Here is a 284,742-nt window from a genome sequence, read left to right as displayed (position 1 = left end):
GAACGAGTCCATTCCTATACACAAGGGGAGTACACAAGCTGCTTGCAATACTTTCTTATAATTCGTGGTGGTTTCGCAATATATTTAAACATAATGTTGTTCAGTTGTGCTTTGACATGGACGCAAAATTGACGCCTGCACAATACATGCGTAACTGTAGGAAGATGAATACTAAGTACTCACATACAGACGGATAAAAAGTAGCAACAATATATACGGGATAGTCATGTGCTTACATGCAGTACACTAGTTAATTGTTTTCTGTTGTTCTAAAACACTTATTTACTTCTTAAGGCTGGTTCACAATAAACCGTAAACGAGAACCAGAACGAGAACGAGAACGGGAAAATTTAAATTCAACCAAAACAGAAAACAGAATCTCGATACTCTAGGGACAGTACGAAAATTATAAGCACACAAAATCACATCCACAACACATCCTAAACAATCAATTGCATTTTAGAAGACATAACCTTTTCGATATAATCATGAACACACCCCAACACAACGGGAAACCAGAAAACAGCGAGGGAACGCACTAGGATTCAGCAGATGATGAAAAAAACATCGAAACCAGTCAAGCAGGTACAATAACATCAAAATGTTAATATGGTAAAGTCGTTATTTCACTTATTCATTTAAATAACTTAACAGTTAACCAGTGATTATATAAGTGTTACAAAAGTGTATACAAGAGTGAACAAAAGAAATGTTCGCTAGTAAAATACTGACTACTCACAACACACAAGTTTACCATTTTTACAATTTTGTTTCTCAGTCTGTATTTTTACGTACTTAACTTGTTGATATTTTATGGTGAAGAATCGGTAGAGCGGAGAAAAATTCTCTCCGGCACCGGGACTCGAACGCGGATTTCCAGCTTTACGTGCTGGCGCTTTATCCACTAAGCCACATCGGATTCAAGTTCCGATGCCGGCAGCACGTAAAGCTGGACACCCGGCTTCGAGTCTCCGTGCCGGAGGGAAATTTTCCCCGTTCTACCGATTCTTCACCGTAAAGATCGCAGTATTACTGCACTGAAACCCCATAACGTACTTCGGTACATCATAGTAACCATAGTAATCTGTTGAAATTTTGCCTTGCAGACTTGTAAGTGATCATCATATCATTAATAAAGAAAACAGCAACAAACAGAATTGCATTCAAGGAATGTGGCCTTTAACATTCGTCGTCCCTATGAGTTAACTGGGAGTATATTTTCATAACAAATAGTTGGCGGATCATACTAGAATGCGTCCTTCTAGAAGTAATTTTAGATTTAAATATAATAATAAAATAAAGCTTCGTCTTCTGAAAAGAAATGGATTATAAAACACTCAAAACACAGGCGTTTTAATGAGCTAGCAAAGTCGTGGAGTTGTCAGCGTCCATACGTTGACGCCATCTGTTTGTTGAGTGCAAGAGCAATAAAATGGGGCTGGAACGAATCCACAGAGGAGGCAAGCGAAGCAAATCTCCAAGCCACCGTGTCATTATTACAAGGTAACTCAGAGGTCTTATCCTGTACTTCCTGATACAGTGTTTTAGGAAATCACGAGTCATTATTTTCCATTTATACCATATACTAAAGAAAAATTGGTAACATGAAATGGCACCCAGCTTTATACTATATGTCATAGGTCTTTCGTAACATTTATTTTCCTTTCATCTTGTTACCTATAACCTTATAATTTGCAACTTACTTTTAACCATAATTTAAGAGATACCATTTACTGCGCCCCGTTTTCTGCTTTTGCAAATATATATTAATTCCAAAATGCAAAATATCTCATTTAATTTATAAATGTTAAGATTTAAGTAGGCCTACTGTCAGGTTCGAGGCACAGGAACAACAGCCCGTTGAAGTTCACGCAGAAAAATACAGAATTTATAGGTCCAGAGTTCTATTCTATTTGGAGAAATATCACCTCGCCGCCATTGAAGTAGTTGGGCTAATGGTTGGCGCTAGGGGCACAATACTGTCAGTTTCTGCAAGAAGTTCCAGCTGAACAACGACATAATTTATGTTGTTTCCCTTACTGCTATCAGAGAATACTTGCCTTTTTAAAATACCATCTGTGCTTTGTTTCTTAAAAAGGAAGAACGTTTGTTTGAACGTCTAATCTGTAAAACATGTAAAACAGGTATAACATTTACGAATCATATAGAAGAAAGGTGCGCGGCAGCGATCAAGGCCATGTTTGAGATACAGAAACTCGAGAAGCTTTCCCTAGGCACAGCCCTATGTCTTTTCCACATCAAGATCGTCCCGATACTAAGCTACGTGATTAACAAAATATGGATCCATCTTACCACAGCGAACCTGAGGAGACTAAAGCAGTGAAAGCATCCTGTCTAAAGAGAGCCCTCCAAACTTCAAGAACAACACAAACGAAGATAGTGTATCTATTGGCAGGCACGGGCTTCTTTGTAAGAGAGCTAATGCGGAACAACGGCCTGCAAAACACATCAGCATGCGAAACCCATATCAGAGACAGAGAACAAAAAGCAACAGAAGTAGACCAAGAATTCTATCTGACGCCAGCTATAAACACAGAAGAATGGAAGAAGTCAAATTTCGAATTGCGATACGTCTTCACGAGGACTGCGGGTTCCATCACAGGATCTGTGGACAAAGAGGATACCACACGGCATCGGAGCAGTGTACATGTAGGCTACCCTTTCTGGACACGGATGTCGACAGTATCACATAATCGCCTGTCAAGCAAGGACTAATTCTTTAAATTTCTATGCAAAAGATGAAAACTTCTGACTAACAATGAATCTTTCTATGTACACAGTGTGTTTATTAAATCTTATTATTATTAATCTGTTTATTTACTATGTTTAGGCCTATTATATGCATGCTATTATCTTTCCTGTTCTTAATTTCCCTTTTTTGTTTTCTTTGGTGATCTTTCCTGTCTTATTTCAGTTTTGTTTTCACTCTGTGTATTAGTTATGCTGTGTCCAATGAGACAGCCCCGTTATTGGGAAAGTTGAAAGAGTGTCTTTCTAAATAAATATCAAATAGGCCATGTACATACCAAATTGTTTCCAAATCCATTTGTATTGTGTCAACTAGACCGCGGAACTTCACGTAATTGCATGTATTTATTAATTTGGCATAATGAAAAACTAAAAGTGGAACTTTTCGTATCATGGTTTTTACATTCGAATGAAACAAACCTTAATTTACATAAATGAATATTTAGAATTTTTAAATGTATACAGTATATCGTCGGCTTGGAGTGCAAACCTGCAAACTGCCAAAAAGAAACTTTTACAAGGTAAAGAAAAAAAAACTTAGTTTAAATTAACTCAGAAACTTGAGGACCAAATGCATTTGTACCTGTACTTTGGATTTGGTCCTAAAGTTTCAGTGTTATTTTAATTTCAACTAAGTTTTTTTTTGCTTCCTTTGTAATTTTTTTTTTTTTTTTTTTTTTTTTTTTTTTTTTTTTTTTTTTGGCGGTTAGCAGGGCCGCTAACGAAGTCGCTCCAAATCAGGGATGGTAAGAAAGGAACGATAACTGAAGTCACTCCCGCGCGGAAGTTATTTACCTTCTTGAGGCGTCTTATGAACTCGCTCCAACCCTCTTCTCCTCGAAGGTCGTGGACTATGTATTACAAAATTACATAGATGAAAACAATACTTTACCTCCAGAAATATGGCACAGTTCTCAGAAAGCTCCGACCGTACTACAAAGAACTGCGAAGCGTTCCATGCTAAGTTGAATGGACTATTCTACAAGCCGCACCCACATATTGTTTCCATTAATTGAAGTTTTAAAGAACATTCAGTGCGACATGCACCCTCTACTCAGATAAAAAAAACGAAAAAGCAGAGTAATAAAGCCCACGAAAAAGAGACATTCATCTTGCATAAAATGATGGAATATAAAACACATTCAGTAACAAGATACGACTTTGTTAGAAGCGTTGCTTTTAAATTTGTACCTTTTTAGATTTTACCATACTTTTTATTTGACGAAGTAAATCTGCACCAAGTAAGCTTCTGTATCAAACATTTTTAAGTCTGCATAAAATGAGAAGGAAAATGTTTACACGAAGCGAGCCCATGTGACAGTCCTCAATCTGCATAAAATGTGAAGGAAAAATGCTTATACCTGGACGGGAGCGAGCTTACGCATAAAAGGGGTACTTAGGACCATAGACAAATAAATTAGGACCGACTTCATGAAACCCCGTTAGCAGGTTTACACTCTAAACCGACGATATGTTTTTATTTTGTATATTTAAATGCATAACAACTTTTCTTATTTTTCCCGATCTATTAACTAAGTTCGAAATTCCTCTCTAATAAAAATAAAAATAATTTCCAAGAAACAAAAAAATTATATCAGAAATGAAATTATTTAATTACTGTTGAGGCTATGAAATTGCTGCGACGACAATATAAACTTGTCCCTAGTGCATAAGTTGGGTCGTTTTCACTTTAACTTGAGGCTAGCTGCTGATCTGTGTACATACTAGCCGTGTAAGTGTAATTTTTCAAGAGCCAGGGCGGAAATACGCGGCGCCAAGATGTCATTCAGGCTTATACCACCTTTTACTTTCAAGATTATATTTAGACATCTACGACAATAAAGTCTCGTGTAGTGTAATTTTCATTTCAACAAGTTTTACTACACAATCAAGCAAAGAACCAGTACAGGATCACTTTGCTCACAAGTTTAACCGCCAACATGTCGAAAGAAAAAAGTAGCAGAAAAGATTTATTGAAGATCTGGGTTTCTGAAGGTAAGTGTTTTTCTACTGATGAGAAAATCGTCTACTGTGCAATATGACTTCTTAATACTTATGGTATACAGGGTGTTTAAAAAATACGGGGCATAATTTCAGGTATGTATTTCCCACATGTAGACAATCAAAATAGTTCATTACAACATGTGTCCGGAAATGCTTTATTTCCGAGTTATGGCCTTCACAACATTGAAATTCACCGGAACGTTTTTCTTTCCGCAGGTCGTTGCCGTCAAAGGAGACATTAAGAGGGCACTCTGACAGTTCATTCCGAGGCGAAGGTTACATTCAGTGTTGTGTAGGAGTTAGACTGTGCGACATGCATTCAAATCAAGAGCTGGCAGAGATAAACTTCATGTACGGTAAGGCGGACGGCAATGCTGCGCTGGCTCGTCGTTTGTACCAGGAGAGGTACCCACAGCGACAATGTCCAGATCGGAAGACATTTGTACGTCTCCATTACCGTCTGTGCGAGTATGGAAAATTTAACTCTCCCGATTTGGGAAGGGGACGACCAAGATCTACAACTCCCGAAGTACAGGAGGAGATTCTGGAGGCTGTCAACATGACTTCTTCTATCAGCACACGAAGGGTAGCGTTGCAAGTCAACGTTCCTCATACGACTGTCTGGAGACTGTTGAAATAGTATCAATTGTATCCTTATCATTTGCAACGTGTACAGGCCCTGTCACCAGTAGATTACCCTGCACGAGTTAGGTTCTGTCAGTGGTTCTTGCAGCAGTGTGGTGTAAATCCGAACTTTCCTGCCTTAGTATTATTTACAGATGAAGCACAGTTCACACGAGATGGCATAACAAATTCCCACAATCAGCATGTATGGACGTATGAAAACCTTCGTGCAACTGTTCCATCTCATCACCAGGTGTGGTTCTCCCTCAACATGTGGGCCGGTATCATTGGTGATCGATTAGTTGGACCCCATGTACTTGTAAACAGACTTACGGTGCAGGCGTACACAAACTTCCTGGAAAACACCATACCTCATGTTTTAGAAGACACTCCACTGATCAATCGTCAACACATTCACTTCTTGCATGATAGCGATCCTGCACACTTCAGTCGTACGGCTCGCCGGTACTTGGGTCGAAGGTTTCCTGATCGATGGATAGGTAGAGGTGGCCCAATTGCTTGGCCTCCACGCTCACCTGATCTGAACCCTCTCGATTTCTACTTGTGGGGCCATTTGAAATCATTGGTTTATTCGTCTCCGGTGCCTGATTTGAAATCCCTTCGGAATCGAATTGTGGCATGTTCTGAGGACAGACGCAATACTCCTGGAGTTTGGGATCGTGTTCGCAGGTCAATGAGACATCGATGTGAGGTCTGTATTGAAGCAGGAGGTGGACATTTTGAACATCTTCTGTAATGACAACGACCTGCGGAAAGAAAAACGTTCCGGTGAATTTCAATGTTGTGAAGGCCATAACTCGGAAATGAAGCATTTCCGGACACATGTTGTAATGAACTATTTTGATTGTCTACATGTGGGAAATACATACCTGAAATTATGCCCCGTATTTTTTAAATACCCTGTATAAATGAAAATAATTTAAATTGATATTATTAAACCTTTATATTTAATTTTTATAATATATATTTAAATTTTTAGCGCATAATTCAACAGTTTTACTGCATAGTTGCATGAATATCTTTAGGTTTTTAGTGCATAAAGTTCCGTGGTCTAGTGATAACTTTTAATAGGAGACCAAATTTTTGCCTTTGGTACTTAAATATGAAAGAGACACAGTGATTCCTAATTAGATTCCAAATATATTACTTACTTATCAGCAGGGAAAGAATTTCTATGTAAATACATATTTACTAAGAAAGCTAATATCAATTATATTTTGCATTATCTTTATGTTTCACTAGGCTATGTATAGAGTTGAAAAATGCGCATCTATGCAGAATAAAGCTTTGGAGAAGAGCTTTACTCCAGTAGAGCCAATTGCGTGTGTTGAAAAAACAACTGGAGTCCTGCACTTCGGGTGTTTTTAAACTCAATGATGCCATGTGCGTCACAGTTTTTAATTATCATTTCGATTATTATTATTTTTTTTTTTTTTTTTTTTTGCTCAAACTGATGCATCTATGTGCGAAATAGCCATTACAATGTTCAGCTCCTTTCCAACCAAAACGTGACTTATGGTGTTTTTTTTCAATCAGCTATTCACTTGTAGTGTGAATACTTACTTACTTACTTACTTACTTACTTACTTACTTACTTTCTTACTGGCTTTTAAGGAACCCGGAGGTTCATTGCCGCTCTCACATAAGCCCGCCTTCGGTCCCTATCCTGAGCAAGATTAATCCAGCCTCTATCATCATATCCCACCTCCCGCAAATCCATTTTAATATTAACTTCCCATCTACGTCTAGGCCTCCCCAAAGGTCTTTTTCCCTCCGGCCTCCCAACTAACACTCTATATACATTTCTGGATTCGCCCATACGTGCTACATGCCCTGCCCATTTCAAACGTCTGGATTTAATGTTCCTAATTATGTCAAGTGAAGAATACAATGCGTGCAGTTCTGTGTTGTGTAACTTTTTCCATTCTCCTGTAACTGCGTCCCTTTTAGCCCCAAATATTTTCCTAAGCACCTTATTCTCAAACACCCTTAACCTATGTTCCTCTCTCAAAGTGAGAGTCCAAGTTTCACAACCATAAAGAACAATCGGTAATATAACTGTTTTATAAATTCTAACTTCCAGATTTTTTGACAGCAGACTGGATGATAAAAGCTTCTCAACCGAATAATAACAGCCATTTCCCATATTTATTCTGTGTTTAATTTCCTCCCGAGTATCATTTACATTTGTTATTGTTGCTCCCAAGTATTTGAATTTTCCCACCTCTTCAAAGGACAAATTTCCAATTTTTTATATTTCCATTTCGTACAATATTCTCGTCACGAGATATAATCATATACTTTGTCTTTTCGGAATTTACTCCCAAACCTATATCTTTACTTGCTTCAAGTAAAATTCCCGTATTTTCCCTAATCGTAAGTGGATTTTCTCCTAACATATTCAAGTCATCCGCATAGACAAGCAGCTGATGTAACCCGTTCAATTCCAAACTCTCTCTGTTATCCTGGACTTTCCTAATGGCATACTCTAGAGCAAAGTTAAAAAGTAAATGTGATAGTGCAGCTAAGTTCAGAATCCACAAAAGACATATTTTCAATGAAAAAGCTTAAATTCCTTAGTTAGTATTCGAACTAACCTCTGTAGCTCCAATGCAACCTCAAGTACGTACTTTAATTATCATATAAAAGACTTGTGGTGTATATGGATTACATTTAGTTACTACCTAACTTTATTTCAACATGTGTATTTCGAGTCATGTTAGATTGTATAGCACTGTAGCGACTCGCGATTGTTGGTTACCTGTACAAGTAGCCATTGTCTGGCTAGAATTGGTGCGTCAGGGCTCAGGACAGTGAAAACGAATAATGTGAGCTTAGGTCCGTCACAGAAATAGATCCTCGCTATTGCCCGGTCCACGAACCGGGCGCCGGACACTCACCGGACTGGTCAGGAGACCTCCGTGATCCACATGGTTTTCCTCAGACGTACAACATATGCAAGCGTCTGTAATAATGTTAAACTTTACAGGCTGTTCAAAGACAATATCATGATTTAGCGCTGACGGATAGAATTGAGTTGAGATTTGAAGTGTGAACAACAGTAGATACTCTGAAAAAAGTGCTTCACTGCCGCTTTTTCCACGAAAAAATTAACTACACCTTTTCCAGTTGTATTTCAGAAAATATCAGTTGTATTTCATAAATTATCAAATGTACTTCAGATTTGTCAATTAAAATTCGGATTGTGTCAATTGTATTTCAGATGGTATCAATGTATTTCAGATTTGTCAATTGTATTTCATATGGTATCAAATGTATTTCAGATTTGTCAATTTATTTCAGAAAATGAGCAATGCATTTCAGATTACTTAATCATTTTCATTTCACAAAATAACAAATGTAGATGTACGTAGTTGAGATTTTAACATATATTTAAAAAAAATGGAAAATGGATTTTATATTTTCCCCGCCATTCATAAAATATTTTGATATGATACCTCTTGCACAAAAGGGGAGATCTATAACTCAAACTTGATTAATATATTTCAGTATTATTTGTATTCATCCTGGTAATAATGAACAGTTTGACTCGTAGACATTTTGTTTTTACAGCATTAACTACCCATGATTGTACGAGAAGATGCGAAGAGAACGGCAGTTACGTAGACTTTCAGCTCCCCCCTACTACCATTAATGCACAACACAATGTCAATACGGCGGTTGCTGTCGTCTGCGATACAACGAACTTTTCTGTTGATTTTCGAGTTCGTCATTTTTTTCCGGTTATTATATGCTTATTTAAGTTGTGTTAACTCTCGCTAGTGGTTTTATATTTTATTTTATCCGTCTTAGTATTTATTTTATTATTGTAAATATTTCTGTTTTATCACTATTATTATTATTATCAATATTATTATTATTATTATTAATATTATTATTATTAATATTATTATTATTATTATTATTATTATTGTTGTTGTTACTATTATTTCTATCTTCAGCATTATTATTTGATCCCTGTAAAATTTATGTAGACTACTGAACTGTACCCGAGCACGAGCATATGCTCATTTCGGGTATCTATTCACATGTATTCATTTCAAATGTAAATTGTAAATAAATTTGAAATTGTAAATAAATTTGAAATTTGAATTTGAAAAATCCTCAACTCAATTGCATTTTAGCGTCCGACAGGCATATCCTCCATAGCTAAATCTGCAACGAGCACAATCACCACTAACAATATTATGTGTGTTGCTTCTTCAATTTTACTCTCTACAGTAGGTAAATTAGGCTACAACACCAGGAGCCATGACGTCAGGAATTCCAAGATGGGTTTTTACATACGTCTTCACTTTTTACACCAAATGATCTCGTTTCGATTTAACATTGGAGAATAAGGTGCCAACCGTAACTTCTGAAATAGGCCTGTAAATGATAGTTTCTGAAATACAATTGACAAATCTGAAATACACGCGATGTTTTCTGAATTGATGCTATCTGAAATTGAATTGACTAATCTGAAATACAAATGGCAAATCTGAAATACAATTGATATTTTCTGAAATACAACTGGAAAAGGTGTAGAGTTTGAAAATTTGAAGGATATGGAATCACGAACATAGACATTTTTTTTTTTTTTTTTTTTTTTTCGTTTGGAGTCAAACTGGAATTTATCTGCCTTAACTTTTGTAGTAAAATCACCGTTTGGTATCTAACTGCGCTAGTTTTTAGTCTTTTCTGATAAATCAAAATTGTTGATAAAGTGCAGTTTGATTCTAGGCGACTCATATGGAGTCGTTATTGTAGTTAAATAGGTACAGTCTTACCAACTCCATTCACCCTTATTAGCTCACGACTTTCACTATCACGATAATCTCTTGGATTTGTAAATGATCGCATAACTTTCGTGTTTAATGTTATGTTTTCGTCACAGTACTATTATTATTATTATTATTATTATTATTATTATTATTATTATTATTATTATTATTATGAAAATGGATATTCTCTACTAAATTCTCAAGACCAGCGTTTTAACTCTTTGTCAGGTCTGATGTTTCATGCGCTCTCCGATTGTCAAGAATGACGTCAAACGTTTAGTTCAATATTTCGTCGATACGGCTGAACGCTTGGTCGCACTAGACCTATACATGAAGTCTATTGTTAACCAATCACGAGTTACCGATATTGATAGCCTGGAGACCCTTATCTGTGATAAAATCATAACTAATGGTGCTACTCAGAATATGACAAGAACTTGAGTATCGACTAGTCATTCTCCATGCTACCGTCTACCACATTGAGGTGCACTACAATTAAGTTAAAAACTATATTACAGTTTTATTGAAAATCATTATACAACTTACTGCTGTGTGTACATGTAGCCTTGTGTGAAATGTTTGGTATTGAGTTCTTCTGTGGTTTTCATACCGATATTCGCAGATAGCGATTGTGTAGCGATTACCTAAAATAAAAGCCAGTATTATTGTAGCCTTGTGTGAAATATTTGGCATTGAGTTCTCTGTGGCTTTCATGTCGATATTCAGAGATAGCGATTACCTAACAAACGCCAGTATTATTGTAGCCTTCTGTGAAATATTTGGCATTTAGTTATTCTGTGGTTTTAATATCGCTATTCGTAGATAGCGATTGTGTAGCGATTACCTAAAATAAAAGCCAGTATTATTGTAGCCTTGTGTGAAATATCTGGCATTGAGGTCTTCTGTGAATTTCATGTCGATATTCAGAGATAGCGATTACCTAACAAACGCCAGTATTATTGCAGCCTTCTGTGAAATATTTGGCATTGCATTCTTCTGTGGTTTTCAAGTCGATATTCAGAGATAGCAATTTCCTAACAAACGCCAGTATTATTGTAGCCTTGTGTGAAATATTTGGCATTTAGTTCTTCTGTGGTTTTCATATCGCTATTCGTAGATAGCGATTGTGTAGCGATTACCTAAAATAAAAGCCAGTATTATTGTAGCCTTGTGTGAAATATTTGGCATTGAGTTCTCTGTGGCTTTCATGTCGATATTCAGAGATAGCGATTACCTAACAAACGCCAGTATTATTGTAGCCTTCTGTGAAATATTTGGCATTTAGTTATTCTGTGGTTTTAATATCGCTATTCGTAGATAGCGATTGTGTAGCGATTACCTAAAATAAAAGCCAGTATTATTGTAGCCTTGTGTGAAATATCTGGCATTGAGGTCTTCTGTGAATTTCATGTCGATATTCAGAGATAGCGATTACCTAACAAACGCCAGTATTATTGCAGCCTTCTGTGAAATATTTGGCATTGCATTCTTCTGTGGTTTTCAAGTCGATATTCAGAGATAGCAATTTCCTAACAAACGCCAGTATTATTGTAGCCTTGTGTGAAATATTTGGCATTGAATTCTTCTGTGGTTTTCATACGGCTATTCGTAGATAGCGATTACTTAACAAATGTCAATATTATTGTAGCCTTGTGTGAAATATTTGGCATTGATTTCTTCTGTGGTTTTCATACCCCTATTCGTAGATAGCGATTACTTAACAAAAGCCAATATTATTGTAGCCTTCTGTGAAATATTTGGCATTGGGTTCTACTGTGGTTTTCATACCCCTATTCGTAGATAGCGATTACTTAATAAAAAACCAATATTATTATAGCTTTATGTGAAATATTTGGCATTGAGTTCTACTGTGGTTTTCATACCCCTATTCGTAGATAGCGATTACTTAAGAAAAGCCAATATTATTATAGCCTTGTGTGAAATATTTGGCATTGAGTTCCACTGTGGTTTTCATACCGCTATTCGTAGATAGCGATTACTTAAGAAAAGCCAATATTATTATAGCCTTGTGTGAAATATTTGGCATTGAGTTCTTCTGTGTTTTTCACACCGCTATTCGTAGATAGCGATTACTTAACAAACTTCAATATTATTGTAGCCTTGTGTGAAATATTTCGCATTTAATTCTCCTGTGGTTTTCATATCGCTATTCGTAGATAGCGATTACCTAAAAGAAAAGCCATTCTTATTGTAGTCTTGTGTGAAATATTTGGCATTTAGTTCTTCTGTAGTTTTCACACCGCTATTCGTAGATAGCGATTACTTAACAAACGTCAATATTATTGTAGCCTTGTGTGAAATATTTCGCATTTAGTTCTTCTGTGGTTTTCATATCGCTATCCGTAGATAGCGATTACCTAAAAGATAAGCCAATCTTATTCTAGCCTTATGTGAAATATTTGGCATTGAGTTCTTCTGTGTTTTTCACACCGCTATTCGTAGATAGCGATTACTTAACAAACTTCAATATTATTGTAGCCTTGTGTGAAATATTTCGCATTTAATTCTCCTGTGGTTTTCATATCGCTATTCGTAGATAGCGATTACCTAAAAGAAAAGCCATTCTTATTGTAGTCTTGTGTGAAATATTTGGCAATTAGTTCTTCTGTAGTTTTCACACCGCTATTCGTAGATAGCGATTACTTAACAAACATCAATATTATTGTAGCCTTGTGTGAAATATTTCGCATTTAGTTCTTCTGTGGTTTTCATATCGCTATCCGTAGATAGCGATTACCTAAAAGATAAGCCAATCTTATTCTAGCCTTATGTGAAATATTTGGCATTTAGTTCTTCTGTGGTTTTCATATCGTTATTCGTAGATAGCGATTACCTACAAAAAAAAAGCCAATATTATTATAGCCTTGTGTGAAATATTTGGCATTGGGTTCTTTTTATTGCTATTTGTGAATATTTATTACTTGTCAAAAGCCAGTACTATTACTATCATAAATACTGTATATTCTACGAGAAGCGTAAAAAGTTAATTAATTTTAAAATACACACATTGAATAATACATTATCTAGTGCGCATTTTCAGTAAGAAAGTGGCGTTACTTCACTCTTATTTCATTAAAAAAAACTGAAACATCAGTCTCTGTTATAGCCAGTATTGAGTTTCATGTTACTGTCATTATCTGTGTCTACGAGTTGGAGTTTGACGAATCTATGTTGGTGAATATTTGATCTTCAGAAGTTCTCTACAACATCCTACTTTTTCAGATAGTGTTTTCTTTTTTAATTTGTAATCTTCTATAGATTCCTACCAATTTCTTTTAGCATACTGACAACATTCGCCAATTTTTTCGGTTCTCATTATCATGAACACACATCACCTATTAGAATGTTAAATTATTAGATGGTTTGTAGAATGCAGTTACACCTCTGATATAATTTGTAACTTAAAATTCACAAATTGGCACACTTGTTCATGATTTAAATCCAGACTTTTAGTCGGTAAGTAGGGAATAGCTTATACGCACGATTTGGTGAAATTCTTGTATCATTGTTCTGTCAAGAGAGAGTACCAGCAAATAGCACTTTTCTTACCACGATATTCGTTCATTCATATGTGAGACTGTAGGCCTATACGTGTATAACTAAATCTGTTTAAAAAACTCATCATTCTGAAACATTGAAACTTTGTGGATTGTGTAAATTTCAATTTCAATTTCAAGATCTGAATTTGTTGTATGAGTTGAATTTTAATTGAATATTATCGAAGATCGAGAGATCTTTGATTCGCGCATGCGCTGTGCCTTGAAGTGAATCTTTGGGAATTCATGTGTCAGTTTGTGAGCTAATGTCATTATTTTATCATTGTAAAATATTGGATAAGGAACACAATATAGAAAGAATCCTTCCATCTGTGAAGTCTGTGCTGGTATTCATAAACAAAAGAGTGGTTAATAACTTCTAGTGTCGTCCGCTTACAAGACAACAGATGCCCTCACACTGTACAGCGCACTCTTGCGCTGTTTCGACGTTCAGGTAAGATTTATTCTACTGCAGAGCTCCGAACCAGCTAATCAACGATTTTGTACGTTAACAGTTTCAATTAGCTCACAACTTTTCGTGCATATGATCCTGAGAGCAGTAGTGAAAATTTTCTTTGATGAAGACATTCAAGAGGTCTTACCACGTCACGATATATTTCTCTATTACCATGGTTAATGCATACAGAAATATTAATGGTTGTAAGTAAGGCTTCGATATAATAAATCATTTTTTCTCCTTTTTATTTCTGTTCAATTGAAGGTGGTCCCTTATTTTCCTATCAACTATAGTGTACATTCCATGTATTTTCACTTATCTAACTGTCTAGAAATGATCAGTATTTTGTAAAATTTAGTCAAATATGTTCATCATAATGCGCTAAACCAAAACTTTCTAAGTCTGAAAGTGTATATTTGAAAGGAGGATTCCAGATACCAGGCTAAATGCCACGATCAGCAATGAGAAGTTAAAGATAAGAAACGAGATGGAAGACGAAGCAACCAGAGCGTACCATCTCAAATGGCTTTGGGGATGACACGTAGCCAGAATGTACCAGGTCAGATAGGCCTACACTACAACTGTATGGGACTCCAGAATGGGGAAGAGAAATAAGAAACGTCCGAGACACATGTTCGGACTATTTTAGAACTGTCTCAGGTGCTAAATGATCTAAAAAAAAGAGAGACAGAGAGCTACAAAAATAAATCTTAAATGACAGAGTTTTGGATTAACAAACAGTGTATAAACATTAATTGAAAACCAAGTTACTGTAAATATACGTACAAGTGTGTGTATTTCAGAACGGCCTCGCAGAAATTCGTTCGCCTTGCAAAACTATTTGAGTCAACCTTACTATTGTAGTAAGGATCTTACTGCCTTAAAATTGTGTTTCAACTTGTATTACAATTTAGACGGTTTTTTTTACCTCTTTCAAAATCTGGTACAATAAAGTTGAAATTTAAAATCCCGTGGCACACTCATATAATCTAAACCAGTGGAAAAAATATATATATATGGTTTATTTAACGACGCTCGCAACTGCAAAGGTTATATCAGCGTCGCTAAACCAGTGGATCCTAACCTAACCAGGAGGGGAATTTTTTCGCAAAAACAAGTGAAATAAAATATTTTTAAAGGTTGGCATGATATTTTACCCTTACTAATCTAGTAACCCTGGCTGAGCGTGTCATTCACTTCTCTGCCACTCTCACACGTACATTGTACTTATTTACTTAATATTGACTTGTGCTGCGTTCGCTGAAAGTTGACACTTATTTACTCAATTTTTTGTTACTAGGTAGGCCTACTCTTTTGACTTTTATCTTCCCAACTTTTGCTACGACAACTTCTCTATTTTCATTTTTTCGCGACACACCAGCGCATCATTTGCGGTACACCGGTTGAAAATGGCTGATTTAGACATAAATATTTTAGGCCAACATATTGCACACAGATTACATATTTTCATGTCTTATTATATAAAATATATATTTAGGCTTTCCTCGAAGTTCAAAGACAAAGTACAGTTAGTTTTGGGAACGAGCAATGCTACAATAAACAAACAATCCAGCGGAACGCTTGCTCTAGGCTAGTAGCCAAGCTAAAGTCATTGGTGACCTGAGGCAATCTTGTTATTATTGGCAAAGTTATAACATGTCATTATGTGACAAAGGATTGGATGTTCCTTGAAATACTATTTGGAACAATAAATAGTAAAATAACTTGAAAAAGAATTCTTACAATAGAATTTAAAATTTATATTTCATTTACATATGAAGTAGCACCTTGCACTTCCATCGATGGTATGAAGTATATAGCAATTTTGATAGATTTATATAAGTATATTATACTTATTTACTTATTTCTTTACTTATCTACTTATTTATTTATTAACTTATTTACTTTTTTATTTAATTACTTATTTGTTTCTTTAGCGTCTGACCGCGAAACCAGGTGGCCCAGGTTCGAATCCCGGTCGGGGCAAGTTATTAGGTTAAGATTTTTTTCCAGAGTTTTCCCTCAACCCAATACGAGCAAATGCTGGGTAACTTTCGGTGATGGCCCTCAGACTCATTTCACCGGCATTATCACCTTCATTTCATTCAGACGCTAAATATCCTGAGATGTTGATACAGCGTCGTAAAATAACCCAATAAAAATTGTTTGTTTATTTGTTTATTTATGTATTTATCTATTTATTTATCTATTTATTTATTTATTATTTACTTTATTTATTTATTTATTTATTTATTTATTTATTTATTTATTTAGTTATTTATTTATTTATTATTTATTTATTTAGTTTTTTATTTATTTATTTAGTTATTTATTTAGTTATTTATTTATTTAGTTATTTATTTATTTATTCATTTATTTATTTATTTATTTATTTAGTTACTTAGTTACTTATTTATTTATTTAGTTAGTTAGTTAGTTAGTTAGTTAGTTAGTTAGTTAGTTAGTTAGTTAGTTAGTTAGTTAGTTAGTTAGTTAGTTAGTTAGTTAGTTAGTTAGTTAGTTAGTTAGTTAGTTAGTTAGTTAGTTAGTTAGTTAGTTAGTTAGTTAGTTAGTTAGTTAGTTAGTTAGTTAGTTAGTTAGTTAGTTAGTTAGTTATTTATTTATTTATGGACGATGCTATTATGAACGTAACATCAAGGATTATCAAAGAATTAGACTCGGGTAAAAAATTTTTAGCAGTTTTTCTAGATATTCAAAAAGCCTTCGATACTGTAGACCACAATATACTCACTTCTAAACTTCATACCTACGGTATTAAAGGAATCGCTTTAAATTTATTTAAGTCATACTTAAGCAACAGATCCCAATTAACGAAATTTAACGACCAACACAGTGAAATTCGTAATATAAATATAGGTGTGCCACAAGGTACAGTTTTAGGCCCACTACTATTTTTAATATACATCAATTACTTGCTAAATATTGATATGGGAAACACATCTGGAGATATATTTGCATATGCCGATGATACAGCCGTAATTTTTAGTGGCTCGAATTGGAATGATGCCTACCTAAATGCTAATAGAAGTATAAATATAATTAAGAAATGGTTAGATAAAAATTTTCTCTCATTGAACATTTCAAAAACAACTGCAGTCCCTTTTACATTAACGGCTTCTAGTCTGAGAAATATCAAACTCCATAAGGATACAAATTTAAAAATACACAATTGCAGTAACATAAACTTGATTGATTGTAATTTCTCTACCTTCACAGAATCCACGCAAGTAAAACACTTAGGTGTTGTCATTGATCAACATTTAAGATGGAATAAACATATAACATATTTATGTAATAGATTACGGAAAACAATTCACAACTTTGTAACCCTTCGCGCATATATGCCTATCTATGTTCTCCGTGTTGTTTATCTAGCCTTGTTTCAATCAGTCATTCAATACGGAATAATAGGATGGGATGGAATGACAAAGACTATCTTAACTCCATTAATATTACTACAAAAACGTATCATCAAAATTTGTCTGCATAAACCACTTGATTATCCGACACAATTTATTTATTCTGAATTCCAAGTACTAAAAATTGAGCAACTATATAAACATACGTGGTATGTCTAAAAAGTTCGGTGAATGGTGTCATATCTGAACGGCAACTTGGCGCATGTGCTTGCGCATGCGCATGGTTCTTCAGAGACTTGGGGAGAATTGATACACAGCATGCAATGCATGTGACTGGCAGTGTAAACAGACTGCGACCAATTGAACGTAGTCAGTGTGAGAGGAAGTGTCACAGCGCAATGCAGCAACTTGTAAACATCAAGTTCTGCTACAAATTGGGGAAGACTGCAACGGAGACACATGGAATGTTGGTGCAGATGTACTAGAGGGAAGCCGTGAGCAGAAAATGTGCTTACGAAAGGTTTAAACGCTTCCGTGAAGGAAAGGAAACAATTGAGAATGGGCCACGTTCAGGTCAGCCATCGACAAGCAGAACCCCAGAAATGATCGAGAAACTGCGACAAATGCTGGCACAAGATCGGCGACTGACTCTAAGATTGATTGCGGAGGAATTGGACATTAGCAAGGACACGGTGCACACCATCGTCCGCGATGATTTGGGTAAGCGGAAGATCTGCTCCCGATTTGTGCCGCACAAGCTCACAGACGAGCAGAAATCAAAACGGATGGAAACTTCTGGTGATTTCATTTCCATGTGTGACCAGGATCCATTGCTAAAAAGTTTGGTGAATGCTATCAGAAAACAAACAAAACAAAGATACAAACAAATTTTCTTTATTGCCCTTCAAAATAGTCGCCACTCGCTACAACACACTTTTGAAAACGTTCGTATAGCTTCTGGAAACTATCAGCAAAGGCCTCCTGTGGAATCGATCGCAGAACGGCTGTCACACGATCTTTGATGGCATTCACGTCCGCAAAACGTTCACCTTTCATGGCTGCCTTCAAGCGGCGAAACAGGAAGAAGTCCGCAGGAGCCAGATCAGGGGACTACGGAAGGTGTTCAAGAACAGTAACGATCTTCTGAGCGGAATTGGCGCACACGGATCACACAGTGTGCAGGGGCATTGTCATGGAGCAGCATTCATTTTCCAGTCCTGTGCAACTCTGGCCGAACCCGCCGGATACGCTGTAGCAATCGGTTCAAAACGGACTGGTAAAATGCAGCATTAATGGTTTGACTGCAGGAACAAATTCCTTGTGGATGATGCCGTTGTTCTCGAAGAAGGCGATCAACAGTGTTTTCACCTTGGATTTTTGCAGACGGCTTTTTTTTTTTGGTCACGGGGAAGTCGGTGAACACCATGACATCGATTGCCTTTTGATTCCGGATCGAACTGGTAGCACCAGGTCTCATCTCCCGTGACGATGGTTTTCAGAAGCAATGGATCCTGGTCACACATGGAAATGAAATCACCATAAGTTTCCATCCATTTTGCTTTCTGCTCGTCTGTGAGCTTGTGCGGCACAAATCGGGAGCAGATCTTCCGCTTACCCAAATCATCGCGGACGATGGTGTGCACCGTGTCCTTACTAATGTCCAATTCCTCCGCAATCAATCTTAGAGTCAGTCGCCGATCTTGTGCCAGCATTTGTCGCAGTTTCTCGATCATTTCTGGGGTTCTGCTTGTCGATGGCCGACTTGAACGAGGCTCATTCCCAATTGTTTTCTTCCCTTCACGGAAGCGTTTAAATCTTTCTTAAACACATTTTCTGCTCACGGCTTCCCTCCCGTACACCTGCACCAACATTTCATGTGTCTCCGTTGCAGTCTTCCCCAATTTGTAGCAGAACTTGATGTTTACACGTTGCTCCATTGCGCTGTGACACTTCCTCTCACACTGACTACGTTCAATTGGTCGCAGTCTGTTTACACTGCCAGTCACATGCATTGCAAGCTGTGTATCGATTCTCCCCAAGTCTCTGAAGAACCATGCGCATGCGCAAGCACATGCGCCAAGTTGCCGTTCAGATATGACACCATTCACCGAACTTTTTAAACACACCACGTACATTACTAACTTACTTTCACAAAAATCGAATGAATTTTATAACTGAAAAACATATAAGCCTACATAACACCAGAAGAAATGTCCCAACTCTTTTGGCAGAACCTAAATGCCACACTATAGCTGGATTAAGACACAGTAGGAATTATGGACCAAGACTATACAATTCACTATTGAAAAATAATCCAGAACTAAGCAATTTATAAATTCTTAAGTTTAAAAGTAAAGTGAAAATATTTGTATGATATTTGATAAATTTTATTATTATTATTTTTTTAAGTGTTACTAGCATTATATGGTACTAATTTTTATTGTATTTATCTGATGCATGTAACTTATAAGATAAAACATTGTAATAAATATAAATTAGGTCATTTTTTTAATTAATAACAGTGTATATCTTCAATAAATGATTCCTTAGCATCGCCACAGATACACTTGATTGTACTTGTCTCTGTATCTTGTCACTAGAAAGTTCTTGAAATTTATATTTTCCCCCCATTCATAAAATATTTTGATATGATACCTCTTGCACAAAAGGAGAGATCTATAACTGAAACTTGATTAATATATTTCAGTATTATTTGTATTTATCCTGGTAATAATGAACAGTTTGACTCGTAGACATTTTGTTTTTGCAGCATTAACTTCCCATGATTGTACGAGAAGATTCGAAGAGAACGGCAGTTACGTAGACTTTCAGCTCCCCACTACTACCATTAATGCACAACACAATGTCAATACGGCGGTTGCTGTCGTCTGCGATACAAAGAACTTTTCTGTTGATTTTCGAGTTTGGCATTTTTCCGGTTATTATATGCTTATTTAAGTTGTGTTAACTCTCGTTAGTGGTTTTGTATTTTATTTTATCCGTCTTAGTATTTATTTTATTATTGTAAATATTTCTGTTTTATCACTATTATTATTATTATTATTATTATTATTATTATTATTAATGAATTATTTTGTATTACAATCTTTGTATCATTTCTGTCACGATTATTCTATTGTTATTATTATTATTATTATTATTATTATTATTATTACTATTATTTATATTATCATCATTATTATTTGAAACTTGTAAAATTTATGTAGACTACTGGACTGTACCCGAGCACGAGCATATGCTCATTTCGGGTATCTATTCATATAAATTCAATTCAAATATAAATTGTATATAAATTTGAATTTATTTATTTATTTTTTATTTTTTTATTTCTTTATTTATTTATTTTTTATAATACGTTGGTGTTCTGTTCTTTAACTTCTTTTTTTAATTTTCACTGCCCTATGGCCTTAACTCTGCCATTATTATTAAATAAATTATTTTATTACTACTAATACTGCTACTGCTACCACCACCACTACTACTACCACCACTATTACCACCACCACTACTAACACCACCACTACTACCACCACCACCACCACCACCACCACTACTACAACTACTACTACTACTACTACTACTACTACTACTACTACTACTACTACTATTATTACTACTACTACTGCTACCGCCACTACAACTGCCACTGCCACTGCCACTGCTACCGCTACTGCTACTACTGTGTAGCCTGCAACTTCCCTTAAAAGTCTCATGTCAGAAGAAGTTATTTTCGCTTTCGTTACTCTGTAATAACACAAGAGCTTCCTTAGTCGTAACATATCAATGGATAAAGGTAATCAGTAGGGCCAAAAGTTCATGCCTTAAAAACCTAATAATATGCATGCAAGTATGCCTTTAAAAACCTTAAGATATGCCAACAAATATACACTAATAAAACTGTATGGTTATTTCTTGATATATCACTAATAAATAATAATAATAATAATAATAATAATAATAATAATAATACTAACAGTAATATTAATAATATCAACGCATCACAAATGAGATTTCTACGATCACTGACAGGAGTTACCTTGCGGGACCGCATTAGAAGCGAAGACATAAGAAATCAGTGGAAAGTTGAGGAGATGACCGCAGACGTCCAACATTATCAACGTAAATGGAGAAACTACCTTCTTAGGAGCCTGAAAATCGTTTACCAAAGAGACTTTTGTATTACCATCCACGAGGACGAAGAGATTTAGGCAGACCTCACTGACGTTGTACGACCAATTCCATTTGTGGCTCACAGACGGGAAACAACCCAAAACTGTGTATTGGCAGAAGAAGAAGAAGAAGAAGAAGAAGAAGAAGAAAATAATAATAATAATAATAATAATAATAATAATAAATGAAAAGTACAGGGGGAAACCTAATAAGTCACATTTTACTGTTTTTACAAGAGAGCAAGTTAAAAGTTTCAGTATCTATTATATTCTATTATCTTTGTGTTATCATTCTTCAAATTTTGTTGTTATTCTGTACAATTAAACTACACTATCTGCGTTATTACATGGCATCTACAACAGAAAATCGATCATTTTGGACTTATCAAATCTTCAACCATGCACGATTCGCTGTGTGTGCCGAGAAACTTTCAATACTTTTCTTATAAAAATAATTATAATAATTTCACTCAACACCAGTTTTAAAAATAGAATATGCTATTTTTATTTCTAAAATCTAAAAATATGCCTTTTTATGCAACATAAGACCAGCTTTAATGAGTTTAAACGCGAAAATATGCCACAATAACACTTTTTAAATATCATTAAATGTTATGAATTTATATAAAAAATATGCAAATATATTCAACATAAAATTTGGTTTCATAAGATCAAATGTTGATTCAGTCATTTAGTGTTCTGCCCAAGGATAGGTCTTTTACTGCAAACCCAGCTTTCTCCAATCTTTCTTATTTTCTGCCTCCCCCTTCGTTTCCTCATATGATCCATATATCTTAATGTCGTCTATCATCTGATACAGTATCTTCTTCTGCCCGAACTCTTTTCCCGTTCATTCCTTCCAGTGCATCCTAAGGTAGGCAGTTTCTTCTCAGCTAGTGACCCAGCCAATTCCTTTTTCGCTTCCTGATCAGTTTCAGCGTCATTCTTTCTTCACTCACTCTTTCCAACGCAGCTTCATTTCTTATTCTGTCTGTCCAGTTCACACGTTCCATTCTTCTCCAATTCCACATTTCAAATCCTTCTATTCGCTTCTCTTCACTTTGTCGTAATGTCCTTTTTTCTGCCTCATGACCCGTGAAAATAATTAATCATCTATTAATTATAGGCAATGGAAAAAATATGCAAATGCATGAACTCCTTGGGCTTAGTTATCAGTCATACAAATCAACAGTTGAAAAACATGCCTCGGAACAGTATCGGAAAACATGTCTTTGAAATTCCTTTATCTAGTTAAGTTTAATTCCTGTTCCATTCCTCGTCTCTTGCGTTTAGAGACTTCGAATTACGTCTATTTCGACAGTGTTACATTATTTAATAATACGTGACGAGCATTTTCAATATATTACCTAAGTTTTGTTGCAAAGATTTCTAAAAATAGTTAGTTTTTTTTTTAATTCAGCAATGTTTTAAATATTTACACTGCCACCGGCGTAGTTCAACCGACAGAGGCGTTTGCTACACACGGGTGTGAGTTCGCTTCCCGCTTTGGTAGTATTTTTCTCAGAGGTTTTTCCCAAGCATAAGGAAAGTGTTATGTATATATGGTGAATTCTAGGCTTCATCTCGACAAATACCACATCTTTAACACGAATTCCATGGACATTAATAAGCCAAGTACAGGTAATTGATACAGCGTCGTTAAATAACCAACAAAAATGTTTATACATCTTTACGTATGCTTTCCATGCATAAATTTCCTCACAAACACACGAGTAAATCTAATTTTAAAATATTATGCTAAAAATATGCGTTACAGATACATAATAAGAACTGTTGTCTGACCGTTTGGAGGCATTACCTTTTATAAAAATGTAATTCAATGGAAAATGGCATGATAACCAGCAGATGAAGGCGAACGACATGCGAACCTAAATACAAAGAGATTAAGAAAATAAAAAAAAAGTTATTCAATCATATGACTTATTTTAATGTAAACTATATTGTTATAAATTTAGGCTACATGTTACTTATTAAAACTGTTAACGTTTTCGCCATGCAGTATGCACTTTCTTCTGACATTGGTTAGAGATTCTTATGAAAACAAAATATTGACATAAAATTGTGAAGACAATACATGTCAGAATGCAGTAGTTAACGGATATCAAAGCTAAAAATATTGAAATAGTGAAACACTTAAGCGTACCAATTACAATCAAAAATTTTAACTATGCATATTTAATCAAATAACAATGTCAAGTTACGATAAAACATATGCACATGAATATTACTTGTCAAATGGGTGTAACTATGATATGGAAAGGTTTTTGAACAAATATACAGTGATTTTTTGTTAGAAAATATATAAGTGTAGTTATAAACTAGTATTTAAATACGAGTATAATAGTTATTAAATATGCATATTTTTTTTTTAAATATGATAAAACTGAATGACAATTGATATTTGAAACTCATGTCCTACGTTTGGTTTATTTGGTTATAGTTGAATTTGTTATCCAATATGGTATATCTGAATGGGGATGCATTACAAAAACTGCTCTTCTGCAAAAACGTACAAGCAAAATTTGTTTGAAAAGGCGACTGGATTATCCAACAAACTTGATCCATTCCGAATTGAATGTTTTTAGAATTGACCAAATTTATAAATACTCTATAATAAAATTCTATCATAAATATAGAATGAAATTTGTGGCTCAGCCACATGATCGTAATACAAGACGAAATGAAATTCTTAATTTAGTTGAACCTAAATGTTTCACATCTGCTGCTTTACTGCAAAGTACAAATTATGGTCCACGTCTATAGGGGAAAGTTGCCTTATTTGTACCATTTTACACATTTTATTTTTTCTAATTTTAAGTGACAAATGTTGAATCATTTCAATAGCGACATCTTAATTCTTGGTATGTTGGGAGGATTTTCCTAAAAAGAAAAGTTCACTACAAGTTAACATAAAGTCATTACGTTCAGTTTTCTAAATGTCTGCAATGAGTACAAATTAGGCAACTGGTTTCCTAAATTGTACCATTGGGTTCTTGAATTGTACCACATACATCAGGGCATCAAAGTTCTTGGTGTGGATGGTGTGTCCATCAAGCAACAGCAATACTGTCCTTTCTTTGGTAGGATGGACGGAGGAAATGAAATGTTGCATCAATTTCACAAACAATTCGGAGTTGATGTAGCCAGTTTCTGAAACTGCAATTATAATGACCGGTGGAGCACCAACAGACAGATCATAATCATGGGAGGAACATATTGACCAGATGCACTGGCACATCGCTGTATTCACTCCTTTTTATCCGCTCGATATCATACCCACTTATTTCTCGCCTTTCCTCGCTACGATTTTCTGCGTCTTCTTCTGTACTGTGGAGAAGCCACTTTCGTCCACATTGAAAATTCTCGTGGATTCCAATTTGTATCTTTGACTAATGTTTTCCAGCAGATCGAAGAATTCATAGACACGTTCCTTGTTGAACCCTTTCGCTCGAGCCATGGATGTTGCCTCTGTCTGACTACACAATTTGGGATGTCTCTTCAGATAGGCTGTGCATAATACCGTTTCTTCAATGCTTGGTCCTTTTCACGATTGAAATTAAGTGGCAGTCCATTTCTCTGAGCTACATCAAAAGCAAGTTTCCTAAAATCTGTTGGAGTTGATCCAAACATCATTTATTCAAACTTTAGAGTGTGATTTTCAAGTTCATTTTCAATTTCTGCCGAAAATACTGTGGTTCTTTCTAACGATTTCACATCTCCATTAGCAATTACGTTTTTTTTTTTCGCATGTCTTAGTATTGTAGATTTAGGTATATTGTACATTCGGGCACATTCATTTACTCCATGATCGCCATTCACATATGCAGCAGCAGCAGCAGCAAGAATTTTGCCATTATGGAATTAATGTAAAATGCAATTATAATTTGTTACAAAGGAAGAAACTTAAAAACGCCAGAACATGAAATGTGAAAATTATTCCATTAAATTCTAAATGCACAATTTATTGTGTTTATGCTATTTTTGTCACAGTAAGTTTTATTATTTGTAATGAACGTCTGAAATGACTATTTAAATTCAGAATTGAATGTGTTTTATTTCCTAAAAATAAAACTTACAGTATTATATTCATATTAAAATGATTAGAAGTTATTAAATTATAATTGCTGATTTAAATTAGGTATGTTTTTCTTCATACGTCACTATAATTTCAAACATATATAATCAAAGTTCCCTATATTGTACCGGTACATTATAGGAAACTGAAGCCGGTACGAAATACGCAACCTCGCCATGTTTTCTTTGTTAAATTCTTGCTGCTTAACGGTTTCTAACAGAAGTCTGTAACTTAATGAAAATTACAATATATAAATGTAGTTTTAAATAATACTGTATATAGCATTGTGGACTTACGCTTACCTTTCGGAAGTAATTGTTGTAGCCAGGTAGCGCAAAAACTAGATCAAAACTACCTAAAACAAGTTTTTTTACATCACGTCTGCACAACAACACAACCCACAGGCTTCGTCTCACATAAAATGGCATATTTGTAGATGTAGTTCACAATTTTTGACGTAGATGAAAACACTTATCAAGGAACTAATTTTCAAGACGGTGGTACAATTTAGGCAACGGTACAAATTACGCAACTCTCCCCTATAATTCGATAACAAAATTTCATCCAGAATTGACTACTTTAAGCTGTGAAATTAAAAAGTTTATATGACAGACTTCCCTGTTTTATATGTACCATGTTGTAAAACAAGTTTATTTCTATCCTAAGTATATTTTTTCTATCTTATCTTTGTTACTATATCAACATGACCTGTACTAATTACACTATTATTAATAAGTAATATTAATCTATCAATAATCTGAACATCATCTCTTTTTTCACTCAGTTATTACTAGTATTATTATTACTAACTTTATTATTATCATCTTTATGTGACCTTTTTTCTTAAGTACTTTGTCTACAAAGTATGTATATTTATGTATGTGTCTATCTACTCTCCTTAAGAATGTAATCTTAGTGCAAGAATTTTAAATTTTATTTTAGAAAAAGTAGAGATTTCTATTTTTGTGAATTACCGGTATGTATAATCTGTGTAATCAGAATCTTAAATTTTAATTCAGAAAAAATAGGTATGTTTGGTGAACATTGTAAAATTGTATGTCATTTTCAAGTATTTCTATCAAAACGGAACTGTCGCCGAACACGAGCTTTGCTCTTTCGGGGTACTTTCATGCAGCGTTTTTTATGTAGACTATATGTTATTATTAAATAAATCTAAATCTAAATTTAAATCTAAAATGTTATGATGCTAGTACTATGAGAATGAAGAAGGATTAGTTCAATTACGTGGAATATGTTATAGGCCTAAGTTATGAAATGATTAAATGAATCATAAGTTTGAACGTGTATTTTGTGATTCAATATGGTTGTTATTTTGTGCAGAGTTGTATTATACTGAAGAAAAAATAAAATTATACATGCACAAAATATTTATATGTAATGTACCTATTTTACTTGTTGTTACGTGTGTACTTAAAAATGTACATGTATGTATGTTGACGTGTTTTTGAATATCCTATCATACTTTGTATGAGCTATTGTACACACTAATAAATATACACAGCCTTATTTTGTTATATTATGAAATTTTAAGGAAAGCCTGATGCAGCTTTTACATGCACGGAAACTTTGAATGTGCCAGTTTTTTCTATTATGCTTAACTTTTTAAGATAGGGTAAATTAGAGTCTGTTGGGCAGTCGGGCATGTTGGACACTTTGAACTTTAACGTGTTACCTCGCCACTTGTGGGCACCACATTCTGCTAGAAGTCAATGATTGAAGTAGCCCCACTCGTGGCTACTTCAGTCATTGAGTTCTAGCAGAATGTGGTGCCCACAAGTGGCGAGGTAACACGTTAAAGCACAAAGTATCCAACATGCCCGACTGTCCAATATTTAGCCTATATTACATTTATGAAGTAGACGTTTTAAATAAGAACTGACAACAAGAATATTAATTATGTTAAATTATTTTATATTAATATGAACTGATGTGTATAAACTAGACGTCACAAAGATTGTAATTGTATTATGTCTCATGAGTTTTGTGTGTTGCACGAAGTGTTATAAAAATTGCCAATTGCATTATTCTACACAGCGTGTTCACAGCTGGATCAATGAAGTTATGTATTGATTCAGCTATGAACACGCAATTGAACTAATCCCTCTTCATTCTCATAGTACTAGCATCATAACAATTTACATGTTTTTCAAATATCGATCGTCATTCAGTTTTATCATATTTTGTAAAAAAATATGCATATTTAATAACTATATATTTAAATACTAGTTTATAACTACACTTATATTTTTTGTAACAAAAAATCACTGCATATTTGTTCAAAAAACTTTCCTTATCATAGTTACTGTGATACACCCATCTGACAAGTAATATTCATGTACACATATTTTATCGTAACTTGACATTGTTATTTAATTAAATATGCATACTTAAACATTTTGATTGTAACTGGTACGCTTAAGTGTTTCACTATTTCAATATTTTTAGCTTTGATATCCATTAACTACATTTTGAGATGTATTGTCTTCACAATTTTGTTGCAATGTTTTGCTTTCATAAGATATTTCTAACCAATGTCTGAAGATGCCATATTGCATGGCGAAACCGTTAACAGTTTTAATAAATAAAATGTAAATTTATAACGTAATTTACATTAAAATAAATCATATGATTGAATAACAGTTTTCTTTTTGATTTAGTACTCGACTTATTAGAACTTTGCCAAAATGAACTCAAAAAAAAAAAAAAAAGATTAAGAAAAGTCTTTGTGATATTTGCCCTTTATGTCACTCTTTCCAATAATTTCTCTTGCGAATTTCGGGAAAAAATTGAAGATCTGGCATTCTTCTAAACCACGATGAGCAAATTCGTGCACTGCGTGCATGTACTGTACAAAAGTGAAAAGGCGTACATATTTAATGCACAAAAGTTATTTAATTTATATTATATCTCTGGAATATAGGCCTAGTTGAAAAAATAAGCTATAAAAAGGCATGTTATTGCTACATAGACCTAACAACAGAATCAAGTCTTTATGAAAAGTATGAAACGTATGGCGAGTCCTTGGCATCAACCCCTTTGATTTGATTACCTGGTTGGGTTTTTCCTAGGTTTTCCCCAACCAAAAGGCAAATGCCGGGTAATATTTTGGCGAATCATCGGACCTCACCTCATCTCACTACATCTCGCCAAAATATTGTAAAAAATTGCACAAAATTGTAAAAATTGTAGAAAATTACTAAATTGTAAAACTATAAAAATTTGTAAAAATTGCAATTGTAATATTGTAAAATTTTTACTTGTTCCACACCTTAAAGCTTCATTGCTCATGTAAGATCTATCAATAGAATGAATGAATTAATTAATTAATTAATGTACCGTATTATAAGAAATTATGTCATCGCCCATGTCCTTCTGAGCTAAAGTATTATATGGTGCTAATCTATGAGATTGTAGCTAAACTCTTGCGTAATAACACACAATAATAAGAAAAATTAAAATGTGGAGTAGAAAATGTTTAAGGAAATCTCTTAAATTTTCCTAAAATTGTTTATTTGCAGCGTATTTATTTTTCGTTGCTATAATCTTCAAAATGAAGACAATGTAATTGAAGCTTTTTAATTGGTCATTTTACGACGCTTCATCAACTACTCTTGTTATCTAGCGTCTGAGTGAGATGAAGGCGATAATGCTAACAAAATTCCTTGCGGCCATTTTTTCCGAATCTATTTTTCCGAATCGAATATTCCGAATAGCGTTTATTCCGAATGTTCGTACTTTCCGAAAACAAATTTTCCGATTCTGTTTTTCCGAAGCTTTATTTCCGAATGTACATATATTCCGAAACCCGATTTGCCGAATCGTGTCGCCTTGATACATATCCCATAATACCTAAATACAATGAAGAGTTGTTGCCATGTTACATTCGGCATACAAAATTCTAATGCAGCACAAACATTTTTCTCACAATGTTTTTAGACTATTATCATGGTCAAGAAGCAGAGGAATGAAACTCTTACTGAACGGGTACATTTGTTATAAAAGCAAATCGAGTGACGGTGATAAAATCATCTGGGAGTGTACAAGGGTGAAGAGGAAAACGTGCTCTGCGAGGGTCATTACTGTTGGAATGGATTTCCATGTTAGGTTCTGAAGGGCTGCGAAGAAGCTATGGAGTGCATGGTTTACAAGGAAGAAGGACATCGGTTGGATTACCTTCGTCGTCTAGGCCATAACTTTAATTTATGAACTTTTACTGGTACTGCTACTGCTACTGTTTTTAATTTTTCTTTCAATAAATCATAGTTTACAACATATGTTGTTTGGTATTTTATTAAATTATTTTGAAATTTCGGAATTAATGAATTCGGATAAAATAAACTTCGGAAAATGTGTCTTAGGAAAACTTGGCATAGGATTTTTCCCCCTTCGGAAAGAAGTACCTTTCGGAGAAATGGTTCCAGAAAAATGACCCGTAACCAGCGAAATTAATCCAGGGTCCAGCAGCCGAAAGTTACCCAACATTTGCTCTTAATGGGTTGGGGGAAAACCCCAGCAAAAACTCCGACCAGGTAACTTGTCCCAATCAGTATTTGAACCCGGGCCTGCTAGTTACACGGTCAGGCAGGCTAACCGTTACTCCATAATTGAAGCTTCCTATTTCTTTTATAAGATTTTACTTCGATTAAGGTTTGGATTTTTGCGTGAATTTTTTTCTCTTTTCCATAGAAATGAGGTGTTAATATTAGAACATAATTTCTTGGCCAAAGTTGCATTTGTGAACTTCAAGTTGAAATAGATTGTTGGAAAAAATTACGAAACAAAGCTGATCGTAAGGTTACGACATGCGCTTACGAGCCAGGCGATAAACGCCTGTGAATCATGCAGAAGGCTTACTGTTCCCTCTCTGGAAATAGTAAAGACTTGGAAGAGGTGTGGGAGGCCTAAACCACGCTATAATTTAAATGTTACATGATATGGGTAGAGGCAGAGCACATGTTCTCGTTCAGCAATAGACCGCATTATTTATGAATAATACATGCGTTGGAAGTCGCCTGCTAAAGGTTCTCCTCTGTTTTTTTTTTTTCGATAAATTCTTCCGTCGCTCTTCTTTTTGAATCGACGCCAAGTGGCAGGAGAGTTTCAAAGAAGACATCAGCGTGTTTAGATCGCTGACACAGTGAGCAGTGATACCCATTCCGTGCCGCGTGCCACCATGGGTCGGCGCCACCTTGTCCCAAAGGTAGTGCGAAGTGGGTTGCTCCCTCCGCTACGCACAAATCTCTGCGTAATACTCTTCTGTTTAGCCACGCATTTCCGTAAATTTATTTCTAGACAATGATCACAATTTATTTTATATTTTTGTGTCAGGTCATTTGATCATTTATTTTTACTTTCTCCTCGTAGGAAATATAAAGAGAAAGTAATGTCATATCACAGTCTAGTACAATGGTGGGCATTCCTGCGGCATTGTCGCAGTGACGTCAGACCTCAGCGAAGCATCAAACTTACCCCCTACCTTCTCCTTCCCCCACTCCATGAAAATATTGCGCGTGTACGTGGCGGATTATAGTGGATTGTTGTACTTCGGAGCTTCATTAGTGATACAATGTATTTCGCAGAATCATATGAATCGAGAGGATATCACACTTACAAGAAAGGCGGTTCTTTCATTTCTCATGTTTAGGATCAGTTACAAATATTCAGGACGCGAACTTAAATATGTATAGTACATTCTTAAAATAGATACCTGTTATACGAGTTCAAAGAACACAGATTCAGTGATTTCCAAAGGACGGAGAAAGATTTCAATATTTTTGCCTCTCCTTTTCATGTTTAAATTGAAAATGTTATTCCAGAATTGCAGTTAGAGGTACTGGATTTGCAGAATGATGGCTTCTTGAAAGCAGAATGTGAAGATCTACTGGGGGCTAAAAGTTTTTAAAAGATGTCCAGTACTACATATCCACTGCTTAGACAGTTTGCTTCAAAAATAATGAGTACCGTCATTTCCCATAACCATGGTCCTGAAACATAACTATTGTCCACGATACAACTATTCAAATTTTGTACTTTATAACGTAGTACCTCGTTTATCTATATTCTTGCTATACTGTAGTTTGAATTCAAGTCACTGCAGCTATCTACGAACGGTCTATGTTACTTCTACAATGATCTTTGAATGGTTGTATCGTGGACGGTATGTATTCATCAACCTACCAGTGCGAACAGCTGTTTTCTAAAATGAAATTTATAAAGTCCAGCCACAGATCCCGCTTAAACGATCCTCATCTCCTTGCGCAACTGAAAATAGCATGCACAGATATAAATCCCAATTTCGAAGAAATTGCTTTGAAAAATGATTAATTAAATATCACGTGAATGGACTATTCTAATTACATATGGTAGGAAGGAGTGTAGTGGCGCAACTGTCTGTAAATCCGTCACTGCACTGTAGAGTGCAAACCCTCCCACAGTATGTAGTTGCCATTTAAATCCTGACTTGTGGGTTGCGTTCATTTTGCCCACCACTGGTCTAGTATATACAGTCATGAAGCTCAATACGTAGTAAATATGTATCCATAGATAGTTGCTAACCACTAGGATCGCTACTCTCGCCTCATTACAGACAATGCGAAATAGTACCTGCACAGTTTATTGTTCCTAGTACTCTCAAAAACTCAAGCTTCATGACTGTATATACTAGACTCTATATTGTAAAAGAATGCATTCGAGATTTGCATGGATATAAACGCTTTCAACAATCTAAATGTCGAAAGAAAAGCTGCAAGCTTTTAAACTAGAAATACTCGTACGTCTGGAACTGCATACTAATTTAAAACTATGAGTATTGTAGAGCAGTGATTCTCAGCCGGGTCACTAGAGCAGTTATTTGTGAACGCGAACAAAATAAAAATAATAATAATAATAATAATAATTATCATCATCATCATCATAAAACTACTTAGACTTCTCCAGATGGATTGACACACAACCAAATAGATCACATCTTGATAGATAAACGGATACATACTAGTATAGTAGACATTCGAACCTTCAGGGGGGCAGACTGTAATTCTGACTATTATTTGGTAATTGGAGAACTAAGAGAAAGGCTACCAGTAGCCAAGCGAGTAGAGCAACAATTTAATATTAGTAAATTCAATATCCTGAAATTAAAGGACGAGGAAACTAAGCAACATTATCAGGTCGAAATTTCAAATAGGTTTAGGAAGCTCCGACGTAGTTGAGAATGCGTTAGATGTTAATAGCTTGTGGGAAAATATCAGAGATAGTATCAAAATTGCAACTTAACATTTTTAGGAGAAAAATTCGCCCCGGCGCCGGGGATCGAACCCGGTTCCTTGGTTCTACGTACCAAGCTCTCTGACCACTGAGCTACGCCGAATTCAATCCACAGCACCGGACCGAACCTTCCTCCTTTGATGTTTCCCTTTGTGGCCTGACTCGAAATTAGGCATATATGTGTTGACGTGTATCCAATGTCAACTGCCATTATACTAGGAGCGCACTCAGCTGAGTGACTTGTTGGCCGGGAATCCGCAGTTATTATGCACTGCTAGCTAAGAGAATATTATAGCGTAGCTCAGTGGTCAGAGCGCTTAGTACGTAGAACCAAGGACCCGGGTTCGATCCCCAGCGCCGGAGCGAATTTTTCTCCTAAAAATGTTAAGTGTCAACATTACAGATAAATTCTGTGGGACAAATTAATAAATCTATAATATTCTCTTAGCTAGCAGTGCATAATAACTGCGGATTCCCGGCCAACAAGTCACTCAGCTGAGTGCGCTCCTAGTATAATGGCAGTTGACATTGGATACACGTCGACACATATATGCCTAACTTGGAGTCAGGCCACAAAGGGAAACATCAAAGGAGGGAGGTTCGGTCCGGTGCTGTGGATTGAATTCGGCGTAGCTCAGTGGTCAGAGCGCTTGGACGTAGAACTAAAGACCCGGGTTCGATCCCCGGCGCCGGAGCGAAATTTTCTCATAAAAATGTTAAGTGTCGACATTACAGATAAATTCTGTGGGACAAATTAATACATCTATAATATCAAAATTGAAGCTGAGCAGAGCATAGGTTATTATGAAACTAAGAAAAAGAAACCGTGGTTTGATGAAGATTGTTCCATGGTAGTAGAAAGAAGGAAAGAGACGAAATTGAAATTCTTACAGGATGCAGTTGAGGCGAATAGAGATAATTATTTCAATGAAGGACGGGAAGCACATAGTAAAATTAGGAATAAAAAGAGAGATTACTTGAAGGAAAAACTGAATGAGGTAGAAACAAATAATGAGAATAAAAAAATTCGAGATTTATATAAGGGTATAAAAGAATTTGAGCGGATATCAAGCAAGGGTAAAATCAAGGATGAGAATGGTGACTTACTTGCAGACTCTCATTCAATCATGAATAGATGGAAAAACTATTTTGGGCAACTACTAAATGTATATAGGCCAAATAGAAATGGTCGGGACGAAATTAAAATACAAACTGCTGAGCCATTTATACCCGAGCCCACACTTTCAGAAGTCGAAATTGCGATAGAAAATCTGAAAAAGCACAAGTCTCCAGGTATCGATCAAATTCCAGCAGAATTAATACAAGAGGGTGGAAGCGCATTATCTAACGAAATTTATAAACTTGTACTTGCTACTAGGGAAAAGGAAATTGTAGCAGAACAATGGGAGGAGTCCATAATCGTACCTATCTTTAAGAAGGGCACAAGACTAACTGTAGTAACTTTCGAGGAATATCACTTTTGTTGAAGTCGTACAAAATTTTGTCCAGTATTCTTTTGAGAAGATTAACTCCATATGTAGATGAAATTATTGGGGTTCATCAGTGTGGTTTTAGGCGACTATTGATCAGATTTTTTTATTCGACAGATATTGGAGAAAAAATGGGAGTATAAGGTTACAGTGCATCAGTTATTCATAAATTTCAAAAAGGCGTATGACTCGGTTAAGAGAGAAGTTTTATATAATATTCTTATTGAATTTGGTATTCCCAAGAAACTAGTTCGATTAATTAAAATGTGTCTCAGTGAAACGTCAAGCACAGTTCGTATAGGCCAGCTTCTGTCAGATGCGTTTCCAATTCACTGCAGGCTAAAGCAAGGAGATGCACTATCACCTTTACTTTTTAACTTCGCGCTAGAATATGCCATTAGGAAAGTTCAGAATAACAGAGTGGATTTGGAATTGAACGGGTTACATCAGCTGCTAGTCTATGTGGATGACGTGAATATGTTAGGAGAAAATCCACGAACGATTAGAGAAAACATGGAAATTTTACTTGAAGCAAGTAAAGCGATAGGTTTGGAAGTATATCCCGAAAAGACAAAGTATATGATTATGTCTTGTGACCTGAATATTGTACGAAATGTAAATATAAAAAAGATATCCATGCTACAATACGAAAAAAGAAAATAATGAGAAGGAACTGAGTGAAAGGTTACTGAAATGCGCTTATCATTCCTCCGCTTTTCTTAATTCGCAAATAATAATTCAAGTATTTAACAAGAATCACAGAAACTAACCCTGCATCTTACAATAGTAACCAAACACTACAGAAAGACTGAATGGAGCAGCAAATTTAAAGAAAATTGAATTCTCAAAGTCAGTAACATTATATTCACAAATGTTACAGCGAGTGGGTGGTGTAAGCGGTAAGCTCTTAACTCATATGGGAATTTGTCGGTGTGGTAATAACAGATAATTCCAATGACACTTGTGGTTATAGAACCATAATATTGTTACCATAACGAAAGATTTAACTGTTGAATAGAGACTCTGGAACTAGGACATACTAAAAGTTTTCTTTAGAATTATCTTTTATTTAATTTGAAATTTAGTCTTGCCTCTGTGCACATATAATAAAGGAAAATAAAGAGAGAAAGAGAGAGAGTTAAGATGGCGTGTTCAAATCACATTATTTTACGTACAGGTCTCTTCTGGCTAGTCCTGAATATGACACTGATATAGAGTGACCAGATTCACATCAATAAAAAAGAGGACATAAAATTTAAAAAAGGAGGACATTGTTCGAAAAGAGAGGACAGAAGATGTTATGTACTTAGATTTATTTCTTTATTTATTTATTTATTTATTTATTTATTTATTTATTTATTTATACTTGGTTATTTAATGACGCTGTATCAATTACTGTGTTATTTAGCGTCGATGTGATTGGTGATAGCGAGATGATATTTGGCGAGATGAGGCCCAGGATTCGTCACAGATTACCTGACATTTCCCTTACGGTTCGAAAAAACCTCGGGGAAAACCCAACCAGGTAATCAACCTAAGCAGGGATCGAAGCCGCGCCTTAGTCGACTGAGTTACTCCGGTGGCTATTTAGATTTAGACTTAGGCCTATATTATACTTTAAATTACGTGAATATATTTTTATTACAATATATTTACAGTACAGATTTAGGCTTATATCATACTTAAAAGCATGTTAATATTTATTTTATTACAAAATAATTATGATTTGATAAAAATAATAATGATTTTACAGTTAGCTACATATGAAAGTCAAATTAAAGAAGACAGAAAGAGTATATTCCTTCGATGCTACTTACAGGCAAATTACTTCAACATGGCGTCAAATCAGATAACTTCAAAATATCAGGCATACAAGTTTCGAAAAGGAGGACATTTCTTGATTTTTTAAAAATCCGCCCGGACCCCGGACAATAGCTTAAAAAGGAGAACATGTCCGGACAAAAGAGGACGTCTGGTTACCCTACCCTGATATTTCACTGATTATAATGAAATAATTTACAGCATTTGCTTTTAAAAATTTCACGTACTCCCTGTTAAATACCGTAAGTAACACTACTATAACCCCAGATCACATATAGATTGCTCATTACTAGCTATGTTAAAATCGGTTGCACTTTGAAGAGAACAACCGCCAGGATCGCCACTCGTCCGCCGTAAACGAACAAGGCAGAGATGAACGAGATGACAGTACAGTCGCTAATGCAATTCAAATGGGAGTTATGACGTGACACCTTATATAACAACTAGATGACAGCATAGTAAACCTGACAAAAGTTGTTACCGTCAAAGCCTATAACACAGAGCAATCTTGGTATATATGATCTAGGCTATAACCTAGATAATAGCGATTCCACAGAGTGTATAATAAATGTCTATGCGAAAACCAGGTTGTGGTGCATAGACCACTTCAACACAGACATAAGCGAAATAGAGGTCCACTTTGTATCTTGAAACTTTTCTCTCAAGTCAAATGGGGCAACATATCCTTCTACGAGTAACTCTGCTATATGCACGCTTTAAACTCGGGTTTTACTTTCACATATCCTCGCCCACTACACTGGACTTCCAAATTACCCTTTCGTCGTTAAAAGCACCGTGCACGGTTTTAGAGCGTACATGCAGATGGAGGTGAGTCATTTTGAACTACAGTCAACTCTGTAACTGACCACACAGCGTATCTGTCCTGTTTGTTATTTTACCCAGGGCACTTACTATATATTCTGCTGGAGACAAAAAGAATTCCTGCTTGTCCCAGGGTTGGAACATATCGCAACATATATCTTGATTGTTTTAATTTCACATCTTTTAATAATATTATGATTTGGATAATTAAATTTTAGAGAAACAGGTAAGGAGGGCGAATCATAAGTAACGTCATGAATTTCAGGGGTTTATTCTTTGAGATATTTCAAAGAACAAAGTGCAATACAGTTTTGCACATTTTTTTTCTTTTTTTCAAGATAAAAATTGTTTATATAAAACATTTCATATCGTATTTTGGGAAGGTCATTGATTGAATTCCCAATATACTCAGTCAATTTAAGATAGTAGTGTATTATGATAAAAAAAATATTGAAATAATTTTAGTTTTTTCCTCTAAATGTGCAGAAATTTTATCCGAAAATATGTAAATTTTCACTCTGAAAAGGAATTTGAAAATGTTATATTACTTCGGATCAAATTTCTGCACATTTGAAGGACAAAACTAAAATTATTTCAATCATTTATTATCATAATACACTACCCTCTTAAATTGACTGAGCATCAATGCTTTCCCAAAACACGTTGTGATATATATCATATAAAACAATTTTTATCTCGAAAAGGAAGCAAAACAAGGAAAATTGTATTCAATTATTTTGTTTGAAATATCTCAAAGAATAACTCCCTGAAATTGTCAATACTTACGGTTCACTCTGTATATATACAACGTGATTCACGAGGATTCACCGTCCCTTACGGAGCTTATTTCCGAAGAAATTCTGAGCAAAAAATGTCATAAAAACATTTGTCCTAATCTCAATATTTTCAGAGTTACACTAATATGAAATTGTTTATAAAATACCATTATTCTTGAGTTTTAAGGGTAAAAGAATATTGCAGATAAAGAATGAACTATTCAGGAGTATCATTTCTTTAATTAGCTAGTATTCTGAAGCTAAAAATATGTTGTGAATTCCATAATTCCTTCATACACACTTTTTTTTTATTTTTATCTACAAAATTATATTTTCTTATGCATTTATCACAACAATTGTTACAAATCACGCCACTCTTGTAAATTCTTCAAGATTGTACATTAGGATGCATAATTAAACTAAAAAGAATCAATTTCCTAAAGTCGTATGATTTGTAATAATTTTTGTGATAAGTGCGTAAGAATGATGTCTTTTTGGTTAAAAATTGAAAAACGAAATCTGTACAAAGCAAATGACAACACATTTTAGCTTCAGAACACTAGCCAATTATAGAAATAATACTTCTTAATAGCTCATTCTCTATTTGTAATATTCTCTTACCCTTAAAACTAAAGAAAAAAGGTATTTTACAAACAGCTTCAAATTAATGTAACTTTGAAAATATTAAGATTAGGACAAAATGTTTATATTACATTTTTTGCTTACATTGTCTTCGGAAATAAACTCCGTAAGTGACGGTAAATCCTCTTGAATCACCTGTATATGGGTGCAACTTCCTAGTTCAGCCTATGCCTATGGCAGAAAATGGATTTAATCTGACCATATGAAAATTATTACACATTGCGACTGAAATTTGGTGAAAGCCAAAAATGGCCATTAATAACGATATTCTGCGTTGTTTGCATTTTGCAGGAAAATAACCTTCATCAGACGCTATTCATTCACAGTGTTCTGCACAAGGACAAGTCTTTCACTGTAAACCCAGCATTATCCAGGTCTTTCTTATTTTCTGCCTTTCTCTTTAACATTAAAAACTCTTGCAAAAATGGCAGTAGATCATTAATAATTAAGCGAAATCAAAACAAAAACTCCAGGAAGGAAAGTATATCCAAATAAATGAAACTCAAACAAACAAAGTTCTGGTCTTATCACTTCAATTGTATAGAAATGAATGTTCCGCTTTACGCAGTGAGGTCTAGGATTAATAACACTCTCGGCTCTATAATTGCTTTGTTGCATGTCCACATTGCGCTCAAGGTGAAACTCTTTACGTTCATGAGATAAGCTTTCAAATCAAAGCCATCTTGTATGCTAAAGGTCACAGAGTTCGAGAAATTGTAATGGAGGACTGATTCGCAAATAGAAAGACCGAGGATCCCCGCACCCACCTAGCTATGCTGACAATTTTTCAGTTCGTTGGTATTATTTTCAAAAGAGTCCTCAGAGCTACCAATAGTAATCTATTATGATGAATAAAGTCGAAAACAACATTTATATTTTCTCAGAAGATCCAGACTATAGTCGGTCTCAGTAGCATAGTTGGTATAGCTCTGGCCTTCTATGCTTGAGGTTGCGGGTTCGAGCCCGGCCCAGGTTAATGGCATTTAAGTGTGTTTAAATACGACAGGCTCATGTCAGTAGACTTATTGGCATGTAAAAGAACTGCCGGCGACGCTGATATAACCTCTACAGTTGCTAGGGCGTTAAATAAACTATAATTTCAACTTTCCAGCCTATAAGAAGTGAAGGGTCACGGAAAGACATGTTATAGGCATCCAACAAGGAAAACTCAGTGCGCAGAAACCAGCGGGCGTGAATGTCTCGCGCAGATGACGTATGCTCCCGTTCCCAGCATGCTCTCAGCCCTACTGCAGGGAGGTAAGAGGGGAATAGCATGAGCACCGCGAGGAGTTCGAGCTGAGTTTTGCTTGTAGGATACCTATAGCACTTGCTATGCCACCAGCGCAGATCAGTAGCGCTTTTGCCTACTGATCCGGAACTGAGCTCCAGCATGGTTGCGATTCACGCTTTAGCTGAGTACGTGGTTGAGTTTTTGCGAGGTTTTCCCCAAACTGTAAGATGAATGTAAGGTAAAACATGACGAGCCCTTGGACTTTTTCGCTATCACCGATTCCATCGACGTTGAATAACCTAGTAGTTAATAAAGTGTCGTTCAATAACCAATTAAAACGCATATGCTTCAATAGTCTGACAAAAGAAGTAGGTATATTTATGAGTTTATTTTATAAGTTTATTTATTATTCTATGAGTTTATTACAATTATTACAATCAGGAAACTACAAAAACACATATTAAATATAATGGAAACAAGAAAACATTAAAAAACTATTAGCCTATAATGTAGGTACATCAAACAAAACTGAACATGTCAAATATTTAAACAAAAACAGAAATATAAATTAAAGAATTTACCCCCGTATGAGCGAACGCTCGTGGTCGGGAGTTCAAAACCGCACTGTAGATAAGCAGAAAGAAGAAGACAAAAAATAATATAAGCAATAAAATAGCACAGATTACAAAAACAAGAGCCTATATGAGAAAAAACAATCACAATGATAAAGTATATAACCAATATTCACAAGTATAAGACTAATATTTATCAGTTAATTATCTAACTCTATGTTAAGTGTCCTTAATAATTTCTTTAGTTTCAAGTTTAAATTCAATCTTACTTATGTTAGCTGAAACAGGGTACTAATAAATTAATTTGTTGTAAAGTTTTAAGCCATAATTGAAGCCATGTTTCATATCAGCAGCCATTGAACGTTTGTTTTCTGTAAAATTAAATAATATGTTCCTATTCGTATTATAATTTTGCCAATAGGCCTATATTGTGTTGAAATGTTTCTTGTTCTTATGAAAGAAAGTTAATAATGTAGGATCTGCTTCAATTTGAAAACGTTAAAATCCGAATAAAGAAGTTTAGTAGGGTAATGAATAGACTTTTTAGACAAATTTTGATTATTCTCTTTTGTAGTAAATCCAGCGGCTTTCTTATGGACTTAGAAACACTGCCCAAATCTTAAATGCAGATTTTACTCATTTTGAATGCAGTCTGTCGTGTTTAGTATTTCATATTGACAGTTTTTTTTTTTTTTTTTTGTAAATATAACCTCATGAAATTTGAACCCTTAACTGATATCATGACGTCTGCTGCCCTCACGATTACATCCCTCAGACAACGATCATCCAACCAGAACGGAGATATCTTGTGGAGATTACGATAATCCCCTCAGCAAAATATTAAAGTATACTTATTGTGACATTGAAGCTAAACAACTTTAGAAGATAACTAGTGTAGAAACCTTAGTCTTCATAAAATACTCGTGTCACAATATCAGTGACAGAATAATTAAAGGTAGAAATTTATACCACAACAACATAAGGATATTAGATTAGTTGTGCTTACACTATCGTTACGTAATGAATGATTGAAGCCTGAGGTATGGCCAAGTTACAACTGAAATGTGTTTTGTACCGCATCAATTGAATGGGGATATGTTTCTCGTGCGTACAACGAACACTCTATGCATATATAACCTTGTAGTCTCTATGGGTAAATTCCTATATTTAGTAATAATGTATAGATAATGAAGTTGAGTTGACTACGTGACACATTATCCAAGGGTTCTTCATCAGAACAACTTACGAGTCATAGAGTAAGAAGCAGACAAAATAAATTCAAATTTCGGAAAAGTAACGATAATGAAATAATAATAATAATAATAATAATAATAATAATAATAATAATAATAATAATAATAATAATAATAATCAGACAGCGGATTTTCGGTCCCGATACTACAGTGAAAATTGCACTGTTACTCGGCCATATAGAAGGAAATTTGAATGAAATTTCTACGTTCAGAGGAAGATGTGATTGATATAGTAAAAAACGAAATGGAGATTTTAGAACAGATGTAAATATATTCAATCTAACACATAGAATAGATAACCTAAGAAACAATGGGTGTGGACATGTCCAAATAATGACCCCAGACAGGATGCCACATATCTTACTGAATTACAGACCAAAAGAACGTAGAAATATGGACCGCCCATTTTCCAGTTCGCAGCACTCACCAAATCTCTCTTGATGTGGAAACTGGTCTACAGGCCTAGCTCCATGAAGCTGGAGAAGAAGTCGGTGCCTTGTAATAGGGAGTTATCAAGAGACGACCTTAGGTAAAACTCTTAAATAGAGAACAGTCCATTGGGAGATTTACACATTTTGAGTAACTGTATGATTTGTTGTGTTTCTTGGTTTACCAAAATGTTATAATGAATAATTAAAGAATAGGGTCACGAAATGTGCCATATAGCCACGCCCTTAAACGTCATTCTATTCCCCTCGCATGACAACCAACAGTATCCCTCTGCAGGTCTATTGTGTACTTTTGTAGTAACCTATCAAATCAATTTAGCACGGCAAAGGTTTGTTATTAATGAGACCTATATCTTTCTTTTTTGTATTGGACTGATTCAAAGATTTAATATTGATACTAAGTAACAACTCATTGTGTTGAAAGAAATATCAGAGAAACTGAATGATGAAAGCAGTTATGTGTGTTAGTCACGATTCTTTTGACCTGGTTCCGTGATCACATGACATTAAGTATTTTACAGAAATAATTAATTTAATTTCCGCTGTCTGTTATCCTTTGGTGTCAATGTAACATACGAACGGTTTTATATTGTCGATATCGCCAACATACTCTAAGAATGTATTGTATTTATGAAATTCGAAATTGTTAACTGGAAGTATAATTATTTTTACAATTGGTTATTGAGAAAAATTCCCTCCAGCGCCAAAGATCGAATTCGATTCCTCGGCTCTACACACCTAGCGCTCTAACCACTGAGCTACGCCGAGGCTCAATCCACAGCACCGGATCGAATCTTTCTCTGATGTTTTCCCTCTGTGGCCTTACTCCATGTTCGACATATATGTTGACACATATTAAGTCAAAAGTAATTTAGGGACCGGATTTTTATGTAATATCAAGGTGTGAAATATGTACATATTTATGTAAGAAAAATAAAATGAATATGTACCAAAATATGTAAAATCATGAAAATATTTAATGTCAATATCTGGCACCTCTAGGATAGGTAAGACTCTCCAGTTGTGATTTCATAGAGCACCCGACTTTTTTACCGCACACTTGTCACATTATTATTTTTCCATCTGTAGCGAAAACTTCGTCCATTGCAATCCATGGTTTTATTTTTGTCGTTAGGTTTCACTAAACAGGAGTCATTTTAGTTAGTTAAAAACAGTAGATAAACTCACTTGTACTTTATAGGTATTGTAAGTACTAAAACTAGAGAACTGAGTGAAATGAATGACCTACCGCAAGCACTGTTTCGTTTTACTGGATTAGGAAAAATAAGAGGAGATATGGGACACATGCATTTTAGCTGCTCCCTGTAAGAAACAAGTACCTATTAAAACCTCAAACTATAGGCATTTACAAACTGTTGTTTGAAAAGTGACATTTCTGTCTCATTCAGAAGGGTAGGATTATTCCAACCGAGAATCATACTTTCTAATTGCTCGGAAAATCCCATTTCCGTATAAGTCTACGAAATTTAAAATAAAGAGGTCAAGCAATAACCTGAAAGTCTCATGTAAGACTTGATACGGGTTTTCCCTGAAAGAATTAGGAAGAGGGTGGATAAGGTTGCAAATTGCATGGGAACGACTTGTTAAGACGTGTGCAGAACAATAATTATAGTTCAAGATAAATCATGTCATTCTCGTCCCATCCACCGCATGAAGGCAACGCTACTTTCTGAGTGATTTTTTATAATACAAGGTAGTTGTATGAGAAAGGTTACCTTTTGTTCACTCATATTTACAGTGGGCGGTATGAGGTGAATTCCTCTATTATTTCCTGGAACTAAGGACGTTATGTTCCGTCCCGAAATATATCCTTTCTTGGGTAGGGGAAAAGGCTTTTTAAATCTGTGCATTTTAGGGGAGAGTCGGGTAGTATCGGACATCGGGTAATATCGGACAGTGCGTTTCTTTCATCTACCACCATATGGTAGTAGCTGAATGACATGGTTACGTTTCTCTATGCAACATCACAGAAACGTAACCATGTCAATCAGGTACTATCATCGTGTGGTAGATGAAAGAAACTCACTGTCCGATATTACCCGATGTCCGATACTACCCGACTCTCCCCTAAATTGTAATCTTCCCCAGCAGAAGTTTTTTTTTTCTTTTAGAGAAGTAAAAATGAATAAAACCCCTAAATATGTAGATTTATGTAATACCAAGTCATAATATGTAATGCGGGGTAAATATGTAAAAATATGTAGTATCAAATTTTAATATATTAATGGTAATTACAAGATTCGCAAAGATTTGTTATTTATATACTGTTAGGTTGAGAGGAATATAATATGTAATTACATAAAAATCCGGTCTCTAATCATTATACTGCAAATGTTTCTCCGTTAATAACCGATTGTAATCATAACAGATAATTCTGTAGGACCAAAATGTATATATATATATATATATATATATATATATATATATATATATATATATATACGTAAACTATTTTTGTATTTCAATCGTGTATTGATATTAAAAATACAAGGGAGAGTCAAAAAGTAACCTTAATAATTGTTTTATTAATTGAATATGTACAATAAGACTACAAACACTTTATCACTTTTCAACATAGTCCCTACTACGCTCAATGCAAGTGTTCCTGTTATACTATGTTAAAAGTGATGAAATGTTTGTAATCTTATTGTACATATTCAATTAATAAAATAATTATTAAGGTTACTTTTTGACTCTTCCTCTTATACACTTTAAACTTCCATATATGGCTGGTATCTGCGACTGTAAAGGAATTGAAAACCGTGGCACCTATGTTTCTTTTAGACCAGTGATGTCAAAGCAAGCGCATTTTTCTGACCTTGACATCGTTCGCGGGCATTAACCGCTAGGTATGCTAGGAGGAATAAGCAGCCTGCTGGATTAAGAAAACAGTGGTGCACAAACTTCAATCGGAACGTAAAATTTTATGTCGTTATTTTTATATGGCTTCTTTCTGTTTGTTTTTTTCTATATTGTCTGTAAAACAAAAGTACTAACATCTATTTCTTAGCCTAATATTGCAGTTGTGTTTTAAACTTTAATAACATAATAAAGAGTAAAGAAGGAATATTCACACAAATTCCATAATAACTACAACTATACTGTACTAAGTGAATTAAACATAAAGAAAAGGTTGCCCCAAAGAAAGACACTGAATATGACATGATAAGTTGAAATTGATATTGATGATATCTTTAGCCTTATAAAAGTAATCAAAACAATGTTATAGTACAAAGCACAATTGTCTAGGTATATGTTTTAACTGTAACTAATATTACATAATAAAACTCTAATCGCATTATGCTTTTAGGTGATATAGGTGCGCAACTTTCTGTTATCAGAATATTAAATTATCTCTAAACCTGCTGAAGCTATAGAGCTGAAGTTTTACCAACACATAGGCACGTATCTTTTGTTTGTGATGTAACAGTATTTGGTTTGTTAATTCATATCCTTACAAACATTTTCCATGCGAATATTTTCAAACATTGTAGTATACTATCTTCAGTAATACGTATTTACGATATATTATACAATATTTACGAAAACATTGTTTTAGTACCTGTAAGGCTACTAAACAAACATATCTGAATATTTTACTTTTCTGTAAAAAAAAAAGTTGAGAAAATATTCCTTTTGAATAAAAGAGCAAACTTGTGAAAAATGAACATTAAAATTAAAAGTTACATTCTTATAATGCGCTTATACTTCTCAGACAAATCTAAAAATTAACATTGATACAGTTTTAATAAGTTCTCTTCCCTTTATCCATTGAATCAGTGCTGGCCATCCCTGTATATAGCTCGACCAAGTGGCATATACTACCTCTTTCGTCTGTCTCTTTCCTTTCCGCTGTAAAGCGCTCAGGCTCTCCTGGGCTCTAAAGCGCGCACTTGCTCCTATGGGCATCAGTTGACATCACTGTTTTAGACAATTTGCTCTTGGGCTGGAGGGAAGTTCGGAGGAGCGGAGTGTATAAAGTTAAAAGGAAAATAATATATACATATTATATTGTTACACAATTGTAACATTTGTATTACAATGATTTTTTTAAGTTATTATAAAAACAACCTTTTTAACTTTCTTTAAACAACACAAATACAACCTAACAGAAGTTTACAAATTAGCATCCAATAGTTGTAAAGAATGAATGAATGAATGAATGAATGAATGAATGAATGAATGAATGAATGAATGAATGAATGAATGAATGAATGAATGAATGAATGAATGAATGAATATATTTGTCATTAACCAATCCATTTTTGGCGAGGCGGCACTTCACATTGTTAGTACACAATGCCGTCTCCCCGTTTTACAATGCCTCTCGTACAAGTCATTAATTATTTTTAATTTATTGTTGCATTTCTTCCACTCTGTCTTTTCTTGTCCGTCATCGTTTCTTCCACTAACCTTACTCCTCATCCATTAGCTACTATTCCAAACTATCATACTTATAATTATGAACTCCCTCCTCTACGGAGTATTGCACATTTCCCCTGACTTCACATCTCTATCTATTTGCATTTTCAAACTTCACTGCTAACTTTTCCACATTTCTACTTTATTTTGGGTCTTAGTTTTCTTTTCTCTCGATTTATTTCTCCTCCACACCATTTCCTTAAATCATACTGCTTTTTCCCTTGTTTTCCCCTCTTCCTTCATCACTGCTACCTGGACTATCTCCTACCTCCATTACTCTACATCTTGTCAGCCTAGATTTCGTTCTTAGTTCCTTCATTCGTTGTAAAGACTTCTACATCGGACAAACTGGGAGAACTTTTCAAACACGATATAAGGAACACATCACAGTCATAACAAAATCACACATTACTTCCACTTATGCAGAACACATTACCAACACCCACCACAACTACAGTAACAAAGAAAAATACACGAATATCCTAAACATTGGACCGAAACGCCAGAAACTAAATACATTAGAAAAACACGAAGTATACTGGCATACAAAAACAAATGCACTACACGTCCTCAGCAAGCAACTAACTTTCAGAACGCATACCCATTCTGACATAACACTACACAAATGAACCACAAATTACCTGTGGAGAATTGTAGTAAAATAAGTACTGAAAAGCGAAACTCATATTATTATGAGAATTGAATATAAATAATATTCTAAATTTAATTTTTCTAAGTTTTCAGTTAAATATTGGTTTTAGAGTAAAACCATAGCTTCCATAGGATTTTCTCATCATTATCCTGATTCTGTGTTACGGTAGGCTATGTGTTTAAAAAATGGACACTTGCATTTTTGTTTGTTTAAAAAGCTGACAAAAGTATATCTTAGTTTAAAAGTGGACAGTGTAATTTTTAAGTACAATATATTTTAAAATGCTTTAAACTAGTATTATTAAGTGAAGATGTGATTATTTTGTTAATAAAGTAACCAATATAACATACTGATACTAAAATTGTTATAGCCTACCTTATATTAGAAGTTGACACAATGAAAGAAAAATATGGCCATGTTGACAAATAATATAAATTACTCTTGTCCATCTTTAATACTAGGCTTCTCATATATCAAAATTATTTGTAATATGCATAAAAATACGTAAAGATTTGTGATATAAAACTTTGCATTAAAGATAGTTTTAATGTAATTCACCTAATTTTTTTTTCCCTTAGCTACATATAGGACCAGAATATGTACAGTAATTACATAAAATATGGGCTCTACTTTTCATTAGACAATGCATTAAGGTTTCTGGTAGCATTCCATTTTTGTTTTACTCAGTATTCTGTTCATCTTACTGAAAGCTCTTTTCAACCTAGGCCGCCGTCATTACGGGAATTACAAGGAGAATTTCACAGAGTTTCTGTAACTTGCAGTACCGCACGTCGGCTACCAAGATTTTAGCAAAAGGTCATCTACTTTCTGCATTAAGGATCGGAATATTGCCACAAGACTTCCTCACTTGATATCTGTTAAGTTCTCAAAGTGACTTGAAAATTTGTTATGAATTGATTTGTCGTTGAACGTATCTTCGATTTCTTTGATTACATTTTCATAGTATTCCGTCATTCCTCTAAATATTTTCTTCACATCTTCATTAGCAATCAGGCACATGTTAGATCCGGACTTCCCTGTTATTTCAAACCGAACATTATTTTGCTTGCCTTTTAGCATTATCGAAATTACGGCTATTAATAATGAAGGTTGTATTATCAGCAAAAAATAAAAACATTCGCTGGACATTACTATACTTCATTCCATAATGTCTGACAGGCGATGTAATCAGTGTCGGCAGGGAGAGGTAAAGTTAAAGGTAAATGCAACCCCATGACAGGCCAGGTCGGCCCAGAGGATGGATGGCGAGGTGTTAAGGCTCCCACCTGTACCGAAAAAAAGTTAATAGCAGTAGGGATGTCAATCCTACGTCGGCACAGAGAGGGAAAAATATAATAGCTACTCAACCAATGGCAGAGGTCTCATTCCACGCTTGTGTTGAAGTTGGGAGGAGATAGAACATTTCAGGCCGCCCAACCTCAAGACAAGCGTGTAATGAAACCTCTTCCATTGGTTCAATAGCAATTATACTTCTCTGTACATGCGGGCACTGTTTACGTCGCTTGTCAGACATTATGGAATGAAGTATAGACATATGTATCATTAATCATAATGACGAAAAAAAGAATGAACCCAAAACAGAACCCTAAGGAACTCCACACATAATGGTGTTTAGCAGATATAATTACACTATACAAATATTCCGATTCACTGGCACGGTTAGCTTAATAGCAGCTGAACTGTTGAACCTAATGATAGTTTCTTGTTTATGTTGTTTGTTAATGGTTAACATGGAGCGTCGTAAGAGTAACTCGTTTGTCTGCCACATTTACACAAATAAATATCGAATTATATTATTTTTCTTTATCAGAATGATCTACGGATTGAAAATATTTCATGGGGACTAACCAAAATATCATTACATGTGAGAATTATATCTTTTGAAGCATTACAATAATATTCATTCATATTTTCTCTACATTAAATGTCTCGCTCTGTTGTTATCTGCATTCCCGGAGTTCCTTTGTGCCTTTCCCTTACTATAATTTCATTATATTTTCCTGCAACCTTTATTTATTTTGTAGCACTGAAGATAGGCGTTAAAATGTTATCGCTATTTTGCTACTAAGTTTTATTCACCAGTATACCGAATTCTGCAATAAATTTACGAATTCTTGCACTGATATCTTGAAGTTCAAGAATCATGTGACTTATATGAGATTGAACCACAGTCTAGTACATACAGTCACGAAACTCAATATGTAGGGAATATGCATCCAATGACAGTTGAACTGTAGTTGCTATCCAATAGGATCGCTATTATGACACAGTCTATTGTTCCTAATACTCTCAGTTGCTAACCGCTTGGAGCATTGTATCGCGAAATAGGCCTATGCAAAAAAAATTACCTCAAGCTTCGTGACTGTATGTACTAGACTGTGATTGAACTTTGTTACATTGAAATCACAAATTATGATTTCTAGTTGGTTACGATTACTATTAGGGGTAACTCTTCTAATAAAGATTTGGTAATAAATTTTCTAAATAAATTGAGACTGCATTTAATTTGATAGAACAAGAAATTTTGAGGACGACTCTATTCTGAGTTAGGCCTACAATTACACGAGCGGGTTTTCACTGTACATCTTTGGCTTTCAAATACTGGGCAATCAAGAAGTAAACGTTTAACTGTCTGTGAAGATTCTTGGCAAGGGTTTACATAACCTTCTGAGAATGCAAAGAGTCGTATAGGCCGAATGAAGAGAGAAGAATTCCAAGAGTAAGTTCACTTGTAGAAAGAATAGCGAATTGTAGGGAAGATTGGTATAATTCCTTTTACAGAATGCATGATGAAAGAATTCCCTTGTAATCATAAAACGTGAATATATGAGACATTTATGAATTTATTAAAATAAAAATGTTTAAGTTACATTTATATTTATTAAACAATAATGTCTTTGCTTTTCATATAAAGCCTTCGACAGGAAACGAGTTTTTCTTAAGTAAATGCCGTATTATAGATCGAACGCTACTGTCGAGGAATTAGTGTAGGGTAGAGTAGCATAAATCGCACCGCTTCCTAAATCGTACCACTGCTAGTTTAAAACAAATTACTATAGTAGTGTGGCATCTAGTGGTATTGTTACAATCTACCATATGAACTTCCACAATGTCACTTGATTTCTGCCACTTCTTTGTGTCAGCAGCGTGGTGATAGTGTATCTAATATAATCGCTCAGGTGGATGTATATTTAGCTAACATTTTATAACGAAATAACGGCTTTGTATGCAAAGGAATCCATAATCTTAAGATGTTATTCGTTTAAAGAGGTATTAAAGAACATTTAAATTAGTAGGATTTTCGAACATGTGGTGATTATAGGCTAGAATGAAGGAAATAATAACTTACGGCGTAGTTTCTCAATTCGCACCACTTTGTAGGTGCCTAATTCGCACTGGTGCGATATGAGCAACTGTAGCAATTCTAAGCGTACAAAAGAAGGCCCCAAAAATTTTAACTGAACTAGGAATGCATCAGGTGGGTGCAATATCAAGTGGTGAAAAGAGCGTTAATACAACAAGTGTTGTACAAGCGCACCAGGTATTTTGTGCCACCTGTGATAATTTTTAAACGTCAAACAGTGCATCCTTCATTATCAGCTGGTGCTCCTCCAGGATCGTTATTTGTTTGCTCTGAGTCAATTTACATCAACAGTGAACTATTTGTCGAATAGCTCAAACATTTTATTTGCCACTGAAACCTGCCACAGAAAAAAGTGCTGCTTCTGTATGTCCACCTATACGACCCATTCCAAAAATTTAGAAGCTAGATTATCTCGGGAAAATGGTATGCTCCTGTTTCATCTTCCTCGTCATAATACTCATAGGCCCAGCCTTTAGATGTTTCTATCTTCAAACCATTTCAGACAGCTATATCATGAAGCAGTTCTTAGGTGGCTTCGAGATAATCGTGGAGAAAAGGTGACGCAGTTTACAGTCTGAACTGCTTGGTGAAGCACATGACAAAAGTATAACAGTAAGAAACGCATTCAGAAAGTTTGAATGTTACTTAATTTACGCTCTTTTTTTCAATTTCATTTGAAGATGCGTTACTCTCTTTCATTAATTTCAATAAACTTGTAATTTGCATTTATTACATTATTCATTCAAATACTCTTCAATATGTTCAATATTAAAAGCTTTTCTTCATCCTGTTCCCTGCAGATAAAGAGGTGCGATTTAAGAAACCGCAGGTGCTATTTAGGAAACTAGTTGCCTAAATGGCACCTCTGACATGTGTTTCGAAAATGTCATTTTAATTCAAAAATATTAAATCAAATTCAAGGATTCTTTTTTACATCAAAGGTAAATGTTCTGGGAATGTTTCTCTGTAAAGGAATGGAGAAAATAAAAACTGTATTGTTCAATAAAAATTATAAATGCTAAAGTGGTGCGATATAGGCAACCTTACCCTATATATTTCCCCCGGATCGAGCGTGGAAAGATTTGCGTTACATAGTACGGACAGATAACACAGACTCAAGGGACGTCAAGGTTGGGTCATTAATAGGGTTCGGATGTTTATGACATGTCATATTTTTTTCCTAGCTTTCATTTCAGTCATAGTGTTGAATTAAACATGAATTAAACGTTTATGATTACTTTTAGAGATGATTTATGTGTCATATATTCGCATAATGAGAAAATGACCTAAATATTATTTGGATCATTTTCTCAATATTGGTCATATTATGCATATTTTTACTTTTTAAAGTCTTATTTAGGTTATTTTTGCGGATGTTATCTTATATTCAGATACGTTGAAATATGTTTGATGTTTTAAAATGTTTGTATTCTGCTGAGAAGTACTAGTTCTCAGAACAAGTGAATAATTACCAAGTGATATTTTAGTTTGACGATCAATGAAATGTGGCCCTGCAGAAAACTCGGAAATCCGCTCAACAAAGCAAGCAACGTCTTTTGTTTGACGCAGTTCAAACTACCCATCAAAATCGTCCGACTTTTCGAAAGATCCCTGCGAGATGATGACATCCACTAACATTCCTCTCAATAAAGTGAACAATGAACACTTCAAAAAAATTATGAAAAAATACACGACGCACCTGATTGCAGACAAATCAGCATTGAGGGAGAATTATTTATCTTCTTGTTATGCCAGTATATTGTGAAAAATTAGAAGTAGTGTAGGGAACAATAAGATTTGGGTGTCCATTGATGAAGCGACTGATATTTGTGGGAGGTACGTTGCAAATATCGTTATTGTAACGCACTTTTCCGATCGACCCGGTGATTTTTACTTTATTCACAAATTTTCGATGCAATAAATCATTCAACAACTGCGATAGTATTCGACAATGCTATGAAACTGTTGTGGAATGGTGAAGTTAAGCGAGAATATGTTCTGTTGTTCCTAACAAATGCAGCGTCATACATGGTAAAAGCCGCAAAAAGACTGAGTCTGTATCCAAAAATGGTGCATTTAACTTGTTTACCTCATGGTTTGCATAGAATTGCGGAGTAGATACGACTTAATTTTCTCGATGTTGACAAATTGATATCGAATGTCAAAAGATATTTGTCAAGACGCCCTTGAGAGTGAAAAAATTTAGAGAACTAGCAGCTCCCACTTCCATCCCAACCAATACTTACGCAGTGGGGTACGTAGATGAATATGTTTGAGTATTACTGCGAGAACTACGATGACATAAAGAAAATTGTATCGACATTTGACAGCACTGATGCATCTTCAATCAAAATTGTTCAGGAATTATTTTCCAGCAGTTTGTTGGGGGATTTGGTTTAAATAAAATAAAATTGTGGAGATATCAATTTTGGATTGTTGTTATTGTTGATTAGAGCTGAAGAGAATAAAGCTACAAAGACTACTGAGTATTTTCTGTAATAGTTATGTTTATGTATTAAATAACTCGTATTTTAAAATGGTGTATATCCTTCAAAAGTGAACAGAAATCATTCTTATTGATTAAATTTAGGAAATTACACAAAATAAACTGTGTTTTCATCCTATAATCAACTGACAATAACAACAATACAGGTTGCTAGGCGACAATAGAAAACAAAAAATGCGAAAAAGAATTAATGAGATGTATAAACAATTGAATACTCTTTCAAACTTAAGTATCACAAGATAGGGGTGCCATTTCAAATTTCAAAGTGGGGGAGGCTGGGGTGAGGGGTGAAACCTAATATGCAGTTAAGACTGGTTTTAAATTCCCCCCTCAGTATATAAATTGACGTGTTCTTAGTTTAATTAAATTCAGTTTAAATTTTATAGTTATTTAGACTGGGAAGTTTTGAAATGAAAGCTCTGTATATTAAAAACAAAATAGGATCGAGAACAGTCCCCTGTTGCACACCAATATTAATATTTCGAGTGCTACTAAAATCATTGCCAATGTTGGTTACTTGTGTTATTTTACTAAGGTAAGAAGCAAACAATTTCAAAACAATTCCTATCTTATTTATTTTTTCTAATAATATAAGGTGATTCACAGTATCAAAGCCTTTTCTAATGTCAATAAAAACACCTAAATATTTATTTTTGTAGTCCAAATTAGTGATAATTAAAGGACGGAAAAATGTGCGTTATGCCTTAAGTTCAGTGTCAATGGACTGTACTGTTATCATTCACTCACGTAAACAACGGCAAGAGAGTACAGTTTGGTAATGAAAACCCCATCACTCCATTCAGTCAATCTATAAATACTGAAATGAAGTTGTAATATAGTTACTATGATTTAAAAACTTACCTTGATGATTAAAGGATGCATTACACTGAATCATAATATACATCCGTAAATTATCGAAATAGAAAGTTCGATGTCTCTCATTCAAACAGTTTTTCAACATCGAAAAGCTTCTTTCCGTGTCACAAGATGTTAGAGGTGCAAATGAAAAAAGCGCCGTAGTATCGTCGTTTTCCCCTCCACTCAAAATGTTACTTACACATAACTGTATAACCGGTATTTTTTGCAGAATTTATGAAATTTTTCTTTCACCTTTTCATCTCTAAAATGTGGATTATCAAGTTTCTCGAACGAAATATTTGCAGAAATCATCATATTACGTAACTCCACATTAAATTTAGATCGTGTATGTTTTTCATTATTTGATGTCGAAGAACTTTGTACGTTTTCGGTATGTTTCTTGCTGTTACAATGCCGCTCTATGTAATATTTCCTACGTATTTTAACATCACAATTGCGCACGGCATAGAAAATATTTTCCCCTTGTGGAATCAAAATCTCTCTTCCGTATTTATTTATTAAACTGGTTAATTTCAAATTCTTCGAATTAGGCATTTTAAATCACTTTCACACAACACTACCATCTGCACAAAGTCCACACCTGTGGAGTAACGGTCTAGCCGCGAAACCAGGTGGCCCGGGTTCGATTCCTGGTCGGGGCAAGTTACCTGGTTGAGGTTTTTTCCGGGGTTTTCCCTCAACCCAATATGAGCAAATGCTGGGTAACTTTCGGTGTTGGACCCCGGATTCATTTCACCGGTATTATCACCTTCATCTCATTCAGACGCTAAATAACCTAATCTGTTGATAAAGCGTCGTAAAATAATCTACTAAAAAAATCTGCACAAAGGCAATAAATAATATTGTTAACACCTGGCTTTCTTTCCCACACGACTAGAAGTTGACACGGAAGGTCATTTGTTGGTTCCTACTTGTACTGCCGTCCTCTCGTATTGCATTTATGTTATTGTCCATGTATCTGTGATGTCATCCATACATCAGACCAAACTAACCTCTATCGCGTGGTAACGCACATTTTTCCGCCCTCTAGTGATAATACTTTTGGTTACATTAAAGATAGCATCATCAGTACTAAGATTATTACGAAAGCCAAATTGATTCGTGTGCATATATTATGTTTTTCTAAGTAACTAATTAAACGTAGTACTTTTTTATTCATTTTTCTACAATTTTAATACTATAGAGTAAATAAATGGGCCTTTAGTTATACTGTACATGGAATAATACGAGGTAGCAGAAATACGACTTCTGACAACCCCACCATAGGAAGGGATGAATAGGGAGCTCAGAACTATACAATCGTAGATGTAGAAACTAAATGTAGCCTTGCGAAACGCTAGAGGATCTAATATGTGAATTCTATGGTTAAGTAAAAATAATTTAAATGACAGCTAGAAATACATATAAGCTTTACTATATAGAGACAGTACTACAATATTAGATGACAAGTGCTGTGTTTTGTAACGCTCTAGCCGACATCAATTGCTATGTAAAACCAATGGCTTGGCCGTTATCCTCCTGTCTTTCACACGTTAGTTTTTTGATCGGTACATCACCTGTCATGGAAATGACAACACTCCTTGTCTCTCCCAAGGTACAAAAAAAACTTCAATTTTTATGTTGATTCCGTCCTGTCAGGTCACAGTCCGTCAAATGGAGTTGACAACGCAGAGCTGTTGACAGCTGGCTATCACTTTCATAATTAATATTTTCTTTCGATTTCTCATACTCTACTTTCTTCTGTGAAGGGCAGAATTTGGTGGATTCGTAGGTATATTGACTATTTTGTAACAGTGCCTCAATTTTATTCTTTCTTCATACTCCATACATTGAAAAACTATTGTAATCCTACAAATATGTATTTTGAGATTTTCGAAAGTAATATTTTCATTATCCAAAATTTCGAAAAGGAGAAGTGACTGGCGGACTGACTGACTGACTGACTGACTGACTGATTGGAGGATTGACTGACTAACTGACTGACTGATTGACTGACTGACTGACTGACTGACTGATTGGAGGATTGACTGACTAACTGACTGACTGATTGACTGACTGACTGACTGACTGATTGGAGGATTGACTGGCTGATTAGAGCATTGACTGACTGACTGACTGACTGATTGACTGACTGACAGACTGGCAGTTTGACTGACTGACTGACTGACTGACTGACTGACTGACTGACTGACTGACTGACTGACTGACTGACTTTCTCTCTGTCTACAGCGCTGTCTTCTACATTATTTGATGAATTTTGTTCATATTCAGTATCTGTGTTGCAATCTAGCAACAGATGAAATGTAATAAATTTTATAAGAAACTTAGTGAGAATTTGCAAAAAAAAATTAAATCGTAATTTACTCGAGATTGCCTTCGTTTCCTTCTCATAATGCTTGCATAAGTTAAAATTGTAAATAGGATAATATAAGCAAGTGGTCATGATGAATATTTTTGTCAAAGCAGTTAGTTATTATTCATGAATTTATAAATCCGTTTGAAAACTACTACATATATAATATTTTAGATTTTAAAGTAGCTCTAAAAATTAATTTAAATCTAGCCGTTAAAAAAACAATTAATTTATTTTTCTGTTAAAATCATAAGCTACACAGAGTGGAAGTGAAATAACGCTACGGATTTTCAAAGAGGATAGCTCATGTTATATATAACAAAAAAGTGTAATACCATATAGATGAAAAGTTCATAGTTTTCTCAGATGTTTTTCAAATATTTAACACCCTCTTATTCGGTAACTATTGTGAATAGAATCATGATTTTTGTCAGATTGCGCCTCTGTACCCATGGTGCCATGGAATTCCGTTAAACAACACTATAGTGTACCTGGATTTATCGTTTATGTAGCAAAGAACATTATTCCAATCGTCTCAGTGCACTCAGCACTTTCTGAACCAAACGTTGTATTTCAAAGCAGTTTTAGCCTATGAACGAGTGAGTTAGGAAACAAATTGATTGCACAGCTCGATTCAGCGCTACCTAAATAGGGGATAATCCTCATCAAACACCATTCACTCCGAGGATGGAGGATGGATTGAGCGTGTTTTGATTCAACACTCATTTCCTTCTTGGATGTCCAACATTTCTCTTTCCTTTCCTGTCAGCATGATCTTGGAGCATGTGATCTAGCAGGCTATAACTGCCACCGGCCTTAGGATTTTCATTTCAGCGCCTTCTAAACATTTTTCTATTGTGATGTTAAGAGTCCATGTTTCTAGTTTGTTGTTCAGTGTTGGTAATGCTATTACTCCATTCCACTCCACGGCAGCCCATGAAGAACAAACGCTTACCAATTGACTGCTGGTCTCACGTCCACATGCCTCAACAGAGGTGAACGATCGTCCAACTAGTTAGTACACGATCATGATGATCTCCCTCCAGCCGTTATAGCTCTTTTGAGAAGCCGGATTTCGCTACTCACTGTAGCTTTCAAATTTATCACCAAGCTGGGTGAACACTGGTCTTATACACTGACCTAAATTTCATGAGAACATTTCTTCTTCCATGAAGATTCGAACGAGCACAAGCCTTGGTTTTTCTGAACCGACGCATGCGAGTTGGGCCTCACACAAATCCGGACTACACGAGGGATAGTGAGTGGTTTCTATAGATTTCAATAGCTGTGAGATGCGCACCTCGCAGCTATAGGAATCACTCAAGCCTTGGTTTTTCTGAATCGACGCATGCGACGTGCGAGGTGCGAGACCCACAAATCCGGACTACACGAGAGATAGTGAGTGGTTTCTATGGCTCCGTGGTACGCAGACCTCGCATCTCGCAGTTATAGAAACCACTCACTATCTCTCGTGTAGTGCGGATTTGTGCGACACGGGCCTCACATCTCGCACGTCGCATGCGTCGGTTCAGAAAAACCAAGGCTTCACTATCTCTCGTGAATTATCTTAATTATTATCTTAATTCTTAGATGTACATAATTATTGCTCTTGAGCATGGGTGTCCAAACGCCTATTGAACCAAGAGATATTGCACGTCAAGCATGCTCTGCTAAGGTCAATAACTTTCCATATAAAATAAAAAAAACGACCGTAAAGGATATGCGCTGCGGGTTGCTTACGCCAGGGGTTACCTCGTACGAGTTACAATATTGAACATCTATGCTCTTGAGTATATCTTTATTGTTTTAATATCCATAACTTCAGAAAGCTTCATAGCTTTTAAATTCTTCGTATTACCCATTTCATTCTTACCTAACGTAAAACCTATAGTGGTGAATGTTGTGACTCTTCAATACTGAATTCCTTTGACTTACTGAATTCCTAGGAAGCTTTTATTTCGTGCCTTACAACTTTCATTTCTTTTTCGGAACATGTTAAGCTATTTACAAATTCCAAACGTCCATCTCGGAAGTCTAAAATTAGAACATAACAAAGAATTACAGTACCGACTATTATTTACTTCGTGTTTTCCAGGTTTAGAGCGCGTAATGGAAAAGCGTAATAAGGCACGTGCTGTCATTAAAGTTGTCATGCCATGCCTATGGAATATTTTCCACTGCTTTGCGGTGAAACATGAAGGTGAGGGGTCAGCTGCTCGATAATGTACGCGCATGCTCCGAGCCGTATTTGCATATTTCATGCACAGAAACATGATATTCCATTATTTAGAACAGCAGCTATCAACATTAGTCGCGTGGTACCCTACTTCCAGCACGGACTACTGCACCTGGTAAGCTGCTAACCCGCAACACGCGTTCGTGACGTTACGGTCTCTATGTGTTTACATTATGTGTATGTGTTGGCTGAACGTACAGTATTTCCGCAAGCAGAAAGAGTTCAATGTTGCTTCAGTTTGGTATCGGAGTTGTGTTTTTTGTGTATCTGGCAACACCGAAGTCTATCAATTTTAAAGTTTTCATAAATATTTTATGTCAACTGAATTGGAAAATATCAGCGTTGGTGTTTTACGAATTTATGGACTGTATATGGCACAGTATGTACAGCATCGTTTCTATATTTATGTAGCAACATATTACTTCATTCATTCATTCATTCATTCATTCATTCGTTCGTTCATTCATTCACATCCATGTGTTCATTTATGCTTACAGTCTTTCATCAAAACATCAGTAAATACTGCATTCATTCATGTAGCCATACATTAAGCATCTATGAACGTAATCATTCATTCAAATACATACAGGGTGTACTAAAAGTAATGTAATTAATTTCAGAGGGTTATTGTTTGAGGTATTTCAAACAGAAAGGTCTTTTTTTTTTTTCTTTTTTTTTACTTCTTTTGGAGAAAAAAATTGTTGACATGAAACATTTCATAAGTACTCTGAAAAGGTATTGAATTAATTCCTAATATACCTGGACAATTTGAGAGAGCAATGTATTATGATAATAAGTTACTGAAATAATTTTAGTTTTATCCTTCAAATGTGCAGAAATTTGATCCGAACAAATATAACTTTTCGTTCTACAAAGAAATTTTAAAACGTTATGCACTCTGACAACGCTGTAAAGGTTACTGCCTGGTGAGAGGCAGATACGTAGGCCTATGAACCCTGAACAGCTCGCGTGTGCGTTTGTGAGAGGGATGGAGGAGACAACGATTCATGTAAACACAACACAACACAATTGCGTTGAAAGACGGCTCGGGAAATTTGATTTATTGTATGTAAGTTCAACGGTTACTACTTTAAAAAAGAAAGTATTCCTACGTCCTCACTTCACATTTTTCTCTACGGTCTTCCTTAATATTAGTAATACTGCATTAAGAATATAGTGCATACATTTTATTTTTCCACGCTTGCGGATGTAGAGCGGGCTCGACAGTGTACAACGTAGCTTGCAAACATGCGAACGTGGAAAGATAAAACGTATGCACTGTAGTTCGCCGAAGATGTCCCACTGTTACTTTTTTTAGTGTTTTATTCAACAATGCTCATTTAATGACAAATCAGTTATTTATCTATAATGTGATAGCCCTAATTATTCATGTATTTTAACGAATTCGTGGGTGAAGAATTATCATTAAGGGAAATGAAAGGTTTCATCTAACTGTTAGTCCAAGCTGGCTCATGCAGTCGAGAAAATACTATCCATCGTGAACATACTGTATGGTCTGAACACGAAATAATCGTGACCTTGAACTGTGATGCCACACATCAGCCAATGAGAGCACATTGATTGGTCTCGTCACTTCTTTTTTTTTATTTTCCTATTTCAAAAACGTAACAATCACGTTATGTTGTACATTGTTATTTTTAAAATTGGTAACAGCTTGTAAACGGAATGCGTGCTGGCAATGACCATCTTTCCGTCTGTGAAATGTATTGCATAACTCTAAGTAGAAAAATAGTGGAATATTGATAAAAATTCAGACACAGCCTACAGAATAGTAATTAATAATATGAAAATATTTCACAAACGTATTAAACAAGGCTGTCAAGAAATTCGAATCATAGGTGTATACAAGACGGACATTAAATGCAGTAAGCGAAGATCGGGCGTGTGATAAATCACGTAAAAACGTGAATTAGTAAATATCCTCATAGCCGGTTTCACCAAGGTTCACTATGTTTTTAATGGTACATTAATTATTTATAGTTCATAAAATTATTTACATAGATCACCAAGCGTCTTTAGTATTAAAAAACCAGTAAAGCTCTCATTAGTTTAGTGACAGACATTTCCATCTTTAACTTTTTAATGGTTCACTAGTTGCAATACAAAATAGCGGAACGTTTCGACACAAAATTGTTACATCTGGAACTGCTCGAAATTCAAGAGCCAGATGGAGATAATGTTAACAATGTAAGAAACAATCATTTCGAAAATTTGAATGACACAACATTTCACGAAAGATGCCGCTTCACGAAGATCGTGGTACTCAAAATTTTAGAAGAAACTGATCCTAAGTTAGAATATTGTCAGAAAGGCTGAGAAAAAGCTGAAACTAGCCAACATGTAGGCCTAATATACCTAAGAAATATTAGTAAATTAATTCACAATATATGAGCCGTTCAGAGCAAAAGTGGTGTAAGTCAAAATTGAATAATGAGGTTTAAAATAAAAATTCTATAAAATACAGCGCAAAGTAGCAATTAATATGTCGTTCTCGCTATCCACTGAGTACTAACAGTTTAAATAAAGTGAATATTAATTGCTATTTTGCGCTGTATTTTACAGAATGTTTACTTTAACCCTCATTACCCATTCTTGACTTACACCACTTCTGCTTTGAACGGCTCATATATTCAAATATAAAACTAAATTGGTATATTAACTTCCATTTATTAGAATTAAATTTGCGCACGCATTGAACGTTTACCTTGAAAACAGTTATTTAACACATCATATTAGGTATCAAGTTTATGCTTTCTTTCAGCTCTGCAACTGTACTCCACAGTACAGTAAATTTATAAGTTTTTAATTTCTTTCATTCTAGATAATAGATTTCAAGAATATTATCTATACCTAAACTGCAGTTATTGTATATATCATCCTCTCTTAAATGAGATGACCACTGGAATCAGAAATGCAGTAATTACAACAGTTTCCGTAGTGAGCCATGACACTGATATGCACATCTAATACGAAGCTCTACAGTTCAGAGAATTATATAGTTCTGTAATTAGATAAGTTTAGCATATGTTATATAAAACTTGTAATACTGTTTCTTGTGAATCATAGATAATGTTGGAGGTATCGTGGCTGCGCGTTTAATGGTGAAATAATATTTTTTTTTGTAATAGACTGAATCTTTATTGTTAAATTCTGCACGACAACAGAAATAATAATCACAAAATGCAGTTTACAGTTAAAAAAAATCTTGCTCATGAATAATATATCAGGATGATAATGAGTCAGTAGTGTGTTTTGAATGTCCAGTTTGTAAAAAAGCACGTAAATCGAATTTGGGAATTAAGATTCATGTTGGAAAAGCGCACTCACAATCCAGGAGAGACACATTAGCTGCTAAATGAGGAGCAACTCTTCAAAATGCACAATGTCCCAGGAAAACAAATTTTCAGGAGAAGTGAAAAACTGACTTCTTAAGAAATATTTATTGGATATTTTTCAAATTCACAAACACGAATAAGGACGGGATCCTGAAAGAGAACATGTTTTTGAAAAGTGAAAAAATATATATATTATGTGTCTTATTAGAAAAGTTTTTATGATGGACTAAATGCACTTCGTTTTGTCCTAATGGACAAAATTTTATTTGCTCAGTCAGTTTTGAACATTATGCACTTTGTCAATTATTTATTAATATTAAAATGATAGTTCAGATGAAACAGATTTTAATCATGAATTTATTATTTAAATACATTTGCATTATAACTTAATTGTAATCAAATCCTTATAAAATAATATGACAAATTTTGCGTCCAAGCAATTTGTTTATAATTTTCCAAGAACTTTCCTTTATTTTAACAGTAAAAAAATATTGGTAGTTATGTAATCAAGAAGAATTATTTATAATAATATTTTCCTAAGAACAGGTTCCTCATCTAAACAGACACAAGCAACGCAAGCGGAGGCAATTTGTGAAGAACTTCAGTTTTTCATTTTGCTCCCAATTTTCTCCAAACCTGTGTGTTAGCAATTTTTCCACATCATCCTTTTTCTTGTTTAATTCTACTTAAAAGTGGTACCGTACTAAAGATCTGTTGGCAATTTTTGCAAAGCTATACCCACCTGACATAATTAGGAACATTAAATCCAGACGTTTGAGATGGGCAGGGCATGTAACACGTAATGGCGAATCCAGAAATGCATATAGAGTGTTAGTTGGAAGGCCGGAGAGAATGAGACCTTTGGGGAGGCCGAGACGTAGATGGGAGGATAATATTAAAATGTATTTGAGGGAGGTGGGATATGATGGTAGAGACTGGATTAATCTTGCTCAGGATAGGGACCGATGGCGGGTTTATGTGAGGGTGACAATGAACCTCCGAGTCCCTTAAAAGCCATAAGTAAATAAGTAAGTATACCCACGTTTATTTATTTATTTATTTATTCATTCATTCATTCATTCATTCATTCATTCATTCATTCATTCATTTATTTATTTATTTATTTATTTATTCATTTAATCTGACAGGATTAAGGCCATAAGGCCTTTTCTTCCATCCTACCAGATAGCACATATAAATACAATAAAGAAATACAAACACTTATGAAAATAATACAAATTAAATTAAAGCCCTATAGAGGGTCAACAGGGTCAAAAGAACACTACAGAGCTCTCATCGAGCTAATACAAAAAAAAAAGAAAGAAAAACAGAGATAGCAATGATGATAGTGATAACTGATAATAATAATAATAATAATAATAATAATAATAATAATAATAATAATAATAATAATAAGAGTAATAAGAATAATAATAAAAATACATTAAATATTAACTGTCAATTTTACAACAGCATAGTTACAATATTGTAAATTTTATTAGTAACAACAATGTAATTTATTCGTCACAACAATAATTCCTTTCTACAATACACCTTAAACGCTCTCGTCAACAATTGGATCTTCACTCAACACCGTATTCGTTATAGCACTCCACCGACGACAATGACAATTGACTTGGACTATTACGCACAACAATGAACTGTTAATCTTAACTAATATTTACAAAGCACTATTTACAAATCAGAACTACCAGTTCTCAGTTCACAGTTCTTCTATCTCAGTCACTCGAGTTCACGGTATCTCGAACCACAGACCTTCAGAGACAGTTCACTGTACTCGAACTCGGGTCCCTCCAACTGCGGTCCACTGCACTCGAACTCAGGTCCCTCCAACTGCGGTCCACTGCACTCGAACTCAGGCCTTCGGATGCTGACGCAGATGCGGACGCACACTCGAGTCGAACTCCGGCTGGCTTGCTTGCTCTGGCTTTCTCAATGACTGAATAACTGAAAACTCTGAAACTGCCGTCGTTCCTTCGCGACCGTAATTTATAACCACAGCGACGTAACATCGAAGGTTCGACCCGTCTCTAGAGATGGCATTCCAGAGAAATCCAGGGCCCTCTCCTCTCTACCAGCACCAGATGCGCGCGCAAACTCGTCGCGTTACGTAATACACCCTCTCTCTTCTCTCCACCGCGCGACGTCACTCAATGTTCCGTGGAGCCTGTGCGATCTGCTTTCATGCGGGACGCTGGTCGTGAGTTCGATTCTCACGTCGCTGTCACAATATTTACTATATGTCATGGGTTAAGCCGAAGTTGCGCAACCTGACAGGTGTTCAACAAGCAATTCCATGAACTAGAACGTGATTTTTTAATTTAAATTTGAATTTTGATATTGCCCGACAGTCTCTGACATGGTCAGGGAGAGAATTCCAAGGACATAAAACTCTTTGATGGATCATCAGTGAAATAATTCAACTTGCTTTGAATTTTAACATCATTGACTACCAACCATTAATTTCTTTAACCGAATTCTTTTTACCTCAGTGATTCCATTAATAGGTTTCAGATTGTTACTTAGTTCTTTGTAATCATGTATGTTCCAATCTTTCCCTAACACACTCGTTTCACCCACCTCCATGTAAGTTTCCTGGTATGTCTTAGGATTCAATATTTCTGGGATTTTTCGAAGCTTTTTTCTCACTCGGCCAAAGACTCGATCAGGTGGTAAAAATGAGTGTCCTCGAACTGGAAAACAAAGCTGTACTTCAGTCACATGTGGTGGAGATTCCTTGAGTAGCCAGGAAGCAATGGCATGTATCATGTGTTTATTTTTATTCTGGCCAGCGCATCCGTCGGCAAAAAATCTGAGACTAGTTATTGAGTTATCAAGCTCATTAAAACCATTTATTTATTTTAGTTATAGGTTCTGAACTTTTGTGTTTATTTTCACTCATGAAAGAATCACAGAAACTATTCCAATATGCGATGTAAATATTATATGAGGTTCTGCAAAAATGTACTGTATTACAAACATCTGTATGAAATACATATTATAAATTAAGTACGATATCGTACCTTACGGAAAATGTCACTTGTTTTCAATACGAATAAAACTATTTTTTTTTATTTGCTGAACATTACTTTTAAATTAGGCTTGTACTGTATATGTCTATTGAATAAGTTGAAGAGAGAAAATTAGAAACAGAAATGTAATTTCTAATTTGATACAGAATGATTTTTGATGTGTTAACATATATCTTGTCATCATTACTTTCGCTCCTAGGACACAGAATTCTAGAAATTTTCTTTTCCTTTTGAGTTATGGAATTATGAAATTTTTATATACGGTAGTTATAAAGAAACTCGAATGATATAATATATAGCACTTGATGTTGATGATATTATTATTTTTTTTAAGTTAAGAGTGTTTAATCTCTAGGCACGGCAGATGTGAAAATTCTTAAATTCTAAATGTGTAGTAATCTATTTTAAATGTTCGTGCTGTAATGAAACTACAAGACAGGAATTATATCAAAATCTCAACGAATTAAGAACATTAAGTAACTGTAAGGGAACAGGAAGAATATGTCAGAATAAATAATAGAAAAGTGAGGATGGGCTTGGCATTGTGGAGAATAGGAATATGGAAATTGAAAAACAGGAAAATTACCATAGAGAAGCATATCTGCCCGCTTTGCGGCATGGGAGAAGACGCGTGCCGTGTATTATTAGAATGTCAAGAAACAGACAATACAAGGAAGAAGTGGATAAATAATAAATTTTTTAATATGAATAGATATGTAGCATATAAGAAAATACGTAACATAACTAATATAAGAGAGTTAAATAAATTGGGCAAATTATTAATGATAGTGAAGATGAAATGAGAAGAAAAAGTTAAAAGTAATGGTGTATTAAATTGATCTTGTAGTGTGTATGTGTATGTTTTTTGTTTTGTTTTCATTTTTTTATATTTTTTTTTAGTTGTGTGACTTGGCATAGGTGATTAAAATTGTAAAATAAGGCAGATCTGGGGTAATATAGAATATTGTAACAGGTCTATCTTACAGATATATGATAGATGAATAAATATGTCGTATCATATCAAAGTTAGTGCAATGAGAGGTGATAAATTAGGGTGAAATAAACTTTCTGTGAGGGATTTCTTCACGCTGACGCTAGAGAATTTTCAAATTATTTCCAAATCACAGTCGACAAAAAATTTAGCACATAAGACCAAATTGATTTTATATATATATTTTTTCATTATTTAATGAACATTTTAATTTGTTATTTACACGGTGAAGTACGACTTAATTCTAAATCACTAATATCAATTTATTGGATTCGGTATTACAGTCATTAAATTTTCTTTAAATGTTTGTTTACTTATTCCCGGTGTAGGAACATTCACTAAAACGTTCACACTTTGTGACTGAACTGCAGAAGAGAGGAAGGAAAGTGCATTTTTCCTTGCTCTGCATTCTCGCACATATTTCAGTCCACTCTTTTTCGGTTTGACTCAGCTTCCTGCCGTCCATTTGCAAACTTTCTTTAACATAACTATATCATTCATTTAGCCTCTGATTTCGGCATATTTTCTAACAAAGCAGCGTCTCAACAATGTAATTTCGTTCTGTGGTTTCGATTGTAAAAGTCACAACAGGAGACATATTACCCGTCGGTTTCCTATTACTCTAACTTATATATTAATTTGTTTAAATTGGTGGAATACCGCAAACAACAACAACTTCTACACGATAAGACAGCAGAGTACACAATCCCATATAAACAGCACGCAAAATCTTCTTAAAACGTCCTGCACAGAATTTTGCTTCACTGACAAGAAAGGCTCACCAAGTGATAATGGATTTTCACAACGATTTTTACCCCATACATTCATTTGAAGTAAGAAACCTCCCTGTAAATTTCTACATCCGGAGAAAGCCTAGTTTTTGAGATATGACTTTTTCAAATTCTTCAATCCAGAGCTATAACAGCTAAAGTAAACAGTACTATGTACTACACACATCAGGCAATAAATCTCGTCTAGCTGCATTCCGTACTGTCAAAATATCCTTAAATAATATAAGTTATGAAAATGACATCAGATACATGCCGGTAAATTCATGAAGATGGCTGTAGAATAGTCTATGAAGAAATGATAAGAAAATGTAAGCATGTCTGAAATTACTTACTGTACTGATCACAGTGGTGGAAATCGTTGTAAAAATGCTCAAAACAGAGTGGAACTTTGCACCATGAACATTTCAGAAAAATAAGTTTCTCATAGTCGGCTTTAGAGCAGTTTTGCACATCAGCGTGAAAACAGAATTCTACAGAGGTGACTAATTTATCAGGTTTGCTGCCAAAGTACGCGGCTTTATGCCAGCCATATTTAAACATTTACATATCTTGGAGATGAAAGCTTATTATGCGTTAAGAACTGCACATTATCTATCTGATACAATATAATATTCGTACCAAGTAACAAAACACTATCAGAGAAATTCCGAATGAAATTTTTCCAAGGCCTAAAGCCATAAACGTCAAGAGGCTGAACAATCGGAGTTGTATGCTTTGAAACAGTCAACACTTCCACCGTTTTACCTTCTGGAGCTATTCTTTATATAGCCTATCCACCTCGGTAAATGGTCCGCGAGCGTACAAAAAGAAAGCTATGATCACTAACAGATGGAAAGTATATCTCTTGAAACACTTGAAGAGGTGAGTTTTCATAAGCTTACCTGATTTTGAGAGCAATGCATAAACTTGGGGCCTTAAATATTTTCTTCTTCACGATGGCAATGGAGATATGAGACTTATATGAGTGTCAAGCGATTATTTTGAAAATTCATATCTCGAAGGCTAGGCTTTCTCCGGATGTAGAAATTTATAGGAAGATTTCTTATTTCAAATGGAACGTGTGGGAGAAAAATCGTTGTGAAAATCCATTATCACTTGGTAAACTTTCCTTGTGAGTTCAACTCATACCCTGCCTAAAGAAGGTCCACTTCAAAATATTTAAACCTCAATAATTTGGTCACATGAGTATAATCAGGAAACATATGTTTGTATTACAATGTAGGACATATTGGATCACTGTAACGCTTTCTGCTATAATAGGAAAGCGATTAGGGTAATGAAGTGTTTGTACAAGCATATAGAATGTAATCTTCTGAATCTACAGGTGTGCAGTGGACACCAGATTTCAATGGGAATGGAGAGATTACACAATTTAATCGATATGCGGTATCGGATTGTTTGGGTTAACACGAAGAACGGAATTCTGTTGTTCAAATGGACTCCATACGTGTAAATACAAAGCTGAATGATATTTCGAAACAGACCTATCGGCACGTATTGTGGTCGGATTTAGTCTCCATAATTATCCATTTGTTATCGTGCAAATATGTATCTTGTACGCTATGCCAGTTATTGTGAAGTCAGAGACGTATTTGGTATATACCATTACAGTGTTTTAGAAGTAAGGAGGTAACGAGACAAAATTTTCAATTGTTTTATTTTGATTATAATTATCATTGCTTCCATATAATTCACTTACGATTCTAGGCCATAAGTAGTCATTTCGATCTTCAATGTGTAATCCAAGAAGCACTAGAGACACTTCCCGTTACCATCGTAGTCACGAGGTAGCGGGTGGTATTTATGACTAAAATCCCACTTGGGTCGAATACCTGTTTGTGTTTTGACGTAAAATTACATCTTTCTCCTCAGTAAGCATCTGGGATAACTTGGAAATTGACCGTCATATAGAAATGCAATCACCATTCACCGCTACTGCTCGCATGAAAAGATACAGGGACAGGGTGTAAGGGGTATAAGGGTCATTATTTAACTGATGATTATTCATGCCATAAGAAAGAAAAAATGTCCTTACAATTTTTTTCTAATTGCAATATTTAACTAATTATTAAAGTTTACAATAATAGACATTTTGCAACGTTGCTGGATGGGGAGAAGGGAGTTTAAAAGTACACAGTACAGCACAAGCGGGAAGGAGGGGTTTAGAAGTATACAGTACAGCTCAAGCGGGGAGGAGGGGGTTTAGAAGGACACAGTACAGCTCAAGCGGGGAGGAGGGCTTAGAAGTACACAGTACAGCTCAAACGGGTGCAGACATACTAGTACAAAACAGATTCTCTGTTCTAATGCAGGAGTGACCATGACAATACTGTTGTTCAAATAAAACGAGCAGCAAACACAAACTTTCAGTCTCATTTACATTCTATATAACAATATTGCTCCATTTTTTAAATGTAGGCTACGTCTAGAAAATAAACACACGAACTTTTTTTCCAATCCAACATTTTAATCTCTCCCGCGTCCGTAAAACAGTATTATTTCTAAACAAATTTCTGGTTGTGTCGTTGTCGAAACGGGGTAAGAGGCTTCTAGTTTCTAATAATCGTTGAGAAACTGCTACAAAAGTTCGCCGAAAGTTCTTTGAAGAAAACGTTGACGGTACGTATGATTTCTTAAAATGAGAATTTAAAGATCAGTCGATCTTGAGTAAATCACTGTATTGCGTGTTCTAGTTTCAAAAAGACAACGGATTAATATTTAATTAAAATAGTTGCATTTCATATCCATCATTCTGAGATGAAATGATTCAGAAATCTTAGACAGAAAGCTACATGTTTAATTCACTGATGATGAAGACGTGTATTTTCATGATAATCTGAAAATTTATGTTTGCGGCATCACGTTGTATTGATGTACTCTCTTCTTATTTCTTAGGAAGAAAAAGTAAACGAGAATGGAAATATTTATATTTAGGGAAAAGTACAACATTATTCTCCCAGTCAGATTAAAGACAACGTTGCTGCACACACTCGTGACGCAGATTGTGTAATTCTCCCCGCGAACAAACACAGAGGTCATCGACTGGGATTAAAGCAAGCTGGAGGAGAGAGTTGTAATGCGCTTGTCAACAGAGCACGTGGAGGTTATCAGCCACCTAGGACTTCATTCACTTACAGACGAACACCTACAGACAAGACCTGAATTCTCACAACATCCATTGAAAATCCATGCGTACACTGATTCTGTATTAATCTTTTCGCTTCCTGCCCACTTTATATTTTCAAAATATGTTTCCACAATTAAAATAAAATTAAAATAAAACTTTATTCATGTGTTTATTCCAATATAACACACCTACACTTGACGAATTAAGATAAAAATTTCATGGGTACAACCAATTATTGTTAAATTATTTACACTACTGTAATGTTTGTCCATTTCTGAGTTTGTTCTTCTGCTCATTTAGATTTAGATTTATTTAATAATAACATATACAATACATAAAAAAACGCTACATGAAAGTACCCCGAATGAGCAAAGCTCGTGAAATCATCAATTAGACAGTTATTTTGCTTCTTCTTTCCTGCTTTTATTTTTACTATTGTTTGTTCTTTCACATATTGTGTTATTTATTTGTACTTCTGTTTCTTCCTTCACATATTATGTTATTTTATTTACTCGTATATCTCAGTTTGTTCGTTCACATATTATTGTGTTTTGTTTGTATGCCTGTTCTTTCACATATTGTGTTTTTACTTCTTTATTTATACGTCTGCTTGTTCATTTATACTATAGTGTTTTTATTTGTATGCCTGTTAGTTCGTTCACATATTGTGTTTTTACTTTTTTTATTTATACGCCTGCTCGTTCATTTATACTATAGTGTTTTTATTTCTATTCCTGTTAGTTCGTTCACATACTGTGTTTTTACTTTTTTTTTATTTATACGCCTGCTTGTTCATTTATACTATAGTGTTGTTATTTGTATGCCTGTTAGTTCGTTCACATACTGTGTTTTTACTTTTTTTTATTTATACGCCTGCTTGTTCATTTATACTATAGTGTTTTTATTTCTATGCCTGTTAGTTCGTTCACATATTGTGTTTTTACTTCTTTATTTATACGTCTGCTTGTTCATTTATACTATAGTGTTTTTATTTGTATGCCTGTTAGTTCGTTCACATATTGTGTTTTTACTTTTGTTATTTATACGCCTGCTTGTTCATTTATACTATAGTGTTTTTATTTGTATGCCTGTTAGTTCGTTCACATACTGTGTTTTTACTTTTTTTTATTTATACGCCTGCTTGTTCATTTATACCATAGTGTTTTTATTTCTATGCCTGTTAGTTCGTTCACATATTGTGTTTTTACTTCTTTATTTATACGCCTGCTTGTTCATTTATACTATAGTGTTTTTATTTCTATGCCTGTTAGTTCGTTCACATACTGTGTTTTTACTTTTTTTATTTATACGTCTGCTTGTTCATTTATACTATAGTGTTTTTATTTCTATGCCTGTTAGTTCGTTCACATACTGTGTTTTTACTTTTTTTTATTTATACGCCTGCTTGTTCATTTATACTATAGTGTTTTTATTTGTATGCCTGTTAGTTCGTTCACATACTGTGTTTTTACTTTTTTTTATTTATACGCCTGCTTGTTCATTTATACTATAGTGTTTTTATTTGTATGCCTGTTAGTTCGTTCACATACTGTGTTTTTACTTTTTTTTATTTATACGCCTGCTTGTTCATTTATACTATAGTGTTTTTATTTGTATGCCTGTTAGTTCGTTCACATACTGTGTTTTTACTTTTTTTTATTTATACGCCTGCTTGTTCATTTATACCATAGTGTTTTTATTTCTATGCCTGTTAGTTCGTTCACATATTGTGTTTTTACTTCTTTATTTATACGCCTGCTTGTTCATTTATACTATAGTGTTTTTATTTCTATGCCTGTTAGTTCGTTCACATACTGTGTTTTTACTTTTTTTATTTATACGTCTGCTTGTTCATTTATACTATAGTGTTTTTATTTCTATGCCTGTTAGTTCGTTCACATACTGTGTTTTTACTTTTTTTTATTTATACGCCTGCTTGTTCATTTATACTATAGTGTTTTTATTTCTATGCCTGTTAGTTCGTTCACATATTGTGTTTTTACTTTTTTTATTTATACGCCTGCTTGTTCATTTATACTATAGTGTTTTTATTTCTATGCCTGTTAGTTCGTTCACATATTGTGTTTTTACTTCTTTATTTATGTGTCTGCTTGTTCATTTATACTATAGTGTTTTCATTTGTATGCCTATTATTTCGTTCACATACTGTGTTTTTACTTTTGTTATTTATACGCCTGCTTGTTCATTTATACTATAGTGTTTTTATTTGTATGCCTGTTAGTTCGTTCACATATTGTGTTTTTACTTTTTTTTATTTATACGCCTGCTTGTTCATTTATACTATAGTGTTTTTATTTCTATGTCTCTTAGTTCGTTCACATATTGTGTTTTTACTTTTTTTATTAAACGCCTGCTTGTTCATTTATACTATAGTGTTTTTATTTCTATGCCTGTTAGTTCGTTCACATATTGTGTTTTTACTTCTTTATTTATGCGTCTGCTTGTTCATTTATACTATAGTGTTTTTATTTCTATGTCTCTTAGTTCGTTCACATATTGTGTTTTTACTTTTTTTATTAAACGCCTGCTTGTTCATTTATACTATAGTGTTTTTATTTCTATGCCTGTTAGTTCGTTCACATACTGTGTTTTTACTTTTTTTTTATTTATACGCCTGCTTGTTCATTTATACTGTAGTGTTTTTATTTGTATGCCTGTTAGTTCGTTCACATATTGTGTTTTTACTTCTTTATTTATGCGTCTGCTTGTTCATTTATACTATAGTGTTTTTATTTCTATGTCTCTTAGTTCGTTCACATATTGTGTTTTTACTTTTTTTATTAAACGCCTGCTTGTTCATTTATACTATAGTGTTTTTATTTCTATGCCTGTTAGTTCGTTCACATACTGTGTTTTTACTTTTTTTTTATTTATACGCCTGCTTGTTCATTTATACTATAGTGTTTTTATTTCTATGCCTGTTAGTTCGTTCACATATTGTGTTTTTACTTCTTTATTTATGCGTCTGCTTGTTCATTTATACTATAGTGTTTTTATTTGTATGCCTATTATTTCGTTCACATACTGTGTTTTTACTTTTTTTTTATTTATACGCCTGCTTGTTCATTTATACTGTAGTGTTTTTATTTGTATGCCTGTTAGTTCGTTCACATACTGTGTTTTTACTTTTTTTTTATTTATACGCCTGCTTGTTCATTTATACTGTAGTGTTTTTATTTGTATGCCTGTTAGTTCGTTCACATACTGTGTTTTTACTTTTTTTTTATTTATACGCCTGCTTGTTCATTTATACTATAGTGTTTTTATTTGTATGCCTGTTAGTTCGTTCACATACTGTGTTTTACTTTTTTTATTTATACGCCTGCTTGTTCATTTATACTATAGTGTTTTTATTTCTATGCCTGTTAGTTCGTTCACATATTGTTTTTACTTCTTATTTATGCGTCTGCTTGTTCATTTATACTATAGTGTTTTTATTTCTATGCCTATTAGTTCATTCACATATTGTGTTTTTACTTTTTTTATTTGTATGCCTGTTATTTTGTTCACGTATTGTGTTTTTATTTGTAAGGCTCGTTTTTGTTCACACATTGTTCCTGTTTGTTTCTTTTTCATTCCCTAATTCATTGGTTCGTTTTTTCTTTTTATTCTTTGTTCTTTATGTCCGTTCGTCTGTTATTTTATTAGTTCGCCTGTTCTTATTTTTCGTTAGCATTTTCTTGTTCATTCGTATGATATTTTTGTTCTTTTGTTCTTTTTGTTCGCTAGTCTGCTTTTTTTTTGGGGGGAGGACTTTTGTATTTTCTTTTTCTTCGTTTGTCTGTTCTTTTATGTCTGTGTTTTTTTTTTTTTTGTTCGCTCGTCATCTGTTCTTTTTGTCTACTCACTGTCTATTCTTTTCTTCCACTAGTTGTCTGTCCTTTTTTGTCCGCTCATCTGTTCTTTTTGTTCGCCCTCCATCGGTTCCTTTTCCGCTCGTCGTTTTTTCTTTTCGTCCGCTTGTCGTTTATTCTTTTTGTCCGTTTGACGTATGTTTTATTCTTCAGCTCGTCTGTTCTTTTTGTCCAATTGTTATATATTCCTTCTTTCCGCTCGTTGTTTGTTCTTTTTAGCTCTCTTCGTCTGTTACTTTTTCCGGTCCTTCCTTCCACTCGTTGTATATTCTCGTTTTCCGCTCGTTGTCTATTCTCGTTTTCCGCTAGTTGTATGTTCTTTTTTTCCGCTCGATGTCTACTACTTCTTTGTGTCCGTTCGTCCTTTGTTAGTTTCTTCAGCTAGTTATCTGTTCTTTTTGTCCGCTCTTTGTACTTTTCCCCCTCGTCGTCTGTTCTTTTCTTCCGCTCGCCTTAAATTCCTTTTCCGTGTTTTTTTATCCACTCGTGGTCCGTTCTTTTTATGCGCTCGTCGTCTGTTCCCTTTTCCGCTCGTTGTCTGTTCTTTTCTTCCGCCCGTTTTCTGTCATTTTTTCTCTCGTCGTCTGTTCTTTTTGTTCTTCCGTTTGTTTGATCATTCGTCTACTGATTTGTTCGTCAGTTCGCGAGATGTTTTCATTACTTGACTCTCCTTACCCCATAGTTTCAAGTTTGAAAGCAAATGGCGGCACTGCCGTTCTGTGCTTCTGTTTAAGAAAAAACTTTTAGCTACAGCCTCGACATAAATTCACAGCTGCAAGCCTTCAGGTACTTGTCTACGATGCAAATTAAATTGCATATAATTTTCAATTGAGCTACAAAGTTGCACATCGTGTTTACATTAATTCAATAATTACACGGAATTCGAGTTGCGCTACTTGAAAATTGTCAACACTTACAAAAGAGATGATTTAACGTTTACACACAACACGTAATTAGAGGGAATTCCTTGTTATGTTTAATGACAACGAAATGGTAACTGCAGCGTGCTTGACATGTATTTTGTTAAGAAGACGAAGAGAAAGACGTGAAAGGAGGAGACAGAAATGTTTGATGAGAGAATGGATTTCAAGTCGTGAATATAATGGAATTGTTAATAGCTTGCTCCACAGGTTGCATGAGGAAGACCAAAGCGTTCCATAATTTTTTTACGAATGTCAGAAACGATTTTGATTATCTGTTAGGAAAAGCAGAGCCATTAATATAAAGGTAAGACACATTAATGAAAAAGTCCAATTCGCAGACAGAATGTTTTGTAATAACATTGAAATTTTTAACAACTAGTTAGTCGGTATGCAGCATGGAATATACAGGGTGTTTCAGAAATATTTTGACAACTTTGGGAGCGTGTTCCTCACACCAAAACAAGAAAAAAAGTTCCTATAAACACATGTCCGAAAACCCTTAGCTTTTCTAGTTATTAATGAAAGAACATAATGAAACATTTGTTAAATATTGTCAGCTTGGTAGCAAGTGTTACAACTTTAATCAATACAGAAACTCATAACAATGAAAATGGAAGCAAGAGGAGAATATTTTGAACATTTTGTTATGAGTTTCTGAATTGATTAAAGTCGCAACACTTGCTGCCAAGCTGCCAATATCTAACAGATGTCTCATTACGTTCTTTCATTAATAACTAAAAAACGAAGGGTTTTCGGATATATGTTTATATGAACTTTTTTTCTATTTTTAGTGTGGGGAACATGCCCCCAAGGTTTGTCAAAGTATTTCTGAAACATCCTGTATACCGGGTACTAAATAAGCAAATATTTGTACGTCTTATTAATGTAGCCAACTTGAATTGTCCTTTAAGTGACAGTCACTGATTGTATCTTTTTTCTACACAACGTTCACACTATTTCATGAAAAATACCCAAGGTGTGTGAAGTTATTTATGAAGTTTTAAAAGAAGACTGCTAAAAGTAATGCACTTTTATTTATGAATTGTACATTTTAGACATCGAAGAACTCTCATTTAGTTTTGTATTATTCTATATACTGTGTAGCTTTCTGATTTTATAGACTTTTGAATCTGAAGTCAAATTTCGTTAATAGCATTTCTCCATTTTTGTTTATTGCTTTAGTCCGCTGACTCAATTTTTCCTCAATTTTTTGGACTCTATAAAAAATCTAGCGTCTTGTGATATATCATGTCCATTGTGCTTTCTCGGCGATATACAACCTTTGAAATAAATTAAACATTTTGAATTTCTGATAACATCGTACTATATTTAACACGTATTGTTTAAAATAAAAATGTAACACTAATCATGATAAAACTTTTCCCTTTCAGCAAACATGTGTATTGAAATTGCGCGACGAAAGATAAACTATCCAAACCAGGCTTGAGAACTGGGCGACAATTGTGGCGTTACGTCACTCATCGCAATACGTCACTCATCCCTTCCTTCCACCTTCGCCTCATTGACTTGGTAGGGGAAGGGATTTGTATTCAGTGCCTGTCTTATGTGATTGCATACGGGCCACAGTTACGTCATTCAACGCCGGTGGACTGTGGACGGGGAACCAACGCTTTCTCCATGCTATACACCCCTCTCTCTCCAGTTCTGTATCCCTCATCTAAACTTTTTAAGCCACTTTCAGATGGCGCAACTCGGTTCTTTTCATTTTGAACACGATGACACTTTTAAAATTGCATGTAACTTAAAAGTTGTGGAAGATTCGAGTGACATATGCAATTTTTTTTTTAAGTTTCACGGCTGTTTACATTGGGCAACTCAACTTTTATTGTGCAACTCGTATGTAATACAGGGACATCATTTTATTTTTACTTCAATTTTTATTGTACCTGAGCTTTTGAATGTACTCACTCCCACCCCTTCTACTAATGAAGTTTAACCGTCCTCCACACAGATCCAGTATACAGTCATAGTAGCCGTACAGTCATAGTAAACAGTACGTTCCAAAAATATGTTCGCGTTTTCCAGTGACGAAAGAGTTTTCAATATTGAATCATTTTCGCACAGATACTGTCATCCATTTGCCATTTGCCATCCCGGTTTCCCCCACCAGCTTTTATCCGCCAGCTAGTGGCTGGGCTGTCTTAGCTCTTTTCTGAGAACGTTAATTTCTATTAGGAATTGGATGTCTACGTAATATTATACAACTGTTTAAAATAACTGAAATAAAAGGGCCTCGTTAAGTAATTAAATGTCACGTGATTTTCTCCCTTTCTACGACCCTACGACATAACCACTTGGGCGGCAGTAGATAGTATGTCTGAGTAATTTTATCTTTTCGGATCGGGCAGAAGTTAAGATTGAATTTACGGTACGTAAGATACTCTTTTATAGAGTAGGTACAGAATTATTTCAACATGAGTTACTAGTACGAAGAAAGAAACTGGTAATTGGAATTAGGTACAATAGTCTATAGTGCGATAATATGCACAAAAGTACTGAAGCCTGTATCGAAATGAACGGTCACCATTTTAAAAAATGTGTTTAAATATCCATATTATGATTATTTTCAATTTAACTTCATTCTCTATAGTGTACGCTAATGTGCTGTAGAGAGTAAAATATACACTGCATAATGAATACTTCCGAATGGACAGCTCAGTTCGTGAGTAAAAACACTCATTGTTAATACTGTACTCTATTTTGATTAAACAAAAACCTAATGAAAATGATCAAACTCAAAAGCGCAGTATTTCCTAGTTTACGTAAATGGGTGAACTACTTTTCTTCCTTCCTATACCTAGTAAAGTGATTTGTTTGTATATTACGCCAGTATCATCGAACTCCAATCGTGGAAGGGGGAAGCGAACGGCGTTGATCCAGAGGTATAGGCAAGTTAATATTAAAAATGTTAGTAAAAATAAAATGATGTCCCTGTATAATTTGCACCGTAAAAGAGTTCATTTAGCCTTTGCATGCACAACAACCGATCCCAGAAACATTACGAACAACGTTTCAAAGTGAGGGTCCTGAATCACATACAGGAAGCACAAATCCAGCTCTTGTTTACACTAGTTCACAGATATTGTTTTACGCCTGTAACGTAACCACAGCTTCCCCTTTAGTCAGCAGTGTTACCACATCCTGTTCGATATTAATATTTGTTTCCTTATTCGTAATTAATCATCTTCCACATCAACATTTTTCTAATTCTTCTTTCACAAAATTACTCATTATTCTATTGCTTTCGGCGATTGTCATTAATTCAGAGTTTCATAACCAACCAAGATGTTTATTAGATAAGAAGCCTTAGCAGGGAATTAAGACGGGAGCTTGCTGGTCATAGATTTAAAGTTTAAGGTTATTTAAAATTCACTCGTAATTTTAAAAGCCTTATACACATTATAATAATCGAGGAAGAAACAACAAAACCACCACTGTATTAGGGAAAAAAGTTCGGTTTGGTTTCTACAAAACATTGTGAATATCTCCGCTGTTCTTGTCTTAAAAAACACCATAACCTACATTCTGCAACATCATCACACCATTTTGTAGAAAAGTCTTGGAATATTACCAAATTCTTACAACACATCATCTTTTACTTGATGTAGGATTGTTAAGTGTGTCACAAAAACTCATTCTTTGAGGTCACTTCACAACCAAAAGTAAACAGGCTTGAGAACTAGAGATCGTGGAGGCCATATTGTTGGAAAAGAATCTACTAATAACACGATAACCAAAGATCCGTGTAATTATTTTACAGTGGCGTAGATGTGGGACTGTGCACCATCTTACATAGAGATTATGTTTTCCACACGTCATGATTTCTCTGTGTAGGGATGACAAATTTGTGAAGCATACTGTAGTAGCGCTTCTCGTTTACTGTGGCACTCTCTATTATTTCAGTTTTATCTTCCTCGAAGAAATATTGACCAATGATGAATTGTGAAATGAAGCCACTCCATACAGTTCAAATGATGAAAATCTTGTTTAAATAAAACCATATTCTGAAATCACGTGTGTTAACTCCGTTATTAAGAAAGGAGTGTATTTCGTTTGTCCAGAAAACTTTTTCCAGCCATTGATTAATTATTTACTTTCTCTGCTAGCACAAATAAATCAATCATTCTTTTCTGTTTCTCACTTTCTTTAATTCCCAACACTGGTTTCAGCTCATGTGGGTACACACTAAGACGTTTTCTTAGTATTCTCCAAACTGTGCTATAATTCATTTGACGATGCCTGGACACCTGGCTAACACTATTAATTCTATAGTAATTTCTTATGCTTACTTCATTACTTGTCTGAACCATCTCTGCAGCAGTAAAATCACTGATTACCTTGGGTCTTACAGATTCCTTCTGATCAACAACAGAACCAGTTTCCTCAAATCTCCTGAATAAGCCACCGTAATTATAAATCGAACAAGAGTCTTCTGTTAAATAGTTATGAATTCTAAATTTCCTCAAACCCTGAGAAAGACTCTTTTTGCTTTCAATTGGACAAACTGTTTTCTAACATTTAATGGTAGAACCATGATTTGAAATCTCAAAATTATCGTAGTAGTATTAATAAAATCACTGATAATTTTAATCAGCCCTGGGCACAACGGGCAAGTGGATCAGAACTCTCAAACGCCCACCCATGTCCTTTTCGCTTACACTGCCATATAAACAAAGGCACAGTAGGCACTGAGCCTCAGTGATGGTTTTCAGGCAACCAGAAAGAACCGAAATTTCGTAAAAGCTGTGAGGTCTGCCTTATACAATCCTTCACTGAGCAGCTAATGCTTACCTTCTTGTGTACTCGTCTCAGCCGGAAAAGATGGAGTGGGGAGATAAGGGAAATCTGCAGTGACTGAATTGAAAATTATTAGTACATGGATCCGATTTTAATCAACGAAATTTTAAATGTGGAAATGCAAAAAGTAGCAACTTAAAAGCCTCGTTATTTGCCGAAGACAGTGATGTTTTGTTTATTTCTACCTAAAATAGTTTAATAATGATAACATTTTTAAACTTTAAGTGGCTTTTAAATGACTGTATATCAATCAATCGTTTATTAATGTCATGAGCAACAGATTGTTGCAATAGACATAAAATATAGGTACTAAATTACAAGAGATATAAAATATATTTGACATAAAATATAAAAACAGATGAATACAACAATACAAATGAAATAACAATACTAGAATTAATAATAACAATAACCAATACTAATAATAATCGTAATATACAGTCGACAAGTCGACAAATTACACAAATTTGTCAAATTGAGCATTTCCCAATATAAGATTTTCATTGCATATAACTCATGATTAATTATTCAACTATTGTTGTGCATATTACTATGTACAACTTAATGGACTTGTGTTTAGATTTCGTCATAACTTTTTGAATATCTGATCGCTACTATCGCCTCATTACAGACAATGCGAAATAGTACCTGCACAGTCTATTGCTCCTGGTACCGTCATAAACTCAACCTTCGTGACTGTATATACTAGACTGTGCTAATACTATAGAATGGATGGTTGATTAACCAGTTATACAAAACAGATTTAAATTGTATATAACTTTCATCATGTGCCTTTTGTAGTAACTTATTAAACATTGTTATAGCAATGCAGACTCTGATAAAATGCGCATAGGTTTTTTTTTTTTTTTTTTTTTTTTTTTTTTTTTTTTTTTTTTTTTTTTTTTTTAAGAATCTTGGATATGCTACTGCTATTTCCCCAGATATAAATACCATAGGATAATATAGTACTGAAAAAGCTGTAATAAGAATTTATGAGGTAGAAGTTTGGTATTGAAGGTTTTAAATGCCTTAATAAGTAAATTACTCTTGATAGCTTAATACTTAACAAATTAATGTGTTCTTCCCATGCTCATTTGGAATCCAATACAAGTCCTAACAATTTTACCTGTGACTGACAATAAAATACCATTTATATCGGGGTCTAGTTTAGGACTTAAGTTAAAAAGACAACTCCATTTCTTCAAAGCAATAATTTCTAAAAGAAAAGTTATGAAAAGCTCTTAGTTTTAAATTAAGTTCTTCGACAATATATTTGCCAATGTCTTTCGTTGAGTCATTTAAAAATATGTAATGCACAACATTACGTATTAATAGAGTGACTATAAATAAAATGTAAACATGAATTGCTATAGATACGGCCTCGCAAGTCTTTATAGAACTCGTCCATACGGATTATGTCGTCACGTCTCCTTGAAGCTTCTTTCATTCGACCCCCTCGAGCGGCTAAACAGACGCGACTTGCGTCAGTGTCGCAGAATGTTTATGTGGTACAGTCACCCCAAATTAGTTACGAAGCATAGACAAACAAATGAAGACCGTACAGGTCTAATGGATCCACGTTGAACAAGTGCATTCCAGCCGAACTCTGTCTTCTGTCTTGTCTCCTCTATTGTAATTCCATTACACTTCCCATTCTCTTCATTCTCTTCTTCTTGCTGTTATTCTTCTCTTTATATTATTATTACTATTATTATTATTATTATTATTATTATTATTCTTTATTTATACTGGCAGAGTTAAGGCCATAGGATCATATATTGCATATAAGACATACACCATTTAACTACATCAGTAATCGTTGCATAACACCATGTGAATCTGTTTTACACAGACATAAAGTACAAATATTTTATATTTTTATATTTTATCAATTATAAAAATTTTATGCATATAATAGTGACATCTAACAAAATGTAACATGAGTTCTATGTAACTAACATTCATATTCTATAAAAAAAAAAAATTATTTCACTTTCCGGCAAGTCGACAAATTACACAAATTTGTCAAATTGAGCATTTCCCAATATAAGATTTTCATTGCATATAACTCATTATTAATTATTCAACTATTGTTGTGCATATTACTATGTACAACTTAATGGACTTGTGTTTATATTTCGTCATAACTTTTTGAATATCTGATGATGCCATACAGGCGAAAACGTTCATAAAATTTCTTTTACAAGATGTATTAGCAAATAATAATTTTGCAAAAATTCATAAATCATATGATTGAAAACTTTAAATAAATTTATAATCTTGAACAGATTTATCTTAAAATCAAAAATGAATTGTAAGATTATCATCGTTGTTACTTTTCTTCTCATTCAGTCATTCAGACAAATTAGAATCATATTAGCTTTAAGAAAATAGAAAAACTGTATCACAAAGATGACACGTGCTTTTTCATAAGTTCTCAACTTTTACAAAATATAAGTGAAATCGTTATTTCCGCATTTAAATAAGAGAACAAACTTTCATCTTTCGGAATTCTTACAGAAGACATTTTTGTACTTTCAAGAAGTGAGATATCTAATTCCAACTATAATATGTTTGGTTTAAGTAGATTTATGGAGTATAATATCCAGGGGAAGCTACTTATGGAGATGAATTTTGTCATTTGTGTGTTTTTTTTTTTTTTGATGTCGGTGAAGATGTTGGAGATTGATTTATACTTTTGACTGAGATTAATGGAAATTTTGGCAAATTATTATTTACAATTATTTTGGAATTGGAGTATTAACTCAGTATGAATAATACTTTCCAAATAATCAACATTTAAGTTTCATTGGATTCTAGAAAAGGTGCGGTATGACCAATAAACAATATTTGTTGAATTGAGACTGTAATTAACACACATTCATTAGTGAAATGTTGAATTCTCCGTCTTTTGAGTTCACTAATGTAATCATAACACCTGGAATACCATGTAATGTAGCCTACTTGGATGTATAACAAATTCAAGTGGGAAAAAAAATCCGAAAAAACTCAGGATATGAAATTCGCTATAAAATGACGCAATAGTAATAATTCGCGAATGTGTTCATATTTCGCTATTAGAGCTCGTGTTTCGCGATTTGTCGCGATTGTTTTATCCGCATATTATTAATCAGTATCACTAATTCGTAAAGATTAGTAAAAATATATTGTATGTCTATTATGTCGTGATTTTTACGATCTCCATAAATACCCGGCCATGATAATATCCATTTTGTATAAATTTGCCATTGTAATAGCTTTTCGTAAATTGTAATCGCTCGTATGGTATTATTAGGCCTACTTCACTATTCACAGAAATACATATCTGAATTTGAAAGAAATATTGAAATATATTAGTGGTTTGTAATGAAATTCTAATTAAATTACTTTCTTCTCAAAGAAATATGACTTTGAGAAAAAATCACCAATAAATTTTATGAATATTCGCCTCCGATTATATAATTTGCCTTCACAACGGATTGTAAAAAGCAAATAATCCTTGATTGCAAAGAACGATTTCAGAAAGTCGTGTGGTATAGCATGGCATTTTACAACCACTGCATACAGAGAGGTTACGTTATTTTCACGAAATAATTGCTGTAGGTATACACTTTTTTTAAACAATTTTCAATTTGGAGCATAATATTATAGATGTTATTTCATCCTTTATTTTAAAAATAACTTATCTTTTATTTTCCTCCGTAATAGCTACAGTAAAACTAATTTTGTAAGGAAATTCATATTAATGGTAACTAAACCTAAAGTTTTAAATGTTCTTCCTCAAGAAATTTTCAGTTGGAAATATGTTATGTAAATGTTCCTAATTATGTCAGGTGAAGAATACAATGCATGCAGTTCTGTGTTGTGTAACTTTCTCCATTCTCCTGTAACTTCATCCCTCTTAGCCCCAAATATTTTCCTAAGCACCTTATTCTCAAACACCTTTAATCTCTGTTCCTCTCTCACAGTGAGATTGTAATTGTACAGATAAGGAAATAAAATTTGAAGCGTCTCTTGATAGGAGTCAACCTGTATGTAGGCAACAATTTCATATGACTGTCCACAAGTAGCATATATACAGGGGCTCTTGTTTACTGCACATGCGCAGTGTGTTGTAAGCGAAACATACAATAAGGTAACTCCAAATTTTAATTCCGTATCTGTACGTGGTTGCTCATTGCTACAGTTCATCTTTAAAAAAGAAGTGAGCATTTTGTTTTGTATGGTGTGTACTTTCTTGAAGAATGTTTTCTTTTGTTAGTTTGTTATTTAACGACGCTGTACCAACTACGAAGTTATTTAGCGTCGTTGAGATTGGTGATAGCGAGATGGTATTTGGCGAGATGAGGCCGAGGATTCGCCATAGATTACCTGGCATTTACCTTACGGTTGGGGAAAACCTCGGAAAAAACCTAACCAGGTAATGAGCCCAAGCGGGAATCAAACCCGCGCCCGAGCAACTTCAGACCGGCACGCAAGCGCCTTAACCGACTGAGCCACGCCGGTGGCTAAGAATTTTTTTTTTTTGCTCTAAATTCAATACACGGTTATCGTTAATCACACAGAAAAAGTGTTTGCAGTTCACATTCGTTATGGTACTTACTTTAAAGCAAATATTTGTCAGTTTAATACAAATAATACAGTATGGCTTGAAGAAATAAAGTTCTAAAAAGGGCTAAACCATCTCTTCATGAAGCCTAAAAGAGAGTTATTATTATTATTATTATTATTATTATTATTATTATTATTTTATCATTTTTATTATTATTAGACTATTATTATTATTTTATCATTTTTATTATTATTATTATTATTAGACTATTATTATTATTATTATTATTATTATTTTATCATTTTTATTATTATTAGACTATTATTATTATTACTATTATTATTATTATTTTAGCATTTTTATTATTATTAGACTATTATTATTATTATTATTTTATCATTTTTATTATTATTAGACTATTATTATTACTTGTCAATTGCATATCTTTACAATATTACTTATAGACTGTTATATTGATTGTATTTCATCTCACTGCCATTTTCTATCATTCATTCTCATCATTTGTTGTTTTGTTTTGTTTTGTATCTTGTGCTAAACAGTAATTGGCCTTGTGCTGTTGTTTTGCACGTTAATATCCTAAATAAATAAATAAAATAAATAAATAAATTATTATTATTATTATTATTTTATCATTTTTATTATTATTAGACTATTATTATTATTATTATTATTATTATTATTATTATTATTTTATCATTTTTATTATTATTAGACTATTATTATTATTATTATTATTATTATTATTATTATTATTATTTTATCATTTTTATTATTATTAGACTATTATTATTATTTTATCATTTTTATTATTATTATTATCATTATTTTTTATTATTATAATTTTTATTATTATTATTATTATTATTATTATTATTATCATCATCATTATTATTTTATTATTATAATTTTTATTATTATTATTATTACTATTGTTATTATTATTAGCCTATTATTATTATTATTATTAGTAGTAGTAGTAGTAGTAGTAGTAGTAGTAGTAGTAGTAGTGTACCAAAATAGTGGAATGCCAGTATTAAAAACCGCGAAAATCTGCTATTACAAATTTCCTTCGGAATTCGAATCCCGGTTTCCAGCATGAAAAGCCGTTCGGCTAACGGTGCATCGATGCTGTTACAACACTTTCTCATTATAATTGGTACAATGAGAAAGTATAAAGTCTCTGTATCTAGGGTTATGATGTCATAAGCTTTAAATTGCTTGTCTACTGAGCAATAACATGGCTTCGAGCAAAAAATCGTTAACCTTCACTGTAATGGTAAGGTTGTCTGAAATATTTATTTGAGAGTTGTTTTCCTTGTACAGCTCGCAGTAACGACTAGAAACTTTGTTCAGAAGTTTGATAGTTACTTCAGAGTACTCTTACCCCTGAGCAAGAAAATGAACGTATTCTTCTTTTTATTGTGTACTACAAAAGGAATGGCTAGTGATGAGCGAATTGCATTCAAGATGACTAACAAGGACGGGGTAAGCTTCTGGGATCACATATTCTGTTTATACTGTTTCAGATTAAAGTTAACGATGTAAAACAACGTGTAGCAAAACCGAACTGTACAGCACCCGCGAAAGATCTGAAAGCCTCACCACCGCACCGTTGAGATTTAAACGGTAGGTATCGGTTTCTGTTTAGACGTAAGTCCATTTGCAAAACATTTCTCTCTTCGTCAATCGTTCGCTCGCTAATAGGTTCTTGTGAATCTCTTTGTGCTACATTACGAAGCTTTTAAATATTCAGTGATAGCATTTTTTAAGTGTGAATATCATCATCATCATCATCATCATCATCATCATCATCATCATCATCATCCTGTAGCTTCCAAGGAGTTTGGCCACAGCTTGATCCGTTTCAGTCTCATATTAGAGGTTGAGAATTCTCTTCAGTGGTCTTCCAATTTGTTTTGTAGTACTCCCATTTATAACCTGCTGTTCTTCTTAAATATTTCATTTCTGCCGCAGTTATTCTCGATTTATCTTTTTCCTTTATTGTCCAGTTTTATAACCGTATAGTAAAGTCGAAAGAGCCAGTATGTTTTATAATCTTATCGGGTTTTAGTTAAAGTTTGTTTTGATTTAAATACATTGTTAATGTCAGTAACCTTTATGAAATTGTTTATTTATGAATAATATCAAATTCAGTTTCATATGAAACAATATTACCTAAATATTTAAACTGAATTACCTGTTTGGTTATTTATGACAATTTTATGTATTTAAATTGTGTATACAAGGTGATTCACGAGGATTTACCGTCCTTTACGGAGCTTATTTCTGAAGACGTTTTGAGCAAAAAATGTCATATAAACATAGTTCCTATTCTCAATATTTTCAGAGTTACACTAACTTAAATTTGTTTGTGAAATGCGTTCTTTCTTTAGTCTCAAGTTAAAAAAATAATACCAATACAGAAGGAACCATTCAGAAGAATCATTTCTTTAATTTCCAAGTATTATGAAGCTAAAAATGTGCTGTCAACTCCTTAGTTGCTTCTGTTTTAATAGAAAATTACATTATCCTTATACACTTATCACAACAATTATTATAAATCACATCACTTCCACCAACTTAATTATTTGAAGTTAAATTTTGCATCTTAATTTACAATCCTAGAGAGTTTACAACACATTTTAAAAAATGTCGCCGTCCGCTTGAGTACACTTGGCCGCACGCTTGTGAACGGCACTCGTCGCTCTACGTAACTGCATACGGCTATCTTTGATTTCCGTAGCGCTCGCGCTGGCTGCTGACTGCACGCTGACCAAGATCACGCGTTCACAGCAGTGCGTTCCAATAACGAAACGTAACTCTGTAGATATTGAGAATAGAACCCATGTTTATATGACTTTTTTGCTCAGAATGTCTTCGGAAATAAACTCCGTAAAGGACGGTAAATCCTCGTGAATCACCCTGTATACACTTAGTTTATGTGTTTTCAGTCCATTAATAGTTTTCTGCCCAAGGGCGGTTTTAACTGCAAATCCATCGTTCTCCAATCTCTCCTACATTCTGCCTTACTTTTAGAGTCCGCATATGATCCATATACACTGCCCGTGTCTCATGTCCTGAACCGAGAGTTCCCTAGTGCTTATAACCACGCCTCTTAGGTCTGCTCGGACAGGCACGGGAGTTGCAGCGTGGCGGCACGGCAGCATATTACATGTGCTGAAAACATTATCCTATGCCATCGCAGGGATCTTTACTGATTATAATACTGGATACTCTAATCGTGGTTACCACTATCGCTATTATCTCTGATGGCGATTGCCTAAAATGTATGTACACACTAGGCCACTCGTTCAGTCTGGACAACTGCTGAATTGCCATACAGCAGGATTCTCAAAGTGTGTTCCGGGGTTCCGTGAGCCCTATATGATTTTAAATGTTATTTTATATTTTTTTTACTTGGTTATTTAACGACATTGTATCAACTACTAGGTTATTTTGCATCGATGGGATTGATGATAGCGAAATGGTATTTGGCGAGATGAAGTTGGGGATTCGCCAAACATTACATGACATTCGCCTTACGGTTGGGGAAAACCTCGGTGAAAAGATCCAACCAGGTAATCAGCCCAAGCGGGAATCGAATCCGCAACTCTGGATCGATAGGCAAGCGCCTGGGCTGCTCTGGTGGCTATTTTATACTTAGTGGATACTACAAAAATATATAGAAATGTTATGAAAATATCAATCATTAATAACATGAAACCAACGATAATAATAATAATAATAATAATAATAATAATAATAATAATAATAATAATAATGATAATAATCCAAGAATATGCGTAATAATAATATTCCAATAATATGCGCAATAATAATATGTTTAATGAACATCTAAAACGGAAAATACCCATAATACTTATCACTTTCGTCACTGGATTCTCTGCGTATGTGTTCACTAAAACAGAATATCGAAAAGACAAAATGCAGAAGTACAGTAGAAATGAGACTACAACTTTCCGCCATGAAGCCAGTTTGCAAGCTTAAAAAGCAAATACATTCGTCCTACTGAACAGAATTATTGAGATACTAGCTTCCACTTGTCTGTTAATTATTAAATACTAATAAAATATTACAAGGATTCCGTAGTTACACTTTAGATTAAAAAGGGGTTTCGCGGTGGAAAAAGTTTGAGAAACACTGCCATAGAGGAAAGAGTTTACGGATGTGTACAAATGACAACCGTAATCGCGATTAGGTCGATAAACTCGAGTAGAGATTGTAGTCTACCACTAGTATTAGTGTATAGTTACAGGAATTGATGAGAAGGACATCATTTGTTTTGTCAGGGGACAGCCTATACATTCGCTTGTCCATGGCTGATCTTGCTCCATAGCCGACGAAAGGAATCCTGAAAAGGCCGATGTGTTGAGCGTAAGGTAGTAGGCACATGCGGTACCCAGCACCTCCTACTCCCCCCCCCCTCTGCTTCTCGCACCGCAAAGAAACAGCTCAGGAAGTGAGGCACGGGCAGTATATATCTGCCGTTTACAATCTGATATCTTCTTTTGTCCCGAATTTTTCTCCCGTTCACTATCGCTTCCAGTGCATCCTTCAGTAGAGAGTTTCTTCTCAGCCTTTATGTAATTATAAATTTTATACTGTAAGTTTTAATTGTAAATGGAATGGCTCTAGTTATTTCAAAATTAAAAGAGAAGAAGCTTCATAATAAAATCTAAGAAGTTAAAAACATTGTATTGGTATAATTATTATATATCTAAGAAGCTCCTCAAGAAACTAAAACTCCTCTATACAAAGTTGAAGATGGTGTGGCAATGGCTACAGACTTGTTCGTGTCAGTGTGCAGAAATTTGTGGCAGAAGCGAGATAGATAGTGGTAATGGCACTAATATTGTACTTTGTGTAAAGAGATTGTAAATATTCAATAACATTTTATTTCTGGCACTTCCATTTTAATGAAATAAAATACTGTAATTATTGTTAGACGTTTCTCTCAGTTCAAAACTGAATTGTTACGTAACATGTTATTAAGTCCAGAAAAAACTGCAATAACAATTTGGTGAAATGTGGGCTATGTGGGTTGTACGTCATATGTCAATGTTCTTATTGTCTATAACAGTTTAGAGAATATTTTAAAGCAAAGTATAAATTTATACTTTTTCTAGAAGGCCTCGAATAACAATAAGAAGAGAGATACCCATCAGGAACAATTAGAATATTTTATAAATTTTATTTTACTTACCTCGCAACTGCCGAGGTTATATCAGCGTCGCCGGTGTACCGGAATTTGGTCCCCCAGGGGCTCTTTCACAAACAAATAAATTTACTGACATGAGTCTGCCGAATTTAAATGTCATCGACCTGAGCCGGGATCGAACCGCAACCTCGAGCACAGAAGGCCAGCACTCTACCGACTGCGCCACCCAGACCGACTAGAATATTTTAGAGCAAGATATAAATTAATACTTTTTCTAGAAGGCCTGGAATAGCAATAAGAAGTGAGATATCCATCAGGAACGGTTCTGTTTTTTCATATTATTTGCTGTAGAAGTAGAAAAATCACCTCGAAATGGTAAGGAAGAGTCTGTGTAGTGAAAGAACAAGAAGAAGAATGTAGTAGGCAGACCTGATCTCTAGAAGACCAGACAAGGATTCTTTGCTGACATACAAACATTGGCAGCGCGTCTTCACCCATCAACATCATGTCTCAACGGAGGAACATCGACTTCCTGTTCTTTTCACACATGGGGACAATCTATATCCAGTCCTTTATAGCATTTTTCTTTCCGTCTCAACTCGTCAGTGAAGAGAAGTCCACCAATACTCTTCTGTCCGACCTGATGTTGACGAGCAAAGCGAAGGTTTGCTGTTATAGATCTTCTAGCGAAATGTTAACTCAGCAGCCTTAAAATGCTCTTCTCATATTGAAAACGTTACCAGGCATCCAACCAGCTTAGCGTATAATTCGTTCACATTTGAGAAAAAAAATTGCTCTCGTAGTTCACAACATTCGGTTTTAAACTCACTGAAAAGTTTAAGCAATTGTAACTTCACCAAACAATGACAATGGATACGTCCAGGATTAAGAACTGCACAGAACAGTCTCGATCTGACAGGGGGTAGGAGGATTATAAATCACTCTTTGACAAGGGAAATCTCTCTAGAAAGAGAACAATATATATAGGTTTCAATGGAAGAATGTGTGGGAATAGAAGGAGAAAGTTTTAGTAAGACTTTTAACTTTATATTTCACGTGGTATTATGTGTGTTTTTTTTTCAGTCAGTGTTGTATGTCATTTGAAATGCCATATCCATACTTACTGACACGTTTTTTTTAATGGCGACTTTAGTGAGATGAGTCCGTCAATTCTTCACTTCTATTCAAGTTCAGAAAAATAACACTTGAGATAACTTTTCTTCCTTAGCCAAAAGTTACATTTTTAGCAAAGTATTATTCAAATTTTGGCGGCCTGGGTAGCGCAGTTTGTATAGCGCTGGCCTTCTGTGCTCGAGGTTAAGGGTTCGATCCCGGCCCAGCTCGATGACATTTAAGTGTGCTTAAGTGCGACAGGCTCATGTCAGTAGATTTACTGGCATATAAAAGAACTCCTACGGGACAAAATTCCGACACACCGGCGACGCTGATATAACTTCGGCAGTTGCGAGCGTCGTTAAATAAACCATTTTTTTTTTTTTCAAATTTTTGTTCATTGAACTTTTCCGTATCAACTGTATAAGTTTGGCACTCTTACCTTTTACACTCTGTATGTACTATATCTCATATATTTTCATTCGTTCTCGATCCTGTTTCCAAAGAACTAAGATAGTCTATGTGACCAATAATTGAACTAGAATCATTAACAGACAAGCTCCGTTTATTAATAACATATTACTTCGGAGATATTTAGCCTTAAAGTATTTCAAAATTTCTACGTTTAAATAAAATGCATATCAACTCACACTTGTAAACCAGAATCAAAGACCAAGAATTTAATAGATACAGTAATCCAATCCAGAACGTACTACGAGTGCATGTGTGTCGTTCATTAAGAGTGCCGTGTTTCATTTAATATCAAGAGAACTACAGTATAACTGAGAAAGACATTTTTAAAGTCTGCGATTGTATTCCTTGGTAGAGCTGCTATGATTGAGCGGGAAATGTTAACGTCTTGTGTAAATACTTTTATATAAATTTGATCTTAAATACATAAGAAGAACAAAGCCCGTAGAAAGAAGAAGGAAGAAATAACAAAAAGAGAAGGGAACAAACCACATCAGGAAGACAAGTTATTTATTAGTTTATACCAGGCCTGGGCGTTAATAACTCGATTTAATCACTGCAGACTGCCCTTTAATTCCCCACTCCACCTTCCCCGACAGAGACAGTTATGTTTCGGACCGATATGTACACAGATAGACAAGCATTGTTGAGTGACGGATTGTAAAAGGCAGGCAGCATAGCTTTCAGCTCTCGCTAGTCGTCTTAAATCCACCACTGATGCACAGTGCCTGACTGTGTGTTTGTTTATAAAGCGGAGTAAGCGAAAAGGGCATAGACGAAGGTATTTCTTTCCTTTTCCTTTCCTCTTTATGCCCTGGGCTTTTCTGCACTGTATTGGTTTCACTTACAAATTCATTTGTATTATTGTTAATTTTAGTTAGCTTGCGATTTGCTGTTTACTTTAAAAATGTATTTGTACTGTTTTCGCAAATTTTACTTAGCCTGTGATTTTATATTTTAACATTCAACTAAACTTCTGTTGTTAATTTTACTCGGTTTGAAATTTGCTATTAATTTTTGCCTATTTTATTTTATTTGTAATAATTACGATTTATGAATTAGTATATTATTGTATAATGTTTTATTGTATTTGTACTTTTTTCGCAAATTTTACTTAGCCTGTGATTTTATATTTTAACATTCAACTAAACTTCTGTTGTTAATTTTACTCGGTTTGAAATTTGCTATTAATTTTTGCCTATTTTATTTTATTTGTAATAATTACGATTTATGAATTAGTATATTATTGTATAATGTTTTATTGTATTTATATTCCATGTCCAAACACTGTAGCTGTGTAATGGAAAATAAACTACACTAGGCTACACTTCATTAGTTGGTAGGAGAAAGAAAGAATACTAACTAAATAAGTAGATAAATAAATATAAATATAATACAAATAAATGCAAAAAAGGAAATAAAACTAAGGAAAAAGAAGGGGAAGCATAGTACAAAGAAAAACTAAATATGAAGAAATATTGGAGAATGAAAATGGAAGAAAAGAAGTGGAGAAAATAAGACAGAAAAAGAATAACTAAACAAGAAAAGACAAGCGAGAGGTAGAAGTTAAAGAATGAATGAAAAGGATAAAAGAAATAAATACAAAAGTTGAAAGGAAACTAGAAATAAAATAATGGAAAAAATGAAATAGAAACAAAAACAAGAAATGGAAGTAATGCAAGAAATATAGAAAGGAATTCCGAAAGGAGAACAAGGAAAAAGCCAAGAGAACAAAATGTATAACGCAAATAGGAAGGAGAAAAAACAAGATAAAAGGAATGGAAAATGGAAGAGAACTAGAAAAAGGAAAGAGGAAAAGAAAAGGACAAGAAATTAAAAATGGTGTAATTTATAATAAAAAAGAAATGAAGTATATATTTTTTTCGTAATAAAATATTTGATAATTTGTATTGCATCCAAATGTTCTGTTATTTTTTCGTAACGCAAAACTCGACAAGCATGAACATTCCATCCAGCTGGGTGGTTTTGTAAGTTAAAGCATGTCAAGTCGGCACATCATCATTGCTCGCGATCGGATAACAAACAAGACAAGCAGCACTTCTGCTTCCTCAACATCTGTAGCGAAGCGATTCAGGGCCAATTCCTAAGAGCGAGTTTTATTTTTAATTTGCCTATCCTGGTGGTCGAGCTGTCACAAGCGCGGGCGGTCTATCTCCAACAGTTTCTGTGATACTGCGGTTCGAATCTCCTCCAAAAAAATGCCCAAAAACATAGAGTTAGTAACTTTGTTCTTTATGCCGTCATAAAGATACTTATAAATCATTTAAAGTAATGTTAACTAATGCATACACAACAGTAAACATACCATACAACATCGACGACCGATGGCAGTGAACCACAACCGTCTAGTTTTGTTTAAATCTTTTGAATACATACATTTTATTATATTTATAGATAATACTAAAAAACTAATCCTTTTTTCTCATCAGATCTTATCTCATTCAATTCTATTTATTTCATTAATTCTTCCCATTCTCATTTTTTAACCAAAAAGAGATATAAACCTACTTGCTTTTGTAACTTTTTGTTATTATTATTATTATTATTATTATTATTATTATTGGGCGGCCGGGTAGCTCAGTTGGTAGAGCAGCTGGCTACGGACTGGAAGGTCCGGGGTTCGATCCCAGGTGGTGACAGGATTTTTTCTCGTTGCCAAACTTTCAGAACGGCCCCAAGGTTCACTCAGCCTTCTATAAAATTGAGTACCGGGTCTTTCCCGGGGGTAAAAGGCGGTCAGAGCGTGGTGCCGACCACACCACCTCATTCTAGTGCCGAGGTCATGGAAAGCATGGGGCTCTACCTCCATGCCCCCCAAGTGCCTTCATGGCATGTTACGGGGATACCTTTACCTTTTTTTTTTTTTTACCTTATTATTATTATTATTATTCATAAGTAGCCTTCGTATTTCAGCTACCTATAAACTGGAATGAAGTTGTCTGATTCGAAATATATGTGACGTCACAGCGCTGGTACAGGTTATGTTCGTATACAAAATAGTTACGCATCCTCTGCCCTCTTTCCTCTAGAAAGTCAAAATCGGGACGCAGTCATAGTGAGTAGTCTTATCGATCACTGCTCTTACTAGTTGTATTATTTAAATAACTACATCTTTGTGGCTGATTGAAGGTTCATTGCAGAGGTAAAATGCCTTAGATAAAACGCTCAAGCTTGTAATATTGCAGGGCATAGTTGAAGATAATTTAACTAATATTTTCACTGTCAATATAGACAACATTATATATAAATTGTGTAAATTAAACGTAAAAGTGATAAAAAACAGTTCACTGAAAGACACTGAAATACCAAAAGGCACAGAAAATGTGTTGAACGTAATCTAAAAAACCAATATCATCAAAATTTGAAAAGTATGAAGACGTTTAGCATACAAAAAATATCAGACAATAGGAATATCTTGTACTACATCATGCACCAATAACGTCATGCGCTATTGAAAGAATTTCATGCAATGTAAAATCATTTCAAGTGACATCCGCATATATTCAAGTTCCGTAACTTACGAATGCACGTTATTATTCACTGCAAAGATCGCGACGAAAATGAACATCACGGCTCAAGCATGTGTTTACTAGTATAGCTTCAGAATGTCGGGAGTTGACTGTACTCCCCGAACAAGCAGCGACGACCTGTTTGTTTACATCCTTGTCCGTTACATTACCTGTGTTCGGCGTTCTATATACCCAATGTGTCCTTAACTTCAGTCTTTAGGTAGCTGGAATACGAAGTCTATTCATAAGTTTTTTTATAGGTATTTCTTTATTTATTAGTAGGAACTTTTCATTTATAAATTTCATCCGAATTTCTTTTGTAGGTTGACATTCCAGAATAATATGAATGTCATCTTCGCTGTGTTCACATAATGGGCAAATACCTTTAGGTAGATTACCTCTATTATTCCTTAATCTCCAAATCCCCAATGTGAACCAGGCCAGTCCAAATCTTGCTTTTATTTTCATATTATCTATATATGTACTCCGTCCCCATATTTTTTTTTTATATTCATTAAAAAATATTAGGGAGCGCATTTCATTGATACTACTGAAATCATTTTGTCTAGTAATATTTTTACATCTTGATTTAATTAAATTTAGGATTTCTGCGCTATTGCTAGTACCCAAGTTATCCCATATCCATCCTAATCCGATATTAAAAATGTTATTTTTAATTTTTACGATTGCTTTATTTGTCGTGTTTGCGATTTGATTTAATAAATGTTATTTCATAAACGTATTTTGGTCACTTTGAATTCTTTTAATTAAATATTTAGTGTTTCTAACCAGAATTGTACTCATTATATTGTCAACTCCCATTTCTATTGTAGCTGCATTATTTGAAGAATTTAAACTAATATTTAATACTTTTTTTCCAGTATGTGGCTCTTATTTTATTTAAATTTATCTATGCTTTTTCATCTAATCCCCATAGCTCACATCCATATAAGAATCTAGCTTTAACCGTCGTGTAATAAACACTATTTAGCATATTAACATTGATATTTGGTCATTTATAAATAGTATCATCTATAATTTTTACTAGGTTATTTTACGACGCTTTTTCAACAGCTTAGGTTATTTAGCGTCTGAATGAGACGAAGGTGATAATGCCGGTGAAATGAGTCCGGGGTCCAGCACCGAAAGTTACCCAGCATTTGCTCATATTGGGTTGAGGGAAAACCCCGGAAAAAACCTCAACCAGGTAACTTGCCCCGACCGGGAATCGAACCCGGGCCACCTGGTTTCGCTGCCAGACGCGCTAGCCGTTACTCCACAGGTGTGGACAATTTTTACTATTTCCCTACCTATATTATATATATTATTTACCTAATTTATCCATTCTCCTTTGTAGTTTATATTAATTCCGACATAATTTAAGTTCATCGTAGTTTTTAAGTTAAATTCGTTGATTAATATATTTTCTGCCATTGATCTTTTACATCCTTTTTTACAAATGAACAGTTTTGTTCTATCTTTATTTAATTTAAGGTCCCAATTTATGCAGTATTTCTCGATATTAAAACCACAACCGTACATTAGCGTCCCACTTAAAGTATACAGATATTTTCCGTTGTTAAAGTAATTATGTGTTTTATGAGATGGAAGATAGGCGTCGTAACAACCCAAATTTATGGGTGTCCAGTTACTTATTTAGTATGTAGTATTGAAATTATTAAGATCTAAAAGAATAAACTTTCTGAAAGAAAGAAAGAAAGAAAGAAAGAAAGAAAGAAAGAAAGAAAGAAAGAAAAAGAAAGAAAGAAAGAAGGAAAGAAAGAAAGAAAGAAAGAAAGAAAGATAAGAGAAAGGATAAAAAAGAAAAAGGAAAACAAGTGTAAAGAGAATGACAGAGAAAGAAATAGAGAGAAGGAAGGTTGAAATGCAAATAGGCATACAGACAGTGAAGAAGATGGAAAAGAAAGTCGTCAAAAAGGAAGTGAAGAAAAATGAATTATGGAGATACTCAAGAGGAAAAAAGGGAAGATGAAGAAAATAGAGAGGTACAGAAGACAAAACAAGGAATGTAGAGGGAATAATGACAGACAGTTAAGGAAAAAGTAATTCCTACAAAAAGAAAAGAAAAACTGAAAGAAATAAACAAAAGATGGAATGAAAGGAGAATATAAAATAATGAAAGAGACCAGCCATTTCTTCCTCGTCCCGTCCTGTGATCACTTTGATCACATTTCCGTCCCCCTCGCGTATGTGGTACCTAAGAGGTTACGTCCATTTTCGGCTTCCCTTCAAAATTTTCTAGAGCTCCTTCAGTGGAGCAACGTAACCCGGAGTGAGACAAGTGGCCAACAGGTTTGGAGCTCACATATTTATTTTTACAGCCTCGAAACCCTTGCAAGGACGCGTTTTGCGTATCTTTTAAACTTTGTCCCTCCAATTCTCCACCTTCAATTCAATTCAATGGGAAGGAAATTTGAGATGAGAAAATTAAGAAATTAAATAGAAAAAAAAAAGAGAAGGAAAGACAGGAAGAAGAAAATAAATAGAAATATAAGGTATGATTAATGAAATAAAAACAAATAGGAGATACAGAATGAAAGAGAGACGATGGAAAAAATCGAAAGTTGAAGAAAGAGAGAAGTTAAGACAGAACCAAAAGATGTAAAACAGAAGGGAAAAGAAAAATAAAATATAATGAGATTTAAATTTAAGAAAAGAGATGGAAAGAGAAAAATGAAGATAATAAAATGGACACGAAACCGAGAACAGGCGAAAAAAATAGGCAGGGAAGGAGAAGGAAGGGAGGAAAGAAATAAAAGGAAAATGAAAAATAATAGGGAAACAGGGAGGGAAGGAAAAGATGAAGGGAAGAAAGGAATGGGGAATGAAGGAAAATGGCAAAGGGGAAAGGAATAGTACAGGGAAGAAAGTGAAAAAGGAATAAGTAAGTGTAAATTAAATGGGATAAATAAAGCACAAGTATAAAAAGAAGAAATGGGAGGAAAATACAGGGTGAGTTTTAAGTCTACCGACAAATTTCAGGGGGTGATTCCTGACTGAAAATGGAGCACAAAGGTTCTTATCACCTTGTGTCCGGAAATGCATAGTTTCTAGGGTAGATGACACTGAGGAACGACATCAAACACAGTACATGGCCTGAATCCCATCCATATCACAACATATGTTCAAAGTGGCCTCCAGGGGATGCAATGCACGAGTTCACACGTCGCATCATGGATTGCCTCACTAGTTCGAATGATCCGGCCTGTGTTCGAATAGCGTCAGAGGCTACGTGGACACGTTGTTAAAGGGTCTCAACATCAGGAACAGGCTCACCGTACACAATGCCTTTTGGATGTCCCCATAAGTAAAAATCGAGGGGGTTTAATTCCGGTGATCGAGCAGGCCATGCACCTCTCGACTGTTTCCAACTGCTTGACCATACACGAACACCATCTCGACTTGTTCCTGGAATGAATACCGGACCATTGTGCTTCTACGTTGCTTAAATCACACTATCTGCAACACACAAAATGCACACTGCAAGTTATGAGAGAATGTCGTCAGTGCCACCTACCGTGGAAACTATGCATTCCCGGACACTAGTGATATGAACTTTTGTGCTCTATTTTCAGCCAGGAATCACCCCCTGAACTTTGTCGGTGGAATTAAAACTCACCCTGTAGAAAGCAGAGAAAAGAGTGAATAGAAAGCATTAAGCAATAGAAAAAGGAGAAAATATGTGTGGCAAGAAAGAGAGGAGGAAAGGAATTCACATGGATAAAATGTGCGAAGGAAAGAGAATAATTGAAAGGGAAGGGAAAATGAAATAAGTAGAACAAAAAGACTTTAAAAAGGAAAAAGAAACAGAAAGGGAAGGAAAAAATGAAAAATAAATGTGATAGTAAAGGAATTAATGAAAGAAAAACAATTATAAGAGGAAAGAAAAGATTAAGAGAAAGATATAAAGGAAGAGAAAAAGAAATGAATAGAGAAAAGAAAAATACACTGTGAAGAGGAGAATGGACATAAAGGCAAATACGAATAAATGTGAAAAGAAACGCAGAAGCTCGATTAACTCAATAAAATTGGCCAGAGAGAAACAACTTCAGCAGAGAGCAATATTCATATACACATGAAGTAGTTGATAGGATTCCTGTTTTCTCAAAGCGTTTCAACACTTCTTAGAGTAATACAACTACTAGGATGTAACAACAGTCAAAATATAAATATAATATATGTATTTATTTACATTGCAAGTGAGCAGTAGTGACTTAATTACAAACAATAATATTACAATTGTACACAACAAAACAATTATTACTTACAAGCTTCCTCATTAATACAATGTTGGCATCTGTAGTTTAAGTACAGAGACATACAAATTTTAAGTGGTCAACATAATATTTCTCCAGTACATCATAAAGTGATCACAGTAACGGCATAATATGTAAACATAAACCATTAATATTTATTGGCTTTTAAGGAACCCGGAGGTTCATTGCCGCCCTCACATAAGCCCCCCATTAATTCCTATCCTGAGCAACATTAATCCGGTCTGTACCATCATATCCCACCTCCCTCAAATCTATTTTAATATTATCTTCCCATCTACATCTCGGCCTCCCCAAAGGTCTTTTTCCCGCCAGCCTCCCAACTAACACTCTATATGCATTTCTGGATTCGCTCATACGCGCTACATGCCCTGCCCATCTCAAGCGTCTGGATTTAATGTTCCTAATTATGTCAGGTGAAGAATACAATGCGTGCAACTCTGCGTTGTGTAACTTTCTCCATTCTCCTGTAACTTCATCCCTCTTAGCCCCAAATATTTTCCTAAGCACCTTATTCTCAAACACCCTTAATCTCTGTTCCTCTCTCAAAGTGAGAGTCCAAGCTTCATAACCATATAGAACAACCGGTAATATAACTCTTTTATAAATTCTAACTTTCAGATTTTTTGACAGCAGACTAGATGACAAAAGCTTCTCAACCGAATAATAGCATGCATTTCCCATATTTATTCTGAGTTTAATTTCCTCCTGAGTGTCATTTATATTTGTTACTGTTGCTCCAAGATATTTGAATTTTTCCACCTCTTCGAAGGATAAACCTCCAATTTTTATATTTCCATTTCGTACAATATTCTGGTCACGAGACATAATCATATACTTAGTCTTTTCGGGATTTACTTCCAACCCTATCGCTTTACTTGCTTCAAGTAGAATTTCCGTGTTTTCCCTAATAAACCATTAATAGCGACAAAATGTTCGAAAATAAGACTTAAAGCAAATTGATCATTTTACTATATTATGACTTTTATTCCACCCAGACACAAGTCCATAATAGCAAATGAAAACTTAAGTTTCTCTTTTTAATAACTTTTCAGAAACTAAAAAATTGTAAAAAAGAAATCTCATTGACCATGCACAGAAGAATTATGAAGATAAAAAATTAACTTTATACGCTAAGCTTTAGGCCTACACCTGCTCGGTTAAAAATGTTTCTAGGAGGTCCAAATTTTTGTTCGAAACGTTGGTACCATAATGCAACTTTTGCGAACCCTTAAATTTTTAATTTCGAAAAAAAAGATGTCGGCCTTTTTCGACACGCCCTAGTACATACCCCGAATAGAAGGCCAAGCCAAGTCAAATACGACTGTCGTAGAAAAATTAACTGAATTGCGAAACTTAGTGATCTTCAATCATAATACACAATTTCCGTCACGTAGTATGGACACTTGACGTCATATGTTCCCTGTGGTACTGTATGTTTAGCTTTACACAAAAAATTAGCGCTCTCTTATATTAGTCGTAAAATCCTCTTCGGTGTTAAGTTGAATTCACAATATGAAATGTATTAAATATAAGACAAATTGTGACACGTGGAACTTTGCTTTTTGTATGTAACTCGTTGGCCCAGTGCCTGTGGCGAGGTAGATTTAATTTAGTGAAGACGAAGTCACTTTAAAGTAATTAATTGCATGATTGTCACTGAAATACACTATTTCAATCTCACAATAGCTATCTGTTTTAATCCTTTTATTTTTTTGCACAATCATTTTCTATTTTTGTCTTCTTTTCACTTTTATCTTTTCTCTCTTCTCTTCTTTTTACAATCTGTTTAATAATGCTTCCATTCCCTTAATTACTATTTTTTATTATCTTACATTAGTTAATAACTTTTGTCAGTTTTTTTATTTTTCTTCCAGATCTTATGCTTAATTGGGGAGGTGTGACAACATAAATTCTTGTAACAAAGACAATAGAGCAGGTTTAGCATGGCTAAGATTGGGGGCATGGAAGGGTAATAAAATTGTCAACGAAGAAGGAGAGCGCCTTTGTCCACTGTGAGGGGAAAAGGAATCCTGGAGACACATTTTATTCCAGTGTGACGAAACGGAACATATCCGGAGAAAATATCTACCACCCTCGATGCTAAGTCAGAATAGGAGTTCGCTTGCATGTCTTGACATCATGGGGAATAGAGAACAAAAGACTAGAAGGAGAGAGAGATTAGAACTTCAGCTGTTGAAGTTTATAATGCATACTGACGAAGGGACAATGGTAACTACTGAATTATACACTTTTATGTCTGTTTGTATGTTAGGTTAGTGCGGCGCTACTGTCTCCACCTCCGGCCATAAATCGTTCGATAATGATGATTACCTCGTGGGGATGTGTTTTGTTTGTGTCATTTTCATATTAATCTGTGTGTTCTTTTGGAGAGTGGTTGGATCTAATCATAGATGAGAGGGGTGAAACCTACCAAGTAGGACTTATTTTACATAGCACGTATGGTCAGAAGTCCCGTGCATTGGATTTAAGAGAAAATTCTGATAATATAGTATATCTGTGTGTATAATATTGCACAATAAATCTATCTATCTATTTTTTCAGCAATATATACTGCTTCCTTTATGCTTGAAAGCTAATAGTTCGTTGCTTGTTCTTTTCATTTAGCTGCAATGTAGACTTCTGATTTTAGATTTTGTGACTTTTTCCTGAAGGAATAAATAAAAACTAATGATGTAGATACACGTTTCATGAAAAGTTATACTACCTAGCAGAGTTTAACTATACCTAAATATGCCTCTTTTATTCATTAGTACCTATTTTGTGTTTTTGAGCCAAAAATTGCCTAAATTAAATATTTCTGCAGATCTTCGGAATGTTTTTATTTCCCGGAAAATACGAAGTTAAGTTGTAATATCAGAATGTTTTTTCTTTAATTTATGATTTTTTTAACAAAAATCAATCTCTGACATACGAAGTGTGTTAAAAAATATCGAACCTTCTTTCGACAAAAATGCATTTATACATACACAATACATTTACTCTAATTTCCTTCAAAGTAGTCCCCTTGGTAATGCACACACTTCTCCTAGCGGTCCCGCCATTGTTGGAAGCACTTCTGGAACGCATCTTTTGGAATGATATTCAGCTGGGCCGTCGCTTTGCGCATAATGTCTTAACTTAATTCAAATCAGGTTCCTTTCTGCGGTATTTTAAACTTGGGGAATAACCAAGAATCACACGGAGCAATGTCGGGGGAGTAGGGAGCATGACGAAATACGGCAATACTGTGTTTGGTCTAAATCAGATGCAGAGAATGGGCGAGTGTATTTTCGTGGAGGAAGTGCCAAGTTGTCGCTGTCCTGGCTGTTCAAATTCTGAATAGTGTATGTGATGTTATTAATGGGGAGGGTAGAGCTCTACCGGAAAAAATAAACATAGAAAATATAGCTAAGTTTAAATACGCACCTATCACGTCAGTGTCAGTTGAACGGTCTTTTTCGGTTTACAAAATGATTCTTTCAGATAAAAAATGCAGTTTAACACCTGCAAATCTAGAAAAAAATTATTGTGATGTATTCCAGTGCCAACTATGAATAGGAGAATGAGAGCATCGAAATAATTTTAAAATATGACAATAATTTTATTTTGTGGTCAATAAATAAATTTACTATATTTAGTTAACTTAATTTATTTTATTAATTTCATATTTCTCACATCCATTTTCCTGTTAATGATAGTGTTATTGTGTATATTATGTGATATTACACATTTTAAAAGCCTAAAATGGTATTTTCAGAGCCTATTTTACAGTTTTTAAGTCTATTTTAGGTGCCTAAATCTACATTTTTAGATCCTAAAAATCCGAGATCTAATCATAAAATACGTACTTCCAAAGTAGCTGCAGTCTTAAAGGTATTTTTTGTTTGGGTACTCAGTCGCGTATTATTTTCACCAATCTGTTGTCTATTCTGATTGTGTTCATTTCAATTCTTACTAATCCAAAGGTTTATTGGTTCTACTTTGCGTTTCTCTCGAATAATATAACTGCGAACTTTGTGTACGATATCTTAATGATTGTGTAATTTTTCTCAGCACTTTCTTCTCCGTTGTTTCGTTAAATGATCTCTGTTTGGTATTCACAGCCATTTGTTGATATTGGTCTTATGACTGACATACAGGGTGAACCGTAAGTAATATCATTAATTTCAAAGGATTGTTCTTTGAGATATTTCAAATAAAAAAGTTTAACACAATTTTGCTCGTTTTTGTTTCTTTTCAAGGGGAAAAAATATTTTATATGAAACATTTCATAGCTTATTTTGTGAAAGCTATTGAATTAATTCCCAATATTATCAGTCAATTTAAGAGAACAGTGTATTACAATAATAAATTACTGAAAGAATTTTAGTTTTTTTCATTTAAATGTGCAGAAATCTGATCCGAATAAATGTAAGTTTTCGTTCTGCAAAGGAATTTTAAAACGTAGTGCACTGTGACAACGATGTGAAGGTTATTATTGCCTGCACATCTGGCGTAATCGAGACGCGAGGTTGAAAAAACGAGAAATGTAAACATAACATACATGATTTCTTGTATGTAAGTTTACCGGTTACTACTACACATAACTCCCGTCGTATTATTTTACTCGGTTTCTCATCTAGCTGCTTCTCTGCTTTACGCTTACAACTATTTCGTAATACATGGCTATCCAATATGTACGCGGCAGAAAAAAGTATATATGGTTTATTTAATGACGCTCGCAACTGCCGAGGTTATATAAGCGTCGCCGATGTGCCGGAATTTTGTCCCGCAGGAGTTCTTTTACATGCCAGTAAATATACTGACATAAGCTTGTCGCATTTAAGCACACGTAAATGCCATCGACCTATGCCATGATCGAATCCGCAACCTCGAGCACAGAAGGCCAGCACTATACCGATTGCGCTACACAGGCCGACTGTACGCGGTAAATGTTTCATGTGAATGGTTTCCACATTCACTTAAAATAGATCGTTGGTTACATTTCTATTTTAACAAGCTTTGAAAGTACACCTCCATGATATTTCTCCACAGATCATCACTCATATTTTTCTAGATTTAAAACTATCACTACAAAGCACACCTTTATTAGAGGTAGTCACAGTGAAGTTCATTTCCGCACAAGACTGATACACTGAGATACAACTGAACACATTTAATAAACCGTTAATCAGTATTACCAAAGTATAAAGGTATACCGATGGTGGTGTTTTGTAGCATTGCCAATGGCGCTTTCGTTATGTGGTCATTTGGCGCTTTTGTAACCAATAGAAGACAGTGCTTGGCGCAAATGTAATCCACCGAATAAGCCAGTTCCGTTCCCCCTTCATTGCATACATTACTGACTACTAGCACATTTCACTAATCAGACCTAAAATGTGTTGAATTTATTTATTCAGATTATCAGAAGTTTTTGTTTATTATCGAGTTTACTCTGTGAATTTATTTGTTCACTAACTTATTTTCATTTTACAGCGTATAAAATTACGACTATTATTATTATTATTATTATTATTATTATTATTATTATTGTTGTTGATGTTACTGACTTTCTGTTTCGTTGTAAAAATACTTGATACTAAAGCATGTTACAGTGTCAGTTCTTACTTTGTTTTCCTGCGGAATTTTCGAAATTGTGTTCATATTTTAACAAATTTAAGTTTGTTAAATTTCTCTATTAAGTTAATTACCATTAAATAAAAAGTTAATAAATGCTAATAATTATTAACATTTTGGTGATACAATTTAGAGGAAGTGAGCCAACGAATGTATGAATAAAGTTTGAAAAAAAAAATCGTCCATAAAAATCTCATCTGACACTAATCACCTATCCACGAAATCAAGTATTCGCATACCCTTCTTTTAGTTTTACATTAAAATCATTCTCTGGTTTCTTTTCATCGTATAATACGAGGTCGGTACAATGTTGGGCATTAACCAATGAAAAGAAAGTATAACATTGACGTATATTGGATTCGAACTTACATTCTCTACTTCCGTGCAGCGTTAGAACTGCGTCTTATAATATGAAACATCCATTGCACCCAACTTCACTCATCAGCATTTAATATTTGGTCCTTACAAACACGTACATTTACCCGTTGGTTTTATTACAATAATAAAGCTCGATATAACATCAGGGAAAAAGGAAACGTGTAAAGAATACAATATCGTAAACATTAAACACATTATGAAGTAATAAAGTAAAAAAATGTTCATTTTTCCCGATATATGAGCTTGTTTTTGAGGTTATGGGAGCACTTTACTCCTTCTCCCGCACACAACCCTCGTGGTCTAGTTACGTGTAAACGCTACTTCAATCGATTCACTTTACACATGTGCTTTAATGCAAGAGTGTGATATATAGCATCTCGTGTTTTCGCAGGTTCTGGTTTGGCACATCGACTTTGAACTTGGCTTCTGGCATGCTGCCCGGCTTCAGCTATAACAATAGCTAAGGAGGGGGAAAAAATAAAGAAACAGCTGCCTAAATGGTTTTGGCCCGGCCGGTAAACAATCTTCAGTCGTCCACTTTCACCACCACGAGTAGTTACTAAAGTCCAAGGGGAAAAATTATTGACAAATGTGATTTCAAGTCATATCAAGAAAATAATAAAAAATAATTAACTGCCAAGAAAGTTGTATAAAAAAATAAGACTATTAGATCTGCTTGTGGCGCCTTAGTGTTGTGATAACCTCTGTGTCTGATAATGTACACGAACAATAAGAGTACTGTTTAGGGGTGTGTTTTGTTTTGAAGACAAGGAGATTATTCAGTGGTTATTTAAGTGGCACGAAATAGTATTTACATCATACGAATAAACAGATTGTTTCACAGAAATAGACGTGAGGTTTTAACGTCGTGTTTTTCAAGCAAGACCACTATGATCTGTTTGTAGCAACGAATCAATCTAATCGCATCAGTCACTTTGAAGGGTAGCTCAAGGCAAGAAGTTTCAGCAGTTCCATCGTGCTAAGCGTAAGATTACGGTGAAGATACTGCAAACTGGGATTATCTTCAGGCATTAGTGGATTTATGTAAAATGTTGTCATATCGGGAATTGTATAATATATTAATTAAAAAATAAGTTCATTACACAGATATCTGTAGAATTTTTTAGAAACTCTGACCATTAAATGCCGGTGTAATATACCGGTAACTGTGTTAAACAATTGTGAAAAAATATTTTCAAATAAGTTTGAAGATAGTCAGAAGTGCTATAAAGCTGTGACTATCAAAATATAAGTGCAAAAAGAAATAATTATAAGTTAACGTAAAATATACACACTCTCATAACTACAGAAATATTTTAGAACTCTAACACTGAAAAATATGTGCCTTGAGAATCATATAGTGCAACACCACTTTATTTAAATATATAATATAAATTATACTTACTTTACTTATTGATTAAGTGAGCTGAAGTATAAATAAAAAAGTAATTCGGCCTTCTTCATGTTGAAAGTCACGTTGGTGTTAGAAGACACAAAGTGGAAATACTAACTGCTACATTACTGAGTGTTAATTAGCTTCACACGTGCCTTTCATCTAAATCACACACACATAAAATTGTCTTTACTCTGCCAAATTAATACTTAAAGGAAAAGGTGTTCACAAATAAGTGACTCACAACTGACTAAAATCTTTTATCATATGTTACACACGTGTTGAAAACTAACTGAGTTCAGTGGTGTAGAAAAGTAGATGTTATTTTTAGTTTAAAATCGTTTATATAACGCGAAGATGGGTAACAAACGCGAGAAAAAATTAAATAAGAAACTGATGTTCGAGAGGAGAGTGCTGTTCCTATGCACGGCCATGGTCGGACTGTCTATCGTGCTCTGGATCGTTGCTGTCTCCACGGACTGGTGGTTCGTTGTGAGTGGTGAACCAAATGGAATCTATGTGAACGAGACCAAGAGGTATTTTCTCAAGAGTAATTCTGGACTCTGGAGAATTTGTCGCACTTCGTTCACAAATTTAACTGCTGCGACAGCCGCCAACGCTACAAATATCACAGCCATGGGCACGGGAGATGCAACCGTTAACACCACCAGCAAGATCATCATTTTTAGTAAGTACAATCTCTTACATTTAGACTGGTTTCCAAGTTTCTCCGCAATTAATTCTACGTGTTTCACTTTATTTTCATGAACCTTCATATGTATGTAATATTCTCAATTATCATCATTCTACACTTAACCGTTTAGTCAATAAAACTTGTTTCTTCTGTAGTTATCAATATATGATTATAAAAAAAGTAGATTAAAATTAAAAGCCTAGTTTTTATTTTAAAATTAAAAGTTTTATATCCAGTGCAAATAAAATTTAAAATATTCTTCGCAGTGATAATTTCATGAAATAAGAAGTGACGTCTGCTTAAACGTCACAATCACTCTATTTCCTTTTTGTATTTAATTAAATGAGCATCGAGAATGATGCTACAGACAGTTATGAACTATAACAACATAGATAAATACAAGGAAACAAAGAACAAATGCATTTTAAATTAAAATAAACACCAAAATAACATTAACAAGTCCACCTGTGGAGTAACGGTTAGCGCGTCTGGCCGCGAAACCAGGTGGCCCGGGTTCGATTCCCGGTCGGGGCAAGTTACAGCTCATGAATTATGTCCAGACACTCCCCACTCTTCCTACAGAATTCCGCATGAGATCGGATGAGTCTACTTACGAATTATAGGGGAATGGGTTAGCTTTTGCCTTGAACTCGGTAGACACACGCCCGACCTTCCTTTCTACTCCTACCCCTTACACAGAAACGTTGTTCCCCTACTGCGCATCGCGAGTGTCTTGACAAAATGCATGCGCTGTACCTGATTGAGGTTTTTCCGAAGCTTTCGCTCAACCTAATATGAGCAAATGCTGGGTAACTTTCGGTGCTGGATCCGGGACTCATTTCACCGGCATTATTGCCTTCATCTCATTCAGACACTAAATAACAAAACCTGTTGATAAAGCGTCGTAAAATAACGTATTTAAAAAAACATTAACAATATACATTACTGAAAAATACAGTATTTAGATCTACAGAAGTGTCGAAAAGTTCCTCAGTATCATAAAAGGGTTTTATATTATCCAACGTTGCAAGATGGTTTTAAATCTGTTAAAATATGCGACAACATGTGTTTGTTGTGGTCATTTATTGAATACAGCAACTGCAACCGAGATAAAATAATTATTTCATTTACTCTATCTAATATTTGATTCAGAAAGATAATAAAATTATATTTCGTACTGTAACTGTAAAGTTCGGGTCTATTAATATAATTCTTGAGGTTTTTCTTAACACATAATAAACAATTCAATATGTACAGATTTACCATAGTTAAAATAGTTTCTCTGAAGAAAAGGGTCAGCAACATGCGTCGAAGGGGAACCTGTCAGTATTCTTATAGCATTTTCTTTCTTTCTCTTTTATTTATTTTTTTAAGAATGGGAACTATGGATATAGCGCAGGTATTCTCTCATATTCTGTCAGTATTCGTATAGCCTTTTATTCTTTTTCTTTTTTCAATGACAATTATTATATTTATTAAACACAATTCTGGACATGTTCAACTTCAGTCGTTATTCTTTATTTGTTCTGAAGACCTGACCGAAAGCTTCATATAGGGTAATTGTGAAATATTAGTGGAATGATTATGATTACAGTAAAGGGAAACAGGAGAACCTCGAGGAAACCTCTCAGCACTCACTTTGTTCACTACAAATTCCATTTTGACTCAAACGAGAATCGAACCCGGATCACAAATTGAATCGGTCATTTGTAAAACCACATGAGTCCACATTTTTACGAAAATGAGTTACCGGTACTATACGAAGCACTATGGGTAGACGCATCATTTCCAGTCAAAACAACATGAGTCCGATCATTACTAAGCATTCTATAAAATTTTAAAACATTTAGTTATTTCAAAATCACATCAGTCCCGGACTCATATGGCTTTAACGCTTAACGTCATGATGAAGTCATGACGCATTTGCCATCATGCACTTCTTTGTCAAGGTGTTGGACAGTGAGTGTAGTTCCAAGAGTTCTGCAGGAGAAAAAATAATCAACAGTGTTCTATGAAAGTATCTGTACCAGATAGAATAGAATTTTTAATAAAACTCCGTCGTTTGAAAGCAAAAATGAACAAGACCAGTGTACCTTCAAGGATTTGTAGAAGTGCATGATATAAAGAGAAAAAGTCCTCGAAGAGAGATCCCAACGCAAGAAACACCGTCTTTTTTGGAGGGATAATATGCTATTTATGTTATTTTCTTATTGTGAACTAAAGATATGCCTGTACTCATACATTGCCTTTAAATATCTGACACACTGACATGAAAATTAATTACTCGCGGATAACTTTTTTTTAAGTCGGGTATGATATTTTGAATTTAATTCGTGAATGATATGAATCGTTTTCAATATGAAATAAAAATAACAATATAAAGTGATTTAAAACTGTATAATAATGTATTTCACACTACAACAAACAATACACTCCATATTTTGACAGGATACTGAAGTTGTTATTATTGGTACTTGTTAAAACAACATAAGTCCAAGAAATTACAAAATATTTTAAAATGATATGAAATGAGATCAGTAGCTTAATATCAAAGACGGACATCTGTCATCTCCATAGTTTTGATCTAGAGGCAATTTTTTAATTCACAGTGTTCTTTGTAATATTTAACACAATTTATTTTATAAATGTAGTGTTAGAGTTTGCATATGGTTTCACTATAACTGGAAAGAGCATGAAAAATTGTATGAAAAACTACAGCTATCTAAATTTCGATTGAAGTCAGATGTCCGTCTTTGATATTAAGCTACTCACTGATAATTAAGATACAGTGCTTTTGTAATCAGACATACTAATGTATGGTCCTCCTGTAAAAATTTCACAGACCTAACAGAAAATCCATTAACTATAATCAGTTTTTTTTCTGTTTTTCTCGAAACTTATTTTCTGTGACTCATGTGGTTTTACAAATGACCGATTCAATTCACTATGTTGGAAGACAAGGAGGTAATCGCTCGGACACGGGCAACGACCATCACTCGGTTTATCAAAAATGGCGTCATAATTATCAATAAATAAAACATAAATGGTTGATATTTGTCGTATTTTGTGACAGTTATAGTAATTGTTTTTTCCTGCATTTAAATATAATAATTGGAATATGCTTCTAAAAGTTTGAATTTCCACAAAGGATTTCTTTGGAGGTTATTGAGGAAATTATTCTCTTAATGATATTTTTCAGCTCTTTAAAAGCACACACGTACAAAATCACGAAGTGTGAGCTCGAGAGAAAAATTTGTAACATTACCCAATTTCTCTGCTGAAGATGGTTACTTCTAAGCTGAAATTGGCCAACTAGTTATTTATAAACTTACTTTACATTTAACACGTGAAAATCATCATCACAAATATATTTCTAAGTGATATTGTGTTAAAAGTTGTGTGATCAAGATTTATAATTTAATCACATTTGAGCAAGTACAATTATAATTTCAAATTTCTGGGCTTATACGTCTTGAAGCCAAACTTGAAGTAAAAATACTTACAGAGCGGATCTTTCAGATAAGAATGCTTAAATATCAGGTTAATCTGTAAGTTTTGAAAGTTGTTTATTTTTCCTACATTCACTCTTGTATATCATATGAAATTCTTTTTTTTTTTAAGGTAAGGGCCATAAGATTAATGGACAATATGGAAATTAAAACTCATTGTAAACCTTTATTTAGAAAATTATGCTAGTCACTATATATATTGTTTCTTGAATGGGGGAAAATTTTACTTGTTTTTTTTTATTAAATAACACTGCTTACGAAAATAACATCAGAAATAACAATAATTTAAAGCCTAATTTCTGTAGAAACACCTCAACTAAAAGCAGCTTTAAGGAAATGTAAATCAAACTATTCAGTTTATTGCCTAATCATTTAGAAATCTAGCTGCCGATTATTGTTTTTATTAAATTAACTAGCCGTACCCGTGCGCTCCGCTGCACCCGTTAGAAATAAATATAAAGTAATTACATAATTAAAATAGGACATTTGATCCAGGGAATATTCATGTTTGATAGAAGGATAAATCGTTTAATATGTTACTTAATTTAAATTATATTTAAATAATTAAAATGGAATCATTTTGGTCCACAGAGCACTCATTTGGTGCAATGACAATTCCTTTAACATGTTTCTTAATTTTTATTACATGCATCCATACTTTAATGAACATTGACATCATTTATATTTAATGTGTATACTTTATTTTACTTGTTATATGTTTCCATTGAATTATAGTAATAACTTAATTTTAACTCTTGTTTTCTACGTATTCAGTAAATGGCGCTTGGCCCACTATGGTTCTGAATCCTTCAAATAACTTAAATAACTTATATTATATTATATTATATTATATTATATTATATTATATTATATTATATTATATTATATTATATTATATTATATTATATTATATTATATTATATTATATTATATTATATTATATTATATAAAAAGTGTGTTGATAACGGATGTACCCCGATAAGTAAGTTTTCAATTTGTTATGGGGGCTCTTGAATCTCAGGAGGAACAAATTTTATTTTACAACAGGGCAACATAATCTGCTTGGCTCATTACCCAAATTTTTTGCATTGCATTTAATGCATATGTAGCCTATTTTATGTATTTTAGCTCGATTCAATTGAGCATAGTCAAAATTTGGATTATAAAATAATGAAATGCTAAGCTAACGTATTATTACTGCATATTAAATCAATACACTCTCGTTGGTCGTTAATTCTCTGAGATAAACATTATTTTAAGAAATACAGGAAATGAATACACAGAATAGCCTATCAAGTTTTCTGTGCATAAGAAACTATTTTAATCTTACCTGTCCTCAATTCACTCAGAAGTTACTGTAATAACATTATAGCATTATGGCCATACAGAGAAACTACACTTTCCAATGGTGAATTAATAATTAATTATACAAATCGGTTAATTTAGCTTCCGATATTGCTTCATACGAACACAGAAACATTTTCTGTAGGCTATGATTCATAGCTTTCGATTGTTGTTGACCAAGGCCTCTTATAGACGAAGTCATTTGTTTATTTCATTACACGGCCTTAGATGGCAGTTATTTTAATTTTAAAACTTATTTATCTCATTAAATATCAGTCGTATCAAAATTTTTGAAAGACTAAAACTTATCGGAAATGATTTTTAAAGAAATTTTTGTTATGAAACATTTTTCACAAAAATCAATAATAAGCGAGATATTTCGATTTATTTAATTCAGGCCCCCTTATAACCCCCTTCTAAATAATGTATTTTGAATGCCATATAGCCTATAATCTAAGTTACAACGAACTTAATTTATATTCCAATTTTCATCGAAATCCGTTCAGCCATTATCGCTTGAAAAGGTAACAAACATACAGACAGACAGACATACAACAAAAATTTCAAAAAAGCGATTTTCGGTTTCAGGGTGGTTAATTATATATGTTAGGACCAATTATTTTTGGAAAATCGAAAATTACCAGAAAAATTTCGGCTACAGATTTATTATTAGTATAGATGAGTACAATGAATTATTTAGAAATTAAGTTCCTTCAGAATTAAGTTTTATTAATCTGAACAAGTTCTATTCTATATGACTCTATCACATATTGTAAAATGTTTCTAAAATTAAGTAATTGAGTAATAACGACACTTCCTTTTAATGAGAAGTACTTTTGAACCGTGGGAGATGGGAGAAATTACTGTAGAAGATTCATCTTAATACATTTTAATAAATCGTTGTAGAAATACGTGCCACGAATAAGGATATAATTTTTCAGTACAAGTCTATCATAAAAGTAATTTTGTCATCTTCCGTGTTTGTGGAGTTGCTTATTCACTGAAACAGATCATAGTACCTAGCACTTCTGAAATAAAAATGAAACAGTCTCTCGCAGAGTAGGAAATGAGTTGTAAATAAATGCCTTTTATTAATTTGTTTTTAAAATGTGTTGGAAATCCGTATATCTTTTATGTCTAGAAGAAGAGAGGGTGGAAGGGTGTGCGAGGGTTTGTCATTAGCTTCCTACCTTAACGATTTTTTTCGATCGATTACTGGATAGCTCTAACGTATTCACAAAGCGAAGAGAAACTTCTATAGTAATAGAAGTACAAGCTTAAATAATTACAAGTAATTTCGCCAGGTCTCTAACGTATTTGAAAGTTTGTATAAAATGTTATATAGAACATAATTCCTTTAAAAATAATATTACAATTTGAATAGAAAATAAATCACGACATAATAAATGCTCTTGGCCAACCTGTTGCTCGCACTGTGGGTGTCATTGGTAGAAAGACATCAACATTCTGCAGTAAAAACATTATATAGGGTGTGTAGTAGTCCTACAAATAAGACACTGTTATGTCACTACATTTCGATGAAAATGAGACTTGTTTTAAATTAGGCTAATATGATAGTTTAATAGTTTAAATTACATGTCTAAAAAGAATATAGACAAGGTCAGTTAAAATGGAACAATTCAAGGAAATTGTACAATCAAAAAATTCGCCAAGATTATAAAACGGATTTAACATTTACCAACTAGAGGTGTAGAATTTGAGAGCAACTCTGCTTAAATTAAAAATATGTGATGGAAATTTATTTGCAATCTTCAATGACATTTGACAAAAGTTTTCTTTTTTTTTCATGGATTTAGCAAATCTACATGTTATGAAATTAAAATTATTTCCTTATCTTGTGTCATAGGAATGAATATCATTTCTTAATGTTAAAGTTGGAAGATTATCTTTAACATACAAAATTAACTCTAGAATATATAAATTTATTACAGTCATGATTTTGTTTTTCACGAATAATGGTTTACCATGTTCATTAAAATCTTCATTTGATATAACTCTTATAGCCCTTTTTTGAAGCAATAGGACCCTATTTATAAAAATACTGTTGCTCCAAAGCAATATTCCATAGGTAAGAGTATTTTGAAAGTAAGCAAAATAATCATCACGAATATAGTTTTTAGGTACAACAGTTTCTAATCTCTTAAGGAGAAACAAAGTTCTTGACACTTTAACAAATTTTAGGAATTATAAGTTAAATAAATGGAATAATGACAAAATTAAAGGAGATCTAAAAGTCCTTATCTTGCACCAGAAACTTTAGAGTTACAAAGCGAATAGACTAGAAAGCAAAGGCGAAAGAAAAGATGTGGAAATATCGGCCAATTTATTGGAGAGAGGGATATACTATAGACAGACAAACGGTTCCGGTTGAAAAAGACTAACTCGAAACTAAAGTATATCACTGATTGAATCAATGAGTGAGTGGGTGAGTGGGTGGGTGGGTGGGTTCGTGAGTGAGTGAGTGAGTGAGTGAGTGAGTGAGTGAGTGAGTGAGTGAGTGAGTGAGTGAGTGAGTGAGTGAGTGAGTGAGTGAGTGAGTGAGTGAGTGAGTGAGTATAATCAAAGAATGAACAAAGAAATAAATTAGACTACAGGGTTGTTTCCGATCTCTGATAACGAATTTGAATGACGTAATTTGCGTCAGGAATCACACCGACGATAGGTGACAGACCAGTAGTGAGTGATTTCATAATCAGAATGCACGGTGTATCACAGTAGCGATGCCCAAGAAAATCGAGCCTTTTTGAGAGGGGTACATGACAACTCTTTCCGACGCCAAGTACAGTTACGTGAAAATCATAAGAGTCTGCAAAAAAATTTGGGTCCGTTATTTCCATGAGAGGCATCTTGTGTGTACCTAATAAGACTGGCAAAGCTCGGAAGGGATTAATTCCAGAGGGGAGAAAGCAAGCAAATCCACCCCCGTCACAAGTCGCCGCACCCCACGAGATGATACAAATTAATTCCACTCGAGCTTTACCAATCATATTAAGTATATAGAAGATGTCTTTCTTGGAAATAACGAAACCTCGTTTATTGCAGGCTTCTTTTATTTTCACTTAACTGTACTTGGCATTGGAAAGCGCCGTAATGTACTCCTTCCAAAAAGGCTCGATTTTCTTGGGAATTTCTGCTGTAAGTCGCCATGCACTTTGACTATGAGATCATTCACTACTGGTCTGTCACCTCGCGCCATAGTTCAGCTGTCATGTGACGCCTGATGCAAATGTTGTCATTCAAATTCGTTATCAGAGATCGGAAACAACCCTGTATTTATTATGACACATACGAGTAGAGTATTTTCTTATCGCTGCAAAGGTTATTCAAAATGAATAGCAAGATAGTTATAAAGTAACAAAAAGAAAGCTATCATTGAGTATTTCGAATCACTATTCATTATTCTTCATAAGAGTAAAACTGCGAAAAAATATAGGCTAAGTATTTTAAGTTCAGAACAGTAAGTTCGCCCTGTACCATCAGCCACACCACACTTGCACATGAAATTCTACGTACATACGAAGAATTAATGTTATCTCCTATTTTCATTTCTATCTACCTGTCTAAGCTATGTACGTAATCTAGTCTAACTTGACTCTAATGAAAACTAATTTAATACTAGTCTGATCTAATTCTAAACTAATCAAAATTAATTGTTTCCTAAACCAGTCCATTTCAATTATAAATTAATTTAAACACTGCAAATCTAATCATAAATTAATCTAATTTTAATATATAATTTAATCTTAAAACTTATTTAATATTATTCTAATGTAATTCTTAGCTAGTCTAATCCTAATCAGATCCTAAAATATTGTTCCTAAATTTAGATAATCCTAAAGATAATTAATCCTAATCTAATCTAATACTAAACTGACTAATTTCAGCCTAGTCTAACTCTAGTTAAATCCTAAAGTAATACAGGGACATCATTTTATTTTTACTTCAATTTTTATTGTACCTAATTTTTTTTAATGTACTTCACTCCCACCCCTTCTACTTGTTAACTTCCACCCATCTTCCGCATAGAACCAAGGCCGCAAATGCAAAGTCGTCTTAAGGTCACAGTGAACAGTACTGACAAGGGAAGGGTTTCGGCTCGAAAAGGAATTTTTGGTTAAAAATTTGTACAGAGGCTTACCTCACAATGGTGATGAAGATCGTAAAAGTATTCATTTGTGTAACTCTCCGTTTGGTTGGTATTGCTCAATACACTTCTTTAAAAATGTACATCAGGATTCTCTATAAAATGCATGAAACAGCATGGAGCAGAGCAATAAGCACAATACGCGAAAGCAACACCTGAACAATCTTCTGAACCACACTCCAGTGCTGAAAAATCAAATGCCACCTGAATTACATTTTTGAAGTCCGAGACTTGTTCAGGATTCACGTAACCAGCTGACTGCCAGGAATACTGAAGTATAGGGCGGTATACTGGGGCAGACAACTGGTTATGAATAACAGAGTGCATTTTCATCATAAACACTCGATTTCCCAAGTTAAGTTCTGGATTCTCTGCAAGAGTCCTTATGCAATCTGTTATCCTCCGAGCATATATTTTGTATTGTCTAAGGAAATAGATATTCAGAGGCTGGATGTATTTAGTTTTTTAGGTGGAATGATCATACATTCCATGTCCTAGCCTTGGAATGATTCATTTATTAAGGTTGTGTTCTTGTGCGCATTCAATGACTCAAGCCACCGGCGTGGCTCAGTCGGTTAAGGCGCTTGCCTGCCGGTCTGAAGTTGCGTTCGGGCGCGGGTTCGAGCCCCGCTTGGGCTGATTACCTGGTTGGGTTTTTTCCGAGGTTTTCCCCAGCCGTAATGTGAATACAAGGTAATCTCTGGCGAATCCTCGGCCTCATCTCGCCATATATCATCTCGCTGTCACCAATCTCATCGACGCTAAATAACCTAGTAGTTGATACAGCGTCGTTAAATAACCAATGAAAATTTAAAAAAATAAATTCAATGACTCACACAACAGTGTACATTTTTGATTAGCTGCAATATTTTCAGACAGAACGTTGGAGAAAAATGTTCTTAAATGGGCTTTAGACATTTTACCACTCGCACTAGCTTCTAGGCTCTGGTAGACTTACGGGTAAGGTGTCCCATCCCTTTAACTTGTGCAGTGCTCTCCCCACCCCTAAACTTGTGCAGTGCTCTAACAGACAAACCACACATTACACAAGCGAATGCTTTTGGGAGCTTTACAGAGATGTAAAGATGGGACTGTATACAAATTTTGGATACGAAATTCCTGTTCGAGCCGAAACCCTTCCCTTGTGAGTGAGTGAGTATAGTACGTTCCAGAAATATGGTCGCGTTTTCCAGTAAAAGAGAGCATTCATTATTTATTTTAATCATATTTTCGTACAGGTGCTGTGCGTCATTTTGGTTATGTCGCATCACGATTTCCCTCACCCTCTTCTGCTGGGCTATCCTAGCCCTGTTTTAAAAATAATTTCTGTTAGGAATTGGACGTCTACGTAATGTTATACAGCTGTTTATAATAACTTAAATAAAAGAGGCTCGTTAAGTAATTAACTCTCACGTCATTTTTCCCTTTCTACGACCCTGCGACATAACCACTTGGACGGACAGTAGATAGCATATCTGAGTAAATTTATCTATGCGGATCGGGCAGAAGTGAAGACTGAATTTACAGTACGTAAGGTACTCTTTTATAGAGTACAAACAGAATTATTACAACATGAGTTACTGGTACGAAGGACGAAACCGGAAAGTGGTATTAGTTACAATAGGCTATAGTGAGATAATATGCACAAAAGAACTGAAGCCTCTATCAAAATGAATAGCCACCATTTTCAACAATTTGTTTAAATATCCAGATTTTGATTATTTTGAAATTTTAATGCACACTATAATGTATGCTAATGTGCTACAAGACAGTATAATAATATTATACACTACATAATGAATGCACCCGTACGGATAGCTCAGTTCGTGAGTAAAAACACGTACTGTTAATACTGTATTGTATTTTTATTAAATAAAAGCCTAACGAAAATTATCAAACTCAAAAACGTAATATTTCCAAGATTAGGTACGTAAATGGATGCACTAATTTTCTTCCCTCCTATACCTAGTAAAGTGATTTTTTTGTGTTTTACACCAGTATTATCAAACTCCGGTCATGGAAGGGGTAATTAACTGTGTTTCCGGTTCTCAGCCGTTAATCCAAAGGTATAGTCAGATCAATATTAGAAATGCTAGTAAAAACAAAATGATCTCCCTGTATAATCTGAAATTAATCAATCCTAAACTAACCTTAACTTAACCTAACCTACGCAAAATATCTACCCATCGTTCTATTCGGCAATCTAGTGTAATATAATCTACCCTATCTCTACTTTATTTACTAACATATCCATGAATGGAAGCGTCTGACTGCCTCTATCCCTGTATGTCTACATATGAAAGACTTTCGTACCACCAGCTAATTTTGTCCTTAGCCCACACTTGTTATTCATGTAAACAGCGCCTAAACTATGTTTTAGTCACCATTCACATTGTACATCACTGCCAATGCCCTTTAAAATATATTGGTTTTAACAAAGCTAAAACTTTCCTTTGGGTCCTTTTCGTTCTTCAAACCTCGATCTTATAGCACTTCGAACTACAAAGCAACCAAACAAAAGTAGAATAAGGAAAATATTTTTTGCTCGCTATGTAAGTCCTGCTAATTCAGGTCACAAAGTACTTGGTGTTGAGCTGTATCCGTCGGCTTGTTTCCTGTTTGAAAATGGAACGTTGCTTCAACATTGAGTTCTATACAAATAAACTTTATAACATATATGTAATCACAGCCACACACAAGATTTTCTCCAAACAAATGACTTCCTTCAAATCACACAAGTTAGCTACTCCATTTCCAATGGCAAAACGTGTATCAATAAATATGAGATGCCGTCATCGCCTATATACTCAGACGTAGCTCATCGAGCGGCAGGCTCCTAATTAAAGGGGAACGTGGTTTGATTCTGGGCAGTTCTGAAGGGTATTTTGGACCAAACTAAGTTAAATCTTCTGTTTCTTTGAATACTTCGGCCTCCTTCGTCTCCTTTCTTCATCATTGTCATGTTATTACAAGGAAAACTTTTAAAATGCATAAGTAAATACTTTATCATATTATTAATGCAGTCCTTCCTCGAGTAATGGAATTAAATCATAAAGCGTATAACATCACAAGTCCAGCTTAATTCTGAGATAATCCATTTTGTGAATCATTCTTTTTCCATTGCTGCTATATATTTATTTCCTTCAAATATAGGCCTATATACACTAAAGATATATGTACAGTCGCGCTCAAACCTTCTGACGTTTGCAGGTGTGTCCGCTTATCGGCGATAGCCAATAGCGGCAGTGCTGCGTTGCAATATATGGACACGCAGACTCGCCGCTTAGAAAGTTTCAAAATCAAATAACAAGTGCGCTCGGAAAATTGATATGTTGTAGGGACCCTTACCACGCTTCAATTTCATGCGCTTACATCCTCCCGACATCGCAGCTGCAGTGATTGAGTCGCGATTTTTTGTTATCGTCCTTAATGACGTCTGCTACTGGAGTAGAAATTTGCAGCACAAAAGGTACGTTTTATTAATCCATCATTTTTCTTAAACGGAACACAGGCATAGGCCTACAACAACCGCTATTTTTGCAAGAATATGCTTTGACAGCGTGGACATAATGGTATTTAGGGCCATGTCAATTCATTTGTACAGAAAATTACTATTTCAAATTGAGGACATCACCCGAATAAGGGCGTATACAGCAAAATGTAGTTCCGATATAAACTGATTTCAATATTTGTAAGCTGCCAGGTTCATCATAGTTGCGTGGAAAAAGTTTTTCATTACTGTTAAATACTTTCGAGGATATTTAAAACAAAATTATTGAAACATAACAGCAAACAGTATGTTCTGGTATTAGTAAATAAATATAATATGGAACTCTGTATACACCCTTTTTCCGGCGACAATATGTTTTAGTACTGTTTTTAATTATTCTGATGTTCTAGGTGTCTAACTTCACATGAAAATTAATTATATATGGGAACATCTCGTACTTTATTAATAATTTTGTCTGAAAAAGGTAAAATAAAATAAATTCAACAAGATGAAATATACATTTACCATAACATATTAAATAAAATTATTTAGTAATTACACAAGTAGGCCTACAAAATAACATTACATTTTTAGTTTATGGTTTTCTTGTTCTTATATCTTTTTCTTCTTTATGCATCATCACTATTGTTTCCAGAGTCATCTTCACCATTGTGTGATGATGTCCTGGTTTTATTCAGCATTGAGTTCAGCCGACTTTGGCCATTTTCATCTAAAAACTGTAAGAGGTATCTTAAGTCCTTTGCCTTGGGTTTCAAAGGCACTGGGTTCATTGTGTTGGACTCAAAAGTTTCAGCTGCGACACTTCCAAATCTTGAAGGAAACAAATGATGAAGATTATGAGGTTTAAGCTGAAAATACCCCTGATGTAGTGTATTGCACTTGTTTATACTTTTGCATCGTGATTATATGAGGATGATTTAAGTGTGTACCCTTTTTATTATTGAGGATGTCACCTGAAACTAGTTTATTCTGAACTGTTGTTAATCGTTTCTCTGAAATTTGCAATAGACTCAATAGAAAGTATTGATAACAGCAAATATTTTACCCCCATTATAGAAAACACTATATGTCCACAAATTATCCCTATTCTTGATTCTCAGCTTTTAGATTCACTCTTTCAAGGCAAGAAGTAATAAAATGATATTATTCTAATTTCGAACCTATGTTCCAAAAGCGTTTAAAAATAGAGAGTTGATCGTCCTTTGAAATTTCATGTGTACACATTTTCATACATCATCTTCTTACCGGTGTATACTGGGTGTTCATTTCAAAGTGTATCATGACGTGACTGTTGTTGGGTCACCGATTTGAAGCGAGTTTCAGCTTATATGTTAGAGAAGTTGCCTATTATTTAAGGCGTTCTTCAATCTGAACTTGAGAACGTATACGGTATAACTTTAACGTCGTAGCAACAGATGGCGGTCTGTACGGTATGTGTGCTACCATAACCTCTTTCGAACTGTGTTTTGCGCCGGCAAGTCGTACGCAGGGTATTTGTTATCATCGGTTGCGTACGGTAACATTCCACAACACAAATCAAATGCTCCGTGTCCATGTTGATCGTCGAAGTTAATGTCAACAAATACGTAAGTAATCGTCTTAACCCTCTCCACATATCCCCACAGTACGTATTTCCAAACAGTTCATATTCCTGCCACTACCGGCGTTACCGTACGTATCGGTAGGTACTCTTCAGAATGAACGCCGTACTTACTAGGCAACTTCTCTACCTCATAGGTTATACACCTCTGCGGAAGTGTAGGAAAATTGAATTCTCTAGGCTCATCGGCTAGCCACATGACGGCATACAGCGAGCCATGACACACTTTGAACTGAACACCCAGTATAACTTCTTTTCCATTTCCTTGCCTGTACAAGTTATGTATGACTTGCCACTGTTTCTATTCATTTTTCTTTATTCAGTTTTCCATTTAGTTTTCTTCACAAGCTTTTTTTTCCTATATTTTCGATCATGATTCACTGCTGCAACTGACAACCTGAAGTAGGCCTAAACATCGAATATTAGCCTACTACAGTACGGCTTGTAACAGCAAGTGAGTGTGACTGCCGCTGTAGTAGGTGCGTTCACCTGTTCAACGTAACCACGTAACATTGTGTCCTGTATTACGTATTGAAGCTAGACTTACGAAAATTTACTACAGTGTACTATACGCATTCAACTATGTAATCCCTTGATCGTCGGAAAACGGGCGTATAAGCGTATACGCCGTTATTCGGGTGAAGTCCTCAATTAAGCCTAACATTCAATTATTTATTTTATCACACTGTGCCTTTGTGTTATTCGACAACTTTATCATCATCATCATCATCGTCCTTGCAGGTATTAGACCTAGTGGCCTGTTACGGTATCCGTCCATCTTTTCAGGGGGCGTCCCAAAGATCGTCTTCCATGTGGTATATAGCGGATAATTTGTCTTGGGACTCTGGAACGGTCCATTCTATTGACATGGTTTAGCCCCGGAACAATTTTCCCTTGAAATTATTCAAATCTCCTTTACAGGGAGCTTCACCTGAAAGACTAGATTTGCATAATATATACGTTACTGTGTACGTTAACAGAAAACCACAATTCCAAGTCACACAGAGATTGTGTGCACTCGTTGTGGGTCTCTGGCGTTTCGTCAGCCCACGCGAGTTGTGTGGATATAAAGGGAAAAGTTGAGACGGTGTCGGGTGGAGTTCCCGGGTAGCTCAGTGATAGAGCGCTGGTACGTTCAAGCAGAGGTCCCGGGATCGATACCCGGCCCCGGAACAATTTTCCCTTGAAATTATTCAATAATAATAATAATAATAATAATATTATTATTATTATTATTATTATTATTATTATTACTGAAAACTTTATATTACTGAACTCCTCGACAACATAGAGTGGGGTCCACACCTGTGGAGTAACGGTCAGCGCGTCTGGCCGCGAAACCAGGTGGACCGGGCTCGAATCCTGGTCGGGGCAAGTTACCTGGTTGAGGTTTTTCCCTCAACCCAATACGAGCAAATGCTGGGTAACTTTCGGTGCTGGACCCCGGACTCATTTCACCGGCATTATCACCTTCATATCATTCAGACGCTAAATAACCTAGATGTTGATACAGCATCGTAAAATAACCCAATAAAATAAAAAAATAAAAACATAGAGTGGGTTCAATAATAATGTCTTCCTCACTGACCTTGTTTTTTAATGCATAGGTAAAGAATTATAAAATTTATATGATATGCGTATAAAACTATCAGTATTGTGGTACTATACTTATAGCCTACTCATTTAAATGTAAGTTATAAATCAGAGTATTGATGTCGAAGCCGTTAAAAATTTTCCAGCTCTACAGCCCTATTTTTCTAAAGATGCTCGTCAACAACACTGTTGTAACCTCAGTAATGTTTACGTATTCTGCCCCTTTCGTTGGCAACATGAAACTTCGTTACATATGATTTCAAAAACCATATTAATTTCTTGATACACAATTCGATCCTACAGATGCTTCGGGCGAGGTAGTGCGCTTGAAGAAGAGCCTTTCACACATTTGCATCGCCTCTGGCAAAATTGTGGAATATCTTAAAATTAGATATGACAACACTTATTCTAAGAATTGATTCATGGATGCCCAGACCTTGTAATGCCCAGCCCAGCAAGAATTAGAATTAAGTACATTATCAAATCGTGGGAGACTTTGTCCCGTGGGGAATCTTGTTACCTCTATCGAGTGCGTCCCTCGGGTGGAGATGAGCCATCCCACATGATATTATGGGAGTGATCCGAATCGCTAGGGTAATAAGGACCCGTGGGCTTTGTAGTAACTGGACTACACCATCTCTAAGGAATACAAATATCAAGTGTCCTTAACTAGGGATAGGGGAACAGGACAGATAAAGCTCGTCAGCCTCAAAAAGGCAATTTTCTGAAGGGATAATAAACACAAAATCACTGTCCATAGTTCTACAGTTTGGGTGTTCTGCGACAGACTGACGACCTCCCAGGTAAAAATCAATTGTTCATAATTGATACAAGAATAGCCGACCTGACTTTAAATTCCTACAAAATATAATCAGAACGGATATTTTGGTCCACCTTGGTGATGATGATTATTAAAATCAACTCCGTTTAAGTTATTAAATTTGTTGCTTGAAAATCTTTAATTAGATTTGTTCTGTAATTTACAAATGTAAGAGGCAGAGCAGTTGATTGTTCACTGACGTAACAATTAAATTACAGTCCATAAAGAAGACTAATGAAGTTCCTACTCTTACTTACTTACTTACTTACTTACTTACTTACTTACTTACTTACTTTCTTACTGGCTTTTAAGGAACCCAGAAGTTCATTGCCGCTCTCACATAAGCCCGCCATTGGTCCCTATCCTGAATAAGATTAATCCATTCTCTATCATCATATCCCACCTCCCTCAAATCCATTTTAATATTATCTTCCCATCTACGTCTCGGCCTCCCTAAAGGTCTTTTTCCCTCCGGCCTCCCAACTAACACTCTATATGCATTTCTGGATTCGCCCATACGTGCTACATGCCCTGCCCATCTCAAACGTCTGGATTTAATGTTCCTAATTATGTCAGGTGAAGAATACAAGGCGTGTAGTTCTGTGTTGTGTAACTTTCTCCATTCTCCTGTAACTTCATCCCTCTTAGCCCCAAATATTTTCCTAAGCACCTTATTCTCAATCACCCTTAACCTATGTTCCTCTCTCAAAGTGAGAGTCCAAGTTTCACAACCATAAAGAACAATCGGTAATATAACTGTTTTATAAATTCTAACTTTCAGATTTTTTGACAGCAGACTAGATGATAAAAGCTTCTCAACCGAATAATAACTGGAATTTCCCATATTTATTCTGTGTTTAATTTCCTCCCGAGTATCATTTATATTTGTTACTGTTGCTCCCAGATATTTGAACTTCTCCACCTCTTCAAAAGATAAATTTCCAATTTTTATATTTCCATTTCGTACAATATCCTGGTCACGAGACATAATCATATATTTTGTCTTTTCGGGATTTACTTCAAACCTATCTCTTTACTTGCTTCCAGTAAAGTTCCCGTGTTTTCCCTAATCGTTTGTGGATTTTCTCCTAACATATTCACGTCATCGGCATAGACAAGCAGTTGATGTAATCCGTTAAATTCCAAACCCTCTCTGTTATCCTGGACTTTCCTAATGGCATAATCTAGAGCAAAGTTAAAAAGTAAAGGTGATAGTGCATCTCCTTGCTTTAACCCACAGTGAATTGGAAAAGCATCAGATAGAAACTGACCTATACGAACTTTGCTGTACGTTTCACTGAGACACATTTTAATTAATCGAAATAGTTTCTTGGGAATACTAAATTCAATAAGAATATAATATAAAACTTCTCTCTTAACCGAGTCATATGCCTTTTTGAAATCTATGAATAACAGATGCACTGTACCCTTATACTCCCATTTTTTCTCCATTATCTGTCGAATACAAAATATCTGGTCAATAGTTAATACTCTTAATACTGTACATAATTATCAGGACAGGTCAAGAGGATGAATAGTGATTCATCTCTATTAGTGACTGATCTTTTGTTAAAATTAGGCTTATGCCTACATTTCTTTACTTTGGATTATGCGTACAAGACTACTCTAGCCTATGCTAAGCTATATTATGTATAGACTAGACAAAATTATACTACCGTACATTAAACGAAATTATTAATTGAATTAGATTTCATTAGAATACTTTTCATGAATTGCATTAAAACCACGGTTTGTTTGGATTGTATTATCTTAAGATGTTTTGACTGGATTGCACTGAGACTTATTTGCATTTTGTTATACTGATATTTGTTTGGATTAAATTGAAGCGGTGAGATCAATAACCATTCAAGTCCACTTCTGGCCATTCATTTTTTGCAAATTTTAAATTAGATTTTCAATATTTTCACAAGTGTTATGACTTTAAAAGTTGGTATACTACTTTGTCTTGATCTCTAAACCAAGTAGAAATATTACGTGCAAAAAATAATAATAAGGTAAGAAATTAAAAAAAAAAAATGCATTTTTCTTGAAACTTGTGTAAATGGACTTAATGGTTGTTGATCTCACCGCTTCAATTATATTAGTACTTCTTTGGGTTGGATTATATTGATACTTTGTTTCGATTTAATTGTAATGTAATTTTGTTTGGATTTAATTAGGTACATTGATAACCGTTTGGGTTCAATTACATTGACATTTCCTTGCATTGGGTTACACTGAGATTTTTTTCGATTGGATTGCACAGATATTTTGTTTGGATTGGTTTACATTGAAATTCTTTTGGATTGAATTATAATGAGATTTTCTTTGAATTGGATTATATTGAAATTTTCTATGGATTGATTTACATTTCGATTTCCTTCGGATTGGATTACATTCGTATTTGTTTGAATTTAATTAGATTGGGATTTGTTTGGAATTGATTACATTGAGATTTATTTGAATTGTATTACATTGAGATTTGGATATTATTACATTGAGATTTGTCGGGATATTCATTATATTGGAATTTGTTTGCATTTGATTGCATTGAGATTTTGTTTAGATTGGATTACATTGAGATTTTGTTTGTATTGGATTTAATTGAGATTTTGTTTGGATTGGTTTACACTGAGATTTTGTTTGGATTACATTATATTGAGATTTTATTTAGATTATATTATACTGAGATTTTATTTGGATTGGATTACTTTGAGATTTTATTTGGATTGAATTGCATTAAGGTTTTGTGTTAGATTACATTGAGATTTTATTCGGATTATAGTGCAATGAGAATATATTGGGATTTGCTTAGATTTTGTTACATTGAGATTTTTTAAATTTGATTACATTGAGATTAATTTGGATTGAATTACAGTGAGATTTGTTCGAAATGGATTACATTTGGATTTTTTTGCGTAGAATTTCAATGAGATTAGATTACACTGGAATTATTTCGATTAGTTTACCTTAGATTATATTTGGATTGAATTGCATTGAGATATTTATTTGGATTACTTTAGTATTTTATTTTATGTTATTAAAATTACATTTGTTTAAGTTGAGTAAGATTAGTACCGGTTTTATTGGACAGGATTTTAATTACATTTGATTACTGTACGATTTAACTGAATTGGATAAAATTTGAGAGGAAATAGAACTTTAATTTATTAGTTTATTTAGGTTTAGACTAAAATAATTTTAAAATAATTATAATCAATAACACAGAATTTTCATGTATAATTACGTCCTTCTGCACAATTTTAATATACCTACTCAGATCATCTTCACTGTATGAGTGAAGACGATTGAAAATCAAGCTAAAGATAATGTAATAAAATTATGACATGACGTTACTATTTCACAAGGTACTTACCTTTTTTTTTCGTGCATCCTTTCATAAGTGATAAATTTAAATCAGTTGTGACCAACTCAGCTCCTATTACGAAGCACTGTGTGCAAACAAGTGCACTTACTAGAAAAAACAGCAACGTTGGCATTGGAAGCAATGGGACATCTTCTGTCGCATACTGCTCGTGTGTAGCGAAGAGTGCTGTTGCACGAAAAGCACGAGTGGTCACCACTGATTTAAATAGTAGTAAGAAAGTATTTCTTTTTCTTGTTTCCTAAAGTAAGTCAGTTCCTCTATTAAGAAACCAAATTCAGTATTTTGTTCATAAAATAAATTGTCAATTCTTTAACAGTTTTATGAAAAATGAGATATAATTTTTTTTTCAGTTGAAATTGTACATGAAAATCCCCAATGTTACTGAAGAAATTTTTTGATCTGTGTGAAGATGAGACATTGATCTTAGTGCAATTATGTTAAGTGGACCTCATAGTCTGTGTAAATTTACCCATAAAAAACACCCTGTCTATTAAAATTTATTAACAATTCTGAATCGTTTGCATAAAATTTGTTTGCTTATCTAAGTTCATTAGGTGATACAATGTTGTGAATGGATTAGCACCCGAACTCCAGTATTGTACAGGTAAATTTCTTAATCGTTGTGCATCAATAAATTTTGTAGATTATGTAAGGAAGCAACTAAAATCCATTTCATTCTTCGTATATATAATTTGAAATTTCCTTTATTAAACATTCTGGAAGAAAAAGAGCATTACAATGCTTTTCGGAAAGCCTTCACAAAATGATGTGTGCCCTGTCGACTGTATTTTTATTGTTTCCATTAACAGCAATTTTACGTAGGTTTATTTTCTAAAGTTGTCAAGCTTAATGAGTGAAGTGTCAACTAACTTTAATGACAAGCTGCACAGCTGTGTTGAATTATATCGGAGCGAGAATTGACCTATATTTACATATCTTATTTTCTTAGCAAAATCAACTCCAATTATAAAGAAATGTATTAACGTAATGTAAGCAAGATGATATAAATTGCAATCTATTTCTAGTTGCGGAACAACAAAAGAACAGTTTGAAGGCAGTTTGACTAGAAATAAGACTCCTGAATGCCAGATTGTGATGTTTCATTTCAGTTTAGGTAACAGCTATCAGATATTACTTCAGACTAGAGCATTTAGATAGATGGGAAGTCTGCATAAGTTGCTGCCAGTCAAAAATAATGACAACAGGGCTGATATACTGCTGGCAGTGTTGAGACAGTTAGGATAAAGGTTGGTAATATTGTGATATGAATAATATTGTGACAATTCTTTTTGAGAATGTATTACAATTTTACTGAGCGAGAGGAAGATCGGTTTTTTGCGTCAACGTATTAAAGGAATGTTCTTGGACAAGTTGCTGCACAAAACGGTCCTTCTCACGCTCAGTAAAATTGTAATAATTTCTCAAAAAAAAAACTATCACAATATTACTCGTATTAGCCAACCTTTAGCCTACTTGGATTGGCGGTTCGGCTGTCAATAGCGTACAAAACTTCATTTATAATACGTTCAACGTAACTCTAAAGATAATGAAGAAAGTCATTGACTTGATTTGGAATAAGTCATTGATATAATTAGGGCTGAAGAAAAGTATTAATATCAGGGTAGTAAATAATTTCTGTATACATTGTTTACAAAATGAGTCGCGTTGCCGGGTGTCTCTACTGTCTGTAAGGAGCAGAGAGAGTGAACATTGTATTGTATTGTATTTATTAACATTCCATGGTATTCATACATGCTTACAGCTAGAATATGGAACAAGTCAAAAAACTTAATACTATTATAAAATCTTAATTTATAGTCACAGTCTAGATGAAATATATATATATATATATATATATATATATATATATATATATATATATATATACGAGATTTACAATATAGTCTACTAGTACAACACAAAGTTTTAGTATCAATTTCATAAAGTGTTTTTGAATGTCATGAATTCACCTATAGAATAGAAGGCGTGAGAAATTAGTACTTCTTTAATTTGGCCCTAAATAATTTTATGTTTTGAGTTTCATTTTTTATATCGATAGGGAGGCTATTAAAAATTTTTACTGCCATATAACGCACTCCTTTTTTATAGCACGATAGACTTGCCGATGGAGTATGAAAGTCATTTTTTGACGTGTATTTATGCTATGAACTGTTGAATTAGTTACAAAGTTTTCACAATTACATACGAGGAAGATTATTAATGAAAAGATATACTGAGAAGCCATGGGCATTATTTGTAGTTTTTTTAAAATAGCCCTACACGATTCCCTAGATTTGGCACCTACTATTATTCTAATTACTCTTTTTTGTAATAGAAATATATTGTTACTATCTGTGGAATTTCCCCAAAATATTATTCCAAAACTCATTACCGAGTGGAAGTATGCAAAGCATATTGTTTTTAAGGTATTGATATTTACTATCTTTTGCATAGATCTAATAGCAAAACAAGCTGAATTTAGTTTGGGGGTAATTTCTTTAATATGATATTTCCAATTTAACATATTATCGATTTTTAAGTCAAGAAATTTGGTTGTTGTTTCTAATAGGGATCTATTATTAATTATTGTGCTAGAACTTTGCGACGTTGAATTTGGACAGGATTTAAATTGAATTATGTTAGTTTTGTTACAATTTAATACTAATTTATTGACTGAGAACCAGTCATATATTTTAAAGAAAATTTCCTCTGTTGAGGATTGGAATGTGTTGGAGTTATTGGCTGTAATTACTATACTTGTGTCATCTGCAAATAATATGGGATGACCTACATCTTTTACATCCGACTCCCCTCAATAGTAGATCTACTCGAGTGACGTGAGGTGGTATCAGAATGCCGAAACAAAAAAAGAAAAATCCAACAAAGAACAGATAATAAAGGCACTGAATTCAGAGTATGAGGAAATTATGTTTGACTTGATAATGATATATATATTTTTTTCTTGTAAAATTAATATTTGCTCCGAGTTAATTAATTTGAAACACAAGAAATCCTGTAAATGTAAATTGTATTATGAGTTAATTCATACGGAGCGGACTGTACAAACAGCCGCTACCGTAACTAGTCGTTAAACAACTAAACAACTATACATACATACATACATACATACATACATACATACATACATACATACATACATACATACATACATACATACATACATACATACATACATACATACATACATACATACATACATACATACATACATACATACATACATACATACATACATACAACGAAGAAACCAATACAGAAAAACTAGTACGGGAGTATGAAGAAGTCATCACAACAGTATGCAGAATGTGTTTTAGAACATCAAATTCAGCATGAAAATTAACTCATAGGAAAACAATTCCATGGTAGACAGACGAGCTAATGATTCTGCGGAAGAGAACAAATGCAACGAGAAGGCGATATCAGAAAACAAAATGCAACCAAGAGTTAAGAGAAGAACGAAGGAATCGATATCTGGAAGCCAAAAGGGAGTACGAGAGAACAATGACTAAGGAAAAAATAAACTCCTGGAAATGGTATTGTAGTATAACACCATCAGGTAACCCATGGAACGAGGTTTATCGCATAGCATCCGGGAAAACAAGAAAACCCATACCGTTGACAACTCTGAAAAAACCAGATGGCTCTCTTACATCCAGTCTAAAAGACACATTACGACACATGATAGACTACTTCGTACCAGAAGATGAGGAAGCAGCTGATAACAACTACCATAAACAAGTAAGAGAGGCAAACAGAATACCATTAAAACACAAGATGATGTCGAGTTCTCACAACAAGAAATCAGACGAATTTTTGAAAAAATGGACCCGAATAAATCACCAGGAGATGACGGCATAACTAGCAAGGTTTTACTTCAAGTAGCCAAAATTTTACCGAGATACGTGACAGCCATTTACAATAATTGCCTCGGACAAGCTTACTTTCCTGAACAATGGAAGAAAGCAAGATTACTTCCTATTATAAAGCCAGGTAAAGATGCCAGCATCGAGGTCACAAAATTTAAACCGATAAGCCTCTTAAATACAAGTGGGAAAGTTCTCTAAAAACTACTAAAAGACAGAATAATGCATCATATCAAATCGAAAAACTTGATGAACGACAATCAGTTTGGCTTCACCCCGCAAAGAAGTACTGTGGACGCTGCAATGGCACTAAAAGAATGTGTAGAAGAAAGTCTAAGGTAAAACCAGTACTTGGTACTTGTTAGTCTCGACATCCAGGGTGCCTTCGATTCAGCTTGGTGGTCGAGTATCATGCAAACTTTGAGGAAATTCCATTGTCCATGTAACTTGTACAAACTCACAGATAATTATTTCAGCCAAAGAGCAGCAGTATTAGCGGCAAACAACATCAAACTCGAGAAGAAAGTAAGTAAAGGCTGCCCTCAAGGATCGTGCTGCGGACCGGGATTCTGGAATATACAGTACGACTCATTACTCAGCCAAGAGTACACCGCAAACACAAAGGTAATAGCATTCGCAGATGACCTTATCGTAATAACAAGGGGGAAAACGATTCTGGAAGCTGAAAATTATGCCAATCTGGAAATGAAAAAGATTGCAGCATGGGCTATAAAGAACAAACCCAAATTCAATGAGCAGAAGTCGAAGACGATGCTAATAACACGAAGGAAACGAAGGGAACAAAAAGATATACACATCTTTTTCAATAACAAGGAACTACAACAAACCGACAAGATTAAATATCTTGGAATCATTATTGATAAAAGATTCAGATTCAATGAACATATTAAATATGTAACGGAAAGATGCACAAGCCTGATTAATGTCCTCTCCAAAACCGCCAAAATAAAGTGGGGTCTTAAACACAAAGCGTTAAGGACCATTTATAAAGATGCAATCCTGCCCCTGTTATCATATGGCGCTCCTGTTTGGATAGATGCCTTGGAGAGGAATTACAACATCAAAAAACTTAACCAAGTGCAGAGGCTAATAAACATTCGTATTGCAAAGGCATTTCGCACCACCTCATATGAAGCATTATGTGTGGTTACTGGACTCACTCCCATTTTGTTCAAGATAGAAGAAATAGTAAACTTGTACTTTGCAAAAACAAGACATAAGTACGATGGTCTAAATATTGACTACATAATACAATACAAGAACTGGACACACCCTGCAGAACTCATCGACATAAAAGAAACAGAACAAAACACAGAATATATGTATGAAATATATACAGATGGCAGTAAAAGTGAACGTGGAGTTGGAGCAGGAGTAGCGATTTTTCACAGTAATGAACTAATCCAACAACTAAGATTCAGATTAGATAATAAATGTTCAAACATCCAAGCTGAACAACTTGCTATCATGAAAGCGTTAGGCAATATAAAACGACTAAGAACAATAGATGAAAGACCATTAGACGAAAGACGAATAGCGATCTACACTGACAGTAAAATTACTCTGGACTCTCTAAGAAATGGAAGCAACCACAACAATCCAATTGAAGGCATTCGAACGAATCTACGGCTAGTGGAGAACGACAAATGGCTAGTAGACTTCAGATGGGTCAAGGCTCATGTTGGGAACTACGGTAACGAACTGGCAGATCGTCTAGCGAAGCAGGCAGCGAGTGACGCTGATCTACAGATCTGTTACGATAAGGTTCTGATAAGTGAAGTAAGGAACCAGCTGGCGGTCATATCCAAAGGAAAATGGGAAAGTGAATGGTCAACTACTTCCAAAGCTACTCTAACCAAGGCGTTTTTCCCTAGTGTCCAAGAGAGATTGAAATTGAAGATAGAAATAACTCCAAACTTGACGACACTGTTGACCGGACACGGAAGACTAAACGCATATTTTCATCGATTTAAAATCAAGAATAGTGCGACATGTGTCTGTGGGGATGGGGATCAGACAGTGGATCATATCATTTATGACTGTACGACATTAGGGAAGGAAAGAGGAACACTAATCCAGTCGATACATAAATGTGGTGGGAAGTGGCCTGTGGACAAGACAAAATTAGTAAAAAGTTATATAAAATATTTTATTAAAGTTTGCAAATAGTATAGACTTTGAACAACTACAGTGGCTCGCTAGTATATAAGGATATGTTATTTGGGAAGATAAAGAGGTTAAAAGTCAGAATTAAGTGATAAGAGCCGAAAATAGGTTACTAATTCTATAATAAGCTAGAATATTAGAGGATATAATTTATTTGAAAATAGGCTCATCAAAAGATAGTAAATGTGTAAATACTGTAAATATTTAAATGCTAGAATGTGTAAATAGATTCTAGTATTTCATAGGTTAGGAATAGGAAAATAAGTTAGACTAAGAAGTAACAATATTATCTTGACAGTTACACATCGTAGATTAACTACACTAATCCATACTTAACCTAGAATAGCAACATAACAATATATAATGTAAATCGATAATGTACTTGAAGGTAAACCTAGGCATGTAGTATTACTTCTCATTTGTAATGGAACATGCTGCTCAAAAAGGTACATACATACATACATACATACATACATACATACATACATACATACATACATACATACATACATACATACATACATACATACATACATACATACATACATACATACATACATACATACATACATACATACATACATACATACATACATACATTGTAAGTGCATCATTTTCGAATAAATGGGCACACAAACGCTGATCATGTAAAATGCATATAAGAGAAATCGCTCCACACAGTCAGACAGGCAGACAGCAAGCCCTAAACCTTACTTTCTGTAGCAGAAATGTGTAAAACGTATATTTCTGTGGTAGTCTTTATTCTCAATTTAATGAGGAAGTAAAACTGTTGGTAAACACATTGCTACTAATTTTAGTTTATGACCTTGCAGTATTTTACTATTTTCCAGTTACACTTCTAACCCAAAGAAATTCCGGTCGAAAGAAAGTAACTGAATTCAAGCTGCCTTTGATGCTATTACAAAGGGAAGGAGAAGTCTTGAAGTGAGCCAGGAACTCTCGCGATTAGGAGCAGGGAGCCAGGCAGGCAGACGAACGAGGGCTCCTCTGTTATGCAAGTGTCGTAAATCCTGCGAGCAGCGCTCTTTATTTTGAGTGAGTGTGTATCGGCTGCCCGCCCAGACCTGGAGGGCGGTGGCTGGCCTGGGGTCAGTCTTGGCAAGCCTCCACCGGACTGGTCACAAAGTATGTGACGAACTGTCCAAGAGATGACCCTACTCCCCCAACTTGTGTTCGCTAAATGGATTCTCTCCAATGCCACTTCGTTTATACAACGTAGCCAAATTGTGCTGTTTAATGCAAGTGAACGTTGATCATTATAATAGATTTGTAAGACAGGGGCTTTTTAAATTGCGTTAATACTGTCCTGCTGCTCATTAAAGTAGCACTCACTCAAATTTTAACGCCAAAAAAAATTGTTCTTTATGTACACCAATATAATTTAATACTTACGTAATAGCACATTATGCAACGAGCCTATAATGATAGTAATTAAGACGCAAGTATGGATGTTTATGAAACTAGCGCAAGCGAGTTTCATAATATTCATACGAGCGTCTTAATTACCATTATAGGCAAGTTTCATACGACTTTTTATGCTCGACCACATTTCTAACTTGAAATTATTCAGGTGTATACATTTTATTTGTATCTGACAAGATCGAAAGTGACCTTATTCTAGGTCGTGAATTGTGACATGTGCGCAGACGCGAAAGTATTGATTTTTTCCGAGGAACAATGTCATTGACCTTGTGTAATCCCGTTAAACTTGATATAACCTTGATTATTGAATTCGACATTGAAAAACGAGATGACAAATTGAATTTATTTGAATATTATTTACAATTAACGCTAATTATTATATTAACTGAACATAAACTTCTGCGACAGTATTGGATTTCCAGCCTCCGTGACTTTTCGCTAATTCTCTTTCCATTGCATATCCGAGAATAATCGATACTTGCGGTTTTATAACGGTACAAAGCTGACTTGTCATTGGCTGAACACCTGTAAGCTGAGTTGTCATTGGCTGAACACCTGTACTTTAATGAGTAGGTGTACTTTAATGACATGCATTAAAGGACTGCTACCAGGTGTATAATTACTACATTTCGGCATGGTCGAGCATAAACATATTTAAATACATCCAAACATCTGTTTACGAATATACATATATACGTACGTGCTTATACAGAGTGTTTCTGGGCTGGTGTTACAAACTTTCAGGGATGATGGGGAAGGGCACATGTATCAATTTGAGATAAGGAACCATGATCCGAAAATGACTGATTCGGAAATTATAAGCAAAAATAGTTGTGTGGAAATGCAATTGTAATTTGGCACCACGTGTTCTTTCCTTAACCTTTGGAACAGTTGTGGAAAGATGGTATGGGCCTGATGTCTCCTACGTGGGTTACTTGGCCCGATGCAATCTGTGAGCTCGTCTACTATTCCCATTGGCTCATCCGTATTCAAAAATCAGGTCTCCATATTCCACTCTCGTGTACTGCTCCATTTCACTAGGACTGATCGACTGGACACTGCAACTTGTACACATACACTGCTGTCTACAGACGTGCATATCAGGAACGACCATGTCCGTTACACATTACGCTATCTGCATTGCTTTAAGTTTCCTGTCCCCACCCCTCAGACAGTGCACTGAATGGAATACTGTAAGTAGACAACGTAAACAACGTCAGATAAATACAGTATGTGTAAGATGTACAGATAGTATCACATAAATAAGTGTACAGAGGAATAAAATTATTTCATTTCCACAGAAGTATTTTTGCTTGTAACTATGGACTCAGTCATTTCCTTATTTCAAATTGATACATGTGCCCTTCCCCATCATCCCTGAAAGTTTGTAACACTAGCCCGGAAACATCCTGTATATGTGTACGTGCGCATATTCGGAGGGTACCAAAAATATATACACACTTCAAGCAAAGAAAAAACTATGTTAACATAACAAAGCTGAATTCACACAAACAGAAAATGTTGAGCACCAAACATATTAGACTTTTACAGTTACAACAGTTGCTCAAAATGCCCACCATGGGTGTCGACACACTTCTGAGTACATTGTATTACTGTTCGAGCAACGTTTGCGAAAGTGTCCTCAGTGATTGCACCACATGCCGTTTCAATTTCTTCCCGAAGTGCTGCCAGTGTAGCTGGTTTTCTACGTTATACAACATTCTTAAGAGTCCCCCATAGGTAAAAGTCCAACGGAGTTAGATCCGGAGAACGCGGCGGAAACTCAATCGGACCTTTTCGTCCTATCCAGTGCCCTGGAAGATTGTCATCAAGGTACGCACGTATATCTCGGTGGTAATGTGGTGGTGCACCATCCTGTTGGAAGTAAAATTCCTCATTTCGGTAGAGTGTACGAATGGCGGGTAAGACGGATGTGCGTAACATGTTCAGGTACATTTGGCCAGTTACTGCTCCATCAAAAAAGAATGGTCCAATTAGAACCCTAGATGAAAACGCACACCAAACATTAATTCCAGATAAATTAACAGCCTTTTCCACAAAAACATGTGGATTGTTTGTACATCAGTAGACACAGTTATGCCGGTTAACATTTCCGTTCCACTTAAATTGTGCCTCATCGGACAAACAACTTTCCCTACGAAGGCCTCATCTTCTTGCACCATGTTCCAAAACCACTCACAGTACTGCATTCTCCGATCAGGGTCATCTTCATTTAATGCATGCAAAAGTCTTTGGATGAAAACTTTCAACTTTGCTGTTTTAATAATACGACGTACGCTGGTTCTGCTAATCCCAGTCTCACGTGCACATTGCTTTGTAGATTTCTGCGGTGAGTGCTCAAAACGTTCCAAAACCATAGCCGAGGACGCGGGACTTGTTGATGTGTGAGGTCTGCCAGATCTGCCCTTGTAAACATCACATACGGTACCATGAGTCTCAAATTTGTCACGAATGCGTGCAATTGTTAAACGCGTTGATGGTTCTGTTCTTTACTCACGTCTACATTGCCGTTGAACTTCAACAACATTCTCGGTTTTCCAATACCACTTCAAAATTGCTTTCCGCTGTTCAAACTATAATCTTGGCTCCATTTTGTTGTTGATTGACCTGTCGCGCAGCAACGCTAGCATAACGTATGTGAGTCTCATCTATTTACAGGACATCATACTACACATTATTGTTGTTTTTTAAATATATTAAATAGATAGGCTATCTCTTGTCAAAGTGTGTATACATTTTTTCGGCACCCTCTGTGTATTTGCTTATACAGGGAATTAATGTCGTTCACATTTGCAGTAGAGCAAGATTTTACTCAAACGTCTTCCATACTGTCGATGTGGCCCTGTTGCATGCAGTAAAGATTCTTAACATGAATATGATGTACTTCAAGGCGCCCATTTGCTGGTTGCTCGCACCCTGAATAACGAGATCGGTACGAAGTTCCTAGCTCTGGTTATAACATATAATATTTTATATTTTCCTGAAAGCCATTGTTAAAATTCTACAGTATCAACCAGAATATTAAGTTTTCATGCGCCTCATTTACTCGTAGAAAAGTCAACGTAGATCATTATCCATAGGCGGAGAGAGAGAAGCTTTCCTTGGTTAGGCAAACGTCAACTTTTTTATTCAAATAGGCTAGTTTTCAATACATATTGAAAATTGCATGAAAACCGATTTCGGAGGAGATCGTATTCAGTACGCAAAGGATATTTAAATCGACTTGAATGTTCCACGAAAACGTAGTCATTTTATCTCTGCTGGTGAGTGACCGGTAAATTTCACGTGGCCTATCTTTGTCATGGGCGTCAGAGTATAGAAAAGCATTCCAAACTTCTGCTGTCTCAATTCCCCTCACCGCAAACTGTGACGTTGCATAGAGGCAGAGATATAATAAAAGAACTGTACTTTGTGAATAATTCTATATAGGCTATGTAAGAGTTACTTGTGGGAAATTTTACAATTTATTCTCTTTAAGCCTCTCTAAGACATTTCTTTTGATTTTATCATTTGTATGTCCATATATATTCAGCTGCTATTATATGTAGAAATTATTTTAAATATGATATTTTTGTATTCTCTGTTCGTGTCACTGATTTTTTGACCTAAACATTTAAAATTTCAATAGTTAATGCTAATATTTTAAGGAGTCACTTTTTGGAAATTTTGTAGTTAACTAAATAGAATAGGTGCTTCAATATTGTTCATCTCAGCACTAAAATGCTAAAATTTTATTCATTCTTTATTCACAAAATATTTAACATTTGTATATCAAATATGATAATGCGTCGAAAAGTGTTAAAATGAAATTAAGTATGCATTATCCTGACTTTCAAGAAACATTCTGTTTTGGCTACTGTTAAAATGATAATTAATTCCTCTAATATTTGTAGGATTTACTTGCTAAGAATTTATTATTATTTGTTTTTGGTAAGTGTTACAAAGACACTTCATTTTGTCTTTCCATTTTACGTATATTGAAATGTTAAAGATACTATTTCAATATAATATGTAATAATATGTAGAAATGATGTACTATAAATGCAGTATTATCGTTTATTTGCTATTAGTGTCACTTTCTTTGATCATTTCGTTTGAAAAACCAAATGTGCAGTAGTTTACGCTTACATATCACGTAGTCTCTTATTAAGAATTCCATGGTTTATTCTCGATAAGTGCCACGAAGGCACTTCCTTTGGATTTTATTGTACTTCTATTAAGTGTTACGCGTTTCAGGAATGTTGGTAAAGCATGCAAACACGACCGAGTTGGAAGATATCGTTGGGGAGTAAATTAGTGAAGTCTGAGCCAAATGGGCAAATAGAACAGAGCAATGATGATGACACGTTAACCCGACCGGCTACCTAGCTCTCGCAGCACATAGACTCACAAGATACGAATTTGGAACAGCAATAAACTTGTTTTTACTTTATTTTCGAACAGAGACATTCAATTGAAGTGAATAGTTCTTACAACACTTAGAATAATGCCATTCACTTATTTATTTCGTCGCTGATTTTATGAAACCTCCTATATGATAGTACAGAGCATAATTTTTCTCAGGAAGAAAAAAAAAGTAATTAAATATCAATAGGCCTATAGAAATGAAATGAAATGATTAGCCTAAAAATGTCCCGTGGAGGGCAAAGGTCTCTTCCTAGAGGGAGAGCTTTATTTGTCTCACGAGGTGAGCTACTCCGCGTAAGAGATACTTGCATGCTTGGAATTGTTCACTTGGTTCACATTCTGCACTGTTTTGATATTATTCACTTAATTTGTTTCTGTCGCACTGGTTTTAATTGCTGTTCACTTGTCTTCTTATGTTTTTCCAGTCTTTCCTATTTCTTGCTCTGCTTGACCAATGGCTTCCTGCACGTTCACTGAAGAGGTCAGCCCATCTCCTTCTTGATCTTCCGCGTGAACTCTTGCCAATGCGGGGGTCCCATAGTGTGACTTTCTGCGCCCATCTTCCGTCTCTAAGCCTTGCAACATGGCCTCCCCACTTCCATTTGGTGTTGGTGGCTTGCAGTGCTGGATCTTCAATTGCTGACATATTTTGAAGCACTCGTTTCGAACTCTGTCCCTCAGTGATATGCCTAGTATCCTTCTCAGAATTTTCCTTCGGCATTTTTGGAGATTGTTACGAAGTTTGGCAGTGAGAGACCACGTCTGACATACAACAGTACAGGAGTTACGCAGGTCTGCAACATTTCTATTCTGAGTTTTTGCTGAGTGTTTTCTCCAGTATGATGAACTTGAGAGTCCAGAATGCCTTCTACGCGAGAGAAATCCTTCGTTTTCCTTCTCTGTCTTCTGATGAAAGACTAGCTGTCCTAGATATAGGTATTCAGATACGTATTGTAGTTCTGCACCATCAATTGTTATGGGTGACTCCGGCCCGTTTGACATTACTTGTGTCTTGGTCATATTCATCAGGAGGCCTGCTGATCTGCTGGCGTCGCATAATTCTTGCAACATTGACTGCAGTTCTCTGGGTGATTTGGCGAACAATACGACGTCAACAGCGAAACTTAGATTATTTAGTCTGCTGCCGTTGATGTTTATTTCACAATTCCTATTCGGCAGAAACCATTGGTGAATATGGTGACATCATCGAGGATTAGTGTAGGTCTATTGATGCTTTATTAATTTTTTCTTTCTCCTGAAAAATTATGCTCTCTACTGTCACATAGGAAGTTTCATAAAATCAACGACGATTTATTGCTTTGTGATAAAGTAATGATATAATATGTGGTTATTTGGCGAAGACATTTGTACACATCAAAAGTTTCAAACATCGGATGTTGTGGTGAGGTCTTTGTTTCGAGTCTTAGTACAAGACATTATAAACTTCAATACCGAGACAATTAGCATTTATTTTGAAGCGTTTAATAGAAAAAACGATTTCAATGTCACAGTAGTAAGTCTTAATTAAAAAAACTTGATTTTTTACATAAGCTCTAACCAAATCGTTATTTTTTAAACCCCGTAAGTCAAGAATTGTAAACTTGTGGGAAAACGAAAAAAAAAAACAGAATAATTTATAAACTATGATGTATTTATAAAAATGTTTGCTTCTAAAGTTAAATCTTGAGTGAATACGTCACGGAAGCATGCTGTTAACTTGTAAATAATATTAAAATTGTTGCTAGACAAGGTAAAATGTTATGACTTAGGGAATTTCAAAAAGTAATGAACAATATTTTGTTACTACATTAAGAAAATCAGCATTTATATACCATTTATAAATGTATTGCAATAATTTTACTTACATTGTTCAAGTATTTAAAATGTTGTAAATATTTAAATTCTTAATAAGTAGTGCTGAGGCACGCGAGAAAAAAAATATTTCATGAAACTACAGAGAAAATGTTTCAGGAATAGAGAGAGATCTTCAGTTCATCTCTCTTCAGTTGTTCCAATCATACACACTCTTCATTAGGTAAATATCCCTGAAATATTCTCAGATCCTCCATTTTCTTTACATTAATTTAAAAACTGTGCAAGTATGCTCTTTTTTCTGGCATCACAATGGCTGTCTTAATCTTTTCACACGTATACAAATGATTATTAGTATTGTCTTATTTTAACGGATTTATTTATCTAACTGTTGCCCTCTGAAAACATGTTGGCATAATATAAATAATCAGAATGAATACTACAACAAATTAAATATAACTTGCTTTACTGTATGAGTGACTTGCGTGTTATCAACAGCTGTCTACAGGGAACATACTCTATAGCGGTGAAACATGGTTACGTCGAGAAACCACGTAAGTTCGTGATTTAAGTAGTTTCGAAACCAAAGCAAATACTGTACTGTATATGCTTTGTCCTCATGTACATTCTATACACCAGACTTGCGGTGTTTCAACATACAATGATGCGTCTAGATTGTGACTTTCATTTTTTTTTTCACATAAAACTAAAATGACAAAATAACCGAATCAACTAAAAATAAATCTTAATTTTGTGAGTCCCAAACAAGAAAGTCTTGGATGTAAACTTTTTCTAAGTAGGATTAATGTTCTTATTATTAACGAAGAAGGAAAGTTTAATGTGAGTATTTACTCCTAAATGAAGACATCGTAGAACTACAAATTTTCATTCCCTTATTCTCCTTTTCCAAGTCCTTCACACATCTACACCTACCTACTTTGCCTCCCGTTTCAGTTACCTGTCATCATATCATAATCTCTTCACGCGCACGCAAAATAGGCGCATACTAGCCATACCAACACACAAGACATAATCGTATTCATCATCGTACACAATCTTGCTATCGCGCTTGTGGAATACCCTACCCAGTGACATCAGAGACTGTCGGAATTTAGCAGTGTTCAAAAACAAACTTATTAGGCATTTTCTTACTGCGTAGAGTGGGTTTAATTTTTACTTAATTGAAAAAAAAAAATCTTTCTTCTTAACTTCTACAATAAACTGTCTAGCCCTTATTAATCAGTCAATCTTTTAGTACTTTGATTTTTATTGTATTTGTTAATTTAATATTAATTGTAATTATAAATGTAATTATATTCTTAATATTGTAGTTGTAATGTCCTGGTAGAGGGGAAGAGAAGGCCTGATGGCCTTATCTCTACCAGGTTAAATAAATAAATAAATAAATAAATAAATAAATAAATAAAATAATCAAGAGACTTCGAGTGTTTTACCATTGGCACCACGTAATTGGAGATGCATCCGCCATATTAAAATAACACCGTATTTTAATTGGTTTATTTTACAACACTTTGTTAACTCGGTGGTTGTCTAGCGTCTGAGAATGCCAGCGAAATGAGTTCAGAGTTCAGCGCCGAAAGTTACCCTGCATTTTCTTTTAATGGATAGAGGGAAAACCTCGGAAAAACCCTTAACCAGGTAACATGTCCCAACTAGGATTTTAACCCGGGTCCACTTGTTTCACGGTCAATAATGCTAACCGGTTACTCCACAGCGGTGGATTTTTACTCCTTAAGATGGAGTTCATTTCTACTCAGATGATGAATCCAAGAACTCGCTCGGGATATCAAAAAGTTATAGGCTATGCCAAAATGAAAGTGTCGTACCAAATTTCTAGTAGCTACCAGTGAAATTTCACTTTCTTCACAGCCACAGTCTTGCAATCCGGCTGCAATTAGACGACATGTGAAACATGTCTCAAAATAAAGCTTCTGATCATGCCAAAGGAAAGTGAAAATGTTAATGTGTGTCGTACGAGACTCTATGGCTACTCAGATTAATTCGTGGTCTCATTTTCTACATATGAGAAGGTTATGAAATCATCCTTGCATATAATTAACTCCGGATTACTAGTTACATTGAAAACACACCAATATAACTGATATTGGATACAAATTAAAAGTAAGAATAAGATCAGACCATGAAATCCCAAAAGGACAAAGTCCTCCTGTAACGTCAGTTACAGGGCTAGCTCCGATTACTTTCAATTGTCAGCCAATTCATTTGAGATTTCCCAATGCTCTTCTTGCCTCTGGTTAATTTCTTTCTCTCCGTTTGTGAATTCGACTTTCACACTACATTCCATGTTCAACCTTTAGATTGCTATACATAGATTTACTATTCACATGCATTGCCATATGAAATAGAGCAAATCCAAGCACAGAGCGACTCGAATTTGAGTATCTTCTTTTGAGCCATTTGCTCCCTCCTTCATATATTGTTTTGGTTTCAAACGCTCTTCTTTCTACACTTTTTCAGTCTTCTCGCCGTGTTGCTGTTCTTGACCACATTGCTCCTTTTGTTTCTCTGAACAGATGCTCTGGCCTCTCTTCCCTATTCTCGGATCTCATACAGTTGATGCATAGGCACATCTCGACTGGTTGAGCCTTAGCATGTGACCGCCCCATTTCCATTTCAGTTGTAGAGCTTGGACCGCCACATTCCTCATGCCTGACCGTGTCATCATTTCGTGATTGTTGATTCTGTACCTCTAGGAGACGTGCAGTATTTTCCTCCCCATCTTGCATTGTCTTACTCTTATCATCTTTGTTCGGGGATTTGTTGGCGACTAGGTTTGGCTTCCATAGAGCATTACCGGGAAGACGTAACTCTTCAAAATAACAAAATTAAATAACAACAAATACAGTTAATTCTTAGAAATAAAATAAATTTCATTTTCGATTGCAATTTGCCAACATTCTCTGAATTTGGTAGCGATTCCATTCCTTGAACTTGATGAAAAACTCTTGCAATACCGTATGAACATTATCAAAGTTGTTGAAGTGCCATTTGCGCAGAAAATAAATCACAGACAAGAATGAGCCATAATCCGAAGATGGAATATCTGGACTAACATCTTCGTGAGGTAAAATCGTAATGCTTTCCAGTTGTTTCAAAGTTTATTAATAAGCTGGAGTAATGTTATACTGGTAAAGATCTATTTTTTTTCGGTTGCCTGGAAACGAATAACTACGATGAAAAAAGTCGTATATGTGATGCATTAATAACGAATACAGTTCAGTATCACGAGCTTGCTATTCGCGAAAAACTTGAAGTTAAGTATACCTTCACAATGCCACCAAAGATATAACGTAATATTCTATCCAAATCGGCTTTGTGGAACTACATGTTGCCTGTTGCCGATGGAATGTTCACTGCGATTTGTAAATGGATAGAATTCTAATCGCATATGACGTTCCTCTTTCAAAACTGATTAAGAACTTTTTTTAATGTGTATTATGATCTTAATTTCGCCGTTCTATTTGTACAATTGCCAATGCGCATGGATGTTCTTGAGGTAAGGTGCTTGTAAACGGAAACACTTTAACGCTTGAAGAAAGGGAGTGCGAAAGGCCAAGTGGTGTTGACAATTCTCGTTCGTTTGATGAAGTTCTTCTCAAGTGCACTTCGCCAAGTTTTTTCATAAACATCAAACGATCGTACCAACCGAGGTTTATCTGACTGGTTTCAGCTTCATTGAAACACTTAAAAAAATCGATGAAATATTTCGCTGTACCACGCCCTTGTCTTCAGTTTTACCAATTTCTTTGTCGGCTGTTTTTTTTAAATTAAGCTTTTTTTTCAGTAATAACAGAAAAGCACGCGAATTGTGATTTGTCGTCATACATTCTTAATTAAATTCAAACATCTACCAGTTATAACGAAAGAAACATTTCTTGTTGTGGCAATAGAGAGGAAGTAATAGCAGGCCTAATAATAATTATAGTAATAAATATAATAATAAACATCTATAATTACGATTTTCTTATAAATCAAGCGTGGAAAAGCTTGTAATGATGTAATTGAAGGGTTCAGAACCATAGTGGGCCAAGCGCCATTTACTAAAACTGTAGAAATTAAGGGTTAAAATGAAGTTATTACCATAATTCAGTGGAAACATATAGCAAGTAATATAAAGTATACACATTAAAACTAAATGATATGTCAATCTCCATTAAACTATGGTATTCACTTAACTTTAACTCTTGCTTTCTCCGTTTTTAATAAATGGCGCTTGGCCCACTATGGCTCTGAACCCTTCATATCTAGTTACTTTCGAATCAACTCAATGTTAACTTCACCATGACAATAGAAAGAAACACTTGCCCATGTCTTAGGGTTCTGTCAGCACGGCGAACTTCTAGAAACTCACTTCACCATTGTGTTCGCTCCTTGATAGCCGAAGAATTTAAGAAAATTGATTTTTCCGTTTATGAAGAAGTTCATGGCCTTGTTGTTAAAGGTAGTTGTCGTAGGATCGACATAATCGCTTTAAAAGATAGTAGTTCTAAAGGATACACTTCACTTCACTGTTCTTAAGAGTTTGCAACATACAGTATTCATTGAAATAATTTGCAAGTATGAGCTAGTAAACACTTATCGGACAAATCTATCTTACTTAGATGACCAAAATTACCGCCAAAGGAACTCCAGTACTAATACATTATTTTGAAGTTGTCTCGAAAATTCACCTTTCAGACTTGTCACCATAATCATAACAAGAGCCCCTATTTGAACGACACATCTTCTACTTGATATATTTTAGACAATCTTCTTCTTCTTCTTCTTTTGGCATACAGCTCTTATAGTTTAGCTAAAGCCTCCTTTAAAACAATAGTCCCATCACTTCTGTCCTCTGCCCTCTTCCTCCATCTCCTTATTCCCAATTTTCTCAAATTTTCCTCAATACAGTCTAACCATCTCTATCTGGGACGACACCTATCTCTCTTTCCCTCCAGTGTTCCAGTGAAGATCATCCTCGCCATTCTTTCGTCCTCCATTCTAATTAAGTGACCTACGCATTCAAGTCTTCTAATTTTTATCGAAGTTACTATATTAGGTTCCTTATATACTTGTTCTAATTCCAAGTTACTACGAATTCTCCAATTATTTTGCTCTTTAAGACGACCATAAATCTTTCTCAGAATTGTTCTTTCCCATCTTCTAAGTTGTTGTTGTTGCTGTTCAGTCATGGTCCATGATTCACACCCATAAACCACTATGGGTTTAATTGTTGTTTTGTATATTAGTAATTTTGTCTGCTTTCAGACAATGTTAATTTATTTAAAATCCTTGTTATAAAATTATTTCCCAATTTAGAATTTTAGGTGTTTTTATTTATTGTTATGTCATAATTAAGTCTTTTTTTCAGTTATAAACAAGTAACTTCTCATTATTTTGTTATTTACTGTAAAATTTGAACTTTTGTTCCATTTTTTAACGTAAGTTTTTTGAAAGAAGTGAAAAATACAATATTTTACCGCAGCCTTACGCAAAAACGTACAAATGAATGTCAATACATATGAACCTTAAAGTCTGTAATTCAGAACATAGCTACACACACCTGCAAACACGATTGGCTCAATTTATAAAGTTTAAAATTAGTCTGGCTCAGGGGTCGCCAACCTACGTCACACTGTCATACCTGGATTTCTAATGACGCGGCAAGTTCGATCATAGATCATAGATAGAGGGTGACTACTATTCAAGTCAAATTGATTAACTTTTCATATCACACATACCGGTATAGTTACCCAAAGAAAGATTGGGTCGTTGGAATATTCCAGTCCCAGATATGACACTACGCATGATCAAAGGCATTTTGTGATGAGATCTCTTGAGATAAGTAGCTGATGGGTCACCCTCTAGAGTGACTGCAACAGAGTCGTTATCTAGAAAGACATTTGGATTAAGGGGCCAAACACCTGTTGTTGTGAGCCCATTTATTAACTACCGGCTTCTGTACATACCGTTCAATTTTGGCAGTGGTCCAATATAGGCGGTCTTCCTTTGCAGATCTCTGCATCACACGTCAACGCAGAGACTGTCATTTATTTATGAAATTGCATTCGGAATTCTTCACTATTCTTGCTTCTTTAACATCTTATTCTTACATCACCTTATTATTTCATAATTATACAGAGTGGAAATGATATAAACTGTGTAGATTGAAAGGAACAATGGAATATGTTAAAATAAATAAAAATTATGCGTTTTGTAATTAAGTGCATGATTAATTAGGAAATTAGGCTGAAAGTTTGCTTAGTTTGGCAACAGTGCGTCGCTGGTTCACATACGAAAGCACACACGCACTTGGTCTGGATAACAGAGTTCCGTTCCTTAGCTATCCCAGCAGGATTGCCAAATTACCAAATGGCAAGAAATAACGATAAATTGTATTTAATTTTCAAGAAAACAGTCCATTTATTGAAAAACTACAAGGGGATAAATTATTGCTTATCAGCAGGGAGCGAAACTTAGTGCCCGATGGGAGAGAGATATGTGGTTTCAGGTTAACTGTGTTCTAGAGTCCCTATACTGTGTGCAATAGAAGGCGGCGTGAGTCGTGCTCCGATGAACTAGATTTTGTTAAAAAAATGTATATTCTAAACATGTATAATATACAGTGTAATGTACACATGCATGAATTTGGTTACTGGTTTCCCAAAAATATTGTGTATTGTATCACAACTGATTCATTGAACTGTGAACTACTGTGTCTTAGTTGTTCCTAACACAGCGTAACCGCAATTGTAGCCTATATTAATAGTTTGTTAGTAAATTACAATTTACAAACGTGGGGTAATTTGGGTATAATTATAAGTTAATTGGTAACTAACCTAGTTTTCGTTCCAAATCATGTCACGTACACAAATTTTAGTTTGATGAAAAACAAAGAAATATCCTAAGTGTTTTCTGCTTCTGATATTAATGGAAGATATTTTAAATTTACAAATTAAGCCTTAATCAAGAACTTAAGTATTGGCTGATTTTAATGTATAGACTACAAAAGCATTCTAGTAAATCTTTCACAACGATTTAATTTGGTAAAAAACATACAATCTTTTAGAAAAGACATCTGAAATAGGCTTTATAATAATAGAGATGTTTACAATCTTCCTGCAAACCCTTCACACATGTGCTGTCGATTGTTAGTGAAGAAAAATTTGCTTGTTGTGAAATCGACACAGGAATAATATTCGTTTATGGCACTGCTATAAAACTCCTTTGTACTTCACAATTGTGTGTGACCGTAGTACTGTGGAGTCCTAAGATAGGTCGTAAACATGAAAGTAGGGATAAGAAGAGAGGGAGAGAGAGAAAGAGAGAGAGGAAGTGAAGGAGGAGTTATTTTAAGGTATATTACACACTAAATTCGAAATAAGAAAACAAAAAACACAATACACGTGTTCAAGAACATTCACGTGGCATACGGGAAGACAACGCTAGCGCCTTCGGATCTCACAGTCGTGCGCACTGATACATCACATTACGTAATTTCAATTTGATGTGTCTTTGTTTGAAAAGAAGACACTTCAAAAACAGACTTAAGTACACAATGACTTACAATAAATTTTCTATATTTTTAAAGTCATTTTGAGAGTTGATTTCAGATAAGCTGAAATGTATATTGAATTATATATCTTGATTAGACTACGTAGATGACATACAAAGGAAACAAAAGACAGATCCAAAACCTGCATCAACACATAAACAAAATAGGCCAAAAACTACATTACAAATTAGAAACTGAAAACAACAAATCCATAAATTTTCTAGACATCACAATAACAAAAGTCGACATAAAACACACATTCAAAGTCTACAGAAAACCCACAACAATAACAACAACAACACACATACACAACATACACAACACATCCAATCACCCAACACAACATAAACTAGCTGCATTCCGAACAATGGTACACAGACTACTCAACATAACTACAAGGAAGAACTAAACACAATCAAATAGGTATAACCTACATAGCACAAGAAAACGGATACAACCCAACATAATAGACAACATAATAAGAAAGACAAAACGTAATCACAAAAAACATAAGAATACAACACAAACATAAGAACACAAAAAATACATCACACTACATACGAAAACAAAAACACACACAAGATTGCAACCTCCTTCAAGAAATTAAATTACAACATCACATACAGAACAAATAATACTCTAAAAAAACACCTCAACACACATCAACACAAACAAACAAATACAACCACACAGGCGTATGCAAACTCAAATGCAATACCTGCAACAACTTCTACATAGGACAAATAGGCAGATCATTTCAAACACATTACAAAGAACACATCACAGTCATAACAAAATTACAAAACGCTTCCACATATGCAGAACACATCACAAATGCTAACTACACCTACAGAGACATCAACACAGACATGGAAATTCTACACATCCAACCAAAAAGCCAGAAACTAAACACGCTAGAACAATACGAAATATACAGACACACAAAAACACAGCCAAATGAAATTCTCAACACACAACTCAATTTCAGAAAACACACACAGTTTGACTCCACAATACACTACACAAACACACCCTCACAGGAAACACAAACAAAAGGCGCCAAGACCAACAACAACCAGTTATGAAGATGACCAATAGCAGGCTGAAATATGTTAACGAGGTAATGTAACATTTAACACAAGAAAGTCAATACGTTTTCCGAAATTAAATTATAGTTATGTAGTTTCAGTCTACAACATATGCCAGTGCTTCTGTCTCTTCAATGACTTTTCTTATCTGAACATAGCGTCACTAGCGGGTATTTACTGCTATTTTTAAACTTCTAAATATTTTAAAATTGAAATATCTGCATACAATATGACTTACATTGGTTATATAATATTTAAAGACTCAATTAAAGTGTGGTTATCATTATATCACTAATTTTAACATACAGTATTACAAGTTTTATTACTTAAATGTTACTTATTGCATGCCAAAATGTCTTAGAACCACTCTAGTATTCACATATAATTTTATAATGTGTTTATACATGTTCAATTTTATAATATATGGACTACAAAATGTTCTCTCACTTTATATCATTTGTGTTTAATGTGCCATTTATTGTGTTCTCAACCTGAAGATGACTTTTAAATAAGTCGAAAATATTTGTTGAAATATAACTTTGCAATGTAATAAAACAGACAATTAATTCTGTATTAATATAGATCGATAAGTTATAGACTGAAACTACACAACTATAATTTAATATTGCTATATTTTGTCAGCACAGACGTATGTCTTTCGTCTTCCTCCTAATTGCTTAATACAGTTTAAGTATATTCAACACTAATGTGATATCCATAATTATTATATTTTATGCTCGACCATGCCGAAATGTAGTAATTATACACCTGGTAGCAGTCCTTTAATGCATGTCATTAAAGTACACCTATTCATTAAAGTTCAGGTTTTCGATTATTCTCGGATATGCAATCGAAAGACAACGAGGGAAACGTTACGGAGGCTGGAAATACAATACTGTCGCAGAAGTTTATGTTCTGTTACTATAATAATTAGCGTTAATTGTAAATAATAATCAAATAAATTCAATTTGTCATCTCGTTTTTCAATTCTAAATCAATTTCCAGGTTATATCAAAAATGGTTCCTGTTGTTCTCTAAATTACCGTATATCAAGGTCAGTGACATTATTGTTCCTCGGAAAAATCAATACTTTCGCGTCTGCGCACATCTCACAATTTACGAGCTTGCACAAGGTCACTTCTGCTCTTCAGTGAGATGCGAATAAAATGAATACTACTGAATAATTTCAAGTTAGAAATATGGTCGAGCATAAAAAGTCGTATGAAACTTGCCTATAATGGTAATTAAGACGCTCGTATGAAAATTATGAAACTCGCTTGCGCTCGTTTCATAAACAAACATACTCGCGTCTTAATTACAATCATTAGAGGCTCGTTGCATAATGTACTATTTGTAAATCTCTTGTAGGATTTACACAGCATGGCTACCTGTGGTTTAAGAACTACAGAATGGAACCACTTTCTAAAATATATTTTTGTCGATATTGTAAATTCTGTAGAGAGAATAAATTGTGAGAATATTTATGAAAATCTCATATACATAATAACATATTTTATCTTGGATTTAGTTAAGCTAATAAAATCCTACGCATACTCAGTAGCCTACATCAACATTATCAAATATACTTGAAAAGAAAGAAAAATAGCCTCATAGAAATAAGCATGTTTCACAATCTTCTCTATTTATAACGCTGAAGTAAATTATAATAGAGTGATCGATGAGGAATACATTTCAAGTAAAAATTTCAAGAACTTATAGGCCTATATTAAAAGTAATATTCACGATAGTCCATTAACATTTGAAATGTCAACGTACATTATTTCAAGTGACGGTAAAATATGTACCATATTTATCTTCCGTGTTTCATAAGAAAGGATCTTTCCGTTCATAACATTCATAAAGGAATGATAATAACCTCCCATAAATCTTCAGCTTTAATTTAAAGTTAGTCTCTTCTTCCAACTTGTACCCTTATTGCATAAAACCCATTGTTGAATTTCTTCGGCATTCTTAAAAGAAAATTTCAATTTACTTTTCAAGTCTTTATAACATCTCCCTATTCAACAGGGATGGATTAAGAAGGGAGCGGATGATATGATATGCTATCTGTGACAAAGGTGTAATCTACAATCTGCACCATTAGATATTTAATTACAAAATTTCAAAGAAATCTTAAGTTATAGAATTTGTCACTTTCACAAGCGTTTGGCTGAAGACGATCATTTATTCCTTTGATTTCTGTTTCGTAATATTTCAACATAAGGAATACCCCAAGCCGAAAGTTAATATTTTCTACTTTATATAGATTATCCGAATGGTTTGTGCACTTGATTTCGACTTGGAGAACCGACCTAACTTAATTATTTTGTAAGTATTGGAGAATGTTAAGTGAAACACATTATGTTTTGCTTTTAAATAGTAACATGACAATAAGTTTAGTCCGTGCTTGGTCACAGATTCAATCACAAAGCGTTTCTGCCAAGGGCAGGTCCCAGATTCTTTCTGTTTCCTTCATTCTGCCACACGCAATAGACTCATCATTAAAATGATACTATGTTCAGTCAACAATCCGAACACTCTGGTTGGAACCTCATAAAGTGACACCAATCATCAGGCAACTAAGCTAGGAGATAATTGAGTATGAATCATTGCAGTAATTTTATGGTGCAATAAAATGACACCATTCCGATTATAATTATTATTATCAACGTCACCACCAGTATCATCAACATCACCATCGGTATCATCGCCATGACCAACATCAGTATCGTCTCCACCATCATCACCAGTATCATGGCCATTATCACCATCAGTAATATCACGCAATCATCATCATCGCTATCATCACCTTCAGTATTATCATCACCACCATCAGTATCGTCATCATCAGTATCAGTATTATGGCCATCGTCACCATCACTACCATCACCATCAGTATCATCGCCACCACCACTATCAGTACATCGTCATCACAATCAGTATCTTCGCCATTACCATCATCATCGTCATCATCACCATCAGTATCATCGCCATCAGTATCATCACCACCGTCATTATCACCACCATCATCACAATCAGTATCATCGCCATCACCACCATTTGTACATCGTCTTCATCTCTGTCAGTACTATTCTATAATCACCATCAGTATCATCGTCATCATCATTGTCAATATAATTTCTATAATCACCATCAGTATTATAGTCATCATTACCATCAGTACTATCTCTATCACCATCAGCATCATCATCTTCTTCATCATCAGTACTATTTCTATCACGACCATCTTTATCACTGACATCATTATCATCACCATCGCCATCATCAGTATCATTGTTATCACCACCATCATTATCATCGCCATCATCACCATCAGTACCATCTCATCGTCATCAGTATCGCCATCACCACTATCAGTATCATCGTCATCATCATCAGTACTATTTCTATCACCATCAGTAACATCTTCATCAAACTAGCTATGAGAGGTAGTCAAATGAAAACGAGTCACCACGCTTATATTTCTCGGCGGGCAAGTTGGTACCATTGGAATTTGATTGCTGAACTGACATCTGACGGCGACTTTCGAAAGCACGGTTACAACCTCTGCTTACACACTAGTCGTTCATTTATTGTGCTGGAAGTGAGGTTAGGGATACGTGTGTTCGTCCAACATCACTAATGGAGGCAGGTAAAGAAGAACAGCGAGATGTGATGCTATTTTTGATTGATGAAGGAGTAGGAGGATGAGAACTCCATCGTCGGATGTCTGCTGTTTACGGCGAACACAGCACGTCATGTTCGCATGTACTGGAATGATACAAGAGATTCCGAGAGGGACGCGTGTCACTGCAAGACGATGGTCGCCCGGGACAGGCTCATCGTGCCATCACTCCTGCTGTTAGTGCTGAGGTTGATAGTCTTATACGAGGAAATCGACGGGTCACTGTGGAAGAACTTCGTCGTTTGATGGGAATAAGTCACGGTTCCGTACACGCCATTGCGACGAAACACCTGTATTATCGAAAAATCTGCACGCAATGGGTTTCACATCAGTTGACGGAGGAACAAAAAATAAACACAATGGCTGCTTCACTGGGTCATTTGCAACGATACCACGAGGAAGAGTTAGTATTTCTGTCCCGTATTGTCACTGGGAATGAATCGTGGTGTTATCATTTTGAACCGGAGACCAAACGGCAGAGCCAACAATGGAAACACATGGATTCTCCCTCACCAAAAAAAGCCCAAAGCAATACACATAAGTTGCGGTAAAGTCATGTTGAGATTCTTCTTCGAGTCTAGGGGTTCTTTGCTTGTTCAATTTCTCGAATAAGATGCCACAATCAATGCGCAGGTGATTCTTATTTATTTTATATTTCTGCTAGACATTAAAGAACATGTACTGTTGGTTCAGAAAGTGAACGCTACATGGAAACATCTTGCAAAAATGGCAGTAACTCAAAAATTGTAACTAGGTGTCTCACACACACACACACACACACACACACACATATATATATATATATATATATATATATATATATATATATATATATATATATATATACAGGGTGTTTAAAAATACGGGGCATAATTTCAGGTATGTATTTCCCACATGTAGACAACCAAAATAGTTCATTACAACATGTGTCCGGAAATGCTTTATTTCCGAGTTATGGCCTTCACAACATTGAAATCCACCGGAACGTTTTTCTTTCCGCAGGTCGTTGCCGTCAAAGGAGACATTAAGAGGGCACTCTGACAGTTCATTCCGAGGCGAAGGTTACATTCAGTGTTGTGCAGGCGCAAGACTGTGCGACATGTATTCAAATCAAGAGCTGGCAGAAATACACTTCATGTACGTAAGGCGGACGGCAATGCTGCGCTGGCTCGTCGTTTGTACCAGGAGAGGTACCCACAGCGACAATGTCCAGATCGGAAGACATTTGTACGTCTCCATTACCGTCTGTGCGAGTATGGAAAATTTAACTCTCCTGGTTTGGGAAGGGAACGACCAAGAGCCACAACTCCAGAAGTACAGGAGGAGATTCTGGAGGCTGTGAACATGACTCATTCTATCAGCACACGAAGGGTAGCGTTGCAAGTCAATGTTCCTCATACGACTATCTGGAGACTGTTGAAAGAGTATCAATTGTATCCTTATCATTTGCAACGTGTACAGGCCGTTGCAGTCGTTCTTGCAGCAGTGTGGTGTAAATCCGAACTTTCCTGCCTTAGTATTATTTACAGATGAAGCACAGTTCACACGAGATGGCATAACAAATTTCCACAACCAGCATGTATGGGCGTATGAAAACCCACGTGCAACTGTTCCATCTCATCACCAAGTGCAGTTCTCCCTCAACATGTGGGCCGGTATCATTGGTGATCGATTAGTTGGACCCCATGTACTTGTAAACAGACTTACGGGGCAGGCGTACACAAACTTCCTGGAAAACACCATACCTCATGTTTTAGAAGACACTCCACTGATCAATCGTCAACACATTCACTTCTTGCATGATGGCGCTCCTGCACACTTCAGTCGTACGGCTGGCTCGCCGGTAATTGGATCGAAGGTTTCCTGATCGATAGATAGGTTGAGGTGGCCCAATTGCTTGGCCTCCACGCTCACCTGATCTGAACCCTCTCGATTTCTACTTGTGGGGACATTTAAAATCATTGGTTTATTCGTCTCCGGTGCCTGATTTGGAATCCCTTCGGAATCGAATTGTGGTATGTTCTGAGGACATACGCAATACTCCTGGAGTTTGGGATCGTGTTCGCAGGTCAATGAGACATCGATGTGAGGTCTGTATTCAAGCAGGGGGTGGACATTTTGAACATCTTCTGTAATGATAACGACCTGCGGAAAGAAAAACGTTCCGGTGAATTTCAATGTTGTGAAGGCCATAACTCGGAAATGAAGCATTTCCGGACACATGTTATAATGAACTATTTAGATTGTCTACATGTGGGAAATACATACCTGAAATTATGCCCCGTATTTTTTAAACACCCTGTATATATATATATATATATATATATATATATATATATATATATATATATATATATATATATATATATATATACATACATACATATATACATATACATATACATACAGGTTGAACCGTAAGTAATGTTATTAATTTCAGGGAGTTATTCTTTGAGACATTGCAAACAAAAACGTTTAATACAATTTTGCTTGTTTTTGCTTCTTTTTCGAGACAAAAATTGTTTTATATGATGCATTTCATAGCGTGTTTTGGGAAAGCCATTGATTTAATCCGCAATCTGCGCGGTCATTTTAAGAGAGCAATGTATTATGATAATAAATTATTGACATAATTTAATTTTCGTTTTTTTAAATGTGCAGAAATCTGATCCGAACAAATATAACATTGAAAAATTCTTTTGCAGAACGAAAAGTTACATTTGTTCGGATCAAATTTCGGCACATTTAAAGGACAAAACTAAAATTCTTTGTCATTTATAATCATAAAACACTCCTTTCTTAAAATGATTGAGCATATTGGGAATGAAGTCAATGGCTTTCCCAAAATACGGTATATGTTTCATATAAAAGAATTTCTATCTCAAAAAGGAACCAAGAACAAGCAAAATTGTATTAAACATTTCTGTTTGGAATATCTCAAAGAATAACCCCTTGAAATTAATTACGCTTGTTACAGTTCAGTCTGTATAAGCTTCTGGAGCTGCCTACTTTTTGCAACGAAACGATTAGGAGCTCAGCTCCAGTTCTACTGTAACTTACTATCAGATGCTCGGAATCACACCATTCTTGCACTAAAAGATCGGGCATATTTTTTAACGTATGAAACAAGCAAAACATTAATTTCACCGAAAAGTGGAACCACCCTCTCTTGCAGGGAGCCCTTCAATTGCTCTTCCTCTGGTATATTACGTCCAGTGAGATGCATTGCTCGCTAATAACAGATGTACAGTAGTGGCAAAAAAACCGGCGGAATAATCAAAGTCCCCGAAATGAGCCACTGCGCATGCCATGCCCGCATTCACAAGATAGCGAGTAATCTATTGAAATTGTTGCAGTTTCAACTGCTGACGTAGCCCACTTCGAAAGCCATTAGAAAATAAGCTGGTAAAATTCATGTTCTGGGAATAATAATTTAATTAAGTAGTAAAATATTGTTGCAATCGAAAAGTATTGGGAATAAATTTGAATAAGGAACAAAAAAAGTTTTCTTCTCAGGCAGGATTCGAACCACGAAAGTCTTAGTTACCAGTCTATCGTGCTCTGGAGTGAACAAGGCTCTGAAATCAACTACAAGGGTCGGTCCGTTTTTTTTTTTTTTTTTTTACTACTGTACATATTAGACAGAATTTCAATCAGAGGTAAATCAGTGCTTTTTCGTTTTCAATCTTAAAAGTTATCGAAAACAAAGAAGCAGTGATTCATTTAGTCTGCTATTGTATTAATATTGTTACTTTATTGTCCAAAACTTTAACAGTTTCTCAGTTGTGTCACGAACAATGGTAGTCCTGGCCTCAGTAGTACAAAGATCTAAATTTGTTTACAAGAAGAACTTGATTGGCCATATAAACGGTCTGTCGTAGAATTTATTTCAGGGAAACACCAGACTATTTATAAACGGATGCACGAGTAGGAACAAGCAAAGATTAAAACTAAACAAATTCGAGATAGAGAAGAGAACTTTTTCTCATACATTGGCATTTGTACTGCAAGATGAGTGCTCATAAAATCCATGATCTGCCTACAGACATGATATATTTAATACGGTGTCCAGTGCAACTTCAATAAACTATCAGCTATAAAATAGCCGGAGAATTTGATTAATTTCTTCTTTCTATAATAATATTATCTTTTAACCTATCCATTGCACATTTTCTCATTTCCTCGTGTTCATAGTTCTTTCCTCTGTAAAATATCTTTCTTACCCCCTCTTTCTTTCTTATCCCCTCTTTCTCTCTTTTTATCCCATCTTTATCTCTTTCTTACCCCTGTTTCTCTCTTTCTGACTTCCTCTTTTTCTCTCTTACTCCCTCTTTATCTCTCTTACTCCCTCTTTATCTCTCTTACTCCCTCTTTTCCTCTCTTACTCCCTCTTTTTCTCTCTTACACCCTCTTTATCTCTCTAACTCCCTCTTTATCTCTCTTACTCCCTCTTTTTCTCTCTTACTCCCTCTTTATCTCTCTTACTCCCTCTTTATCTCTCTTACTCTATCTTTATCTCTCTTACTCCCTCTTTATCTCTCTTACTCCCTCTTTAACTCCCTTACTCCCTCTTTTCCTCTCTTACTCCCTCTTTATCTCTCTTACTCCCTCTTTATCTCTCTTACTCCCTCTTTTCCTCTCTTACTCCCTCTTTATCTCTTTTACTCCCTCTTTTTCTCTCTTACGCCCTCTTTATCTCTCTTACTCCCTCTTTATCCCTCTTACTCCCTCTTTATCTCTCTTACTCCCTCTTTATCTCTCTTACTCCCTCTTTTTCTCACTTACGCCCTCTTTATCTCTCTTACTCCCTCTTTATCTCTCTTACTCCCTCTTTTCCTCTCTTACTCCCTCTTTATCTCCCTTACTCCCTCTTTATCTCTCTTACTCCCTCTTTTCCTCTCTTACTCCCTCTTTATCTCTCTTACTCCCTCTTTTTCTCTCTTACTCCCTCTTTATCTCTCTTACTCCCTCTTTATCTCTCTTACTCCCTCTTTATCTCTCTTACTCCCTCTTTATCTCTCTTACTCCCTCTTTATCTCTCTTACTTCCTCTTTATCTCTCTTACGCACTCTTTATCCCTCTTACCCCCTCTTTATCTCTCTTACTCCCTCTTTTCCTCTCTTACTCCCTCTTTATCTCTCTTACTCCCTCTTTATCTCTCTTACACCCTCTTTTCCTCTCTTACTCCCTCTTTTTCTCTCTTACTCCCTCTTTATCTCTCTTACTCCCTCTTTTTCTCTCTTACTCCCTCTTTTTCTCTCTTACTCCCTCTTTTTCTCTCTTACTCCCTCTTTTTCTCTCTTACTCCCTCTTTATCTCTCTTACTCCCTCTTTATCTCTCTTACTCCCTCTTTTCCTCTCTTACTCCCTCTTTATCTCTCTTACTCCCATTTTATCTCTCTTACTCCCTCTTTTTCTCTCTTTCTCCCTCTTTATCTCTCTTACTCCCTCTTTTTCTCTCCTACTCCCTCTTTATCTCTCTTACTCCCTCTTTATCTCTCTTACTCCCTCTTTTCCTCTCTTACTCCCTCTTTATCTCCCTTACTCCCTCTTTATCTCTCTTACTCCCTCTTTTTCTCTCTTACGCCCTCTTTATCTCTCTTACTCCCTCTTTATATCTCTTACTCCCTCTTTATCTCTCTTACTCCTTCTTTATCTCTCTTACTCCCTCTTTATCTCTCTTACTCCCTCTTTTCCTCTCTTACTCCCTCTTTATCTCTCTTACTCCATATTTATCTCTCTTACTCCCTCTTTATCTCTCTTACTCCCTCTTTATCTCTCTTACTCCCTCTTTATCTCTCTTAGTCCCTCTTTATCTCTCTTACTTCCTCTTTATCTCTCTTACGCCCTCTTTACCCCTCTTACGCCCTCTTTATCTCTCTTACTCCCTCTTTTCCTCTCTTACTCCCTCTTTATCTCTCTTACTCCCTCTTTATCTCTCTTACTCCCTCGTTTTCTCTCTTACTCCTTCTTTTTCTCTCTTACTCCCTCTTTATCTCTCTTACTCCCTCTTTATCTCTCTTACTCCATCTTTATCTCTCTTACTACCTCTTTATCTCTCTTACTCCCTCTTTTTCTCTCTTACGCCCTCTTTATCTCTCTTACTCCCTCTTTATCTCTCTTACTCCCTCTTTATCTCTCTTACTCCCTCTTTTCCTCTCTTACTCTCTCTTTATCTCTCTTACTCCCTCTTTATCTCTCTTACTCCCTCTTTTTCTCTCTTTCTCCCTCTTTATCTCTCTTACTCCCTCTTTTTCTCTCCTACTCCCTCTTTATCTCTCTTACTTCCTCTTTTTCTCTCTTACCCCCTCTTTTTCCCTCTCATCATCACTTTATCACTTCCTTATTCCTCGTATATCTCCCTTGCTACCTTTATCTTTCCAGTCTCTCCCTCATTCGCCGTATCTGTTTTTTTTTATTCTCCGTATATCTCTCTTATCTAATTTCCTCTTCCTTAGTCCATTCTTCTGTCTTTCTCAATTCTGTATTTCTCTGACGCTTTTTGCTATCAATTTTCTCTATTTTCTTCCTTCTTGTTTTAGTATTTATTAATCTTCCCTTCTCCTCCATCCTTCTCTTTAATTTAATTTTAGTCCGTTTTCTTCCTTGTTTCTTTCCCTTTCTCGTTTAATTCCTCTCCAAGATATTCTCTCTTTTTCTTTTTTTCGTAATTTCTCTCTTCTTTTTGCTTATTTATATAAACCTATCCTTTTCTTTGTCTCTTTTTCCTATTTATCTCCTTTCATATGCCTCTTTTTGGTTCTTTCTATCTTCTTACTTCATTTTCTCCACTTTTCGATATCGTGAATGCTGAAGTACGTATAGTCTACTTTTGTCAAATTTCTAAATTGATTCTTGCAACATCAAACCACTATCACTATCCTTCTTAGTCAATGACGTGGATAAGGAAAGTTTAATCCAACTTTTAAAAATGAGGAAGTAGGCCTGCTGTAAAACTACACGTTATTTATAGTAAAGTCAAATCGATTTTAATTAACCTATTTTTAACTCTCAGCTTACAGAGTCTGAAAGGCTCATTGGTACGAGAAATACAGTGGGTTACAGAAACAGAATAATGTGTCTTCTAATTTCACAATTTGAACTATTGTTCTTGCTCCCTGCCAGTTTCATTCTCTTTCTTTTTCCCATCCTTTGTGTTTCTCCGTCTCTATCATCGCCTTCTTACTCTCAAAGACGTGTTGTGGTGTTAATTCGTTCCGAATATCTTGGCGTCACACGCCTAAAGAGTTGACTTTCCACAAGGAAACTCGGCGTCTAGCCCCGACGACACATGTGGAACTCAATGAAGACACAGATGTCCTCTCCTCACTTTTATTTCACTGCCGTAATTCACTATCTCTGTAGCACAGATGATGAAGGCAACTGGAAACTGCAGCAACATATCGAACTCTCAAGATAAAAAGTCCAAGCGATCGCTGTAGCTTGTTCAATAAACAGTTTTATAAAAGGACAGAATTTCTATCCTGAGTCTTGTGAGATTTTTGGACTGGAGTAGGCTTTTCGAGTACTTCGGTTTCTTCTACTAGAAATCATTTCATCGATTTTGAATGCATTTTGTATTCGAGTGGTAATGTTTCATGGAATAAATAAACATATGGAGAAACTTACTTACAAATGGCTTTTAAGGAACACGCAAGTTCATTGCCGCCCTCACATAAGTGTGCCATCGGTCCCTGTCCTGTGCAAGATTAATCCACTCTCTGTCATCATATCCCACCTCCCTCAAATCCATTTTAATATTATTCTCCCATCTACGTTTCGGCCTCCCCAAAGGTCTTTTTCCCTCCGGTCTCCCAACTAACACTCTGTAGGGTAAAGTATATAGTGATGGGCACTTTAAGCACATTGCAACACATATTTGGTTGGGAACATCTAATTTACAGAGGTAGATTTCTCATTTTTTTCCAATAAAGAACTGAATATATTTGTGACTCTTTTACACAAGAAAGAACTTACAATAATGTGTCTGATTGTTTTGAAATTACATCAATATTGAAATAGGAGAAAAACATAGTGATGGGCACTCAAGCTTCTGATTCGGGCACCTAAGTATACAGTGATGGGCACTTTAATATTTGATACGAAAGTGAGACATTTACCTTCAAATTAACACTAATTTATTCGTTTTCAATTTCTAAGATGCCCTTGCCTCTATTAATTATGAGTCTAAATGTTTTTCTTTCTTACATCAGTCTATTAGGCTTAATCACTTTCACTGTCGTCTAATTCTCTCACACATTTGTCGCAAAAGTATACATTCTCGTCTTCTGAATTTTTATCACTGAATTCGTTTTGAAGACACTTCTTGTGAAATACTTTAAGACATTTTTTGCAGGAAATACCAAGCCACTCATTATTTAAACACCCGCCGCATGTGTAACAGAGTCCTGATGAAAGCAGCTTATTCGGCTCTTCTGATGTGTCCTTTCTCTTCTCTAATATGTTTGTACCAATACCGGAACTAGTAGTTGCTTGAACATTTTGGTCATATGAAAGGCTCACAGTTATTAAACTACTGTCTTTTGGATTCTCGTGAGAGCTCAATGTTGACAGTTCAGTAACTTTTCTTCCATGTTTTACGTGTTTTGTTGATTCAACACTTCTTTTTCGCTTAGCTATTTTCCTCTATTATTCATCTCCTTTTTCCTTTCTCTCTCTTCCTTTTTCCTTTCTTCTTCTGCTTTCTTTTCTTCTTTATTCCTAAAAAGAACTCTCCATTTCTTCGATGTTAAAACGTATGGCATTCTTTCAGTTTTACGAATGTTTTTTCTTTTTGGAGTTTCAGGCCATATCAAGCAATCCTCCAATGTACGGACTTCTGATCGTCTCAATGTTTTCTTTTCTTCATTGCTGAGATTTTTTTCTGGTGTCTTCAGTAGATTATCTTCTTGAATACCCACATTAGCACCCACTTCTTCTGTCTGGAAATGTTTGTTACTTGCTATTTCTACTGCATCCACTTGACTTTGACTGCTTAACTGTCTTTCAATTATTTCTTCGTTATCTTCTGGTTGATCTCTTTCTTTATCTGTCACTACTTTCATGCTATCAACCGTTATTTCTTCTGGTTCTACAGGTGTCCCCTTTCTTTCAAAATATTTTTCATTCTTTTTAGCAAATACTTCGTACAGTCTAAGGAGAAAATGGAACTCTACACTGTTTTCTTCCTCCTCGTCACGTGAGAGAACAGACTTGGGACCAAATGTAGATTTATCCTGCCCCTTAGTGTACCGTTGGAGTGTTGATCTTGGTACACCAAACTTCTTAGCAGATGTTTTAATTCTCTCACCATCTCGAACTGCTGCAACTGCTGACATCAACTGATCTTTAGTGTACTTAATTTTTCCAAAATTAGGCATTCTGAGACTGAAAGAAAAATAGGCATAAAATAGAGTTTGACTAAAGCTGTAGATCTACACGTCGGACTTTTATTACTATATACATATATGGAAATCATTAAATTTATGATATTGCATTTTTAAAGTTTACTGCAACAGGAAAAAGTTGGAGGAAATATTTTTTAATTTAAATCTATCGTTTGGTGATGTCAGTATTTCTGAACTCAATAACATAAAATAAAAGTTCTCTATATGTTGATTATTTGTTGTCATAGAATGATTGCTGTACTATGCTTTGGTGGAGAACAAGATAATGTCTCTGAAGCATTGTTATGATATTACATTTTCTTCCCATGTGACATGTCCTGACTAAGCAAACTATAATTAGAACGACTTCTTAGAAGTTATACCATGCAATTTATCAGTGTTTTGTTTTGTCTGAACCCTTGGCCTGCAGCGAATGTTTCACTTCGATAACACAGTGAACTTAATCATTCCATGCCTGGTAACCATAAGCAACTCGTAAGATGAAACAAGGCTCCTTAGTAAACATATCGCTACGTAATGCCGTCAGTATGAAGTATAGTCAACGTAGGAATTTTCAACTACTGAGATCGAAAATAGAGAAAATAAATGTGATTTAAATTAAGATAATAGCCTATATTTAAATTTTTTGTGTATAGTTACGCGAAACGAAATTGATTAGATCAGCACAATCTACTGTGTATTTAGCCTATGCATTGTATTCCAAAAGTGGAATGAAATTATATGAAGAAAGAGCATATTTATAAGAATGTGCGCTTCTATTGAAACACAATGCATATGACATTAATGCGTTAATTTTTACCATTGGATATTTACATTTTTAGCTACTCAAAGCGGTTCGTCCTGACTACGGAAATTACTCCAGAATCTTCAGACATAAAAGGATTCTAAACATGAAGTAGTCTATGTCTGAGTTTTATGTCATTGCTCTAGTAATGGGCACTTAGAAATATTTAGTGATGGGCACTGTGCCCATTACTGTTTAGAATAGTTCTAAAACATCCGTTTTATAATATTATATTCGTGGTACCAAGATCTACAAATATGCATGATGAACAACTTAAATTATGTAAAATTACAAAAAACAGTGATGGGCATACTGTGACCATCACTGTGTATCAATTGATTTTAGTACATAGTGATGGGCATGGGCCATTAAAGCACTACAAGATCATTTTTGTCGTTATAAACACTTACCTTTACTGAGATACACTGGACGGAGCTAATAATCGAGCTTCGAATACAGCACAAGTAACAACAGAACCTCCAAACACTATTTATGACAACAATGAACCTTAACGAATTATTAATTTTAAGCGACAATATTCATGGGTATGCACATGACCACAATCAATTCGAAAATGAAGCTTCCCATATCCTCTCAGGACACAGGTCATGCGCTAGAATGGTTGCTAACAGTACTGCCAATCATATAGAACAAAAAGTAACTACATACTAACCCGCAAATCCTTATTATTACAATAAATAATTCACTGTGCCCATCACTGTAGGGGTGCCCATCATAGGCGCCAGTACCCTATGCATTTCTGGATTCGCCCATACGTGCTACATGCTCTTTTTTCCGGTACAATTTCCTTTTCCCAAATAGCAAGTACAAGTTTATAAATTTCGCTAGATAATGCTCTTCCACCCTCTTGTATTAATTCTGCTGGAATTTGATCCATGCCTGGAGACTTGTACTTTTTCAGATTTTCTATTGCAATTTCGACTTCTGAAAGTGTGGGTTCGGATATAAATGGCTCAGCAGTTTGTATTTGAATTTCGTCCCGATCATTTCTATTTGACCTATATAGGCTACATTTAGAAGTTGCCCAAAATAATTTTTCCATCTGTTCAGGATCGAATGGGAGTCTGCAAGCAAGTCACCATTCTCATCCTTGCTCACGTTTACCCTTGCTTGATATCCGTTCTTAAATTCCTTTATACCATTAGACCTATATAAATCTCGAATGTTTTTATTCTTACTATTTGTTTCTACCTCATTCAGTTTTTCCTTTAAGTAACCTCTCTTTTTATTGCCTCATCCTCGTTTCCCGTCTTTCATTGAAATAATTGTCTCTATTCTTCTCAACTGGATCCTGTAAGAATTTCAAATTTGCCTGCTTCCTTCTTTCTACTACCATGCAACAATCTTCATCAAACCACGGTTTCTTTTTCTTAGTTTCATAATAACCTATGCTATACTCAGCTGCAATATTGATACTATCTCTGATATTTTCCCACACGCTATTAATATCTAACTCTTTCTCAACTTCGTCGGAACTTCCTAAAGTGGCAAACCTATTCGAAATTTCGACCTGCTAATGTTGCTTATTTTCCTCGTCCTTTAATTTCAAAATATTAAATTTACTAATATTAACTTGTTGCTCTACTCGCTTGGCTACTGATAGTCTTTCTCTTAACTCTCCAATTACCAAATAATGGTCACAAACTGCACTTACGAATATAAGCCTCTCTTTAACAGTCACTTATATCCATGAAATTATACAATTTTGTGAATATTAAATTAGCCGTTCAGAGCAGAAGTGGTGTAAGTCAAGAATGCGTAATGAGTGTTAAAGTAAACATTCTGTAAAGTACAATGCAAAGGAACAATTAATATTCAATTTATTTAAAGTATTAATAGTCAGTGGATAACAAGAAAGACATATTAATTGCTACTTTTCGCTGTATTTTACAGAATTTTTACTTTAAACCTCATTACCCATTTTTTACTTACACCACTTTTGTTCTGAACGGCTCAAATATAGAGCGAAGATTTGAGAAGCTACTTTCTCAAAAACAGACACATTTATAGCATTAATTATTTTTTACTTTAGCTATAACTACTGAAACTTTTTATTTTATTTTATGTTCAATTTTGTTTATGTTTCTGAATACAACATAAATGTGTTAATAAGACATTTTTGTTTTATTTTGTAAATCATCTCGCAACCCCCTTCAGCTCTTTACACGACCCCCAGTGGGTCGCGACCCACACTTTGGGAAACTCTGCTTTAATATAACCCTTCTTGGATCAGAAGCCATTTTCCCGCAATTCATTATTTCTAAACATTGAAATTTAATTGCTTATATATAATTCATTTCTTTATATAGAGAGCTCATTCTTAAAGAAGAAAAAAACACTCATGATTTTATGGTAAATCACAATCCGTCACATACAGAATTAAATTTTCCGACTTAAGGAGGCTTTTCCTGGGTATCTAATATTTATGAATGATAAATAATACACTTTTTTTTTAACTACTAACCATTATTTTGGTCTTGGCTTCCTGAATATAGTTTCTACAGATTTTCTGTTCATAACTTCCCTCTTCCAAGTTTTTATGTGTAAGATCTCTTTCGTGCCTTCATATACTACGTCAAACCACACCCACCTGGGTTGTCCTACTGGTCTATAGTCACCTGTTGCGCCGTGTAATATTTCTCATGGTATAGATTTATTGCCCATCATCTGAATATGATTTATTTAAGCTTTTCTACAGACGCGACGTCACTGATTATATAGGGTGATTCACGATGTTTCACCCGCACTTAAAGAGCTTATTCCTGGCTTAATGTTGCTTAAAATGTTCACATGAATATGGGTCCGGTGTACAACAATGAATTCTCTCTTAGAACAAATCGAAAGTTATGAATAAAATTGTAGTAATAATTTTCTTAATTATAAAACAAAAAAACACATATACCAAAACGAAAGTTTTTAGACCCAATATTTAGTCAAATCACAAGTAAATGCTTAATAGAACATTGTAAGCCTTTTTCTTCACATTTGTTTGTATTTTAGTTTGGAGAAACGAATTACAATATAAATGTACTACACAGACCATAAAACATAGCAGTGACTTATTAATAGCATGATTTACCTGTAGTAATCTCAGACCTCGAGTGACATTTATTAGGACTATTTCGTGAATAAAATAAAAATATAAATAATATATCCCTAAAATTAGCTCACAAATTGTTAATAATTGTATATTTACGAATACTTAACCTATTCAGACATTGTGAAGTTGAGATAGATTGAATATTGATTACTGTAATAAAGAAATTGGATGTTAATCAGTAATGCCAATTTCGAAAAGCGAAATACAGATTTAACAATGTTAATTACATGTACTGCACTTTTCCCTTATTATTATAACAGAAATACGTTTTCATGATCTGCTGAAATCATAATATAATGGACATGGCATTAGAAAATGAAGATGTGGAAGTAGAATTTCACACTTCATTTAACACTTCGTCATTACAGACTACACCGAGAACTAAGAAATATGTAACATTGTGTGGAAACAGCTATAACTTATAGCAATGCTTATGTATTCACACTACAGCGAGACATACGTTGCTGAACAGTGAAGCTATCTCTGTATAGATAATAACGTATTTTATTACGGCATACGGAAGGCAGTTCGATCGAAAACCTTGTATATAATATACAAGTCTTTGGGTTTGATATGCGCTGATGTTACTTTCTATTAATTGTTTAATTTCATTCACGTAATACAAATTTTATAGGTTACAATTAGGTTAGTTACCTGTGGGCGCGGGACCATGTGTCAGCTGTGTCTTATTTCGACTGTTACTTCGTGCTACAGGAAAGCATTTTCCATAGATCGACAAACGCATTCTCGCTGTAATATGTAGTCTAACGGAACTGAAGCTGCATCTATACAGTTCAATTTTCCATGCAGTCTGGGAAGAAATTGAAATGATCAAAATTTTTTTTTTTTTTTTAATGTACCGAAGTACATATGATATTTCCATGCAGATATTCTGCGTCATCATACGATGAAAGAGTAATGGAACGGAGAAAAATTCTCTCCGGCGCCGGGATTTGAACCCGGGTTTTCAGCTCTACGTGCTGAAGCTTTATCCACTAAGCCACACCGGATACAACTCCGACGCCGGTTAGAATCGTCCTGCGTTCATAGACATCTATGACGTAGTGCAGAGGGCGGCCACTAGAGGGAACCCAAGAGTTGGAGCTTAATCTGAGACGATTCTAACCGGCGTCGGAGTTGTATCCGGTAAAAAGCATCAGCACGTACAGCTGAAAACCCGGGTTCAAATCCCGGCGCCGGAGAGAATTTTTCTCCGTTCCATTACTCTTTCATCGTATGAAATGATCAAGTTTAAAACGTAAGTTCAATTAAGAAGCATGAAGATTTTGTGTCTACATGGTGCGCCGTTTTGAACATAGTCTTCACTGCGAAAATATATTAATTAATATTAGCAATCAATCTTGCATTCATAGTTTGAATGCGTAAAGTAGAAAGAACAGTTTAACCGTGTATATGCATCTTAATGGATTAATGCTCATCAATTTAAGGGGAAACAGTTGGCGACACCGAGTAAACAAAAGAACGACCATGCGATAAATTGATAGCGATAAATCTAGCTTCATTGGTCGAAAATGGAATGACGTCATATAAACGAAATAGTCTCATATAATAATGTTGTTTCCATATAAAGACGCGCTTACTGCATTTTTCTTCCGTTTTTGTGCAACTGGCATCACAAGTGTGAATTAAGCAACCTATCTGCTAATCCGGAGGACACCTGTGTCTGGTCAGGCCAGTAATGGTAATTTGTTTAAGCAAAATTTCTCTCTTCCTTCATTTAAAATTTATTTTTAGAGCGAAAATTTTCTCTCAGCTTTTTATTAATTATGAACAAGAACTTGGTAACAAGGAATCCAACAGGTAAGTCATCCCTTTCCTTGTGATCTAGTGAAGAAAATATCGGTAAATATATTATCTTATTTTGAGTAAATTTATGGTTGCTTAATCAGAAAATTTGTTATCATATTACTACTAGATTCATAGTTTTTCCGCGAAAAGTTATGGTCCATTTTCAGGAAATGTATAATAAAATTGTATTAGCAAAGAACTGATGGATTTTTTTAGGGAAGACATTGTTATAATCTGAGACAATAGAGACATACTTCAGCGTTACGCTGTAGGCCTAAATATGACAAGTTTTCCAAGTTGATATATTATTAGCACACACACATTAAGTCCTCTCATTGTTTCTCAGCTAAAAAGTGGTCATATTCTTAGCTCGTATATGTGGTAATCACCGCTCGCAGAACCAGCTTTATAAACGATTCTGCGTTTCTCAAGGAACCGTTTTTGCTACCCGCATGTACAGTAGGACGATATCTGTTTCCTGCACTATGGTTTGCCTGTATGCCGAACTCATCCGAATGTTGCCAACATTTCTTAAAAGTTAAATTGTTGTCCACCCAGGTCTCGTCGAGAAATAGAATTTCTCTCCCTTGATTACGGAATTCTTCAGTTTTCCTCAAATAATTATGACGTCAAGCAACAATATCAGCCCTTTCAACTAGAACTTTTCTCTTAGACTGGGATTTTTTCCATTTCTAGTTCATCCTTTTCAACATGCTATTTATTTTAATGACCTACCACTCCATGGAAAATTGATTTCATTTCTGATTACAGGCAAAAGTTTGCTCACAGTTGGCACTTTCTTTTCTTGAATATAAAAGTCGTGGATAGTATTTTTAATAACACACCTATCAAAGTCATCAACATCAACACGTGTATGCTGTGGCCCAGTTGATCTTTTTTTCAGGAGTAGAGAGAACTTCATTGTTTCTTTTCTAATTTGTTTTGCTGTAAATTCAGACACACCAATGTAATATTCCGCGCGTTTAGTGGCCTGAGTAACTAAATGCATGAGATTCTTATTCTTGGCTTCGTTATCACACGTTTCTATTACTTTCGCTATTATTTCACGTGCTTGGGAATGTATTACTTTCTTTTTCTTAGGAGGCGGCATGATCAGGGACACTTAAGTTTAAGTTAAGAAATTTAGTTGCTATATACAGGGAAGCTTAGAAATACACTCTATATACACACAAACACTACGCACGAAATTATTCTGTAAGAATTGCTATATACACTTGGTCTGTATATACACAAACACTACGCATGGAATTATTCTATAAGAGTTGTTATATACACTTAGTCTCTCTCTCTCTCTCTCTCTCTCTCTCTCTCTATACAAACGCACGAAATTATTCTATAAAAGTTATTATATACACTTAGTCTCTCTCTCCCTCTATATATATATATATATATATATATATATATATATATATATACGCAAAAACTACACACGAAAGTTATATTGCTATGTCTTAACTTTGAATATATATATATATATATATATATATATATATATATATATATATTCATACCAGCAATTCCATTACGTAAACGCTCACCTCCGTCTTCCAAGTACAAATGTAGAGAGAGAAATGTTTTTTTTTTTTCTTTTTTTTTTTAAGAAAGTAGAAAGGGGATTAAGCAAAGTTTATTCACATCGAGTACCGTTAGCCAGCCGCTTGCTCCAAAGTTTGCCTCATACCCCTCTAAACAACACCCCTAACTTCTCCAAGGTTCAGGGCAGATGAGCTGTATCATCGACAGTACTTTCATAGTAAATATTACAGCATGTGGTTAGTTCTCAGCCTAAGATTTGATCACATTACTAGCTAACATATGATCTCTTTCCTAGCTCGTATTTTGCACTTTCGTAGTAAATATGTAGCTAATTTCATAGCTAATAAATACAGACGTCACATATCTAGTTTATATGTCTTTACATGTCTAGCTTATGTTTGGTCACTTTGTAGTATGATTTGTTAAGCACATTAGTTAATAAATAGAGTATAAACGATATAAACTACCAAAAAAAATATTGGTGATAGAGCATATGTAACTGAAGAAAAAAGTCAAGTGTTGATTTTTGTAATTGTCATGGTTGTCAAAAAAAAAAAAAAGATTTGTCAGTCTAACTTTTTTGGAATAGAGAATAGACAGTCTTCTTAGCCAGTGATTCAACCAATTTCATTTTCTCTTCCTGTTCAATTTGAGCATTATTCTTTCTTCACATATTCTTTCTAGCATAGTTTCTTTTCTTATTCTGTCTGACCATTTCATTATAATTTTATTTTCAGTTTTTAAAATATCATGTTTTTAAAAACGATAGCGATTTAATTATTTGTTTACATTTTGACTGAACATGAATGTTATTGCCGATGACCTTGTACCCAACACATACTATCACACAACAGAGTTACAAACGACTGTTTCAGCGAACACACTGGTCAAAGTGACCTAAATAATGCTATGTGAGTTTGTTTCGCAAGTAATATAGCCCTAATATAAGGACATAAATTTATCATGTGAATTCATGGTCAGTTTTCTATTTAATATAACAATTTTCTTAGCTTATATGAAGGGTTCAGAACCATAGTGGGCCAAGCGCCATTTACTAAAACCGTAGAAAACAAGGGTTAAAATGCAGTTATTACCATAATTCAATGGAAACATATAGCAAATTAAATAAAGTATACACATTAAAACTAAATGATATGTCAATCTTCATTAAACTGTGGTATTCACTGAACTTTAACTCTTGCTTTCTCCGTTTTCAATAAATGGCACTTGGCCCACTATGGCTCTGAACCCTTCATATATAATCAATTGTTAGGTCACGTGAGATCACATTCTTACTCTCAACCTCAGGAATCGTTTCACTAGTTCCCTAGTTTCTAGTCTCGTATTATATCGTCACATTCCTAGATGGCAAATGCTCACATTTTTAGTTCATAATATGGTCTTTTTCATAACAAATAAATGTAATTCTATCCGTAGAACAAAGACTATAATCACCTGCGTAGCTTATTCGGCGAAGGCACTTGCCTTCTGACCCGGAGCTGAGCTCGGGCGTAGGTTCGATTCCCACTTAGGCTGATTACATAGTTTGATTTTTCCGAGGTTTTCCCCTGGTGAATGTCAGGTATTTATAGCGAATCCTTGGCCTCATCTCGCCAAATATCTTTCCGTTATCATCAATTCAGTCGACGCTAAATAACCTAGTAGCTGACGTCGTTAAATAACCAACTAAATAAAAACAAAGTCTATCAGTTATATAAATGTTATGTGACCACTAGGAAATGTATTCTGGCCCAGGGCGTACGGAGATAAGGTAAATTGTTCATAGATTACATCGAAATGACGTCATATTTGGCACGTGGCTCAGGTACTATCAGGAAACACTTGTGTCATTTTTGTGCTGTAGTTGATGTTCTATTCATGATTTTATGAATCATGAATAGAACATAGATCTCATGGACTGTTTACAATGTATTCTAGTGATAAAGACTGATACTACGATGATCTTTCCTACAATTTAAATTAAAACAGTTATATTACCGGTTGTTCTGTATGGTTGTGAAACTTGGACTCTCACTTTGAGAGAGGAACAGAGATTAAGGGTGTTTGAGAATAAGGTTCTTAGGAAAATATTTGGGGCTAAGAAGGATGAAGTTATAGGAGAATGGAGAACGCTACACAACGCAGAACTGCACGCATTGTATTCTTCACCTGACATAATTAGGAATATTAAATCCAGACGTTTGAGATGGGCAGGGCATGTAAACTAGTATGTATGGGCGAATCCAGAAATGCAAATAGAGTGTTATTTGGGAGACCGGAGGGAAAAAGACCTTTGGGGCCGAGACGTAGATGGGAGGATAATATTAAAATGGATTTGAGGGAGGTGGGATATGATGATAGAGACTGGATTAATCTTGCACAGGATAGGGACCGATGGCGGGCTTATATAAGGGCGGCAATGAACCTGCGGGTTCCTTAAAAGTCATTTGTAAGTTAGTTCATTTATTCATTTGATTTATTTTTACTGGCAAAGTTAAGACCATAAGACCTTCTCTTCCTCTCAACGGGTACAAAGATGCATAGCAAATATAATAATAATAATAATAATAATAATAATAATAATAATAATAATAATAATAATAATGTTTATTGCCAGAAAAATATAATATAAAAGAAATTGTAAATTAACAAAATTCTAACATTCCCCTGAAAGTGTGTGTGCTCGTGCTCAGGGAAGGATAACACAGAAAACAGTGAAATAATAATAATAGTAATAATAATAATAATAATAACAATAGTAATAATAATGTTTATTGCCAGAAAAATACAATACAAAAGAAATTGTAAATTAACAAAATTCTAACATTCCCCTGAAAGAGAGTGTGCTTGTGCTCAGGGAAGGATAACACTGAAAACAGTGAAATAATAATAATAATAATAATAATAATAATAATAATGTTTTATCAACGTATGTCTAAATTCTTTATCATAATGTAAATAGTAAAAATAGCGTATTCTAGTGCACATAGTGTAAATAATTTAAATATTAGTTAGTTATTAAAGTGTTGTATGGTTTTTTCCGCGTAATTTTACCAACAAGAGTCGCGTTAGCAGACAGAAGTACTTCGCTCGCTACTTAAAAACGCGTCGTCCGCTACAATAAAAACTTCAATAATATTTAATCTTGTAGCCTCCTATGGTCCTAGTGCTCATTTTACGAACAGATATGTGCCCACATAAGCCTACATACCTTTGAAAAATAAGTAGTCGCAAAAGCCACAAAATATTCTTATTTTAAAATTCAAGTCTAAATTAACAGGAATTTACCAGCTCTGAGAGAAGCAGTGTATTAAAACAGCCCGTGAAACACACCATTAAAATAGTACACAACATAAGAATAATGATAAGTTTGTGTTCTGTTACTGCGTTATGGAATATGAACTAGCATAATGTTTTACATACATACAATAAGAGTAAAGCAAAGCAAAGCTCTGTGTGCGGCTTATGCCACACACTGGGAGCGTGAAATATGTTATTGCTTCACATAAACCAGTCAGCCCACGAGCGGCAGACCTTGGTGGTACTATTTTATTTTCAACCATACAAAAGCCATTTATTCCGGTAATAAAGGATTTTAAAGTTACGTTATTTACATTGTGAAATGCAATTATGTGTGAACCAAAATGAAATATTCGCTGTTAAATGCTTCTCTAAATCAGTTACTTAGTCCTCCTTCATACCTCCTTTATTTTTCAACGTTACATTTCCTCTTATAATAGGCCTATGAACTTGGAGGTATACAGTAAAATACAGTCAAAGAAAAGAAAAAACATTATTATTCATGAAAACGTATTATTCAATCCAAAATTAGAACTTGAGTTTTCCAACGCGGAGATCTGGCTTCAAACGCTGATGAGATAAATTGAAATTTTTGGAGGGCAGACACGGTATTGGGCACATTTAAAACTATTATTATAGTAGGAATAATTTCTTGCTGGTTATATTATGATTAAAATATGGGAGTTTCCATATATGACAATCAACAATGCATAATCTGAAAGGACAAATGAAAATCGTAGATGATTTAAATGGCTACTACAAATCAACAGCGGGCACAATGTGTTCTTTTGTATCCTAAATTTGAGAATGTTAAAAGAGTTCAAAGGGAATTTCGACATGAGTATGGTGTGCGTAATGTACCTAAATATGATTCCATAATGTTGTGGTATCGAACATCTGTATAAACAGGTTCTGTTAAAAAAAACATGCAGCAGGTCGCAGGCTAAACCCAGCACGAAAAGCAGCTATCTCTTGGCTTGGCCTCCAGACTCCCCAGATCTAACCCCTCCTGACTTCTTCGTGTGGGATTTTGTTAAAGACATTGTCTACTTACAGAAACCTAGGAACATTGATGATCTGAGAGTAAAAATTACTCAAGCTTTTCAACAAATCACCCCTCTTATGTTACAACGGGCTGAATTGCATCACCGTTATGAGTTGTGCAGGATGCGCAATGGGTGTCATGTTGAACTCTGAGGAATGTCTTATCTTTCAGTGTTGTATGCAGAAAGTTTCAACAAATAAAGTTCAGTAGTAAATGTTTTACGGTGTTTTTATTTTATCCATACCCAAACGGATCACCCTATATAATCAAACTGCAACACATTCAAATCGTGGACAAATTTAAACTCGTTATTATAATATCCACATACCTGTACCTGACAAGTACCTAAATCTCTACCAACTTCTTTACCGTTCATATATCTCTCTATTTACGTATTTGTCTATCGGCTTCTCTCTCTCTCTCTCTGTTTAACTGTACATCTCCATGTTTATCTATCTGTCTATCTGAAGAGGTCCGGCTCAAAATCTGCTTAATGCAGTTTTTTTATGAAATTGAGTTATATACCACATCAGGTTTTCTGGGACATACTCTATTAAATGTAGTAACTATGGGTATCAAATTGTATAGATGAGGAGGTGAGACCTGGCATATGAGCTGTGCAATAGAAAGAATGAGCTATCAGAAAGAGAGTTTTTTTAATGATAGTTAATATTATACTAATATACCGACACGGAAGTTCATCTCAGACTAAAGGCTCATTCACAATGAAAATTAAACATAACGTAAGCGTTAACTTAAGAATATAAACGTTACGGTAAAATCAAGAAGTCATGCCATCATTCACGATGGGAACATAAAAATAACCGCAAACATACTTGGTAACCATGGAAACATAACAACGACGCCATTTCCTCATATTCTGTCGTATACTTCAGCGCTCCACGATTGTGTTCTGTTCACAAATCACGTAAGCATAAGCATGAAAGTTTGGAGTTTGCAAACTTTCATGTTAACGTCTTACGGTACTGTTCTCCAACCACGAGAAAGTCTCCAGGGAATGAAGGGAAGCGGAATGATGCTGTAAATGAATGTTGATGTCATAAGATGTCATAAGGTCACACACGTGGGTACTCTTATCTCTATTGGCTAGCTCTCACAGCACAAACCACAACATTGATACAGACATATTGATACTACCCTAGTTACAAAATTAGATCACAGTTAATCTCCTGGTCTTTAATCTCTTCATACAGAAAATAACATATGCAGGAGAGCGCATGGTTTTTAAACTGACGTTATAACGATAATATTATTTATCTACTTCGTTCCAATAGATGACGCAATAGTAAGCACATTCCTTTCACGGTTGATCTCCTGGTTGGAGAACAGTAATGTTTATGTCAATGCTTATGAGAATCATTGTGAATGATCCCATTTGGTAGCCTGCGCGCAAACTTCTGTGTTTATGTTACGGTTATGTTTAATTTTCATTGTGAATGGGCCTTAAAACTTATCTTCCCCCTCCATACCCATTGGTGACGTAGCCACGGCACATGATAAGGTCACAGGACAGGACTTGTCTCCTCTAATATACCATATTCCTATATAGAAAAGTGACTAAAAGTAATGCTCCACTGTAAAACCTGCTTAATGCATGAAGTTAGTAGTGATACTCCGTATCAGAATCTACCTAATGGAACGAAAAAATAATAGGAATGCATGTTTCAAGATCGTTAGAGACGCGCGTGTTTTTGCTTAGTGTTATTAATCGATTATTATACTGAAATTTGAATTAATACTAGAATTTCATATGCAACGCAATACTCTGGTCGTGTGAGTATGGCGGGACACTACCCTGGCAAGAAAAGAAACCCCAGCGTACTTGGTAATCGTCTCCAGTGTATGAATCATCAATCGTAAATAAATACAAGCATGTCAGTTGCATTCAAGCTTTCCAAGCCTGCAGCATGCGGACTGCGGTCTCTATTAACGTAATTAAACACCACACAAAGCGACGCCATGTTATAGGCGTTTCTGTGACAGGAAGTTCAAAGCGCTGGTGCCAAGATTGAAATTGGGTCACCTGGCACTCATTGTGTCACTCCCGCACGTTCCCTTTCTGTGTGCTCGATGTAATTAACATCGATTTTTGAATGTATTCCCTTTAACTACAACACTGAGAGGTATAACTTGAGGCAGAATATTAGTTCACTTTCTGCTTCCAATAGAAACGCCAAGATAATGTGGTTGAAAATGTATTCAGACTAAAGTAGTTTAGTTTTCAATTACATAACATACTAAAAGAATCTATCTATCTATCTATCTATCTATCTATCTATCTATCTATCTATCTATCTATCTATCTATCTATCTATCTATCTATCTATCTATCTATCTATCTATCTGTCTGTCTGTCTGTCTGTCTGTCAGTCTGTCTAAATTCTCTCTGCCTACTAGCCTGCCTGCCTGTCTGCGTGCCTGCCTCCCTGTCTGCGTGCCTGCCTCCCATTATATAACTGTCTTTATTATTATTATTATTATTATTATTATTATTATTATTATTATTATTATATTGCGTTAACATTTGGCTGTTTTGTTGTTATGCAACGGCATCCTCATCAGCATCAGTAATTATTTCGCTGTGTATTTTTATTGGGTTATTTTACGACGCTGTATCAACATCTCAGGTTATTTACCGTCCCCAAGAAAAAAGAGCTTCTGCTGGTGTTGCAATCTTTATTAAGAAATGCCTCAAAGGAAAGATCCACTCGTATACTTTCATAAATGAACGGATCATTATGATTAGACTAAAAATTCAAAGAGGATATATGACAATTCTAGGTGTATACGCCCCAGAAGAAGGCAGAAACGCGGATTCTGAAGAATTCTATGAAACGTTACAGGAAACGCTAGACAAAACAAATAAAAACGACTATATAATAGTTGCAGGAGACCTAAATGCGAGAGTGGGCAACATCCCTGAAAGAAACATAATTGGGACAGAAGGAGAAGCTGTATTAAATAATAATGGATTGAAATTTAAAATGTTTGCACTCCACAATGAACTACGTGTAACGAACACATTCTTCAGACATAAAACAATACATAAGTATACTTGGTCAGCAAGGGGATCGTCATCAATAATAGATTATGTAATAGCAAACAAGAAAACTTGGCCAATGATACGAGATACTAGAGTTCTTAGAGGACCTGATATATCAACAGACCATTTCCTAGTAGTGTCCAAAATATCAATCTTTGAAAGATGGAAAAAGAATCCTAAAAAATTGAAAGCCACAGATATTCCCATGTTGTTTAAAGTACATCTGCTAAAGGAAGAAAGCATCTGTCGACTATATCAAATTAGATTACAGACATATATTAATGAACAGCCCAAAAGTAATAATATAAACTTAGAGTGGACAAATATAAAAGATGCAATAATAAAAGCTGCAACAGAAGCACTTGGAGTGAGAAGTAAAAAATACAATACTAAAGGGTTACGAATATGGAATGAAGATATCGCAGAAGCAGCAAAAGAAAAGAAACAAGCATATTTGAAATTAATGGATTCACCAAATGACCAAGATAGGAAAATAGACTATAAAAGAAAATCTGCCATAGTGAAAAGGAAAGTAAGACAGATTAAAAGAAATAGTTGGGAGAAATATGTGAGTAAATTAGAAAATGACATCCAAGGAAGACAAGATAGAGCATACAAAATCATGAGATATTTAAATAGGGAGGATAAAGATATCTTACAAATAAATTCAATAACAGAAAAGGCATGGCTACAATATTATGAAAGTCTCTGGACTAATGACAATGATACACAAGTTACGGTAAATGCAGATCCCAATGTAGATCCAATTACTGAAGAAGAGATAGATGAAGCACTGGTACATTGTAAAAATAAGAAAACTCCTGGAGTTGATAGGATAAACACAGAATTGATCAAATATGCTCCTAATGCTGTTAAAACCAGAATTCTTGAGCTGTTGAATATGTGTTGGACAACAGGTTTTGTACCAGAAGAATGGAATATAGCACAAGTATGTCCTATTTATAAAAAGGGAGACAGAGTTAATTGTAATAACTATCGAGGGATAAGCCTTTTATGTTCCTGTTATAAGATTTATGCTAGAATAATAACAAAACGTGTAAAACCAATTGTAGAATCACTAATTTCGGAGAATCAACATGGATTCAGGAAAGGAAGGTCATGTGCAGATTGCATATTTATCATCACACAACTAATTGAAAAGCGACGAGAATTCAATCTTCCTACATATTTTGCCTTTATAGACTACGAAAAGGCTTTTGATAGAGTTGATCGTAACATACTATGGAAAGTACTGATGAATCGTGGAATCCCATCTCAACTAATTAGTGCTATACAGAGCCTTTACAAAAACAATAAAATAATGATTAAAATACCGAACAGTACAAGCGAAATGGTAGAAATAAATCAGGGATTGCGACAAGGGTGTCCCCTCTCACCCACTATGTTTAATATATATATGGACGAAGTCATACAAATATGGATGACGAAGATTGAACATTTTACCATTAATAAGCTAAATTTTACAACATTATTTTATGCAGACGATCAAGTGATAATTAGTGGCAGTGAAAATGAACTACAGAAAGAAATTTTCAGATTGAATAAAGTAGCCATTGATTTTAATATGAAAATCTCAGCAGAAAAAACAAAAACTATGGCATTTGTAGGATCACAACCATTACGGGTGAAAATTGAATTAAATAATATAATTGTACAACAAGTAAATACATTTAAATATTTAGGCTGCAATGTGACTTACAAGGCAAACTCAGAGATTGAAACTAAAATCAATGTTTTTAATCATTTTTGCGGAACTCTACGACGAACATTGGGCAGAACAGTGAGGAAAGAAACTTTATTAAAATTTTACAAAATTATGGTTCTACCAGCATTCCTTTATGGCAGTGAGAGTTGGACATTAAGAAAAGATCAAGAACGTAGAATTGTAGCTAGCGAAATGAAGTTCTTAAGATATGTGGCAGGTTACACCTTGATAGATAAGAAGAGAAATGAAGATATAAGGAAGGAGCTAAAAATGGAAAGTTTAATCCAGACGATTAACAATTACAGAACTAACTGGATACAACATGTAGACCGAATGCCTGAAACACGCATAACAAAAGCTGCTCTACAGTACATGCCTAGAGGAAGAAGATCGCTGGGAAGACCTAGAAAGAGATGGCGAGATCAATTGTGAGGAGACGTAACAGGCCATTCGAGAGGCCTAATACTTGTTTGAAGATGATGATGATGATGAAATGAAGGTGATAATGCCAATGAAATGAGTCCGGGTCCAGCACCGAAAGTCACCCAGCATTTACTCATATTGGGTTGAGGTAAAACCCCGGAAAAAAACCTCAAGTAGGCTAAGTAACTTGCCCCGACCAGGATTTGAATCCGGGCCACCTGGTTTCGCGGTCAGATGCGTTATCCGTTACTCCACAGCTGCGAATTGGGCTGTGTACGGATGTAATAATTATTAATATTATTATCAAAGGACCATAGGCTCTGACAGAAATTTTTGCTTTCCAATTATTGATAAAATGCTGAATGCGAAATGGGAACACTTCTGTAAAAGGAAGGACAAAATTACAAAATCGAGTAGATCCTTTCAAAAATTCATAGTTATAATTCGAGAGAATAATAGATGGTTAGTATTACTGTTATCATTATTATTATTATTGTTATAATGATTATATCATTATTTTATCATCGTGTCATCATTATGATCATTATCATCATTATCGTAATCATTATTATTATTATTATTATTATTATTATTATTATCTTGCATCATTAGGTACATCCTATTAGAAACTTTATTAACCCTGAATTTATTTTTCTCGTTCCTATAAAATATAGGCTACTTATTGTAAACCACGTAGGCCTATATCATTTTATATTGTAACATGCCTACAATACAATGATTGTTCTATAATAATTTATAACTTACATACCAATACAAAGTGTAGTTTTTTATAGTTAATATTTTTATGTTTCGTATAATTATGTCTTATAAACTCTTTATTTTATTGCTATAAAATACAACCTAATTATTGTAAAGTGTAAACCATCTTTACCTATATAATTTTCTTCTGTATTAAAATACCATTTAATTCCATCCATACAATAACGCTTTTTCATGCGTTAGAGGGTTCCATAGAGATCTTACGGAACAGAAGGTAGAGTCGCGAATCCAGCTTCAAGCGAAAACACTCCTTTGTTTAACTCGCCGTAACTCGCAAATAAGCAAAGATTTTGAGTAGCGATCACTTTTTAAAGTAATGTCCGTTCTTTCTCAACATTTGTCTCGCTTTGTCCCTCTAATGTGAAAAATGAAAATGTTTGCCGCTTACGAACTTTTGAAGGTGTAAATGTCTATTGTTACCAGATCACATCAGAGTTAATATTTTTTCTCACTTTTTAGAAAAAGATTTTCATTTCGAATTTTTTTCTAGGCTTTCCTCATTCAGCGATCAATTAAAAAAATTACAGCGCGATTGATAGGCTGTCTTAGGAGCTATGACATGATATATATTTAAGAGAGAGGGAAGTAACGTATACGGCAGGGGTCATCAGCACACTGCACCCTCGGGCTAGCGTCTTTTACCCGCGGAGACGAGACTGCACTATGGTGCATCCATGGCTGCTGGCGGATGTGTTTTCTCCCTTTTCCTGCTGCACGACGGGACATATCACGTGCTGACGACCACTCGACTATACGGTATACCAAATGTTCCTGGCTCTCCTATAATCAAGGTGATGTCATTGCGCAGAAACGCACGGAACTCGTCCGACATTTGCTTTCACCATTACTATAATAGGTTCGTTCCAACAACAGTCAGGAACCGTCCGTAACCATTGTGAGCATGCGCAGTACAAAAAAAGCGTTCCAACACAATCCGAACCAGTCCTGAACCGGAACATGTACTGCAGTCGGGCGTTCCAACAAGCTTTTGACACGGGTTCGGAACGGTCAAAAATAGTCCGTGGATTGAGGCAAGTACGGAAGAGTACGCAAGACGCGCATGCGCATAAGCTCACCAACGTCTCCTGGATACTGAAGAAAGACATGCTCGACTGTTCACATCATTGAGGTTAAAGATGAAAAGTGACAGTACAGCCGAATAATAAAACTAGAGATTTAATTTAAATTTTCGCCAAAAAGAAAGGGAATGGAAATTATTTGGGTATTGAAACAGTTAATTACAATTTCAACATGCAGCTTTGATTAAAAATATAATAAGTAACGTACATACATTAATAATTAAAAAAAGAACTATTTTTAGATGAGAGTCCCCCAGTACACGACGTTGAATTATCGGAATTCTTGCCTTCCATATGTTTGTCATCTTTTTATAGAAAATGATCGAAATTATATTTTCTGCAATTAGAATTAGCTGCGAAACGATAATAATTAAGCATCCCGTTCTTAGCAAAGATGATCACAGTTATAGCATCTCTGGATTTAGTACATAACGATCCGCGAAAGCGTTCCAACAGCGTCCAGTCCAGTTTCAATCCCATAGAAGATGCTCAACTAGCGCATGCGCATAAGATGGTACAGGAACCGTACATGAACTGCTCCATGAACCGCTTGTTGGAACGAACCTAATCCTATCACGAATCTTAGGAGGACTTCCCTCACGTGCGACTCATCATGTATATTTACGGTACGACTGGGACGGGTGCGTGGCTACGCAGTATAAAGCGTTTTTCTGAACCGACGCATGCGAGATGCGAGGTGCGAGGAACGCAGACCTCGCATTTCGCAGTTATAGAAACCACTCACTATCTCTTCTGTAGTCCGGATTTGTGCGAGGCCCGCCTTGCACCTCGCATCTCGCATGCCTCGGTTCAGAGAAACCAAGGCTTAAGGCGCTCCACATAGGCGGCACTGTCAGACGTTCGTGTATTCGAATTCCGCGTCGGGCATGGATGGATGTCCTTAATTTATGTGGAGTACTGTGTGTGTCTCTGTTGGGGACCCTTACGCCCTGCTCATTCCAGGTTAGGGGAGACCTATATGTAGGTCGTTATCTAGTGTGTGTGGTCCAGAACAGGAAGCTCACGGGAATATCATTATTTTTATGCAATCCATGCGCTCTCCATCTAATTTCAAAAGTTTTGAATTTATTATTATTATTATTATTATTATTATTATTATTATTATTATTATTATTATTATTATTATTCCCAAGGAACTAGTTCGATTAATTAAAATGTGTCTCAGTGAAACTTACAGCAGAGTCCCACAGGCTAGTTTATATCTGATGCTTTCCCAATTCACTGCGAGCTGAAGCAAGGTGATGCACTATCACCTTTACTTTTTAACTTCGCTCTAGAATATGCCATTACGAAGGTTCAGGATAACAGAGAGGGTTTGGAATTGAACGGGTTACATCAGCTTAATGTCTATGCGGATGGCGTGAATATGTTAGGAGAAAATCCACAAACGATTAGTGAAAACACGGAGATTTTACTTGAAGCAAGTAAAGAGATAGATTTGGAGGTAAATCCCGAAAAGACAAAGTATATGATTATGTCTCGTGACCAGAATATTGTACGAAATGGAAATATAAAAATTGTAAATTTATCCTTGGAAGAGGTGGAAAAATTCAAATATCTCGAAGCATCAGTAACACATATAAATGACACTCGGGAGGAAATTAAATGCAGAATAAATATGGGAACTGCCTCTTATTATTATTCCGTTGAGAAGCTTTTGTCATCTAGTCTGCTGTCAAAAAATCTTAAAGTTAAAATTTATGAAACAGTTATATTACCGGTTGTTCTGCATGGTTGTGAAACTTGGACTCTCACTTTGAGAGAGGAAGAGAGATTAAGAGTGTTTGAGAATAAGGTTCTTAGGAAAATATTTGGGGCTAAGAGGGATGAAGTTATAGGAGAAAGTTACACAACACAGAACTGCGTGCATTGTATTCTTCACCTGACATAATTAGGAACATTAAATCCAGACGTTTGAGATGGGAAGGGCATGTTTCACGTATGGGCGAATCCAGAAATGCATATAGAGTGTTAGTTGGGAGACCGGAGGGGAAAAAGACCTTTCGGGAGGCCGAGACGTAGATGGGAGGATAATATTAAAATGGATTTGAGGGACGTGGAATATGATGATAGAGACTGGATTAATCTTGCATAGGATAGGGACCGATGGCGGGCTTATGTGAGGGAGGCAATGAACCTGCGGGTTCCTTAAAAGCCATTTGTATTATTATTATTCGATCCCAGATGGTGACAGGATTTTTTCTCGTTTCCAAACTTTCAGAACGGCCCCGAGGTTCACTCAGCCTCCTATAAAATTGAGTACCGGGTCTTTCCCGGGGGTAAAAGGCGGTCAGAGCGTGGTGCCGACCACACCACCTCATTCTAGTCCCGAGGTCATGGAACGCATGGGACTCTACCTCCATGCCCCCCAAGTGCCTTCATGGCATGTTACAGGGATACCTTTATTATTATTATTATTATTATTATTATTATTATTATTATTAGTATTATTATTATTATTATTATTATTATTAATCCTATTGTATTATTTCTTATGCTTTTATTTAAATTTCTAATTATTGGTGCAATAACGACATAATATTTTATGTATTTAAAATTGTATTGCTGCACTGTTATTAATTTTGTACTCTTCTTTCTAGGATTCTGCAGATCTCACGAAATGTTTCCCGGAGATGTAAAAATTCGCGCAGATCCGGCAATAGACCGGAATATTTTAAGTAAGTACTATATAAATATTTTAATATTGTAATCAACTGAGTTTAAGACCTGTCTTTTAATAAATGAAAAACTTCAAAAGCTGAATTTCATATGAAAGTAGTCAGCAGTTGAATTCGCAGGCACATTATATTGGTCAACAGTGATTTTTTTAAATGTAAAATTTCTGCTGTTTTTTATGTAATCTCATCTGCTGATTCCAAAAATGAAGTCAGAATTTTTCTACCACCTACCTTTTTTTTTTTTTTTTTTTTTTTTGTAATTTTAGAATACTGATTTATTTTATTGCTATATAAGGCCTACAGTCCTTAGCATGCTAATGGAAAGAAAATATTCCACATAATTAATTTTATTGCTTTAACAATAAAATTGACCTATAACTTTAGATCATTGTTGCCTAAGAAGTCAGAATCCATAACAAATAAAGTATCAATACTAAAAAATTTGAACTATATTTCATATAATTACTCAAAATCCTGGGTGAGTTAAAAAGTTTGAAAACAGATTTGAAATCAGCACGAAAATTACTATAAGAATCACCCATTATTTGTCTTTTAACGAAATATATGTTTAATTTTGTTGACCAGTGTCGTCTTTAATCGTATCTAAGACTTGAGATTTTTATATTATTTATGGAATAATGTGTAACACTTGTAAAGTAGTGTTGTGTTTGGTACATGTTTATTTTAGACTACATTCTTGTAAACTTGTAAGAAGAGCTATTGGAATAAGTGACATGTGGTGTATTTGTGTACTTAATGTACAGAGTGTCTGACTTAATCCGTTCATTTTTGTCTAGGCAACCCAAAATATCAGTTGAGACATGTGGGAGGTATTCAATGGTTTCGCAGGAGTGGATATAACGTAATTGGCATCGTCAAATGAATTTTAACGAATTTTAGTCTTCGTGTAATAATTTTATGTTAAACATGTGCAGTCAATCTGTTATGTTCTTTGTTTATTTTCTTTCGTTCTCCTTAGTCGAGTTTGTCTTTATATCAAACTAAGTTCGTTAGACGTTCAAATAAAAATTTTTCAGATTTATTTTCAATGAAGAATGCTTGTCTTTTTGATAGTTATTTGCTTCCATAATAATGAAACATACTCCCTCTGAATGGATTTTTTAGGCCAAATACTTTTTCTTGAACCTCTCCACCTTCAGTTTTTGAGTTTCAACGCGAAAACCCAAGTATCAATGTCAGGACGATAGCAGTAGCTATTTCAGGTCATTGTGGATTGTAGGCAAAAGTTAAAAAAATGTCAGGTTTTCTAAGCTTTAGAACAATAGCATTTTCGTATAGCTGCTGCATGTAGAAGTTGAAATGTAGAGCGTAAAATCATTTTATTCTACTAAGAGATCTTGCTGAAATGATCTGGAGACTACAAAATTTTCTAGGCCTCTTATTTTATCAGTAAGTAATACCTTTTTATCTTTCCTTAGGAACTGTAATTTTTGCGCTCTCTCGAGCCAATACTGAAGACAATGACACATATCAATATCTACACTACACCCCCATTAAGTATATGAAAAAAGACTCAACCCCACTGGGTTAATAAGTATAAAAATATTTGATTTTTAATAACAATATTATTATCTTACTTAAGTTTTGTACTTATATATAGCAGTCACTCAATAAATTATAGAAATAAAGATCTAAATTAAGATATTCTCTACATTTACTTACACAACCTCAAAACGTTTCATCAATATAGCATCAATATTACGTACAATTAATGAAAAATAGACGCATCATGATATTAACTATAATAATATTTAATTTCTAATGGTAATAATGTCATCAAACCACCTCAAGTTTCGTAGATTTGAATATCCAATACACAGCTGTACTCAGAAAATTATACACTGCAGAATCAGTTTTTAATAACAAATTGAATTGAGCTCTAAATATGTCGGCAATTCTGCAGGTCATGGCCTTCGTGTAATAGCCTATTGTTTATTGTAGTGTGTGTTTTGTTCTGAAATTCGATCAAGTCGGCCGTGATTCAATAAAATTAGTTCTCAAAACTGACAACAGATGGATTTTGGAAAATAGGAAAATTATGTAGGAAAATTGACATTTCATTGAAAACTACTATTTTTCCGAAAAACTTTGGATGCCAGGCATGAAAATGAGGGGTCACTCATTGAAATCCGTTCAGCCGTTTTCCCGTAATTTCCATTACCAGTTCAAATTATATATATAGATGTTCTATCGCTACATTTCCTGTTCATATAAATTCTATAATATCATATCTTACTACTTTAGTTATCTTCATTCCCTCAAGGATATATGTACGTGAACAACCACAAATATTATCAGAAAATGTAGGCTCTAAATTTCTAAAATTTTGTGAGAAAATGAACTCACAATTGGACAAAAATTACAAGGTACCACAACAAGACTTATTAGAACTTAAGCATCTGATAAAAGTATGAAAAAGGTTACTAATAATATTTTTCAAACCAAACAAAAGAATTCTGCAGTTACATCATTTGGTAACCATAACATTGTTATGGTGTCTCTGACATCTTTAATATTTTTCTTGCATGTAATAAACACTTATTTTTTTAAAGTAGAGTACCGGTACCCTCAGACATGTAGAGTTGTTTATTTTAATGCAATTAGTATTTTATTTGTCCCATTTAAAATATATTAAAATTTACATAATGTTTGTAACCTAATTTTTCTATTTTCAAAGTTATAGGCATTATTGTAGTCTGTCTTTTGCATAAATGCATGTTAAATCAATGTACAAAATTTCAGATTTCTATTTCTAATGGTTGTGGAGTTATGAAATAATGTGTGTGAAAATTTTAAAATGTTGGAAAATTTAATTTAAAGTAAAAAGTGAATTCTAAAAAATATTATTAGTAACCTTTTTATACTTTTACCGGATATTTAAGTTCTAATAAGTCTTGTTGTGGTACCTTGTAAATTTTGTCCAATTGTGGGTTCATTTCCTCATAAAATTTTAGAAATTTAAAGCCTGCATTTTCTGATAATATTTGTGGGCGTTCACGTACAGCTGTAAAAAAAAAAAGTGGCCGCACTCGTGAACAGCGAATATTTTCAAAGTCCACTTCGGGTCCCGGCGATGTTACACGATGCATGTGCTTGTACAAGCAGTTCCGAAACTATGAAAGTGTTCCATATCTGTGCCTCGTAGACCAGGGTAGAGTGTTTGTTTAATGATTCAAAGGTCGTGGGTTCGGGCCTTCTTCAAGTTTTCATTTTATTTTTTAATCGTTCTTTAGGGATGTAAAAGATGTTCAAATTATCATTTGTATCCAGTTATCGTTCTTTATGGATATCATGTTATTTATATTTTGTTATCGTTCTTTAGAGATATGAATAAAAATCAAGTCATCATTTGTATTCAGTTATCGTTTTATAACGATATGAATAATAATTATTATTATTGTATCTCCAATGGGGGTTAGCCCTATTTTACATATGTATGTTAGGGCTATAGTTTTATACACAAAAAAGATGAGCATAAAGAGAAATGGAAAAGAAAATTAAATTAGCTTACGCGATCTAAACAAAACATAAACAATCCGTAAATTAGGCATTGCGATTGCAAAACAAATATCAGTTATCAATTTGAAACATACAAAAACATAACAACACACATACGTAACATTTCTATAACATAAATATGCAGCTTTCCGTACCATACATCATAAATTAATACACAATAGTCACACAAACACAATCAAACTATAATTACGACATTGCGACGACATCAAGCATCCCATAACTGACTCATATACATAACAAATCAAGCATCCGTTGCAACACATACACTTCAACATAGTAACCACACTTTTAAAAGTTACAAATTTGGCTCCAAGAAGAATAAATAGGACACTGTTACTAATTACTATTCTTCTACAATTTCTTAAATACATCTGTAATAAATCTGTGAAATTCCGATATGAATAATATTCACGTTTTTTATATTGTTATCGTTCTTTAGCGATATAAATAATATTCAAGTTATCATTTATATTCTGTTTTCCTTCATTAGCATTATAAAATAATATTCAAGTTATTTATATTGTTATTGTTCTTTCGCAATATAAATCATCTGTATTTTATGTAAGTAATTATTATAACACAAATAACCATCTTTCTTTGTAAAATAGGTTATTTTATTTAGATAATTAAATACGTATTATATAATATCTTATATTAATTAAACAAACCGATATTTATTATTTATATTCTGTTATCGTTCTTTAGTGATACTGTATAAATAATATTCAAGTTATTTATATTGTAATCGTTCTTTAGCGATATAAATAACATAAATTTAATATTATGTTTGGAAAAATCCAGTTGCATAATACTGGTATTAGTTTTTCTTTTTGTATTATTACATTATACTATCTTGAACTACAATAAAATGAACAGGAGTAACGAGGAATTGAACCTGAGACGTTGACATCTAAATTCCGACGTTCGTCCGCTGAGCTACGAGTGCAAAAGTGTGGAAACATTTTCGGAAAAATTGGCCCAATCACACTCTAAGATTTTCTGATGATTCGTAGAAGCTAGTCCAGGATGCGGGGGCAAAGGCTAATTGAGATTTCCCGGTCTCTGATCGGGTCAAACATCCTGATAGAATTAATATTTAACCCTTGCCGTGATTTTCGGTGAAGTCCGGAGGGCCCAATTAGTCAAATCCACTCTCCTCATCTCCACGCTTGGGCCCCCTGGAATTTAATAAGATGCGAAAGAGATAGTGGTGTGCGGAAAGCAACGGGATGTTACCGCATTTAGACCTATACTTACCAAGAAAAACTGCAAACATGAACAAAGGAAGCTTTTAATAGAAGAAGAAGGATCTTCTGCGGACCTCTAGAAAAAGAACTAAGGAAGAGACTAGTGAAGTGCTTTATGTGGACTGTGGAATTGTATGGGGAAGGAACATGGATATTACGACGAAATGAAGAGAAACGAATTTAAGCATTTGAAATGTGGATGTGGAGAAGAACGGTGCGTGTGAAGTGGACAGAGAGAATAAAAAATAAAATTGTGTTTGAAAAAGTGAGTGAAGAAAGAATGATGCTGAAACTGATTAGAAAGAGAAAAAGGAATTGGTTGGATCTGTGGTTGAAAAGAATAATAGACGACATTAGGATATGTAGATCATATGCGGAGACTAAGAGGAAGGCAGAAAATAGGAAAGATTGGAGATTGCTGGGTTTGCAATGAAAGACCTGCCCATGGACAGAACACTTATGTATGTATGTTCAGAATGCCTGGAATATCGTGTCTAAGAACAGTCGCTATTTGCAAAGACTAGTCAATTCCATACCCACTCGATTGCAAGATGATCGAGATAAGAGGAAGATAGACTAAATATTGAATTGTGGCTTTTTGTTTTGTTTTCTGAACGCTTAATTGTTTGAATGTTTTAAGGCCGACGCCAGTAAATTTGTTTTGTTTATGCCACGAAAGATATTTTATTGAGAATAAAATATTTTTTCTTTCCATTTGCAGCCACAATATCATAATGATAAAGTCATGGCACAATATATTAATGAACCTGATGTTAATTACTAAAATAATCGTAAAAGAGAAAGGAGCCATTATGTATAGTTTGTCTCTCTCAAAAACAGAACAAAAAAGAACATAAAAAGCACGAGGTTGTAGTCGAACGCAGGACCTCATGAATAAGAGGCGTGAACGCTACCATTAACCTATCGAATCACAGAGAGAATACTTCAATTATAACTGTAGATATCAGGCAACGTGGTCCAACAACATGTAACATCGCCTGTCTCCGAATTATAGCGAAGATACCCGAAGGGAACTTCGTTTCAGGAGAGCGGCCACTTTTTCTTTTGACAGCTGTACATATACCCTCAAATTAATTTATTTCTTTTGTTTTATTCGAAATAAGCAACGGACATAAGCCTAATAGGAAGATCTTTAAAGAAGAGACAGCGCAGAATTTTAACACAATAATATTTATTCATTTATTGCAATATGTTTTGAATATGTCACTCTAGTGACACTACATGAGAATGTCACAACCTGAGTAGACCAAGATTCAAACTGTGACAGACCATAATATCATCTAACAAAAGACGACGCATATATACCCAATAGTATTTTCTAAACTCCGAACTCTCTACACAAGCCGGAATGTCTGTTACTTTCGTAGTTCCTTTCAAGAATACGAGTATAACGACTTCAAATTCGTTGTCGTTCCTATGAATGAAAATTGCCAGGGTAATTGTAGGCTATCTGTGTTTTCGTCCAACGCTAATGAGTAAAATTTGCGTTGCTGTAATTTTGTTTTCATTTTCTCCTCAACATTTAATGCGAGCTCTTCCACTCTTCTCGTAATAGCCGCTCGAGATGAACTTATTTATTTTTAAAGCGTGAGTTTTGTTTGTGCACACAAATTCAACTGCTGAAACAAGTCGGAAAATTCTCATCAAAAAATGGTTTTGACTTTTAAGAAAATGTTATACCAGTTTTACAGTGTGTAAACTGCAAAAAAATAAATAAATACATACATAAATAAATAAATAAATAAATACTGATGTTAGAGCATAAATAGCTGAATAATAAAGTCAAATAATATTTTTCTATAATTGTCAAGGTTTTCTAAAAACAATGTGTATCGTACGCCGACGCAGTCGTTTATTACTCTAGTATTACCAGACCATTCTGTTTGTGGAACGACAGTCGCTTATACTACAGCTGTTACGTCACCTCGATCGCTCTCTTATTCTATTCATAGACTGTCTTTCTTTCTCGCACAGAGTAACAACATAAGATAGCAGCGCCGTTGTTTACGTTCCACATAAAATATGGTCACTTAGTACATATATTGGTATACGTTGGGCGCAAGATCATTGACAATGGCATTCAAGTTCAGCCGAAATGTAAACAAATATTAGACTATAATCAATCTTAAAAACATGGTATTTTACAAATTAAAAATAAAATTATAAGAAATAATTAAATTTCTCTAGACATTTTGTTCAGGAGACCGATATGTACAGCATCTACAATTTCGGCACTTTACACCTTGAATTATCTTTGACATAACTCTTAGCATCCTCTAATATTTTCTTAAAAACTAATTGGTGAGGCTTACATATTATTTTTTTGAAATAGTTAAATTTGTTTGTGCTTAGCTAATCTTGAGTACAGGAGAACATGGCTTATATTTTATGAAATAATTTTGTTCGAATTTTATTCGTTTATAACTAACATTTATGTCTGACATATTAAACAAATAGGTTTGCCATCTACTTCCAAAAGGTATGGATAGTCCATTTCTCGTTGAAATTATGAAAAACTTCAACATAAACGCTTGTTTTACTAACACCTGTCATTTTAATTCAACAATTTAGTATGACAGAAAAATGAACAAAGAGGACCTTTACAAACCTGCATGAGTTGTAGCGCCGTAGACTGTGTACACTGCATGCTGTGCTGTAAATAATCGTTAGTTGTCATTAAGCTCGATGTATACTCACAACAGTATCACTATAAAACAAATTACCAAAGACAGTCAACCGTTAATTCACCACTAACTTGCATTTCTAGTACTGACTCAACACAGTTTCATTCCAAAATATCTGCAACTGAGAGGCTGATCAAGTTATTCTCCTTTTCATGCAACTTAGTTCATGGAGGTCACCACTCTCACCTTGTCATAGTCCTCGGTCTCCTGTCACTTACCTATCCCCTCATCTAACCCACTCTAACCTTGTCATAGTCCTCGGTCTCCTGTCACTTACCTATCCCCTCATCTAATCACTCTAACCTTGTCATAGTCCTCGGTCTCCTGTCACTTACCTATCCCCTCATCTAATCACTCTAACCTTGTCATAGTCCTCGGTCTCCTGCCACTTACCTATCCCCTCATCTAATCACTCTAACCTTGTAATAGTCCTCGGTCTCCTGTCACTTACCTATCCCCTCATCTAATCACTCTAACCTTGTCATAGTCCTCGGTCTCATGTCACTTATCTATCCCCTCATCTAACCCACTCTAACCTTGTCATAGTCCTCGGTCTCCTGTCACTTACCCATCTCCTCATCTACTTCACTCTAACCTTGTCATAGTCCTCGGTCTCCGTCACTTACCTATCCACTCATTTAATCCATTCTAACCTTGTCATAGTCCTCGGTCTCCTGTCACTTACCTATCCCCTCATCTAACCCACTCTAACCTTGTCATAGTCCTCGGTCTCCGTCACTTACCTATCCCCTCATCTAACCCACTCTAACCTTGTCATAGTCCTTGGTCTCCTGTCACTTACCTATTCCATCATGTAACCCACTCTCACCTTGTCATAGTCCTCGGTCTTCTGTCACTTACCTATCCCCTCATCTAATCACTCTAACCTTGTAATAGTCCTCGGTCTCCTGTCACTTACCTATCCCCTCATCTAATCACTCTAACCTTGTCATAGTCCTCGGTCTCCTGTCACTTACCTATTCCCTCATCTAATCACTCTAACCTTGTAATAGTCCTCGGTCTCCTGTCACTTACCTATCCCCTCATCTAATCCACTCTAACCTTGTCATAGTCCTCGGTCTTCTGTCACCCATCCCCTCATCTAACCCACTCTAACCTTGTCAAAGTCCTCGGTCTCCTGTCACTTACCTATCCCCTCTTCTAATCCACTCTAACCTTGTCATAGTTCTCGGTCACCTGTCACTTACCTATCCCCTCATCTAACCCACTCTAACCTTGTCATAGTCCTCAGTCTCCTGTCACTTACCTCTCCCCTCATCTAACCCACTGTAACCTTGTCATAGTCCTCGGTCTCCTGTCACTTACCCATCCCCTCATCTAACCCACTCTAACCTTGTCATAGTTCTCGGTCTCCTGTCACTTACCTATCCCCTCATCTAACCCACTCTAACCTTGTCATAGTCCTCGGTCTCCTGTCACACCTATCCCCTCATCTAACCCACTCTAACCTTGTCATAGTCCTCGGTCTCCTGTCACACCTATCCCCTCATCTAACCCACTCTAACCTTGTCATAGTCCTCGGTCTCCTGTCACTTACCTCTCCCCTCATCTAACCCACTCTAACCTTGTCATAGTCCTCGGTCGCCTGTCACTTACCTATCCCCTCATCTAACCCACTCTAACCTTGTCATAGTTCTCGGTCTCCTGTCACACCTATCCCCTCATCTAACCCACTCTAACCTTGCCATAGTCCTCGGTCTCCTGTCACTTACCTATCCCCTCATCTAACCCACTCTAATCTTGTCAAAGTTCTCGGTCTCCTGTCACACCTATCCCCTCATCTAATCCACTCTAACCCTGTCATAGTCCTCGGACTCATGTCACTTATCTATCTCCTCATTTAACCCACTTTAACCTTATCATGGCCCTCGATCTCACTTACCTATCTCCTCATCTAACCCACTCTAACCTTGCCACAGTCCTCGGCATCCTATCATTTAGCTATCCCCTCGTCTAAAATAACCTAACCTTCGACTAGCAAAAAACGGAGGGTAAAACACAGTGCAACATAATCACCACGATCAGACAGTAACACTAATGTACCTGCCTCCATGATATCACAAGGCAAAACGACGTATCAACTCAGTACATCACAACGCCCTCATACAGTACAAGGAATATCAAAACAAACACACCAATCTCAGTCGGTCCCTGTCGGTTGTACCGTATACTGAAGTCTATCCAAAAATATATCTCTATCTTACAGTATGTATAGTACTTACTATAGGATGATTCACGAATTTTGAGTTTATTTTTGAAAAGTTACAATAAGTCAAGTAATAAATTCAAAGAGAATGCTGTTCAATCAAGTGACTCATCTTTAATGAAAATTATGCAATTATAAATTTACATTGTATTTTAAATTGTTAACGTTTTCGCCATTCTAATGTGACATCTTCAGACATTGATAATTAAAGATATTTTTTGAAAAACATTGCATCAAAAATTGTGCTTCAAGATTTTTACATACATCAAAATATACATTGTTAACGCCAATATTAAGATTCACGAAGATTGTGCCATACTGTACGATCTTATTTCTGACATCATTGGGGTGAATAAAGTTCATACAAACATATGTCATATTTTTTTTTAAATTGAGTGATTACATCCTCCTGAATGTTAAACATAAATGTGGAAATTATGAAGGTTAAAGCAATTTACGAGAATGGTACTCAGTATATTATAAATTCATTAAAGAACATTACATTATTACTCACCTGAAAAATCTGTAGTAAACCTGGTTTACAAATACCCCTCTTCCTTGTGCAGCAATACATGAAGTCGCCCGTGTGTGAACTGCGCGCACCGCATTTCCTAACTTCCGTTGTTCGGATATTACCTAAATAGATACGTTGTCCGGTACTGCGTTATCTCTAACCTTGACCCTGATGTCACGAGACTGTGTCGCTGCTATCAGCTGTACTGTTCACCCACACAGCTGCTCCAGACATCCAGAGAGAGAGAGAGAGAGAAGTTACGGAAGGAAGAACCGTGATTTTTTCCAAAACTATTCAAAATCGGACACATGGATGTATTAATTTTTTCCTTCACAATGATGTCAGAAATCAGATCCTGGACTGTGGCACAATATTCGTGAATCACTCTGTATATAAAGTGGAAATAATTATTATTACGACAGCTCCGAAATCAAATATTTATCACATGATGTATGTGAAAAAGATAGCAAAGTATTAGAAAATCTTCTTCCTAAAATAAATTTCAGAATAATTTTAGAAAATGAGTTACTCGTATTTAACAAAATAAAACGTGTACAGATCACGTCTGCATATAAAACTTCACGTTTCGGCTGAATTCCTTGTGCCTTTAGATGAAAAATCAGAGTGTTAGAAAAGAGGTATTCCACCGTTAAAACATCAGTAACAGTTTTCTCCTGAAGACGAAAGGTAGATCCAAACTTCGAAATTTTGTAGACCTAAACAATTTTATATATTCATTTTATTTTTATCATAAACAGAAAAAATACACTGCAAACATTGTCTTACGTAAATTCTCGTTTCTCTTATCCCAGAGTTCTGTGGGTGTGTTTATAATTTACATGACTGCCACCTAAACAATGTTTTTAAATAACAGGCTGAAAGTTTCTTCGTTGTCTTGATCTTCATACGGGTGTCACTATTGCTAATTTATTACCACCGTTATGTTATTGTATATAAGAAAAAAAAAATAGATCGATTTTTATATACCCTGTCTACACTTGAGAATATATAAATCATTTTAGTGAGAATGTTTTCATTTGGATCCAACACTTCTTACGTCATATCCCAAACATTCATTCATCGTTTTGTTAGCAGCTATTACTCCCAGTATAAGAAGTTTCAGTTTCTCTGTGTGATTTATAGCCTTTCTAAACTGTTTACTTATTTCTGGCAAGCACTAAATTAACTTGCTTCTCATGAAAATAAAACATCAAGTACCCATACACTAAAAGTAAGTACAGGGATTTTTTTGTTTTATTGCTAACAGTTTTATATTGTCTTTTATGACAACACTTTGTTCTTGCATAAACCAATATAGCCTACATTTGTTACTGTGTTCTTACTGCCTGAACTTACAAGTATGGATAAAGTATTGCATGTTAAATAATAAATTAATAAAAAGGATGTTAACATTTCTTGTGTCACTTTCTCTAGTTGTTTTACACAAATTAGTTCTTCGACTCAGAGTCCTAGAGATCTACTCTCTGCAGAATCCCTATCGTTGAAAAGAACCTCTCTCAGTATGTATGTATGTATGTATGTATGTATGTATGTATGTATGTATGTATGTACGTATGTATGTATGTACATATTATTATTATTATTATTATTATTATTATTATTATTATTATTATTATTATTATACATATGTATGTGCTCGTATATTTATTTATTGTTCCTTTGTTTGTTGATTTCTTTATTTGTTTTGTTTGTTCGACTGTTTATGCATGAATTTATTTATTTAATATCATATCTCATGACATTGTTGATAATACTATATGCTTGGTTCTTTCTGCTATACAATGTGTTATATAGAATGTTTAAAAAAATTATCCAATATTTTAGGAAGTGATAGTATGCAACGCGGAACTGCACGCATTTTATTCTTCACCTAACAAAATCAGGAACATTAAATCCAGACGTTTGAGATGGGTAGGGCATGTAGCACGTATGGACGAATCCAGAAATGCATATAGAGTGTTAGTTGGGAGGGAAAAAGACCTAAGATAGTATACATCAAAACAAAAAAAAAAAATCTAATAAACAAGGTCCTACAACACATACTTTCTGAGATCTGAACACTTGTTCAAAGGAGGTGCTCAATGTGACGTCCATTTATGGCAATGCATTTTTCTACCTTACAATACAGCAGGCTATCAGATAAGCATACCGTACTTGACACACCTGGCATGGAATACTGATACGTCGCAAGGAATACTGAAAACAAAAGTTTAGTTGCGGATATGAGCGGGGTTCAGCAGAGATGGTGCTGTGAATTTTCGTAATCAGCATGTGTGGGCTGAAGAAAATTCCCATGCAGTTGAAGAAATAAGACATCAGCACCGATTCTCAATCAACGTATGGGCAGACGTTCTTGGCGATAGATTAAGGGTCGTACGTGCTACCACAGAGATTAACCGGGGCTCGTTATCAGGACTTTCTTATTAACGTATTGCCTACCTTGCTGGAGTATGTGCCATGTCAGCAAAGACTACAGATGTGGTTCATGCATATGGCACACCAGCACATTTTCTCCGCAATACGCGTGAACACCTGACGCTGACATTTCAGGACCGCTGGATTGATTGGGAGGCCCCACACCTTGGCCTGCTCGTTCCAAAAACCTAAATTCCCTAGACTTTTGGTTATCAAGAACAACCAGGTCAGTTTCAAAGAATGCGTGATTCCTTACGCCAAAGGGCAGAGAAATGCGCTGCCATGAATGGACATCACATTGAGCACCTCCTTTGAACAAGTGTTCAGATCTCAGAAAATATGTGTTGTAAGACCCATAGGCCCTATTTATTAGACATTTTTTTCTCGTTTTGATCCATGATCCATACTAGCACCTCATAAAATATTGGATACTTTTTTAACACCCTGTATAATACAATTTTTAATCAGCTGATAAGTAAGTGCAATAGTATTAGTATATCTAAAATCTTACATCTTATATTATTTTATCGACATTAATTCAATTTAAAGATTTTATAAATTGTTTTTGTGTGTGTTCCTGCAATAAATCTTTCTTAGGTGACTGCCAAGTTCCGCCTGCTGCTGTTGTTTCTCAAAATTATTTTTTTCTTTGTCTAAAATAGTACATTCAAATAGTAAGTGGTCAAAAGTTCGAACATTTTCATTACAGATACGTATTATGGGATCGTTTATTCTGAATCAGTGGTCTGCCTGACTGCCTGTTTGTTTATTTGTTTTATTTGTTTGTTTATGTAATTATGTATGTACGATTGAAATAGAATTTATTGATTACAATGAAATGGAATGTGATGAAGTGCAGTGTAACAAAATGAAATGAATGAAATGTATTGCATTGCAAAGGAATGCGATGGAATTAAATACACTGCAATTAAATGCAATGCATTTCATTATAATAAAATAATATTGTGCACTATGTTCGTAAAGTCATGATGGGCTTTCAAATGAGTAGACCTATATAATTTCAATGAAACACGACAGACCTGTTGAACTGCCACTAAATTATAGAAAAATTCTTCAAGTTCTTTCACTACCACTTTTTGTCATGGTTATCTACTTAACGACAGTTGTTGATTTTGTTGCCATTATTATTTTTCTACCATAGTTGTCATAGTTAACTATCGATCCAATGTAATCTCGCAGAATTATGTTTGCAGTACTCCGAACTCCGAACGCCAATGTAATCTTTCAGCAAGATGGTGCTCCTCCGTATTTTCTCAATTAATTTGGAAATTTCTAAACGAAACACTTCCACAGTGATGAATCGAAAGGGGAGTATGGAAACCAAAGCCACCACGCTCTCCCGACCTCACTCTTTAGGATTTTTATTGTGAAGTTATGTCAAGCAAAGGGAGTACAATGTAGGCCTACACATTAACCATCGAAAAAGCTAATCAGGGTAACTATCATATCCGTCACTCCTGATGTTTTTCATTGTGTGTGGTAGGAATCTTAGTATCACTCAGACGTTTGCCAGGCTACCAAAGGAGCCAGCTTCAAGCCTCGAATTTCAATGAATTCATAATAAAAACTTGTCGAGCTTTCTTTCATTTAGTTTCACATCTTTATTATGTTTCGTTAAAATTATATAATAAACTAGAACCTTACCATGACTTTGCCGACATACCATTTGTAATGTAAGGAAATGGATGTATATAGAGATTACAGAATGAAATATTCAATATGTACAATGTACACTTACCTCATTTCTTCTGCATTACGCAGTAAATCTAATTTTGTAGAAGTCAGCTTGTTCGTGTATTTCCAGTATTTCCACTGTTTCACTTTTCCGAAACTGTCTAGAAACTAATATACTATAAAATGTTTTTTCTGTGCAGATTATAACCGGTCTGAAACTTCATTTTCAATCATCAGCCTCCTCCTAATGATCATGGGGTTCATCTTTTCATTCTACACATTCCGAAATCCTCGCTACATGTTCAAGAGATTAGCTGGAGGAATCCACTTCTTAGCGTGTAAGTTCACTTTCTGAATATGTGATACCACGAAATGTAGGCCTATATTATAAGTCAGAATAATAAACTAATATATGCGGCGTGGAAGTGAAATAGTCTTGCAGATTTTCATATCGAATAGCTCATATTGTAATAACAAAAATATGTAGGCCTAATATATTGGTGGAAAGTTAATAGTTTTTCCAGAAAAAAAATATATTTTTTTCTCAAATGTTTAACAACCTCTTATTCGGTAATTATGACGAGTAGGATCGTATTTTTGTCCATATCGACAGAAAAACTAATAAAGAATAATTTATCCCTCTGGCGTATTTCAATTGTGTGGATGATTTTCGTGTAAATTTAATTTTAAAAACCTCTAATTTAAAGCCAATGTGCGATGCGAGTTGGTTGCAACACAGCGCCAGAGAACGGCTCATCTAGCGAGACACACCGAGTTCGTTGACCTCTTACATCTGTATCACGAGAAGAGTGTGTTAGCGGCGATGTTGCCGAACTGCTGAAACTTCAAATCTAATTTTCTGATTAGCCGTGCATTTAATCACAAAACGTAATAGGCCTATAGTTTTTCTATTCATTTCAGTGTACCCTATCATCCCTTTCAATCTGCAAGATTATTTCACTTCCACTCTGTATGTATACAATATATATCAAGTAATAACAGGCTATTCCTGTATTTATCAGTGCAGCAGAGCGTCTCGTTTAGGCACAGTGAAAACGTAAACAAATGCAGGTAACGTGTGGAGGGGAGGACGAACTGTACGATAAACATGACGGATGCACAAGATTTTAGTTGCAACATTTATGGCTGGGCTTTAATTGAAATTATATTTTTCAGAAACACATAAAACAAAAGAACACAAATTGCATAACTTTATCATATACACATTTTAACAAACAAGCAATTCAATATAACAAATCAAATTTTGCTACTTATATGATGTTGCTCTGAAGCAGCATTTTTTACGGTCATGAATTTCATTCTCTGTATGACTAACATAATATCACCCACCGTCTTCTGTGGCCGAATTAACAAAACTACAGTACTGTAATTATGTTTAGGAAATAGTGTTGTCACTTCAGGGAAATATACTGTAGTTCTGTTAACTCGGACACAGAAGACGGTGATATTATCTTAGACATACAGATAATGAAATTCATGACCGTAAAAAATGCTGCTTGAAAGCAACATCATATAAGTAGAAAAATTTGATTCGTTATATTGAATTGTTTCAACGTTACAATTGCTTGTCTGTTAAAATGTGTATGTGATAACGTTATGCAATTCGTGTTCTTTTGTTTTGCGTGTTTTTGGAAAATATAATTTCAATTAATGCTCCGCCATAAATGTTGTAACTGAAACCTTGTGCATCCCTCATGTTTATCCTACGGCTCGTCCTCCCCCCTCATGTTACCTGCACTTTGTTTACGTTTTCACTGTGCCTAAACGAGACGCTCTACTGTACTACAATAGTTCTTTTTCACATAGCTAAGGTGTGAAAAAAAGGGATTAATATTTTCAAAGCTTTTGTGACTAAAATGAATTTTGAATTCAAGTGGGTAAGTTTTTATGCTCTTCAATAGGCGGTCAGCAACAGTACCTGTCTTCTTGGTTGTTATTTTTCTTAATATAATTTTATTGTGAGTATAAATATGTGAAAATGTTTAACTGACCACTAACTTCCCCTTTAATATCTGTGCTTCAAATATTTTAGGGACAACTTCTTAATCCCATGTGTTTTCCACTGCCTATAGATAGTTATGCATTATTAAATACAAGTATGTGCTAACAAAGTTCCACAGCACTGTAACATAACAACCTCATTTTGCATGCTCTCTAATATATTACATGATTCAACTAGTCCACCTGGTGGGAGATTGCAGGTTCCAAAGTTCATCAATTTTCCCCAAGGACTGCTGAGATTGGCTCTCTTCCAACGGAGCCTTATAGTTTTAACCAGTTTATATTCTCAACTAAGAACAAAGGCTAGGTGGCCCACTACAGTACTAGCACATTCTAGTACTGTATATACAGTCACGAAGCTTGAGTTGTGAGGATGCTGGGAACAATTGACTATGCCAGTACTATTTCGCATTGTCTGTAATGAGACGATATTAGCGATCCTAGTGGTTAGCAACTATTTATGTATGCATATTTACTACGAATTGAGCTTCACGACTGTATATATTAGACTGTCCTACTACACAGAAGCTGCCTAAGAAGCTAATTTTACGCTTATCTCGACAATAAAGCTGAAAAGTAAAAGTGCCGATACTTAATATCCCTGACTAACTAAGAAGTCTAAATTAAATAAAAAAACTATTTGTTTCCTAATTTATTATGTAATATTATTTGCAATATTTATAATTAAATTTATGAATAATTTTAGACTTTTATACGTACTTCTATTATTTCTTAATATTATGAGTAATTGTGTTGCATATAGAATGGCACAAAAGTCAGTTGGCACTACAAAACAGTATTTATTTGTATGCGTTCTTATGTTCGAAAGAACCCCAGACAATGGGTAAGCAATTTTTTAGGTCATCCAACATGTGGTCCACTAGCATTTATGTTCTTTTTTTTTTTTTTTTTTTTTTTTTTTCCCCCACTTTACTTTTGGTCACTGCAACTATGTCCACTATAGGTTTTATTCGCACTATTTTTGGTAAATGCGTTTTTTGTCACAATTTATTTTATTTATTTGTTACAAGTGATACTAGGCTATATTAATATAAAGTGAAATTTGTTACAATGAGTTCGTAATGTTTCTTACTAAAATAAGATGAAATTTTTCGCAATAAGCTCATAATGTTACTTAATTTAATTTTATGACTCATTGCATGCAGATATAATTCAATGTCATCGTTGCTTTTATATTCTTGATATCTCCAACAATTCTTTCAATTTACTGCTGACTTAATGTGTTACGTTTTTCTAGCATATCTGGCACTGCCATGACCTTCAGTTAGTTGTAATTTGTAATAGTCGTATTAACACAGAATTATCCATTTCATCTTTCTGCATGTATTCTAGTAACTTCCACATAGATACGTGATGTGTAACTTCTCTGAAAACATGAATGCCAACCTTAAACATAGTTGTTTGTGTGTTGCGTCCTGTTTATTACCAGGTCATACACGCAGTGGCGATTCCTTCATGAAGAATATGAGGATGATCCTACAGTTTAATTTCATGCCTCTGAGGATAGAAAACATTTTAATTGCAGATTTTGATTTTTAATGCGTCCCGATGTAATAATTTTCTTCAAACTTCCACTTTCTATCGTGAGTTGTCGCCACTGCACATCAGACCTTAGAAATACTTTCCGAGGAACAAACCAAATATCTTACAGCAAACTGTTTTTTCTAGCAGTGAATTTAAGGACAGAGGAGGGTGCGGAGGACAGGGTATGACTTAACTTTAACCGCGTTTGAGGATGTGACCGTGTATCCTAATACTACAACCACAGTCTAATATTAGACTGTGCTACAACCCTTCTTTCTGGGTGGTGGAGACCCTGTCAGAGACTACAATATGAATTTTCAAGCACCTTTGCAGCCTCCTTAAATGCAGTTCATTGGTCATCTTGAAAGAACAGAATGAACGAAATAATAAATAATTGAAAATGATATTATATAAAAGAATAAAATGGATAAAAACCAAAATTACATAAAAATAAATAAAATAAGCTATAATAAAACACAAGAATTAACAGGACTTTCAGATGACAGAACTGCCGAAAGAATATCTGAAGTTGTATTTGATCATTTAGAAGAATTTAACTGTAGCAAGAAATTAATTGCGTATGCTCTATTATTATTATTATTATTATTATTATTATTATTAGTTTCTGTCTTGGTCACCAGTCATCAATCTCATAATATGTAGAATATTCTACATACAAAAAAAGCACGAGTCGCCACTGCATACACGTTCCAGATTTCAGGCCCAAAAAGTTACATTTGTTCGGATCAAATTTCTGCCATTTAAAGGACGAAGTTAAAATTCTTTCAATCGTTTATTATCATAATACACTGCTCTTTTAAATTGGCTGAGCACGTTGGAAATTCAGTCAATAGCTTTCCTAAAACACGCTACGAAATGTTTAGCTCTTTTCATCTCGGAAAGGAAGCAAAAACGAGCAAAATTGTATTAAACTTTTTTGCTTGAAATATCTCAAAGAATACCCCCTGAAATTAATGACATTACTTACGGTTCATCCTGTATATATACATAATTAAAATTTAAAATGTCGGAATTCAGGGTTTTTATACGTATAAGGATTTTTAATGTGTCTCAATGAAACGTACAGCAGAGTTCGTATAGGTCAGTTTCTGTCAGATGCGTTTCCAATTCACTGTGGGCTAAAGCAAGGAGATGCACTATCACCTTTTACTTTTTAACTTTGCTCTAGAGCAGCGGTTCCCAAACTTTTTCAGCCACGGAGCCCTTTTTGAAGCAGAAGTTTCTCGTGGAGCCCCAAGAAATGTTTACTTTTTAGTTTTATCTGTCTATGTGCTATGAAGCATATTTCGCACGATACATAACCGGAAGTATATACATATATATAAAGTAAACAATAGTAAAAAAATACTGGATATAATTTATTTAAATCTACAAAATGATATTAACATGTAGTTAAGATATTTAAAAAATGTTACAATATTACATGTAAACCCGAAGTTAACGTGAAGAATGTGCCTGTTTCTTGCGACAGAGTTTGTCAATGTCCGGTGTCTTAGAAGTCAGTTGAAGACGTATATCGTCTTCTGTGTCCAAACAAGTTCGATATTTTGTTTTTGTAGCCGTGTACCTCGAAAAGGTCGTTTCACTGGGGTACACAGTAGGCTACCATAAGGCAGTGAGAGAAATTTAGCTTTTGAACTTGATATCAAAAGATCCTCTCCTAACTTAGCCCAAATTTCGGGAAATGGTTTGCTTTTATATTATGCCTGACAGTGGCTGTTCGAAACCATGTCTACAAGGACCTCATATCTGAAGCAGTGAGGAATGCTGGTTTTGACATCACTGGAAATGGATCTACAATCCACTCATATTTCTTTAGAATCGATTCCTGAGTGTCCCTTGGAAAGTATGAATTGATATTTTGAAGCAAATTGTCAAGGTGTTCTTTCATTATTGCTACGAATGAGACACTTATTGTTATGTTATTTTCTTCTATAAAGTTTGAAGTCAATGAGAAACGTAAGATCCTTATTGTCGACGCTTTTATGTAGAACGCTATATTTTTCTTCAGTGCGACAATTTCGTCATCAGCATCGAATATAGTCTTCCGTTTACCTTGTATGTATGTGCTGAATTCATTTTTGAAAAATGTGTGCCAAGTAACATAATTTGTACAACCATTCCTGATCATTCAAGTAATCTGCTAGCAAACTGTTCTGGTAATTCAAAAGTGAACAAACTTCGGTTCGAAGTTCATGTAATCGGGACAACGCTTTACCGCGCGACAACCATCGCACTTCTGTGTGTAATATTACTAACAGACTTGTGTATACTATCCATGTCTTCACACAGGATTTTAAGTAGCCTACACTGCGAAGTTCGTGCCTTAACAAAGTTGATCATTTTGACGGCGTTATCTAGTACCTGCTTTAATAACGCTTGCATTCTTTCGTTGCGAGGGCGTGTCGGTGTAGTACACACTGACTACTTTTTCAGTTTTTAAAACTTTCTTGATCCTTGTAACAGCGCCAACAACAGGACCTACCATGGCCTTTGCGCCATCTGTGCACACATCAATGTAATTGTCCCACGGTATCGAGTTTTCAATGAAGAAGAAAAAAATTCAGTACAGCTTGTAGAGGATGGCAATGGCTGCAGAACAAAATATTTCATGAAAAGACCTGAAAGTTCATACCGCACAAACATCATTAACATAGCTAACCCGGCAAAGACCGTGGATTTGTCAAGTTGTAACGAAAATTTCGTTTAACTGATACGGGAAATCATGATACTTTTTACGTCTTTTCATAGATTCTGGATTCAATTATGCAGTGTTATTTGATAAGGACACACTGGAAATCAAGTTTGCAGTTTTCTCGTTCATCATGCACTTCACTACCTTCACTAATAGTGGTTTCATAAGAGTTTCAGCAAGGGTGAGGTTTACCACCAAGAGTCTGGTCATGACGACGTTTTCAGTGCTTTCTCGTTGTTTGTTTTTATACGAGGTAAAATTTTGTCTGAACGGCATGGAGTTCGTCACTTTTTCTTTCGAAGTAGTCTGCAGTTTTATTTGTGAATTTTTGAATTAATAAATGCCGTCTAAGCTTGGCAGGGAACATAGAACTATTGGGAAAAACTTTTTTACGTATCACACACTGTGGACGTTCATCAGCAAACTCAGTGAATCCCATGTCCAAATATAAATCACAATGAAACACATTAAAGGTGATATGTTATAGTTGCATGAACACTAATAAGTAGTGTTCATACAACTGTAACATATCACCTTTAATGTATTTCATAAAATCAATAAATACTGTATTATTGACCTAACATGTGTGTTTTATCGTTAAATTTAAATCACAATATTTTCGTTTGTTACTTTCAGTACCTCTACACTAGGCACCGTAGACTCTGAGACAGGTTCATGTTCAACATATTCCGAACTCAATTCCCAGGAATTCGCACTATCTTCTTTGAAATTAAGGTTATAGCTGTTGTTATCTCCCTTTGACTGAGCACTGGTTGATGGCTAATGACTCTTAGGTCTTAGGGAGCCTGTCTTAAGTCACAGTTATGATTCAACGAAAGTTTAGCTGACTACCTGCTATCAAATTAACATGCAGGTATTCAGTATACCTATATATATTTGAGGTACCGGTAACGTAACAGTCAATAGATTGTAGATTCCACGTACCACGAATAACAAATGCTGCCTACCCAATATATAAAAAATAAAATAAATTTCGAGAATCATTGAGTACTTGGCAAGGAAGAAAGATCGAGATAGTTCCAGTAACGAGTAGATCTAATATTAATGCTTCAATATAGCAAGAAGAACGCAAACTACTTTTTCAGAAAGTATTTTTCGCTTGATGGAAGTAGTTTCTGTTTTCCCCACTAGAGACTAGATGGAATTAGCAATTTTTATCATCTTCATAACTTCCGCCGACGGAGCCTCTGAGAATCATTAGCGGAGCCCTAAGGGCTCCGCGGAGCACACTTTGGGAACCGCTGCTCTAGAGTATGCCATTAGGAAAATCCAGGATAACAGAGAGGGTTTGGAATTGAACGGGTTACTTCAGCTGCTTGTCTATGCGGATGATGTGAATATGTTAGGAGAAAATCCACAAACGATTAGGGAAAACACGGGAATTTTACTGGAAGCAAGTAAAGAGATAGGTTTGGAAGTAAATCCCGAAAAGACAAAGTATATGATTATGTCTCGTAACGAGAATATTGTACGAAATGGAAATATAAAAATTGGAAATTTATCTTTCGAAGAGGTGGAGAAGTTCAAATATCTGGGAGCAACAGTAACAAATATAAATGATACTCGGGAGTAAATTAAACACAGAATAAAAATATGGGAAATGCCTGTTATTATGCGGTTGAGAAGCTTTTATCATCCAGTCTGCTGTCGAAAAATCTGAAAGTTAGAATTTATAAAACAGTTATATTACCGGTTGTTCTGTATGTTTGTGAAAATTGGACTCTCACTTTGAGAGGTACAGAGATTAAGGGTGTTTGAGAATAAGGTGCTCAGGAAAATATTTGGGGCTAAGAGGGATGAAGTTACAGGAGAATGGAGAAAGTTACACAACACAGAACTGCACGCATTGTATTCTTCACCTGACATAATTAGGAACATTAAATCCAGACGTTTGAGATGGGCAGGGCATGTAGCACGAATGGGCGAATCCAGGAATGCATATAGAATGTTAGTTGGGAGGCCGGAGGGAAAAAGACCTTGAGGAAGGCCGAGACGTAGATGGGAAGATAATATTAACATGGATTTGAGGGAGGTGGGATATGATGATAGAGAATGGATTAATCTTGCTCATGATAGGGACCAATGGCGGGCTTATGTGAGGGCGGCAATGAACCTCCGGGTTCCTTAAACGCCAGTAAGTAAGTAATAAGGATTTTTAAGTCTGTCAAAATAAAGAAACAATATCATGACGCTATATTTTATTCTTTCATTATACGTATCATATTTTGCTTTCGCAACTAAGCTATTCAGTTCTTTACGACGGAAGAAGACGTCGTAGCCTTGAATGCTTTAATAGCTTGTCACTCCTTTATAGGAGTGTTTGTTGAGGTCCGAACCGTCGCACAGTGGTCCGGATCGCTTAAAAGCTGGTCAAAAATCATTTTTTCAACTTCGATACAGAATCTTTAAATCACATTCCAATAATTCTACAATACTTGACCTTCAAAAATTACAGGCCATTTATTAATAATAACATACAGGTTTCACGATATATTTGTTCAAAAGTGACATAAATCTAACTTGTGTAATTTTACCTTAGTGGTGTGATTTTAAAAGAGCCCTGATCAAGTTTTAAAATGCATAAAAATAATAGTAAATATTTCTATTATATAATGTTATATGTCTTTTACATTATACACACTAACATCTAAATTAATATTATGTTTTAGTATTAATTAGAATTTTTTAAAGTCAAGTATTATTTTTAAAAAGTTACTTAAATATAGAGAGAGTTTAAAAAAAAATGTATAAATATGTACACTGTGAAACTTACACAGCTGTTAAAGGAAGCCTTCGTTTAGGGAATGATGAAGGTTTCATCTCCAAGGTTATCCAAGGGCAACCTCTACGTGGCCAAGACTATCCCTGCGCGCTGTTTCCTCAATTCTCATATGCCATAACTGTGACAGCTTATAGTCATAACTCGCGTTCTGTTTACTGTAGAAGAGGTTCCTTCCAAGCTGACTGAAACACTAACTGTATTGAGTCATCTTGATACATTCAGTGGTTCAGGGTGAGTTTATTTTGCAAGTGCAAAATGAGTTTTTCTGTGAGTCGCCATGAACTTCACCATAGAATTAGACAACGGAGAAACGAATCTCGTAAGCAACAAGAAAATTATGTCACGTCATATTTGACTAATAAATTTGAAATTAATACTGATTCTAGTGCTACAAAAAAGTTATACAATGTCATTTAGACTACATTTTTTTCTTCTGTATTATCAGCAATGGCTGAAGTGTGGTTATAGTGAAACAAATTTTTAAAATAGATATTCTCGTTGGTTAGATCATAACATAACATTGCCTATTGAAAATATTTCATGTGTATCAATGCCGAAAAAACATACCGACATTCCAAGCACATCGGGAAAGCTGGGTCGCGGTCGTCCTACAAAAGTATTTGGGGAATTAAGTGAAAGAAGTAAACGAAGAAAAGCAAAAGAAACTAGAGAAAATATGTGTTCTGAAGAGCTCTCTTATGCTACAGCAATGAATTTAAGGTCAGAAGGAGATGAAGTAGCAGCCAAATTGTTAAAAGAAGTAACAATCACAACACCAAGCAGAGGGAAAAGAATTCGTGATTCTTTGAGGAAAGAAGAAAAGGAAATTACTAGACTCACAAATGAAGAATCTCTTTCATTAATAATAGATTCAAATCTGTCCAGACATCAATATAAAACAATCAGAAAAATGACACACATAACCATGATCTCTACTCCAATTATCAATACGTTTTAGAAGCTAAAAAAGAAACTTACCCAAAGGCATACAAGTGACCGAAAATGAATGTGAGGTCAAATTACAGTCTCTGTTACATCACACAGCCTACAGAATCTTGAATATTTCACCTCTAAGTAACACGGATAAAAACTACATGTGGCTTTGTAAATGGGGTTTTGACGGCAGCTCAGGTCATTCGCAATATAAACAGATATGGAATCAAAAAGAGAAAAGTGATGAAAGTTTATTTCTTATGTCATTGGTTCCCCTGCACTTGGTTGATACTGAAAGTAGAGATGTTGCATGGAAGAATTCCCGTCCTTCAACTCGATTCTGCAAATCTATTCAACTTCAGTGGGTACACGAAACAACAGAAATAGCTCAAGCAGAGAGAGTATATGTAGAAACTCAGATACAGGACTTGCAACCATTTACATTAGGTAACATCACAGTTCAGTTTTCACTAATTTCAACTATGATAGACGGGAAAATATGCAATGCATTAGCGAAGTCGTCCAGTATGAAGTGCTACATCTGTGGTGCAAAAATTTCACAAATAAATAATCTTGAATTTTTACAACAGTCAGAAGATCCTCCAATTTTGTCTTTAAATTATCAATTCTACATGCACATATACGGTTTTTTGAATGCATACTACATTATATCTTACCGGCTTGAATTTAAAAAAATGGAAGGCAAATGTACGATATGGAAGTCGAGAAATTATGAAGAAAAGAAAGAAAACTATTCAAGATGCATTTCGAAATAGATTAGGGCTTATTATAGATACACCGAAGCAGAATATGGGACCACAAATGATGGGAACACGGCAAGAAGATTCTTTGAAAATACTAAAGAAGCATATAAAATAACTGGAGTTGATTATGATTTAATTTCATGATTCAGTGTGATTCTTATTACAATTTCATGTTTTCAAAATATAAGTGAATCGCGATTTAATATATACTGCAGGAAGACCACACAGCTGTTTGTCAAATTATACTCATGGTATTATATGCCACCAACACTGCACAAAATTCTTAATCATGGGGCATCTATTGTAAAATCAGCTTTATTACCAATAGGGGAACTAACAGAGGAAGCAATAGAATCATTAAACATAACTGTTCGAAGATTTCGACAAGATCACACCAGAAAGACGTCAATAATTACTACCAACTCTGACTTATTCCATAGACTGTTTCTTGCATCAGACCCTTTAATTTCCAACCTAAGAGAACTCCCCAAGAAGGAGAGAACACATTTACCACTGCAAGTGCTCCAGTTGCTCTCTGCACCTGAAGGGCCCAACAGCGAGGGCTCGGGAGATTCTGATTCTGAAGACTAGTGATGGAGGAGGTGTCCGATATAGATGTAAGTCATTGAAATTCATTATATTTCTCATTTTAAGCAATTATTTGTTGATTGAGCGTGGCATAATGTATATTGTAAGTAGGGAGATATTTTTGACCATGTTTTTTAATATTCGGACCACTGTGCGTCGCTTGCTTTGTAGATATCATGACTCAGCTAAGTGGTGCCATCTGTCTATTCAGCCGTGTAGGCTTAAGTTCTCGTAAAGTCGCAATATAGTGCCCTTTCACCTCCACGAAAAAGTGCTACACCTCCTCAGATTGATGCCGTCTATTTGTCAGCCACAGTACTATGACGTCGACACCGTTTTGGTTAATGCTATTGTAGTGATGATAATGAGTACTAAAATAAAGAGTGACAGTGGAGCAATGGAGGAAAAACAAGAACTCTGAGAAAAATCCTCAGGAACCTTGACTTTATCCACCATAGATACGACTCCACCAGCACCGGGATTCGAACCCGGGTCCATAATCATCGTAAGCCAGTGTTCTGTGATCTTAACTACCAAGGCGAAACTTTATTATGTTACCAATAATTATATTTTTAGTTTATTTTCTTGAAATATTATTAAAGAGACATATAGAAAATAAATTGTTTATTGTTCCCAGAAATAAGTAAGTTACCTAATATAAACTTCTGTTTTCGTATCCCACACAAAACGCATCTTTATAATGATCACTAAACGTAAAATATCTAAGTACTTCATTTATAACTTTATGACTTAAGTATATGTAATTGAAATTTTGTAAATATATACATAAATATAATTATTCGTATGTTATAATAGTTTCTAATATTATTCTCTCGGTTAATAAAATACTTAAAATAATTTATAAGATTGTTGAAAACCACTGAATCCTCAAATAACCGACTTGATAGTAAGCCTATTTGTGAAACGGAATTCCTATCATGCCATTCTTCTTCCTGAACAAAATAATACAGTTAGCCTGCCTGACCATGAACCGAGCGGGCCTGGATTCAAATCCTGGTTAGGACAAGTTACCTAGTTGAGGTTTTTCCGTAGGTTTCCCTCAACCCATTAAGAACAAATTCTAGATAACTTTCGACATTGGATTCCGAACTCATTTCGTTGGCATAATCACCTTCATTTCATTCAGACGCTAGATAACCACAGCAGTTGATAAAGCATCATAAAATAACGAATAAAAAATTGTATTATGTATAATGGCCCAGGGAAAGCATAATATCTTAACCAGATCCTATTTGGCTTTTAAATTACGGTACGTTTGACGAGAAAGAATTATATTTTCTGTTCATACACTTGGCCTCCAAAAATGTGAAGTTTAACAAAGTACTAAAATATTAATGCGATGAAAGAGTAATGGAACGGAGAAAAATATTAAGTTGTATTTTTCTCATTCCCACAGCTATTTAGGTTTAGTGCCTAATTCGTACAAATATCTTTTCAGACTTAAAAATTTTAATCTGAAGAAGTTTTCAATTAGACGCATAATACTTCATATTATAATTAATATGTTTGCAGCAACCTATCCCTTTCTGCTTTCCTTTTATAATAGCTAAGTTTATGTTACTTTTTTAGAAAGCAAAATCATATGTAAATCTGAATAAGTTTTTGACGGAGGTATTATTATGTAAGTAGGCATAATCATCGTTGTTACAAATTTTGATCCAATTGACATCTATCCAGTGCAACTTTTCCAGTCGAGTTCACTGCTTTGAAGTAATGTTCAGCATGTGTGACTCCTGAACTAGTAGTCCCAAGATCTAATTCTGGTTGAGATTTTTCTAGGACTTTCCTCAGTCCATTTAGAGTAAATCTTGCCTTACTTTTGGCGCCGAGCACTGGGTTCATTTCGCCATTATTACTGTATTGCTTCATCTTCATTCATACTCCCTACTTCCTTACTTCTGACATCCAATATATAATTTCACACGTGTAATTTGACAATGTCATTAGCTTTTGCTATAACGACAGCTAATAAATACTATACTATACTATACTATACTATACTATACCAACCATATGAAGCGAACAAATCCCTCGGTGGGAAAGTTCACTTATTTAACTAGTGCTCTTTTATTACCGTACTGTCATCTAATCATCTGTGAATGTTATGCGACCAAGCGCCAAGTCGTATTGGCAAAATAATGAACTAGAGTTTCACGTCATTCTTGAAAATCACAAAGCGTGTGTAACATAGATCTGTGACAACATAATTATGATAGATGAAATACGGAAGAAGGAAATTTGATGGGGATATATTTTAATAATAATAATAATAATAATAATAATAATAATAATAATAATAATAATAATAAAGTAAAGGTATCCCCGTAACATGCCATGAAGACACTTGGGGGGGCATGGAGGTAGAGCCCCATGCTTTCCATGACCTCGACACTAGAATGAGGTGGTGTGGTCGGCACCACGCTCTGACCGCCTTTTACCCCAGGGAAAGACCCGGTACTCAATTTTATAGGAGGCTGAGTGAACCTCGGGGCCGTTCTGAAAGTTTGGCAACGAGAAAAAATCCTGTCACCACCTGGGATCGAACCCCGGACCTTCCAGTCCGTAGCCAGCTGCTCTACCAACTGAGCTACCCGGCCGCCAATAATAATAATAATAATAATAATAATAATAATAATAATAATAATAATAATAATAATAATTGCAATTACTTTGAATACAATAACTTTTACTAACTTTAAAAAATTTATGTTCTCCAAATTGCCTTCTTTTTTACTTACGACGTTTATTACCTATTTAGAAGACACTGCAAAAATTCCACACAATATTACAGCTGTCGCAACCAAAGAACCGATTTTTTACAGTTTTGTAACCTCTCTTTTCGAACTCCCTTTTACCTGCTAACCACATGAGTCAACGAATAGAAATCCAATTCGCCACTCTCTTTCTCATGCCGCAAGACAAGTGAAGACGGCATTCACACACACATCCTTTGCTGTCAGTTGTCATAGTATCGTAAACATGTTGTTGTTGTTTTCTAATGCCAGGCATTTGACAATAAAGTCATTTGACCTCTTGCACTTCAATATTTTTCAAAGATATTGTCATGGTTAGCCACTGACGCACAGATTTTGAGATGTTCTGAATCCATTTCTAGTATCGTAAACATAGTATCGTATGTTTAAGAGGCCTCTTCCTCCAGAGTGAGGGGAAGGGGAATGTTGCTAGCTACAATGTTGCACTCTGGCGGTGTACCCGTGTACCTTCCAAGTGCTTCATTAGAAATGCCAGATGTTGATTCTTTTCTTGTGACAATCACAGACAGTTTTTCTTACAACTCAATTTCCCTCTAAAAACATCTGAACAAAACATAAACATTTTGAAACAAACAAGGTGGCAAATATCACATAACCAGAGATTATATGACATAATTTACTAAAAATTAAATAAAACAATAATTTCTCCGCCATCGAAAGTGAAAATTGAAAATATGAAGTAATTTCAGTAGCACCACAGTCTAGTATGTACAGTCGCGAAGCTCAATACGTAGTAAATATGCAAACATTAGGTAGTTGCTCACCACTAGGATCGCTAATATCGCCTCATTACAGGCAATGCAAAATAGTACCGTCACAGTCTATTGTTTCTAGCACTCTCAAAACTCAAGCTTCGTGACTGTATATATAGTAGACTGTGGTAGCACCACGTCCCATTAGCTTTGCAAGAATATTGCAAATAGATATTTAAATGAGGGTAATTCACAAACTACGCAAGAAAAATGTATATGAAACCATATATTTTTAGACAGAGCAGAAGATGGAGATTTTAATATCAGAAATATACAATATATACAGAGTGGAAGTGAAATAGTCTTGCAAATTTTCAGAGCAAAAGGCTAACGTTGCATGTAACAAAAAAGTATAATAGGCCTATCATATTGGTGGAAAGTTAATAGTTTTTCCTCAAATGTTTAACACTCTCTTATTCGGTAACTATTGCGCGATTTTTGTCCATATGGATAGGAAAACTAATAAAGAATAATAAAATTTATCTCTCTGGCGTATTTCAATAGTGTGGACGATTTTCGTGTAAATTTAATTTTAAAAACCTCTAATTTCAAATCACTGCACAATCGAGTTGATTTCAACACAGTGTCAGAGAACAGCTCATCTAGCGAGACACACCAAGTTCAATGACCTTTTACATCTGTATCACGAGAAGAGTGTGTTAGCGGCGATGTTGCCAGACTGCTGAAACTTCAAACTTAATTTCTAATTAACCGTGCATTTAATCACAAAACGTAATACAGTCAACTCCGGATATAGTGAACCTCTGCGGACTTGCATGTTTCGTTCACTATATCCGAAGTGTCTCTCCCCTAACCTTAAATGACAGAAATGAATGAAATTTTGAACAAGAAAATAAAATATTTCATTTTTGTGGAATGAATTTACTTAAAGTATGCTGTCGACTCACGTCCGGTTGCGAAAGACCACGTTCAATGGCACTTACAATATTCGCCTTAGCTTCCAAAGAAAACACTTTATGCTTCGACATTTTTATACAGTACATTCACTATTGAAACACTAGAAACAGACTGATCAGGTAGAAATGACAAATGCTGTTATAGTGTGACTGCGTACTCAACCTTGGAAATTCCTGGGTCACTTAATGGAAACTGGGAGAGAGTTGGTGGAATTTGAAAGCCATCGAAATTTTACCTTAATTTATGCTCTGGACATAATGTCCGTCCCCTTTTTTAATAAAAGAAGGCAATTTCATTTTCCGTTGTTTCAATGCTGTCATAATGGAAATGTTTCTGGAGAACAAATGGCAATCCTTTGACGGTGGAGGATTAGAAATAACAGCAGAGTAGAGTGCCTGAGAACGCAATGCCAACCCTTTGATGGTGGAGTGAGGCAAGGTTGTCACGCGTTGCTTGGATTTACAGTACAGCTTATTGTCTAGGAGTCACTAATCCTACCTTTATCCTTTGATTAATGGAGTAAGAAACTTAGAATGTTGTTCTCAACACATTCTTTCAATTTTATACAAGAAGATCTAACTTCAAATAAGAATTTGTCAGGATACAAGGTTCGCTATAACCGAAGCAAGGGTTCACAATACACGGAAATATTAATGTACTTTTTAATGTATCCGGGTCAGGACCAACGATTTAGGTTCATTATAGCTGAATGTTCACTATAACCGAGTTCGCTATATCCAGAGTTGACTGTGTATGTTTTCTATTCATTTAAGTGTAAGTACCCATCATCCTTTTCAATCTGCAAGGTTATTTCACTTCCACTCCGTATATCATATTTTTTTCCCCCCCAATTTTTTTTACCATATTTCCTATACCATAGCTTATACCCCTAGTAGTAGGCCTACCTCAAGTGTCATGGATTTACACACAGTAATATTCATTATTTGTCACTTGTAGGCTAATAATTATTACAAAACATTTTGAAGTTCATTGTCTGGTCTGAACTACAGTAGGATGCTAAGTTCTTACTTTTATTTCGATTAACCTTCAGGAAACTTGTAGTAATACTCCTTGTCACTTAACACAATAATTAAGATGAGCATGCCAACTGAAGCTTCTAACTAAAATCTAATAAAGATGACTCTATTATATTCTGAGCTGTTCGAGGTCAAGTAAAAGAATGGAAAAGAATGCAGTTCAATCCATCACCCTGCCCTATACTGTCAGTTGGTCCAAACAAACATCGTTATCTTTGTATTGTTTTTGGGAACTGTCCATGTTCACAATGATGGTGAAAGAAAGAAAAGACCATTATAGCAACTGACATGTTGCCAGATATGTGGCGTAATATAAAGTATACCGGTACCGGTAATTTTATTCACCATTTTATTACCCGAATGTAGGCATTATTCGTAATTTATTAAACACCAGCAGATTTTCTGAAAGTGTGTGTTTTCTGTGATTCTGAATAGTATTATTTGACAAAACTGCCCTTTCAGTAAATATCAGTAACAAATGTAGAACAGTAGAACATAATTTTTGTACGCAAGAGTACTATGTAGAATTATATAACAATTTACCATAAAACATTTACAGATTCACTTTAAATAACTTTTTTTTTTTAAAGTTATGACAACGCAATGCAATCCATTACGATAATATTTAGACATCATGTCTGTGCTTTGTAATAATAGGCAAGTAAAATATTTAAATTAATGATGTGGTAGGTAATGTGAAATTGTCAATGCTTTAAACCAGAGAAACTTAATTTCTTGTCATTTACTCCAGTAATAATAAAAATCTGATATGAAACATTATCATCTGTGTGTCAGCTAGAAAAAGCTTAATTACATTTCTTACCTCCTATTTTTTTTACTCATATCTAAATAGTCTTCTAGGTTTCAAACTTGTAAAAATTAAAAAAAAAATATATATATATATATATATATATATATATATATATATAGGTTCCCATACCGGTTCTGACCAAAATTTCATGAAAGAATTCCTTCCCTATAAGGATTCGAACTAGTGGCGAACTCCTTGGCATGAACCCTTACTACAGTGCTATGGCGTGAGACTAAAAATTGAAAAATTACAAAACCATCCAAAAATTTTAGTTTGACTCACGCTGTATGTAACCTGAATATAATGTCTGAAATGTTTGTTAACAAACATAACACACTTCTATATTTACATTTTCAATGTCACAAATTGCAACAGAAGTTAAGTACCGGTACTATTACCGGCAATCATTATTGAACAACAATTTCTATTAAATATTTTGACACATCAATTCAGTAAATCGAAAAATGAATATGTATTAACTCATTTTCAAGTAAAATGTTATGTTCCGGTAATGAAAATTGTATTAACTCAATTTAATCAGGAATTTGCAAAAGGGACTAAGTCTGAAAAAGTAAATTTTAAGAAAACAACAAAAAACCTTTTTGTATGGATCTGGATGTATAGCAGTCCAAAAATGTTAATACGCAATTCAAATGTGTACATTCTATAGGACTTGGTTCCTTTTAATTCTGAAATCCAAGAAGGGTGTTTGGAGAGCCAGAAACGGGTATAAACTCAATTTGCAAAAAACATGGACTTGGTCCCTTTTGCAAATTCCTGATTCAATTTCATTACATTTTTAATGTCAAAGTATATAAAACCATTTGATAAAACATATTGGTTTCTCTTTCAGGTGCCTGTGTCCTGGCAGTAATTGAAGTACTTATCAGCTCAATTGATTATGAGCAGAAACATCTACCATTCACGTTTCCAAAAGGTGCCACTTACTCATATGGCTTCTCTTTTGTATTCGCTTGGCTGGTATTTATAATGTTGCTTGTATCTGGTTGTTCCTTTATGATTTACTCACGCAAACGCAAAGGAAATAAAGCACCAAATGAAGAGATAGCAATGGCTGATGAACCAACCATCATCGGACGATAAGAACAAAATTGTTACTACACATTATCATATTTCTGTTAGAACCAAGTAATGAGATCTTAATCTGAGTGAGATTATGTAAAAACATAAAGCTGGAAAGTGCCTCATATTATGTCTACAAAGACTGTGAGACAATATTTTTAAAATCTTAAACCTGTTTCAAAACATGTTATGTAACCTAAGACATAACATGTAAGAAGCAAACATATCTTTATTGTGCGGGCAGAAGTGGTTGAATGAAAAGATACAACTCAACATCCAGAAAACTTTGAAAGTGATCTAACAAATGCTGACCTACACATTTTATCGAATATTAAGTGCTTATTGTAACATGTGAGAGAAAATTGGCACATAATTGTTAAAATGGATTTATTGCCTATAACTCACGATAATTTATTAATGACAATACTGTATCTATGATGCCAATCATAAATATTAAAATATTCTCATGTTATTTACGAATTACATGGTCTTTCTTGTTCATTTCTCAGATCATATTTGTAAGAGAGTCAGTTGCGAAAAATATTTTAAAGTCACTATCTGAATGACTTACCAATGCCTGTACCGGTACCAGTAATATGAATATGCCTAAATTCATACAATTAGATACCAGTATTAGATTTAATTCATTACGTTTTGTCCTTGTTCTTACTATTTACAACACCATAATACGAATGAACAGTTTTTATGATATTGAAATAAAAATCTCTATTCCTTTAATTAAATTTCTGAATTATTATTTTTCACTCCACAGTAAGTTACTACTAGTACTTTTTACATTCGTGGCCTTAAACAATCTGCACAGCTACATAATATTTACGATCATAAGTTTCTAAATGAATTTTATATCTCCTAAATAGCTGTTTAATGACTCTAGTAAGAAATACAAATTTTTGCCACTATTTTTAACTTCTATAGAAATGATCTTCATGAAATATAAAGCCCAATAAGTTGATTGATTTACAGGCCTTAGAAATACATTCTCTGACTGACTCTCATGTCATATATATTATATTGTTATTTGTAATTCATTATATATTATCCATTTTTGACATATTTACTCTGCATTGAAGAGAATGAAGACATATCTTTTGTTGATCTGTGATATGTCCTCGTGATGTCATTATGTTCTTCGTACTTGAAAGTTTGTGCATAAAACCAGTGTGCCTAGAGTTGCTGAGTTGATGTGTTTTGCCGTATGTAATTTGAAGAGTCTGTTGATACTTTGTTCTATATTTATGTCATGATATGAATTCTGCCTTGCAACTTACATAAGCATATTTTTATGATTAGATCTTTCATACAGTTTTATATATTCAATGCTGTCATTGTTGATGAAAATTGTGTTTATAATTATACTTCTCCAAAATCTTTTACAATTAATTGTAATATCTTCATAGAGTTGTTATAATATGGTGAAAAGTTGCCGATAATTGCAGATAAGCAATCTTTCGGAAAAATATTAGCAGTAAAAGATATTAGAGAAGTTACAGCAACAAATTAACTTCTAAACTTAGAATATAAAATTGTAATACTTTTTGTTAAAAAAAGTTACGACATTAATGTTCTTGTAAATGTAGTTACAACATTTATTTCTTTTATATTCAAAATTACTGTATGTGAGCAGCTGCTATTGGACATGTCATCTATTGTTAAAAGTGTTGCAATTTTTTCAGACAATTTTAGAGTTTATTTTGTTGCTGTTGTTTCGAATACTAGCTACCGGTAATGTATATTGGCATTGTTATATAAATCTTAATGTAGAATTGTTCTAGAAATTATTTGTAGTCATATGAGTAGAATTTTATACATTTTTTCCATCTAAAAAGAGAGTTGTAGCTGTAGAGTTGGAAGATTATTGAACAATAATTCATTGTTGGGCTACGAACTGAAACACCACTTTGCTCATAGCAGGTAAAACTCCTGTCGAATATGTTTGTACAGTAATAAACGAAGATATTCTTTAACTGTATATTCTGTACAACCAATATTATAGCTATTGTTATTAAAAAACTAAACCCAATGAAATTTAGATCTTCAAAAATAAAAAAAAAAAAAAAGCGGTTTGCCCAGTTTGAATATGATTTTACGTTTCATTCTTTACCCTCACTTTCCTTCATTGTATCAACATAGATCTGCATCTTCTTGCAGTCATATGAGTTTCAATGCCGAACTAATGGGAAGAAATTTATCAACAAATGTACGGTAATGACCTAACGTTGAGCATGAAAAACTACTAAATAATGTGGATAAATAAAGTTACATTTGGTCATTTTAATATAATCATTGTTTCATACAAAGAAATTCTTAAATATCAATGACAGTAAAGTTAAACGTCTAAAATGTTTTTAATCATACTCTGTATGTTATGTATTACGTATTTTTATTGCTCTCAAAGTTGCTGAATGGTCCATGGCAAGTATTAGAGGATTATGATTACATGGTAAGGCTAAAAGAGATTGAATGTGAAGAGGTACAAGAGTTGTATTAAGAATTGTAATCTCAAATACATCAAGCCGATATTCATTGTTTTAAGGAAAATGCGTTCATTGGGTGCAATAATATTGTAGGCTACTGTTGTTTAGTTTCACAATCGATTTTTCTCTGTCAGATTGTTGTGGCAGAAGAGTTACAGTTAACTTTTCCGCATTAAAATTACCTGCATATATACAGAGTGAATCATAACCAATGTCATTCATTTCAGGGGGTTATTCTTTGAGATATTTCAAAGAGTTTAATAGATTTTGTTCGTTTTTGTTTCCTTTTCGAGATAAGAATTGTTTTATATGAGGGGGTCAGAAGCAAAGAATTATAAGTGCACTTCATTTTCTTTTGAGAAAACGTGGTTGAAAATGTTCAAGTTTTCGTAAATTCCGTGAAGTTTTGATTTTAAATTTTAATGTGTGATGTCTTTAAAAGACATATCCCTTTGCCACCAAATGTATGCTTTAGCTTACCCTGGATACACTCAGAGGCATGCACAAGGGGTCGGGGGAAGTTACAGTGTTTTAACTCCCTCCCCATGAACTTAAGAAAAATTACATATATTTAGATTTGAGTATTTGTTAATCCATAATCGTTTTCCCTTCTCTAATTTTTCACTGTCAGAGTAACAAAATCTACATTGGCATAAGATATAGTCCTCCTATCCCTCCTTCAATATGATCCCTGTGTTTGGTGCTATGGCACGTTCGAATTATAAAAATGCTGTCTTTACTATAGAGAGACCTATCCCCTAGTACCGACCTTGTAATAAAATTACGTTTCAAAGATTTTTTAAGGATATTCATGAATATGTCCTATTAGAACATAGTATAATATTAATAAATATACGGTGGCATAGTAATAATAACAATAATAATACACACATTTTAAAATACCGCACTGGATGCACTTAACTAATTTTTTGAGAAATGGCACTAGTACACCTTTGCTACATGGTATGAAACATTTCATACCATGATTTGGGAAAGCCATTGATTGAATTCGCAATTTGCTCAATCAATTTAGTCAGTGTATTATCTACTGTAATCTCACTAGAAGTTTTAATTTATATAATGCGCTTAGAATCTGTTCACTATTATAGCCTACCGGTACCTACCTCCATGTGATGCTCTTGGGCCATAATTTCTATGAAATCTATAGTTTCTAACAGAAAATGATTTGGATAATGTTAAAATGACTCTCATTTATCTGTACGTTTATTTTTTAAAGAAGTCAGTTGATATGTAATCTTGATCTCTGAGAATTCCATTTGCATTCCAAAATTGTTAGAGCTAATAGTTTAGTCGACACATTAAAAGTGTTAATATTTAAAATAGGTTATGTACCTTAGACAGAAGTAGCTTTTAGGACACTGAAGATGACGCAGCACCAGTGTCGAAACGGGCTGTCTGTCTAAGGTACATAACCTATTTTAAATTTTAACACTTTTAACGTGTCGACTAAACAGTTTTAAGTTTTTAAACTAGATTCAATGAAGCTAATGGTTTAGTCACTTTACCCAAGTTCATTAACAGAATGGAATATTACAGAAAAACCCTCAAGTAAGATAAATAATTTATTCATTATGTTAGTCTCGCTTTTGATAACATTTAAAATGTTTGAAGAAATCCCAGCAGTCTTTCATATCTTGAAAAAAAAAAATGTTCAGCATTCTGCACCATAGTTTAATTTACTGTATGTTAATCATTCTTGGTTTTTAACTAGGCAAAAATCTTGAAGATTTTTTTTACAAGGTATGGTTGTCAGTTTTGATCCGTTTTGTTGACTTCTTATATGTATTTAACAAATTTGAGACATTGCTTATAATTTGCAGCATGATCACTGTTGCAACTGGCGCATTTGTGTGTGATATTATTTGCTGTATTAAAATCTTGATAAACTTGTTCTCCAGCACATTTAACGCATTTAATCTAGTATAGAAAACTAGGAAAAGCTTTGTGGCCAAAGTCTTGACATCTATAACAATGTAGAGTTCCTTGCTTACCGGTACTTTTGTACTCGGCAATAGTCATTTCTCAATTAGTTGCACCAGAAAATGTAATAATAATGGTTGCATTAGGTATTACGTAAGTTGTATTAATCCACGATGGTAAAGGCTCAATTTTTGTATTATCCGAAAATTAGTTTAGTTCTATTTCTTTTCATCTGCTTCATTCATTTTATTGGGAATTTCCTAAGAACGAGCTCTTGCTGTATTTCTTCAGTATCAGTGTCCAGAGATAAACTCGTAAGTATTGATTTCATATTTCTTACTGTTCAAGTATGATGCAATTGTTTAATTTCATTTATCATATTCCACAGCAATGTAGTTTTGAGATCTAGAATATAAAAGTATACAATACACAATAAGTAGGCCTAGATTAATTAAATTTATAAGGTGTAAACAGTTCATCAGTAGATTATGAGGTATGGATAAGGAGAATTTTTGTTAATTCTGTCCTAAACTATTCTCTAGGCCTTTTAAAGCTTTAAGATAATTAGGCAGTGCATTGAAGGCTGTAATATGGTATTGCCACAGTCTAGTATATACAGTCACGAAGCTTGAGTTGTGAAGGTGTTAGGAACAATAGACTGTGCCGGTACTATTTCACATTGTCTGTAATGAGGCGATATTAGCAATCCTAGTGATTAGCAACTATCCACGGATGCATATTTCTTATGTATTGAGCTTCGTGACTGTATATACTAGACTGTGATATTGCTATGAGCTGAGAAGTTTGTCAGAGTCAGGAATGCCATTTATGAGTAACTTGTAGGTTGAGGTGCATGGGCAATGAGGAAAGGTAACATTCAGCATTGTGATAATATAGTGCTATTATGCAATAAAAAAATAAAAAAATATGGATTTAGCTCTTAACACACTTACTATACGAGCAGGTCACTAAATGAAAATACATACATTATATGCATGGGTGACAGAAATCACACCTGTCCATCCTTCACAGATATAATAATAGTAACACCCTCTGCAGTGATGTCCTGTATATGGAAGGCAAGGAAAGCATTGCTTTCCCTATTCATAAAGAGAAAAATAAAAAAATTTATTGCAGAAATTATATTTTAATCGTGAGAACTATGAATTCTCTAATCTTAAAATGTCAAAATTCTTTCTCTGAGCCCTGTTCTGGTCAAGGCGGATTTGTTATTCATATTCTTAGCTTGATGCGCTTATACTGGCAGATATGAATTCGTTTATTTCTATTCGATGATTTTGCTGCTAAAGAGAGGACAATTGCTTTGATCTTCAAATATATTTAGGTGAGTACTATACATACAATATAAAAATTTGTATTATTGCTTCCCTCATATAAAATTGCACCACATGCCACTGATGCTCTGCGCCCCCATACATTGCATGCCATGTCATCAGCTCGTGACTATATTGTATGTACACATGAATAGTAAACACCTTTTTTTTATGACAACTGAGACTCAGAGGGTATATGGAGATCTGATTTGTATTAAAATTATTATTTAAACAATTTTATGACTGGATTGTGAACAATACAGGACAGACAATAATCTTTAACAATTGGCTTTAATTGCTTTCTCAATTTAAAATAACTGAGTTCAGCTTTTAGAGTAATTTGTGGGTATCGTTTTCTTGTCACGTCATGATTGAAAAGATTTTCTATTGATGCTGATGCCGTAGGAGTTGTATTTGGAAAGTTACAGTTAAATCTGTAAGTCTATTGGTACACTTATCATAACAGACAGAGTCCACACCTGTGGAGTAACGGTCAGCGCGTCTGGCTGCGAAACCAGGTGGCCCAGATTCGATTCCCGGTTGGGGCAAGTTACTTGGTTGAGGTTTTTTCCGGGGTTTTCCCTCAACCCAATATGAGCAAATGCTGGGTAACTTTCGGTGTTGGACCCCGGACTCATTTCACCGGCATTATCATCTTCATCTCATTCAGATGCTAAATAACTGTAGATGTTGATAAAGCGTCGTAAAATAACCTAATAAAAATCATAACAGTAGGCCTACCGGTACTTTTGTGGTGTCCATAGATATACCAGTAGTTGTTATTAACATTATTTTGAAATATATTTTGCATACAGGTATCCCTTGTTCATAATACAGTTTCTTGAATGCATTCAATAAGTTTTAATGGCTTCTTTGATGCAATTATATCATCATCAGACTGAGCTTCATGTCTACTGATGTAGCCTTTATCACTTCCTTACTTGCAGTAGTGGCGATTAGGAGAACAAGAGGGTTATTTTCTTGTTTATCTCTTGAAAGTTAAGCAATTTTCAAAATTACCGTTACTTTTCTTGTACATCTTTCGTTAAGTTTCATGGAAAAATTAATCAGATTAAATAATATTATGTTATTGCTTGACATAAATCCTTATTAATTTGTTTCGTAAGAATATATGTACAAGATTCCGCAGAATTCTTTCCTTCCAGTACTGGTACCTAACAATTCTGTGTGACTCTATCCACGACAGTGCTTCTCCATAGCAATGACCTCAGCTAGACCAATTGCCTATGCCCAGTACCTCCGTTGTTTATCAATGGCACATTAGCTCAGCACTGGCCAATAGCCACTCCTTTCATTTCGAAGTCTTCCATAGAACTGGCTAAGCTTATCTGAATTGTCAATCTTTCTCTCCACTTTCGGTCGTCTAGAATACTCTCGAAAGGAAGCTTCTAGAATGTTACCAGATTTCTGGGGACAGATATCGACATACGAAAAAATTTTGACATTTGTGTTACATTGCAGTTCACTTATATTGTTTTTATACAATTTAAGGGATTAAAATACTGGTACTCATTCTATTTACAGGCTGAACTACTGTTGCCTCACCAAGAATGACTAGATCCCAATTTTTCAGCAAATTCCTAAGTTGAAGTTGGTTAAGAAAGCAAGTATGGCATGAACAGTTTCTAAACACATTCTGGATTTTTGGGATGTACGGTACACATCATATTCATTGAAGAAACTCTCTCAACAAGACACAGAGATAGTTCAATCAACTTCTAGAGCTGTGCACAGGAAATCATTTTCTAAAAGAAAATAATAAATAAAAATTTCACTCCATTTTGAGAAAGAACAGCATTTTCTTCATTCCATTTTGCTATTTTCTCTAAAGTCACATATTCTTTCAAGCAAGGAATTTGATCAAATTATCTTCATCCATGTCAACTGCATCTACATTTGAAGAAAAATAATGGAATATTTCTTCAATTTTTCTCTTTCTAGAGAAGATCTCTGCAATGTAAGTACATTTCATAGGTGAATGAATAACACAGGCAATGGAATATTTAACAGCATTGTCATGAAATTCATGAGAGACACAGAATTCTGTTGTGAAATAAGAACTACTTCTACTAAAGATGTCCAAAATTTGCTTAATTGATGGTGGAATAAATTTATCTTCTTTCCTAGAGTGCAGTTTTTTAATAATTCTGATAACAACGGAAGTTACATCCCCACCTTCAGTTTTGATTATGGCATCATGTAAAAGCAGCCAAGTTACATTAGCAAAATTTGTCTCTGTCAGTAATATGCAAGCATCATTAAGCCATATTAATAATGAACAATGAAAATGCGGGAAAAAATTATGAAATCCAGGGACTTTCTGGAGACAGAAAGAAAAATTTGAGGACTGTCCCTGAGACATCTGGTACCGGTAACCTAATTCTAGAAGTGAAGATTGTTTATTTAAGGAAAAAGCATCTCACTTCAATCAGTCAGTGTCCGAAATTTTTTTCTTGCAACATTGTGCACTCCCTAATTCTGCAAAGTTTTAAGATCTTTTATTACTAATAAATTACCAGTATTACTAATAAATTACCAGTATTACTAATAAATTACCAGTATTTATGTAGTTGTGAATGTGACAGTGTTTTCGACTGTTTGTCCACTTGTCAGCGGTGCAAATGAGAAAAATGAAGAAAAATGCAGGAAAAATGTTACTAGATATTTTAGTACCGTAGAAAACAAAAAGTCATAAAAGAAAGCACTGAAAGAGTTTTCAACTCTGCTGCTAAATCAAAAGCTATTTTTGTAGCTAGTATTTCACCAACATTGACGAACCTGACTATTCATCTTATTCTTTTCGTGACAATGAAAGCCAGGTTAGCAAAGCTACTGAAGTTTTACAGTATGCACCGGTAGAAAAATATAAATCAGTCTCAGTCTAACCTCTACAGACGAGATTAACTTTGACGCAAAGGTGCTGCTCTTGAATATTTTTAAGACGGACCATTCCAGTCTTCCCTGGCACAATTCCCAGAGACTAAAGAAGATAAATGCATAGTATTCACAATTCAAGTGGCTTGAATGTAGCGTCTCTAGTAACAAAGTCTTTTATTTTCCATGTCGATTATTTGGCAGTATTGGTAGTTATGAATCCTTTATTATTAAGAACTGCAAAAAGACAATTCAATATTTTCAAGAACTTGAACATACCAGTGTTTCTTCTCATCTGAATGCTTTGCAAAGCTGGCAAGAAGGTTTAAAGATCTAAAGTACAGTGTACCAGAGATGATTTCTTCCCACCACAAAGAAGTGAAGAAAAACTGTATCTTAAGATCTCGTGCGAAACATTACTTTTTCTTGGTAGTAAAAGCTTAAGAAGCCACAGGCACAGGGAAGAAGAATTCTTAGGTAATGGAGTAACTTTATATAATTATTGAAACTGCAGTCATCAGATAATTATTTTAAAGAATATGTTTTAGAGCGATAAAAGTAGATACTGTAATTTATGTTCATCATGATGTACAAAATGAAATGATGGAAATTTTGCCCAGTCAAATAAAAACCAACTTACCGACATAATTGAAAATGTTACAAAAGGCAACTACTACTTCTCTGTAATCGTGTAACAAATCATGAACTGACTATCATATTGAGATAATAGTTGTAAAATGATTTAAAATATATATATATTGGTTTTTATAAGACAGACTTTGTATTGTCTGCTCCTGTCTGTGTTGAACGAAGTAGATTTAGAACCCTCTAATATAGCAGCCCAATTCTATGACTGGGCATTCGTTAAATCTTGCTCTTGTGGATTTATCGAAGGGTAGGTCTATTTCCATAGTTCGCAATATTGTCAGTACAGGTCAGCAACTTTATTGTTTCATTGAAGCCTGACCGAAACTCTTTGCAATATTATTTATAAAGATAAAGGAAAGTGCTATCAGTGATAATACAACAAATTTCTATCCCAAAACGCTGAGTGACACCAAATTTAGCAGTAGATATGAAAGTCTGAGAGCTGTTCAATAGCATTTGACAGAAATAATACGGATTCTAAAAGAAATTGAAGCAAATAATCCAAGGTTTGGTAGTGAAGCTCATGAGTTGATCTTGTTTATAAAAAAAAACTAGAATTTCTGTTTGAGCTGAATATGATGAAACAAGGCTTTGATAAGACAAACATTCTTTCACTACACTATATACATTCAAAATCGCGATATTTCACTTCACGAAGTTGTTAATGTTGCCGAGCAGATTGTAACAGCTATTGCAGATCTTCGCAATGAAAAATTTGACATGATTTGGTATGAAACGAAGGTACATGTTGTGAAAAATATGGATTTCAAGGACCAGTCATTCCATGTAAATGCCAAGTTTCTCAGAAAATTGGTGGAGATGTTCATCTAGTTGTTAGTTCACCTTGTGACCTATGTTTAAAAACAGCTTACTACCTTGACAATATTCATGAAATCATAAAGTCACACTTCAAACAAATACCAACTAATATTGTTATGCCACATGGAAACTACTGCGGCTCCATCTAAACGTGATTCTATCAACAAAGAAGAGTTGAAAGAAGCTTGTTCCACTATAGAAGAAGCCTTCAGAATTACATGTGACAGCTATTTACAGAAATTTATGTAGGGCATAGGTTATCTAAAGGAAAGAAATACCTATTAAAGCTGATCGCACATTATTTTCCAGATTGGTGTTGGAGTTTAAATCTGAAAATTTCACAATCAAGTTGTCTACACCTTCAGTAGTAGAACGGGCAATCTTTCAGCGTAATTGAAAGGATAAAAAATAATTTAAGGACCGCAAAAAAAAAACTGAAAAAAAAAAAACAAATACACTTACTTGAGTGTGTAGAAGTGTTGTATAGAATAAATCAAAGACAATTATCATTATTATAAGTCTCATTAGTTTTAAGACTGAGTTACTTTAAAAAAAAAATTGAATTTGATGAATAGTATGGTGATTCACGGTAAAGTGTAGGCCTAGTTGTACTTAAGTCATTTTACCACAAATTAGATTCACGTTGAAAGACTAATTTTTACTTCATTTATAGGTCCTGGAGGAAATGTTCGTCCTTTGCGAAAACATTTTTTTTTTTTTTTTTCGCTAAACTGGAGAATTCCCACGGTATCTTTGAACCGTGCCGTTAGGTTTAGTACCAAATTTAAGTAAATACACAATCTTGCCAACATAAGAACACGACGTTGGTGTGTGGCGTCGTTGGAGGGAGAAATTTGTTTCTTTTCTCTCTCTATCTCCTTCGTTCTGAACATTACTGAGAGATAGCACCACTGTTAGCTACAAGATATATTTGCGCAAATATATTGAAGTAGATTACGTGACCTATTACGTGACTTAGATGAGAGTCTCGAGACAAAACAGTTTTGCTATATTTCTTGTTTTATTAAATGTTAAGCACAGGAACGCCATTTCGTAATTTTATTTAAGAAACAAGCCAAACAAATTATCTTTGCATCAAAAACGGATGCTCCCTGGACCAAATTATCGTATTTTATAATTGAATGCAACAGAAGCCAGAAGTCTTGCACTTGACTAATGCAGTGAATTATTTAAGAATATACTCGCGAATTTTACTACCACCATTTCGATTGTGTTTTGTTTGGCACGGCTCGGTACGGCCTGGTGACTAGTGGCCAGCGAGTAATGTCGACTATCGACATTGCTCTGCCGTGGGTATTATCCAGTTGTTCCTTTTTTTTTTTTTTTATTCACTGATTTATACAACTATCATGGGCCACTGTAGCGTAGCTGAATTTGAAAGGAAAATGAGTAGAATTGCTGGGTAACTTTCGGCGCTGGACTTCGAACTCATTTCGCCATCATTAATTCACATAATATACATCATCCATAAAATAGCCCGGGTTAAGTTCACGGTGCGACGTGCTTGTACAAGAGCACGGCCGTTCGGCTACCCAATCAGTCACAGAATAGGAGTGGAAACACAATAAGCCTCAGGCTGCAGTGCATGCCTTCGAGTCTCTGCTCCATACAACAGGAAAAAAAACATTTATATACGTAATCTGTTATGCAAAAACTAAGTTATATGAAAATAAAATAATTGTACCAAAAACGTAATTGAATTATAATTTGATTTCTGTATTACTTAAAGTGCCCGCCTAACGACTAGCCTGTAAGAACTGAAGATACGCAGCGAGAAATTACCAACTCCGGTATTTGACCATACTTTCAACCCCTCTCTAACTCCCATCATTTCGGCACCCAATCGCCGCCACTGCCTACTTAGTTTACTTAATATCGCCATTTTTCCATTTACTGAAATTGTTAGATCCCATTTCTTTTTTTTTTTTTCTTTTTTTTTTTTATCACAGCGTATTCTTGTTTACCGGTAAAGAAAGAAAACAAAAGTACGTACGCCTGAATATTTTAGAATATTAAACGAACACCGATAATAGAATAACTGAAAATAAATTAAGTAATATTTGAAAGAAATAGCGTAAATGTTGTCACATAAGAGATTAAATGCCGTATTTAACATTCCCAATACCGCCAACAATTCAAATAACCGCCATTACCGAATCTTGTGAGTTTTGACAAGTGAATTGCGAACATGTTAGATGTAACCAACGTTGTAACCTAAATAATCACATTTTAAATCAACACATCTGTTAGTTTTTAAGCATAAGAAACGCTTTTTTAAATAACACCTTTGTTGTATATTTAGTTTTAGTTTACTAGTTTGTCATAATATTGGTTGAATTACGATAATTTCATAATCAGGAAATGATAATTCGTCGCCTTGATGTTGGTGTTCCTGACTTAGGTGTCTAACGCATTCGACATGTGGCTCGTATGAGGTTAAAGAATTATTTCAGTACAAAATACAAATGTTCATATTGTACAAATTAATTTTCTTGATAGTAAAATTATAACGTAGAAATGGGAAGTCAGAAGCTCAAAGAAGCGTAAGTATTGCATGGGAAAAGTGTAGAACATATGTTTAACCATATCGGCAACTAGACATATCGAGGTTAGGAAAGTGTCTCTTTTTTTCCCCTTCCGTCTAAAAGACAAATTTGAGAGAATGTGCACAAGTTAGTTATACAATACAATGTATGTATATTACCTTAAGTTTGAAGTTAGAAAAGATTTTTTTGATTATATCTATAAGTAGACCGACCTACTTTGTTAACAAAGGTTACAAATAGTTTTTGATACCGTACAGGATTAGACTTTTGAGCCCAAAAAGTCTAATCCTGTCCACATTCACTGCGAAAGCCTAAAAAACTCATTCATTCTATCGATTTGCAGCCTATATGCTAACAATGATTAACCTGAGTACACATTTGAATGGTAGGGTAGGCCTAAGCTTATTGTATATTTATTCAGTTTGTCTTCCATTTTCAGGTTTGAAGTTGGTGCAAAATATGGTGCTTTTTATACGGGAGGAGAGATTGAGGTAAGCGGCAGCTCTATGTTATATTGGCATAAACATTCGTACATTTACTTTTCATTAATTTCTAAGGAAAGATCCCACAATAGTTTGCAATTTAGTGCTTTTATCACTCTATCTGGTGTTTTTGTATTCACAGCTAACAACAAAAGAGTGTATTTTAGACATGCCGGTACTATCTAAATTCTAGTGATTTTACTATTTTTGGTGACGTTTTCAGGGTCTTTCCCTCAACCCAATATGAGCAAATACTGGAGCAATTTATGATCTTGGCTTTCTAGACCATTGTTTGAACAATGAACTCGAAATAGCCGCTGTTCACTAGCTTCAGTATTTCAATTATTGCTGTTTTTCAGTGGACCAGCAATGGGCAGCAACTTCTATGTCAGTGTGGAGGATTGGTTAAAGTGTTGGACATAGAACGAGGGCGTGTTACTTCGGCATTGGGTTTGAACCCAGAGGAGGAAGAGATTGAAGATACTATCACAACATTTGTTCTAAGTCCGGACAATGAACGAGTTATTTCAAGTCACAAGAGTGGACTTCTCAAGCTATGGAATTGGAAAGGTAGGTGCAACTCCTAAGTACATTTATTACACATGCTCTATCATAGCGCGTCCTTAGTAGTCTCGTAATTATTGTGCTTCCATGTGGATCCAAGTATTTTGAGATCAAGTATGACTAATGTTAACGAAAGTTTTAATACTTTACTTCTCTGGAAGTAAAATAAAGTTGTGAATCCTATATGGGCTTGGTAGACAGCACGGATTTTAAACTGTAGTCCTATATTGAAGATAAATTTTTTATATTTCTTGTAATTCGTTTACTAAATGCTGATTTGTCTTATATTTTGGAACTTATACATCATCATCATCATCATGATTCTATGCCAGATCCGCATCACATTTTCTTTGCTTATAAACAGTTCTTTTCTTATTTTCTAAATTGCCAACTTTCACTTCCAATAAAATTTTTTATAAAATATTTTTCTTATATGGCTGTTTATATGGTGGCAGGTCAGTAACGTTTTTAATAATAAAGACTTGTTTAGCTGAAGCAATTTTTTTACATTTTGATTGAATTGCATTATTTAGATATTTAGATACTAAGGCTGTGTCTCAAAGCTCAAGTCCATACTACACACTAGTGACTAGCAACTAGGTGACTTTTGAACTATACACTAGGGAGCTTTGGAAATGTATGCTTGAAACATGCCTTCTTCATAGATTATTTTTCTAAAAACCATGACATCACGGTGCAGCACTAAATTAAGAAGGCAGTGTCCTAATGCAGTTTCATTACGAGTTATATGGAAATGATAAAGGCTTAATATAATATTACAGTAATGTTTAAAACATTGTACAGAAGGTACTAACAATGTCAGTGTTCAAAGTTAACGTGTTATTCTACATTATATTTACATTATTTCACTTCCAACGCATTTTCAGATTTCATAACCCCATTTGCTGATGAGGTATCCATGTTTGTTTAGTGAACAAGTCATCAATCAATCAAGCAAGCATTTTCGTTGACTAGCTACTACGGACTTGATTGCTATGCACTATGTAGCTTTGGATCATAACTTCTGACGTCACATCCGGCTATTTAGTCAACAATCTAGTTCACTTCAGCTGAAAATGTAGCTTTGAGACACGGCCTTATTACCATTACATCTAGGCCTACCTTATTATTTGTTTATAAAAAGTAAATAGGCCTACACATAAATTTAAAATTCTGTCTTGGCCATAAATGTATAATGATATACAGTAGAGACAAAAACATTTTTAAAATGTTTTTCTATGAATCAATCAATCAATATATAGTCTACCATTATGTTACATATGTTAAGTAATCAGTGACGTGATAACCCATGAAGGGCCAAGACCAACCAGCCGTCTGCAAAGTGAAAATCATCCATCTAGTATGGAGGTATTGTGTGGTCAGCATGATGATCCCCCCAGCCGTTATAGCTGGTTTTTGAAACCAGATCTTGCTACCTCATATGCACTGTATGCCCATAAATTACTTTAATGTACACTCTTAGACAAAAAAAAATGACCGGACTCTTGAAGCGTAAATTTGTCTAAGTTCTATTCGGCTGTGCGCCTGATACACAAGACTAAAATCAGAGTAGTAAGGACTAAACCAGTGAGATCCAAGTACGTACTCTTATATCGGCAAACAACAGCTTGAACTGTGTGTGTGTCATAACTCCGTGGTAAAACTCTGACTTCACATGCAGAAAACGCGGGTTCGTATCCACCTTTGTATAAGTATTATATATATTTGTTTCGTTTTATATTTTTCTTTAGCTGGAAACGAATGATACATTTATTAACGTGCACAGGAGTTTGGATTAGTTGAAAAACATTCAGTAATATCGGAGACTTCTTCCTAATTACCCTTGAAATAAAACAGATGCTCAGTTCTTGGATCTTCTCCCTTCTCCATAAGGAGTATTATTCAGTTACTGAAATTAGTATTAGTAATAATAATAATAATAATAATAATAATAATAATAATAATAATAATGAGTCTAAAAATAGTAGGCCTATTTCAACAACGAGAATAATAATAATAATAATAATAATAATAATAATAAAAATAATACTATTCATCATCATCATCATCATCATCATCATCAGCCTTCAAGTGTTAGACTCCAGTGGATCTGTTACTGTCTCTTGCCAGCGTTTCCTAGGTCTTCGTAAATTTCTTCGACCTCTTGGGACATACGACAAAATCTTCCTGGGGCATTTAGAGCGATCCTCCTCTTGACATGTGTCTGCCACTGAAGCCTGTATTGCTGGAGATAATGGACAATAGAGTCAATCTTCAATTCCTTCAGAATATCTACGTTCTGATGATGGTCGAGAAGGGAGTATTCAGCAGTTTTTCTCATGAATCTCATTTCGGCAGTTGTTAGCTGTTTATACTATTCATAGTAATACAAACACGATAATAATAATAATAATAATAATAATAATAATGATAATAATAATAATCATCATCATCATCATTATCATCATAATGTTAATAGTATTGCAAAAACGAGATTAATAATGTTAAAAACAAAACCAATGTGTTCCAGATATAGGCTACACTCGTAAATAGTGCCGTTACATATATGCTTTGTAATAGCCCAGATCATATATAGATTGTTCATTCCTATGTTAAAATCGGTTGCACTTTGAAGAGAACAACCACCAGGATCATTACATGTCTGCCGTAAATGAATACGAGATGACAGTGCAGTCGCTAATGCAATTCAAATGGGAGTTATGACGTGACTCTTTATGTAACAACTAGATGGCAGCATAATAAACCTGACAAAATACGCAGAGCAATCTGGGTATATATGATCTAGGGTAATAGCTCTGTGGTAACAGCCTTGCTTCTTGTGTAGGCGATTCAAGGTCGTGTACCCCGTAAGGACGTCAGATGTTTATTTCTATAATGATGTGTAATTCATTTAGAGACATCTGGAACTTCTGAAAACAAACATAGTTCTGCGCACATGTAACTGCGCATATTAAAAGTGAAACAACCATTTTCTCTTGTAATTATTAGGGGTAACATGGTTGACAGAAAACATAGGCAAGATACATGTAGACAAGCTCTTCTGTCTCTTGTGAGGGAGGCCTGATTTTCCGCTACTAAGGCAGGTAGGCGACTAGGAATGCACGATTCCACAACTAGAAGATGGGCGAGATTATCCAGAGAAGGAATTGAACATTGTCAGCCAGGTTCTGGTAGAAGACGTGTTTCAACTCGTGCACAGGATGCTGCTTTAGTTGCAGAAGTAGAAGCAAACCCGCATCAATATGCTTCTTCAATTAAAGTAAATGCCCCTTTCCCTGGATCTTCTCGCACTGTCATAAGGTATCTGCGGGACGTAGGACGTTATCCAAGAGTGGCAGCAATGAAAGGGTGCATCACTGATGACCACAGATTACTCCACCTCGCATTTGCAGAGAAAAATGTTAATTTCGAATGAAATAAGGTAATATTTTCAGATGAAGTTACTTTTTCCTCTGACAATTACGGGCGGCAAATAGTCTACCGTTCACGGGGATCCCGATATGATTCTATGCATGTGACAACTCGCTTTCGCAATGGCCATGTATCTGTTTCATGTTGGAGCTGGATGTCCAGTGACGGTCTAGGTGTTCTATGGCAGCTCGACGGAAATCTTAATGCCCAATAATACAAGGTCTTATTGGAAAATGTTATGCTTCCCTCTGTACGGATGATATATCCTGATGATGATGATGATGATGATGATATATTTCAACAGGATACTCATCGTGTTCACACATGTGTCGAGGTCATGATATGATTTTCAGAGAGGCCATATATCAGACTGATAGAATGGCTTCCCTGTTCACCAGATCTGAATGTCCTAGAAAATGTGTGGTCGCAGATGAAGAAAACTGTGAACGCGATGATAAATACAATGCCACATCGGCCGACCACAAAAGATGCACTCTGGAATATTATCGAGGGCGCTTGGGATCATGTATCTTCACGTCGACAGTACCTGAGACGCCTGATCGCATCCATACCCCGTAGGATGCAGGCGGTTATAGATGTGGAGGGATTACATATTTGATTTCTGTTTATTGGTCTCCGAGATGTATTTCTTTATTTTGTTTAATACACAGAAAAGAATTGTTTGTTTATTCTTATCCAAGAAGGGTTTTTTTTACTTAAGGTTTATTTTTGTTTATTTCTATCCGAGAAGATTTCGTTTAGTCTCTTTAAATACAAGATGCAAGGGAAAAGATTGCTATTATGTATCTAACTTGCCCTTTGTAAATATTTAACTTTCTGTTAAATATTTCACAATATTGGTTATTATCAGTATACAAGAAGTAAAAAGTACGAATAAAAAAACAAAGTATAGACTGAGATTCGAACTCGAAACCTTTCGAATACAACATCACAACGCTACCGATTGCGCTATTCGAGAGAGATGATGAATATTCTCTTTAAGAAGCATGTTATATAATCATCATATAGTGGTGACAGTGGAGTGTTGGAAACATTTACGACAGAATGAATTCGTCCGCATGTGTATCATGCTCTGACGAATGAACCCGAAGTCTTCTGACATAGACATAGAATCTGGAGCTCGGTCATTTTTTTTGTCTAAGAGTGTACATATCAAAGAGATGACGTCGACGATGATGATTATGGTGTGCATCAAACGTGTGATATCACTGTTAATGTGCATTTATTTCTATTTAATGTTTTACAGATGGAAGCTTGATAAAGCAGTGGAAAAGTGTACATAAAGGTCCAATTTCACGACTTGCTCTGGATCATGATGGGTCCCTCTTAGCCAGTGGTGGAACAGATTCCAATGTTCGTATTTGGGATTTGCAATATCAGGCATGCACTCATAATTTGAAAGGAGCTCAGGGTGTTATTAGGTTTGTATTTGTTTAAAATTAAACTTCGTTCTTAGTGCAGTATTTTACTTTTACTCATTTAGTTATACAATCCTTTGATCCACCTCCCCCTCTCATGGTCAAACAATCTCTTATTATTTTATAAGGCAAACTGTTCACATTCAGTTTAATAATTTCACTATGTTCTCTTTGGTAGACCAGGTCTTCACTCCTCCCCTCTCTCTCTTGAGTATGTCATATTGTTATCTGTAACAATTCTTCCTATTCTTGTCTCATTCTAGAAATGTGTTCATCCCAATATTTCTTCCTCTCAGATATTCTTTCCTCCTCTTTGTTGTATCTCACATTCGTCGCTTATTTGGCTGCTTCTCACACTTACTATAGCACATCTTCACTGCTGTGTTTCTTAAAGTTTTCATTCAAGCCATTTCAAATAACTGTTTAGTCTTGGATGTATGTAATCTTGTTTCGGTTGTATATATTAATAAATGGTTGGACAACACTCTCAATCCTATAAATTTGGTTTAGTTCTACATGCACTTTCTGTGAGTATGCAATATATGATACAATGAAACATTAATTTCAATATGCATATCTTTTGCTTCCCTCTGCCATTGGCTCCTGTGCCCATGCCATATCTGGTGATAACATTAAGAAGTATATGCCATACACTTTCAAATGTTGTTGTTGTTTTCTAATGCCAGGCGTTTGACAATAAAATCATTTGACCTCTTGCACTCCAATATTTTTCAAAGATATTATCATGGTCAGCCACTGAAGCACAGATTTTGAGGCGTTCCGAATCCATTTCTTGGTTTGAGTTGCACAATGGGCAGTTAGGAGACTGTTATATTCCAATTCTATGCAGGTGTTTGGCCAAACAATCATGGCCTGTTGCCAATATAAATGCAGCTACAGATGATTTTCGTGGTAAATCGGGAATTGACTGTGGATTATGATACAGAGAGTTCCATTTTTTCCCTTGAGATTGTGTTATCAAATTTTGTTTGTTGAAGTCTAAGTATGTAGATTTAATAAATCTTTTCATAGAGTAATACGTAGATTTAGTAACAGGTCTGTAAGTAGTAGTGCTGCCCAGCACTTTCAAATCTATGTATAGTGAAACCTTTGTCATCCAAACCTCTGTCAACCAAAAACCAGTTTAACTAAAATGTATGTCGCGTAATGAATTTTGTAAAGAATTAAAAAGTTATTATTATTATTATTTTGTTTTAGTTATGAAATACAAAATTTATGTACAATGTACTATACTCATGTTTATTTTTAATTTCAACACTTTATGGACAAAATATAAGGGCAAAGTAGAAGCAGTTCCGAAGACAAGTAGGTGTTATCACTAAGCATGCCAGAGGGATGTGTGCGAGGGAAACAACACATCTTATTTGAATTTTGAATTCATTTTTATGTGTATTCCAATAAGTCATATAATGATAATACAAAATGTGAAGTCTTTGATTTATTTATTGTAGCAGTCCCCTAACTGCCCATTGTGCAACTCAAACCAAGAAATGGATTCGGAACACCTCAAAATCTGTGCTTCAGTGGCTGGTCATGTTAATATCTTTGAAAAATATTTGAGTGCAAGAGGTCAAATGACTTTATTGTCAAACGCCTGGCATTAGAAAACAACAACAACATTTATTGTAGCAAAATATCAAAAAGTTATTTTTACTAATACATATTAGTGAACGTTTTCGCCCTTACTGTGGGCATCATCAGACTAATAAGTAGATATCTATGTAAAAGTAAGTAAATCCGTGTTAAACATATTACAATAAACAAGTTTAAAAAGTTTAAAACAGCCATCAATAAAAAAATAAATGCTTAAAAAAGATTGACACGGTTACATATGAACTTTATTGGAAATTATGCATATTTAATAAAAACGTACTAAAAAAAATTGTCAATATGAGATGAGTTCAAAAAAGTTATGAACCAGTGCTTTTCTATCATCACTATATTGGCCATGGGTAAATTATTAAATATATACTTTACACAACAGTTAAACCTATTCAAGGCATTAAGCAGGACTGACATTGCTGCCAGAAAAAGATATAAAGATAAAGTCAAAAGAAGAATTCGGAATTTTTCTTACAGAAATAGTGAAGAATCAATATTTAAATTTGGTAATACTCTATCAACTGTATACATTGTATCGACCTTTTTTTTTAAGTACACATAATGCTTTCGTGTATTAATGTACACAACTTATGAGCAGATTTTCGGTCCCTACACAGCAACAAGATGTTGCATCCCTTGGCATACAGAGGGAGTGCAGCAATGATTTCAGTGACCTCCCTACAACTGACGTACACCAAACATTCAGTATCAAGACTGAAAATCTGCTATCATCTTATGAGTCATTTTAACTCTGAAAAAGGGTATACATTTATTATCCGAAATGGTCAGCTCCCTTAATTACTGTATTATATTTTCAATATTGACAAATTTTGAGAGGAAAATATACTGTATTTTCTCGAATACCCTGTGTCCTTGAATAAGCCATGACCACTACTTTTGAAGGGCACAAAAATATTACAAAAATAAAACTTTCAACAAATGTATTCACGACAAATTATAAACATTAAAATATATATATATATATATATATATATAAATTTTATCCTAAAACAGGACACATTTCACAGTGTACTTCTAGTACATTGTTACAAACCATTTTGTTTTCTGTTAGAAACAGCTTACAATAGAACTGTCTTCTTTGACGTGAATTTACCGAAATTGCAGTAATCATGTTATAGATACCAAACAGGATTGCTTTTGGTATTTGAGGGAGTGGAATGCTGTTGACATGTGTCTGCCAGAGCCAAAACGTCCCCTTTATTTTCTCCTTAAAATTTTTTATTGTAATTCTTCTGAAGCATTTGAGTTGAAATGTTGTTTAAAAGTTATAGTTTTATAAAATAAGTATAGTTAGTTTTGAAAAGTATTGATGTTCGGATAAGTTCAATTTGCAGATTTGGCAACTGTCTTCTTCTTCTGCTGCTGCTGCTTCTTCTTCTTCTTCTTCTCCTCCTCCTCCTCCTCCTTCTTCTTCCAGTGATCCTCCTGATGGGGTCATGTAGCCCATCAGGAACCTGCATTCCAGTAGAGGTGTGAGATCTTGATTTTCTTCTGGTTTTTCGATCAAACTTCTTATGGAAGGTTAATCCTCCAGCATTCCGTTGCGATATTTTATATAGAGTAGGTGAATCTTTTTTTATAATTGGGAGCACCTTAACCAGCCATTTTGTTCATTTGCCACCAGCCAGGAGACACGGGTGGATTGAGGCTTTCCACGGACACAAACGACTTTGTCTCCTGATTTGGAAAATGTTTTTGATTAGACTATTACAAGGATTTTTCCCTTGCTACCTTACTAAGCAAAAATATTCTGTTTATTTTTCTAGTGTGGTCCAATTTAACAACGACCTCGTGTTTGCTGCTGGTGATGATGCTAAAATACGATCTTGGAAATATAGTACAGGACAACAACAGTTAATATTATCTGGCCACTTCAGCAAGGTTACGGCTCTTGTATTCCACAATGAAACAAATCAACTTGTAAGGTGAGTTACATTTAAAACTTTGATGCTAAGATTATATCATAATATTATATAATAATATATTATATTGTCGTACAGTTATGATCAGAATAAAATAAAGTGTGCACATGATACAACACACCAAAGACAAATAACATAGAAAAACCTCCAACTCAATGTAAACTCTTGAGAGGCTACTGAGACAATGTTAAACTCAAGCCAATGATGGTAAAAATCGGAACAATCGGAATTACATCTCATGTTATACAGTTCGATCTGTATTACAGGTATCCATTACACAAACTATATTATTACTAGTATTTTTCATATTATTCCCCAAAGAAGCATAATGGTGTATCAGTTTAAATGAAATGTTAAACCATAGTATGCATATCACAAAACTGATGTTATTCATCATCATCATCTGTGGTCATACAGCCCTTTTAGTTTAGCCTTGACCTCCTTAAGAATTGCCGCCCAATCTTCCCTCTCTAGGGCTCTCCGTCTCCATCTCTTAATTCCTGCTTTAACTAGATCATCCTGAACATCATCCAACCATCGTAGTTTAGGTCTTCCTGTTCTTCTTTTACCAATTAGCGTGGCATCTAGTAATCTTTTAGGAATATTATTATTGTCCATTCTGATAATGTGGCCCAGCCACTCCAGCCGTCTAATTTTTATATCAGTGACAATACTTGAATCTTTATATAGTTTTTGTAGTTCAGAATTGGTCCTAATTCTCCACTCTCCCTTATCATAAATAGGGCCATAAATTTTTCTTAAAATTTTCCTTTCCCACGTATTTAAGATGATTATTGCTCGTTCAGGTAGAGTCCAGGTTTCGCTTCCAAAAGTCACTGTAGGTTTAATAATTGTTTTATAAATCCTCACCTTCATTTTTTTGGAGATATATCTGGTTCTTATAATTTTATCTAATGCTCTGAGGCTTCGATTGCCAATGGCTATTTTATCCTTGATCTCAGTTAATATGTTGTTATCCTCGGTGACTATCGAGCCGAGATATCGGAACCTTGACACTTTCTCAAAAGTAACCTCATTTAAGACAACAGTTTTTACAGTATTGTCTCTCGTGGTTATGTTATTCATATACTTTGTCTTTGTTCTGTTAATATTTAAATTTGAAGCATTTGTCTCATTATGTATCTGTTTGAGGACATCATCTAAGGATGACACATTCCGTGCAAATACAGACTGATGTTATTACATAATTATAATTATGGTGGTGTAAACTTCAGTTTACAAAAACCTGAGATATATATAGGCACATCATGCATCAGAATTCCTATTACACGGTAAATCAATTAGGGCATTATTGGCAATTTTAAATAAAGGGTGTCTAGTTCGTATAGGTTTATTCATTAATTTATTTGTCGTAGTGGTCCTTTTGAAATATTTGTAATTTTTACTACTACAATTAATGTTAAAAATAAATAAGAAGCGAGTATAATTGTAATTAAATTTGTTGGTTGATTATACAATTTTGTTAATGAATTTATGATTTCATTTTTTCTATTATAAATGTTTTCGTGGATTATGACTTCCATATTATCCTTTCTAGAGGAGACTTAGTAGATAAAGTTTTGATAAGCAGCACATCTGGAAACATACCATTTTGATGCTATAATGATGATAAGATCAAAATTTAAAATATCTCACCAGTTCTTCCTCTGACTCTAAAAAAATCTCGTAAACAAGACTCTTCATGTGGCCCCACACGAAAAAGTCAAGAGGAATTAGATCCGGCGATCGTGGTGGCCAAGGAGTTGATGCGTAAATTACCATCATCTCGGTTTTCTCGGCAAACGTGTATTCAACCATACTGTACACTCTAGAATCTTCACACATGACTGAATAGCAAGTGATGTAAAGGTCAAAGCAGTACATAAGATTGTAAACAGAAGACAAGTGCCATCTGTTGACTGAAGACGTTGGCCCTCCGTCAATGTGGGTTGCCTGTCGTGAAATTTGTTTGATCTTGTCATCACTGTAGCATCAGAACAGTATGTTTGCGGATATGGGTTGCTTATCAAAACTTTATCTACTAAGTCTCCCCTAGAAAGGTGTAATAGGAATTTTGAATCATCCTGTATATATTGTGTATTTATTTAAAGATAAAATGTTTTACTCTTTGACACTGTCTTTAATTTGGTGATAAGACTAAATACAAAATTGAATGAAAAAGTAATCTTATAATCATATGATGTGATTGTGCCAAGAGAAAAAGCGCATACTTCGCGTAGTGTTTATGCCATGAAGACCCACAAATTGTAGCTTATTCAATATAATGAAGACTGCTTCTAATTGTCTCAAATTACGGTAACGCACATTGCCATTTATACAACCAATCTCTTTTATTTCTGAACACAAAGTGAAATAAACAATGCCAAAGATACTGAAACATTATATTGGACTACAAGTAGGTGTATTTTTAGACACTGATTGACAGAACTGAGCTGTGCAATAGTATGAGGACACCTACAACAACTCTTGGAAAACGTGACGAGAACAATACAACTAAGGACCAATGAACAGAGTTCATGTATACATGAACATTGTTTCTGATGTACTAACAGAAATCTAACTCCTTGTTATAACAAATCTATTCACTAATTTCCTTGCAACCCAATATTAGTAAATGTACTCTGAACCAAGGTATATATCATTTATGTTTCAGCTGTGGTCGTGACAGAGTCATCATTCTATGGGACCTCTCATCTGGAGAAAGTATACGAACATTACCTGCATTTGAAGGTTTGGAGGGTCTGGTTCTGCTCCCTGCGAAATTCAGAATACCTGGCCAAGCAAAGAAAATAAAAGGAGGGATTCACGTGGCCTCTGCAGGAGAAAGAGGTGTGTAAAACTTAGATGAACGAAAAGAGATTAGTTACGTGCCAAAAGCAGGTGTTTGGGTGAAGATAAATGGAGTTTTAGTGTATTAGATTTATAGATTTATGATAATTTGTGTATTCCTTTGAACTGTATGAAAATAGATATCTTTGTTACATATGTTCTATTAATAATTTTTTCGTGATGTGTTAGTTCTCTTAGGGTATTTTTAGGACATTTGATATCGAATTGAGTTTAAGAATTCTGAGATTATGATTAAAATTTTAATTTTATTTCCATCACCATCAACTTCCAAACATGTGTTAGGCCATATGACCTGTTACAGACCCAGTCTATCATCTTTTATTTCCATATATTCTAATTTCTAATGCTGTAATAATTTACCTTTTAACTAAAAGGATACTCATAAATTTCAGGAGTTGTGCGAATATGGAATGTTACTGATGGACGTGAAGTTTATACACAAAGCAACTCATTGGTTTCTAAAGCATCCGAAGAAGGTGGACTGGCCATTGTGAATTTATTGTTCAATGTGGAATTATCTTCATTAGCAGTCATCTCTTCAGATCACAATATTATTGTCCATAAGTTACAAACCTTTAAATGCGAAAAACAGGTAATAGAATTATTATTGTTGTTGTTTTTATTATTATTATTATTATCGGTATTATTTTTATTACTATTATCATTATTATTACTACCATTATTATTATTGGCGGCCGGGTAGCTCAGTTGGTAGAGCAGCTGGCTACGGACTGGAAGGTCCGGGGTTCGATCCCAGGTGGTGACAGGATTTTTTCTCGTTGCCAAACTTTCAGAACGGCCCCGAGGTTCACTCAGCCTCCTATAAGATTGAGTACCGGGTCTTTCCCGGGGGTAAAAGGCGGTCAGAGCGTGGTGCCGACCACACCACCTCATTCTAGTGCCGAGGTCATGGAAAGCATGGGGCTCTACCTCCATGCCCCCCAAGTGCCTTCATGGCATGTTACGGGGATACCTTTACCTTTTACCTTTTACCATTATTATTATTTCTGACAAGATTACCATTCCATGACTTCTTTGTCGTCCTGATGAGAACTGAATAGTTTGAAACCGGAGATTCACGAACTGGGTCAAAAAATATCCCATTTTGTGTATCACAGGCCAAACCTTTGGAAGATCCAAAGAATGCAAAGGATAATACCAAATGCAATCAAAGGATCAAACCTTTGGCAAAGATCTGCAAAAACACAAACTTGTATTTTCAATAGTGTAAACTCTGTTTATTGTTTTCTCTGTTTCGGCTTCACTTCGCCTCTTCAGCTAGAGAAGTGTGATGACAAAAATTCTGTCGATCACTACTCTAGGACAGAGTGGAAAAGGAAAGATCTCTAACGAGAAATTCCAAATTGTAGAATATTATTATTTATTTTACTATTACAGTAGAACTTGGTTATAGCGACCTCGTTTTGTGTGACACCTCGCCCATAACGTCAAATATTCTGTGGTCCCAACTAATTCCCCATAAGACATATGCTTTTCTACTTTGCCTAATATGACAAATGTATATGCGTCTACCTCGCATATAACGTCATTTTCAGCTTCAGTTTGGAATACGATTTTCTAAGAACCAAAGTATTTTAAGAAATATTTTGCTGAAATCTGGCAAATCCTTTACTGTTCCCTTCTATCATAGATCCCTGGAATGCAGGCAGATTCCCCATCCCATTGTAACCTGCCCGAATTCATGCAGTATTAATGGTACCTGCATGCGGTCAGTTTCGACAGGAAGTTTTCACTAAGTGCATTTTAACGCAGTATGGCCACTAAAAGAAGTGAGTGACACTTTAGAAGCCATTAGAATTGTGAACATTTCTACGAAGCTAGAGGAGGGAGTATGAAGCTAGGAGAAGGAGCAGTGAAATTGCAACTGAAATAATGAACATAGAATTTAATTTAGAAAGTGTATATTGGGCAAGTAGGAGACAACAGAGTAAAATGACTGATTACTCACTCCTCAGTAAAGAAGTTTGGTGAGTAATGAACAAACTGTTTTAATGCAGAATACTGTATTTATAATTGTACATGTATTTTATTGTGTTCGTGGTATGCTTAAAAGTGAATACATAAATCTAAAATAAGCCTAGTTATGTTTATTATTTTTCATTTTCCACCTCACTAGACTGATAATATGAATCTCGGTTACTATGACACTCGTTTGTAACAACATAATTTTCAAGGTCCCTTGGATGTCGTTATAACCAAGTTCTACTGTATTATTATTATTATTATTATTATTATTATTATTATTATTATTATTGTTGTTGTTGTTCTGGAATTGTTCTTAGTAGTTTCAGTTCAATATTTTGTATTAATATCTCAGTTTAAACATTCAACTATATTAGTATATAATGAAGTTGTTGCTTGAATACAATAAGGTTATATCTTAAACTAACACTGTTTTGTCATGAAGTAATAATTTTTTTTTATATGTATAGTTGGTGGGCTTCAGTGATGAAGTTCTTGATGTTCTGTTTTTGGGAGCTGGAGGATCCCATTTGGCAGTTGCAACAAACAGTATGGATATCAAACTGTACAATGTAAAAGACATGGGTTGCCAGCTATTGAAAGGACACACTGATCTGGTACTTGCTCTAGCAGGCACACCTAGCAACCCTTCTCTGCTTCTGTCTGGTGCTAAGGTTCGTTTAATTTCAATTATGATTTTGGTTTCATTAGTTGAATTTTATACTTGGTATTCTAGTAACTTTGTTAGTAGACTCTACTACACACTAGACATTGTATTCAATTTTTTTTTTTTTTTTGCCATTAATGTTCACGGATGACAGTGTGAGATGAATCAATAAACTAACTAGTTTCACCTAGAAAGGTCACTTGTGGTAGGTGGAATATATTTTATTCTTTGCTGTGATTGCCCAGAGATTTATAAAGTCTTATATTTAGTCCATTCCTACCCAGAAATGCACAGTAAATGCTGTAAAAAGTGTTGATTGCAATAGCCTGAAATAAACATCATCTTAGATATATCGAAAGGCTAGTTCAAGAGGGAAACAACTTAAAATTTGAAGTTTTGAGAAAACTGCATTTTGAAGCTTCATGTTGCTGTGAAAAAAAGTCAGTTAACTTCACTCTACTTCGAAACTTATAGTATGTATAAAATATCATTAACAGAATTTGGAGTAATTTCAATGATCCTTGGATTTTTCACAGCAACATGAAACTATAAAATGTAGGTTTCGCAAAACTTTAAATTTTGAGTTGTTTTCCTTTTGAACTGGTTCATTGATATGATGTGTTATATATTAATCTGTCACAGTTGGGATTAAATGTTTTGTAAAATAGTAGATGTGGCATTTCTTATGTTTGAACCCTTTAAATTTTGATAACATGTGGAATTACATGATGACGTGAATAGGAGAAAATCCACGAATGATTAGGGAAAACGCGGAAATTTTACTTGAAGCAAGTAAAGCAATAAGTTTGGAAGTGAACTCCGAAAAGACAAAGTATATGATTATGTCTCGTGACCAGAATATTGTACGGAATGGAAATATAAAAATTGGATATTTATTCTTCGAAGAGGTGGAAAAATTCAAACATTTTGGAGCAGCAGTAACAAATATGAATGACACTTGGGAGGAAATTAAATGCAGAATAAATATAGGAAATGCCTGTTATTATTCGGTTGAGAAGCTTTTGTAATCTAGTCTGCTGTCAAAAAATCAGAAAGTTAGAATTTAAAACAGTTATATTACCGGTTGTTCTGTATGGTTGTGAAACTTAGATTCGCACTTTGAGAGAGTAACAGAGATTAAGGCTGTTTGAGAATAAGATGCTTAGGAAAAATATTTGGGGCTAAGAGGGATGAAGTTACAGGAGAATGGAGAAAATTACACAACACAGAACTGCACGAATTTTATTCTTCACCTGACATAATTAGGAACATTAAATCCAGACGTTTGAAATGGGCAGAGCATGTAGCACAGGCGAATTCAGAAATGCATATAGAGTGTTAGTTGGGAGGCCGGAGGATAAAAAACCTTTAGGGAGGCCGAGACGTAGATGGGAGGATAATATTAAAACGGATTTGAAGGAGGTGGGATATGATGTTAGAGACTGGATTAATCTTGCACAGGATAGGGACCGATTGCAGGTTTATGTGAGGGTGGCAATGAACCTGCGGGTTCCTTAAAAGCCATTTGTAAGTAAGTAAGTGGAATTACATTTCTTAAAAAGAAATTTTTGAAAGAAATATGCTCATTTAGACTTTTTGTATTTACTCAGCTGTAGGACCTCCTTTTTTTTTCTCTGTTTTTACTTTCGAAATTGGGGAAGGATTCTGTAGCCACAAACTTCATAAAATCAATTGGTTTGGGAAATGGGGAGGATTAAAAAGTAAGTTATTTAATTTTGATGCTACATAATATGAGATATTTAATTAAAATAAACAAAGTTTACATTTATGTAATCGACAATTCACAGCTCTCGTAGTAAGTCTGCTAACATCCTGCGCAGCGAAAACTTCTGCGAAGATGTTATCTAATGTGATGGATGGGCATAGCCAGTAGACCAAGGAACACGTGCAGGTTGAATACAAAATGACTACCTGTAACACGAAAATCTTTGTTTTTAATACTGATGGATAATTATGTAGGAAGGCGTAGGTTTTACGGTTATTGCCACACCGTTCGTTTGTCACAGAAGCCAAGGACGGGCAACGTTGCCAGATTTAGGTTGACGGTGGTAAGGAATTCGTCAGTTTCCAAGAATTTTGTATTTTGACTCTCAAAAATTAAGGGGAGTACTATATGCGAGGAGGTCCTATTGTCGAGTAAATATGCTCATTTTGAGAGAAGTTTACATAACCATTTGTGTCGTAGGGACAGTTGCGTCATTTTGTTTATATTTATACTATAAGATGTTCAATTTTTTGTTCGTAATTTTCAAATTTTTTTACTGACTCTTTATATGAAGTATAATACAATACAATACAACATAAGATTTTCACGAAAATACATGTTTGAATACCTCTGATACCATAATCTAGTAGTTTCTGGCATGCCATTTGTCCATTTTCCTGTATTCAACTTGCCGTAACATACTTTACAGGTTTTGTTTATAGGCCCTACTCAATATCTACAAGACACTTTATTTAGGAAATACTGTATTTATTTATTCTGGTGTAGTTAAGGTCATCAGGCTTTCTCTTCCACACTACCAGAAATACAACTTACTTACAAATGGCTTTTAAGGAACCCGCAGGTTCATTGCCACCCTCACATAAGCCCACCATCAGTTCCTGTCCTGTCCAAGATTAATCCAGTCTCTATCATCATATCCCACCTTCCTCAAATCCATTTTAATATTATCCTCCCTTCTGTGCCCTGGCCTCTCCAAAGGTCTACAATAATAAAAGAAAATCAAACATGGGCTGACCGATAACCCATAATATTGTTTGAGTTCCATAAAACAGTATAATTGATTCACAAATGACTTCGACAATTTTCTTTTCATTTTTTTCATGCATAAAAAGTACTGTCAAGTGAAATATTATACACTGTATGTCCCAAAAATGTTTGATTTAGATTAATACAGGATTACCAGAGTTTTTGCATTTTTAAGGCCCCAGAATTTGGGTTACTGTTGTCTGCTGGTAAAGATATTGTTTTTCTGATGCAGACCATGATTTTCAGTTACTTTTATTACACATGATTCAGATTCTCCACAACACTGAATAAATAAAATTACATACCACACATAATACCATAGAATCATATGCACTATGACAGAGGAATAGAAACTCTCTCAGAGTATCTGGAATAATACATTTTTGTTTTTTTGGAGAGAGAGAGAGGGGGGGGTGAGGGGGGAGAGAAAGTATCTTCCAAAGTGCACTGCTTTGCTTGGCAACAAACTGCTGGAAACACATGGTTGCGATGGTTAAACACCATCTGGGATAAAGCATCAGAATAAAATTCCTGAACAGGAATCGGGCGTATGTTTCAGTATAGGCTATCAATGAATAACATTTCTTTTGATGATGAATCTTTACCCAATTGACAGCCAATATCAGTAGCTACTACATACATTTTGTCTCTCTGAGTTCCAGATTGGTTTGAATTCTTAGGTATATTGATATAATTCATAAAGAAAATGTTCAAATTAAAGAAAACTAAAACTAGGGACATTTTGGGGACATCATCATCAAATCAGGGACTGTTCCCGGAAATCAGGGTGTGTAGTAACTCTCATTAATACATTGGAACTCTAATTATTATATTGTGTGATTAACTGATTGGCTCATTGTTTTTCGCAATGCTGTTATATCTCAAGCTAGAATGTTCAGATGTTGTCAAGAATACCATGTACAATACTAAGTTAATAGCTTGTACTGATAACACTACCATAGGGCTATATTTGCACTTTAAAGTACATTTTTCAAAAAATGAAATTAACTCTGGCAGCAACACGAAAATTTCGTCTTGAAAAAACATATTGCTGAAAATGTTGTTGTTGTTTTCTAATGTCAGGTGTTTGACAATAAAGTCATTTGACCTCTTGCACTCCAATATTTTTCAAAGATATTATCATGGTCAGCTAGTGAAGCACAGATTTTGAGGTGTTCTGAATCCATTTCTTGGTTCGAGTTGCACAATGGGCAGTTAGGGGACTGTTATATTCCAATTCTATGCAGGGTATTAAAAATATTGCTAAAAATATGCAAGGTTTTAATCACGCCTCTTTTGTTTACAGGATAATTCAGTACGTTTATGGCTTTTGGACTCTGAATTTTATGCCACCTGCATCAGTGTCGGTTCAAGACATACTATGTCAGTGGGATCTGTTGCTTTCAGTCAACTTTCTGCATCTTTCTTCTTATCAGTTAGTCAAGATTCATGTCTTAAACTTTGGAAAGTACCAAAAAAATTCAGCAAAGGTAATCATATATTTTGTTTTTATAACACTTTATATTCAGAATCATATATTAACATGTTGTTTTCTAATGCCAGGCGTTTGACAATAAAGTCATTTGACCTCTTGCACTCCAATCTTTTTTAAAGATATTATCATGGTCAGCCACTTGTCTTACTATTTGTTGTGTGCCCTAACATGTTATCTACAGTACTGTAGAAGTATTTATTTATAGTTTATGAAATGTTGGTTGGTTTCTAATGCCTCTGGCTGTGGTTGACCAAGACCTGTCTAGCCTCTGCTTGACTGCCAGGGTGAATTCTCTTTCTGTGCTAATTGAGGGCTTTGCCGGAAGAAAGGCGGATAGACCTATACGCCCTTCTTTGGGAAAACGGTTTAAAATGTAGTGAATAATTCGCTAAATTATAGTAGCGAAATTTTGTTTTGATTGTACTGTACATACCTGCAGGACAGGGCTGCGTGCTTGTATAACATTTTATTCAGGTGCGTTTTAAAATCTTAGATTGAATGTATCTCAATTCCCCATATTGACGTGTACGCCCTTTTTCCAGCAAACCCCTCAATTGTTCTCTTGTGTTTTGTCATACTTCAATAGCACTAGCATATCAGAAAATTCGTCTTTCCCATTAAAAAGCATTACAATCAGTAACCTTAACTACCAACCCAATTACAAAATTATAATTGAGGTAAGAAGGCTGATCAAAATACAAGAGAAAATATATTCAGTAGATACACACTTACATTGGTGTACTAGGAAACGACACTACTACACATTAACAAAGAAGGGATCAAACATCATTGATAGTAGTAAACTAAAACTGCATATTATTATCTACGTAAAGATTAATTTTTTTTTGGTCCTACAGAATATATCTAATCTCTTCTAATATTAATTGTTACCATAACAGATATATTCTGAAGGACCAAAAAAATTAATCTTTACGTAGATTCTTCGCCCAACAGTGCATATTACTGTGGAATCCCGGCCACAAAATCACTCAATTGAGTGCCCTGCTTGTATAATGGCAGTTGACTTGATATAAAATGTCAACATACATGTCGAAGTTGGAGTCAGGCCACAAAGGGAAAACAATGGAGGAGAGGGATTTGACCCATTGCTGTGGATTGAGCTTCGGCGTAGCTCAATGGTTAGAGCACTTGGTACATAGAACCAAGGACCCTGGTTTGATCCCCGGTACCGGAGCGAATTTTTCTCCTCTAATATTAATTGCATTATAGATTTTTGTCAGACATAATTATCATGTTTAATTAAAATATTATATTTAGAGTTCCTTTGGAGTCTCTAGTTTATTAATAAAGAATAGTCGAAGGCTGATAATAAATAAGTGAAGCACTGGAACGTAATTTCTAAAGTATTGCATTTCTGTAAAGAGCAGGTCTGAGTAATATCAGTGCAGTGAATGGCGAATGGTTTGAACAAAAGCACTATTAGTAATTTCCATGATCTTTAAATGGGGGAAATATGATGCCATGTCACAGTGGATAATGTGAAGTGGCGTGGTTTACTAACTGCATGCTGAATGTACCACGTGAATTCTAAAAGTTTGTAACAAAGCTCTTCTCTCGAAAGTCTCTGCAGAAACTATTATAAGTTCTCAGTCAAGATGGAGTTACCTGTAGTGAGATTGATAAAATTAAATTACTTATACATCTTGATTACACAACTTTTATCACTGTATCACTTCGAAATATGTATGATAAGACTTTCCTGTGTTAAACTTCAACGTACCTCCTTTACATGTTTCACCTATTTTTGGGTCATCTTCAGAACTGGTCGTTGTTGGTCTTTGCGCCTCTTGTTCTGTTTCCTGTGAGGGTGCGTTCGTGTGGTATAGTGTAGAGTCAAAGAGTGTGTGTGTGTGTTTTGAAGTTGAGTTGTGTGTTGAGAATTTCTTTGGGGTGTTGTCTGTATATTTCATATTGTTCTAGTGTGTTTAGTTTCTGGCTTTTTGGTTGGGATGTGTAGTATTTCCATGTCTGTGTTGATGTCTCTGTGGGTGTGGTTAGCATTTGTGATGTGTTCTGCCTATGTGGAGGTGTTTTGTAATTTTGTTATGGCTGTGATGTGTTCTTTGTAACATGTTTGAAACGATCTGCCTGTCTATCCTATATAGAAGTTGTTGCAGGTGTTACATTTGAGTTTGTATATGCCTGTGTGGTTGTATTTGTTTGTGTGTGTTGTTTGTGTGTTGAGATGTTTTTGTAGAGTGTTATTTGTTCTGTATGCGATGTTGTAGTTTAATTTCTTGAATGAGATTGCAATTTTGTGTGTGTTTTGTTTTCGTATGTTAGTATGATGTATTTTTTGTGTTCTTGTGTTTGTGTTGTATTCTGATGTTTTTTGTGATTATGTTTTGTCTTACATATTATGTTGTCTATTATGTTAGGGTTGTATCCGTTTTCTTGTGCTATGTATTTGATTGTGTTTAGCTCTTCGTTGTAATCCGGTTGGTTCATTGGTATGTTGAGTAGTCTGTGTACCATTGTTCGGAATGCAGCTTGTTTGTGTTGTGTGGGGTGGTTGGATGTGTTGTGTATGTGTGTTGTTGTTGTTGGTTTTCTGTATACTACTTTGAATGTGTGTTCGTTGTCTACATTTGTTATTGTGGTGTTTAGAAAATTTATGGATTTGTTGTTTTCAATTTCTAATGTGTAATGTAGCTTTGGGTGTATTTTGTTTATGTGTTGATGTAGGTTTTGGATCTGTTTTTTGTTTCCTTTGAATAGTATTAGTATGTCATCTACGTATCTGTGCCAATATATGATGTTGTCTGCGTGTTTGTTATTGTCTTTGTTTAGTGTGTATGTCTGTTCTATGTGGTGTATGAATATTTCTGCTAGTATGCTGGAAATGGGTGATCCCATGGATAGGCCTTCGGTTTGTGTGTAATATTTGTTATTGTATGTGAAGTAGTTTTGTTTTGTGATGATGTCTGTTGTGTGGATGATTTCTTTAATGTGTTCTTGTGGTGTATTGTTGTTTTTGAGCATTTGTTCTAGTATCTGTAGTGTATCTTTTATGGGTATGATTGTGTATAGGTTAGTTATGTCGAAAGTTGCTAATGTTGTACTGTGTGGGATATGTTTGTCTTTTATTTTATTCACTATGTCTATGTTGTTTTTTTTATTGTTGTCTGTTTTTTTAATTTCTATGTTGTTCCTTATGGCTTTGTAGCTAGTTTGTGTGTTGGTGCATTTATATTCACTCTTAAAATTTTGGAGTGAGATAACCCTCAAGCAGTCTGTAAGTAGTAGGATTTTTAAGCCTTTGCAGCAGATATTGTAATATTCTCTGACATAATAGAGACAAACAATTTGAGTTGAAAACAGATTGTAAGCAAGAGAATTCAGTGACCATAATATTTTCTTTATGATTTTCAGATGAAATCCAGACTTTGAATGTTGATTCAACAGAAATTGCTCATGAAAAAGACATCAACAGTGTGTGTGTGTCCCCTAACGACAAATTGATTGCTACTGGTTCTCAAGATAAAACAGCAAAAGTGAGTTCCATCTTTATTGTACTGTTCCATTCAAAGTTACTCATTTAGTGACAGTACTTTTGAGAGGGATTATATAGTCCTGCACTTGTTTTTCCTTTTTCTTTTTATTTATTTCAGTCTCATAAGAAAGAAAAAGAAATGTAATGTTGCAAAACATTGATTTCAGATATTTCATACAGGAAGATAACTTTTTACAATCCTTGACACACATAACAGATCATGTCATTTGGGAACGTTTTGTCAAATAATATTTTTTCATACAACCAATAGTTTCTGTGATATTTCGAGAAAACGAATGTTGCATTCTTGCAACGTTGTAGTCAGTAGCAGTGTTTACTTCGCGAGATCATTGCACCCCAGCATACTGAATGCCGCTCCAATCATCTACTTGCCAGGGGTTTTGAGAGATGTACACACATACCGTTTTGTAAACAAAAACATCTGTTGAGAATGCAGTCAAATCAAAATTTATGTAATCGTAACATGTTAATTACATGAACTATGTTATTCGTTATCTATGATGAAATATTCGTTATTGTATCGTTTCAGCACTAAATTTAATACGAACAAACACATAGTTTCTGTTACATTTTAAGGCAATTTCATCAATAATACAGTAGAATGAAAAATTATGCATAAAACAAAATTAATCATTTAAATACAGTATTATTTTACATTGAGGATCACACATTTGATGTCACTCCAATTCAATCACAATACAATGTTTGGAAGAAATAAACAACTTTGAAACTAAATGAAAATGATACACATTAATGTGAGGTACACTGTTAAATTTTGTACACCATTCTCTACAGTGTCTTTCATAGGTATTGTTCAAAGTGTCCAGCAGTTGCGTGTCTACAACTTTCACACTCCTAATCCAGTTATCTGTCACTGTAAAAGCGAGCAGCTGCAGCGGCATTGTGGCAGTTTCGCCATCAATTAATAACATGTCCAGATAATCATGATTAGAAAACTGTGGCATCTCATTGTGTTTCAACTGCTTCGAACTGCATGTAGCCTGCAACTAATGACGAAGTTAATGTAAGTGTATCATCTGCTCCATACACCCAGATTGGCCACATGTTTTGCATATGTAAGAAACAGTGTTGCCAGTGTTTCACAACCCTGTTCCCTTGCAATGTGTACACGACTATTCACGCGATTTATTCGAAATCTGTGTTATTTTCCATGCAAATACTACTGTAACGTGGCCAAACATAGCTTACTCTATCATCCTACATGAGATAAAATCCAATTTTCAGCAGTTTCATGAAAAACTTAATCATAATTTCAAGTTACAAAAGACTATTTTTTTTCGAAAACCGTCCTTCTGGGAACAAAATATTATTAGAGTTTCTTGTTTGTCATAATTCGAGATATCATATCCCAGAAGGATTGTAAAAGGTTACCTTCCACTCTGTATTTTCGCAAAAAAAAAAAAAAAAAAAAAAAAAAAAAACTGTGTGTATGTGCATGCGCATACAATAAAGTGAAAATTAAATTATTATATTGATTGTGTGCCTTCAAAAATGTTAGTTTCAGAGGTATTAATTACTGTTTATGTCGTAGCTAATATAATAATAATAATAATAATAATAATAATAATAATAGTAATACAGTTGCATAAAGTTTAAAGAAGAAAATTAAGTGAAATTAATACTAAAATTTTGTTGTTTCAGCTGTGGTCCGTTGAGGGTTTGTCTTTAGTTGGTGTTCTACGGGGACATAGACGTGGTGTTTGGTGTGTACGATTCTCACCTGTAGATCAAGTTCTGCTATCTTCATCAGCTGACTGCACAATAAAACTATGGGCACTGGGAGACTTGACATGTATTAAGGTATTTTAATCTTCATTTCATACACTGTTCTAAGAATTGAAAATATATTGTTTGATGTGTTCAATTTAAAAATACTCTTAATGAGTTTGGGATAGTGAAATGAAGAGTCATACACAGTTAGCATAATTTTGTATAAGTAGTAATTTTCAACTGTGTCAAAAGACAGTTGACTTAAAAGAAACATTTTGAAAGAAAATTGATTTGAACTTTCAAGTGTGTCTGTCGAATCTTTTGTGCTTAAAATGTCATTATGTTGTACTGGAGGTAAGTTAATGGTTTTCATAAAGGTGTAAAAAGAACCGAATTGTGTTTGAACTTCAAATCAAATTTTCTAAAAATGTTTCATGACTTAACCATCTTTCTATCATGCAGTCGAGAATAATCATATACTCATATTATAATATTTACTTGTGACGTAAAATACCAGGGTATGCCCTGCTTCATATAAGCTTCTGATTTAGCCAGTATTTGGGTTAACGCGTGATTCACATGGGGAAGTATTAAGCATCAAGGTCTGAGGATGAAGTCAAGTTGTAACAGCGATGCATGTGTATGAACTGTGCGTCTGTTAGATAGATCAACCACAGGAAATCATTCCTGAAATGCTCTGTGTACAGTTACACTGTTTCGTTTTTATCAAGTTACAACAAATAAAAATTCTCTGTTCTGTAATAAATGAATCATGCAATCACAACCCACGTCGCTACTTTTGCTGCGCAACTTTTGTACTGCAGCTGTAAAAGTTGCGTGTCGTGTTCACACATAAGCCAAAAGTAGCGTGCTGCACAACCCAAGCACTGCAAAAGTTGCGTCTGAAGTTGCAAGTCTGTTCACACACAAGATGCTACTTTTGCAGCTGCAGTTTTAGTTGCAGCATTCCATTTCTGTGTTTATTCTTCAGTACATTTTGTGGTTATGTTCGAATTAGAGTTTCAGATTATGAAACTCACCTCTTTTAATTACAAAATGGAATATGAAACGTTAAACTACAAAAGCAAAAGATGCTGGGACAAAGAAAGACTATAAATACAGAACAATTTGAAGTTACGATCTCTTTCGAAAACTACGATGAAGGGGATGAACAGACCCTAATGTTATGGTATAAGAATTTTTTGCGAGTATTAGGAACATTATTATTTTTTAACCCTTCTTTATTATATTGGTTCTGAATACAGTGCATTTTTTAAACATCGGCATTTAAAATTTGCATTCCACTAGCAATTTCTGCTAAAGCTTCGGGAATCGACATTTGCAAACACATTCATAAACACTCTCTTGGTTCAAATAGGTTAATTATTTATTTTTTGTCCTAACTAGCATTTAGAAATTGACATTTTTATTATACAGCTATAATTAGAAAATTGCCTATATACTTCATGATAACATTGATAACAAATAGCGTATTCTTGTAAGCAATGTTGACAACCCTCCTGTTTGAAACTATGCTACAGAAAATTAAAAAAATTAATTATATAATCAGCAAATATACTCTGACTGTGTTGTACATTTAGTAACAATTACAAATAATTTATTTTCATCACATCAAACATTAAAATATATCCAAACAATACAAAGTATCATTGGCATGTTTGGGTGGTAACACTGTTTGCAACTGCCACAAAAGTTTAAACAAAACTAATATAAAAATTGCTGTGATTGCAACCCTGAGAACCCTGTTCACACGTCTCTACTTTTAAGCTGCGTGCAGCATGAAAAAGTAGCAAGCAGCTGGTTCAGCAGCTGCTATTTTTTTGCATTGCACCATTATTCACATGTCGCAGTATAAGAGTTGTGCAATATTTTGTACTGCAGCGCTGCAAAAGTAGTGATGTGAACATAACAGCACACTTCTCGACCACCTTATCTTGTTTGCAACTGACCTTGCATACCGTACTTATTGCTACCGGTTCGTGGGTGGGCATGCCCTGTTTGGCTGCGTAAGTTGGCGTGTATAAAATGATGGCACTGTATTAGTCATGTGTAGATACAGTATGTTTTTGAAAATTAGTATTTGGACACGAACTGTATATTTAGGGACCTAATGAATGAGGTTAGCTCAAGATTCAAGAATATAATATTCTTTTTTGATATTGGTGAAATATTATGTGCAGTTCAATAAAAGTGTAATGTTTTGGTATAATTACAGACCTTTGAAGGCCATGACTCTTCCGTACTTCGAGCTGAGTTCATGACTCATGGTACACAGCTTATAACAGCAGGGGCTGATGGTTTGCTGAAATTGTGGAACATCAAGACAAGCGAGTGCATAGCTACCTTTGATGATCATGATGGCAGAATATGGGCTCTTGCAGGTAGGTGTGTGTGTAGGTGCGTGCATGCATACACCTCTCTCTAATTAAGGATCTACCTGTTATCAAGATAAATCCAGTCTGTTACTTTGTTGTTCTTGCTTTCATCATGAATCAACTACCCTGAGAATGAATTAGATCAGCAGTGAAGGTCTTGTCTTTGAGCATGTATTTTATGTTGATTTCGAGACTTCGCATAAATATGCTATGCATGTTAATTCTACCTGTTACCAAAAGAATATTTCTGGCCACACTTTCTGTGCACAGAAATTTCTTCTAAACTATTAGTCAGATTTTATTTGTATTCAGTATTTACGAGTCATTTTATCCAGAAATTATGTGTATGAAATATCGTCGTCATTGTCATAATCATCATTACCAGCAGCATTGCAGCATCTTTGAACATGCTCCTTCTATTGACTTTGTACTGGTTTATGTATTCATCAATGGGTTCAACTTTCATTCTTTCAAAATATCTTCATTTCTTCAGTGTTCAAGTAATGAACATCCTGCAGTCTGCCTGATGAATCTCATCTTGGCTTTGTTTAGTCTGCCTTTCTTATGGTCACATTAAATGAGTAATTTTTAATAAAGAATTATTGGGTCTTTATTTGAAATAAAAACACACAAAGCAATTAACTCCAAATCAAAGGAGACACATTTTTCTTGATTTAATTACATACTAGTACATACAACTTTATCCTGGTTGAGTGTAAGAGAAGGCCTTACGGCCTTAACTCTGCCAGGTTAAATAAAGCCATTATTATTATTATTATTATTATTATTATTATTATTATTATTATTATTATTACAATATCTAAATTAATTAGCTACTCTTGATAGTGATTTTCTATCTTTGTTTCACCACTTTGGGCACAGAAGACCACATGTAGCCAAGTATAGAAAGGATTTCTCTTGTTCAGATGACTAATGATCATTAATGCTATGGGCAGATGTTCACAGAAGCAATTATTGTTATGTTACTTTTTTGCTAATAAAATTATCGTGTGTTACATCTTGTATTACCACAAGTCAAAATGATATTAATTTATTTTCAGTGAGTAAAGATGAATCACTTATTGTGAGTGGTGGTTCTGACTCCAACTTAGTTTTTTGGCAAGATGTTACTGAGAAACGAAGAGAAGAGGCTGAAGAAGCAAGGCAAAAGCTGATACTTCAGGAACAAGAATTAGCAAATTTGGTGAAATCAGATCAACTTCTATCAGCTTTAAAGCTAGCTTTATCTCTTGAACGACCATTGCAAGTTCTTCGAATTGTCCAAGGTTAGTTTAAGTTTTAGCTTTTATGAGAGTAACTTCAAAAGTCATGGCAACCATTTTTTTGTCAAAACTCTTCCTATAGCTTAACATTTCAAATATATATATATATATATATATATATATATTTTTTTTTTTTTTAATATCCAATGCCACTAGGTTGTCTTTTCGACATTTCTGGTCTTCTCTCCTGGCCGTGGCTTAATTGTAACCCACTTCTGAGGTTGGGGCGCCTGGAAGGCGGAGTTACATTACCCCGATGATGTGATAAGATGAACATTTCAAATATACATGTAGAGCATAACTTTATCCCCCCATTACCACAATCAAGACAACATGAAGTAAAGAAGTGAAAATCTGTAAGTCTGGGAGATATACAAATATAATCACAACTGTTACAATATCTATAAAAACATGGGACATCCACTATTCTGTTACAGTGAAATGCCACTATTACGAATGCCGCAATTACGAATTTTTCAGAATAACGAAATAATTTTTAGTTCCAGCCAATTTACTATTAATTTACATGTTAAAAATGTTCAGTTTAAAGAACGCGTAAGTAACGAGCTATTCAGTTTAACCACTTCCCTTATTATCCCGAGTTAACTCGGGTTGCTAACATGTGTCAAAATTTATTAACCCGAGTTAACTCGTTTGAGTCCCATTGTCTACTTCATAGTGATTTTTTAAGTATGTAAGAAAATTAGTGATGTACAGAGATTCTGCAATATTAAATGACCTCTTTACGAAAATAAAAAAAATATGACACTTTTTTTCACAAAACTGGTAAAATAAATAGTAAGGGAAGAGGTTAACGTAATAATAATTCATCCCACAACAAACAAAATGTTATTTTTACGAAATTAGGCCTAATAAGCAATTAAAAATTACTTAAAGTAAATTCGAAAGGAAATAAAATAAATGAGTTATCGCTAGGCATCCGTCACCCTTGGCTTGAGTGAGTTTTCTGAATGCGCTTCCGTAGATGCGATTGTTGCGGTTTGAATTTATATTTAAATGAAACAGTTTAATAAAATCGAACTTTCGAAGGTAGTGATCGATTCAGAACCCAATCTCGTAGATCGTAATATTTCGAGAAATCGATTTGGCAAGATGGCTGTAAATTTTTTTTTTTTTTTTTTTTTTTTTTTGTATCCAATGCCACCAGGTTGTCTTTCGACATTTCTGGTCTTCTCTCCTGGCCGTGGCTTAGTTGTAACCCACTTCTGTGGTTGGGGTGCCTGGAAGGCGGAGTTACATTACCCCGATGATGTGATAGGATGATTATGATAATGTGGTGCCAGGAGAGGTCTTAAATCTAAACTTAACCTAAATTCCAGACCATGGATGAACACAGGAATAATCCCCTTTAAGGAAAAATTCCTGTGCTCTAACCGGTAATCGAACCCAGGACCTCATGAACTATAGCCAGAAGCTCTGACCACTAGACCATGAGGCTGGTCTATTAATTAATATAAATAAATAAATCAATCATTAAACCTTATATTTAACATATATTTACCCACGTAATGGATGCCTCTGGATAATCTATACTGATAATAAATCTGTAGCCGAAATTTTTCTGGTAATTTTCGATTTTCCAAAAATAATTGGTCCTAACATACATAATTAACCACCCTGAAACCGAAAATCGCTTTTTTGAAATTTTTGTTTATATGTATGTCTGTCTGTCTGTCTGTATGTTTGTTACCTTTTCACGCGATAATGGCTGAACGGATTTCGATGAAAATTGGAATATAAATTAAGTTCGTTGTAACTTAGATTATAGGCTATATGGCATTCAAAATACATTATTTAAAAGGGGCGTTATAAGGGGGCCTGAATTAAATAAATCGAAATATCTCACTTATTATTGATTTTTGTGAAAAATGTTACATAACAAAAATTTCTTTAAAAATCATTTCCGATAAGTTTTAGTCTTTGAAAAATTTTGATAGGACTGATATTTAATGAGATAAACGAGTTTTAAAATTAAAATAACTGCCATCTAAGGCCGTGTAATGAAATAAACAAATGACTTCGTCTATAAGGGGCCTTGGTCAACAACAATCGAAAGCTATGAATCATAGCCTACAGAAAATGTTTCTGTGTTCGTATGAAGCAATATCGGAAGCTAAATTAACCAATTTGTATAATTAATTATTATTTCACCATTGGAAAGTGTAGTTTCTCTGTATGGACATAATGCTATAATGTTATTGCAGTAACTTCTGAGTGAATTGAGGACAGGTAAGATTAAAATAGCTTCTTATGCACAGAAAACTTGATAGGCTATTCTGTGTATTCGTTTCCTGTATTTCTTAAAATAATGTTTATCTCAGAGAATTAATGACCAACGAGAGTGTATTGATTTAGTATGCAGTAATGATACGTTAGCTTAGCATTTCATTATTTTATAATCCAAATTTTGACTATGCTCAATTGAATCGAGCTAAAATACATAAAATAGGCTACATATGCATTAAATGCAATGCAAAAAATTTGGGTAATGAGCCAAGCAGATTATGTTGCCCTGTTGTAAAATAAAATTTGTTCCTCCTGAGATTCAAGAGCCCCCATAACAAATTGAAAACTTACTTATCGGGGTACATCCGTTATCAGCACACTTTTTATATAATATAATATAATATAATTTAAGTTATTTAAGTTATTTGAAGGGTTCAGAACCATAGTGGGCCAAGCGCCATTTACTGAATACGTAGAAAACAAGGGTTAAAATTAAGTTATTACCATAATTCAATGGAAACATATAACAAGTAAAATAAAGTATACACATTAAATGTAAATGATGTCAATGTTCATTGAACTATGGATGCATGTAATAAAAATTAGAAACATGTTAAAGGAATTGTCATTGCACCAAATGAGTGCTCTGTGGAACAAAATGATTCCATTTTAATTATTTAAATATAATTTAAATTAAGTAACATATTAAACGATTTATCCTTCTATCAAACACGAATATTCCCTGGATCAAATGTCCTATTTTAATTATGTAATTACTTTATATTTATTTCTAACGGGTGCAGCAGAGCGCACGGGTACGGCTAGTGGACCAATAAAATAATAATAAAAAAAGAAATTCCCCATGTAATAGAAGCATACAGGAATGTGAATCTGTGATATATGATAGCAGTGATGCTGAACCTGACAGTGAATGAGGTAAGGCTAATGTTAATAATAACAATGAAGTGTCTTGTCTTATTGTCGCTGTATTCATTGTTACAGATTATCACCTGTTTATACCACTGCTGCTAACTACGGATCATCTTAAGTGCGTCACAATCAATATATAAATTAGTCGCGACCCATATATCGTTACATATTCTATTGATTATTTCATCATTCTAGCTGGCGTACTTTAATATGTTTTTTTTTTTTTTCACTAAAATTTTTTCCTTGCATAAAGGATGCACCCTAATTTTTTCTTATAAAAATAAAAAATAAAAAAAAGTGTCTCTATTATGCGGGTAAATACGATATTTATCATTTATATAGAAATAATCATCCTGAGCTGTAGGATCGTGGTATACAACATCAGCCTAGGACTCACGTTATGGAATGTGTGATAGTTTGAGCCATCATGGGGAAGGAATTTTCTCGAGAAATTTTTACCAGTGTATGGGACTGATGCCTTTCCAGCATTGTGAAGAATTTGGGGAGCTATGATAGGTGACAAAATTCACTTACAGAAACGACTGTAACAGTTAGAGAGATCATGCTGACCACACAATACCTCTGTTCTCGTTGAATGATCATTCACCTCTGCTGAGGCATGTGAACATGAGGCCAGCAGCTGGCTGGTCGACCCTGGCCCTTCATGGGCTGTCACGCCACGAATTTCAATAGAAATAATCACTAGATATTGTCCTTGGTGGTCTGCCAGTTATCATGCTAGCTATTAAATTCAACATTCGTGGATTCAAACCAAGTTCAAGATGATGGATTTAAAGAACGAGAAATTTTCCTAAGCATAGCTTCTCCCAGTATGGCTGTAAATGTAATAACACCTAACCTATATGACCCTATTCAACGTACTTTTTGCTCTGTAAAACTTAATTTTTGGTCCTAACAAGGTCGTGATGAATAATAAAATATTGTAAAATATGCAAGAATAATTATTCAGTTGTCGAATATGCATTATGGTATGGATTTTTATTGAAGTTGTAATAAAATATGGATATACAGTATAACCTAACCCAGGTACAGTATCTGTTATTTTATAATATGGGGCACAATTTGTAGGTAAATTTAATCAATTTTCGGTTTAACGAAATTTCCCTATAATGAAAATAATTACAGTACCCCCTCAAGTTCGTTATACTGGCATTTCATTGTACTTATCTGCCATGTGTGAATACTTCTATCCACTTTGCAATAGTTCTGTATCGCAGATCACTATCACTCTTAAATTCTACAAATTTTGCATGTAACATTCATTCACTCTTCTGCAATGTAAACTGCTATTTTCATGTACAAACAGTGGTCCTGTTAATTGACTTCCATTCCTAATCAGTGTCTCAGACACACTGGTCTTTGTGCTCGAATCCATACGAGTATTTTGTTCTTATCCCTTAACCCATAACCCATCGTGCAGTGTCATTCAGTATTAGAGATATTTCTGTGAAAATTACTGTCGGGGCTCAAGAAAAGTCTAGACACTATTTTTGCCATTGCTTTTGAATGAACCCTTGTATCTTAACATTTGTTACTCAGCTTTTTTATGTGTGCTTGGTCAGTTTGTATAATAGAATTTATTTTCTTATCATTTTACAGAGGTACTGAAACAGGGTAAGGAAGGCCTACAAGACACAATAAGACAATTGCAGCCTGAACAAAAGGAGGCACTTTTAAAATGTGCAACTGTATGGAACTGCAATAGCAAAAATTGTCATCCAGCTCAGGTAAGTGTAGCTGCTGCTTATGCTGTTTTCAAATGATGGTAGGCTTGTTTTGCATCATTTTTTCTTGGTTTGCTGATTTTGTATCATTTTTTGGTGTCCCATTATGAGTAGCAACTATGTTACTGTTAATGTGTGTAAATTTGATTGGTATTAAGAAAATATTAATATAATATAGTTAAATGACCTAAGGTGCTTTAATTTCTTTTCTCAGCCTTTTTTTGCTTATATTAAGTGAAAACCTTGTTATGAGAAAAAGTCGCATTTAAGGAGCAAGTAATTAATGCCCAGAGATGCGTTGAAAATGGGTTTTACTGTAACATTTCATGGTGAAACTAAGAATTATGAACTAATGCGTAATATTTTGTACTTTTTTTACACTATATTGTTAGTCATCAAACTTTATTGATTCAAATGGTCACTCTAATTCTTGAAATTCAGTATTTAATTTCCTCCCCGTCTCCAGATTAATTAGCTATTTCATATTGTGCTAAATGTCGCCTTTATTCTTCATAAAAAACATTCATACCATTCTTACCATTTTTATTACTTTTAGTTTTGATAAACATCTAGGGCACCTATTCTGCAAAATATTACATAATATGTTAATAGGTTTGTTCGCACAGCAATTCCAAACTGGTCTGAACAATTCTGATCCTGTGCACATGGATTTTACTGTTTACACAGAGCAAATTTCAAACTCTGACTGTTTCTGACTAATAGTCACGCATTCGTACAGCATGTCAAACTATCACAAATCGATTTCTGACAGTCAGAATTGATTTGCGAATCAAGTGCAAACCAATCTCTAATTATAGATGACGCATGCACATTAAGATAGTTTTGCCATTGTTTTCTGCATGTTATTTAAAACATAACCTATACGAATATGCTCTAAATATATAATCGCATTTTTAGTATTGTTGTCTTCATATAATTGCCTTTTTTTTTCGGGAAGGTAATACTATATATAAGCGTGTGTACTATTCTGAAGTTTAACCACATAAGTTATAATAAGTGTAGACCTACTATTATTTTTTATTCAATAGCTCTAACATTTAATTCTCTGGATATGTCATATCAAGCTGTTTTTATTTAATTTGTAAAATACTGTATATAGCATTGACGAAGTTAATGATTGTATTTTAGTTCTCTTTTAAAACAAAATTCACAGTTTGTGATTATGATGAGTATGCTCTTGATAAAGATAATGCTATACTTCAGAATACCACATAAGTACTTATGTAGCAAGACTGTGGAAATTGAAAATAATTTTAAAACATGTTTTTTATTGATGGTACAAGGGTAGATAAATAAATAAATAAATAAGTGCATAAAAAAGAGATGTCTCTTGCACCAAAAATAAATAATTCAGTGATGAAATAATGGCATATATATACTTACACAGTATTATTTTGAAGTCGTTCCCAGATTAATTATAATAAAATTATTTTCCGGAAGTGTTTTAAAATAGAAATTAGGCTACTTTACGCCTGTAATTGTTCTTTCATATGTCTGATTCAAACCATTCTAGTGATAACGATATGGAATAAATATCCAGTAGGGATGAGTTAGGCTTGCTGGAATTATTTGAGGAAAGAGACAGGCCTAAAAATGAAACTTATTTGAACATATTATCCCTAGGTACAATAACACAAATTTATTATTTCCGTGTAACTCGCCATGGAGCAAAGAATCTCTCTCTCAACAATTTGAAGTATAACAATATTTTAATTAATTGATTCTGCTGTCGTAAGTTCAAACACTTATCTAGACGGCAGTGGTTCCAACCAGTTTGAAAATGCGTTCGTACAGCTTAAATCATGGATGGTTTGAAATTGCAAACAGTTCTCAAACCATCACAAATTTTCTGTGCAAACAAACCTATTATCAACAGTAATCTCATGAGAGGTTTTGATTTTATCGATAAATCTGCAAGTGGAACACGAGCAGATTTATCTAGAGAAAATCAAAACTCGAGTGGGATTTAATTGACTATTACCCGATTAGAAGAAAGTATATAAAGATTATAAGTAACAAAGTACTCCAATACAATAAAATATTAATTGACTTACGAAAATAAACCTGTCTTCAAATGTATTATTGCACCATTACGCTAGATGGCAGTTGTGCCAACTATGGAATCTTCATTGAACTCTGTAGACGGTTACTAGTCAAGAAAGCTTTGTTGATTCAGTTTCATTTTTATTAAGACAGTTGCATTCCACTTCAATTATCCGAATCCCAGTAATCAACGTCACTTGACAGATGATTTTCAATAAATCTTAATATCAAACAATCTCTGATACGTGACTATCCATAATATCATATAGCAGAAGCTATAACATAACCTAACTAATATACACAAGTGTTAGAAAAGTTTTAATTAACGACGACGACATAAAAAATAAACATGAATAATTTTAAAAGGAATAATTATTGAATGTACAATTTTCAAATTTGAATGTGGTTGGTGGTTCAATTGATATTATATTGGACGTGTGCGTAATAGAAGTGGAACTCGTTGATTTAGGCCTACATGGTGTATTCAACCTATTCAGGATTTACGAATGGTGCTCTTAATTTATTTGTAAATCGGATTTCAGAAGATGGATAGGTATGATCAGTGATTTTTATTAATTCTTGTTCTTGAATGCCAATGCGAGTCATATTTGAAACTGCTGTGCATCGACTGGAGTGGTTTGTAATTGTATATATATTTTTGACGTCCAGACCAGCGCAGTTTCAAATGTTGGCAAACAAAGAAACAAATGCTAGGGACGCGATAAAATTAAACAAATGCTAGGGACGCGATAAAATTGTGCGATAAGCAGCCATGATTGGTCGAAATACGTCCTTTCGTACCGTTTTATTGGTCAAGAGTAGTATGACGTAGTAAGAGTGTATTAGTCACTGCAAAATTCCCATAATTTCTTTATTAAGGAAAATTGTGAAATGTGTTGACATTGATTTTAGATTGACTCTTGTATTAATAACAGTGAAATAAATTATTAATACATATACATAAAGAACTTAAAACAGTAAAATATTTTACACATTCCAATACAGTTGACGTTGTCTTGAGTATTTTAAGGAGTGATTTTACATCATGAATCCTACCACTTCTTCATAATCTTGACAAATGAGGCCAGACTTTTATCTAAAGGATAACATATTTAGGACTTGTTTCATATTTTTCTTTGTGTTTGAGTTTTAAAGGTATATTAATGTATTCCTGTCTGAGTTTTAAAGGTATATTAATGTATTCCTGTCTCCTTTCAGCTAGTGCTTTCAATACTGTTGGATGACCTGTCTAGTGGTGCTCTCAAGGTACAAGGATTTTCCAGTACTTTGGAAGGAACCATTCCTTATACTGAACGTCACTTCAAAAGACTAACACAACTTCTACAGGATCTGCATCTCCTGCAGTACACAGCAGCCTGTATGCAGCCTCAGCTGAAGGGAGAAGGTAGCTTATTGACGTAGTGGTGAGTGTTGTATCAATTTATATTTTGGAATTTCTTATTTCTGCTTGTATGTGTCACCTTATTCATTGTCACCATCGCTGGACCTTGAAGATGTGTTGCTTCAATTTTAAAACACGTAACCTTATTCCTTAAGCTTTTCAATGTCACAATGCCTGATCTGTTGGGTGGTGGATATTATGTAAGAATTACCATTGAGTGATTCATTGGTCCCGATTTTTATGTGCTCATAGTTTCTGTTTAAACCATGTGATATCAGCACAAGTCATGACAACTTGCAGAAGAAAGTCTTTTCTTTCCGTAGAGATTGATATTTTGAGTCATCGATGAAATATAGATTTTATATAAATTTTTATGTTTTATGTCGGAGGGGGAGGAGAGGAAACTATGCATGCAGTCTTCATTAAGAATTCACATTATGTGTGTTCTTCAGTGTGGACATTTAAATTTTAAAATTCTTGATATTTGTGAGTGTGTTATACCTGGCATTGACGCAGTAAAGCTTGAAAATTAGATCCTTCGAAACCTATGACATCGTTATACGTACATTTTTTTAAACGTTCTCATGAGTCATAGAAATATTTTTTCAGTCTCAAAATGTGATTAAAATTAATATTCAGGTCGAAATTTAAGTTTAAAAAGTGAAGTTCTCCATCTCTGAAACTAAGTCATGAAGTTGTCTGTTTTTGAAACCAAATGAAGTCATATTTAAAGTGGAGTTGTCTACTTTTGAATCTAAGTCTCTTCTAACTCGGTTCCAAAGCAAATTTACGTAAAACGATAGTTATTCATCAACAAACCGATTATATAAACAATCGGCCGTGTTGTATTCGCGATGCGTGATAGGAAAAGGTGGTACGAATGTGGGCTTCTCATTGGCTACTGAAGGAATTGTCCTAATTTGAAACTAAGCCACAGTGGAGTTGTCTATATTTTGATTCTAAAGGCACAATTAAGTGCTATTTTCGCTCTGTTCTGTCCGTTTTTAACCTAAACAGTTTCAGAATCACATTCAGCACACAATTCTATGAGAAACAATCAGTACCTCGAAATCGCAAGAAAATGGAGTTGTCTAACTTTGTTATTATGCTCCTCTTATGATATGAGTACTGTGATTACGGAATTGTGTGAATGAGTGGGATTGCATAACTTCATAGAAATATGGTGCAGGTGACTCACGTGATACATATGATCAGAACTGTGATGAGTACAATTTTTTTTTAATAACATGTGCATTTTTTACAAATCATACATAGCATTTCTAGCATATCCCATATGTATATTTTGCATTCTGAAAACAGTCTTCAAACTACGAGGAAAGAAATAAGTAACGAAATACCAGCATGAGGAACAGAATTTCTTTTTACAATGAAATTACAAATAAAACATAACAGTGTAGAAGATTGGTCCTTATTAGGTTGCATGCTGATTTCCACCATCATTCGCAATATGCAGTTTAATGGTTTCGTTTGTGAAATTGCTATGCTAAATGCACATGCATGAGAAAAAAATAAGAATTCCAATTATCAGCTAATTGCCACACCTTGCTGGACTGACTGTAAATCAGTGTTGTGTTGCTGTTTAATGGATTGCTGCTTAGAAAGAAATAATTGAAATGCTATTGGGAGAAGTAATAATTCAGTCATGATTCAATTAAAAGAATATAATGAATGTGGTTGCACAAATCAGCAACTAGGTAAGAAACCATCATATGCATACAGTATGGTTGGTACTAAAAAGACATAAATGAATTGATCTTAACATCACATTTTTGGGTGTCTACTCCCATGGTGACCTATCAGAATGTATTCGTGATCTGTCATCCATTATCCTGAGTATAGCCTGGTCGGCATAGTTGGTATAGCGCTGGCCTTCTATGCCCAAGATTGCGAGTTCGATCCCAGGCCAGGTCGATGGCATTTAAATGTGCTTTAATACGACAGGCTCATGTTAGTAGATTTACTGGCATGTAAAAGAACTCCTGCGGGACAAAATTCCAGCACACCGGCGATGCTGATATAACCTTGGCAGTTACGAGCTTTGTTAAATAAAACATAACATTAACATCCTGAATATAAGTTTGGAACACTGTTATTGATAGCTGTGTGCTCTTTCGATAACACTAGAGATTTTGAGTTATTCTCTTACCACTGATAGGAATTTGATAGCTTGTTTTTATAAGCCCAGCATTCAGCACTGTTTTTACTTAGTAAGTTTACCAGTCATTGACACTTATACAGTGCTCTTATTTTACGAGAAAATTTCGCATTATTCCACTGCCAGCCGACTTCCTGCTCTTCCGACTGCAGTGTGGGAAGCCAGTTCTACAAACATCCCAGCAGTTAGTTGCTTCTGAGAATTGTACTGGAACATGTGTGTGACTGTTGCTTGTGCATTAAGTAATTGATTGTAAAATGAAGTACCAGTATATGGTTGAGCAGCGAATTTATTTGGTGGAACGTTACATAAAAAAAGATAACTAGAGAAGATGTGTTCGGAGATTTACTTGTGAATATCCTGGCTGTAGCATTCCTAGAAAATCTTGTGTTTCGAAGTTGATGAAAAAGTGATGTGCAATAGTGGCAAAAAAAAAAAAAAAACTGGACCGACCTTTGTAGCTGATTTCAGAGTCACAGATTCAAATTTTGCTAATCACAAAACACATCCACCTTGAATAATTAATTGTATGAAATTTATTGCATTTGTTCGATTCTTACCATCTTTTGTTTCCTTCAGTGCCTCAAACTTACAGATGAAAAAATTTTGAGAGTTTTATTTTCATCTGGCATCAATATTACATTTCTACCTCTATTCGGCAAAGATAACTGCGTATTTTTACATTAAATAGCAGTACATACCTCTGGCTTCACTATCCATATAGAAATTACCACAGTTTGACACAATACACAGCACAGGATTCTTTTGTATCAGGTACAAGGGTTGGTCCGATGTTTTTTTGTCACTACTGTACAACAGTTCAGTTTGTGATATACAGAGGAAGCAGGAAAGACACGTTTTAACTGAACATAAACTTGGTGATATTCGGGCACGGTTAGAAGTAAGTCCCAGTAAATCACTTAATTATCTAGTGCAGGAAACTAACATATGAGTCATTCCACGTCAAATCGCACAAATTTAGCCTGGAATTGACTTTCATGTCTTCGATTTAGATAAAACAAATTTTACACATTCTATGGATTGAAAAAATAAATACGGGTTTTATTATTGTTGTCTATATCGATTATTGTAGTAGATATGTGTTATCAAAGATTCTGAAATAGGTCGCGCATCATTATTGTTAAACGTGATTATCTCCACTAATAATCATCACAGAGATTTGCTCTTTGTCTCAATTTGAAGGTGACAGTACACACTTTATTCTTCGCATAATAATATAAAAATATAAGTTTGTTAACTTTGTTTTAAAAAACATTTAAATGTATAAAAATATGTTTTAATGGCAGCGACTTACTTTAAAATTACAGAAAAAAATCCTTAAATACCTTGAAATTATTTTAACTGCCCTTAAAAAAATCAGAACTCTACTTCGAGCCGTTGAAGAATAATTAAATGACTCACCAAGCTGCGCGTCTTGAGGTCCCGGCTGCATAAGTACTGTTGCAAGATGATGTGCAGGTGCAGCTCCGGATGAGAGTCGTGTGACCACTTTACACTGTTCCACAGTCAGAATATCACTCTTTTACGTAATTTACATAACACAGTACTGTATTTAAATTGTTTTTGTAAAATATACACTTGTGAAAATAACTACAGTTTACACAACACTGGACTTTTAAAACTAATCAACTACAACCAATATCAGTTCTATTTAATGTCCACCACTTTGCTCTCACTTTGAAGGGAATAGTTCTTTATCATGGCCTGAGATTTTGTCAGTGGAACAAAAGAATGAAGTTGTAAGGTACCTCGCACCACTTTAGCTTGTTGGTACCTTGAGTAGAAAATATTGCTATGTTTTTTGTGTTCACTAATGGTAAAAAATTTAAAAGCAATATTAGAAATGTTTTTCTAATGTTTTTGTCCAAGGTCATATTCTTGTCACTCGATACAGTATGCGTAGCACCACTGGTGCACTGCGAACACATCTTCAAAAAATTGTTTTTAAAGTTATTTCTTACTCGAAATCAATCTGAAACCAACGTAGTTCTATGTAAAATATAATAGATTGTACGTATATTTTTTTGCGTTTTTAAAGTAAGCTGTTATAAAAAAATATTAAGTTATGTTTAAAAAGTGACCCTCTAAAACAACCCCGTTTGTATTTCAACTTATACTTAAAAGAATTAATATAATAGTTCATTTCTTCCCATTTCAGATGGCACCAACACTCAACGTCTATCTTGCATAGAATCTTAACAATGAGCATTTTCATATTGCGTCGTGGATGAATTTGTCAAATAATTAAAAGAGTATAAATAGTAAAATTTTAAAGTATGATCCCAGAAAAAATTACAGACCTCTTATTTTGATCTGCACAACATATTTTAGAAGATTTAAGCAAATACTAAATGGTCACGTTTCGTATACAGGTGTTTGATTTAACATGCACACAACACAACACGATACCTACTTCGAAAGACTTAGGAATTATTGTTAGATAAATTAAAGGGAAACTGCTAAGTATTGAAGGGACATTACGTGCTTTTAGAACTAGAGGTTATCTGTTTATTTACGTAAAGTAACACCGCACCACTGATAATGTATTAGTCACTCTCGCTGCTGCTGTCGCAGCTGTATGCTCCGGCGCGCGGTCTCACTCAATCCGACCCGCACACACCATCAGTAAATTATTTGCACAGCGACTTCTGATTCGAATAGAGTTCTAAAACCAACGCAGTTCTACGTAAAACATTTCAAAGAATATAATGATATTTTTTCCCCTTTTTAGAAGTAAGTCCCTGATATATGAAAACGTATTTAAAAAATATAACCCCCTAAAAGGGGCCCATTTTATACTTTGATTGAACACTAAAAATTAGTATATAATACTGCAATTATTGCACTTTAAAATTATATAAATACGAAATTTCGATTTATAGAATCTTCAGTATAACCATTTTCATAATATGTTGCATCCAAATTTATTGAAAATGTAACATTTAATAAATGACTAAATAATTGTGTCAGCCCGAAAAAATTACACGTGGATTACTTAATTTCATCAATAGAATATATAAAAAAAAAATTGGGGCAAATATTAAGTTGTCATGTTTCGTAGGTGTTCGATTTGACATGGAATGACTCATATCCATGGGGTCAGCCCACAAAGTAACTAGACTGCTAAAATTTCGACCATATAAACAAAGGTTTGTGCAGAAACTTCACCAGACAGATTTCGCCACAAGAATAAGGTTCTGTAATTGGTTTCGTGAAAGTGTTTACAATGTAAATTTGAATCCACAGCTAATGTTTATGTCTGATGAGACATGGTTCCATGATGAGTAATAAACCTGTATGGACTATTCCATATGAAATCGATCAGTAAAAAACCTCGCATTTTTTTTATACTCTAATTTTTTCCCTATTTATACAAGGTGCTAAGGACAGTGCATTTTCAAAAATATACTATCGAAAGTCAAACGGTTATCGTATTGTTGAGCGACAAATTTAGTGTATTTTATAAAAACAAGCCTCTTTCAGCACTCAGAACTCGGGAACCATTTACTGCAGAACATTGAACGGGAGCTCATTTTGAAGCTGACATTTAGTAGGTTATGTTAAGAAGTAATCCTTATTTTTATTGTACATAGAGAGACAGATAATCTGATTTTACTTACTTTTAGGCTTTTTGCCAATTTGTAAAAATGTAAAAAAATATTGAGAAAAAACCTTGCATTATTAAGAGGGATTCGGCATTGTTTGCTTAGTGGTATGGCAATAAGTTTCGAGGGTATTAAATAGATTATTTTCACACGCCTGGACTTGAACAGCGCAGTACCGCATTCACTGGCCGAGAGCTGAAGATAAGCGAGCATTGGGCGTCATTTTACTCCTGTGTTTATGAAAACTTGTGATAAAGCTAGCCCAGCTATGCACTACTAGACGAAACATCACGTGTTTGTCTCCTGGCCTTGCTTGTCTCAGCTAGCTCCTGTCTCACAGTCACCTGGTTAGTTCATGCGCGTACTATTTATTTTCTTTATTTGATATTTTCAATACTTTCTTCTCAACATACCATCAGTAAAAAATATGTGTTTATTTGTACTTTCAATGCAGAATCTAACTATATATTTTTAAAATATTTTTTCCTAGTTAAAGGCGTCTTAATGAGGAAAAATCTAAATTTCTCCATTTCCATAAGAAGTAAGAAAATCTGTTTATATGTCAACATAAACTTTAATTTCTCAACATCAAAATAAACCATGATTTTGATCATTGGGTGAAAGGGTTTCGGAACTGCAACAGTTTTAAGTTGCTAATTTTATGAAAATACGATAAATTTAAATATTTTTAATTTAAACACTATGAAGTTCTGATGTCTCAAACTTTGCACAAAGCATTGTATCACAGTTCTCTACGCACAAAAAAAGTTTCATTGTATTTAGAAATTGTAAGGTCAATTTTCTCTATATTTCGGTCGATTTGAAATGGAATAGCTCGTATACATGTATTTTAATAATAATTTAAATTCGTGGACTTATTTTATTCTGTCGATACTAAATTCTTGATTTGCCAGTAGTAACAGAACATGCAGGAAAGTGTACGCTGGGTTTCTGGTGTAATCTAGTTTCCTTGTAAAATGAGAGCACTGTATTAGAACATTCTGCCAATATCAATTTCAGTTATTGGAATTATATTTGCTATTTACTTACTGTAATACAGTTGGACATTATACTTAGTTGGAAGTGAGAATTATTCTTAATGGGACTTTATTTTCTCATATTGCTTATAGAGAAAGAACTTGTATTAACTTATGGTGTTATAAGAAATTGTCCACACCTGTGGAGTAACGGTCAGCGCATCTGGCCGCGAAACCAGGTGGCCCGGGTTCGATTCCTGGTTGGGGCAAATTATCTGGTTGAGGTTTTTTCCAGGATTTTCCCTCAACCCAATATGAGTAAATGCTGGGTAACTTTCGGTGCTGGACCCCGGACTCATTTCACCGGCATTATCACCTTCATCTCATTCAGACGCTGAATAACCAAAGATGTTGATAAAGCGTCGTAAAATAACCCACTAAAAAAATATTAAAAAATTAATTTCGAGATTTCCACGAAAATTCATATTTTCTTTTTTTCTTAACGTGGCTAAACCTCTTATCATGATTTTTTGGGGGAATGGTTAACAACATATATACAGAAACACCATAGTGTCAAGAAACCATTAAAAATTATAGATAAAGACAATTTAGTGGCAATTATTCACTGAAATACATTCTACATTACAGTATGTTTAAAAGCTTATTTCGTTCTGAAAGAAATGTTTGATTAACCTTTGTTTTGTGCAGCATACAGTCTTACTCAGCATAGAATAAGTTCCTGATCACTGTCACCCATGTTGTGCACATAAAAGAAGTTACTTTCATCAGCACTTCATGCATCTGAACGAACTTTAGCACAAACTTTAGTTTACCATTTCACTGTCAGCTTCTCCTTCCCTCTCCACACTTCCAGATACTGCAAGCCTTTGGCAAAGCATCTGCACTGTTCTACGTGGTTGCAATATGATGTCCACAGAGAGATCATTGTTCATGCCACTGATCTTCTCCCAGCCTTGACTGAAATATCATTGTTGGTCACTCACGTCAGTATGCCTGAAGATTATCTCTATACATAAACCAACTTTCCGAAAACAGTTTTTGATTGCCTACAGTGTTATGTTGCCAGGCTACCATAATATAGAGCATTGCTTGCAAGACATTGTTTTCATATTTTCTGCCTTTGCTCAAGTTATTTCCTATAAAGCTGCTTATAACAGTTTATTATCCCTAAATTGGGCTGGAGCACACTTGTACAATTTTCCTGGTACTATATGACTTTTATGTTCCATACAAATTATTTAGCTTTTAGACATATGACACAATTAAATATATGTTGAATCTTTCGTACACTACTTTTAACACTTGAATATAAATAATTGATTAAATGGTGATCTTACTCGTGTTAATTGTGTAAGCATGTGCGGCTTACAGCTGTTTCGGTGCTTATTCACACCATCCTCAGAGCCTACTAGATCTCGGCATCATCTCGAACTTCGCTGCCTGTTGTGTGGGTGCCTTCAATTGTTGAAAAGTGTTGAAATGTGGTGTCAAATAATGTGTGTGTTCTGAAATTGATCTGTGTGTTGAGAATTTGATCACGAGTAAGATCGCCATTTAATCAATTATTTACAATAAAGTAGTTGAGAATGTTCCTGTTTTGCACACCCATTGCTATTGTCATGCACCAGTTGCCATTTGTATCGAGTTGGAGAGAATAGAAAATAGAATTGTGGACGAGAGGGCCGAAGTTTTAGAGTGGCGATGATGTGACAGTGTAGAAATGGAAAAATGTGATCAGGTAAACTTTGGTTTATTGATTTCTTTAGTTTTTTTTCCACTGGTTCCCAGGGCCAGGAAAAAGGGAGTGCCACTGTGAAAACCTCTAATATCGAAACTTAGTCTTGTCTCTCCAATGTGAGAGAAGGTGAAGATGTAATGATGGTAGAGCTGGAGATATAGAAAGTGAGGGAGTTGGAAGTGCCTGGGAAAAAACTTTTGATCTGAAGAAGAGGCCTGTGTTCACAAGAGAACTTGAGAGATGTAAATCAGGTTTAGGATTCTCTTTATCGGGAATATGGTGGGCATGACCAGTGATTTACAACCAAGAGAGCAAACTCTAGCTATCCAAGATGTGGCAGACTTAATCTGTGATGACCATTGAAGGGAGTGACAGTTATCCTCTGCTATCAAAGGTTGAACTTAGCTCATAATCAACGTCCATATATATATATATATATATATATATATATGAAAGGTACACGGGAAAAACGAACAATGTCACATTTCCATTAGAGGTGGGATAGTGATCTATTTCAGTATATTACTGAAAAATTTATTGATGTTTCTACTTGAAATGAAGGAAATGATGAGTGTATCCGTGGTTTTAATTCTCCTTTACCACTTTTAATAAAAATAACACTAAAGTTTGTAGTAATACAGTGAATTAGATAATGACATCACCCTTAAGAGCATTGTGACATTGTTCGTTTTTCCAGTGTACCTTTCATATATGAAATGGAAAGCTTCTACAGATGTTTTATTATATTTCTGCCAGTGACTGACTTTTGAATTTGAAGTGGCTTATCTGAACGTGGGCATCAGAGTACTAAAAAGCAAAAGAATATCTAGTTGCCTTCATTCCCATGCTCTGGTCACTGTTTGGTTGAGTGTAAGATGAGAATTTAATTATAATTTTTCTCACAGATTAGTACGTCATTTTTCTATCTCTCTTTCCAGTCACTGCAAACTGTGACATTGCACTATAATAGAGATTTTCATATACAAAAGTTATATTAAACCAGTTCTTACATATGTATCTGAAACTTGGACATATATACAAAAATAAAATAATAGAATTCAGCAAAAATTTCATTTTTGCGTGGAATTTTAGGGAAAGCTGAAATGAACAGAATAAGAAATGGGAGTATTTAGAGGTATTTTAATTATAGAACAGCTTCAGAAATAGATTGAAATGGTTTGAGCATATCAAAAGAACTGAGGAGGAAGGTTACCTAGGAGAATGTCAAATTTGAAACTGAAAGCTAAATGACCCAGAAGAAAACCTCAAATGAGATGGATTGACCAAATTAAAAATAACATAGCAACTCATAGCTTCCAATGGAGAGAGATATTAACTAAGAAAGCATGGAATGATAGAAGCATATGGAGGCAGATGTGTTATCGACCGTCTACATGAATATGGCATGATGAGAGGATGATTGACACAGAGAAAGAAAGAAACGAAAGATTGACACAGAGAACTAAGTAATTATTAAACTTATATAATGAATCAAAATGGGCAGTCTTAAAATGATTTAACTGTACATAATTCTGGAATGAACTCTGCAGTGAAGACACAAATAAAACAAGGTCGAATGGCTTTCATAAACATCACCAGTCACTCATCAAAATATAATAACGTTGATCTAAGGTTGACATAAGATTCTCAAAATCCTGTTCAGAGTGATTCACTCCCATACAAGTGGAAAATGACATCTATTTGCAAGTTTCGCAAGATGCAATGGCAACATTTGCTGGGGTGTTTCAAAATTATTAAGTGTTCCGAAACCAAATTTAAAAATTTTTCCATTTATTCTGTAAAGACCCTTGTGGCCAAAGATGTTAAAGTGCAGTAATGCAGTAGTCCAGGCCTGGTAAAATTAATGTAAATGTAACTTCTAGTGTAATTTGGGTCCTATATGTGAAAGTGTTTGATTTCAGGATATTTACAAAGAAAATGAGACAGGAGAAGAGAGAAGAAGACAAGGAAGAAGAGAGAAGGAAATAAATTGTTTCCAGTTAGTATGAGTGGTTGAGTATAAAAACAGCACAAGTGAATGCCAGTTGAGTGATGCATGCTAGCATAGAAAACTTCTCACGAAATTATTTTCAACTACAATCTTTTATTTATTGATTAAATTTGGTATAGAAGCATGCCAAGTTCTGTCTATCCATAGTTATAATTAAAAATTGTACCTATAAACTTAGAATTTTAAAATTTCTGCTATGTTTGTTTTCTTTGTAAAGGTTTGTATTGACTGTGAAATATGTTAAAAAGTATGTATTTTCTTTATTTTTTAAATACTTCGAATATTACATTTATTGTAAATATATTTTAGTACCTATTATTTAATTAACTTCTAACCCTCTACTAGAACTCTAGTGAGCCCTGCAGACACTCTAAGACCCATATAAGAGATTTTAATAAAAACAGGTCAAGTGACTTATTACAATTGAGAAAGAAACAGCTCCGCTGGGCAGTCGGATTCCTAACAGGACACTGTGCCCTTAAGAAGAACTTGCACAGGATGGGACATAACATCAACCCATCCTGTGCTCGTTCACAGGGAGATGAGTCTGTAGCTCATCTATTGTGCGACTGCAATGCACTCACCCATCAAAGAGGTCTGATCTTTGGAAAACATTTTCCAAAGCTTGATGACCTATCAACTGTTCCAGTCCATAGTTTGATTCAGTTCATTAACCCTAGAACACAAAGCTTATTTCAAGTCTGCATGAACACAAAACCTCGTAAAATTTACGACCTTTCAGTTTAATTTAGAATCAAGGCTAAATTCTCACTTAACACTAAGTACATAAGCACAAAATCATCACACACTTTCCCTAAAGTACAATTTAGTTTTCATTACAGTTTTCCTTGACTTATTTGCAACAATTTGTACACAAATTAGCGCTATGTTCTTTGCAATACGCACGTTCACACTGATTGCAGTAGGATGTAGTCATTCGTCTTTTCTTTGATGGACAGATGTGACATATGGTTCTTTTGTTGTTTGTAGTTGACTCTTGACGTTGTTTCGGCATATTGTCTCCTAGGACTGCTTCTATCAAATACCGTAAGTTGGTTTGCAAGCTGACTATTTGCAATCTTTTCATCATCCATGGTTTAGTAAGCTCTTCGCGTAGTTGAATTAGGAATGATTTTCTTGCACATTTCTTGCGCTGATTGTTGTGACTGTAGATCACCCATGAGTTGAGACACCCTATATTCAGCATTCCATAGAAAACACATAGGGGCCACCGTCTAGTTTTTTGGTTGCAAGAATTGTTGCTGCACATTTGGTCGAGAGTATCCACACCGTATTTTGTGGCATTGTAGTCATGTATTATATGTGGTTTATTTGTATTTTCATTTAGAGTGTATTGATCATGGGCAGTGGACAACAGAATAACCATCTTGTTGGATTTGGCCTTGAAAGAAATCAGAGTTTTTTTCTTTGTCAAAGCAAAACATAGATGAACCTATATTCCTGTTATTGGTTATAAGTAGTTCAGAGGGAATATATGGTTTATTTATGCGAATAGTACCAACAAGAGTTAATTTATCTTTCAAGAGATCGTCAGCAAGTTTAACAGAAGTAAATCATTATCTACCGTGATATTTCTGTTAGAACCTCTTAGAGTCATTGTGAGTTCCTTCATGTAGAATTCCCCAAGCGGCATTCCCCCTGTCTGTGTGCACTTGCCGAGATATGGAGAAGCATCAACCATATACTTTGTTTTCGTGTCAGAAGCCATCACTATTTTGATGCCATATTTATTCGGCTTATTCGGAACATACATCCGGAAAGGGCACCTCCCACGAAATCCCAGGAGCTGTTCGTCTACTGTAATGAACGGACCTGGTTTATAGCATGTTCTACAGTTTTGGACAAAGTCCTCCCAAAGCTCGCGTATAGGCGCAAAATAATCATTTTCTCGCCTCTCCTGTCGCGTTTCCTTGTCATCGAACCTGATACACGACAAGAGAAATTCAAATCTTTCTGAACTCATTGCCGCTTTATACCTGGAGCCACATAAATCTGTGTTGAACATTTCTCGTACACAAAGGTGATTATTTTTTAGCGCTGCAGTTTGGATCAGAAGTCCTAACAATGCTTTCATTTCCAGCATACAAGTTTTCTCCTGGGTGTTAGTTGGTGATTTATATTTTACCCTTTTCCTTTCTATTTCCTCATTTGTGTGATTGGCTATCATTTGAAGCATTTCCTTAGTCATAAACAAAGAGAAGGTTTGCATAGGACCATTTGCCTCCTTAGCATGCCCTAAAGGAGTCTGAATGAAATGAATGATATTTCTGCATGCTGTGCGACGAGACGACCTTCCCGCAGGTTTTGTACACCAACGATGGTGATTTTTTCCAGTTAATATTTTTTTTGGTGGCCTAACTAGGTTTGGATTGGATAACGAGTTAGGAATATGTTCATTCACTTCACTTTCAGAAACCGAACTGTCTTCTGATGTATATACAAGCCTTCTGGTCTTACGAGTAGGCCCAACTTGACTCTGAGAATTAGCCACCAAAGTACTGCTTCTACCGGCATCAATAATAATCCCCCTCTCTGTGTAATAATTTCATCTTCAACTTCATCTGTATCAGTAGGTATTATATCATCTGCCTCCACGTGATCTACCTCTTCATCAGAACTAGTGTCATTACTGGAATCATTGCCGTCTCCACACTCATCAAACATTTTCATAATTTTTACGCCAAAATTAGGATCATCTCCGTTTATAATGCTCATCTGTAACAATGAATAACCGAACATAAATACCTAATAATGCCGCAAATACCCATGGATAATATAACAATGAAATGTAAAATAACTTATTCTTGCCTTGTCAGAAGACACGGACGCAGTCACAAAGCCTCGTAAAATTTACGACCTACCCCACATAACTCGCAAAGAAAGCATTCAATACAGACAAAACTGACACACTGACCACCCTCGTCCTTGTACAGGAAGCTACTAAGAAGGGGAGGAATATGACTTCAAAAATCAAAGAAGGAGAGCAATGTTGCCAAACGTCCTTCGTAAAAATTACGAGGCTTTGTGGTCTAGGGTTAAGAACATCAAACTATTGCACTGATAGGATATTATGATCGGCCTGCATAATAGATCTTTCAGGTCATAGAGGGCTGTCATAGCCCTCCCCCTTTTAAATTCAATTCAATTCAACTTCTAACCCTCAATTGATAATCCTGTTATAACCAAAGTGGTTCTTTTTACCAGAAAAAGGAAGCTTGATTATGTACCAAAGATTGAGTTTTTCAATAAAACTCTGTGCAGGAACAGAACAAGCAATGTCTAGCAATAATCCTAGATAACAAGTTAATCTGAATGATCAATCATATGACAAACCATGTGTTTGGAACTTCAGCAAAGGATTATTTATTGGATCTACATCACTATATTATGTAACCACTGAACAATGTACAGAGGAACAGAATGTCTGAAGCATTTCAAACTGACATTAGACCATCTTATAACAAAACAGCTGTTCAGTGCTTTGATCATGTGTGTTGTCGATATGTTGAAGTAGAAAACCGTCTGAAAACTTATCACTACAGAAGAAATAAATGTAAAATAGAGTTTGAGTTTAACATTGGCTATAAAATCAGTCCGAATTATCTCCTAACAATCTTATAAACAAACTACGAATGATAACTTAAAATGAATATAAAAATTATGTTCTTGTCGTAATTGTCCAATGGCACTGGAATTGTTGATTTATGTATGTTCCTCTTGCTTCCCAATGAAGTCGTCCTGTCGTGTTGCTGTATAAGTCTGTAGATGGTGTCTGGTAAGTACTTTTTCTTGGACTTCTGTAAGAAGACAATTTATTCTATATAGATGTTCAGTGATATAATGTTCAGTGACATTTTCTGTATGTGTGTGGCGCACACCTACTTTTAGCAAGAAAATAATTTTTAAAATCATAGTTCAGACATGATACCCAGGTTACCAGGGAAAAATAGGTATCCTTAAGCGTGGGGCTAATCACACACCTTAAGTAAAATTGATTCAAAAGGAAACTGAGAGCCTCGGAACAGGACAGATAAATAGACAATGGATACGCAAGGAATATGGATTAAGAATAGATACATGGAATATAATGACAATAAATGGAAAAGAGGTGGAGATTGTTGAAGAAATTAAGTATAAGATTGGAATTTTGGGAGTTAGCGAGGTAAAGAAGAAAGGATGTGGTACCCAAATATTACAAGACAATTATGTGATGAGATATATAGGAGTACCATGGAATGAAAGAGCGAAGGAGGGAGTGGCATTTATAACATCGGGAGAATTAGAGAAAAAGGTGACAAACTGGGAAGCCTTTAGCTTAAGACTGATCACTATGGACATAGAATTAGAAATGCCATTAACACTCATACAGACATACGCTCCCACAGAAGATTAAGAGGAAACAGAAAAAGATGTCTTTTTTGAAAACCTGCAAAATTTAATAGATAAAGCTGAAAAGGAAAAGAGAAAAGTAATTATAATGGGAGTTTTAAATGGAAGGGTAGGAAAGGATAGAGAGACCAGTAGAAATGTCCTCGGTCCCTATGGAGGAGAAGAAGTGCTAAATGGAAATGGAAATAGAATCATAGATTTATGTGTTAGAAATGGATTGATAGTAGCGAATTCATACTATAATCATAAACATATACATCAAATTACATTTAAGAAATCCAGTAGGAAGACCAAGGACAACATGGGAAGAAGAAATAAAACGAATAGCATCTAAGAGAGGAAAGACATGGAGCCAGTTAAATAGACTGACAGAAGATACAGTACAATATAGTAGATGGATCCGAGGAAATCCCCTAACACCACAATAGTGATATACTAGGGAAGTTGAAGAAGAAGAAGTTCAAACATTTTATTGCACAAAAAACGTTGTGGTAGTGCAGGTTTCTCATGAAGTTGTCGTAGTGATATGCCAAACACAATCACAAAGCAAGATGCGGCAGAAAAGTGTGTTGTGTTTGGCTGCTTTCATCAGATCTCGTGATTCCAGTATTCTGCAGACTTCCGGCTGATGTGTTACAACAAAAAAGAGATGTGAGAGGAGGTGGAAGTGTGCAAGGTTTAGCTTAGGACTGCATGCTGTTCCTTTACAGCTCTCCCTTTTCCTCTAAAGCCAAGATGCGAAACTTTAACTATAAGCATGTGGTTGTTGTGAAGCCACATCAAGTTCACTGAATGCTTGCATTGTTTTGTAGTGAATTGTGAACTTGTTATTTTAAAAATAATGTTTAGTGGGCCGGCCACTTAGGATTAATTAATAAAGATTATTATTTATTTATAATGAAATGTAATCAAATAAGATGCAGTCTTTAAGAGGAAGTTAACAATAAAAAGTTTTCCACTTAATATTTGGCGGAAAACTGGGAAATTAGTAAAAAAGTAAACCATGCCCTGAATTGCCACACTTAACAACAGTCTACAAATCTAATTAGTTTTTTAGTGGGGTTTAAAAAGGGCGCATCAGCAATCCACAGTCCAAGTCAAAAATATATACACGACATTTTTCAGCAACTCATATAAAACAGTTAAGTGGTTAACTGGATGTGAAAAAAAAATAATAAATTGTTGTGTTGGCCATGCTTCTTATTTTCTTTTGAAGGTGACATCGGGAATAAAATTGGATTTGACGACCTTAACTAAAGTACAGCAATGCAGAGGTATGAAAATACTAAGTTCCATCTTCAAGACTTCTTAAAATTAAAAATAGCCGAACATCATAGAGTAAACGTCATGCTTAATTACCAATGGAATGGGAGCATCAGTAAAGACAATGAATTGGTGAAGAGAAACAGTGAAATTATGAAATGATTAACTAATGCTGTGATCTTTCTTGTTAAATGAGAGCTTCCTTTCCGAGGACACGACGAGAGCAATGAATCCCTAAATATGAGAAACTGTTTTAGAGTTCTTGGATTTTCTTAGAGAATAAGAGCACTTTTGGACAATCATCTACAAAATTCAACATTTTCCCTCCAGCTGTACAAAATGTTATCATTAAAGCTATTTCTGACATTACCATAAATTAAATAAAGAAAGAGATCAGTGTGTCAGACTTCTTTGCCATACGTCTTGATATTGCCTAGAAATTAACAATTATTGTAAATTCATGAGGACGAATTAAACCGGGAAATGTTGTATAATAATGGTTACAGGTAATTTCATCCAATTTAAAATGTCCACAGACAGAAAAGGTCTAGTCAAAAATGATCAAGTAAAAATCGCCCAAGGAATTTAGTCCAAGTAGTAAATCTTCTAGAGAGACTGTTATACAGTGATTCCCAGTGAATGTTCCCTGTGTTTCTTCATGCCAGCTAGCAGTAAGTCCCTGGTACTATTACTTTTACACCTGTGAACTCTTGGCGCTTCGCCGAGTTAAAACTTACATTTTATGTTATATTAATAACATTCGATACTCACCCGTCACATAGTAGCTTAGCTGCTTTAAGTGTTGCCTATGTGGTGTGATACAAAATTCACATCACAGCTTCACAGAACCTGTTCCATTAAACATAAGCTGTCAAAGACAGACAGACTGACAGAGCTAATTTTGGGGGATGGGGATTCATCAACTAAGCAGCTTTCACATAGTGATCTCTATCTCTTTCTCTTATTCCTTATCTCGTGGCACATACACAATAAGAACTGATGCTTGAAGAAGAACATAAACACCAACCAGAAATGATAAAATAACCTAAACATTAGGGCATTCACCAGCTGTGCAGATAAAAGACGTACTTTTGAGAATAATTTTGAATCGGCATCTTTAATGATTAGTCGTAATCATAAAACAGGATACTCAATTTTGAAAACTTAACTAAATGTATTAACATTGCATAGTATGTAAGTTTTAATCCAGTGAAGCAGCTTGAGTTTGCAGATGCAATTAGCAGCAGTAGTGGGGAAAGGTATCTGCTACTGGTCAGCTGATATAAACACTGGAAATATTTTCTGGAACTCAGTGTATAAAAATACTGAATTAGCATATCCTTTTAAACAATTTGAAGCTGAATACAGTATCAACATGGATTTAAGTAGGTGATTTTCCAGATTTTGCTTTAGGTGTTAATGGGCTTAGTTCTGTAATTTCGTGATTTTTGGCAAAACATTAAATTTTTAAATTTCATTCTATTACACTTTTACTACGTCATATTCTTTTGACCAATAAAACGGTCTGAAAGGACGTGTTTCAACCAATCATGGCTGTTTATAGCTACAATTTTATCACTTCCCTAGCATTTGTTTATTTTCCAACATTTCAAACTGCAAATTCTTTATGGTACTATAAAACATGCTTTGCGATCGTCATTTGTTTCCCGCATAGATAGTCAACTGAAAATGGCGGCTCTGTTCAAACTTTTGGTGAAGTTAACATTAGTGAAATAGAATTTTAGTAAGTCAATTAATACCAATTTTATTGTATTAGCGTACTTTATTTCTTCTAATCTTTATATACTTTCTTGTGTTTTTATCATCTCCCTACCATTTGTTTCTTTGTTTGCTAATATTTCAAACTGCAAATTCTTTACGGTATTATAAAACATACTTTGCAGTCGTCATTTGTTTACTGCATAGATCATACATGGGCATAATTTTCGGTTACGTGAGGCACTCAATTTGAAATAGTTTGTTTACTAGGAGAGGAGACTGCAGAGTAGGATGGGAAATTTAAACTGCTGTGACCTGCGTCACCTAATCATAATCGCTAAGGCTGTCAGTGGCGAATTATTAGGAAAGCGCTTGGTTAATGTGAGAGACTCGAAAACTTTTATTCAATTTGGCAAATTAATTCGGCAGCTGTAATCATAAACCTCTTTACTATTTCTCCATCACGTTGTCTACGTTTATTTTCTTTAATATTCTGGCGTTTCTCAAGATTACTTAATAGGTTTGCACGTTCTCGACCTAAAATAATTTCAGAAAATCATATTTCGTTTCATACGCACATATATTATAAATTTCTTTTGGAAATAATACGTACAAACAACATTTAATTCCTCATACTTTTTAATGCACCGTGTTTAAGGTATAATGTCGTATTTAATATACTTT

At 34.7% G+C, this 284,742-nt stretch overlaps 2 protein-coding genes across 2 annotated transcripts; both read left to right on the top strand.

The window, feature by feature from the left end:
• The first annotated feature begins 85,539 nt into the window (after positions 1 to 85,539).
• LOC138709047 (voltage-dependent calcium channel gamma-1 subunit) lies at positions 85,540 to 218,915 on the top strand. The gene is made up of 5 exons (XM_069839541.1): positions 85,540 to 85,668; positions 105,160 to 106,849; positions 183,605 to 183,682; positions 198,247 to 198,384; positions 216,584 to 218,915. Exons 2-5 carry the CDS (start codon positions 106,519 to 106,521, stop codon positions 216,832 to 216,834), a joined length of 798 nt encoding a protein of 265 aa, XP_069695642.1. The 5' UTR covers positions 85,540 to 85,668; positions 105,160 to 106,518; the 3' UTR covers positions 216,835 to 218,915.
• Positions 218,916 to 229,354: 10,439 nt separating this feature from the next.
• Positions 229,355 to 276,969, top strand: LOC138709042 (transducin beta-like protein 3). The gene is made up of 16 exons (XM_069839525.1): positions 229,355 to 229,509; positions 229,952 to 230,003; positions 230,354 to 230,564; positions 235,258 to 235,432; positions 238,840 to 238,998; positions 241,670 to 241,845; positions 242,259 to 242,458; positions 244,320 to 244,523; positions 248,596 to 248,779; positions 252,178 to 252,299; positions 253,982 to 254,140; positions 256,287 to 256,452; positions 257,508 to 257,732; positions 262,527 to 262,654; positions 265,934 to 266,139; positions 276,578 to 276,969. The coding sequence occupies exons 1-15, from the start codon at positions 229,484 to 229,486 to the stop codon at positions 266,135 to 266,137; spliced, it is 2,391 nt and encodes a 796-aa protein (XP_069695626.1). The 5' UTR covers positions 229,355 to 229,483; the 3' UTR covers positions 266,138 to 266,139; positions 276,578 to 276,969.
• The last annotated feature ends 7,773 nt before the right edge of the window (positions 276,970 to 284,742 follow it).

This window comes from Periplaneta americana, chromosome 11 (assembly GCF_040183065.1).
Source record: "Periplaneta americana isolate PAMFEO1 chromosome 11, P.americana_PAMFEO1_priV1, whole genome shotgun sequence".
Classification (NCBI taxonomy): domain Eukaryota; kingdom Metazoa; phylum Arthropoda; class Insecta; order Blattodea; family Blattidae; genus Periplaneta; species Periplaneta americana.
Note: the sequence above shows the minus strand (reverse complement) of the source record. Positions and strands in the feature narration are given on the sequence as shown.

Coding starts and splice junctions, on each gene's coding strand:
- LOC138709047 (XM_069839541.1), top strand. CDS start 106,519: ATGGGTAACAAACGCGAGAAAAAATTAAATAAGAAACTGATGTTCGAG. Junction 106,850..183,604: donor CAGCAAGATCATCATTTTTA/GTAAGTACAATC, acceptor TCTTCTTTCTAG/GATTCTGCAGATCTCACGAA. Junction 198,385..216,583: donor AGGAATCCACTTCTTAGCGT/GTAAGTTCACTT, acceptor TTTCTCTTTCAG/GTGCCTGTGTCCTGGCAGTA.
- LOC138709042 (XM_069839525.1), top strand. CDS start 229,484: ATGGGAAGTCAGAAGCTCAAAGAAGC. Junction 235,433..238,839: donor GGAGCTCAGGGTGTTATTAG/GTTTGTATTTGT, acceptor TTATTTTTCTAG/TGTGGTCCAATTTAACAACG. Junction 238,999..241,669: donor GAAACAAATCAACTTGTAAG/GTGAGTTACATT, acceptor TTTATGTTTCAG/CTGTGGTCGTGACAGAGTCA.